The 288,358-nt window shown below is 45.7% G+C and overlaps 1 protein-coding gene and 1 pseudogene across 4 annotated transcripts; both read left to right on the forward strand.

Annotated features, from left to right (window-relative positions):
- Positions 1 to 68,224: 68,224 nt before the first annotated feature.
- On the forward strand, positions 68,225 to 215,232 carry LOC134909702 (uncharacterized). Of its 4 annotated transcripts, XM_063916881.1 has the most exons (11): positions 68,225 to 68,560; positions 186,383 to 186,480; positions 196,941 to 197,015; positions 197,330 to 197,437; positions 197,859 to 197,969; positions 211,188 to 211,298; positions 212,221 to 212,325; positions 213,052 to 213,153; positions 214,339 to 214,423; positions 214,872 to 214,991; positions 215,125 to 215,220. In XM_063916881.1, coding segments are annotated over exons 3-10 (708 nt in total). In that variant the 5' UTR covers positions 68,225 to 68,560; positions 186,383 to 186,480; positions 196,941 to 197,014; the 3' UTR covers positions 214,957 to 214,991; positions 215,125 to 215,220. The 4 variants fall into 4 exon arrangements, with proteins under 4 accessions (XP_063772951.1, XP_063772949.1, XP_063772952.1 ...); XM_063916879.1 differs by lacking the exon at positions 186,383 to 186,480; XM_063916880.1 differs by lacking the exons at positions 68,225 to 68,560; positions 186,383 to 186,480 and adding an exon at positions 186,835 to 186,996.
- On the forward strand, positions 161,672 to 161,790 carry LOC134912132 (5S ribosomal RNA; annotated as a pseudogene).
- Positions 215,233 to 288,358: the final 73,126 nt, after the last annotated feature.

A 288,358-nucleotide genomic window follows, 5' to 3' on the forward strand; every position in this document is an offset into this window, starting at 1 on the left:
GAGGGAGAGTATAACCTGTGGCGAGCGCACCGTGTTCGCACCATGGTGAGTGCCGCAAGTCAGCAAGAGGCTTGCTAGGCTTGCTAGTGCTCACCCTGCTACCGGCCGCCAGTATTGCATACTGAATATATATATATATCTATATATCTATATATCTATTAGTGATGAGCGGGTTCGGTTCCTCGGAAACCGAACCCCCCCGAACTTCACCCATTTTACACGGGTCCGAGGCATACTTGGATTCTCCCATATGGCTCGGTTAACCCATGCGCTCCCGAACGTCATCATCCCGCTGTCGGATTCTCGTGAGATTCGGATCCTATATAAGCAGCCGAGCGTCGCCGCCATTTTCACTCGTGCATTGGAAATGTTAGGGAGAGGACGTGGCTGGCGTCCTCTCCGTTTATTCATTGTTGATGCAAATATTTGTGCTTGCTTATATCTTAATTGTGGGGACTGGGGAGCAGCTGTATTATTAATATAGGAGGAGTACAGTGCAGAGTTTTGCTGATCAGTGACCACCAGTTTTATCCGTTCTCTGCCTGAAAAAAACGCTCCTTATCTGTGCTCAGTGTGCTGCATATATCTGTGCTCACACTGCTTAATTGTGGGGACTGGGGAGCAGCTGTATTATATAGCAGGAGTACAGTGCAGAGTTTTGCTGACCAGTGACCACCAGTATACGTTAACTTGTCTGCCTGAAAAACACTCCATATCTGTGCTGCATTGTAGTATATAGTAGGAGTACAGTGCATAATTTTGCTGACCACCAGTATATAATATATAGGAGTACAGTACAGGAGGCCACTGCTGTACCTACCTCTGTGTCGTCAAGTATACTATCCATCCATACCTGTGGTGCATTTCAGTTTTGCACAGTTTGCTGACCACCAGTATATAATATATAGAATTACGGTACAGTAGGCCACTGCTGTACCTACCTCTGTGTCGTCAAGTATACTATCCATCCATACCTGTGGTGCATTTCAGTTTTGCACAGTTTGCTGACCACCAGTATATAATATATAGCATTACGGTACAGTAGGCCACTGCTGTACCTACCTCTGTGTCGTCAAGAATACTATCCATCCATACCTGTAGTGCATTTCAGTTTTGCACAGTTTGCTGACCACCAGTATATAATATATAGCATTACGGTACAGTAGGCCACTGCTGTACCTACCTCTGTGTCGTCAAGTATACTATCCATCCATACCTGTGGTGCATTTCAGTTTTGCACAGTTTGCTGACCACCAGTATATAATATATAGCATTATGGTACAGTAGGCCACTGCTGTACCTACCTCTGTGTCGTCAAGTATACTATCCATCCATACCTATAGTGCATTTCAGTTTTGCACAGTTTGCTGACCACCAGTATATAATATATAGCATTACGGTACAGTAGGCCACTGCTGTACCTACCTCTGTGTCGTCAAGTGTACTATCCATCCATACCTGTGGTGCATTTCAGTTTTGCACAGTTTGCGGACCACCAGTTTATAATATATAGCATTACGGTACAGTAGGCCACTGCTGTACCTACCTCTGTGTCGTCAAGTATACTATCCATCCATACCTGTGGTGCATTTCAGTTTTGCACGGTTTGCTGACCACCAGTATATAATATATAGCATTACGGTACAGTAGGCCACTGCTGTACCTACCTCTGTGTCGTCAAGTATACTATCCATCCATACCTGTGGTGCATTTCAGTTTTGCACAGTTTGCTGACCACCAGTATATAATATATAGCATTACGGTACAGTAGGCCACTGCTGTACCTACCTCTGTGTCGTCAAGTATACTATCCATCCATACCTGTGGTGCATTTCAGTTTTGCACAGTTTGCTGACTACCAGTTTATAATATATAGCATTACGGTACAGTAGGCCACTGCTGTACCTACCTCTGTGTCGTCAAGTATACTATTCATCCATACCTGTGGTGCATTTCAGTTTTGCACAGTTTGCTGACCACCAGTATATAATATATAGCATTACGGTACAGTAGGCCACTGCTGTACCTACCTCTGTGTCGTCAAGTATACTATCCATCCATACCTGTGGTGCATTTCAGTTTTGCACAGTTTGCTGACCACCAGTATATAATATATAGCATTATGGTACAGTAGGCCACTGCTGTACCTACCTCTGTGTCGTCAAGTATACTATCCATCCATACCTGTGGTGCATTTCAGTTGTGCGTAGTATATATAGTAGTAGGCCATTGCTATTGATACTGGCATATAATTCCACACATTAAAAAATGGAGAACAAAAATGTGGATGTTAAAATAGGGAAAGATCAAGATCCACTTCTACCTCATGCTGAAGCTGCTGCCACTAGTCATGGCCGAGACGATGAAATGCCATCAACGTCGTCTGCCAAGGCCGATGCCCAATGTCATAGTAGAGAACATGTAAAATCCAAAAAACAAAAGTTCAGTAAAATGACCCAAAAATCAAAATTGAAAGCGTCTGATGAGAAGCGTAAACTTGCCAATATGCCATTTACGACACGGAGTGGCAAGGAACGGCTGAGGCCTGGCCTATGTTCATGGCTAGTGGTTCAGATTCACATGAGGATGGAAGCACTCATCCTCTCGCTAGAAAAATGAAAAGACTTAAGCTGGCAAAAGCACAGCAAAGAACTGTGCGTTCTTCTAAATCACAAATCCCCAAGGAGAGTCCAATTGTGTCGGTTGCGATGCCTGACCTTCCCAACACTGGACGGGAAGAGCTTGCGCCTTCCACCATTTGCACGCCCCCTGCAAGTGCTGGAAGGAGCACCCGCAGTCCAGTTCCTGATAGTCAAATTGAAGATGTCACTGTTGAAGTACACCAGGATGAGGATATGGGTGTTGCTGGCGCTGGGGAGGAAATTGACAAGGAGGATTCTGATGGTGAGGTGGTTTGTTTAAGTCAGGCACCCGGGGAGACACCTGTTGTCCGTGGGACGAATATGGCCATTGACATGCCTGGTCAAAATACAAAAAAAAAATCAGCTCTTCGGTGTGGAATTATTTCAACACAAATTTTGTAAAAAAAAACACCCGAATCCGAAAAAAAAATTTCAGGGATGTTTTGCCAAAACGCTTCCGAATCCAAAACACAGCCGCGGAACCGAATCCAAAACCAAAACCCGAAAAATTTCCGGTGCACATCACTAATATCTACACACACACACACACACACACACACACACACACACACACACACACACACACACACACACACACACACACACACACACACACACTGTATAGATCTATATATAGATAGATAGATAGATAGATAGATAGATAGATAGATAGATAGATAGATAGATAGATAGATAGATAGATAGATTTAGATATATATTTACAGATTGAGAGAGAGAGATGGGGCTTTATATACATATATGTATATATATATAGAGCTGGTGTGTACATGGATACAAATAGATATACAGTATATGCCCAGCATTACACAGCACCATGCCCACCACATACAACCCCTATGCCCAGTCACTGCCCAGCATTACACAGCACCATGCTCACCACATACAACCCCTATGCCCAGTCACTGCCCAGCATTACACAGCATCATGCCCATCACATACACCCCCTATGCCCACAATCACTGTCCTGCATTACACAGCTTCATGCCCACCACATACAACCCCCATGCCCAGTCACTGCCCAGCATTACACAGCCTCATGCCCATCACATACACCCTCTCATGCCCACAGTCACTGCCCAGCATTACACAGCCTTTTGCCCATCACATACACCCCCCTCACGCCCACAGCCACTGTACAGCATTACACAGCCTTATGCCCACTACATACAACCCAGATGCCCAGTCATTGTCCAGCATTACACACCCTCATGCCCACAGTCACTGCCCAGCATTACACAGTCTCATGCCCATCACATATACTTCCCCATGGCCACAGTCATTGCCCAGCATTACACATCCTTATGCCCATCACATACATCCCCCATGCCCACAGTCACTGCCCAGCATTACACAGCACCATGCCCATCACATACAACCCCTATGCCCACAGTCTCTGCCCAGCATTACACAGCATCATGCCCATCACATACACCCCACATGCCCACAGTCACTGCCCGGCATTGCACAGCCTCATGCCCATCACATACACCCCCATGCACCCAGTCACTACCCAGCATTACACATCCTTATGCCAAATCACATACACCCCCTCATGCCCACAGTCACTGACCAGCATTACACAGCATCATGCCCACCACATACAACCCCCTCATGCCCAGTCACTGCCCAGTAATACACAGCATTATGCCCATCACATACACCCCCCATGCCCACAGTCACTGCCCAGCATTACACATCCTCATGCCCATTACATACACCCCCATCCCCACAGTCACTGCTTAGCATTACACATCCTCATGCCTACCACATACAACCCCCATGCCCAGTCACTGCACAGCATTACACAGCATCATGCCCATCACATACACCTCCCATGCCCACAGTCAACTGCCCGGCATGACACAGCCTCATGCCCAACACATACTTCCCCACATGCACACAGTCACTGCCCAGCATTACACAGTCTTTTGCCCATCAAATACACCCCACATGCCCAAAGTCACTGCCCAGCATTACACAGCATCATGCCCATTACATAACACCCCATGCCCAAAGTCACTGACCAGCATTACACATCATAAAGCCTCATACCGAGCACATATACCTCCCCATGCCCAGTATTACATAGTATACAAACTAATTTTCATGCACAGTATAAACTCATCCCAAACACCCCCCCCCCACCATGCTTACAGTTACTGCCCTGCATAACACAGTTTATAGACTCATGCTCATGCACAGAATACAGACTCATGACCCCCATCCCCAAGTCCGCAGTCACTGCCCAGCAGTACAGCTTCACAGACACGGAGTCAGCCGCCACATACCGCAACATACTGGGTGGGAAACATTATGCCAGGGAAGCCTGTGAACAAGCAGGAGGCGCAAGCTCTGCCACGCAGACTGACTGCACAGTTAGAGAATAGAGATGCTTATGCTGGGGCAACTGGTACTGCACATTTAAGGGCTCGGCCAAGTATCCGGCCATCGGACTGCAGTGGCAGCGATCGCAGTCTGAATTACAGTCTGGAATGCGCATGCGCATTGGCCACACTGCGTGTGCGCACCCCGGGAGTCCAGTGAGATGCTATCAGCATCTTATTGGTGTGATCGCCTCTGCCTGATAGACAGGCAGAGGCGGTCGCGAGGCGGAAGGGGGCATTCCAACGGCTTTAGAACGCTGTTGGTGGGGCGCGGTCCGGACAATGGAGGCATGTCCGAACCATTGGGGGGGTGGGCCGCCGCGGCTGCGTGACATTACAGGTAGCCACTGCGACCCGGGACACGGCCAGTAGCTCCCTGCCAGTGCGCAGGAGCTGCACTGGCAGGGATCTACTTGTCAGGTACAAAAGCATCGCTGCGCACGGGGTGGACTAGCCCATATCAGATTAAATGATCGCAGATGTAGCACATCTACACTCAACTCTGAATTACCTCCTCAGAGCGGCGGGGGTGCGGGTTGGATTCTCGCCATTCTCTATCTGATCTACAGGAGGTGAGCACTGAGCAGCAGCGGTGTAGTGTAGGTGGCAGCAGCAAAAAAAGAAAAATTAACAGATGTAGTGGCAAGGATCCTGGGTGTGTGAGTGCTGCATAGTAACGGGGTGCAGGGGAGCGGCAGGCCCCACAGGCATCTCCGGCCCCATAGCAGCTGCATCTCCTGCACCTATGGTCCCACACACAAGAAAGAGCGGTAGTAAATGTGTGCACTGGTCAACAAAGTACATTAAACTAGAGATGTGCACCGGAAATTTTTCGGGTTTTGGTTTTGGATTCGGTTCCGCGGCCGTGTTTTGGATTCGGACACGTTTTGGCAAAACCTCCCTGAAATTTTTTTGTCAGATTCGGGTGTGTTTTGGATTCGGGTGTTTTTTTTCAAAAAACCCTCAAAAACAGATTAAATCATAGAATTTGGAGGTAATTTTGATCCTATAGTATTATTGACCTCAATAACCATAATTTCCACTCATTTCCAGTCTATTCTGAACACCTCACAATATTATTTTTAGTCCTAAAATTTGCACCGAGGTCGCTGGATGATTAAGCTAAGCGACCCAAGTGGGCGGCACAAACACCTGGTCCATCTAGGCGTGTCACTGCAGTGTCAGACAGGATGACCCTTAAAAAAATTGGCCCCAAACATCACATGATGCAAAGATAAATAATAAAAAAAGAGGTGCACGATGGAATTGTCCTTGGGCCCTCCTACCCACCCTTATGTTGTATAAACAGGACATGCACACTTTAACAAACCCATAATTTCAGCCATAGGGTCTGCCACACGACTGTGGTTGAAATGACTGGTTGGTTTGGGCCCCCACCAAAAAAAGAAGCAATCAATCCCTCCTTGCTCAAACTGGCTCTACAGAGGCAAGATGTCCACCTCATCATCATCCTCCGATTCCTCACCCCTTTCACTATGTACATTCCCCTCCTCACAGAGTATTAATTCATCCCCACTGGAATCCACCATCTCAGGTCCCTGTGTACTTTCTGGAGGCAATTGATGGTGAATGTCTCCACGGAGGAATTGATTATAATTTATTTTGATGAACATCATCTTCTCCACATTTTGTGGAAGTAACCTCGTACGCCGATCACTGACAAGGTGACCGGCTGCACTAAACACTCTTTCGGAGTACACACTGGAGGGGGGGGCAACTTAGGTAAAATAAAGCCAGTTTGTGCAAGGGCCTCCAAATTGCCTCTTTTTCCTGCCAGTATACGTACGAACTGTCTGATGTGCCTACTTGGATGCGGTCACTCATATAATCCTCCACCATTCTTTCAATGGTGACAGAATCATATGCAGTGACAGTAGATGACATGTCAGTAATCGTTGGCAGGTCCTTCAGTCTGGACCAGATGTCAGCACTCGTGCCAGACTGCCCTGCATCACCGCCAGCGGGTGGGCTCGGAATTCATAGCCTTTTCCTCGCAGCCCCAGTTGCGGGAGAAAGTGAGGGAGGAGCTGTTGACGGGTCACGTTCCGCTTGAGTTGACAAGTGTCTCACCAGCAGGTCTTTGAACATGTGCAGACTTGTGTCTGCCGTAAAGAGAGATACAATGTAGGCTTTAAACCTAGGATCGAGCACGGTGGCCAAAATGTAGTGCTCTGATTTCAACAGATTGACCACCCGTGAATCCAGGTTAAGCGAATTAAGGGCTCCATCCACAAGTCCCACATGCCTAGCGGAATCACTCCGTTTTAGCTCCTTCTTCAATCTCTCCAGCTGCTTCTGCAAAAGCCTGATGAGGGGAATGACGTGACTCAGGCTGGCAGTGTCTGAACTGACTTCATGTGTGGCAAGTTCAAAGGGTTGCAGAACCTTACACAACGTTGAAATCATTCTCCACTGCGCTTGAGTCAGGTGTATTCCCCCTCCTTTGCCTATATCGTAGGCAGATGTATAGGCTTGAATGGCCTTTTGCTGCTCCTCCATCCTCTGAAGCATATATAGTGTTGAATTCCACCTCATTACCACCTCTTGCTTCAGATGATGGCGGGGCAGGTTCAGGAGTGTTTGCTGGTTTTCCAGTCTTCGGCACGCGGTGGCTGAATGCCGAAAGTGGCCCGCAATTCTTCGGGACACCGACAGCATCTCTTGCACGCCCTTGTCATTTTTTTTTAACATCAATAATTTTTATTCAGATTTTTTGTTATGCCCACTGTCATTTTTTTTTAAATTCTGCACCACCAAATTCAATGTATGTACAAAACATGGGACGTGCTGGAATTTGCCCACATGTAATGCACGCACAATATTGGTGGCGTTGTCCGATGTCACAAATCCCCAGGAGAGTCCAATTGGGGTAAGCCATTCTGCGATGTTGTTCCTCAGTTTCTGTAAGAGGTTGTCAGCTGTGTGCCTCTTATGGAAAGCGGTGATACAAAGTTTAGCCTGCCTAGGAATGATTTGGCATTTGCGAGATGCTGCTACTGGTGCCGCCGCTGCTGTTCTTGCTGCGGGAGGCAATACATCTACCCGGTGGGCTGTCACAGTCATATAGTCCTGAGTCTGCCCTGCTCCACTTTTCCACATGTCCGTGGATAAGTGGACATTGGGTACAAAACTGCATTTTTTAGGACACTGGTAAGTCTTTTTCTGACGTCTGTGTACATTCTCGGTATCGCCTGCCTAGAGAAGTGGAACCTAGATGGTATTTGGTACCGGGGACACAATACCTCAAGCAATTCTCTAAGTCCCATGGGAAGTAACGGAGGATACCGGACACACATTTAACACCAACACAGCTGCCAAGGCCTGAGTTATCTGCTTCGCAGCAGGATGACTGCTGTGATATTTAATCTTCCTCGCAAAGGACTGTTGGACAGTCAATTGCTTACTGGAAGTAGTACAAGTGGTCTTCCGACTTCCCCTCTGGGATGACGATCGAATCCCAACAGCAGCTTCAGCAGCAGTAGGCGTTACACTCAAGGATGCATCTGAGGAATCCCAGTCAGGAGAGGACTCGTCATACTTGCAAGTGACATGGCCTGCAGGACTATTGGCGTTCCTGTCTAAGGAGGAAATTGCCAGTGAGGGAGTTGGTGGTGTGGTTTGCAGGAGCTTGGGTACAAGAGGAAGGGATTTAGTTGTCAGTGGACTGCTTCTACTGTCACCCAAAGTTTTTGAACTTGTCAATGACTTCTAAAGAATGCGCTCCAGGTGACGTATAAAGGAGGATGTTCCTAGGTGGTTAACGTCCTTACCCCTACTTATTACAGCTTGACAAAGGCAACACACAGCTTGACACCTGTTGTCCGCATTTCTGTTAAAATAATTCCACACCGAAGAGGTGATTTTTTTTTTGTATTTTGACCAGGCATGTCAATGGCCATATTCATCCCACGGACAACAGGTGTCTCCCTGGGTGCCTGACTTAAACCACCTCACCATCAGAATCCTCCTTGTCAATTTCCTCCTCAGCACCAGCAACACCCATATCCTCATGCTGGTGTACTTCAACAGTGACATCTTTAATTTGACTATCAGGAACTGGACTGTGGGTGCTCCTTCCAGCACTTGCAGGGGGCGTCCAGTGTTGGGAAGATCAGGCATCGCAACTGACACAATTGGACTCTCCTTGGGGATTTGTGATTTAGAAAAACGCACAGTTCTTTGCTGTGCTTTTGCCAGCTTAAGTCTTTTCATTTTTCTAGCGGGAGGATGAGTGCTTCCATCCTCATGTGAAGCTGAACCACTAGCCATGAACATAGGCCAGGGCCTAAGCCGTTCCTTGCCACTCCGTGTCGTAAATGGCATATTGGCAAGTTTACGCTTCTCCTCAGACGCTTTTAATTTAGATTTTTGGGTCATTTTACTGAACTTTAGTTTTTTGGATTTTACATGCTCTCTACTATGACATTGGGCTTCGGCCTTGGCAGATGATGTTGATGGCATTTCATCATCTCGGCCATGACTAGTGGCAGCAGCTTCAGCACGAGGTGGAAGTGGATATTGATCTTTCCCTATTTTACCCTCCACATTTTTGTTCTCCATTTTTTAATGTGTGGAATATATATTCCAGTAATATATCAATAGCAATGGCCTACTGTACTGTACTATATGTATACTGCTTGTCACCAAACTGCTGCACTGTCCTACTATATACTGCTCACAATAATGCAGCACAGATATGGATAGTATACTTGACACAGAGCTGCAAGATACAGCAATGGCCTACTGTACTGTACTATATGTATACTGCTGGTCACCAAAATGCTGCACTGTCCTACTATATACTGCTCACAATAATGCAGCACAGATATGTATAGTATACTTGACACAGAGCTGCAAGATACAGCAATGGTCTACTGTACTGTACTATGTGTATACTGCTGGTCACCAAAATGCTGCACTGTCCTACTATATACTGCTCACAATAATGCAGCACAGATATGGATAGTATACTTGACACAGACCTGCAAGATACAGCAATGGCATACTGTACTGTACTATATGTATACTGCTGGTCATCAAAATGCTACACTGTCCTACTATATATTGCTCACAATAATGCAGCACAGATATGGATAGTATACTTGACACAGAGCTGCAAGATACAGCAATGGCCTACTGTACTGTACTACTATAATTATATACTGGTGGTCCCCACAATGCAGCACACTGAGCACAGATATTTGCAGCACACTGAGCACAGATATGGAGCGTTTTCAGGCAGAGAACGTAGATATTTTCAGCACACTGAGCACAGATATTTGCAGCACACTGAGCACAGATACGGAGCTTTTCAGGGAGAGAACGCAGCCATGTCCTCTCCATTCAAACTCCAATGCACGAGTGAAAATGGTGGCGACGCGCGGCTCTTTATATAGAATACGACTCTCGCGAGAATCCGACAGTGGGATAATGACATTCGGGCGCATTCGGGTTAACCGAGCAAGGCGGGTTGATCCAAGGCTGCCTCAGAACCGTTTAAAATAGGTGAAGTTCGGGGGGGTTCGGATCTCGGAGAACCGAACCCGCTCATCTCTACATTAAACATAACTTTTATTAATAATTCAATGAATAAAATAGAATATTCCCCAACAAAATACAATAAATGGCAAAATATTTAAAATAATAAAAGGTACAAAGGTATATTTTAGTATTACAATAAGTGTCAGGGGCTTGGTAATATTGTAGATAGAAGGCTATATATTACTTCATGGTATGATGAAAATCCCTCAGGCCAGAAACATTTTATTATAAAGATGGATTTGCAGGAGTAAATGGACAAGCATGTGTGTAAATGAATTCAAAGGGGTAAATTTACTAAGATTCGTATTTTCCCGTTTCAGGTCAAAGTTCAATCACGAATGACATCGAAAGTGTAAAACTGCAACTTTTTGAATTTATTACGACTAATTTACTAAGCTGCCGTATTTTGCCTTTTCGGGTTTTCCGATGTCGATGTCATTCGTTTTTTTTTTCCAGTTTTTTACGGCAGTGATTAGCAAAACACTGCCGACTTTTTAAAAATGAATCTCGGCCGGATCTGTGTGATCCGTGCTGGGGTTCATTTTTTTTTAAAAATTAAACAGTGTAAAATCATAAAAAAAATTGCGTGGGGTCCCCCCTCCTAAGCATAACCAGCCTCGGGCTCTTTGAGCCGATCCTGGTTGCAGAAATATGGGGAAAAAATTGACAGGGGTTCCCCCATATTTAAGCAACCAGCATCGGGCTCTGCGCCTGGTCCTGGTTCCAAAAATACGGGGGACAAAAAGAGTAGGGGTCCCCCGTATTTTTAAAACCAGCACCGGGCTCCACTAGCTGGACAGATAATGCCACAGCCGGGGGTCACTTTTATATAGTGCCCTGCGGCCGTGGCATCAAATATCCAACTAGTCACCCCTGGCCGGGGTACCCTGGGGGAGTGGGGACCCCTTCAATCAAGGGGTCCCCCCCCCAGCCACCCAAGGGCCAGGGTTGAAGCCCGAGGCTGTCCCCCCCATCAAATTGGCTGCGGATGGGGGGCTGATAGCCTTTTGTGAAAATGAAAAGATATTGTTTTTAGTAGCAGTACTACAAGTCCCAGCAAGTCTCCCCCGCATGCTGGTACTTGGAGAACCACAAGTACCAGCATGCGGCGGAAAAACGGGCCCGCTGGTACCTGTAGTACTACTACTAAAAAAATACCCAAAAAAAGACAAGACACACACACCGTGAAAGTAAAGATTTATTACATACATGCACACAAACATACATACATACTTACCTTATGTTCACACGCAGGTCGGTCCTCTTCTCCAGTAGAATCCAAGGGGTACCTGTTGAATAAATTCTACTCACCAGATCCCGGGTCCCAGGGTCCTCGGGGCAACCATTTGTAATCCAGGTACTTGAATAAAATAACAAAACGGATACCCGAGCCACGAACTGAAAGGGGCCCCATGTTTTCACTAGTGATGAGCGAGGTTCGGTTTTACTCGGTTTTACTCGGTTTTACTCGGTTCTCAAAACGGCATCTTATTGGCTATCCAAAACACGTGACATCCGTGAGCCAATAAGATGCCGTTTTGAGAACCGAGTAAAACCGAGTAAAACCGAACCCGCTCATCACTAGTTTTCACATGGGACTCCTTTCCCCGAATGCCAGAAACCCACTCTGACTTCTGTCTAAGTGGGTTTCTTCAGCCAATCAGGGAGCGCCACGTTGTAGCACTCTCCTGATCGGCTGTGTGCTCCTGTACTGAGTGACAGGCGGCACACGGCAGTGTTACAATGTAGCGCATATGCGCTCCATTGTAACCAATGGTGGGAACTTTCTGCTCAGCGGTGACGTCACTTTAGGTCAACCGCAGGGCAGAAAGTTCCCACCATTGGTTACAATGGAGCGCATAGGCGCTACATTGTAACACTGCCGTGTGCCGCCTGTCAGACAGTACAGGAGCACACAGCCGATCAGGAGAGTGCTACAACGTGGCGCTCCCTGATTGGCTGAAGAAACCCACTTAGATAGAAGTCAGAGTGGGTTTCTGGCATTCGGGGAAAGGAGTCCCATGTGAAAACATGGGGCCCCTTTCAGTTCGTGGCTCGGGTCTCCGTTTTGTTATTTTATTCAAGTACCTGGATTACAAATGGTTGCCCCGAGGACCCTGGGACCCGGGATCTGGTGAGTAGAATTTATTCAACAGGTACCCCTTGGATTCTACTGGAGAAGAGGACCGACCTGCGTGTGAACATAAGGTAAGTATGTATGTATGTTTGTGTGCATGTATGTAATAAATCTTTACTTTCACGGTGTGTGTGTCTTGTCTTTTTTTGGGTATTTTTTTAGTAGTAGTACTACAGGTACCAGCGGGCCCGTTTTTCCGCCACATGCTGGTACTTGTGGTTCTCCAAGTACCAGCATGCGGGGGAGGCTTGCTGGGACTTGTAGTACTGCTACTAAAAACAATATCTTTTCATTTTCACAAAAGGCTATCAGCCCCCCATCCGCAGCCAATTGGATGGGGGGGACAGCCTCGGGCTTCACCCCTGGCCCTTGGGTGGCTGGGGGGGGGACCCCTTGATTGAAGGGGTCCCCACTCCCCCAGGGTACCCCGGCCAGGGGTGACTAGTTGGATATTTGATGCCACGGCCGCAGGGCACTATATAAAAGTGACCCCCGGCTGTGGCATTATCTGTCCAGCTAGTGGAGCCCGGTGCTGGTTTTAAAAATACGGGGGACCCCTACTCTTTTTGTCCCCCGTATTTTTGGAACCAGGACCAGGCGCAGAGCCCGATGCTGGTTGCTTAAATATGGGGGAACCCCTGTCAATTTTTTTCTCATATTTCTGCAACCAGGATCGGCTCAAAGAGCCCGAGGCTGGTTATGCTTAGGAGGGGGGACCCCACGCAATTTTTTTTGAGAAAATAATCACTTTCCCACCCCTTCCCACTGATATACATGCACGGATCTCATGGATCCGTGCATGCCTATCCAATCACGGATAAAAAAAGCAGGTCTGTTTTTTTTAAGCACTTTTTTACGAGTTGTAATTTTTCACGGCAGTGTTTGGTTTTTTTTTGCTTTGCACTTCTTAGTAAATTACCGAGATTCATAGTTAAACAGCCGCGTTTTGACCGATGGTGTATTCATTCGTATTTTTTTACAACTACTTCCAAAAAATTACGAATGCCCTCATCACTGCCGTGATTATTGCTTAGTAAATTACAGAGATGACACTTTGATGAAAAAACGGCATCTCGGTCAAAATCGGGACCTTAGTAAATTTACCCCAATGAATGTATTTTATATTTCTAATTTATTACAAATGCCATCTGCTAGAAATAAAATTCCTCAAATGATCTTAGTGTGGTCTCGTATTTCCTAGATTCTTAATCCTTATCCCCAACAAGCTGCTTTCATTTTTGCTTTAATGGTAATTTACACATCACTTCCTATAAGGAAGGTTTAATCCCTGGATTAAAGTGAGTGTTCGCAATAATAGTGTTCAGAAAATGAATATCCCCTTGGGGGTAACATCTGAATAGAATACGGATACTGGAGTATTGAGGATTATTTGAACCCCTAGTGCATGAAAATCCCACCTAGCTTCCTCTCATTATAAACCAAAATATCCAGGTAACTGGTAATAGAACCACCAATGATGACTCAAAGGTTTTATTCAGCCCCTCCGAGTATGCTCTAGACCAGTGGTCTCCAACCTTAATTGGGGTGTGAGCTACTTTTGGAAAATAAAACCTCTGAAGGCGCTACCACTGTGGGTGTGGCCTCACAAAAGTGGGCGTGGCCTCACAACTACAAGTAATACCCTCCTCCACGAAGTGCCAGATACACAAATAATGCCCCTCAGCAGTGCCAGATATTCAAATAATGCCTTCCAGCATTGCCAGATACACAAATAATGCCCCTCAGCAGTGCCAGATATTTAAATAATGCCCCCAGGAGTGCCAGATACAAAAATAATGCCCCTAGTAGTGCCAGATACACAAATAATGCCCCCCAGCAGTGCCAGATACAATGCCCCCACCAGTGCCAGATACAATTCCCCCTGCAGTGCCATTTAAAATGCCCCCGATTCCCCCCACAGTGTCCGATACAGTGCCCCACACAGTGCTAACCCTTGCTGGCTTCTTCTACTGCCACCGGTGCTGCTCCTCCTATATGAGGGACAGGGGAGGAGAGCGCAGCACGCGCCTCTCCTGTGAAGTCCAGAGTGCGGCTGTGGTGAGGGTGACAGGGTCTCTGGTGGCGGCGGGCATTTAAAATATGGTGCCGGTAAGTGAACCAATCATAACTCGTGGTACAGCAGCCAATCAGGTGCTGCCACTGCCGATCCACGAGCTCTGATTGACTGACGGCCGGCACAATATTAAAAATGAAGGGAGGAGGAGTGCCAGTGAATGCCCAAGACTGTGCGCTCTGTGAGCTACCGAAAATACTATGGCAAGCTACCGGTAGCTCACGAGCTACGGGTTGGAGATCACTGTTCTAGACTGATGGCCGCATCTGTAGAGATAATGATGAAGCACCTAGCACACTCCTGATGCACATTTTGCCCATAGCTTAATCATGATTAAGCTAAGGTGAAACGCGCATTGGAAGTGTGACACCCTTAGAAAAAACCCAGGCCTGTAAGGAATTAACGACTGGGTGCAGTGATTGGTGGAACCTGCCTATCTGCAGGAAAAGGAGGGGGCTGGTGGGCATGTGTGTGAGAGGGGAGAACAGAGAGGGAAGTCTTGTGGGATATGGACAGGATGGAACGTAAGCTGCTGTGTGTGGAGTTACCTGGTGAGCAGCGTGGAGAGCTGGGCCTGAAATCACTGCCGTCACCGCTGAACCACTGAGCATGAAGTCACTGCCGTCACCGATGAACTGCTGAATGTGAAGTCACTGCCACCACCACTGAACAGTTGAGTGTGAAGGCACTTCTGCCACCGCTGAACCAGCAGCAGCAGAATTTAGAGCAAGACAGCAACACAACCCTCATGTTTATCCTGCCAACCACAAGTTGGTTGCCACACAGTAACGAAACAGTAACAGTGCACAGGACTCAGTTGTAACACCTGTCCCCCCACCACAGCACCAGCAGTTGACTATGATGGTGGTGAGTTGAGATTATTGCGCATTACACCCTGGTCTACAGACATTTCTTGATCATCTTGTGACCCATTACCAGATTGCTAGAATAGGTGATACCTCTATTACTAAATACTGTACCTCAACAGTAAGGGTGACCTCTTATTGCTATTGTGACTGAAAAGTGCTTTTCTTTACGAAAGACAGAGTACTAGTCCTCTCTTATTATATGTGAACCTGGATTATATGTAAACTAACTTGGATAAATCATTCCCTAGAAGTGACAGTATTGCCATTTAGTGACCTACCATGGTACGCTGGGAACTGCTGTCTAAAAACAATGACATAACCTTTGCCGTTTAATTGCCTTTTGCAATATATTTGGAAGGATTTACATACTTTTCTCTCACACATCCCCATCTGTGCCTGGAGATCTCAACATGTTCTTTGAGGAAACAATTGGTCGCACCTGACCCGTACTGTACAATATCTGTTTAGTACCTGCTACCTCATGATAAAAGTGTACCTTAAACTTACCTATGAGCCTCAACTAGCTGTAACCACTGAAACCAACGTCAGGTACCTAATGCTTAATGGACATTGAGGTATATTGCCAATCTTCCAGGGATAAATGTTGTTGAGGAATTGTTTATGCTGAAGTATAAAGAAAGATTTAACACTAATGCTGAAGAAAACACAAGTTAGGGTGTATCGAGATCTTGTGAATGTATACAGTAGAGCAGTCACTTTGAACAAGTATTGATATTATTGTGTAAAATTCTCAATGCCGGACCTGGTGAGATCTGTGAAAGTTTCTATTGTTATGCATAATTTATGTCCTTTTTCCTAAAACTGTATTGTCCCAGTTTCCAAGTGGTGCCTTATATCTCTTGTGAGGTCCCTGCTGACACTACAATAAAGCTGAGTTTTTCTTGAAAAGTAAGCTGATGTCACGTATCTTCAAGCATACCTACCTCTCTCACCTCTCCGAAACTGGAGTGATGAACCTGAGCCGACTTACAAGGTAAGCCACACACATGTCTAAAAGTGGGATTCCCACAGAAGCACAATCTGAGGGGCTGAATTTTATCAACTTGTTTTTGTCCAACCCATTTATCATCATCATCCTTATTAGTGTCGGAAATCACAATTATCCCCTCATCCTTTTGCACATTTACAACAAGTAACAAGTAGCATCCACAATTTCTATGTCTACGCCTCATTATCAATTTATCATTACTTTAAAGTTTTACTTCTGTACTACTCTTCCTCACATTTGCAGAGGGTTTAGAAATGGTGGAAGGAGACTTCTGTAGGATTACAGTGTCAGAATCAAAAATGGCAGCCTCACAGATAGCACTAATGTACACTCTCAGGAATCTTTGAGGTTTGTGAACACACAATGGGCCGAATTCAAATGTTTGAAAGTCGGTTGGGTGTTGTTTTTCCCCCCTGTCTATTAGATAGGAAAAACAGACACCCAGCTGACTTTTCAAACAATTGAATCTCCCCCAATTTGTTCTTCACCATTATGCTGGGTACACCTCTATACAATTGTCAGGTCTGACCGACTCGACAATTGTATATGTGTGTATGCAGAAGTGTTACCTGGTAAATGGCTTAAAACACTCCTGCAATACTATGGATTGCATTTTATGGGCATTTAAGTATTTAAACTGATGACCTCTTGATCCCATAGCAGAACGTACACACTGTATACATTGGTCAAGTGGATACACACTACTCGGCTGATGGGGAGCATTCATTCCGATCAGCCAAGTGATCTGTAATATGTGTGTCCAGCTTTAGTGTCCTTTTTTTACACTGATTTTCCATTTAAGAGGTGATATATCTGGACTCAGAGAAAAAAGGTGGTGCATGCGATGTCACAGAAGATGCCTGGTGTGCTTGGCCCTGGTTTTCGCAATAGGAATTTTTTTGCATGAAAGAACAGTACAGGAACCCCACTCACATATAAAGGTCATGGTCTGAGCATTCCTTTATCACTGTGTAATGCATGTTGATAATTTTATGTTTATCGGCAGTAACATTTTGCACATGATCCCCAAAGTGCATAAGGGCATTGACCCACCTCTGAGATGCCTGATCTTGTCATCTGATGGATCTCTGTTTCAACCAGTGGCTTCTTTTTTAGATTCATTGCTACAACTGTTAGAGCCTCATAGTACCCCCATTTAAGTCACTGTGGGGGCATGCCCAGCACTCCCCAAGATTGTGGAAATATCCCGTCCCAGGATACAAATACTTGGTGCACATTTATCTGCCCATCTGTCTAGGTCCTTGTGGCCAATTATGTAGTCCAAAACCGAACGTGAATATTAAAAATAGGTAAATTAATTACGGTTACTTATATGCACCAGTGGCTGACTTGCTGAATATCCCTCCTCAGATGTGCATGCAAACCTTCTCCTCTGAGCTCCAAACTTCAAGTTCCTAGCAGGATCTGTTCACAAATACCTCTAGACTGTCAGCTCTCTCTGGCCAGACCACCAGTCCAGTGCCCTTCTTCTTAAGGTCACCTTGTCTGGGCTTGTCACACTGCTCAATCCCTCTCAGGCTGCTCCCCATCTACTCTGGGGTTTCCCAGTCTCCAAACACAAAGATCTGTTAGGTTCAGCCTCCTCTTCACAGTAGCCTTCTTGGAGATGTTGTTTCTCTCCCTTGACTGGTAAAAAACAATGCCAATCTCTTTTCTTACTAAGGCAAAGGTTATTGTAGCCCCTGGGTGCTCAAGTCCAGTTGTAGCATCCTCATGAGTTACATAAGTATATAAGAATAATTCTCTGAAGTTCACACTGAAATTTGCACGGTTGGCCACAATTGTGCCTATCACTAGCATTTACTGTATGTCAGATATAGATTAGCTGTAATAATTGTTGCTATGCACCATGGCAGTGTAGATACTGTATACTGTAGCATAGAGATATGGTCTGTCAGTCCTGCTGCAGGGCTGACAGGGGATGTCGCTAGTGACACGCGGGAGCGCACATATCATGGTACACACTAGATGATGTACCCAACATGTCACTCTGATCCATGGTATAGGGGGCCATATCATTTAGTGGGTACCCAGCTTAACTGTATTAGTGGTAAATGTGAAAGCAATAATGGCTTATTTATAGGCAATATATACACACAAAATAATAATGTATTGTTATTAATACATGAACAAAATGTAAGTTGCTCAAATCAATTAGGAAATACAATTAAGGTGCATGAAAGGGAGGGGGTAGTCTGGCTAGAAATACATTGGGGAAAAACCCCAGCACACCGAGCTGTACCTGTACCAAGACATGAAAGACTATATATATATATATATATATATATAAGACAGCAGAGACCTAGGCGCTTTAGTACAGACGTGCAACAGGATAGAGTAATTAAAAGACACTCCTCATCCCTTACGTGAGTGGCAGCTCGTAATACAAGGTTTGTGTTTGGTGTACACATAAACAAAAATAGGCAATAGTGAATACAAGCGCCCACGAGTGTGACAACTTATTTTAACAAAGGAATACTTAGGTAGGTGTATTATTGGCCTAAGGCACTTATCTGGTTAATAGAACTTCCGGCGAGTATCCATCATTTGGAATATCACATGTAAAAGAAAAAAACAACGAACATAGTGTGTACCTTTCACAGACTTATAGCATGTCATTTGAAATAGAGGGCATAATTAGGGAACATGCTTATTCACAATAAAATATATTTAGTAGCCCAAACATTAAAAGGTTAAAATACATAGATTTAATATACAATGACATACAATGGCTGAAAAACACACGTACAAGATTTAAAACATAAAAAGCTTATCTGTCCATCAAAGGAGATCAGCAGCAAACTGTCCCTATATACACACATACTAACACTTTACCTTCTCGCATTGTGCTGCCCTGGGGTAGCTGGCCTTTGCTGGTTTGTGGGGTTCTACACCCAGGCCCAGACCTTGAGTTAGGGACCACCAGCATCAGAGGAGCCTTGTCGGGGCCTGGTGCCTTATCATACATTTGCAAACTGTATGTAACTAAGACCTCTGGATTTCTATTGTGTGTGTGTGTGTATATATATATATATATATATATATATATATATATATATAAAACCTCCAAAATGACCCGGCACTCCAGCGGTCCCCTCCGCAAATGGAAAACTGCTCTCGGTGCCCTCCTCGTAGAGGCAATCCTCCAGGATATAGATAATTATCCTGATGAAGGGGCTGCGTCCCCGAAACGTAGACACAGCAATAAACAGTTTAAAAAGTCTCCTGAGTGCCGCCTCATTGCACTGTCTATATATATATATATATATATATACTTTCATGTCTTGGTACAGGTACAGCTTGGTTTATCCCCAATGTATTTCTTGTTACAAATACATGTAAACATTGCAAATAACATTTATAACAAATAACATTTAATGACATACAAATATATATTAGAATAAGTAGAAACATTTCATTTTTTATAGGGCCTAATTCAAGGTTAGCAAAATCTTCTTCTAATGGGCAAAACCATGTGCACTGCGGGGGGGGGGGGGGGGGGGGGGGGGGCAGATATAACATTTGCAGAGAGAGAAAGATTTGGGTGGGTTACATTGTTTCTGTGCAGGGTAAATACTAGTACTGGCTGCTTAACTTTACACTGCAATTTAGATTTCAGTTTGAACACACCACACCCAAATCTCTCTCTGCACATGTTATATCTGCCCCACCTGCAGTGGTGGTTTTGCCCGTTAGAGGAAGATTTTGCTTTGTGCGATCAACCTTGAATTAGGCCCTATAAGTGCTAACCAGAAGCTGCTAGTTGTTATCATCAACATTTGATAATGTTGTACCAGTCCTCAGTACGCACAAGAAAAACAGCTTGTGACAAATGTATATGTACTGTATTTATATGTCTACCTCATACACAATTAGTTGAACAGGACCTGACTGTACTCAGCCAATGCCCATCTGGCTCTAGTGTGCATGCACAGAATGGAAATGTTTATTTTACCCAAATTTAATAAATCAAATGTATGCCCAATTCTATATGAGCCCCTGTGTGTGGCTAATCATCTGAAATGAACTGTAGTTCTCCATCTTGACTTTTTTATTTATGGTAAAAATATTAAGTCATTATAAACATATCAGCTTAATGAGACATACATTTCTTTAGTAACACTAATAACTTCCCTGCTAACTATTAAATACAGTATAATAATTCAATTCAATTATTGCACTGTATTTTTATTGTAGTCTTACTGTATTGTATGGCGTAGATTAAAATCTGACAATTATGTAATTGGTGTATAGTCACCTCCCTAATGATGTCATCAGCTGTTCCACACCTGCAGATACTAATTAGTGTTTGTCTATAAATATATACCACATCACCCTTAGCATTATTCCTTGAGAAAGCTGTGAAATGTGTCAGGTTAGGATGCTTCACCATCAGGTAATTTCACACAGAAAAATATGTAGCTTAACAAAGTTCAGGAGTGTAACAAGTATAGTCTGGTCCTAACCGAGACCCTCTTAAGAGTAGCTATTTGGAAAAAAAACATATCCGTATATAACTTTATGCATACCACCTGATTTTCCAATTTAAATGATTGGCCTTTTAAAACATCAGGCGGACTCATTGGGAACTCACTGATGCCTACAAGTAGAGCCATTTATACACATTTTGGTGACCTCTGCATAAAGAGCATTGGATACCTTCCCTAAATTATAAATAGGGTTAGCATGCACCGAAAGCCATACAGTAGTGCCACTTAATCACATCACACTGCATAGTAGTGCACCTTATTCACATTATACCACATAGAAAAGTCCCTTATTTATGTTATGCCACACAGTAGTACCCCTTATTCTCATTACATCACACACTAGAGCACCTTATTCACATTACGCTACACAGCAGTAACTCTTTTACACGTTACATCACACACTAGAGCACCTTTTTCACATTACACTACACCATAGTACCCTTTAAACACATTACCCCACAGTAGCAGTGCCCCTAACACATTATGCCCACATAGTAGTACCACCTTATACATATAAATCTATATAGCTACCCTCCTATACATATAACACTATACAGTTGCCCCCACCATATATATAACCCTCCCTCCATCCATATGCACCAGCAGCCATTTGATGCATGCACTGTCACTCACTGCCTTCACAGCTAAGGTCCGCAGGGATGGACAGAGCGACAGAGAGCTGTCAATGCTGGCAGCAGTGTGACTATGGTGGGAGGAGAGTCTATGGCACCCAGCAGCCATACTGTCAGCAGAAATAGCGCTGGGTGCTCCTCCCCCTTGTGTTCTTCTGGTCTCTCTCTTCCAGTTCCCACAAAGAAAAAGAGCTGGTCACACTGCTAGCGGAACATGCATCGCAACTGGTGCACTGCAATAGGGATTGCAGTGGCTGCGGTGAGCATAGTGGGTTCTGACCCCAGGGAATCACACTCTATGCTACCGCACCATCCACACCACCCTAGTTATGGCATTCCCTTCAGGAGCTCTTCTCAGCTCCTCCTCTACCATCGGACTGCCTGCCCTTGCCTCGCATTGGCTAATTTAAGCCAGACCAAGGGGCGGGGTGGTGATGCGGTGAGCTGTGAATAGCTTGTCATGGCCATCTTGAATTTTGAAGATGCTGGTGCTGTAAGTGAGCCAATCATGGCTGGTAGCTTCATTTTATTAATAGGCAACACTGCCATTGTGCCCATAGGGCAGTGGTGGAAGCCTACAGTTGCCCTACGGCTACAGCTGAACTCTGTAGTAATGGCTTATGGGGACTGGTATCTTTCAGGTTCCAGGCCTGCTACCATGCCTATGGCCTCTGCTGAGTCCCGTCACATCAGCAGATGTGCCAGGATCCTTCAGAATGTCACCATGCCCTGGACATCTGCTGGAACCTATCACATCTGCTTTAATGAGAGTTGCGGCCCCTTAAGTAAGGCAGATGTGATCACTACCTACCCTGCTGCCTTTTATATGATGATGCTTGTGATTGGGCCCCATCCCACACTCCAGACAGTGTCTGATTATTACAGAGGAAGAACATGGCTGCTCCTGTGATAATGCCAGGTTTTCCACTAATCTGTGTTATAAATTATAACAGAGATCAGTTAAGAAATGTATTATTTATATTCTGCCTTGCCAGACTGCACGTCCTTGGTTTGCAACAGAGTGGAGGGCTAGATCATACTTGCCTACCTGACCCTCTCCATGAGGGAGAAAATGCTCTGTTCCTGGTCATTCCTGGTAATGTATGATTGCCATCACCTGTGGTGAAACACCTTTCTTATCAATTAACTAGCTCACCACAGGTGATGGCAATCATACATTACCTTAACTAGCTCACCACAGGTGATGGCAATCATACATTACCAGGAAAGTCCAGGAACAGAGCATTTTCTCCCTCATGGAGAGGGTCAGGTAGGCAAGTATGGGCTAGATACACATATTTTACTGCTATGCTTACTCGTCCTTGAAAACCTGTTTTACTTCACTTTATACATATATCTCCATGACCACAGTTGTATATTCTGATGTTTCTGTCTATATAGTACAGCTCCATAGCAAATTTTACAACCCCGTAAATAAACAGGTAAAATAAGTGCTGGCTATGCAGTTCTGAAATTGCTAAGGAAAACAAATAACAAGAGCATAAAGCATAAATACATTTTTTTTCCAGTCTACACCTACATAATCTGATTGCAAATTGATGCCACATATTGTTTTGTGGAAAAGATAAGGGCAGGATATTTACTTTGCGTCACAGACAAGCTGCGTAAATATAATGTGCCTTTGGTTGTGACCTTCTACAATATCCAATTTCAATTCTTAGAAATTTGGTTCCACATCATATACTCTCCAGTATGTAACATTTGCCTCCCGGTTACTAGCTCTATCTAAAATTTGTCACACTGGAGCTGAGCTATGACAGATTTCCACTTACATTTTCATAAGCCTACATTCGATTTTGAAAACACTTATCTAACCTCTTTCCAGTCTGCATCCCTTCCTGGTGTCTTCCTACTACTGGACAGCTGTGTTTGCTTAAACCGTTATATTCCTTTTGTTTTTGATATATTTTAATATTTATCGTCCCACAAAATCAATAAATAAATGATTCACCTATAAAACTTATAAGCATGTAATTCTTTGATGCTAAAATGTTGATACATTAATTTGCATTCTGCATATGGTGGCCATCTGTCCAGTATTCACTCAGGTGGTCATTCCGAGTTGATCACTAGCTGCATTCGTTCCCCGTGCAGTGATGAGGCAAAAAAATGGCACTTGTGCACATGCGTATGTGGCGCAATGCGCACGCGCGACGTACTATTACAACAAACGATGTAGTTTCACACAGGGTCTAGCGAAGCTTTTCAGTCACACTGCTGGCCGCAGAGTGATTAACAGGAAGAGGGCGTTTCTGGGTGTCAACTGACTGTTTTCAGGGAGTGTTTGAAAAAATGCAGGCGTGCCAGGAAAAACGCAGGCGTGGCTGGGTGAATGCAGGGCGTGTTTGTGACGTCAAAACAGGAACTGAACAGTCTGAAGTGATCGCAAGCGAGGAGTAGGTTTTGAGATACTCTAAAACTGCACAAAAAAACTTTGTAGCCGCTCTGCGATTCTTTCGTTCGCACTTCTGCTAAGCTAAAATACACTCCCAGTGGGAGACGGCATAGCGCTTGTACGGCTGCTTAAAACTGCTAGCGAGCGAACAACTCGGAATGACCACCTAAGATGGTTAGGATTGGGATGTCCTGTTTCAGACCAATATCTATTAATGTAAAATGTAGACAGGAAAAAAATTGGGAGAAAATCGCTATTATAGAGACCAGGGAAGCTACAGTAACCTTTTTGCGCATATTACAGTATATATCAGAGGTGTTCAGTCTTCTGACGTGTGTTTGTCCTTCCGTACTGTGTTTTTACATGTCACATTCAACTGATGCAGTTAACTGCACACATTGCTCCGGTGGGATGCAGTTAGGATCCCAGCGTTCGAGAACCCCAGCATTTGGAATACCGTCGCCGGAATCCCAACACTGCTCGGAATACAGATGCTGGGATCTCGCCATGGATTACAATGCCAGTGCCTAGGGGGGTCAGGGATTAGAGTTCGGTACCTCACTGTTTAGGTGTTGGGATTCCTCTACAGGTGTACCACAGTCAGTAATTTGACTGCTGGAATCCCAACTGGCGGTATATCATATGTATTCCATTTGCAGAATGCATTTTGGATGTATTTGCAAAAAATGAGCACCTAACTATGAAAATGCAGAGTCACATACGATGCTAATTTAATTTCTGACTAGAGAGGCAGAATAAGCATGAGAAAGTGTGTTGCTACTTGGGCAAAATCCATTAAGGGTGTGTTGATGCAAATGTGTCTCATACTATAGACCAGAATTGAAGCCCACACATGCCTGATAGAAGGTATATCTTTTGTACCTAGTATAGAACAAGTACACAGTGATAATGATGACTTGTAGTAAATCAGGCAAATACGCTGGTTATTCAGAGGGGTGACATCTCCAGATGCATATAGCTCTATATTCATCAGCACATTTCTTTTGAGCCTTGCTCCACTGTGGTCATATCAATACAATTCTTTGTACTGGTCCCAGAGAAACGGATACAGTAGTGATTGTGTGTACATTTCGTGTTCGAACTATTATCTATACAGATGGACAAGAACACACCTTGTTTTTAACCTTATCTTATTAATCATCAATGACAAGTTTGTCTTTAGCCTGTGGGATACAAACCTAATTTTATGTGACAATAAATAACAGTTATTTTTTAATCTATATGCATATGATTTTTCCATTACACAAGAATGCGCCCACACAAGAGTCTTCTTTCCTTAAATTTGCACCTATATCTTCCCCTGACTCAGAGCGCACCACCAAGCTGACATAATCAGGGAATTTTACCCCCCAATTTACTGCCCAACTTTGGTTCTCTATGGTATATACCGTTTGCTTGAAATGAACTGACTAGTGCGGAATCACAACCCCCAAACAGGATTCCATGTAGACAAGGATATTTGGATATACCCGAGGATTCCACATTATTGATTGTTCCTGTGGAATTTCCTGTCCATTTTTGACTGACAAATAACTGGCATTAATGTTTTCACTATGCAATATATTACAATATTTACTATATGAGTGATTATATTTTAGTTTGGAAATTAGTTGTTTTTTTTACTTACTGTATATTTTTATGTACAAGTCTAATTAATGTGTTTTATATAGCAATCCACACTATACATAGTTTTATTACTCTAATATCCTTATATTATTTAAGTATTTAAAGAGGTAAAACTTTACAGCACTAGTTCCATTTTCTATCTGTAACGTATCACACTGGAACTAAGAGCTTATATGGGGCTCTGGTACACATGCACCAGACCCAGCATATGGAAGTATATCACTGAGCACTACAGCAACCATGTGCCCCAAGATATACCATCAGTCCAAGAAGGAAAATCTGAACATGTAAAACGCTAAATATACAGTACACTTTAAAAAGATAGGGTCTTATAGTCCAACTGACCCAAAAAGCTCTCTGCTGGTAAGGAGCAGATGAGAACTACAACGAAAATGGGAGAGAAAGTTCAAAAAGTCCCTCCACAGTGAGCACTGTCTCTGGCTGCAGATCCCCTTTGCAGCCTATAGAGGCTAGAAAGGGGCAAAGCCAATTGGGAATCACAGAGCTATCAGAGCAGCACAAGTGTTTCTCTTTTATTTCATGTAAATAAAGTGTTTAAAAACAATTATGTTGTTGTACTACTTAGCACACAGTTACTTGCTTAGCACACAGACAGTGCTGAAGGATTTCATGAACTTCCTGTATTTATATGTGGTCTCTGCTTTCAGCAGGGACACGTGGTGAGGTAAATGGCTCAGGAGGAACTGGCTAGTACCAGAGCCAGATTTACACACAATATATGAAACAAAGGGTTTATGTGGGCTTTATGCAAAGGTGCAGCAGTATAAACTCCTGGAAATGTGGTGAGTTTTGATCAGAGACGTGTGGAAAAGATAGGTACTGCCTATCTTAGATTTTTTACTCCAAAATGTTGACTATAAAAATGATTAAAATAACGCAAAGAAGATATTTCTAATATATTCTTTGTATTTTTCATATACTTTGTATAGTCAAAACTCTGGTGTATACGTTACTATGACAGGAAAGGCTCTGCCTCACCCCACCACATGTCACTGGCTTTCAGACACCTTGGGGGTAATTCCAAGTTGATCGCAGCAGGAATTCTGTTAGCAATTGGGCAAAACCATGTGCACTGCAGGGGAGGCAGATATAACATGTGCAGAGAGAGTTAGATTTGGGTGGGGTGTGTTCAATTTGCAATCCAATTTGCAGTGTAATAATAAAGCAGCCAGTATTTAACCTGCACAGAAACGAAATAACCCACCCAAATCTAACTCTCTCTGCACATGTTATATCTGCCCCCCCTGCAGTGCACATGGTTTTGCCCAACTGCTAAAAAATTTCCTGCTGCGATCAACTTGGAATTACCCCACTTGTTCCACTATTAGTTTGATATTTAAAAAACCCCCACCTTTTTACTAGATGTTTAATTCCATGTAGATATCTCACTATATGTGTTAGGTCTTGCAGCAGTGACTAGAAATACATATTTAATGCCCATATAAAAAAGTGCAATGAAAGGAAATTACTTTTGTATTTAGATTTACTGTTTAATTTCAATATTTATATTGAAATCTGCTAAAATGTGTCTAGTACTGTGATGTTCTAATTAGAAGTTAGAAATCAAGGAAGTGGGTTACTCCTTCATTTAGGATTTTACTGTTTTTTTATGTTTAATTATTGTTCTGAGGAAATATGATAACAATGTGAGAGTCTTGCCAGCGCTTTTTCAGTAATTACATACTTTATTCAACAAGTGATATAGGGCATGAATACTTTCAGCAAGATCATTTACTGCTGGAAAATATTAATAGTGAATACATAGAAAGGGCCATTTAATCAGCTGCAAAATTAATCCTCACAGAAAAAATGCTGTAGAGCGTCCGTTGATATAGGTTTACTTGTCGCTAAGTGCATCAAGATTGGGCTATGAACAGAGAGGCGTTTAACTCGGCAACACCTCTACTTGTCCTCTTTAGAAGATTTGATAAATCTCCCCCGACCTTTATTGATGTGGAAATGTCTGTACATAACTTAGCACAAAGAATGCCCCTAGAATAAGCACTTTGGTAACGCCATCACTCCTCCCCTTTGCCAGCGCAAACTTCAGCCCCTGATTAAATGCTGCCATCTAGACATGCGATTTCGTGCAAGTTTAGATACACATGCCCAAACTGAGGCATGTGATGGCTCCAACACTTCTTTATGCACTGTACATCAGGTGTTTTGCTCTTCAGAAATAATCTCTGTTTTCCAGGATAATGAGGAAAGGAATTTCCGTATTAACTAGTATTGTAAATAAACTATGTACTCCTATAGGAATTTTTTATTTAAGGTACAGTAATTAAATAAGATGACTATTATAGCATGCCCTCTAAGAAGTCACGGAAATAAGTGCCTGTTTTGACATTATTAGTTTTCTGTTTTATGATAGCAGTATTTTACCGTATTCAATATAAAATACTTCTACTTACATACAAGGCTATTAAAACTGCAACAATGCATTCTCTTCACTCATCTCAAAATATCTCCCTACCTGACCTCAAATCTATGCACTAGACCTGCGTTTCTCATCCACATGCATTACTTGCTCATACTCAAAATTACAGGACTTTCTCTGGGCTGCAGGCACTCTCTGGAATGCCTTCCCATGCACAATAAGACTCACCTCTAATCTCCAAACCTTCAAACGTTCCCTGAAAACTCACTTCTTCAGACAAGCTTATCAAATTCCAGGCCCACCCACATAACCTCCCTATCTAATTACTGTACAGTAATTACGTCCCATTACAGTCCACACATAACTTTCTTTTTCTCTTTCACATTCTCATGATGCTGGGCCAACATTGCTGAGTGACTATATCATACAGCCCATTAAGAACCTTTGCAATCTGTCCGGATAATTATGCAATAGATACTGTAGCACCAATCATTGTGTATCAATGCCTATTTCCCTATAGATTGTAAGCTTGCGAGCAGGGCCTTCCTACCTCTATGTCTGTCTGTTATGACACAGTTCTGTTCTATTACTGTTGTTCTAATTGTAAAGTGCAACAGAATATGCAACGCTATATAAGAAACTTAATAAATAAAATACATAAATAATATATTAACTACATTATATTTGCTGTGTAGTCTTCAAAGTGGATCAGAGATTTGATATTCCTATCTTTTACGATATTCCAACATCTTTCTAAAGTAAAAATAAAAGCTTAGGGTCAGAAAGCAGGGAAGGATAACAGGAGGCAAAAGAGGAATTTCTAGACTAAACTTTTGAATTTTGGGGGGCATTGTGGAACCAGTATAGCAATCGAGTGAAAATACATGCTTTATAATACAGAGTAAAATAAACCTTTCAGCTTAAACAGGGAGAGAGCAATGATGGGTTTGTGTACTAGACTAGACAAATTTAAGTGAGGTAAGGAGTAAAGTCTGGAACAAATAAAGGACATTCATTTCTACAATTTGGAAGAGTTCCAAGCACATGCTTAAAAAATTATCTGTTTGAGCAATTTAGAACAATTTAGGAAGAACTGGGGGAAGATATACATCTACTTATTTAATAGAATAATATTTCCACATAAATGTAAAATGCACATGGCACATGTTCACCTACTGCATAGGAAATATATTATTCAGACATCAGATTTAATATAATTACTTACATTATCAAACAATTAAAAAATGTTATTATACAAGTCAGGTAAATATGTGAAGATGTTCCATTAAGAAATACATTGTCTTCAGAGATGGACATTATAAAAGAATGATAGACTGAAAGGAAACATTTATACATATAGATAATATGTTCAATGGCGGAACTAGCGCTGGGACAAGCTGTGCATTGCACAGAGGCCCGCCTGTATTGCAAGAATCACACTGACATATTGTAATGCTTCCACTAGTGTTGCGCCCGCTGCCAGTGCCCCAGTTTGTAACACAGTTCATAATCGGGTCCAAGCCGGAGAGGGAGGAGGGGCCGTTCTCCCCTCTCCTCCCAGACGTTGTGCTGCTGCTGATTGTGTGCTAAATGCCCTTCCGATGGGGAAGAAGGGGCCTCTCTCTCTGCTTCTCCCCCCATACTCAATAATACTGGCTTTGTGGGACAGCCCGGCCTGAGGGGATGGAGGGGCCATTCTCTCTGCTCCTCCCTCAAGACTCAATAATACTGGCTGTGTGGGATTGCCTGGCTGCTCTCTCAGTTCCTCACTCCCCTTTCATGCTCATATTCCACCCTCGTCCTCTGACATCCCCGGAACCAAATATAAATGGGAGGGAAGCAGAGGTACTCATTGGCCATCTCCACGTGCAGCAGCAGCCCCAGATTGTACAAGCCTCAAAGGCCAGGTAGGAAAAAAAACAATGCTCGAGTACTACATGTGACAAGTGCTGCTCAGCATCTCTCTCTTTTTTTGTCTCTGTCCTCTCTCTTCCCCTTGGCCCCCCACTCTCTCTCCTTCTGCCCTCTCCCTTGTGCACTCTCTCTTCCTTGGCTCCCTCTATCTCTCATCTCTCTTTCCCCCCTTCTCTTCTACTTCCCCCTCTCTCCCCTCTCCCCCCATCTCCCCCTCTCTCTCTTCATTTCCCCCTCTCTCTCTTCATCCCCATCTCTCTCCATTTCCCCCTTCTCTCTGTCTCTCTCTCCATCTTTCCCCATCTCTTCATCTCCCCATCTCTTACTATCTTCCTCCACTCTCTCAGTTCCCCCCTCTCTCTGCCTCCCTCCCCTCTCTCCCACCTTCTGCAACACCTCTCCCTCTCTCTTTCTCCGCCTTCTCTCTCCATCTCAGTTCCTTTCTCTCTCTCCATCTCCCATCTCTCTCTCTTTGTCTCCCCATATCTCTCTCCATCTCCCATCTCTCTCTCTCTGTTCTCCTGCACCTCTCTTCCTTCCTCTTCACCCATATCTCTCCGTTCCCCACTCTCAGTCTGCCTATCTCTCACAATCTGTCTCTCTCTCTCACTCTCTCTGTCAACCCCTCCTCTCTCTTTTCAGTCTCCCCCTCTAACTCTCTCTCTCCCTCTGTATTCCATCTCCCTCTCTTTCTCTCTGTTCCCCTGCACCTATCTTCCTTCCTCTTCACCCCGATCTCTCTCTCCATCTCTCCCTCCCTCTCTCTCCTCTTCCCAACCTTTTAGTAAATTCTTCCACTGGCATTGTCTTTCCTCAGCCCTCATTTTAATGCTGATTGTTTTTTCTGCCTGTCTCCCCCACTGATACTTTCCCTTTATGTCCCAGTGAACCCTGTCAACCCAATTTACTCCCTTTACTTCCTCCTACAAAGACCTCTCATGCTCTCTGCCTCTCCTCTTCACCTTCTCCCAGTCCCCCTCTGCGTGTCACCCTCTCCATCCTCCAATGCCTTTCCCTGGCACCCACTGCTTCTCCCTCTCACCCTCTCCCCATCACCCTTTTCCTATCACGCATCGTCTATCCCTTTCACCAACTCTCCATCTCCCTATCACACTCTGCCTCACATAAGTCACCATGTACCTCGTCCTGATACCCACTGTCATGTGGCATATTGTGAACTTGGGGCAGGGAGGAGGAGGGGGTCCCAAAGCACAGTTTTGCACCTGGAACAACCACTCTCAAGTTCCACCACTGAATGTATTATAAACTGCAATATGTACTATTTAATTAATCAAACTTGCACATACAGTATTAAACTTTCTGAATAAAAATTCTGTAGTTGAAAAAAATCACATGCAGTACTTACCTGTATATATCGTACAGCACATACTTTAAGATACATATGTGTGGCAGGGTGGAAATCTCCCACATTTGAAGAAAGGGTTAACGTTCTGTTGTACCACACCCTTTCTTCAGTTAAGAGGAGCAAAGGTTTATAAACTTGCTTGTGTGGGTAAGACAGGGGAGAGATAGGAGGATGTGCAACTTTAGCACCTCTCTGGGTGCTGCATACTGCAGGCCCTGGCATACCTACTTACTGTACTCCTGTGAAGGGTGCTGGGTACTACAGACCTTGGCCTACCTGTTTGTTGTACTCCTGTGAAGGGTGCTGGTACTACAGACCCTGGCCTACCTGTTTACTGTACTCCTGTGAAGGGTGCTGAGTACTAAAGACCCTGAGCTACCTGTTTGTTGTACTCCTGTGAAGGATGCTGGGTACTACAAACCCTGGCCTACCTGTTTATTGTACTCCAGTGAAGGGTGCTGGGTACTACAGACCCTGGCCTACCTGTTTATTGTACTCCTGTGAAGGGTACTGGGTACTACAGACCCTGGCCTACCTGTTTATTGTACTCCTGTGAAGGGTGCTGGGTACTACAGACCCTGGCCTACCTGTTTATTGTACTCCTGTGAAGGGTGCTGGGTACTACAGACCCTGGCCTACCTGTTTACTGCACTCCTGTGAAGGGTGATGGGTGCTACAGACCCTGACCTACCTGTTTTCTGTACTCCTGTTAAGGGTGCTGAGTACTACAGACCCTGACCTACCTGTCTGCTGTATTCCTGCGTTGGGTGCTGGGTACTACAGACCCTGGCCTACCTGTTTACTGTACTCCTGTGAAGGGTGCTGAGTACTACAGACCCTGACCTACCTGTCTGCTGTACTCCTGTGAAGGGTGCTGGGTACTACAGACCCTGGCCTACCTGTTTATTGTACTCCTGTGAAGGGTACTGGGTACTACAGACCCTGGCCTACCTGTTTACTGTACTCCTGGGAAGGATGCTGGTACTACAGACCCAGAACTATCTGTTTGCTGTACTCCTATGAAGGGTGCTCGGTACTACAGACCCAGACCTACCTGTTTATTGTACTCCTGTGAAGAGTGCTTGGTACTACAGACCATGGCCTACCTGTTTATTGTATTCCTGTGAAGGGTGCTGGTACTACAGACCCTGACCTACCTGTTTATTGTACTCCTGTGAAGGGTGCTGGGTACTACAGACCCTGAGCTACCTGTTTGCTGTACTCCTGTGAAGGATGCTGGGTACTACAAACACTGGCCTACCTGTTTATTGTAATCATGTGAAGGGTGCTGGGTACTACAGACCCTGAGCTACCTGTTTATTGTACTCCTGTGAAGGGTGATGGGTGCTACAGACCCTGACCTACCTGTTTTCTGTACTCCTGTGAAGGGTGCTGGGTACTACAGACCCTGGCCTACCTGTTTATTGTACTCATGTGAAGGGTGCTGGGTACTACAGACCCTGACCTACCTGTTTATTGTACTCCTGTGAAGGGCGCTGGGTACTACAGACTCTGGCCTACCTGTTTATTGTACTCCTGTAAAGGGTGCTGGGTACTACAAACCCTGACCTACCTATCTGCTGTACTCCTGTGAAGGGTGCTGGGTACTACAGACCCTGGCCTACCTGTTTATTGTACTCCTGTGAACGGTGCTGGGTACTACAGACCCTGACCTACCTGTCTGCTGTACTCCTGTGAAGGGTGCTGGATACTACAGACACTGGCCTACCTGTTTATTGTACTCCTGTGAAGGGTGCTGGGTACTACAGACCCTGGCCTACCTGTTTATTGTACTCCTTTGAAAGGTGCTGGGTACTACAGACCCTGGCCTACCTGTTTACTGTACTCCTGTGAAGGGTGCTGGGTACTACAGACCCTGGCCTACCTGTTTATTGTACTCCTGCGAAGGGTGCTGGGTACTGCAGACCCTGGCCTACCTGTTTATTGTACTTCTGTGAAGGGTGCTGGGTACTACAGACCCTGACCTACCTGTTTATTGTACTCCTGTGAAGGGTGCTGGGTACTACAGACCCTGACCTACCTGTTTTTTGTACTCCTGTGAAGGGTGCTGGGTACTACAGACCCTGGCCTACTTGTTTATTGTACTCCTGTGAAGGGTCCTGGGTACTACAGACCCTGGCCCACCTGTTTACTGTACTCCTGTGAAGGATGCTGGTACTACAGACCCTGGCCTACCTGTTTATTGCACTCCTGTGAAGGGTGATGGGTGCTGCAGACCCTGACCTACCTGTTTTCTGTACTCCTGTTAAGGGTGCTGAGTACTACAGACCCTGACCTACCTGTCTGCTGTATTCTTGCGAAGGGTGCTGGGTACTACAGACCCTGACCTACCTATCTGCTGTACTCCTGTGAAGGGTGCTGGGTACTACAGACCCTGGCCTACCTGTTTATTGTACTCCTGTGAAGGGTGCTGGGTAAACAGACCCTGACCTACCTGTCTGCTGTACTCCTGTGAAGGGTGCTGGGTACTACAGACCCGGGCCTTCCTGTTTATTGTACTCCTGTGAAGGGTGCTGGGTACTACAGACCCTGGCCTACCTGTTTTTTGTACTCCTGTGAAGGGTGATGGGTGCCACACTCCCTGACCTACCTATTTTCTGTACTCCTGTGAAGGGTGCTGGGTACTTCAGACCCTCACCTACCTGTCTGATGTACTCCTGTGAAGGGTGCTGGGTAGTACAGAACCTGACCTACCTGTTTATTGTACTTCTGTGAAGGGTGCTGGGTACTACAGACCCTGACCTACCTGTCTGCTGTACTCCTGTAAAGGGTGCTGGGTACTAGAGACCCTGGCCTACCTGTTTATTGTACTCCTGTGAAAGGTGCTGGGTACTACAGACCCTGACCTACCTGTCTGCTGTACTCCTGTGAAGGGTGCTGGGTACTACAGACCCTGGCCTACCTGTTTATTGTACTCCTGTGAAGGGTGCTGGGTACTACAGACCCTGATCTACCTGTCTGCTGTACTCCTGTGAAGGGTGCTGGGTACTAGAGACCCTGGCCTACCTGTTTATTGTACTCCTGTGAAGGGTGCTGGGTACTACAGACCCTGACCTACCTGTCTGCTGTACTCCTGTGAAGGGTGCTGGGTACTACAGACCCAGGCCTACCTGTTTATTGTACTCCTGTGAAGGGTGCTGGGTACTACAGATCCTGGCCTACCTGTTTATTGTACTCCTGTGAAGGGTGCTGGGTACTACAGACTCTGGACTACTTGTTTACTGTACTCCTGTGAAGGATGCAGGTACTACAGACCCTGACCTACCTGTTTATTGTACTCCTGTGAAGGGTGCTGGGTACTACAGACCCTGGCCTACCTGTTTTTTGTACTACTGTGAATGGTGATGGGTGCTACAGACCCTGACCTACCTATTTTCTGTACTCCTGTGAAGGGTGCTGGGTACTACAGACCCAGGCCTACCTGTTTATTGTACTCCTGTGAAGGGTGCTGGGTACTACAGACCCTGACCTACCTGTTTATTGTACTCCTGTGAAGGGTGCTGGGTACTACAGACCCTGACCTACCTCTTTATTGTACTCCTGGGAAGGGTGCTGGGTACTACAGACCCTGAGCTTCCTGTTTGCTGTACTCCTGTGAAGGATGTTGGGTACTACAAACCCTGGCCTACCTGTTTATTGTACTCCAGTGAAGGGTGCTGGGTACTACAGACCCTGGCCTACCTGTTTACTGTACTCCTGTGAAGGGTGATGGGTACTACAGACCCTGGCCTACCGGTTTATTCTACTCCTGTGAAAGGTGCTGGGTACTACAGACCCTGACCTACCTGTTTACTGTACTCCTGTGAAGGGTGCTGGGTACTACAGACCCTGACCTACCTGTTTATTGTACTCCTGTTAAGGGTGATGGGTGCTACAGACCCTGACCTAACTGTTTTCTGTACTCCTGTGAAGGGTACCGGGTACTACAGACCCTGGCCTACCTGTTTATTGTACTCCTGTGAAGGGTGCTGGGTACAACAGACCCTGACCTACCTGTCTGCTGTACTCCTGTGAAGGGTGCTGGGTACTACAGACCCTGGCCTACATGTTTATTGTACTCCTGTGAAGGGTGCTGGGTAATACAGACCCTGACTTACCTGTCTGCTGTACTCCTGTGAAGGGTGCTGGGTACTACAGACCCTGGCCTACCTGTTTATAGTACTCCTGTGAAGGGTGCTGGGTACTACAAACCCTTGACTACCTGTTTACTGTACTCCTGTGAAGGGTGCTGGGTACTACAGACCCTGGCCTACTGGTTTATTTTACTCCTGTGAAGGGTGCTGGGTACTACAGACCCTGGCCTACCTGTTTATTGTACTCCTGTGAAGGGTGCTGGGTACTACAGACCCTGGCCTACTTGTTTACTGTACTCCTGTGAAGGATGCTGGTACTACAGACCTTGACCTACCTGTTTATTGTACTCCTTTGAAGGGTGCTGGGTACTACATAACCTGGCCTACCTGTTTTTTGTACTCCTGTGAAGGGTGCTGGGTACTACAGACCCTGACCTACCTGTCTGATGTACTCCTGTGAAGGGAGCTAGGTACTACAGACCCTGGCCTACCTGTTTATTGTACTCCTGTGAAGGGTGCTGGGTACTACAGACCCTGGCCTACCTGTTTACTGTACTCCTGTGAAGGGTGCTGGGTACTACAAACCCTGGACTACCTGTTTACTGAACTCCTGTGACGGGTGCTGGGTACTACAGACCCTGGCCTACTGGTTTATTGTACTCCTGTGAAGGGTGCTGGGTACTACAGACCCTGGCCTAACTGTTTATTGTACTCCTGTGAAGGGTGCTGGGTACTACAGACCCTGGCCTACTTGTTTACTGTACTCCTGTGAAGGATGCTGGTACTACAGACCCTGACCTACCTGTTTATTGTACTCCTTTGAAGGGTGCTGGGTACTACATATCCTGGCCTACCTGTTTTTTGTACTCCTGTGAAGGGTGCTGGGTACTACAGACCCTGACCTACCTGTCTGATGTACTCCTGTGAAGGGAGCTGGGTACTACAGACCCTGGCCTACCTGTTTATTGTACTCCTGTGAAGGGTGCTGGGTACTACAGACCCTGGCCTACCTGTTTACTGTAATCCTGTGAAGGGTGCTGGGTAATACAGACCCTGACCTACTTGTTTGTTGTACTCCTGTGAAGGGTGCTGGTACTCTAGACCCTGAACAACCTGTTTACTATACTCCTGTGAAGGGTGCTGAGTACTACAAACCCTGAGCTACCTGTTTGTTGTACTCATGTGAAGGATGCTGGGTACTACAAACCCTGGCCTACCTATTTATTGTACTACAGTGAAGGGTGCTGGGTACTACGGACCCTGGCCTACCTGTTTATTGTACTCCTGTGAAGGGTGATGGGTGCTACAGACCCTGAAGTACCTGTTTATTGTACTCCTGTGAAGGAAGCTGGGTACTACACATCCTGGCCTACCTGTTTATTGTACTCCTGTGAAGGGTGCTGGGTACTACAGACCCTGAGCTACCTGTTTATTGTACTCCTGTGAATGGTGCTGGGTACTACAGACCCTGGCCTACCTGTTTATTGTACTCCTGTGAAGGGTGCTGGGTACTACAGACCCTGACCTACCTGTCTGCTGTACTCCTGTGAAGGGTGCTGGGTACTAGAGACCCTTGCCTACCTGTTTATTGTACTCCTGTGAAGGGTGCTGGGTACTACAGACCCTGGCCTACCTGTCTGCTGTACTCCTGTGAAGGGTGCTGGGTACTACAGACCCGGGCCTTCCTGTTTATTGTACTCCTGTGAAGGGTGCTGGGTAGTACAGACCCTGGCCTACCTGTTTATTGTACTCCTGTGAAGGGTGCTGGGTACTACAGACCCTGACCTACCTGTCTGCTGTACTCCTGTGAAGGGTGCTGGGTACTACAGACCCTGGCCTACCTGTTTATTGTACTCCTGTGAAGGGTGATGGGTGCTACAGACCCTGACCTACCTATTTTCTGTACTCCTGTGAAGGGTGCTGGGTACTACAAACCCTGACCTACCTGTCTGATGTACTCCTGTGAAGGGTGCTGGGTAGTACAGAACCTGACCTACCTGTTTATTGTACTCCTGTGAAGGGTGCTGGGTACTACAGACCCTGGCCTACCTGTTTATTGTACTCCTGTGAAGGGTGCTGGGTACTACAGACCCTGACCTGCCTGTCTGCTGTACTCCTGTGAAGGGTGCTAGGTAGTACAGACCCTGGCCTACCTGTTTATTGTACTCCTGTGAAGGGTGATGGGTGCTACAGACCCTGACCTACCTATTTTCTGTACTCCTGTGAAGGGTGCTGGGTACTTCAAACCCTGACCTACCTGTCTGATGTACTCCTGTGAAGGGTGCGGGGTAGTACAGAACCTGACCTACCTGTTTATTGTACTCCTGTGAAGGGTGCTGGGTACTACAGACCCTGACCTACCTGTCTGCTGTACTCCTGTAAAGGGTGCTGGGTACTAGAGACCCTGGCCTACCTGTTTATTGTACTCCTGTGAAGGGTGCTGGGTACTACAGACCCTGGCCTACCTGTTTATTGTACTCCTGTGAAGGGTGCTGGGTACTACAGACCCTGGCCTACCTGTTTATTGTACTCATGTGAAGGGTGCTGGGTACTACAGACCCTGACCTACCTGTTTATTGTACTCCTGTGAAGGGCGCTGGGTACTACAGACTCTGGCCTACCTGTTTATTGTACTCCTGTAAAGGGTGCTGGGTACTACAAACCCTGACCTACCTATCTGCTGTACTCCTGTGAAGGGTGCTGGGTACTACAGACCCTGGCCTACCTGTTTATTGTACTCCTGTGAAGGGTGCTGGGTACTACAGACCCTGACCTACCTGTCTGCTGTACTCCTGTGAAGGGTGCTGGATACTACAGACACTGGACTACCTGTTTATTGTACTCCTGTGAAGGGTGCTGGGTACTACAGACCCTGGCCTACCTGTTTATTGTACTCCTTTGAAAGGTGCTGGGTACTACAGACCCTGGCCTACCTGTTTACTGTACTCCTGTGAAGGGTGCTGGGTACTACAGACCCTGGCCTATCTGTTTATTGTACTCCTGCGAAGGGTGCTGGGTACTGCAGACCCTGGCCTACCTGTTTATTGTACTTCAGTTCTGTGAAGGGTGCTGGGTACTACAGACCCTGACCTACCTGTTTATTGTACTCCTGTGAAGGGTGCTGGGTACTACAGACCCTGACCTACCTGTTTATTGTACTCCTGTGAAGGGTGCTGGGTACTACAGACCCTTGCCTACTTGTTTATTGTACTCCTGTGAAGGGTCCTGGGTACTACAGACCCTGGCCCACCTGTTTATTGTACTCCTGTGAAGGATGCTGGTACTACAGACCCTGGCCTACTTGTTTACTGTACTCCTGTGAAGGATGCTGGTACTACAGACCTTGGCCTACCTGTTTATTGCACTCCTGTGAAGGGTGATGGGTGCTGCAGACCCTGACCTACCTGTTTTCTGTACTCCTGTTAAGGGTGCTGAGTACTACAGACCCTGACCTACCTGTCTGCTGTATTCTTGCGAAGGGTTCTGGGTACTACAGACCCTGGCCTACCTGTTTACTGTACTCCTGTGAAGGGTGCTGAGTACTACAGACCCTGACCTACCTGTCTGCTGTACTCCTGTGAAGGGTGCTGGGTACTACAGACCCTGGCCTACCTGTTTATTGTACTCCTGTGAAGGGTACTGGGTACTACAGACCCTGGCCTACTTGTTTATTGTACTCCTGTGAAGGGTCCTGGGTACTACAGACCCTGACCTACCTGTTTATTGTACTCCTGTGAAGGGTGCTGGGTACTACAGACCCTGACCTACCTGTTTATTGTACTCCTGTGAAGGGTGCTGGGTATTACAGACCCTGGCCTACTTGTTTACTGTACTCCTGTGAAGGGTCCTGGGTACTACAGACCCTGGCCTACCTGTTTATTGTACTCCTGTGAAGGATGCTGGTACTACAGACCCTGGCCTACTTGTTTACTGTACTCCTGTGAAGGATGCTGGTACTATGGACCCTGACCTACCTGTTTATTGTACTCATGTGAAGGGTGCTGGGTACTACAGACCCTGACCTACCTGTTTATTGTACTCCTGTGAAGGGTGCTTGGTACTAAAGACCCTGGCCTACCTGTTTATTGCACTCCTGTGAAGGGTGATGGGTGCTACAGACCCTGACCTACCTGTTTTCTGTACTCCTGTTAAGGGTGCTGAGTACTACAGACCCTCACCTACCTGTCTGCTGTATTCCTGCGAAGGGTGCTGGGTACTACAGACCCTGGCCTACCTGTTTACTGTACTCCTGTGAAGGGTGCTGAGTACTACAGACCCTGACCTACCTGTCTGCTGTACTCCTGTGAAGGGTGCTGGGTACTACAGACCCTGGCCTACCTGTTTATTGTACTCCTGTGAAGGGTACTGGGTACTACAGACCCTGGCCTACCCGTTTACTGTACTCCTGTGAAGGATGCTGGTACTACAGACCCAGAACTTTCTGTTTGCTGTACTCCTATGAAGGGTGCTGGGTACTACAGACCCAGACCTACCTGTTTATTGTACTCCTGTGAAGGGTGCTTGGTACTACAGACCATGGTCTACCTGTTTATTGTATTCCTGTGAAGGGTGCTGGTACTACAGACCCTGACCTACCTGTTTATTGTACTCCTGTGAAGGGTGCTGGGTACTACAGACCCTGAGCTACCTGTTTGCTGTAGTCCTGTGAAGGATGCTGGGTACTACAAACCCTGGCCTACCTGTTTATTGTACTCATGTGAAGGATGCTGGGTACTACAGACCCTGAGCTACCTTTTTATTCTACTCCTGTGAAGGGTGATGGGTGCTACAGACCCTGACCTACCTGTTTTCTGTACTCCTGTGAAGGGTGCTGGGTACTACAGACCCTGGCCTACCTGTTTATTGTACTCCTGTGAAGGGTGCTGGGTACTACAGACCCTGACCTACCTGTTTATTGTACTCCTGTGAAGGGCGCTGGGTACTACAAACCCTGGCCTACCTGTTTATTGTACTCCTGTAAAGGGTGCTGGGTACTACAAACCCTGACCTACCTATCTGCTGTACTCCTGTGAAGGGTGCTGGGTACTACAGACCCTGGCCTACCTGTTTATTGTACTCCTGTGAAGGGTGCTGGGTACTACAGACCCTGACCTACCTGTCTGCTGTACTCCTGTGAACGGTGCTGGGTACTACAGACACTGGCCTACCTGTTAATTGTACTCCTGTGAAGGGTGCTGGGTACTACAGACCCTGGCCTACCTGTTTATTGTACTCCTTTGAAAGGTGCTGGGTACTACAGACCCTGGCCTACCTGTTTACTGTACTCCTGTGAAGGGTGCTGGGTACTACAGACCCTGGCCTACCTGTTTATTGTACTCCTGTGAAGGGTGCTGGGTACTGCAGACCCTGGCCTACCTGTTTATTGTACTTCTGTGAAGGATGCTGGGTACTACAGACCCTGACCTACCTGTTTATTGTACTCCTGTGAAGGGTGCTGGGTACTACAGACCCTGACCTACCTGTTTATTGTACTCCTGTGAAGGGTGCTGGGTACTACAGACCCTGGCATACTTGTTTATTGTACTCCTGTGAAGGGTCCTGGGTACTACAGACCCTGGCCCACCTGTTTATTGTACTCCTGTGAAGGATGCTGGTACTACAGACCCTGGCCTACTTGTTTACTGTACTCCTGTGAAGGATGCTGGTACTATGGACCCTGACCTACCTGTTTATTGTACTGATGTGAAGGGTGCTGGGTACTACAGACCCTGACCTACTTGTTTATTGTACTCCTGTGAAGGGTGCTGGGTACTACAGACCCTGACCTACCTGTTTATTGTACTCCTGGGAAGGGTGCTGGGTACTACAGACCCTGAGCTTCCTGTTTGCTGTACTCCTGTTAAGGATGCTGGGTACTACAGACCCTGACCTACCTGTTTATTGCATTCATGTGAAGGGTGATGGGTGCTACAGACCCTGACCTACCTGTTTTCTATACTCCTGTTAAGGGTGCTGAGTACTACAGACCCTGACCTACCTGTCTGCTGTATTCCTGCGAAGGGTGCTGGGTACTAGAGACCCTGGCCTACCTGTTTACTGTACTCCTGTGAAGGGTGCTGAGTACTACAGACCCTGACCTACCTGTCTGCTGTACTCCTGTGAAGGGTGCTGGGTACTACAGACCCTGGCCTACCTGTTTATTGTACTCCAGTGAAGGGTACTGGGTACTACAGTCCCTGGCCTACCCGTTTACTGTACTCCTGTGAAGGATGCTGGTACTACAGACCCAGAACTTTCTGTTTGCTGTACTCCTATGAAGGGTGCTGGGTACTACAGACCCAGACCTACCTATTTATTGTACTCCTGTGAAGGGTGCTTGGTATTACAGACCATGGCCTACCTGTTTATTGTATTCCTGTGAAGGGTGCTGGGTACTACAGACCCTGACCTACCTGTTTATTGTACTCCTGTGAAGGGTGCTGGGTACTACAGACCCTGAGCTACCTGTTTGCTGTACTCCTGTGAAGGATGCTGGGTACTACAAACCCTGGCCTACCTGTTTATTGTACTCATGTGAAGGGTGCTGGGTACTACAGACCCTGAGCTACCTTTTTATTGTACTCCTGTGAAGGGTGATGGGTGCTACAGACCCTGACCTACCTGTTTTCTGTACTCCTGTGAAGGGTGCTGGGTACTACAGACCCTGGCCTACCTGTTTATTGTACTCCTGTGAAGGGCGCTGGGTACTACAGACCCTGGCCTACCTGTTTATTGTACTCCTGTAAAGGGTGCTGGGTGCTACAGACCCTGACCTACCTGTTTTTTGTACTCCTGTGAAGGGTGCTGGGTACTACAGACCCTGGCCTACCTGTTTATTGTACTCCTGTGAAGGGTGCTGGGTACTACAGACCCTGACCTACCTGTCTGCTGTACTCCTGTGAAGGGTGCTGGGTACTACAGACCCTGACCTACCTGTCTGCTGTACTCCTGTGAAGGGTGCTGGGTACTACAGACACTGGCCTACCTGTTTATTGTACTCCTGTGAAGGGTGCTGGGTACTACAGACCCTGGCCTTCCTGTTTTTTGTACTCCTTTGAAAGGTGCTGGGTACTACAGACCCTGGCCTACCTGTTTACTGTACTCCTGTGAAGGGTGCTGGGTACTACAGACCCTGGCCTACCTGTTTATTGTACTCCTGCGAAGGGTGCTGGGTACTGCAGACCCTGGCCTACCTGTTTATTGCACTCCTGTGAAGGGTGCTGGGTACTACAGACCCTGACCTACCTGTTTATTGTACTCCTGTGAAGGGTGCTGGGTACTACAGACCCTGACCTACCTGTTTATTGTACTCCTGTGAAGGGTGCTGGGTACTACAGACCCTTGCCTACTTGTTTATTGTACTCCTGTGAAGGGTCCTGGGTACTACAGACCCTGGCCCACCTGTTTATTGTACTCCTGTGAAGGATGCTGGTACTACAGACCCTGGCCTACTTGTTTACTGTACTCCTGTGAAGGATGCTGGTACTACAGACCCTGGCCTACCTGTTTATTGCACTCCTGTGAAGGGTGATGGGTGCTGCAGACCCTGACCTACCTGTTTTCTGTACTCCTGTTAAGGGTGCTGAGTACTACAGACCCTGACCTACCTGTCTGCTGTATTCTTGCGAAGGGTGCTGGGTACTACAGACCCTGACCTACCTATCTGCTGTACTCCTGTGAAGGGTGCTGGGTACTACAGACCCTGGCCTACCTGTTTATTGTACTCCTGTGAAGGGTGCTGGGTACTACAGACCCTGACCTACCTGTCTGCTGTACTCCTGTGAAGGGTGCTGGGTACTACAGACCCGGGCCTTCCTGTTTATTGTACTCCTGTGAAGGGTGCTGGGTACTACAGACCCTGACCTGCCTGTCTGCTGTACTCCTGTGAAGGGTGCTAGGTAGTACAGACCCTGGCCTACTTGTTTATTGTACTCCTGTGAAGGGTGATGGGTGCCACACTCCCTGACCTACCTATTTTCTGTACTCCTGTGAAGGGTGCTGGGTACTTTAGACCCTCACCTACCTGTCTGATGTACTCCTGTGAAGGGTGCTGGGTAGTACAGAACCTGACCTACCTGTTTATTGTACTTCTGTGAAGGGTGCTGGGTACTACAGACCCTGACCTACCTGTCTGCTGTACTCCTGTAAAGGGTGCTGGGTACTAGAGACCCTGGCCTACCTGTTTATTGTACTCCTGTGAAAGGTGCTGGGTACTACAGACCCTGACCTACCTGTCTGCTGTACTCCTGTGAAGGGTGCTGGGTACTACAGACCCTGGCCTACCTGTTTATTGTACTCCTGTGAAGGGTGCTGGGTACTACAGACCCTGATCTACCTGTCTGCTGTACTCCTGTGAAGGGTGCTGGGTACTAGAGACCCTGGCCTACCTGTTTATTGTACTCCTGTGAAGGGTGCTGGGTACTACAGACCCTGACCTACCTGTCTGCTGTACTCCTGTGAAGGGTGCTGGGTACTACAGACCCAGGCCTACCTGTTTATTGTACTCCTGTGAAGGGTGCTGGGTACTATAGATCCTGGCCTACCTGTTTATTGTACTCCTGTGAAGGGTGCTGGGTACTACAGACTCTGGACTACTTGTTTACTGTACTCCTGTGAAGGATGCAGGTACTACAGACCCTGACCTACCTGTTTATTGTACTCCTGTGAAGGGTGCTTGGTACTACAGACCATGGTCTACCTGTTTATTGTATTCCTGTGAAGGGTGCTGGTACTACAGACCCTGACCTACCTGTTTATTGTACTTCTGTGAAGGGTGCTGGGTACTACAGACCCTGGCATACTTGTTTATTGTACTCCTGTGAAGGGTCCTGGGTACTACAGACCCTGGCCCACCTGTTTATTGTACTCCTGTGAAGGATGCTGGTACTACAGACCCTGGCCTACTTGTTTACTGTACTCCTGTGAAGGATGCTGGTACTATGGACCCTGACCTACCTGTTTATTGTACTGATGTGAAGGGTGCTGGGTACTACAGACCCTGACCTACTTGTTTATTGTACTCCTGTGAAGGGTGCTGGGTACTACAGACCCTGACCTACCTGTTTATTGTACTCCTGGGAAGGGTGCTGGGTACTACAGACCCTGAGCTTCCTGTTTGCTGTACTCCTGTGAAGGATACTGGGTACTACAGACCCTGACCTACCTGTTTATTGCATTCATGTGAAGGGTGATGGGTGCTACAGACCCTGACCTACCTGTTTTCTATACTCCTGTTAAGGGTGCTGAGTACTACAGACCCTGACCTACCTGTCTGCTGTATTCCTGCGAAGGGTGCTGGGTACTAGAGACCCTGGCCTACCTGTTTACTGTACTCCTGTGAAGGGTGCTGAGTACTACAGACCCTGACCTACCTGTCTGCTGTACTCCTGTGAAGGGTGCTGGGTACTACAGACCCTGGCCTACCTGTTTATTGTACTCCAGTGAAGGGTACTGGGTACTACAGTCCCTGGCCTACCCGTTTACTGTACTCCTGTGAAGGATGCTGGTACTACAGACCCAGAACTTTCTGTTTGCTGTACTCCTATGAAGGGTGCTGGGTACTACAGACCCAGACCTACCTATTTATTGTACTCCTGTGAAGGGTGCTTGGTATTACAGACCATGGCCTACCTGTTTATTGTATTCCTGTGAAGGGTGCTGGGTACTACAGACCCTGACCTACCTGTTTATTGTACTCCTGTGAAGGGAGCTGGGTACTACAGACCCTGAGCTACCTGTTTGCTGTACTCCTGTGAAGGATGCTGGGTACTACAAACCCTGGCCTACCTGTTTATTGTACTCATGTGAAGGGTGCTGGGTACTACAGACCCTGAGCTACCTTTTTATTGTACACCTGTGAAGGGTGATGGGTGCTACAGACCCTGACCTACCTGTTTTCTGTACTCCTGTGAAGGGTGCTGGGTACTACAGACCCTGGCCTACCTGTTTATTGTACTCCTGTGAAGGGCGCTGGGTACTACAGACCCTGGCCTACCTGTTTATTGTACTCCTGTAAAGGGTGCTGGGTGCTACAGACCCTGACCTACCTGTTTTCTGTACTCCTGTGAAGGGTGCTGGGTACTACAGACCCTGGCCTACCTGTTTATTGTACTCCTATGAAGGGTGCTGGGTACTACAGACCCTGACCTACCTGTCTGCTGTACTCCTGTGAAGGGTGCTGTGTACTACAGACACTGGCCTACCTGTTTATTGTACTCCTGTGAAGGGTGCTGGGTACTACAGACCCTGGCCTTCCTGTTTTTTGTACTCCTTTGAAAGGTGCTGGGTACTACAAACCCTGGCCTACCTGTTTACTTTACTCCTGTGAAGGGTGCTGGGTACTACAGACCCTGGCCTACCTGTTTATTGTACTCCTGTGAAGGGTGCTGGGTACTGCAGACCCTGGCCTACCTGTTTATTGTACTTCTGTGAAGGGTGGTGGGTACTACAGACCCTGACCTACCTGTTTATTGTACTCCTGTGAAGGGTGCTGGGTACTACAGACCCTGACCTACCTGTTTATTGTACTCCTGTGAAGGGTGCTGGGTACTACAGACCCTGGCCTACTTGTTTATTGTACTCCTGTGAAGGGTCCTGGGTACTACAGACCCTGGCCCACCTGTTCATTGTACTCCTGTGAAGAATACTGGTACTACAGACCCTGGCCTACTTGTTTACTGTACTCCTGTGAAGGATGCTGGTACTATGGACCCTGACCTACCTATTTATTGTACTCATGTGAAGGGTGCTGGGTACTACAGACCCTGACCTACCTGTTTATTGTACTCCTGTGAAGGGTGCTGGGTACTACAGACCCTGACCTACCTGTTTATTGTACTCCTGGGAAGGGTGCTGGGTACTACAGACCCTGAGCTTCCTGTTTGCTGTACTCCTGTGAAGGATGTTGGGTACTACAAACCCTGGCCTACCTGTTTATTGTACTCCAGTGAAGGGTGCTGGGTACTACAGACCCTGGCCTACCTGTTTACTGTACTCCTGTGTTCGGTGCTGGGTACTACAGACCCTGGCCTACCTGTTTATTCTACTCCTGTGAAAGGTGCTGGGTACTACAGACCCTGGCCTACCTGTTTACTGTACTCCTGTGAAGAGTGCTGGGTACTACAGACCCTGACCTACCTGTTTATTGTACTCCTGTTAATGGTGATGGGTGCTACAGACCCTGACCTAACTGTTTCTGTACTCCTGTGAAGTGTACCGGGTACTACAGACCCTGGCCTACCTGTTTATTGCACTCCTGTGAAGGGTGCTGGGTACTACAGACCCTGAGCTACCTGTCTGCTGTACTCCTGTGAAGGGTGCTGGGCACTACAGACCCTGGCCTACATGTTTATTGTACTCCTGTGAAGGGTGCTGGGTAATACAGACCCTGACTTACCTATCTGCTGTACTCCTGTGAAGGGTGCTGGGTACTACAGACCCTGGCCTACCTGTTCATTGTACTCCTGTGAAGGGTGCTGGGTACTACAGACCCTGGCCTACCTGTTTATAGTACTCCTGTGAAGGGTGCTGGGTACTACAAACCCTGGACTACCTGTTTACTGTACTCCTGTGAAGGGTGCTGGGTACTACAGACCCTGGCCTACTGGTTTATTGTACTCCTGTGAAGGGTGCTGGGTACTACAGACCCTGGCCTACCTGTTTATTGTACTCCTGTGAAGGGTGCTGTGTACTACAGACCCTGGCCTACTTGTTTACTGTACTCCTGTGAAGGATGCTGGTACTACAGACCCTGACCTACCTGTTTATTGTACTCCTTTGAAGGGTGCTGGGTACTAGATACCCTGGCCTACCTGTTTTTTTGTACTCCTGTGAAGGGTGCTGGGTACTACAAACCCTGGCCTACCTGTCTGATGTACTCCTGTGAAGGGAGCTGGGTACTACAAACCCTGGCCTACCTGTTTATTGTACTCATGTGAAGGGTGCTGGGTACTACAGACCCTGAGCTACCTGTTTATTGTACTCCTGTGAAGGGTGATGGGTGCTACAGACCCTGACCTACCTGTTTTCTGTACTCCTGTGAAGGGTGCTGGGTACTACAGACCCTGGCCTACCTGTTTATTGTACTCCTGTGAAGGGTGCTGGGTACTACAGACCCTGACCTACCTGTTTATTGTACTCCTGTGAAGGGCGCTGGGTACTACAGACCCTGGCCTACCTGTTTATTGTACTCCTGTAAAGGGTGCTGGGTACTACAAAAACCCTGACCTACCTATCTGCTGTACTCCTGTGAAGGGTGCTGGGTACTACAGACCCTGGCCTACCTGTTTATTGTACTCCTGTGAAGGGTGCTGGGTACTACAGACCCTGACCTACCTGTCTGCTGTACTCCTGTGAAGGGTGCTGGGTACTACAGACCCGGGCCTTCCTGTTTATTGTACTCCTGTGAAGGGTGCTGGGTACTACAGACCCTGACCTGCCTGTCTGCTGTACTCCTGTGAAGGGTGCTAGGTAGTACAGACCCTGGCCTACTTGTTTATTGTACTCCTGTGAAGGGTGATGGGTGCTACAGACCCTGGCCTACCTGTTTTTTGTACTCCTGTGAAGGGTGATGGGTGCCACACTCCCTGACCTACCTATTTTCTGTACTCCTGTGAAGGGTGCTGGGTACTTCAGACCCTCACCTACCTGTCTGATGTACTCCTGTGAAGGGTGCTGGGTACTACAGACCCTGACCTACCTGTCTAATTTACTCCTGTGAAGGGAGCTAGGTACTACAGACCCTGGCCTACCTGTTTATTGTACTCCTGTGAAGGGTGCTGGGTACTACAGACCCTGGCCTACCTGTTTACTGTACTCCTGTGAAGGGTGCTGGGTACTACAAACCCTGGACTACCTGTTTACTGAACTCCTGTGACGGGTGCTGGGTACTACAGACCCTGGCCTACTGGTTTATTGTACTCCTGTGAAGGGTGCTGGGTACTACAGACCCTGGCCTAACTGTTTATTGTACTCCTGTGAAGGGTGCTGGGTACTACAGACCCTGACCTACCTGTCTAATTTACTCCTGTGAAGGGAGCTAGGTACTACAGACCCTGGCCTACCTGTTTATTGTACTCCTGTGAAGGGTGCTGGGTACTACAGACCCTGGCCTACCTGTTTACTGTACTCCTGTGAAGGGTGCTGGGTACTACAAACCCTGGACTACCTGTTTACTGAACTCCTGTGACGGGTGCTGGGTACTACAGACCCTGGCCTACTGGTTTATTGTACTCCTGTGAAGGGTGCTGGGTACTACAGACCCTGGCCTAACTGTTTATTGTACTCCTGTGAAGGGTGCTGGGTACTACAGACACTGGCCTACTTGTTTACTGTACTCCTGTGAAGGATGCTGGTACTACAGACCCTGACCTACCTGTTTATTGTACTCCTTTTAAGGGTGCTGGGTACTACATACCCTGGCCTACCTGTTTTTTGTACTCCTGTGAAGGGTGCTGGGTACTACAGACCCTGACCTACCTGTCTGATGTACTCCTGTGAAGGGAGCTGGGTACTACAGACCCTGGCCTACCTGTTTATTGTACTCCTGTGAAGGGTGCTGGGTACTACAGACCCTGGCCTACCTGTTTACTGTAATCCTGTGAAGGGTGCTGGGTAATACAGACCCTGACCTACTTGTTTGTTGTACTCCTGTGAAGGGTGCTGGTACTCTAGACCCTGAACAACCTGTTTACAATACTCCTGTGAAGGGTGCTGAGTACTACAAACCCTGACCTACCTGTCTGCTGTACTCCTGTGAAGGGTGCTTGGTACTAGAGACCCTTGCCTACCTGTTTATTGTACTCCTGTGAAGGGTGCTGGGTACTTCAGACCCTGGCCTACCTGTCTGCTGTACTCCTGTGAAGGGTGCTGGGTACTACAGACCCGGGCCTTCCTGTTTATTGTACTCCTGTGAAGGGTGCTGGGTAGTACAGACCCTGGCCTACCTGTTTATTGTACTCCTGTGAAAGGTGCTGGGTACTACAGACCCTGACCTACCTGTCTGCTGTACTCCTGTGAAGGGTGCTGGGTACTACAGACCCTGGCCTACCTGTTTATTGTACTCCTGTGAAGGGTGATGGGTGCTACAGACCCTGACCTACCTATTTTCTGTACTCCTGTGAAGGGTGCTGGGTACTACAAACCCTGACCTACCTGTCTGATGTACTCCTGTGAAGGGTGCTGGGTAGTACAGAACCTGACCTACCTGTTTATTGTACTCCTGTGAAGGGTGCTGGGTACTACAGACCCTGGCCTACCTGTTTATTGTACTCCTGTGAAGGGTGCTGGGTACTACAGACCCTGACCTGCCTGTCTGCTGTACTCCTGTGAAGGGTGCTAGGTAGTACAGACCCTGGCCTACCTGTTTATTGTACTCCTGTGAAGTGTGATGGGTGCTACAGACCCTGACCTACCTATTTTCTGTACTCCTGTGAAGGGTGCTGGGCACTTCAGACCCTGACCTACCTGTCTGATGTACTCCTGTGAAAGGTGCTAGGTAGTACAGAACCTGACCTACCTGTTTATTGTACTCCTGTGAAGGGTGCTGGGTACTACAGACCCTGACCTACCTGTCTGCTGTACTCCTGTAAAGGGTGCTGGGTACTAGAGACCCTGGCCTACCTGTTTATTGTACTCCTGTGAAAGGTGCTGGGTACTACAGACCCTGACCTACCTGTCTGCTGTACTCCTGTGAAGGGTGCTGGGTACTACAGACCCTGGCCTACCTGTTTATTGTACTCCTGTGAAGGGTGCTGGGTACTACAGACCCTGATCTACCTGTCTGCTGTACTCCTGTGAAGGGTGCTGGGTACTAGAGACCCTGGCCGACCTGTTTATTGTACTCCTGTGAAGGGTGCTGGGTACTACAGACCCTGACCTACCTGTCTGCTGTACTCATGTGAAGGGTGCTGGGTACTACAGACCCAGGCCTACCTGTTTATTGTACTCCTGTGAAGGGTGCTGGGTACTACAGATCCTGGCCTACCTGTTTATTGTACTCCTGTGAAGGGTGCTGGGTACTACAGACCCTGACCTACCTGTTTATTGTACTCCTGGGAAGGGTGCTGGGTACTACAGACCCTGACCTACCTGTTTGCTGTACTCCTGTGAAGGATGCTGGGTACTACAGACCCTGACCTACCTGTTTATTGCACTCCTGTGAAGGGTGATGGGTGCTACAGACCCTGACCTACCTGTTTTCTGTACTCCTGTTAAGGGTGCTGAGTACTACAGACCCTGACCTACCTGTCTGCTGTATTCCTGCGAAGGGTGCTGGGTACTACAGACCCTGGCCTACCTGTTTACTGTACTCCTGTGAAGGGTGCTGAGTACTACAGACCCTGACCTACCTGTCTGCTGTACTCCTGTGAAGGGTGCTGGGTACTACAGACCCTGGCCTACCTGTTTATTGTACTCCTGTGAAGGGTACTGGGTACTACAGACCCTGGCCTACCCGTTTACTGTACTCCTGTGAAGGATGCTGGTACTACAGACCCAGAACTTTCTGTTTGCTGTACTCCTATGAAGGGTGCTGGGTACTACAGACCCTGACCTACCTGTTTATTGTACTCCTGTGAAGGGTGCTTGGTACTACAGACCATGGCCTACCTGTTTATTGTATTCCTGTGAAGGGTGCTGGGTACTACAGACCCTGACTTACCTGTTTATTGTACTCCTGTGAAGGGTGCTGGGTACTACAGACCCTGAGCTACCTGTTTGCTGTACTCCTGTGAAGGATGCTGGGTACTACAAACCCTGGCCTACCTGTTTATTGTACTCATGTGAAGGGTGCTGGGTACTACAGACCCTGAGCTACCTTTTTATTGTACACCTGTGAAGGGTGATGGGTGCTACAGACCCTGACCTACCTGTTTTCTGTACTCCTGTGAAGGGTGCTGGGTACTACAGACCCTGGCCTACCTGTTTATTGTACTCCTGTGAAGGGCGCTGGGTACTACAGACCCTGGCCTACCTGTTTATTGTACTCCTGTAAAGGGTGCTGGGTGCTACAGACCCTGACCTACCTGTTTTCTGTACTCCTGTGAAGGGTACTGGGTACTACAGACCCTGGCCTACCTGTTTATTGTACTCCTGTGAAGGGTGCTGGGTACTACAGACCCTGACCTACCTGTCTGCTGTACTCCTGTGAAGGGTGCTGGGTACTACAGACACTGGCCTACCTGTTTATTGTACTCCTGTGAAGGGTGCTGGGTACTACAGACCCTGGCCTTCCTGTTTTTTGTACTCCTTTGAAAGGTGCTGGGTACTACAAACCCTGGCCTACCTGTTTACTTTACTCCTGCGAAGGGTGCTGGGTACTACAGACCCTGGCCTACCTGTTTATTGTACTCCTGTGAAGGGTGCTGGGTACTGCAGACCCTGGCCTACCTGTTTATTGTACTTCTGTGAAGGGTGCTGGGTACTACAGACCCTGACCTACCTGTTTATTGTACTCCTGTGAAGGGTGCTGGGTACTACAGACCCTGACCTACCTGTTTATTGTACTCCTGTGAAGGGTGCTGGGTACTACAGACCCTGGCCTACTTGTTTATTGTACTCCTGTGAAGGGTCCTGGGTACTACAGACCCTGGCCCACCTGTTCATTGTACTCCTGTGAAGAATACTGGTACTACAGACCCTGGCCTACTTGTTTACTGTACTCCTGTGAAGGATGCTGGTACTATGGACCCTGACCTACCTATTTATTGTACTCATGTGAAGGGTGCTGGGTACTACAGACCCTGACCTACCTGTTTATTGTACTCCTGTGAAGGGTGCTGGGTACTACAGACCCTGACCTACCTGTTTATTGTACTCCTGGGAAGGGTGCTGGGTACTACAGACCCTGAGCTTCCTGTTTGCTGTACTCCTGTGAAGGATGTTGGGTACTACAAACCCTGGCCTACCTGTTTATTGTACTCCAGTGAAGGGTGCTGGGTACTACAGACCCTGGCCTACCTGTTTACTGTACTCCTGTGTTCGGTGCTGGGTACTACAGACCCTGGCCTACCTGTTTATTCTACTCCTGTGAAAGGTGCTGGGTACTACAGACCCTGGCCTACCTGTTTACTGTACTCCTGTGAAGAGTGCTGGGTACTACAGACCCTGACCTACCTGTTTATTGTACTCCTGTTAAGGGTGATGGGTGCTACAGACCCTGACCTAACTGTTTCTGTACTCCTGTGAAGTGTACCGGGTACTACAGACCCTGGCCTACCTGTTTATTGCACTCCTGTGAAGGGTGCTGGGTACTACAGACCCTGAGCTACCTGTCTGCTGTACTCCTGTGAAGGGTGCTGGGCACTACAGACCCTGGCCTACATGTTTATTGTACTCCTGTGAAGGGTGCTGGGTAATACAGACCCTGACTTACCTATCTGCTGTACTCCTGTGAAGGGTGCTGGGTACTACAGACCCTGGCCTACCTGTTCATTGTACTCCTGTGAAGGGTGCTGGGTACTACAGACCCTGGCCTACCTGTTTATAGTACTCCTGTGAAGGGTGCTGGGTACTACAAACCCTGGACTACCTGTTTACTGTACTCCTGTGAAGGGTGCTGGGTACTACAGACCCTGGCCTACTGGTTTATTGTACTCCTGTGAAGGGTGCTGGGTACTACAGACCCTGGCCTACCTGTTTATTGTACTCCTGTGAAGGGTGCTGTGTACTACAGACCCTGGCCTACTTGTTTACTGTACTCCTGTGAAGGATGCTGGTACTACAGACCCTGACCTACCTGTTTATTGTACTCCTTTGAAGGGTGCTGGGTACTAGATACCCTGGCCTACCTGTTTTTTTGTACTCCTGTGAAGGGTGCTGGGTACTACAAACCCTGGCCTACCTGTCTGATGTACTCCTGTGAAGGGAGCTGGGTACTACAAACCCTGGCCTACCTGTTTATTGTACTCATGTGAAGGGTGCTGGGTACTACAGACCCTGAGCTACCTGTTTATTGTACTCCTGTGAAGGGTGATGGGTGCTACAGACCCTGACCTACCTGTTTTCTGTACTCCTGTGAAGGGTGCTGGGTACTACAGACCCTGGCCTACCTGTTTATTGTACTCCTGTGAAGGGTGCTGGGTACTACAGACCCTGACCTACCTGTTTATTTTACTCCTGTGAAGGGTGCTGGGTACTACAGACCCTGGCCTACCTGTTTATTGTACTCCTGTGAAGGGTGCTGGGTACTACAGACCCTGACCTACCTGTCTGCTGTACTCCTGTGAAGGGTGCTGGGTACTACAGACCCGGGCCTTCCTGTTTATTGTACTCCTGTGAAGGGTGCTGGGTACTACAGACCCTGACCTGCCTGTCTGCTGTACTCCTGTGAAGGGTGCTAGGTAGTACAGACCCTGGCCTACTTGTTTATTGTACTCCTGTGAAGGGTGATGGGTGCTACAGACCCTGGCCTACCTGTTTTTTGTACTCCTGTGAAGGGTGATGGGTGCCACACTCCCTGACCTACCTATTTTCTGTACTCCTGTGAAGGGTGCTGGGTACTTCAGACCCTCACCTACCTGTCTGATGTACTCCTGTGAAGGGTGCTGGGTACTACAGACCCTGACCTACCTGTCTAATTTACTCCTGTGAAGGGAGCTAGGTACTACAGACCCTGGCCTACCTGTTTATTGTACTCCTGTGAAGGGTGCTGGGTACTACAGACCCTGGCCTACCTGTTTACTGTACTCCTGTGAAGGGTGCTGGGTACTACAAACCCTGGACTACCTGTTTACTGAACTCCTGTGACGGGTGCTGGGTACTACAGACCCTGGCCTACTGGTTTATTGTACTCCTGTGAAGGGTGCTGGGTACTACAGACCCTGGCCTAACTGTTTATTGTACTCCTGTGAAGGGTGCTGGGTACTACAGACCCTGACCTACCTGTCTAATTTACTCCTGTGAAGGGAGCTAGGTACTACAGACCCTGGCCTACCTGTTTATTGTACTCCTGTGAAGGGTGCTGGGTACTACAGACCCTGGCCTACCTGTTTACTGTACTCCTGTGAAGGGTGCTGGGTACTACAAACCCTGGACTACCTGTTTACTGAACTCCTGTGACGGGTGCTGGGTACTACAGACCCTGGCCTACTGGTTTATTGTACTCCTGTGAAGGGTGCTGGGTACTACAGACCCTGGCCTAACTGTTTATTGTACTCCTGTGAAGGGTGCTGGGTACTACAGACACTGGCCTACTTGTTTACTGTACTCCTGTGAAGGATGCTGGTACTACAGACCCTGACCTACCTGTTTATTGTACTCCTTTTAAGGGTGCTGGGTACTACATACCCTGGCCTACCTGTTTTTTGTACTCCTGTGAAGGGTGCTGGGTACTACAGACCCTGACCTACCTGTCTGATGTACTCCTGTGAAGGGAGCTGGGTACTACAGACCCTGGCCTACCTGTTTATTGTACTCCTGTGAAGGGTGCTGGGTACTACAGACCCTGGCCTACCTGTTTACTGTAATCCTGTGAAGGGTGCTGGGTAATACAGACCCTGACCTACTTGTTTGTTGTACTCCTGTGAAGGGTGCTGGTACTCTAGACCCTGAACAACCTGTTTACTATACTCCTGTGAAGGGTGCTGAGTACTACAAACCCTGACCTACCTGTCTGCTGTACTCCTGTGAAGGGTGCTTGGTACTAGAGACCCTTGCCTACCTGTTTATTTTACTCCTGTGAAGGGTGCTGGGTACTACAGACCCTGGCCTACCTGTCTGCTGTACTCCTGTGAAGGGTGCTGGGTACTACAGACCCGGGCCTTCCTGTTTATTGTACTCCTGTGAAGGGTGCTGGGTAGTACAGACCCTGGCCTACCTGTTTATTGTACTCCTGTGAAAGGTGCTGGGTACTACAGACCCTGACCTACCTGTCTGCTGTACTCCTGTGAAGGGTGCTGGGTACTACAGACCCTGGCCTACCTGTTTATTGTACTCCTGTGAAGGGTGATGGGTGCTACAGACCCTGACCTACCTATTTTCTGTACTCCTGTGAAGGGTGCTGGGTACTACAAACCCTGACCTACCTGTCTGATGTACTCCTGTGAAGGGTGCTGGGTAGTACAGAACCTGACCTACCTGTTTATTGTACTCCTGTGAAGGGTGCTGGGTACTACAGACCCTGGCCTACCTGTTTATTGTACTCCTGTGAAGGGTGCTGGGTACTACAGACCCTGACCTGCCTGTCTGCTGTACTCCTGTGAAGGGTGCTAGGTAGTACAGACCCTGGCCTACCTGTTTATTGTACTCCTGTGAAGTGTGATGGGTGCTACAGACCCTGACCTACCTATTTTCTGTACTCCTGTGAAGGGTGCTGGGTACTTCAGACCCTGACCTACCTGTCTGATGTACTCCTGTGAAGGGTGCTAGGTAGTACAGAACCTGACCTACCTGTTTATTGTACTCCTGTGAAGGGTGCTGGGTACTACAGACCCTGACCTACCTGTCTGCTGTACTCCTGTAAAGGGTGCTGGGTACTAGAGACCCTGGCCTACCTGTTTATTGTACTCCTGTGAAAGGTGCTGGGTACTACAGACCCTGACCTACCTGTCTGCTGTACTCCTGTGAAGGGTGCTGGGTACTACAGACCCTGGCCTACCTGTTTATTGTACTCCTGTGAAGGGTGCTGGGTACTACAGACCCTGATCTACCTGTCTGCTGTACTCCTGTGAAGGGTGCTGGGTACTAGAGACCCTGGCCGACCTGTTTATTGTACTCCTGTGAAGGGTGCTGGGTACTACAGACCCTGACCTACCTGTCTGCTGTACTCATGTGAAGGGTGCTGGGTACTACAGACCCAGGCCTACCTGTTTATTGTACTCCTGTGAAGGGTGCTGGGTACTACAGATCCTGGACTACCTGTTTATTGTACTCCTGTGAAGGGTGCTGGGTACTACAGACCCTGACCTACCTGTTTATTGTACTCCTGGGAAGGGTGCTGGGTACTACAGACCCTGACCTACCTGTTTGCTGTACTCCTGTGAAGGATGCTGGGTACTACAGACCCTGACCTACCTGTTTATTGCACTCCTGTGAAGGGTGATGGGTGCTACAGACCCTGACCTACCTGTTTTCTGTACTCCTGTTAAGGGTGCTGAGTACTACAGACCCTGACCTACCTGTCTGCTGTATTCCTGCGAAGGGTGCTGGGTACTACAGACCCTGGCCTACCTGTTTACTGTACTCCTGTGAAGGGTGCTGAGTACTACAGACCCTGACCTACCTGTCTGCTGTACTCCTGTGAAGGGTGCTGGGTACTACAGACCCTGGCCTACCTGTTTATTGTACTCCTGTGAAGGGTACTGGGTACTACAGACCCTGGCCTACCCGTTTACTGTACTCCTGTGAAGGATGCTGGTACTACAGACCCAGAACTTTCTGTTTGCTGTACTCCTATGAAGGGTGCTGGGTACTACAGACCCTGACCTACCTGTTTATTGTACTCCTGTGAAGGGTGCTTGGTACTACAGACCATGGCCTACCTGTTTATTGTATTCCTGTGAAGGGTGCTGGGTACTACAGACCCTGACTTACCTGTTTATTGTACTCCTGTGAAGGGTGCTGGGTACTACAGACCCTGAGCTACCTGTTTGCTGTACTCCTGTGAAGGATGCTGGGTACTACAAACCCTGGCCTACCTGTTTATTGTACTCATGTGAAGGGTGCTAGGTACTGCAGACCCTGAGCTACCTTTTTATTGTACTCCTGTGAAGGGTGATGGGTGCTACAGACCCTGACCTGCCTGTTTTCTGTACTCCTGTGAAGGGTGCTGGGTACTACAGACCCTGGCCTATCTGTTTATTGTACTCCTGTGAAGGGCGCTGGGTACTACAGACCCTGGCCTACCTGTTTATTGTACTCCTGTAAAGGGTGCTGGGTACTACAAACCCTGACCTACCTATCTGCTGTACTCCTGTGAAGGGTGCTGGGTACTACAGACCCTGGCTTACCTGTTTATTGTACTCCTGTGAAGGGTGCTGGGTACTACAGACCCTGACCTACCTGTCTGCTGTACTCCTGTGAAGGGTGCTGGGTACTACAGACACTGGCCTACTTGTTTATTGTACTCCTGTAAAGGGTGCTGGGTGCTACAGACCCTGACCTACCTGTTTTCTGTACTCCTGTGAAGGGTGCTGGGTACTACAGACCCTGGCCTACCTATTTATTGTACTCCTGTGAAGGGTGCTGGGTACTACAGACCCTGACCTACCTGTGTGCTGTACTCCTGTGAAGGGTGCTGGGTACTACAGACACTGGCCTAACTGTTTATTGTACTCCTGTGAAGGGTGCTGGGTACTACAGACCCTGGCCTACCTGTTTTTTGTACTCCTTTGAAAGGTGCTGGGTACTACAGACCCTGGCCTACCTGTTTACTTTACTCCTGTGAAGGGTGCTGGGTGCTACAGACCCTGGCCTACCTGTTTTTTGTACTCCTGTGAAGGGTGCTGGGTACTGCAGACCCTGGCCTACCTGTTTATTGTACTTCTGTGAAGGGTGCTGGGTACTACAGACCCTGGCCTACCTGTTTATTGTACTCCTGTGAAGGGTGCTGGGTACTACAGACCCTGACCTACCTGTTTATTGTACTCCTGTGAAGGGTGCTAGGTACTACAGACCCTGGCCTACTTGTTTATTGTACTCCTGTGAAGGGTCCTGGGTACTACAGACCCTGGCCCACCTGTTTATTGTACTCCTGTGAAGGATGCTGGTACTACAGACCCTGGCCTACTTGTTTACTGTACTCCTGTGAAGGATGCTGGTACTATGGACCCTGACCTCCCTATTTATTGTACTCATGTGAAGGGTGCTGGGTACTACAGACCCTGACCTACCTGTTTATTGTACTCCTGTGAAGGGTGCTGGGTACTACAGACCCTGACCTACCTGTTTATTGTACTCCTGGGAAGGGTGCTGGGTACTACAGACCCTGAGCTTCCTGTTTGCTGTACTCCTGTGAAGGATGTTGGGTACTACAAACCCTGGCCTACCTGTTTATTGTACTCCAGTGAAGGGTGCTGGGTACTACAGACCCTGGCCTACCTGTTTACTGTACTCCTGTGTTCGGTGCTGGGTACTACAGACCCTGGCCTACCTGTTTATTCTACTCCTGTGAAAGGTGCTGGGTACTACTGACCCTGGCCTACCTGTTTACTGTACTCCTGTGAAGGGTGCTGGGTACTACAGACCCTGACCTACCTGTTTATTGTACTCCTGTTAAGGGTGATGGGTGCTACAGACCCTGACCTAACTGTTTTCTGTTCTCCTGTGAAGGGTACCGGGTACTACAGACCCTGGCCTACCTGTTTATTGCACTCCTGTGAAGGGTGCTGGGCACTACAGACCCTGACCTACCTGTCTGCTGTACTCCTGTGAAGGGTGCTGGGCACTACAGACCCTGGCCTACATGTTTATTGTACTCCTGTGAAGGGTGCTGGGTAATACAGACCCTGACTTACCTGTCTGCTGTACTCCTGTGAAGGGTGCTGGGTACTACAGACCCTGGCCTACCTGTTCATTGTACTCCTGTGAAGGGTGCTGGGTACTACAGACCCTGGCCTACCTGTTTATAGTACTCCTGTGAAGGGTGCTGGGTACTACAAACCCTGGACTACCTATTTACTGTACTCCTGTGAATGGTGCTGGGTACTACAGACCCTGGCGTACTGGTTTATTGTACTCCTGTGAAGGGTTCTGGGTACTACAGACCCTGGCCTACCTGTTTATTGTACTCCTGTGAAGGGTGCTGTGTACTACAGACCCTGGCCTACTTGTTTACTGTACTCCTGTGAAGGATGCTGGTACTACAGACCCTGACCTACCTGTTTTTTGTACTCCTGTGAAGGGTGCTGGGTACTACAGACCCTGACCTACCTGTCTGATGTACTCCTGTGAAGGGAGCTGGGTACTACAAACCCTGGCCTACCTGTTTATTGTACTCCTGTGAAGGGTGCTGGGTACTACAGACCCTGGCCTACCTGTTTATTGTACTCCTGTGAAGGGTGCTGGGTACTACAGACCCTGACCTACCTGTTTATTGTACTCCTGTGAAGGGCACTGGGTACTACAGACCCTGGCCTACCTGTTTATTGTACTCCTGTAAAGGGTGCTGGGTACTACAAAAACCCTGACCTACCTATCTGCTGTACTCCTGTAAAGGGTGCTTGGTAGTACAGACCCTAGCCTACCTGTTTATTGAACTCCTGTGAAGGGTGATGGGTGCTACAGACCCTGGCCTACCTGTTTATTGTACTCCTGTGAAGGGTGCTGGGTACTACAGACCCTGACCTACCTGTCTGCTGTACTCCTGTGAAGGGTGCTAGGTACTACAAACCCTGGACTACCTGTTTACTGAACTCCTGTGACGGGTGCTGGGTACTACAGACCCTGGCCTACTGGTTTATTGTACTCCTGTGAAGGGTGCTGGGTACTACAGACCCTGGCCTAACTGTTTATTGTACTCCTGTGAAGGGTGCTGGGTACTACAGACACTGGCCTACTTGTTTACTGTACTCCTGTGAAGAATGCTGGTACTACAGACCCTGACCTACCTGTTTATTGTACTCCTTTGAAGGGTGCTGGGTACTACATACCCTGGCCTACCTGTTTTTTGTACTCCTGTGAAGGGTGCTGGGTACTACAGACCCTGACCTACCTGTCTGATGTACTCCTGTGAAAGGAGCTGGGTACTACAGACCCTGGCCTACCTGTTTATTGTACTCCTGTGAAGGGTGCTGGTTACTACAGACCCTGGCCTACCTGTTTACTGTAATCCTGTGAAGGGTGCTGGGTAATACAGACCCTGACCTACTTGTTTGTTGTACTCCTGTGAAGGGTGCTGGTACTCTAGACCCTGAACAACCTGTTTACTATACTCCTGTGAAGGGTGCTGAGTACTACAAACCCTGACCTTCCTGTCTGCTGTACTCCTGTGAAGGGTGCTTGGTACTAGAGACCCTTGCCTACCTGTTTATTGTACTCCTGTGAAGGGTGCTGGGTACTACAGACCCTGGCCTACCTGTCTGCTGTACTCCTGTGAAGGGTGCTGGGTACTACAGACCCGGGCCTTCCTGTTTATTGTACTCCTGTGAAGGGTGCTGGGTAGTACAGACCCTGGCCTACCTGTTTATTGTACTCCTGTGAAGGGTGCTGGGTACTACAGACCCTGACCTACCTGTCTGCTGTACTCCTGTGAAGGGTGCTGGGTACTACAGACCCTGGCCTACCTGTTTATTGTACTCCTGTGAAGGGTGATGGGTGCTACAGACCCTGACCTACCTATTTTCTGTACTCCTGTGAAGGGTGCTGGGTACTACAAACCCTGACCTACCTGTCTGATGTACTCCTGTGAAGGGTGCTGGGTAGTACAGAACCTGACCTACCTGTTTATTGTACTCCTGTGAAGGGTGCTGGGTACTACAGACCCTGGCCTACCTGTTTATTGTACTCCTGTGAAGGGTGCTGGGTACTACAGACCCTGACCTGCCTGTCTGCTGTACTCCTGTGAAGGGTGCTAGGTAGTACAGACCCTGGCCTACCTGTTTATTGTACTCCTGTGAAGTGTGATGGGTGCTACAGACCCTGACCTACCTATTTTCTGTACTCCTGTGAAGGGTGCTGGGTACTTCAGACCCTGACCTACCTGTCTGATGTACTCCTGTGAAGGGTGCTAGGTAGTACAGAACCTGACCTACCTGTTTATTGTACTCCTGTGAAGGGTGCTGGGTACTACAGACCCTGACCTACCTGTCTGCTGTACTCCTGTAAAGGGTGCTGGGTACTAGAGACCCTGGCCTACCTGTTTATTGTACTCCTGTGAAAGGTGCTGGGTACTACAGACCCTGACCTACCTGTCTGCTGTACTCCTGTGAAGGGTGCTGGGTACTACAGACCCTGGCCTACCTGTTTATTGTACTCCTGTGAAGGGTGCTGGGTACTACAGACCCTGATCTACCTGTCTGCTGTACTCCTGTGAAGGGTGCTGGGTACTAGAGACCCTGGCCTACCTGTTTATTGTACTCCTGTGAAGGGTGCTGGGTACTACAGACCCTGACCTACCTGTCTGCTGTACTCCTGTGAAGGGTGCTGGGTACTACAGACCCAGGCCTACCTGTTTATTGTACTCCTGTGAAGGGTGCTGGGTACTACAGATCCTGGCCTACCTGTTTATTGTACTCCTGTGAAGGGTGCTGGGTACTACAGACCCTGACCTACCTGTTTATTGTACTCCTGGGAAGGGTGCTGGGTACTACAGACCCTGACCTACCTGTTTGCTGTACTCCTGTGAAGGATGCTGGGTACTACAGACCCTGACCTACCTGTTTATTGCACTCCTGTGAAGGGTGATGGGTGCTACAGACCCTGACCTACCTGTTTTCTGTACTCCTGTTAAGGGTGCTGGGTGCTGAGTACTACAGACCCTGACCTACCTGTCTGCTGTATTCCTGCGAAGGGTGCTGGGTACTACAGACCCTGGCCTACCTGTTTACTGTACTCCTGTGAAGGGTGCTGAGTACTACAGACCCTGACCTACCTGTCTGCTGTACTCCTGTGAAGGGTGCTGGGTACTACAGACCCTGGCCTACCTGTTTATTGTACTCCTGTGAAGGGTACTGGGTACTACAGACCCTGGCCTACCCGTTTACTGTACTCCTGTGAAGGATGCTGGTACTACAGACCCAGAACTTTCTGTTTGCTGTACTCCTATGAAGGGTGCTGGGTACTACAGACCCTGACCTACCTGTTTATTGTACTCCTGTGAAGGGTGCTTGGTACTACAGACCATGGCCTACCTGTTTATTGTATTCCTGTGAAGGGTGCTGGGTACTACAGACCCTGACTTACCTGTTTATTGTACTCCTGTGAAGGGTGCTGGGTACTACAGACCCTGAGCTACCTGTTTGCTGTACTCCTGTGAAGGATGCTGGGTACTACAAACCCTGGCCTACCTGTTTATTGTACTCATGTGAAGGGTGCTAGGTACTGCAGACCCTGAGCTACCTTTTTATTGTACTCCTGTGAAGGGTGATGGGTGCTACAGACCCTGACCTACCTGTCTGCTGTACTCCTGTGAAGGGTGCTGGGTACTACAGACCCTGGCCTACCTGTTTATTGTACTCCTGTGAAGGGTGCTGGGTACTACAGACCCTGGCCTACCTGTTTATTGTACTCCTGTGAAGGGTACTGGGTACTACAGACCCTGGCCTACCCGTTTACTGTACTCCTGTGAAGGATGCTGGTACTACAGACCCAGAACTTTCTGTTTGCTGTACTCCTATGAAGGGTGCTGGGTACTACAGACCCTGACCTACCTGTTTATTGTACTCCTGTGAAGGGTGCTTGGTACTACAGACCATGGCCTACCTGTTTATTGTATTCCTGTGAAGGGTGCTGGGTACTACAGACCCTGACTTACCTGTTTATTGTACTCCTGTGAAGGGTGCTGGGTACTACAGACCCTGAGCTACCTGTTTGCTGTACTCCTGTGAAGGATGCTGGGTACTACAAACCCTGGCCTACCTGTTTATTGTACTCATGTGAAGGGTGCTAGGTACTGCAGACCCTGAGCTACCTTTTTATTGTACTCCTGTGAAGGGTGATGGGTGCTACAGACCCTGACCTGCCTGTTTTCTGTACTCCTGTGAAGGGTGCTGGGTACTACAGACCCTGGCCTATCTGTTTATTGTACTCCTGTGAAGGGCGCTGGGTACTACAGACCCTGGCCTACCTGTTTATTGTACTCCTGTAAAGGGTGCTGGGTACTACAAACCCTGACCTACCTATCTGCTGTACTCCTGTGAAGGGTGCTGGGTACTACAGACCCTGGCTTTCCTGTTTATTGTACTCCTGTGAAGGGTGCTGGGTACTACAGACCCTGACCTACCTGTCTGCTGTACTCCTGTGAAGGGTGCTGGGTACTACAGACACTGGCCTACTTGTTTATTGTACTCCTGTAAAGGGTGCTGGGTGCTACAGACCCTGACCTACCTGTTTTCTGTACTCCTGTGAAGGGTGCTGGGTACTACAGACCCTGGCCTACCTATTTATTGTACTCCTGTGAAGGGTGCTGGGTACTACAGACCCTGACCTACCTGTGTGCTGTACTCCTGTGAAGGGTGCTGGGTACTACAGACACTGGCCTAACTGTTTATTGTACTCCTGTGAAGGGTGCTGGGTACTACAGACCCTGGCCTACCTGTTTTTTGTACTCCTTTGAAAGGTGCTGGGTACTACAGACCCTGGCCTACCTGTTTACTTTACTCGTGTGAAGGGTGCTGGGTGCTACAGACCCTGGCCTACCTGTTTTTTGTACTCCTGTGAAGGGTGCTGGGTACTGCAGACCCTGGCCTACCTGTTTATTGTACTTCTGTGAAGGGTGCTGGGTACTACAGACCCTGGCCTACCTGTTTATTGTACTCCTGTGAAGGGTGCTGGGTACTACAGACCCTGACCTACCTGTTTATTGTACTCCTGTGAAGGGTGCTAGGTACTACAGACCCTGGCCTACTTGTTTATTGTACTCCTGTGAAGGGTCCTGGGTACTACAGACCCTGGCCCACCTGTTTATTGTACTCCTGTGAAGGATGCTGGTACTACAGACCCTGGCCTACTTGTTTACTGTACTCCTGTGAAGGATGCTGGTACTATGGACCCTGACCTACCTATTTATTGTACTCATGTGAAGGGTGCTGGGTACTACAGACCCTGACCTACCTGTTTATTGTACTCCTGTGAAGGGTGCTGGGTACTACAGACCCTGACCTACCTGTTTATTGTACTCCTGGGAAGGGTGCTGGGTACTACAGACCCTGAGCTTCCTGTTTGCTGTACTCCTGTGAAGGATGTTGGGTACTACAAACCCTGGCCTACCTGTTTATTGTACTCCAGTGAAGGGTGCTGGGTACTACAGACCCTGGCCTACCTGTTTACTGTACTCCTGTGTTCGGTGCTCGGTACTACAGACCCTGGCCTACCTGTTTATTCTACTCCTGTGAAAGGTGCTGAGTACTACTGACCCTGGCCTACCTGTTTACTGTACTCCTGTGAAGGGTGCTGGGTACTACAGACCCTGACCTACCTGTTTATTGTACTCCTGTTAAGGGTGATGGGTGCTACAGACCCTGACCTAACTGTTTTCTGTTCTCCTGTGAAGGGTACCGGGTACTACAGACCCTGGCCTACCTGTTTATTGCACTCCTGTGAAGGGTGCTGGGCACTACAGACCCTGACCTACCTGTCTGCTGTACTCCTGTGAAGGGTGCTGGGCACTACAGACCCTTGCCTACATGTTTATTGTACTCCTGTGAAGGGTGCTGGGTAATACAGACCCTGACTTACCTGTCTGCTGTACTCCTGTGAAGGGTGCTGGGTACTACAGACCCTGGCCTACCTGTTCATTGTACTCCTGTGAAGGGTGCTGGGTACTACAGACCCTGGCCTACCTGTTTATAGTACTCCTGTGAAGGGTGCTGGCTACTACAAACCCTGGACTACCTGTTTACTGTACTCCTGTGAATGGTGCTGGGTACTACAGACCCTGGCGTACTGGTTTATTGTACTCCTGTGAAGGGTTCTGGGTACTACAGACCCTGGCCTACCTGTTTATTGTACTCCTGTGAAGGGTGCTGTGTACTACAGACCCTGGCCTACTTGTTTACTGTACTCCTGTGAAGGATGCTGGTACTACAGACCCTGACCTACCTGTTTTTTGTACTCCTGTGAAGGGTGCTGGGTACTACAGACCCTGACCTACCTGTCTGATGTACTCCTGTGAAGGGAGCTGGGTACTACAAACCCTGGCCTACCTGTTTATTGTACTCCTGTGAAGGGTGCTGGGTACTACAGACCCTGGCCTACCTGTTTATTGTACTCCTGTGAAGGGTGCTGGGTACTACAGACCCTGACCTACCTGTTTATTGTACTCCTGTGAAGGGCACTGGGTACTACAGACCCTGGCCTACCTGTTTATTGTACTCCTGTAAAGGGTGCTGGGTACTACAAAAACCCTGACCTACCTATCTGCTGTACTCCTGTAAAGGGTGCTTGGTAGTACAGACCCTAGCCTACCTGTTTATTGAACTCCTGTGAAGGGTGATGGGTGCTACAGACCCTGGCCTACCTGTTTATTGTACTCCTGTGAAGGGTGCTGGGTACTTCAGACCCTCACCTACCTGTCTGATGTACTCCTGTGAAGGGTGCTGGGTAGTACAGAACCTGACCTACCTGTTTATTGTACTCCTGTGAAGGGTGCTGGGTACTACAGACCCTGACCTACCTGTCTGCTGTACTCCTGTAAAGGGTGCTGGGTACTAGAGACCCTGGCCTACCTGTTTATTGTACTCCTGTGAAAGGTGCTGGGTACTACAGACCCTGACCTACCTGTCTGCTGTACTCCTGTGAAGGGTGCTGGGTACTACAGACCCTGGCCTACCTGTTTATTGTACTCCTGTGAAGGGTGCTGGGTACTACAGACCCTGATCTACCTGTCTGCTGTACTCCTGTGAAGGGTGCTGGGTACTAGAGACCCTGGCCTACCTGTTTATTGTACTCCTGTGAAGGGTGCTGGGTACTACATACCCTGACCTACCTGTCTGCTGTACTCCTGTGAAGGGTGCTGGGTACTACAGACCCAGGCCTACCTGTTTCTTGTACTCCTGTGAAGGGTGCTGGGTACTACAGATCCTGGCCTACCTGTTTATTGTACTCCTTTGAAGGGTGCTGGGTACTACAGACTCTGGCCTACTTGTTTACTGTACTCCTGTGAAGGATGCAGGTACTACAGACCCTGACCTACCTGTTTATTGTACTCCTGTGAAGGGTGCTGGGTACTACAGACCCTGGCCTACCTGTTTTTTGTACTACTGTGAAGGGTGATGGGTGCTACAGACCCTGACCTACCTATTTTCTGTACTCCTGTGAAGGGTGCTGTGAAGTACAGACACAGGCCTACCTGTTTATTGTACTCCTGTGAAGGGTGCTGGGTACTACAGACCCTGACCTACCTGTTTATTGTACTCCTGTGAAGGGTGCTGGGTACTACAGACCCTGACCTACCTCTTTATTGTACTCCTGGGAAGGGTGCTGGGTACTACAGACCCTGAGCTTCCTGTTTGCTGTACTCCTGTGAAGGATGTTGGGTACTACAAACCCTGGCCTACCTGTTTATTGTACTCCAGTGAAGGGTGCTGGGTACTACAGACCCTGGCCTACCTGTTTACTGTACTCCTGTGAAGGGTGCTGGGTACTACAGACCCTGGCCTACCTGTTTATTCTACTCCTGTGAAAGGTGCTGGGTACTACAGACCCTGGCCTACCTGTTTACTGTACTCCTGTGAAGGGTGCTGGGTACTACAGACCCTGACCTACCTGTTTATTGTACTCCTGTTAAGGGTGATGGGTGCTACAGACCCTGACCTAACTATTTTCTGTACTCCTGTGAAGGGTACCGGGTACTACAGACCCTGGCCTACCTGTTTATTGTACTCCTGTGAAGGGTGCTGGGTACTACAGACCCTGACCTACCTGTCTGCTGTACTCCTGTGAAGGGTGCTGGGTACTACAGACCCTGGCCTACATGTTTATTGTACTCCTGTGAAGGGTGCTGGGTAATACAGACCCTGACTTACCTGTCTGCTGTACTCCTGTGAAGGGTGCTGGGTACTACAGACCCTGGCCTACCTGTTTATAGTACTCCTGTGAAGGGTGCTGGGTACTACAAACCCTGGCCTACCTGTTTATAGTACTCCTGTGAAGGGTGCTTGGTACTACAGACCCTGGCCTACTGGTTTATTTTACTCCTGTGAAGGGTGCTGGGTACTACAGACCCTTGCCTACCTGTTTATTGTACTCATGTGAAGGGTGCTGGGTACTACAGACCCTGGCCTACCTGTCTCTTGTACTCCTGTGAAGGGAGCTAGGTACTACAGACCCTGGCATACCTGTTTATTGTACTCCTGTGAAGGGTGCTGGGTACTACAGACCTTGGCCTACCTGTTTACTGTACTCCTGTGAAGGGTGCTGGGTACTAAAAACCCTGGACTACCTGTTTACTGAACTCCTGTGAAGGGTGCTGGGTACTACAGACCCTGGCCAACTGGTTTATTGTACTCCTCTGAAGGGTGCTGGGTACTACAGACCCTTGCCTAACTGTTTATTGTACTCCTGTGAAGGGTGCTGGGTACTACAGATCCTGGCCCACTTGTTTACTGTACTCCTGTGAAGGATGCTGGTACTACAGACCCTGACCTACCTGTTTATTGTACTCCTTTGAAGGGTGCTGGGTACTACATACCCTGGCCTACCTGTTTTTTGTACTCCTGTGAAGGGTGCTGGGTACTACAGACCCTGAGCTACCTGTCTGATGTACTCCTGTGAAGATGTAATACCCCACTATGTGAGTAATCCTTTATGACATTGTTCCTCATGCTACAGCACATAAATTATATACAGTATGTCATTGTGGAGACTGATAGCATTTCCCAGCAGCCTCTGCAGCTGCTCAGGGGGTCAGATGTACCTCACATGACCAGTGTCAGGTGATACAGCAAGTGACAGTTGAAAAGTGAGCGGCAGTTGGGCAGAGGGGCCCTGAGGTAAACGCTGTGGGAGACTGACTGTGCTGTGAGGGGACAGCTGGCGGTGCCTGTGAGTGAGAGCAGAGTTTGAGCTGTGACCCTCTCAAGAGTCCTGGTGACGTCGGGCGTAAGGGGTCACTGATCCGCCCCAGAGGGCAAGTAGATGTAGAGCCCATCGACAGAGGTCCAGTACGGAGGAATGGCCTGCTCCAGTTTGATAGCTGCAGGCTGAGAGACTGAGAGAGGCAGATTGTGAGGCGGAGCCGCTTGCCATATAAGGCTGCAGGAGGCCAGTTACTGCCCAGACAACTGGAGAGGTATATTGAAAGCAGCGTTAACGCTATACCGCAGTGTAAAAACATTATTTTCCCAGGAAGTCACCTTCAAACACCAGAGTATAAATAAGTGCACTTATTACATTGACTGTTAAGTAAATCAGCTAGAGTTAACACTGCAGTGTATAAAATGCTATAGCAAACTCATCTCATATAACAGCGCAGGGAAAGGGCAGGGAAAAACAGGCAGACAGACTTCATAGTGAGCCTATGACATACTCTCAGTCTACAGCGTTCTGCATTTCTGTCAGGAACCATTTGCCTGTGATAATTCAGCTATAACAGCAGTGATTTGGTAAATCAGTGTACTGTGCCATAATCTCTTGGATAATTAATTTGGTACCAACAGTAGGCAAGAGAAAGGGAGAAGAGAGTCTGACATTAAGACTACCCATCTCAGTTAAAGTCAACATTAGCGATACAGACTAACTTTGTCCTGTGGAAGCATCTTGGATAGCCCTAGCCACATCCACAGCGTACCATTATCTACATTTGTTAATCCTATCCTAGTCTGTCCGGAATAAGAAATTATCCTATTGTATATTACAATGACTTAAAAGGAAGGAACTAAAGTGTTAATAAGCAATAACTTAAACTGGATTTATTTGGAAAAGCCCCAACAGTTTCTTCATTTATCACACGGGTATTCTAAATGACACTTGCAAAGTAGTACCCAACCGAACTGTATTGTGTGGGCAGTCTTGGGGTAATCGTAGACGCTAGTAGTATAGTATTAATGTAAAGTTAAAGTATATGCATAAAGTAATACTGTTTCATATACCCTCAAGGTGGTTACGTAAGACTGCATTTATGGTCACATATAGCCTACTGTATATGCTTAAATGTCTAAATTCAGGTATTCGCTCATTGAGTGGAGAACGAAGGAGTCGAGACAACTGGAAGCAGTTTAATAAATGAGTTTATCGACCTTAGTGTGAAATACATTGTTACAATTTGAAATTGATGTATGGTACTGTAACTGTTCTTTTACAAGTTAGTGCTTATTCAACTTTCACAAAGTTCACTATTGCAATCTGTCTGCTAAATAAACTGGTATTTAGAGCTATAAACGTAGTTAATTATGTGGAAGCTCCTGTACTCACCTCTCAGTTAAGAATCAAGAACCGGGGAGTCCCAAGGGAAAAGAGATGTCATAAGCACTTACCTGTATACTTACCTACATATTTAAACCTAATACTTACCTAGTTATCACAAAGAGAGCTGGGTACTACAGACCCTGGCCTACCTGTTTATTGTACTCCTGTGAAGGGTGCTGGGTACTACAGACCCTGGCCTACCTGTTTACTGTAATCCTATGAAGGATGCTGGTACTACAGACCCTGAACTATCTATTTGCTGTACTCCTACGAAGGGTGCTGGGTACTACAGACCCTGGCCTACCTGTTTATTGTACTCCTGTGAAGGGTGCTGGGTACTACAGACCCTGACCTACTTGTTTGTTGTACTCCTGTGAAGGGTGCTGGTACTACAGACCCTGAACAACCTGTTTACTATACTCCTGTGAAGGGTGCTGGGTACTACAGTCCCTGGCCTACCTGTTTATTGTACTCCTGTGAAGGGTGCTGGGTACTACAGACCCTGACTTACCTGTCTGCTGTACTCCTGTGAAGGGTGCTGGGTACTAGAGACCCTGGCCTACCTGTTTATTGTAATCCTGTGAATGGTGCTGAGTACTACAGACCCTGACCTACCTGTCTGATGTATTCCTGTGAAGGGTGCTGGGTACTACAGATCCTGGCCTACCTGTTTATTGTACTCCTGTGAAGGGTGCTGGGTAGTACAGACCCTGGCCTACTTGTTTATTGTACTCCTGTGAAGGGTGCTGGGTACTACAGACCCTGACCTACCTGTCTGCTGTACTCCTGTGAAGGGTGCTGGGTACTACAGACCCTGGCCTACCTGTTTATTGTACTCCTGTTAAGGGTGATGGGTGCTACAGACGCTGACCTAACTTTTTTCTGTACTCATTTATAGGGTAACGGGTACTACAGACCCTGGCTTACCTGTTTATTGTACTCCTGTGAAGGGTGCTGGTACTACAGACTCTGAACTACCTCTTTATTGTACTCCTGTGAACGGTGCTGGGTACTACAGACCCTGAGCTACCTGTTTGCTGTACTCCTGTGAAGGATGCTGGGTACTACAAACCCTGGCCTACCTGTTTGCTGTACTCCTGTGAAGGGTGCTGGGTACTACCGACCCTGAGCTACCTGTTTATTGTACTCTTGTGAAGGGTGATGGGTGCTACAGACCCTGACCTACCTGTTTTCTGTACTCCTGTGAAGGGTGCTGGGTACTGCAGACCCTGGCCTACCTGTTTATTGTACTCCTGTGAAGGGTGCTGGGTACTACAGACCCTGACCTACCTGTTTATTGTACTCCTGTGAAGGGCGCTGGGTACTACAGACCCTGGTCTACTTGTTTATTGTACTCCTGTAAAGGGTGCTGGGTACTACAAACCCTGACCTACCTATCTGCTGTACTCCTGTGAAGGGGGCTGGGTACTACAGACCCTGGCCTACCTGTTTATTGTACTCCTGTGAAGGGTGCTGGGTACTACAGACCCTGACCTACCTGTCTGCTGTACTCCTGTGAAGGGTGCTGGGTACTACAGACCCTGGCCTACCTGTTTATTGTACTCCTGTGAAGGGTGCTGGGTACTACAGACCCTGGCCTACCTGTTTATTGTACTCCTTTGAAAGGTGCTGGGTACTACAGACCCTGGCCTACCTGTTTACTGCACTCCTGTGAAGGGTGCTGGGTACTACAGACCCTGGCCTACCTGTTTATTGTACTTCTGTGAAGGGTGCTGGGTACTACAGACCCTGGCCTACCTGTTTATTGTACTTCTGTGAAGGGTGCTGGGTACTACAGAACCTGACCTACCTGTTTATTGTACTCCTGTGAAGGGTGCTGGGTACTACAGACCCTGGCCTACCTGTTTATTGTACTTCTGTGAAGGGTGCTGGGTACTACAGAAACTGACCTACCTGTTTATTGTACTCCTGTGAAGAGTGCTGGGTACTACAGACCCTGACCTACCTGTTTATTGTACTCCCGTGAAGGGTGCTGGGTACTACAGACCCTGGCCTACTTGTTTATTGTACTCCTGTGAAGGGTCCTGGGTACTACAGACCCTGGCCCACCTGTTTATTGTACTCCTGTGAAGGATGCTGGTACTACAGACCCTGTCCTACTTGTTTACTGTACTCCTGTGAAGGATGATGGTACTATGGACCCTGACCTACCTGTTTATTGTACTCATGTGAAGGGTGCTGGATACTACAGACCCTGACTACCTGTTTATTGTACTCCTGTGAAGGGTGCTGGGTAATACAGACCCTGGCCTACCTGTTTATTGTACTCCTGGGAAGGGTGCTGGGTACTACAGACCCTGAGCTTCCTGTTTGCTGTACTCCTGTGAAGGATGTTGGGTACTACAAACCCTGGCCTACCTGTTTATTGTACTCCAGTGAAGGGTGCTGGGTACTACAGACCCTGGCCTACCTGTTTACTGTACTCCTGTGAAGGGTGCTGGGTACTACAGACCCTGGCCTACCTGTTTATTCTACTCCTGTGAAAGGTGCTGGGTACTACAGACCCTGGCCTACCTGTTTACTGTACTCCTGTGAAGGGTGCTGGGTACTACAGACCGTGACCTACCTGTTTATTGTACTCCTGTTAAGGGTGATGGGTTCTACAGACCCTGACCTAACTGTTTTCTGTACTCCTGTGAAGGGTACCGGTACTACAGACCCTGGCCTATCTGTTTATTGTACTCCTGTGAAGGGTGCTGGTACTACAGACCCTGAACTACCTGTTTATTGTACTCCTGTGAACGGTGCTGGGTACTACAGAACCTGACCTACCTGTTTATTGTACTCCTGTGAAGGGTGCTGGGTACTACAGACCCTGACCTACCTGTCTGCTGTACTCCTGTGAAGGGTGCTGGGTACTACAGACCCTGGCCTACCTGTTTATTGTACTCCTGTGAAGGGTGCTGGGTACTACAGACCCTGGCCTACCTGTTTATTGTACTCCTTTGAAAGGTGCTGGGTACTACAGACCCTGGCCTACCTGTTTACTGTACTCCTGTGAAGGGTGCTGGGTACTACAGACCCTGGCCTACCTGTATATTGTACTTCCGTGAAGGGTGCTGGGTACTATAGACCCTGGCCTACCTGTTTATTGTACTTCTGTGAAGGGTGCTGGGTACTACAGAACCTGACCTACCTGTTTATTGTACTCCTGTGAAGGGTGCTGGGTACTACAGACCCTGGCCTACCTGTTTATTGTACTTCTGTGAAGGGTGCTGGGTACTACAGAACCTGATCTACTTTTTTATTGTACTCCTGTGAACGGTGCTGGGTACTACAGACCCTGACCTACCTGTTTATTGTACTCCTGTGAAGGGTGCTGGGTACTACAGACCCTGGCCTACTTGTTTATTGTACTCCTGTGAAGGGTCCTGGGTACTACAGACCCTGGCCCACCTGTTTATTGTACTCCTGTGAAGGATGCTGGTACTACAGACCCTGACCTACTTGTTTACTGTACTCCTGTGAAGGATGATGGTACTATGGACCCTGACCTACCTGTTTATTGTACTCATGTGAAGGGTGCTGGATACTACAGACCCTGACCTACCTGTTTATTGTACTCCTGTGAAGGGTGCTGGGTACTACAGACCCTGGACTACCTGTTTATTGTACTCCTGGGAAGGGTGCTGGGTACTACAGACCCTGAGATTCCTGTTTGCTGTACTCCTGTGAAGGATGTTGGGTACTACAAACCCTGGCCTACCTGTTTATTGTACTCTAGTGAAGGGTGCTGGGTACTACAGACCCTGGCCTACCTGTTTACTGTACTCCTGTGAAGGGTGCTGGGTACTACAGACCCTGGCCTACCTGTTTATTCTACTCCTGTGAAAGGTGCTGGGTACTACAGACCCTGGCCTACCTGTTTACTGTACTCCTGTTAAGGGTGCTGGGTAGTACAGACCCTGACCTACCTGTTTATTGTACTCCTGTTAAGGGTGATGGGTGCTACAGACCCTGACCTAACTGTTTTCTGTACTCCTGTGAAGGGTACCGGTACTACAGACCCTGGCCTACCTGTTTATTGTACTCATGTGAAGGGTGCTGAGTACTACAGACCCTGAACTACCTGTTTATTGTACTCCTGTGAACGGTGCTGAGTACTACAGACCCTGAGCTACCTGTTTATTGTACTCCTGTGAAGGATGCTGGGTACTACAAACCCTGGCCTACCTGTTTATTGTACTCCTGTAAAGGGTGCTGGGTACTACAAACCCTGACCTACCTATCTGCTGTACTCCTGTGAAGGGTCCTGGGTACTACAGACCCTTGCCTACCTGTTTATTGTACTCCTGTGAAGGGTGCTGGGTACTACAGAACCTGACCTACCTGTCTGCTGTACTCCTGTGAAGGGTGCTGGGTACTACAGACCCTGACCAACCTATTTACTGTACTCCTGTGAAGGGTGCTGGGTACTACAGACGCTGGCCTACCTGTTTATTGTACTCCTGTGAAGGGTGCTGGGTACTACAGACCCTGGCCTACCTGTTTATTGTACTCCTGTGGAAGGTGCTGGGTACTACAGACCCTGGCCTACCTGTTTACTGTACTCCTGTGAAGGGTGCTGGGTACTACTGTTATGAGCCACGGCTGTGGCTCATTCCTGTTTTGCATGTCAGTTAGGTATTTTATGTTATTCTTCTGTTCATGTTCCCCGTGGGTGTCATGGGGTGCTCGGAACTCACCCTTAAGGAGGGGATACTGTTATGAACCACAGGTAGTGGTTCATTCCTATTTTATGTTTATAAGTTGTTTCGCAGGCCAGGATTTCCCGTTGCTCTGTTTAAGAGTACTCTTGGTTGCTGCCGCTGGTGAGTCTGTGTAATTGCAGCTTGTTCCCATGTGTTCAGCCTCACCTGGCAGGTTATTGCATCTTGTCAATTTGGAGTCATGCAACAGGGCAGCTGCATGAGATTATTAATTAGGCCTCTCTGTTATATGCTGGCTCAGTGCTATTCATAGACGCTGGTGATATTTCTTGGTTTCTAGTCTGCTTGAGTTCTGAGCTTGTTCCTGCCAGTTCCTGAGCTCCTGTGTAGCAGTGTCTGTTGAACTGCTTCCTGTGTCAATTCCTGTGTCAGTCCCTGTGTCGATTCCTGTGTCTGATCCCGTGTCCTGCCGTGAAGTGTTCCTGTACAGAAGTCCAGTGGCTTTGCCTATGCCTGGTCGAGTTTCTGGCTTCTTGGTGTCCACCGGTCTGTCGTTTGGGATTCTGCCTGTCCTCCAGTTCTGAGAGTCTGTGTCAGCAGCATTGGGAGTTCCTGTCCGTTTGCCAGTATTCGTACCGGTTCCGTGAGTAGCGGCTCTGCCGCGTCCGTCGGCCTAGGCCGCTGTTTTCCGTTATTATTTCTGTCACTGGTGTTTTGCAGAGGGTTCTGCTTATGCTGTCACCGCCGGGACACAAGAGTATTGTGTCGGCGTGTGGTCAGAATTTCCTTTGTTGTTCTTTTCCTTTGGCGGCAAGCCGCACATACATTTAGTTTTAGGCTAGTTTGTAGCCCCTGACTTTGGTTGTTTCAGTTAGAGGGCCCCTTGTTATCACCCTGTCTCGGTACACTCTTTGTCTCTCATTAAGACCTGAGGGGGCATAGAAGTTGGGCAGACGTAATCCGCCCTTCAAACGCGGCTGCCATGGGCTCAAGCAACCATAGTCTCGCAAGAGTGTACTGACAGCATGGGCGAGACAACGGAGATAGGGCGCCAGGGGCTATTCCCTTTCCATTCCCCTTTCCCAGCATTACGTTCCAGTGCTCTGGTCCTTGCAATAAGATCTCCTCAGACCAGAGTGCTGGAATCATAACATTATCACCAGCCATACCACAAAAAAGAAATAAAACTTTTTTTTCTTTTTTGGCCCAGTCCAGTGTCTAGTCTAGAATCCAGTCTTGTCTAGAATTCAGTGTGCAGAATCCAGTCCGGTGTGCAGAATTTAGTCCGGTGTTTAGAATCCAGTCCGGTGTTTAGAATCCAGTCCGGTGTTTTAAAAAAAAATCCAGTCCGGTGTTTAAAAAAAAAAAAAAAATTAGTCTTGTTTTGTCTAGTTTAAAAATTCAGTCTTGCCTTGTCTAGTCTTGCCTTGTCTAGTCTTGCCTTGTCTTGTCTAGTTTTAAATCCTCCTATGTCTACTATGCAAGCCCTGCAGGCATCTCTCTCAGCCCTGAACTCTGCTTTCAGTGCTTTGAGACCAGAGCGACTAGAAGTTTTGCAGCAATCCTTAAAGCAACTGCAAAACCTTCTGACTAAAATCTTGCTCATTTTGCCAGAAGTCGTTGAGAGTACATCTATCTCTAAAGAGACTCTTGTTCACAGTATGTTGACAAGTGAATCCTCTGGTTTAATTGAAGAGAAAAGGTTTAAAAGTTTTCTGCGGCCCAGGCTCTCAGAAGAGGAGCGTCTGCGTCGCAGAAACTTAAACTTATGCCTATATTGTGTGGGTTTAGGCCACTATCTACAGACCTGTGAGTTGCGCAAGCCAAAGTGTGGTGACGAGTCTTGCCCTCTGGCCAAGTTGAGTCAGGATACAAGACCTACTCCTGTCTCTACTGTGGCAGAGGTACTTGTCACACAACCCACACTAAAAAGCTCTCTGTCCTATAATTGGGATCCTTGGGCAAGGGAGCCCCATTATAGATTTAGGAATCAAAAGAGAATGTTTCTCTCCTCTCTTGAGGTTCCTTTTGAAGCAGAGTTGCAAGCCCCTGGAGTGGTGCCCGATGCCCAGGTTCCTGGAGTGGTGCCCGATGCCCAGGTTCCTGGAGTGGTGCCCGATGCCCAGGGTCCTGGAGTGGTGCCCATTGCCCAGGGTCCTGGAGTGGTGCCCGTTGCCCAGGGTCCTGTAGTGGTGCCCGTTGCCCAGGTTCCTGGAGTGGTGCCCGTTGCCCAGGTTCCTGGAGTGGTGCCCGTTGCCCAGAGTGCTGGAGCGGTACCCGATGCCCAGAGTGCTGGAGCGGTACCCGATGCCCAGAGTGCTGGAGCGGTACCCGATGCCCAGAGTGCTGGAGCGGTACCCGATGCCCAGAGTGCTGGAGCGGTACCCGATGCTCTAGCTTATAGAGGGACATCAAATATTTTAGCTCAGGTTTCCATACCAGAAGGGGTCTCAGAAGCTGTAACCCCAGGTAGGGACTTGAAGAGCGCAACCCCAGAAAGGGGATCTGAAACCATAGTTCTAGAAGGGAACTCGAGAAGCAAAACCCCAGAAGGGATCTTTGAAGTAATATCCCCAAGTGGGGTCTCGAGAGACGCAGCCTCTAAGAAGGGTCTAGAGGTCGCTTCCCCAGGAAAGAACTTAAGAGGTGTAGCATTAGTGGAGGTGCTGAAGGTTATAGCTTCAGCAAAAGTTCCGAAAGTCATAGTCCCGGGAGAAGTTTCGATAATTATCGACTCAGAGAGGGAGGCCGATGGCTCGGTCCCAGTGGGGGAGGCCGACGGCTCGGTCCCAGTAAAAGAATCGGAGGCCACTGCCCCAGCGGGGTTCCCGGAGGCCACTGCCCCAGCGGGGTTCCCGGAGGCCACTGCCCCAGCGGGGTTCCCGGAGGCCACTGCCCCAGCGGGGTTCCCGAAAGTCACTGCCCCGGGTGGGGTTCAGAAAGTCACTGCCCCGGGTGGGGTTCAGAAATTCACTGCCCCGGGTGGGGTTCAGAAAGTCACTGCCCCGGGTGGGGTTCAGAAAGTCACTGCCCCGGGTGGGGTTCAGAGAGTCTCAGCCTCGAGTAAGGTCAATAGTGACCAGGTCCTAGCAAAGCACTCCAGTCAGTCAGATGGGAAGGAAACAGATCCTGACTCTGATATCTCAACATCCATAATCTTTGATGGGGACTTAGCCCAATTTCTGGCGCTTTACAAACACTATTACATTATTATGTTGTCTAGACCATTTCTTGGCATCACTTCAGAGAACCTTGTGCTTTATCTGATTTATTCTTTTAGAGGAGAGCCTTTTGAGTGGGCGACCAGCCTAATGAAAGCTGAAGATCCCATTCTTCAGGATCCCCCAGCATTCAGTGATGCAATTATTAAAAGATATGGTTCCAAAGAAATTGGTTCAGGTTCCTCTAAGTCACCCGTCTTGTCTGCTGAGAGTCCACCAAATACTGTAAACTCGGCACAAGAGTCCCAGCCCGTTGTTTTGACTGCAGGATGTGCTTTTCTGACTTCTTCTTCTTCTAATAATAATAGTACTTTGCCAGAAAGTTCAGCTCCCAAGGGTAAGAAACCTGTCTCTGATTTGAACGCAGCCTTGCTGGGTGGTACCATCAGTTCAGACAATGTTTGGGGAATTACCTTGGTCAGACCTAAAGAGCTTTGTAAAAAGAAGAAGAAGAAAAATAAATAATTTTGACTCTTGCCTTGATATAAAAAAAGATTTTTTCCCCTTATCTTGTGTCCAGTGGCCACCGTCAGGGGGAGGGCACTGTTACAAGCTGTGGTTGCAGCTTGTTTCTGTTTTCGTGTCTGTTAGACCAGTGTGTCAGGTTTTTTTTTGTATCCCTTGTTTTGGATAGTCTGTATTTTGGGGTCCTTTGACCCCTCCTCAAGGGGGGGGGGGGTACTGTTATGAGCCACGGCTGTGGCTCATTCCTGTTTTGCATGTCAGTTAGGTATTTTATGTTATTCTTCTGTTCATGTTCCCCGTGGGTGTCATGGGGTGCTCGGAACTCACCCTTAAGGAGGGGATACTGTTATGAACCACAGGTAGTGGTTCATTCCTATTTTATGTTTATAAGTTGTTTCGCAGGCCAGGATTTCCCGTTGCTCTGTTTAAGAGTACTCTTGGTTGCTGCCGCTGGTGAGTCTGTGTAATTGCAGCTTGTTCCCATGTGTTCAGCCTCACCTGGCTGCTTATTGCATCTTGTCAGTTTGGAGTCATGCAACAGGGCAGCTGCATGAGATTATTAATTAGGCCTCTCTGTTATATGCTGGCTCAGTGCTATTCACAGACGCTGGTGATATTTCTTGGTTTCTAGTCTGCTTGAGTTCTGAGCTTGTTCCTGCCAATTCCTGAGCTCCTGTGTAGCAGTGTCTGTCGAACTGCTTCCTGTGTCGATTCCTGTGTCAGTCCCTGTGTCTGATCCCGTGTCCTGCCGTGAAGTGTTCCTGTACAGAAGTCCAGTGGCTTTGCCTATGCCTGGTCGAGTTTCTGGCTTCTTGGTGTCCACCGGTCTGTCGTTTGGGATTCTGCCTGTCCTCCAGTTCTGAGAGTCTGTGTCAGCAGCATTGGGAGTTCCTGTCCGTTTGCCAGTATTCGTACCGGTTCCGTGAGTAGCGGCTCTGCCGCGTCCGTCGGCCTAGGCCGCTGTTTTCCGTTATTATTTCTGTCACTGGTGTTTTGCAGAGGGTTCTGCTTATGCTGTCACCGCCGGGACACAAGAGTATTGTGTCGGTGTGTGGTCAGCATTTCCTTTGTTGTTCTTTTCCTTTGGCGGCAAGCCGCACATACATTTAGTTTTAGGCTAGTTAGTAGCCCCTGGCTTTGGTTGTTTCAGTTAGAGGGCCCCTTGTTATCACCCTGTCTCGGTACACTCTTTGTCTCTCATTAAGACCTGAGGGGGCATCGAAGTTGGGCAGACGTAATCCGCCCTTCAAACGCGGCTGCCATGGGCTCAAGCAACCATAGTCTCGCAAGAGTGTACTGACAGCACGGGCGAGACGACGGAGATAGGGCGCCAGGGGCTATTCCATTTCCATTCCCCATTCCCAGCATTACGTTCCAGTGCTCTGGTCCTTTGCAATAAGATCTCCTCAGACCAGAGTGCTGGAATCATAACAACTACAGACCCTGGCCTACCTGTTTATTGTACTCCTGTGAAAGGTGCTGGGTACTACAGACCCTGGCCTACCTTTTTACTGTACTCCTGTGAAGGGTGCTGGGTACTACAGACCCTGACCTACCTGTTTATTGTACTCCTGTGAAGGGTGCTGGGTACTACGGACCCTGGCCTACCTGTTTATTGTACTTCTGTGAAGGGTGCTGGGTGCTGTACTCCTGTGAAGGGTGCTGGGTACTACAGACCCTGGCCTACCTGTTTATTGTACTCCTGTGAAGGGTACTGGGTACTACAGACCCTGGCCTACCTGTTTACTGTACTCCTGTGAAGGGTGCTGGTACTACAGACCCTGAACTATCAGTTTGCTGTACTCCTATGAAGGGTGCTGGGTACTACAGACCCAGACCTACCTGTTTATTGTACTCCTGTGAAGGGTGCTTGGTACTACAGACCATGGCCTACCTGTTTATTGTATTCCTGTGTAGGGTGCTGGTACTAGAGACCCTGACCTACCTGTTTATTGAACTCCTGTGAAGGGTGCTGGGTACTACAGACCCTGAGCTACCTGTTTGCTGTACTCCTGTGAAGGATGCTGGGTACTACAAACTCTGGCCTACCTGTTTATTGTACTCATGTGAAGGGTGCTGGGTACTACAGACCCTGAGCTACCTGTTTATTGTACTCCTGTGAAGGGTGCTTGGTGCTACAGACCCTGACCTACCTGTTTTCTGTACTCCTGTGAAGGGTGCTGGGTACTACAGACCCTGGCCTACCTGTTTATTGTACTCCTGTGAAGGGTGCTGGGTACTACAGACCCTGACCTACCTATCTGCTGGACTCCTGTGAAGGGTGCTGGGTACTACAGACCCTGGCCTATATGTTTATTGTACTCATGTGAAGGGTGCTGGGTAATACAGACCCTGACCTACCTGTCTGCTGTACTCCTGTGAAGGGTGCTGGGTACTACAGACCCTGGCCTACCTGTTCATTGTACTCCTGTGAAGGGTGCTGGGTACTACAGACCCTGACCTACCTGTTTATTGTACTCCTGTGAAGGGTGCTGGGTACTACAAACCCTGGACTACCTGTTTACTGTACTCCTGTTAAGGGTGCTGGGTACTACAGACCCTGGCCTACTGGTTTATTGTACTCCTGTGAAGGGTGCTGGGTACTACAGACCCTGGTCTACCTGTTTATTGTACTCCTGTGAAGGGTGCTGGGTACTACAGACCCTGGTCTACTTGTTTACTGTACTCCTGTGAAGGATGCTGGTACTACATACCCTGACCTACCTGTTTATTGTACTCCTTTGAAGGGTGCTGGGTACTACATACCCTGGCCTACCTGTTTTTTGTACTCCTGTGAAGAGTGCTGGGTACTACAGACCCTGACCTACCTGTTTTTTGTACTCCTGTGAATGGTGCTGGGTACTACAGACCCTGACCTACTTGTTTGTTGTACTCCTGTGAAGGGTGCTGGTACTACAGACCCTGTACTACCTGTTTACTGTACTCCTGTGAAGGGTGCTGAGTACTACAGACCCTGAGCTACCTGTTTTTTGTACTCCTGTGAAGGATGATGGGTTCTACAAACCCTGGCCTACCTGTTTATTCTACTACAGTGAAGGGTGCTGGGTACTACGGACCCTGGCCTACCTGTTTATTGTACTCCTGTGAAGGGTGATGGGTGCTACAGACCCTGAAGTACCTGTTTATTGTACTCCTCTGAAGGGTGTTGGGTACTACATACCCTGAGCTACCTGTTTGCTGTACTCCTGTGAAGGATGCTGGGTACTACAAATCCTGGTCTACCTGTTTATTGTATTCCTGTGAAGGGTGCTGGGTACTACAGACCCTGAGCTACCTGTTTATTGTACTCCTGTGAAGGGTGCTGGGTACTACAGAACCTGACCTACCTGTTTATTGTACTCCTGTGAAGGGTGCTGGGTACGACAGACCCTGGCCTACCTGTTTATTGTACTCCTGTGAATGGTGCTGGGTACTACAGACCCTGACCTACCTGTCTGCTGTACTCCTGTGAAGGGTGCTGGGTACTAGAGACCCTGGCCTACCTGTTTATTGTACTCCTGTGAAGGGTGCTGGGTACTACAGACCCTGACCTACCTGTCTGCTGTACTACTGTGAAGGGTGCTGGGTACTACAGACCCGGGCCTACCTGTTTATTGTATTCCTGTGAAGGGTTCTGGGTAGTACAGACCCTGGCCTACCTGTTTATTGTACTACTGTGAAGGGTGCTGAGTACTACAGACCCTGACCTACCTGTCGGCTGTACTCCTGTGAAGGGTGCTGGGTACTACAGACCCTGGCCTACCTGTTTATTGTACTCCAGTGAAGGGTGATGGGTGCTACAGACCCTGACCTACCTATTTTCTGTACTCCTGTGAAGGGTGCTGGGTACTACAAACCCTGACCTACCTGTCTGATGTACTCCTGTGAAGGGTGCTGGGTAGTACAGAACCTGACCTACCTGTTTATTGTACTCCTGTGAAGGGTGCTGGGTACTACAAACCCTGACCTACCTGTCTGATGTACTCCTGTGAAGGGTGCTGGGTAGTACAGAACCTGACCTACCTGTCTGATGTACTCCTGTGAAGGGTGCTGGGTAGTACAGAACCTAACCTACCTCTTTTCTGTACTCCTGTGAAGGGTGCTGGGTACTACAGACCCTGACCTGCCTGTCTGCTGTACTCCTGTGAAGGGTGCTGGGTAGTACAGACCCTGGCCTACCTGTTTATTGTACTCCTGTGAAGGGTGATGGGTGCTACAGACCCTGACCTACCTATTTTCTATACTCATGTGAAGGGTGCTGGGAACTTAAGACCCTGACCTACCTGTCTGATGTACTCCTGTGAAGGGTGCTGGGTAGTACAGAACCTGACCTACCTGTTTATTGTACTTCTGTGAAGGGTGCTGGGTACTACAGACCCTGGCCTACCTGTTTATTGTTCTCCTGAAGGGTGCTGGGTACTACAGACCCTGACCTACCTGTCTGCTGTACTCCTGTGAAGGGTGCTGGGTACTAGAGACCCTGGCCTACCTGTTTATTGTACTCCTGTGAAGGGTGCAGGGTACTACAGACCCTGACCTACCTGTTTGTTGTACTCCTGTGAAGGATGCTGGGTACTACAAACCCTGGCCTACCTGTTTATTGTACTCCAGTGAAGGGTGCTGGGTACTACGGAACCTGACCTACCTGTCTGCTGTACTCCTGTGAAGGGTGCTGGGTACTACAGACCCTGGCCTACCTGTTTATTGTACTCCAGTGAAGGGTGCTGGGTACTACAGACCCAGGCCTACCTGTTTATTGTACTCCTGTGAAGGGTGCTGGTACTACAGACCCTAACCTACCTGTTTATTGTACTCCTGTGAAGGGTGCTGGGTACTACAGACACTGACCTACCTGTCTGCTGTACTCCTGTGAAGGGTGCTGGGTACTACAGACCCTGGCCTACCTGTTTATTGTACTCCTGTGAAGGGTGCTGGGTACTACAGACCCAGGCCTGCCTGTTTATTGTACTCCTGTAAAGGGTGCTGGGTACTACAGACCCTGGCCTACCTGTTTATTGTACTCCTGTGAAGGGTGCTGGGTACTACAGACTCTGGCCTACTTGATTACTGTACTCCTGTGAAGGATGCAGGTACTACAGACCCTGACCTACCTGTTTATTGTACTCCTGTGAAGGGTGCTGGGTACTACAGACCCTGGCCTACCTGTTTATTGTACTCCTTTGAAGGGTGCTGGGTACTACATACCCTGGCCTACCTGTTTTTTGTACTCCTGTGAAGGGTGCTGGTACTACAGACCCTAACCTACCTGTTTATTGTACTCCTGTGAAGGGTGCTGGGTACTACAGACCCTGACCTACCTGTCTGCTGTACTCCTGTGAAGGGTGCTGGGTAGTACAGAACCTGACCTACCTGTTTAATGTACTCCTGTGAAGGGTGCTGGGTACTACAGACCCTGGCCTACCTGTTTATTGTACTCCTGAAGGGTGCTGGGTACTACAGACCCTGACCTACCTGTCTGCTGTACTCCTGTGAAGGGTGCTGGGTACTAGAGACCCTGGCCTACCTGTTTATTGTACTCCTGTGAAGGGTGCAGGGTACTACAGACCCTGACCTACCTGTTTGTTGTACTCCTGTGAAGGATGCTGGGTACTACAGACCCTGGCCTACCTGTTTATTGTACTCCTGTGAAGGGTGCTGGGTACTACAGACTCTGGCCTACTTGTTTACTATACTCCTGTGAAGGATGCAGGTACTACAGACCCTGACCTACCTGTTTATTGTACTCCTGTGAAGGGTGCTGGGTACTACAGACCCTGGCCTACCTGTTTATTGTACTCCTTTGAAGGGTGCTGGGTACTACATACCCTGGCCTACCTGTTTTTTGTACTCCTGTGAAGGGTGCTGGGTACTACAGACCCTGACCTACCTGTTTATTGTACTCCTGTGAAGGGTGCTGGGTACTACAGACCCTGACCTACCTGTCTGCTGTACTCCTGTGAAGGGTGCTGGGTACTACAGACCCTGGCCTACCTGTTTATTGTACTCCAGTGAAGGGTGATGGGTGTGTCAAAGTCAGAAAAATATCTCTATGCACACTGCCATATTTGCACCTCACACTGGTCCGCGCTGCGCATGCGTGCGCTTTCCCGTGATAGCGCATACCCGCTGATGCGTGCACCCGCTCGCATCGGTATGCGTATTTACGGTAAAGAGTATGTAGTCGTAGCGTGCGACCCAATCGTTACATATTTCCACAATTAACGTAGTTTATAGATCATGGTCCCTTTGATAGATTCTGAAAGTTTGGTTAATATAGAATGTCCCTGAACGGAGGAATCCCTCTTTGTATTGTAGGAAGGGTCTAACAGGAGTCATACAGCAGTGTTTGGTACCCATCGGAAGAGGATTTAAATAGCAATATTCCGGTGTTGGTTTGGAGCGTATTAATCGCTCGTGCGAATAGTTATGGACATAAGAAGTTTATGTCCATTACTATTATTTACTCTTACTCAGGTATGCGGCGGGAAACCCAGTTTCCCACCCACCTGAGCTGTTTGAAATCGTCACAGCCCACCTGTATGAATCACCCTATGACCTTTTGTTATGATGCAAAGCCGAATTCCTGTGTCCAATGGACGATAAGATTGTAGGGACCATTGTATTGCATTGTGTGTGGAGCATAAAAGACGGGCCTGTGGCATCCAGCTTTCACTTCTCATCAAACGGTTCTCATTGCTGATAATCGGGAAGCTGGATGTCCAGAAGCGCTTGCGATCGTTACCCTTGTGCGTAAGTTTCTCTCCGTAATCATATTGTCTTACTGTGAGCCAATCTCTCTCTCTCTCTCATCTCTCTGTCTCTCTCCCTCTCTACTCTTTCTCTCGTATTTTCCTTAAAGTATCTTGAATTGTATTGTATTTATAGTGTAGTTATTTGGTTAGGAAGTCTCTGTTATATTGTAGTGTATCATTTGTACTGTGATTCCTTTTTACAAGTATATTAGTTATAATACATTTAATAGGCTTTGGACCCTAAACAAGTATCTGTGTATTTCCTCATATTGTTAAGAGCGTCGGTGACGCTCAAGCAGCTTTGTAGTTAATCAGGTTACACCAGGTTGCACTTACACATTGTCTCTACATAAAGGTATACTGTGAATCTCATTGTTAAAGGTATAGATATCAAGGTATAGCGTTGTGAGCGTCTGCGCCGCTGGTGATCTCCTCGTGGTCTCGAGCGTCCGCTACGCCATAGCGAATCATTACGTTTGTCTGTAACCAATAAGCGTGCTTGCCTGTGATCTCTGGGCCGTGAGCGAACGTGACGCTTGAGCGTCTCGCCTACGGTTGAGCGATCGTTACGCAACTAGCGTACCCTTACGGTACTTCATACGTAGATAGCGTACTGTGTTCTTAGGCCTCATAAGGGGTTATAAGTACGATAAATAGATTCAGCTTGTCTCGCAGTGCTGACGGGATAAGCGTCTGCTTCGCTTAGATAAAGAGTGCTGAAGGAATCCGGGAACCGGAGGTAAGAACAAAACGCTTGTGTCTTTTAAAACTGTTTATTTGTCTTCTGTCTTGCGTACACACGCACGCATACATATATCTGCATTTCTTTTTCATTTTCGTATATCACTATCCTGTTTGCCAATTTTATAGTTGATAGAAAAGTGCTAAAAGAGACTTGCTGTTATTTCATAGTTTAAGAATAGAGGTAATAGTTAAAAGTGTAGAGAAACACACAGGTTTGCCTGGGAGATAAGGCAAAGCCAGTGGGGTACGCGGTAGATGATCAGGGATCGTCTACATTGATAAAAGTATATTGTGTTACGGTGGATCTTTGCATTGCGTACACGTGTCTCTAACAAAGACTAGCGTACGCAATCCAAAGGCCGACGCACGCAGCGTACATTACGCAACGGAGCGTCCGGTTACGCCCACGTAGCTCAAATCACGAAAAGTTGAATTTTAGCGCAAAGCGATAATTAACGCAAAGGCGATAGTTAGCGCTAAGCGGTAAATAGCGCAAAAGGCGATAAATAACGCAAGTCTATTTTTGGAAAATCTGAAATTTAGTTTAACAGATCCTGCTCCTAATTGGTAACACAGCTGGGCTAAAGAAAATTTCTGCGCAGAAATAGAAATAGAAGCAAAAGTGTACATGTGTTGAGTGAGTGTGTTTTTATCACATAAGAGGTTGAACCAAAAAGAAATCGGGTACTCGTAAGGGACATACGTGTAAGTGACATATACGGTGGCTAGGGAGGCATCCTTGGTTAAATAAAATATTTGAGCATTAGAGTATAGCGGACCACACAGACCAGGAGGTCATAAGGAGACAAAGAAGTCCGCTATAAAGGTAAGAGGCACAACCCCGGGGGTTGGTGCAGAACCCATATAGGCCATACAAGCTCTGGCTGAAGGAATTCGCAGCCGAAATTTTCGATTCCATTGATCTCTCAGTACATAACAGGTAGTGCTTATGTACTGAACGATTGTACCGCACGTCATTGTGTGCATTAGTAAACCTGACTAGTATCATTTGGCGTACAAAAGTCATAAACGCTAGTTGTACATTCTGACGTGATTTGTGTAATTTTTTATTTTTGAAGGGAAGTTCGCTGGTCACTCAGGAACTATCTAACAGCCCCACCTTTACTGGAAAGAGTAAGTGTCCTGCGGGTAACCCTCACATGTTCCAGTAAACAGAAGGTTTTTGGTAGGGCCCTGTGTCGAGTACGCCAGCACCATATCGGTGTGATCAGGTCGCATTGGTCGGCGTGGGCGAGTGAGTGGGGTACTCGGTAAACCGCCACCGTCGGCCTATTTTGAATAATTTGGTTTGCTGTAAGGGTTCGCTGAAGACCGTGATATAAAGATCAAAGGAGTAGTAAGCAACACCTGCAGATTATGGGGGCCAGTTGTTCAGGTAGGGGGCGATCAACCTCGGTTCGGGTTGATTCAGAGAACCGACCAGTCGGGTCGGCAAGGTACATCATGTGTGAGAAATACGGAAGTCACACAGAGGTTTTATGTGATGAATGGGAGAGAATGACTGTACAAGACAGGGAGAAATTCCCAAGAATAGGTAGCTTCAGTCCAGAAGTGTTACAAAATTTAAGGAGGAGGATATGTCTCATAAAATCAACAAAGAGACGAATCCAACATCATGATTATTTACAGTTATGGCAACAGGAAGGTGAGATACAGAGAGGTTTGGCTCTGGCGGCGGGATCTGGGGCAGTCAGGAAACTGATAGCCACAGCCCCGCCTCCACCATACATTGCAGGAGAGAAGTTGATTGCGGAGAAAAACGCACTGGGGTGTAAAACACAAACTCTTAGCAACCCTGTAAATGTTAATGATGTTAACCAAGTAACCCATGCAATTATTAACCCGTGCAAGTTGTACCCTGTTCTGAACTTTCCTCAGGAGTGTGATCAAGAAGACGATTCGGCAACCATTTCAGCGCTCTCTCTAGCGGCCACCATATCAGAAACCACAGTAGGAACTGCACCACTCACGAGATTAGTGAAGGCCCCTAGCGGAGGGATAGGTGAGGTCGTGTCAACGGGTAAGTACGGCACCATGCATTATACCGAAACAATTTCACCACAAGTTGTAGAATCTACACAGAATGAGGTTGTTAGAGTTAACCCTGTTAGAGTAATAGCAGTTCCCAATGGGAAAACAGATGTATCAGGAGCCACTCCCATAAGGAACATTGCCATGTACACACCATTTTCCCGAATGGAATTAAGAACCATAGTGTCCGAATTTCCTGACCCCAGGAAAGACTTAGTTGCTAGCCAAAAATACATCAGGGATCTAGGGAACACTGTAGAGCCCAACAACAAAGATTGGCAGATACTGCTAAGAGCTTGTTTACCTTCAAATGTCGACTCAGTTCAATTCTTGGCTGATTGTGGACTAGATAAAGATGTACCGCTTTCAGATGTGTACAACAAAGATAACGTAAAAAGGATAAATTTACAGCTAAAGGAGTATTTGCCAGCCGTTGTTAAATGGAACAAAATATTCTCCATTAGACAAAAAGAGTCCGAAACGGCAGCAGAATATTTTCACCGGGCACTATTAGAAATGGCAAAATACACTGGTATAGAAGACATTAGGACCAACCCAAACCATCAAGAAGTAGCAGTATCTGTACTGATGGATGGTTTAAAGGAAACATTAAAGGCTAGGGTACAGACCACGCAACCATGTTGGCGAGGTCTGTCAGTGTCCACTTTGAGAGAGGCTGCTATTGATCACGACAGAAACATCACCAGGCACAGAGAATCGCAAAGTGATAAGTTAATGTCAGTAAGTATACAGGCGCTGACCACAAAGCAGCCTGCGTATGTACCATCGAATCCTGTAAGTAAGTCAACTGAAATAACTTGTTATTCCTGTAACAGACAGGGACACTATGCACGAGACTGTAGAATAAAGAGTGTACAAAGATCTTTTCAACCCCCTAGACAACGACACAACACAAGACATTGGGAGCAGGGTCCACAGAGGCGGAGTTTTGAGCCACATACAGGGGAAACAAAAAGATATCCCCCGAACAGAGATTGGCATGCCTCTGGTAGTTCCCAGCTAACTCCCTCACAAGTAGTTGCTGCCAACGGGATTCAGGGAGGTCAGCATACCCAATAGGGGTGTGGCCATACCTGTAATCTGCAGCCAGTAAAATTGATTGCAAGCCTTGGAAATGAACCCGAGATCGCAATCAATGTAGCTGGTAAAACTTTAAACTTTCTTGTAGACACAGGGGCGGCCAAGTCAGTGATAAATTCGACAGTGGGCATGAGAACCACTGGTAAGACAATTCCAGCCATGGGAGTAACAGGAGTAGTCCAGCATTACCCTGTTAGCAAACCAGCCGAGATTACAATAGGGCCTTTGCATACCAAGCATTCCTTTTTGCTGGCTGCATCGGCACCAACCAATCTCCTGGGAAGAGACTTACTATGTAAAATGGGGTGCGTCATTTATTGTACTTCTGAAGGTGTATTCTTGGACATACCTGAGAATCACGCTCAGGAAGTACGAGACATGTTAGACTCCCCATCAAAATTAATGTCACATTCCATTATGACAAATAGGAATCTGTCCCAAGTAGAAGAGATGACTTCCCAGATACCAGAGTCACTTTGGACAAAAGACGGACAGGACACTGGATTAATGGCAAACGTAGCTCCAGTAGTTGTACAAGTAAAAGGTGGTAGGATAGCTCCAAAAATCCCACAGTATCCTCTGAAGCCAGAGGTGGAGTTAGGAGTTTTCCCAGTAATAGAGCGCTTGCTACAACAGGGCATTCTGGTAAGAACGTCCAGCACAGCCAATAGTCCCATCTTCCCTGTTAAAAAGAGTGGGGGGAGGGGTTACAGACTAGTGCAGGATCTAAGGGGGATTAACAAAATAGTTGAGAGTCAGTTCCCCGTAGTGCCAAATCCAGCTGTCATCCTAATGCAAATTCCTCCCACTGCCAAATTTTTCACTGTTATTGACCTCTGCTCCGCTTTCTTTTCGGTACCTCTGCACCCTGACAGCCAATATTTGTTTGCATTCACATACAAAGGAGTCCAATACACGTGGACTCGACTACCCCAAGGTTTCATAGATAGTCCAAGTATATTTTCTCAGGCTTTGCATGATTGTTTACAGTCTTTCCAACCAGAGAGTGGATCAGTATTGATACAGTATGTGGATGATTTACTACTGTGTTCTGATTCATTGGAAGCATCCCTGAAGGATACGAAACAGCTCCTGTTTCATCTTTCAGACACAGGTCACAAGGTTTCCAAAGACAAGTTGCAATTATGCCAAACTAAGGTAAAATATTTGGGACACTGTCTAACACAAGGACTGAGACACCTGACCGCTGATAGAATCCAAGCAATTAGAGACATGACACTGCCACAAACCCAGCAACAGATCAGAACGTTTTTAGGAATGTGTGGGTATTGCCGTAATTGGATCCCAGGGTTTTCCATATTGGCGTTACCTTTGCAGGAAATGGTCTCCTCAAACAAACCTGATCGGATTTCGCATACCGACGAATCCGAAACAGCATTTGAGAGACTCAAACAGTGCCTAACGCAGGCGCCAGCACTAGGTATGCCAGACTATGGGAAACCCTTTGAACTATACGGAACAGAAAGTGCTGGGTGCGCAGCAGGTGTACTAACCCAAAAACACGGTGACGCCAGCAGGCCAGTTGCATACTACAGCGCTCAGCTAGACACGGTAGCGCGATCCCTCCCCACATGCTTGCGAAGCGTTGCTGCAATAGCATTGCTAGTAACAAAAAGCGAAGATGTCGTGCTAGGCCACAACCTCACAATCCATACACCACATGCAGTGTCAGCCTTATTGAATTCTGCCCAAACCAGACACGTCTCATCAGCGAGGTTTACAAGATGGGAATTGGCACTAATGGCCCCAGTAAACATCACCATAAGGAGATGCAGTGCATTAAATCCTGCAACATATCTCCCAGGTGTGCCTGGTCAGGCACAAAGGGTGGAAGGTGAGAGTGATGGGGAAGGAGGATTTAATACAAAGGAAGATACACATGATTGTATGGAATATTTGACCCAAAATTTTACCGCAAGGCCTGACATCAGTGACAATCCACTGGAAGATGCAGAACTCACGTTCTACACGGACGGTAGTTGTCACAGACAGTCAGACTCGGGAGACTTGTGTACTGGATACGCAGTCGTAGATGACCAAGACACCATAGAAGCGGAACCGCTAGGCCCACCTCACTCAGCCCAGGTTGCTGAACTGGTCGCCCTAACCAGAGCATGTGAATTGGCTAAGGGTAAGTCAGCCAATATCTACACCGATTCTAGATACGCATTCGGGGTAGTCCATGATTTCGGAGCCCTATGGCGCCTCAGAATTTTCATGACGGCAGCTGGTACACCGATAGCGCATGCAGCTCACATAAAAAGGCTTCTAACAGCGATACAGGAACCCGACAGAGTGGCTGTTATCAAATGTAAAGCACATACATATAGTCAAGACCCAGTATCACTTGGTAACAGCCGAGCAGACGAAGCTGCTAAGTTAGCAGCTGCTACCCCCATACCGACAGACACCACACAACTGATGGTATTCAATACCATCAACACACAAAAGTTGTGTGAGATGCAGAATTTGTGTTCCACACAGGAAAGAGCAGTCTGGAAGGCAAAGGGATATGGCCAGGAGTCCTCAGGGCTCTGGACGGATGGACATGGTAAACCAGTGGCCCCCAGAGCATATCTTCCATGTCTGGCTGAAGCAGCTCACGGGCTGACTCATCTAGGCAAGGAGGGAATGTGCAAATTGGTAAGAGCATACTGGTGCGCCCCAGGATTCTCCTCTCATGCGAGTAAAAGAGCAATGTCATGCCTTACCTGTCTGAGAAAGAATATTGGAAAGGCAATACCTACAGAACCATCCCATATCCCACCTGCCGGCGGCCCTTTTCAGGTAATACAAATTGACTTCATTCAATTACCCCCATGTCGGAATTTGAAATATGTACTTGTTTGTATAGATGTTTTCTCGAATTGGGTCGAAGCATTTCCAGCGGCTACAAATACCGCTATGTTTACAGCTAAGAAAATTGTGCAGGAATTTGTATGTAGATATGGTATCCCTAGAATAATCGAAAGTGATAGGGGTACCCATTTTACAGGTGATGTCTTTCAAGGAATGTGCAAGTTGATGGGAATTGATAGCAAGCTGCACACTCCGTACCGTCCACAGGCGAGTGCGAAGGTCGAAAGAGTGAACAGCACTATTAAAAATAAATTGAGTAAAGTAATGGCAGAGACAGGATTGACATGGCCAGAAGCTTTACCCATTGTTTTGTATAGCATCAGAACCACTCCCAGGTCCCCTCTTAATCTGTCCCCTTTTGAAATCTTGTTTGGTCGACAACCGCATGTCATGATTAACCCTCAGGATGATTTGAAATGTAACAATGAAGTAACTGTAAAGTACTTGATTAACATGAGTAAACAGTTAAGGAATCAAAATGATAATCTGAAGTTGGTGATTCCTGATTTACCAGGTAGTAATTGTCATGACATTGAACCTGGGGATTATGTAATGATACGGAATTTTCTACGCTCAGGTTGCCTTATTGATAGATGGGAAGGACCATACCAGGTCTTATTGACTAGCACCACAGCATTGAAGGTTGCTGAGAGAGAGACTTGGGTCCATTCATCCCACTGCAAGAAGGTTGCTGATCCAGAGAAGTCCCGTGATAAGGAACAGACGGTAGAGGTTGTATCACTGGAGTGTCTGTTCCAGGAGGACTGAGGCGGCACCTGAGCCTTGAAGACCGAAAGCAGTTGTCGACTCCCCAATCCCTTTTATTGTTTTTCTCCACTTCCCATCCCCTCTCCCTTGAAATTTCTTTTTCCCCCTTCTCATTCTTCTCCATTTCCTCCTCAAAGATGGACTTGCCCCAAGAGACTGTGATCCGGATTTTCCTGTTAACCATGATGTTGACTAGAGCAGTCTGTTCCGGCGAGAGTACCATGGAGGTCGAGAGAGGTTCTGGAATGGGTTCCGATTATGATGATGGAGGCGTAGTTTTCCAAGATCAACCTAACCAACAAGCAAAGGCGAGTATCAGAAAACGATCCGATAGAAGAAATTGTGATGGATTGTTAGCTGAAGAAAACTGTATCTGCAGGCTCTGTGACAATTTGATTGAAGATGGGTGCATAAAGAAATGCCAATCCAGTTTTAATATCCATATGGACCGGCATCCATTGAGTGATTATCACTCCTTAGTGGGTAATGTATTAAACAAAACAGATTGTTGGGTATGCTCTCAAGTACCTCAGGGTCATAGCAAATCAGGGCTAGTACCATTTCCTTTAACGATAGGGGAGGTACTTGAGTTAAATGGTGGGAGACCGGTGGACCGGAGGTTTAATATCTCCAGCCCTCCTAGTTTGAAACTCCACCAATACCACGTGGATAGGTCCCTATTATGTTTTAATATCTCCAATCCCAGAAAGCCGGGAAATTGGGAAGTATCATGGAGTAACCACACCATGACCTTTTCACATAGAGCAGATAGAATGCCTACAGATACAGAGCTTGTACGCCACATAGCCAGTAGAGGAAAATCTTTCCGGTATAGATACACCTTAGGAAATAGGATTACTAGAGTTGGAGAAGTATCACCAGGATACTGTGCACATATCGTACAACCTGATACGTGCATTAAGCAGATGGAAGAATTAGGGCTAGGAGATTTCACCTGGAAGGTGTGTAATATGGTAATGTCTTTCTCCGTCCCATATGTTCTCCCCGATGATGCATATTTCATATGCGGGAGAAAGGCGTACAAGTGGCTTGCCCCAAACTCTGAAGGATTGTGTTATATTGGAAGAGTATTGCCTGAAGTAATGACTGTAACTCATGATAAAATGAAAGACATACACCGTGGTGCCCAAACTCTTTATACTCACACTCATTACGAGCACCTCGTTAAAAGACAACTGTCAGAAAGGTTAGAGCATCCGGCCTCTGATCTGATCCATGAATCCACCGGGATTCAGGTTCTGGTGGCGTTAGATTTCACTCGCACCGCTCGAGGAGTGATGAATTATAGATACATTTCCGCACTCGCCAATTTGTTAGATAATATCACTGAAATGTATGATGACACGTTTAGATACACTGGAAGAGAACTCCAAGCTTATAAAACAGAACTGGTACAGCATAGAATGGTTCTTAATTACCTCACAGCAGTGACAGGCGGATATTGTGTTACATTGGCAACACAGTACGGCGTGAAGTGTTGCACGTATATCACAAATAGCACCGAGGATCCGGTAGAGGTCATAGACCAAAAGATGGACGATATTCTCCAATTAAAGTGGGAATTTCGCCGAAAACACAATCTCACTCTTGCTGCTGTAGGTAATGAGCTGACTGGTTGGGTGTCATGGTTGAACCCGCGAAATTGGTTCTCCGGTTTGGGAGACTGGGCTCAAGGAGTCATAATGGATGTTGGAAAGTTTCTCCTATGTATTTTAGGTGTTGTTATATCTATTGGATTGATATTTAGATGCGGGCAGGCTTTAATGAGGTGCAAACAAAGTACAAGAGTGATGAGTTTGAGGAGTGAGGAAACTGTAATTAACCTGGATTTGATTTATGACCCAATGATAGAAACCAGGATGTGATGAAAATGCGATTATACGGTCCGTTTCTTTCACCTGTTTTTCTGCTTTTCTCCAAGATAACAAGACCCCCTTGGACGAGGAAGTTGACGAGACGCTATACAGACAACGGATGGACCAAAGAAAGAGTTTTGACCACTTGAGAAATGGACACTTGATGAACTTTGCCATGGATCCCCAGTTTCCCTAGTATTTTTAAACTCACGCTAGCCCAACATTTTTTGTAAATCTGATGGCACTGACAAAGCTTGTTGCTCATGCCTAAGGAGCAAAACAGCGCAAAGAAGACGACTTTCAACTGATACCGAACAAAACTTCAACGACAGATGTACATTTACCTGACATAGAATATCATTGCATTTTCCATAAGTGTTCTTTATCTTCATCTCTACAACCCTCAGGTAATGACACACATAGTCGATAGGGAATACAGGCACAGATATCAGCAACCACATACTTCCCCCATTCATGTATCATCAACTAAAATGTGCATCCCCATTCTGTTACAACTGAAAGCCAAAATGAGCTCGGTAGAGTTTGACAGCCCATCCACAGACCCTTGATACGGGATAAGAAGGAATTCAAATGTATACTTCGCAATACCTCGAAGCTTGATTTACAACACGTACGGCACGATGATACATGACCCCCCAAACATGGACTCATACACACATGCTTCTGCTATCTCACTAGGTCATACCCTCTTCACACCTACTCCTCTCTCCTCCCCTACCCAACCATGGAAATGAATTAACCCCTGACATATATTTTTCTCCTTTTGAAATGTTTTAGAAGGTGGCAGTTATTATTGACTGCCAAAGGGTGGACTGTCAAAGTCAGAAAAATATCTCTATGCACACTGCCATATTTGCACCTCACACTGGTCCGCGCTGCGCATGCGTGCGCTTTCCCGTGATAGCGCATACCCGCTGATGCGTGCACCCGCTCGCATCGGTATGCGTATTTACGGTAAAGAGTATGTAGTCGTAGCGTGCGACCCAATCGTTACATATTTCCACAATTAACGTAGTTTATAGATCATGGTCCCTTTGATAGATTCTGAAAGTTTGGTTAATATAGAATGTCCCTGAACGGAGGAATCCCTCTTTGTATTGTAGGAAGGGTCTAACAGGAGTCATACAGCAGTGTTTGGTACCCATCGGAAGAGGATTTAAATAGCAATATTCCGGTGTTGGTTTGGAGCGTATTAATCGCTCGTGCGAATAGTTATGGACATAAGAAGTTTATGTCCATTACTATTATTTACTCTTACTCAGGTATGCGGCGGGAAACCCAGTTTCCCACCCACCTGAGCTGTTTGAAATCGTCACAGCCCACCTGTATGAATCACCCTATGACCTTTTGTTATGATGCAAAGCCGAATTCCTGTGTCCAATGGACGATAAGATTGTAGGGACCATTGGATTGCATTGTGTGTGGAGCATAAAAGACGGGCCTGTGGCATCCAGCTTTCACTTCTCATCAAACGGTTCTCATTGCTGATAATCGGGAAGCTGGATGTCCAGAAGCGCTTGCGATCGTTACCCTTGTGCGTAAGTTTCTCTCCGTAATCATATTGTCTTACTGTGAGCCAATCTCTCTCTCTCTCATCTCTCTGTCTCTCTCCCTCTCTACTCTTTCTCTCGTATTTTCCTTAAAGTATCTTGAATTGTATTGTATTTATAGTGTAGTTATTTGGTTAGGAAGTCTCTGTTATATTGTAGTGTATCATTTGTACTGTGATTCCTTTTTACAAGTATATTAGTTATAATACATTTAATAGGTTTTGGACCCTAAACAAGTATCTGTGTATTTCCTCATATTGTTAAGAGCGTCGGTGACGCTCAAGCAGCTTTGTAGTTAATCAGGTTACACCAGGTTGCACTTACACATTGTCTCTACATAAAGGTATACTGTGAATCTCATTGTTAAAGGTATAGATATCAAGGTATAGCGTTGTGAGCGTCTGCGCCGCTGGTGATCTCCTCGTGGTCTCGAGCGTCCGCTACGCCATAGCGAATCATTACGTTTGTCTGTAACCAATAAGCGTGCTTGCCTGTGATCTCTGGGCCGTGAGCGAACGTGGCGCTTGAGCGTCTCGCCTACGGCTGAGCGATCGTTACGCAACTAGCGTACCCTTACGGTACTTCATACGTAGATAGCGTACTGTGTTCTTAGGCCTCATAAGGGGTTATAAGTACGATAAATAGATTCAGCTTTATCAGGTGCTACAGACCCTGACCTACCTATTTTCTGTACTCCTGTGAAGGGTGCTGGGTACTACAAACCCTGTCCTACCTGTCTGATGTACTCCTGTGAAGGGTGCTGGGTAGTACAGAACCTGACCTACCTGTTTATTGTACTCCTGTGAAGGGTGCTGGGTACTACAAACCCTGACCTACCTGTCTGATGTACTACTGTGAAGGGTGCTGGGTAGTACAGAACCTGACCTACCTGTCTGATGTACTCCTGTAAAGGGTGCTGGGTAGTACAGAACCTGACCTACCTCTTTTCTGTACTCCTGTTAAGGGTGCTGGGTACTACAGACCCTGACCTGCCTGTCTGCTGTACTCCTGTGAAGGGTGCTGGGTAGTACAGACCCTGGCCTACCTGTTTATTGTACTCCTGTGAAGGGTGATGGGTGCTACAGACCCTGACCTACCTATTTTCTGTACTCATGTGAAGGGTGCTGGGTACTAAAGACAATGACCTACCTGTCTGATGTACTCCTGAGAAGGGTGCTGGGTAGTACAGAACCTGACCTACCTGTTTATTGTACTCCTGTGAAGGGTGCTGGGTACTACAGACCCTGGCCTACCTGTTTATTGTACTCCTGAAGGGTGCTGGGTACTACAGACCCTGACCTACCTGTCTGCTGTACTCCTGTGAAGGGTGCTGGGTACTAGAGACCCTGGCCTACCTGTTTATTGTACTCATGTGAAGGGTGCAGGGTACTACAGACCCTGAGCTACCTGTTTGTTGTACTCCTGTGAAGGATGCTGGGTACTACAAACCCTGGCCTACCTGTTTATTGTACTCCAGTGAAGGGTGCTGGGTACTACGGACCCTGACCTACCTGTCTGCTGTACTCCTGTGAAGGGTGCTGGGTACTACAGACCCTGGCCTATCTGTTTATTGTACTCCTGTGAAGGGTGCTGGGTACTACAGACCCAGGCCTACCTGTTTATTGTACTCCTGTGAAGGGTGCTGGTACTACAGACCCTAACCTACCTGTTTATTGTACTCCTGTGAAGGGTGCTGGGTACTACAGACCCTGACCTACCTGTCGGCTGTACTCCTGTGAAGGGTGCTGGAGTACTACAGACCCTGGCCTACCTGTTTATTGTACTCCTGTGAAGGGTGCTGGGTACTACAGACCCAGGCCTACCTGTTTATTGTACTCCTGTGAAGAGTGCTGGGTACTACAGACCCTGGCCTACCTGTTTATTGTACTCCTGTGAAGGGTGCTGGGTACTACAGACTCTGGCCTACTTGTTTACTGTACTCCTGTGAAGGATGCAGGTACTACAGACCCTGACCTACCTGTTTATTGTACTCCAGTGAAGGGTGCTGGGTACTACAGACCCTGGCCTACCTGTTTTTTGTACTACTGTGAAGGGTGATGGGTGCTACAGACCCTGACCTACCTATTTTCTGTACTCCTATGAAGGGTGCTGGGTACTACAGAACCTGACCTACCTGTCTGATGTACTCCTGTGAAGGGTACTGGGTACTACAGACCCTGGCCTACCTATTTACTGTACTCCTATGAAGGGTGCTGGGTACTACAGACCCTGACCTATCTATTTATTGTACTCCTGTGAAGGGTGCTGGGTACTACAGACCCTGACCTACCTGTTTGTTGTACTCCTGTGAAGGGTGCTGGTACTACAGACTCTGAACTACCTGTTTACTGTACTCCTGTGAAGGGTGCTGAGTACTACAGACCCTAAGCTACCTGTTTGATGTACTCCTGTGAAGGATGCTGGGTACTACAAACCCTGGCCTACCTGTTTATTGTACTCCAGTGAAGGGTGCTTGGTACTACGGACCCTGGCCTACCTGTTTATTGAACTCCTGTGAAGGGTGATGGGTGCTACAGACCCTGACCTAACTGTTTTCTGTACTCCTGTGAAGGGTGCTGGGTACTACAGACCCTGGCCTACGTGTTTATTGTACTCCTGTGAAGGGTGCTGGTACTACAGACCCTGACCTACCTGTTTATTGTACTCCTGTGAAGGGTGCTGGGTACTACAGACCCTGAGCTACCTGTTTGCTGTACTCCTGTGAAGGGTGATGGGTGCTACAGACCCTGACCTACCTGTTTTCTGTACTCATGTGAAGGGTGCTGGTACTACAGAACCTGACCTACCTGTTTATTGTACTCCTGTGAAGGGTGCTGGGTACTACAGTCCCTGGCCTACCTGTTTATTGTACTCCTGTGAAGGGTGCTGGGTACTACAGACCCTGACCTACCTGTCTGCTGTACTCCTGTGAAGGGTGCTGGGTACTAGAGACCCTGGCCTACCTGTTTATTGTACTCCTGTGAAGGGTGCTGAGTACTACAGACCCTGACCTACCTTTCTGATGTATTCCTGTGAAGGGTGCTGGGTTCTACAGATCCTGGCCTACCTGTTTGTTGTACTCCTGTGAAGGGTGCTGGTACTACAGACCCTGAACTACCTGTTTATTGTACTCCTGTTAACGGTCCTGGGTACTACAGACCCTGAGCTACCTGTTTGCTGTACTCCTGTGAAGGATGCTGGGTACTACAAACTAGAGATGAGCGGGTTCGGTTTCTTTGAATCCGAACCCGCACGAACTTCACTTTTTTTTTCACGGGTCCGAGCGACTCGGATCTTCCCGCCTTGCTCGGTTAACCCGAGCGCGCCCGAACGTCATCATGACGCTGTCGGATTCTCGCGAGACTCGGATTCTATATAAGGAGCCGCGCGTCGCCGCCATTTTCACACGTGCATTGAGATTGATAGGGAGAGGACGTGGCTGGCGTCCTCTCCATTAGAATAGATTAGAAGAGAGAGAGAGAGAGAGAGAGATTGTGCAGACAGAGTTTACCACAGTGACCAGTGCAGTTGTTGTTAAGTTAACTTTTATTTAATATATCCGTTCTCTGCTATATCCGTTCTCTGCCTGAAAAAAACGATACACAGCAGTCACACAGTGTGACTCAGTCTGTGTGCACTCAGCTCAGCCCAGTGTGCTGCACATCAATGTATAAAAGCTTATAATAATTGTGGGGGAGACTGGGGAGCACTGCAGGTTGTTATAGCAGGAGCCAGGAGTACATAATATTATATTAATTTAAAATTAAACAGTGCACACTTTTGCTGCAGGAGTGCCACTGCCAGTGTGACTAGTGGTGACCAGTGCCTGACCACCAGTATAGTAGTATATTGTTGTATACTATCTCTTTATCAACCAGTCTATATTAGCAGCAGACACAGTACAGTGCGGTAGTTCACGGCTGTGGCTACCTCTGTGTCGGCAGTCGGCACTCGGCAGGCAGTCCGTCCATCCATAATTGTATAATTATATACCACCTAACCGTGGTATTTTTTTTTCTTTCTTTATACCGTCGTCATAGTCATACTAGTTGTTACGAGTATACTACTATCTCTTTATCAACCAGTGTACAGTGCGGTAGTTCACGGCTGTGGCTACCTCTGTGTCGGCAGTCGGCAGGCAGTCCGTCCATCCATAATTGTATTATTATAATATATACCACCTAACCGTGGTTTTTTTTCCATTCTTTATACCGTCATAGTGTCATACTAGTTGTTACGAGTATACTACTATCTCTTTATCAACCAGTGTACAGTGCGGTAGTTCACGGCTGTGGCTACCTCTGTGTCGGCAGTCGGCAGGCAGTCCGTCCATCCATAATTGTATTATAATATATACCACCTAACCGTGGTTTTTTTTTCATTCTTTATACCGTCATAGTGTCATACTAGTTGTTACGAGTATACTACTATCTCTTTATCAACCAGTGTACAGTGCGGTAGTTCACGGCTGTGGCTACCTCTGTGTCGGCAGTCGGCAGGCAGTCCGTCCATCCATAATTGTATTATAATATATACCACCTAACCGTGGTTTTTTTTTCATTCTTTATACCGTCATAGTCAGTCATACTAGTTGTTACGAGTATACTACTATCTCTTTATCAACCAGTGTACAGTGCGGTAGTTCACGGCTGTGGCTACCTCTGTGTCGGCACTCGGCAGGCAGTCCGTCCATCCATAATTGTATTATAATATATACCACCTAACCGTGGTTTTTTTTTCATTCTTTATACCGTCATAGTGTCATACTAGTTGTTACGAGTATACTACTATCTCTTTATCAACCAGTGTACAGTGCGGTAGTTCACGGCTGTGGCTACCTCTGTGTCGGCAGTCGGCAGGCAGTCCGTCCATCCATAATTGTATTATAATATATACCACCTAACCGTGGTTTTTTTTTCATTCTTTATACCGTCATAGTCAGTCATACTAGTTGTTACGAGTATACTACTATCCCTTTATCAACCAGTGTACAGTGCGGTAGTTCACGGCTGTGGCTACCTCTGTGTCGGAACTCGGCAGGCAGTCCGTCCATCCATAATTGTATTATTATAATATATACCACCTAACCGTGGTTTTTTTTCCATTCTTTATACCGTCATAGTGTCATACTAGTTGTTACGAGTATACTACTATCTCTTTATCAACCAGTGTACAGTGCGGTAGTTCACGGCTGTGGCTACCTCTGTGTCGGCAGTCGGCAGGCAGTCCGTCCATCCATAATTGTATTATAATATATACCACCTAACCGTGGTTTTTTTTTCATTCTTTATACCGTCATAGTCAGTCATACTAGTTGTTACGAGTATACTACTATCTCTTTATCAACCAGTGTACAGTGCGGTAGTTCACGGCTGTGGCTACCTCTGTGTCGGAACTCGGCAGGCAGTCCGTCCATCCATAATTGTATTACAATATATACCACCTAACCGTGGTTTTTTTTTCATTCTTTATACCGTCATAGTCAGTCATACTAGTTGTTACGAGTATACTACTATCTCTTTATCAACCAGTGTACAGTGCGGTAGTTCACGGCTGTGGCTACCTCTGTGTCGGCACTCGGCAGGCAGTCCGTCCATCCATAATTGTATTACAATATATACCACCTAACCGTGGTTTTTTTATACCACCTAACCGTGGCAGTCCGTCCATAATTGTATACTAGTATCCAATCCATCCATCTCCATTGTTTACCTGAGGTGCCTTTTAGTTCTGCCTATAAAATATGGAGAACAAAAAAGTTGAGGTTCCAAAATTAGGGAAAGATCAAGATCCACTTCCACCTCGTGCTGAAGCTGCTGCCACTAATCATGGCCGAGACGATGAAATGCCAGCAATGTCGTCTGCCAAGGCCGATGCCCAATGTCATAGTACAGAGCATGTCAAATCCAAAACACCAAATATCAGAAAAAAAAGGACTCCAAAACCTAAAATAAAATTGTCGGAGGAGAAGCGTAAACTTGCCAATATGCCATTTACCACACGGAGTGGCAAGGAACGGCTGAGGCCCTGGCCTATGTTCATGGCTAGTGGTTCAGCTTCACATGAGGATGGAAGCACTCAGCCTCTCGCTAGAAAACTGAAAAGACTCAAGCTGGCAAAAGCACCGCAAAGAACTGTGCGTTCTTTGAAATCCCAAATCCACAAGGAGAGTCCAATTGTGTCGTTTGCGATGCCTGACCTTCCCAACACTGGACGTGAAGAGCATGCGCCTTCCACTATTTGCATGCCCCCTGCAAGTGCTGGAAGGAGCACCCGCAGTCCAGTTCCTGATAGTCAGATTGAAGATGTCAGTGTTGAAGTACACCAGGATGAGGAGGATATGGGTGTTGCTGGCGCTGGGGAGGAAATTGACCAGAAGGATTCTGATGGTGAGGTGGTTTGTTTAAGTCAGGCACCCGGGGAGACACCTGTTGTCCGTGGGAGGAATATGGCCGTTGACATGCCAGGTGAAAATACCAAAAAAATCAGCTCTTCGGTGTGGAGGTATTTCACCAGAAATGCGGACAACAGGTGTCAAGCCGTGTGTTCCCTTTGTCAAGCTGTAATAAGTAGGGGTAAGGACGTTAACCACCTCGGAACATCCTCCCTTATACGTCACCTGCAGCGCATTCATAATAAGTCAGTGACAAGTTCAAAAACTTTGGGTGACAGCGGAAGCAGTCCACTGACCAGTAAATCCCTTCCTCTTGTAACCAAGCTCACGCAAACCACCCCACCAACTCCCTCAGTGTCAATTTCCTCCTTCCCCAGGAATGCCAATAGTCCTGCAGGCCATGTCACTGGCAAGTCTGACGAGTCCTCTCCTGCCTGGGATTCCTCCGATGCATCCTTGCGTGTAACGCCTACTGCTGCTGGCGCTGCTGTTGTTGCCGCTGGGAGTCGATGGTCATCCCAGAGGGGAAGTCGTAAGCCCACTTGTACTACTTCCAGTAAGCAATTGACTGTTCAACAGTCCTTTGCGAGGAAGATGAAATATCACAGCAGTCATCCTACTGCAAAGCGGATAACTGAGTCCTTGACAACTATGTTGGTGTTAGACGTGCGTCCGGTATCCGCCGTTAGTTCACAGGGAACTAGACAATTTATTGAGGCAGTGTGCCCCCGTTACCAAATACCATCTAGGTTCCACTTCTCTAGGCAGGCGATACCGAGAATGTACACGGACGTCAGAAAAAGACTCACCAGTGTCCTAAAAAATGCAGTTGTACCCAATGTCCACTTAACCACGGACATGTGGACAAGTGGAGCAGGGCTGGGTCAGGACTATATGACTGTGACAGCCCACTGGGTAGATGTATGGACTCCCGCCGCAAGAACAGCAGCGGCGGCACCAGTAGCAGCATCTCGCAAACGCCAACTCTTTCCTAGGCAGGCTACGCTTTGTATCACCGCTTTCCAGAATACGCACACAGCTGAAAACCTCTTACGGCAACTGAGGAAGATCATCGCGGAATGGCTTACCCCAATTGGACTCTCCTGTGGATTTGTGGCATCGGACAACGCCAGCAATATTGTGTGTGCATTAAATATGGGCAAATTCCAGCACGTCCCATGTTTTGCACATACCTTGAATTTGGTGGTGCAGAATTTTTTAAAAAACGACAGGGGCGTGCAAGAGATGCTGTCGGTGGCCAGAAAAATTGCGGGACACTTTCGGCGTACAGGCACCACGTACAGAAGACTGGAGCACCACCAAAAACTACTGAACCTGCCCTGCCATCATCTGAAGCAAGAAGTGGTAACGAGGTGGAATTCAACCCTCTATATGCTTCAGAGGTTGGAGGAGCAGCAAAAGGCCATTCAAGCCTATACAATTGAGCACGATATAGGAGATGGAATGCACCTGTCTCAAGTGCAGTGGAGAATGATTTCAACGTTGTGCAAGGTTCTGATGCCCTTTGAACTTGCCACACGTGAAGTCAGTTCAGACACTGCCAGCCTGAGTCAGGTCATTCCCCTCATCAGGCTTTTGCAGAAGAAGCTGGAGGCATTGAAGAAGGAGCTAACACGGAGCGATTCCGCTAGGCATGTGGGACTTGTGGATGCAGCCCTTAATTCGCTTAACAAGGATTCACGGGTGGTCAATCTGTTGAAATCAGAGCACTACATTTTGGCCACCGTGCTCGATCCTAGATTTAAAGCCTACCTTGGATCTCTCTTTCCGGCAGACACAGGTCTGCTGGGGTTGAAAGACCTGCTGGTGACAAAATTGTCAAGTCAAGCGGAACGCGACCTGTCAACATCTCCTCCTTCACATTCTCCCGCAACTGGGGGTGCGAGGAAAAGGCTCAGAATTCCGAGCCCACCCGCTGGCGGTGATGCAGGGCAGTCTGGAGCGACTGCTGATGCTGACATCTGGTCCGGACTGAAGGACCTGACAACGATTACGGACATGTCGTCTACTGTCACTGCATATGATTCTCTCAACATTGATAGAATGGTGGAGGATTATATGAGTGACCGCATCCAAGTAGGCACGTCACACAGTCCGTACTTATACTGGCAGGAAAAAGAGGCAATTTGGAGGCCCTTGCACAAACTGGCTTTATTCTACCTAAGTTGCCCTCCCACAAGTGTGTACTCCGAAAGAGTGTTTAGTGCCGCCGCTCACCTTGTCAGCAATCGGCGTACGAGGTTACATCCAGAAAATGTGGAGAAGATGATGTTCATTAAAATGAATTATAATCAATTCCTCCGCGGAGACATTGACCAGCAGCAATTGCCTCCACAAAGTACACAGGGAGCTGAGATGGTGGATTCCAGTGGGGACGAATTGATAATCTGTGAGGAGGGGGATGTACACGGTGATATATCGGAGGGTGAAGATGAGGTAGACATCTTGCCTCTGTAGAGCCAGTTTGTGCAAGGAGAGATTAATTGCTTCTTTTTTGGGGGGGGTCCAAACCAACCCGTCATATCAGTCACAGTCGTGTGGCAGACCCTGTCACTGAAATGATGGGTTGGTTAAAGTGTGCATGTCCTGTTTTGTTTATACAACATAAGGGTGGGTGGGAGGGCCCAAGGATAATTCCATCTTGCACCTCTTTTTTCTTTTCTTTTTCTTTGCATCATGTGCTGATTGGGGAGGGTTTTTTGGAAGGGACATCCTGCGTGACACTGCAGTGCCACTCCTAGATGGGCCCGGTGTTTGTGTCGGCCACTAGGGTCGCTAATCTTACTCACACAGCTACCTCATTGCGCCTCTTTTTTTCTTTGCGTCATGTGCTGTTTGGGGAGGGTTTTTTGGAAGGGACATCCTGCGTGACACTGCAGTGCCACTCCTAGATGTGCCCGGTGTTTGTGTCGGCCACTAGGGTCGCTAATCTTACTCACACAGTCAGCTACCTCATTGCGCCTCTTTTTTTCTTTGCGTCATGTGCTGTTTGGGGAGGGTTTTTTGGAAGGGCCATCCTGCGTGACACTGCAGTGCCACTCCTAGATGGGCCCGGTGTTTGTGTCGGCCACTAGGGTCGCTAATCTTACTCACACAGCTACCTCATTGCGCCTCTTTTTTTCTTTGCGTCATGTGCTGTTTGGGGAGGGTTTTTTGGAAGGGACATCCTGCGTGACACTGCAGTGCCACTCCTAGATGGGCCCGGTGTTTGTGTCGGCCACTAGGGTCGCTTATCTTACTCACACAGCGACCTCGGTGCAAATTTTAGGACTAAAAATAATATTGTGAGGTGTGAGGTATTCAGAATAGACTGAAAATGAGTGTAAATTATGGTTTTTGAGGTTAATAATACTTTGGGATCAAAATGACCCCCAAATTCTATGATTTAAGCTGTTTTTTAGTGTTTTTGGAAAAAAAACACCCGAATCCAAAACACACCCGAATCCGACAAAAATAATTCGGTGAGGTTTTGCCAAAACGCGTTCGAACCCAAAACATGGCCGCGGAACCGAACCCAAAACCAAAACACAAAACCCGAAAAATTTCAGGCGCTCATCTCTACTACAAACTCTGGCCTACCTGTTTATTGTACTCCTGTGAAGGGTGCTGGGTACTACAGACCCTGAGCTACCTGTTTATTGTACTCCTGTGAAGGGTGATGGGTGCTACAGACCCTGACCTACCTCTTTTCTGTACTCCTGTGAAGGGTGCTGGGTACTACAGACCCTGGCCTACCTGTTAATTGTACTCCTGTGTAGGGTGCTGGGTACTACAGACCCTGACCTACCTGTTTATTGTACTCCTGTGAAGGGCGCTGGGTACTTCAGACCCTGGCCTACCTGTTTATTGTACTCCTGTAAAGGGTGCTGGGTACTACAAACCCTGACCTACCTATCTGCTGTACTCCTGTGAAGGGTGCTGGGTACTACAGACCCTGGCCTACCTGTTTATTGTACTCCTGTGAAGGGTGCTGGGTACTACAGACCCTGACCTACCTGTCTGCTGTACTCCTGTGAAGGGTGCTGGGTACTACAGACCCTGGCCTACCTGTTTATTGTACTCCTTTGAAAGGTGCTGGGTACTACAGACCCTGGCCTACCTGTTTACTGTACTCCTGTGAAGGGTGCTGGGTACTACAGACCCTGGCCTACCTGTTTATTGTACTCCTGTGAAGGGTGCTGTGTTCTAAAGACCCTGGCCTACCTGTTTATTGTACTTCTGTGAAGGGTGCTGGGTACTACAGACCCTGACCTACCTGTTTATTGTACTCCTGTGAAGGGTGCTGGGTACTACAGACCCTGACCTACCTGTTTATTGTACTCCTGTGAAGGGTGCTGGGTACTACAGACCCTGGCCTACTTGTTTATTGTACTCCTGTGAAGGGTCCTGGGTACTACAGACCCTGGCCTACCTGTTTATTGTACTTCTGTGAAGGATGCTGGTACTACAGACCCTGGCCTACTTGTTTACTGTACTCCTGTGAAGGATGCTGGTACTATGGACCCTGACCTACCTGTTTATTGTACTCCTGTGAAGGGTGCTGGGTACTACAGACCCTGACCTACCTGTTTATTGTACTCCTGTGAAGGGTGCTGGGTAATACAGACCCTGACCTACCTGTTTATTGTACTCCTGGGAAGGGTGCTGGGTACTACAGACCCTGAGCTTCCTGTTTGCTGTACTCCTGTGAAGGATGTTGGGTACTACAAACCCTGGCCTACCTGTTTAATGTACTCCATTGAAGGGTGCTGGGTACTACAGTCCCTGGCCTACCTGTTTACTGTACTCCTGTGAAGGGTGCTGGGTACTACAGACCCTTGCCTACCTGTTTATTGTACTCCTGTGAAAGGTGCTGGGTACTACAGACCCTGGCCTACCTGTTTACTGTACTCCTGTGAAGGGTGCTGGGTACTACAGACCCTGACCTACCTGTTTATTGTACTCCTGTGAAGGGTGATGGGTGCTACAGACCCTGACCTTACTGTTTTCTGTACTCCTGTGAAGGGTACCGGGTACTACAGACCGTGGCCTACCTGTTTATTGTACTACTGTGAAGGGTGCTGGTACTACAGACCCTGAACTACCTGTTTATTGTACTCCTGTGAACGGTGCTGAGTACTACAGACCCTGAGCTACCTGTTTATTGTACTCCTGTGAAGGATGCTGGGTACTACAAACCCTGGCCTACCTGTTTATTGTACTCCTGTGAAGGGTGCTGGGTACTACAGACCCTGACCTACCTGTTTTCTGTACTCCTGTGAAGGGTGCTGGGTACTACAGACCCTGACCTACCTGTTTATTGTACTCCTGTGAAGGGCGCTGGGTACTACAGACCCTGGCATACCTGTTTATTGTACTCCTGTAAAGGGTGCTGGGTACTACAAACCCTGACCTACCTATCTGCTGTACTCCTGTGAAGGGTGCTGGGTACTACAGACCCTGGCCTACCTGTTTATTGTACTCCTGTGAAGGGTGCTGGGTACTACAGACCCTGACCTACCTGTCTGCTGTACTCCTGTGAAGGGTGCTGGGTACTACAGACCCTGGCCTACCTGTTTATTGTACTCCTGTGAAGGGTGCTTGGTACTACAGACCCTGGCCTACCTGTTTATTGTACTCCTGTGAAGGGTGCTGGGTACTACAGACCCTGGCCTACCTGTTTATTGTACTCCTGTGAAAGGTGCTGGGTACTACAGACCATGGCCTACCTGTTTACTGTACTCCTGTGAAGGGTGCTGGGTACTACAGACCCTGGCCTACCTATTTATTGTACTCCTGTGAAAGGTGCTGGGTACTACAGACCCTGGCCTACCTGTTTACTGTACTCCTGTGAAGGGTGCTGGGTACTACAGACCCTGACCTACCTGTTTATTGTACTCCTGTGAAGGGTGCTGGGTACTACGGACCCTGGCCTACCTGTTTATTGTACTTCTGTGAAGGGTACTTGGTACTACAGACCCTGACTTACCTGTTTATTGTACTTCTGTGAAGGGTGCTTGGTACTACAGACCCTGACCTACCTGTTTATTGTACTCCTGTGAAGGGTGCTGGGTACTACAGACCCTGGCCTACTTATTTATTGTACTCCTGTGAAGGGTGCTGGGTACTACAGACCCTGGCCTACCTGTTTATTGTACTCCTGTGAAAGGTGCTGGGTACTACAGACCCTGGCCTACCTGTTTACTGTACTCCTGTGAAGGATGCTGGTACTACAGACCCTGGCCTACTGGTTTACTGTACTCCTGTGAAGGATGCTGGTACTACAGACCCTGACCTACCTGTTTATTGTACTCCTGTGAAGGGTGCTGGGTACTACAGACCCTGACCTACCTGTTTATTGTACTCCTGTGAAGGGTGCTGGGTACTACAGACCCTGACCTACCTGTTTATTGTACTCCTGGGAAGGGTGCTGGGTACTACAGACCCTGAGCTACCTGTTTGCTGTACTCCTGTGAAGGATGCTGGGTACTACAAATCCTGGCCTACCTGTTTATTGTACTCCTGTGAAGGGTGCTGGGTACTACAGACCCTGAGCTACCTGTTTGCTGTACTCCTTTGAAGGGTCCTACAGACCATGACCTACCTGTTTGCTGTACTCCTGTGAATGCTGTTTCTTGTAAGCTGCTCTTTTATGTAGAAATGAGTTAGGAACTCTGTGTTTTAATTTTGGTCTAGGTTCTAATTGATAATCGTGTTTTGGTTTTGGCTAGACTAACCTCAAGTGTTTTCATTCAGATTTTGTTTTTGGTTCAGTTTTGGATTCCTTTAAAATCCATAAACATTGTTAAACATTAATAAAAAAAATTATTATAACAAAACGATAAAAACAGCTAAAATCATGTAATTTTGACCTTTTTACTTTAGAGATGTGCGGCGGACACTTTTTGGGTTTTGTGTTTTGGTTTTGGATCTGGATCTCCGTTTGTGTTTTGGATCTGGATGTTGTTTAAACAGGACATGCACAGTTTAATAAACCCATCATTTCAGCGACAGGTGGTTCCCCTTAAAAAAAGCTCGCCAAGTTCTCCGAATCATAGCTAGCTACAAACATACCACCTCCTTCTTTGATGACTTTTCACATTGTGAGAAGAGGCAAGAGGAAGAGGACAGTGTCAAGAAGGTAATTAAAAATTAGAGAGGCACATGCAATCAGGAACAACACACAGGCTTTCACCTTCACCCCTATATTCATGTGGAATGGAAAGAACTTCAACCAAGTAAATATATAATTACCACATAACTAGACAAACTGAAAAACTAGGGGCCAAAGCCTCCAAATTTGCAACCCCTTTTCCATTTTCAGGGATTAAGATAATCTCAGATTTAATGCTGGGATGCAAATAAACTGGTGTATACCACAGGCTCAAGATTGGATATTTTCCCCTCCACGGAGTCTGGAGACTAATTTTTTGAAAATATCGTGGGCTTCTTTTTTCCATTTTTTTTTTTGCATTTTTATTTACATATTTTGTGGCAGATGCCTTATTTTTGTTTTTCACAGCTCCCAGTTACACCCATGTGAGCATACCTGTGTGTCCTATTTACACGCATGTAAGCAAACCTGTGTGTCTTGTTTAGTTTTTTCATATTTAATTTTTAAATAAAGCAGCCCCTTAGATGTTTTAGCAGCCCCTCCTGAGATCCCACAGTAGCCCAGGATGGGGCAAGTTGAGTTTGGGTGGGTTCGGTACAGTACTAAGCTGGACTGTGCAGAGAATTGTTTTGTTATTGAGCCCATGCCCTAGTGGAGCTTAGCACTTTAAAAGTCAAATTGCATATTTTGCTATTTAGAATACACTATGGCATTTACTAATAGGTGCGTCTATGATGCATGCGTCAAATACGCATGCTTTTGGTAATACGGTAGGGCGCAAATGACTGGAATGGCGAGTTACTGTGCACATTACGGTAGAAGATGCATTTGTTAATAAATATCATACTGCAACACAATAGCAAATATTTCTTACTCTGTCCAAACAGGCATTGTGTCATATAGACCTTTGACTGATTGGATGTGTAAATACCAGTGTTTGCCTCAATTGTTAGCCTGAACAATTGGGACTTGGTGGTGATCCTATTGATTCTGTGCTGTAATAGTCTCTGAACTACAGTCTAACAAACAAGAAGCAAGATACCATACAATTGCTAAGGATATGCAGATTCCTGAATGTGTACTTAACACACCCATGCACATATCAGAATCCTGTGTGCTTCTTAAGTGATCTAAGCCAGGCGACCATGAAGTTGTATTCAATACAATACAGACCAGACATTGATATTTGAATTATTAGTGGCATGTCAAATGTATTATGCATTATGGCTTTATGGCTTACATAATACTGACCTGTCCCCCACACAATGAGTTACACATAGTCTTAACACAGCTGGTCAACTGTATATATATATATATATATATATATATATATATATATATATATAGGTATTGTTTCATTAGATATCCAGCCATATGTGTAGTACAGGGATGGGACTTCATATTGACACTGTGTGGGATCAAATTGTTCAGGGTCACATAAGTAGTAATCTGGTGATTGTGAGAATATTGTCACATATTGCGGCAACAAGTTATTAGCGATTCCGGACTCATGTATACTGTGGTCGGCTTTGAACTGGTCTTAAGGTGTGAGCCCAGAGGTAAACAACTGTAATCACATCCCAAGATTAGGCACCGCCCAGTGTTCGAACTGACCAACGACCCACGGTGTATTGAATATGTCCCGCCCCTGGACCAATGGAAGAAGATCTTATATTCCCCATTGTACTGTTTTTGGAAAAGTGTATAAAAAGACAGTCACCTGGCCCAGGTTTCAGTCACCTTTCTCAGAGGTCATCTTTCTAGACGACTGAGGCCTGGATCCAGGAGCGCATGTGTCTCTATGTATTGGCTGTAGCTTTCATTGTATTGTTTTACCTTTGCTTAAATTAGTAAACAAACTGTTGATGCATTGGACCACAACATTAATAACTACAATTGGTGTTGCATTCACTTTCTATTGGGTTTAGCGTACTGAACCTCACATGGCATCCTTTGTGTGTCCATTGTGCCGGCTAAGACGTAGCGTGCGGCCAAAGTACCCATTGTTTAACTTTGTGTCCATAGCAAACATCTTGTTTTAGTGCAACTAGGAATTTGAACTTAACACCACTCTACAATAGAAAATAATTTCATACTATAAGTAGGACTGTGAGAGGAAGCAATGCTAACCTCTGTGCCCACAGCATGCCTCAGGTTGGCAAGTCAGACATCCTCTTGGCTGTAAGCCACCATGAGACTCTATACTGGGCCTTATTCAGTAACTGTTTGTGCCTCACAGGAGCTCCTGTCCCATCTAGTGCTGCAGTGCAATGGAAAGCTGATGCAATGCAAGATCACTGAACTCTGTTCTTCTAACATCGCAATGTCTTGCGATAACCCTAGGCAGCCCTTAGGAAAAGAACCCCGTACAACAAATGTTCATCTTGTAAATAAATAATCCCAAAATGTAGAACATTAATAATAAATCAAAATTAAGGTAGACTAATTGGAGCCAATCATTTGAGTGAGTCCCTAACATGAAATAATTGAGAAGAACCTCTCTCTAATGCTTCGGCAGAAAATCTAATTTTACCCCTCTGGCAGTTGTGCTGTATTATGATTCTGTCTCTTCTGAGTCACATTGACTTTGGCCACAAATGTGGTCTCATTGGAAAACATTTCGTCAAAATTGCAATTTCCATTTCCACCTTTGCGGCTATGTTATCATAAATCTGTTTGTGATGTTGAACCTTGTTTCATATTCTGCTCTAGGCTTTCATTTAAACTTAGGATCAAGTACAGCAGCACCCTTGAAATTATATGGCAGCACCGCATGACTTATACAGCAGAGGCAGCACCCGTGGAGAATTACACAGCACAGCAGACAGGCAACAGAACACCTGGATTTAAATGGTAGTAGGGCAGCACACCTGGTTTGATAGGGCAGAGGGGCAGCACCCTTGAAATGATGCGTCAAAGAAAAGACGTGCAAGATGGAATTGCCCTTGGGCCCTCCCATCCACCCTTATGTTGGATAAACAGGCCATACACACTTTAACAAACCAATCATTTCAGTGACAGGGTCTGCCATGAGACTGTAATGATTGGTTTGTTTGGGCCCACACCAAAAAAGAAGCAATTAATCTCTCCTTGCACAAACTGGCCCTACAGAGGCAAGATGTTGTCCTCATTCTCAGATTCCCCCCTCCTTCAGTGTTTACATCCTCATCCTCACAGAGAAATAATATTCAAACAAATCACATAATTTAGGTTTCAGTGGACTGCTTACGCTATTACCCAAAGTTTCTGAACTTTACAATAACTTATGATGAATGCACTGCAGGTGACGTATAAGGGAGGATGTTCCTAGGTGGTTAACGTCCTTACCTCTACTTTTTATGGATTGGCAAAAGCTACAGATGGCTTGACACCTGTTGTCTGGATTTGTGGAGAAATAGTTCCAAACCAAAGAGGTGGCTTTTTTGGCATTTTGCCCAGGCATGACAATGGTTTTTTTCATCCCATGGCCAACAACTGCCTCCACTGGTGCCTTATTCAAACAAACCACATTACGATTGTCAACTTCTTCCTCAGCGCCAGCTACACCAATATACTCCTCATCCTGGTGTACTTCTACAGTGACATCCTCAATCTCAATATCAGCAACTGGACTGGCGGTGTACCTCCCAGCACTTGCAGACGGCATGCAAATGGTGGTAGGAGCCTTTTCTCCCATACAGTCTATGGAAGGTCAGGCCTAGACCTCGCAACAGTGGACAGTGCCAGCACCTCTGTATTTTTACAACACTCTTGTAATTTTACAGTATGCAAGACAGGGTCAGTGTACATTTATATTCCCTGCACCCCAGAATTTTTACAGCCTACAAGTTAGGGCCAGTGTACATTGATTTTCACTGCACCCCTGAATTTTTACAGCCAGCCCCCATATATTTTCACTGCATACAGGAGGACAGTGCCCCTGCCTCCTTAACAACACAGTAACAGCCAGAACAGCAACACCCATGTACTGCTGCAGCTTCCCTAACAGCACATGAAACACCAGTGACAATCAGAACAGCACCCCTAACAGCAGGAACAGCACCCCTACAGAGCACACACTGACTCCACCCAACGCCACCACCCAGAGAGAGACAGAGGTTTGTCTCCCTCACTCTCCAAGTCCGGAGTGAAAATGGCGGTGACGCGCTGCTGTTTATATGGAATCCAAAACAGATGAGAATCCAACTGCGGGATGATGACGTTTTGCCTCATTCTGGGATCCGAGACTGGCGGCAAGTCCAGAGCTGTACTCGGATTCTGGTATGGAACGTTATGTTTAGGGGGGTTCGGTTCTCTGAGAACCAAACCCGCTAATCTCTAGTTTAATTACAATCCAAAACCGAGTTCAATTTTTAAATCTGATTTCCGAACTGACAACTGACCCAAACTGGGATTTGGTTCCATTCATACCTCAAAGCAATTCCGAACTGGGACTCGATTCAACTCAGAACCCTTCATTTTGGGTGTGTTTGAATTTCAGGAAAACCAAAAAAAAAAAACCTCTCTACTTTAATATTCCTAAATTGCTGTTGGTACTCCTGTGTAAGAAGCCATTGCATGAGTACAATTGTGTATATTTATGATAGCATAGAGATACAGTTCGTTAGTTTTAGTAGTAAATGCACCAGTTGCATTCTCCATATAAAATATAATGAAATAAAAAGACTCCCACTTCTGTTGTTTACCAATTTAAAAATGCAGTGTGAATCTTATTTCCTGTGCTAACCAAAATATAGCTGTGACACTAATTATTTAATTACAGTACTATTAGTTTTAGGGGCCAATACACAATCAGCCAATCAAAGCGGCAAAAAAGTTAATCATGATTGAATATCTTTGCACTAGCATTGCAGTACCCGCAAGATATATGCCCCTAATTATGACACAGATAAAAGCACCTGTACTGTAGGCAGCTTGTATTGCAGGACACTACCCACCTACTTCCTGCTTCTCCAAGTATAGGTGGATGCAATCTAGATGCAGAAACAGATACATACACACAGACACATTTTCTTTCCCAGTTTGCACAGCATGAAAATGAGTTTCTTACACATAAAAACATATGCAAGGGAGTTAAAAGTGGAGGGGTCCACTCTGCATTGTCGGTGTAGGCCCCACCTCTCTCACTAGCAGATTCTGGCACTGTGCTACGCCATTTCCCAGTGATTACATTTTTATCGGTGGAGAGGTAAATATATAGACTATGGGCTTAATTCAAGGTTGATTGTAAAATAAAATTTTCCCCTAATGGGAAAAACCATGTGCACTGCAGGTGGGGCAGATATAACATGTGCAGAGATCCTTAGATGTGGGTGGTTTATATTGTTTATGTGCAGGGTAAATACTGGCTGCTTTATTTTTACACTGCAATTTAGATTTCAGTTTGAACACACCCCACCCAAATGTAACTCTCTCTGCACATGTCATATCTGCCCCCCCTGCAGTGCACATGGTTTTGCCCATTAGAGAAGAATGTTATTTTGCAATCATCCTTGAATTACCACTGTACATCTATATTCCCAGATGCTATAGTGACAAATAGCAAATTCCTCAAATAAAGGACAAAACCTGCAAACACACACAATAGTTATATATTTACATAACTATTATGATAAAACCATCTTTTTTATAGTTAATATTCAGTGGATCCACAGGAAGTGCAAAATCAAATTAATGAATAATTAATTTTGCCCTAAAAATGGGTAACATTTCTTATAGTCTCCATACTGACGATAGGACTGTTTGCTCGGTCAATGCACTAAAATTATATGTGATAGATAATACCAACCAACCAACCAACCAACCAACCAACCAACCAACCAACCAACCAACCAACCAACCAACCAGTGTTTTCCTGTATGCTACAAAGACATCAAATCAATCTATCTATACTGTAGTGTCTGCTGTTACCAATTGCAGAAGCGTATTATTTGGTTTCTCTGATTGTATTCTGAAGAAATGTTTCCCAGCTGGAGACAAACCATCTTTCATTTCAATTGCAAGAAGTGACCTGTCCTTTGCAGAACCCTGCTACTGAGATGGTACCCATGTGGTTTTGTTTGGTTATTACCGTAGTTACAGAAGATGATCATATCACTATTATGTAAACAAACCACACTCTGATTCCCCTTATTACCACTTGATGACGACGGATCTCCCAGTGATCAGAGGAAAATAGTTTTTCTCTGGGACAGATACTGTAAGACTTTCGTTTGGTAGTAAATTGAAATTAATATCTTCCTATGTTAGAAGCATTAACTAATGGAAAAAAGGGAATATGCTGGTGGGAAAAAATACTGTTAAATACTGTTACATTATTGCTAACCTAATGTTGTTAGTTACACAGTGTAAGCCACACATTTCTCAGGAGGTTCTCAGGAATACAGGAATACCCAATATGTGTCAAAGTTTGTCATAGTTATACCGTATGGCCTGATTTAGAGATGGGGGCTAAAAAAAGGTGTCAGAAAAGTGATACGCATTCCTGGGTAGTGACTGTGAGGTGACTAGAAATAAACACAATAAAAGTCAGTATACCGGGCATGTTATTGAAAGCTGCTGTGTTCACAGACAAGCCTACAAGGCCATGGTCAGAAGCAGAGACTTCACCTGCCATAAGGCTACTGAAAGTTTGGGTGGTGTGACCGATGGTGGCGTATATTGACGCACCATTTGTTATCACATGATGCACGAATGCTAAAACTGGACGTCTGAGTCCTTGCACATTAATTCACACAGATGTACTGTAGATGAGGGAAGGATTCTGCCGTGTGCGCTTTTGCGTGCTACTCAGAATCACGCCCTAGGACTGGGAATGGAATTCTTTATTTAAAGTATAACTATTGTACTGGACATTTTAAAGTTTTTGCTACAATGACAGCATGTTGAAGTGTAAAGTTAGCTAGAAGCTGCATATACAGTAAAGTGTGCTGGAAGCTGCATATAAAGTGAGTGGGAAACTGCATATAAAGTATACTGGAAGCTGCATATAAAGTGTACTGGAAGCTGCATATAAAGTATACTGGAAGCTGCATATAAAGTGAGTGGGAAACTGCATATAAAGTATACTGGAAGCTGCATATAAAGTGTACTGGAAGCTGCATATAAAGTATACTGGAAGCTGCATATAAAGTGAGTGGGAAACTGCATATAACACCCTATAAAGGGAAGAGAGTAAAAGCCAGAAACATAGTAAATGCATTGAAAAAGCCAGAAACCATGTAAAGTGTATTGAAAAAGCCAGAAATCATGTAAAGTGTATTGAAAAAGCCAGAAATCATAGTAAAGTGCATTAACCCCCCCCCCCCCAGAAATCATAGTAAATACATTGTAAAAGCCATAAACCATCTACTGCGATCTGTAGTTGAAGGACTATTAGCAGTACATAGAATCTCCCGTAATTCATCTGGGGGTCGAGCTTTTAGTCATGTGGCTCCACCTCTATGGAACTCTCTTCCCCAAACAGTTCGAGAGTGTGCTGGAAGCTGCATATAAATTGTCCTGGAAGCTGCATATAAAGTGAGGTAGAGGCTGCATAAAAAGTGAGCTGGTAGCTGCATATAAATTGTACTGGAAGCTGCATATAAAGTGAGGTAGAAGCTGCATATAAAGTGAGCTGGAAGCTGCATATAAAGTGTGCTGGAAGCTGCATATAAAGTGTGCTGGAAGCTGCATATAAAGTGTGCTGGAAGCTGCATATAAAGTGAGGTAGAAGCTGCATATAAAGTGTGCTGGAAGCTGCATATAAAGTGTGCTGGAAGCTGCATATAAAGTGTGCTGGGAGCTGCATATAAAGTGAGGTAGAAGCTGCATATAAAGTGTGCTGGAAGCTGCATATAAAGTGTGCTGGAAGCTGCATATAAAGTGAGGTAGAAGCTGCATAAAAAGTGAGCTGGTAGCTGCATATAAATTGTACTGGAAGCTGCATATAAAGTGAGGTAGAAGCTGCATATAAAGTGAGCTGGAAGCTGCATATAAAGTGTGCTGGAAGCTGCATATAAAGTATGCTGGAAGCTGCATATAAAGTGTGCTGGAAGCTGCATATAAAGTGAGGTAGAAGCTGCATATAAAGTGTGCTGGAAGCTGCATATAAAGTGTGCTGGAAGCTGCATATAAAGTGTGCTGGAAGCTGCATATAAAGTGAGGTAGAAGCTGCATACAAAGTGAGCTGGAAGCTGCATATGAAGTGAGGTAGAAGCTGCATATAAAATGTGCTGGAAGCTGCATATAAAGTGAGCTGGAAGCTGCATATAAAGTGAGAGGGAAACTGCATATAAAGTGAGCTGGAAGCTGCATGTAAATTGTACTGGAAGCTGCATATAAAGCGAGGTAGAAGCTGCATAAAAAGTGAGGTAGAAGCTGCATATAAAGTGAGCTCGAAGATACATATAAATTGTACTGGAAGCTGCATATAAAGTGAGGTAGAAGCTGCATATAAAGTGAGGTAGAAGCTGCATATAAGGTGAGCTGGAAGCTGCATATAAAGTGTGCTGGAAGCTGCATATGAAGTGAGGTAGAAGCTGCATATAAAGTGAGCTGGAAGCTGCAAATGAAGTGAGGTAGAAGCTGCATATAAAGTGAGGTAGAAGCTGCATATAAAGTGAGCTGGAAGCTGCATATGAAGTGAGGTAGAAGTTGCATATAAAGTGAGGTAGAAGCTGCATATAAGGTGAGCTAGAAGCTGCATATAAAATGTGCTGGAAGCTGCATATAAAGTGAGGTAGAAGCTGTATATAAAGTGAGGTAGAAGCTGCATGTAAAGTGTGCTGGAAGCTGCATATGAAGTGAGGTAGAAGCTGCATATAAAGTGTCCTGGAAGCTGCATATAAAGTGAGCTGGAAACTGCATATAAAGTGAGCTGGAAGCTGCATATAAAGTGAGCTGGAAGCTGCATATAAAGTGAGGTAGAAGCTGTATATAAAGTGAGGTAGAAGCTACATATAAAGTGTCCTGGAAGCTGCATATAAAGTGAGCTGGAAACTGCATATAAAGTGAGCTGGAAGCTGCATATAAAGTGAGCTGGAAGCTGCATATAAAGTGAGCTGGAAACTGCATATAAAGTGAGCTGGAAGCTGCATATAAAGTGAGGTAGAAGCTGCATATAAAGTGAGCTGGAAACTGCATATAAAGTTTCCTGGAAGCTGCATATAAAGTGAGCTGGAAGCTGCATATAAAGTGAGGTAGAAGCTGCATATAAAGTGAGCTGGAAGCTGCATATAAAGTGGGGTAGAAGCTGCATATAAAGTGAGCTGGAAACTGCATATAAAGTGTCCTGGAAGCTGCATATTAAGTGAGCTGGAAGCTGCATATAAATTGAGGTAGAAGCTGCATATAAAGTGAGCTGGAAGCTGCATATAAAGTGAGCTGGAAGCTGCATATAAAGTGAGCTGGAAACTGCATATAAAGTGAGCTGGAAGCTGCATATAAAGTGAGGTAGAAGCTGCATATAAAGTGAGCTGGAAACTGCATATAAAGTTTCCTGGAAGCTGCATATAAAGTGAGCTGGAAGCTGCATATAAAGTGAGGTAGAAGCTGCATATAAAGTGTGCTGGAAGCTGCATATAAAGTGGGGTAGAAGCTGCATATAAAGTGAGCTGGAAACTGCATATAAAGTGTCCTGGAAGCTGCATATTAAGTGAGCTGGAAGCTGCATATAAATTGAGGTAGAAGCTGCATATAAAGTGAGCTGGAAGCTGCATATAAAGTGTGCTGGAAGCTGCATATAAAGTGAGAGGGAAACTGCATATAAAGTGTCCTTGAAGCTGCATATAAAGTGAGCTGGAAGCTGCATATAAAGTGAGCTGGAAACTGCATATAAAGTGAGCTGGAAGCTGCATATAAAGTGAGGTAGAAGCTGCATATAAAGTGAGCTGGAAACTGCATATAAAGTTTCCTGGAAGCTGCATATAAAGTGAGCTGGAAGCTGCATATAAAGTGAGGTAGAAGCTGCATATAAAGTGAGCTGGAAGCTGCATATAAAGTGTGCTGAAAGCTGCATATAAAGTGAGGTAGAAGCTGCATATAAAGTGAGCTGGAAGCTGCATATAAAGTGTGCTGGAAGCTGCATATAAAGTGAGCTGGAAACTGCATATAAAGTGAGCTGGAAAAAGCATATAAAGTTACTACAGAGACTACAGATTACCATACAATAAAATATTTTTGATTATACTTGAAATTCTGTAGCGAAACACAGGTATTCAGCTAATATATACACAAATACACACATGCCATACTTAATGATATTCACGTTCAACCATTGGGGAGATGCAGCAGGTCACTGATGGGAGCGATGCCAGGAACAGGTACTTTGCATCTTGTCCCCTTAGTGTTTAGAATAACAGGCCTGTTAAAAGGAGGCGGGGTCAAAACCATACATTTCTCATAGAATAAATTCATACTGGTCTGGGGCTCAGATTACGGGATGAGGCCTCGGTCTGGGTACTCAGAACCCCCCCCTGAATGTGCCACTATGCAGTATAGTACAGTAGATGTATATGTTATTCTTTGTCAGTTAATTTTTAGGAATATCAGCATGTTCACTTTTTCGAGTACTACTGACTGCTTTGTTTACAATACTGTATGTCATGGGCAAAAAACTTCCAGCATTTCTGTCCATATATTGCTGAATTAGGCAGATCTTCTTTTTCAAAATTCATCTGCATTGTTTCCATCAAATTTGATTTTTTTTTTTTGTAGTGGTAGCAATATATTTTCTAATTGCCTGGTAGGGAATTTAGATGATAGCTTCTATTAGTCCATTAATTACCTCTTGCAGGATTTTGTTGTGAGCAGATCATTGTATTATTTCTCTAAAAGAAATAATTTTACTCCACTTCATCCAAGCCTATGAGACCATACACATAATCATAATCATCCTCATCAATTTGCCTGTTCACTACAAGCAGACATGTAGTTTGAATATGATGTATACATGTGTGATCTTTAGGTTGAGATGGGAGCAGCTTGATTGTATGACCACCCTTATTATCCTACCACATGATTATTATATTTATTTCTGCACTTAATGATTGCTATAAACAAGTTATCATTAAGTAAAACTTTTTTAGGCAGAACCACAAATAGTGATTTTAGTTAGGGTTACCAATTTTCATTTTCATATTCCTGGACAGTGGGCATGACCAGGGAGCATAAATAGGGTGTGGACAAAATCACACTTTATTTGATAGATCCCCTTTTATATGCCACAGAGTACCCTCATGCCCTTTTATATTCCTCTGAGACCCATAATGCCTATATATGCCAGCCCAGAGTCCCTTCATGCCCTTATATGTCATCCCAGAGCCCCTTCATGCCCTTTTATGTTAGCCCAGGACTTCCCTTTGCCCCTTTATATGTCAGCCCAAAGCCCCTCATGCCGCTATTCAGAGCCCCCTCATTCATGCTCATTTATATGCAAGCCTTAATGCTCCCTCAGTCGTGCCCCTTTATATGCCAGCTTCTGAGCCCCCTCAGTCATGTTCCTTTGAAATCCATCCTCAAAACCCACTGTCTTGCCTCTTTATATGCCAGCCTCTGAGTCTCCTTTCATGTACTTTTATATGCCAGCCTACCTCTTAAGGCCTGACACACATTTCATGTCAGTACCCAGACTGGTATTAATAGGGTCTGGGGCAGGTATACACATTGGGTCAGCAGCAGCAGACATTGGGGAAGAGCAGGTGGTCCTTGGAGTGTACACTGCAGTACTGGAGGCAAGCACAGGGTAACATATTGGCACATCCACAGTCATAGGCGGGTCCAGAGGAGGGGGCACTCAGGCCCGTGTCCCCCCTGTCGTTTGTGACTTTTTTTCAAAAGGAGAACAGCAGCAGCACTACTGCTATTTCCGTCAGTCAGATTTGATATAAGAGCCAGCAGGCACTAGGACTCGCCACGGCTCTAACAGCAAGTCCGTGTGGTAACCTATGGGGAGCTCACACCGCTACCCTACCTCCCCCACTGCCAGCCGGCCAGAGTCCAGCCCAGGCGCGGGGTTCAAATGCCAGCATCGAGTTAGACTGTTACTTATGACGGCGCAGAATGCTTCATCAGCCCTCACTGCACCGCACAGTTTCCCAGCGCTTCCTCCTCCACTTCCTTAACCACCATGCTAGGAGCAGTCACACTCAGCTCAGCTTTGAGAAGGCGGCCAGTGTGATTGTGACAGGGCTGTCCTGCAGATGTCTTATGCTGCTTGTTGTAGATCCAGCTGGCTGCTTCTGCTAATCTAAGATGGGCAGTTCGTGTCCTGCAGTCTGAGTCTCAGTGCAGTGCCCAAAACAAGGTATGCTGCACCTGCCACCACCAACTAAAAACTATAATAATTATATTGTGCTGGGGTACCTTCTAGGCTCCCATAACTAATGGAACAGGTAACCAACATTTCAAGGTCCAATCAGCATTTTCATCATGGTGAAACATTGGCAATAAACCAGGATGCGCTCCTACAGCCAATCATTACCTGAAGGCGTATTCTGTGAGGCCACGCCCCCTGAGATACCACACCCCTTATCTGGGAGCACGCGTGCCTTAGGTGCATGTAAATATACTATTACCGTTCCCCTATCATGGTGCCCCACCTTTCATTTTCTTCTGGATCTCCCCCTGTCCACAGTCACAGGTAAGGGGGATGGGGTGATGATGGCTGTCACTGACCTGATTCCAAGATACTCCAATCTCTAACTGCTGTTTATAATTTTTGTCAAGATCGGCACTCAATTGAGCCTGCATGACATGGGTCTGACACAGAGTTAATAATAAAACTACCACCTGGTCTGTCTATAGAAATTAGCTCTGGCAATTTCGACCCGGGTGGATCCTTTCACACAGAGGAAGGACCTGGATTGACTCGGTTTGCCGCAGCAAATTCCCGGGAACTTTTATCTGAAAGGAGTATTCATCAGTTCTCTGTGTCTGACTCCAATCACCAGGAGTTTGCTGCTCTGTCAGTTCTCTGCATCCTCTCATCTGCAGGTAGCCTCCGGCTTCTCTGCCAGGAAGGCTTTCAGTGTCACTATTCTCCCCTCTACAGATTGGGATAGCTGCTCTGTCATAATAGTGCATGTGGTTTAATGTCAGTCTGCGATCAGGAGAAGCATGCTAAAAACACTCACGGGCAGGAGCGTGGGTATACACTTCAAAAGCTAGACAAACTGAGAAGGTGTCACTACAGGAGGTGGGCAGAGGGCCGTGACAGGGTAGGAGGTAGGTGGAGTTAGGCAGCCAGGAGGTATGCCATGGGCTGGCAGTAACATAACACAGTCAGATTGGGGCGGAGCTGTAGCTCCACCCCAATCTGTAACTTTTTGCACGTACCATGCTGCCGGTATACTGGCGGGCCGGGATGCCATTGTCGCTATACTGACGGCAGGAATTTCGGCCGCCGGTATATCATACTGAACCCCATAGTACACCATGATATTTTTCTGGAAAGCAATTACTGTTATGAGTTTGTCTGATTGACTCGTACCCTCTCTTTGGTTTAAGGTCAGATTGTCAGGATTTTTTGGCTACTGTTGTTTTCTTCATGAAAATGAATACTCTATAACATGGGTCTTCAACATGCGGCCCACCAGCTGCTGTGGAACTACACATCCCAGCATGCCGTGCCACAGTTTTGCAACCACTTAACTGGCATGGTCAGATCTCATGCGACTGCGCTGTCCCACCCTGTCCCCCCATTTTTGATGAGAAGATCCATTCTGCAGATGTGCAAAATAGAATGTTTAAATATTTAAAAAAATACTTTTTAAACTTTATTAAAAAATTTTTTTTTTTAAAAACAATGTTATTAACAGTTTTGAAGGGAAAAATCGTCAGTTAAGTGGTTTAAGGCATGCTAAAACTGAGGCAGGTCATGCTGGGATGTGTAGAGGCCACATGTTGAAGACCCATGCTCTATAATGAGTATCTGACAGTCAGTGCAATTAAGTTATTGTCTAAGTAGGATATTGTGGCTTCATAATAAAAAAAAATGGCTGTAAGGGGGATGAACAAACTGACCGATGATAAGTACAGTAAAAGTAATGATCTGTACCAGTGCATGCTTAGTACAAATATACCAGTTGATTTCATGATATATACTTTTATGTCTATAAGTATATACGTAGGAAATGATGCTAAAAACAATTCATACTTGTCAAATTTAAAAAAAAATCCCACCTGAGCATGATGAATAGGTCAGTATGCAATATTCTGTAGTAAAAGTGTTAAATGTGTATGAGTAAATTTATACATGTGATAGGAATTACAGATTTTAAACTCAGCTGGGTCAGGGACTGATCTGCGTGACTATAATATTCAAGAAGCACTGTGCAATATGTGTGCACCATATAATTACCTGTAAATAAACATATATGCATTTTTCTACTTTCCATTTCCATGCACTGTGATTGGCTGCCACTTTTTTTGACAGTTTGGAAACAATCTCAAAATAGGACAAATCAATTCACCCATTTTATGATCCCACAGACAGTGGCAATCATCATCACAGTCCAAAGTCCAAAAACAGTAGTACAGTAGGTTAGTTTTCTGCTGACAACACATGGTTCCTTCTAGTGTAGGAGAACTCAGTACCGGTCTCCCTGCATGGTGCTACAGACACTTGGGAATACATTTACTAAATGTCAGCTTTTCAAAGCTGCCAATCATAGACAACTGTAACCAACAGTTTAAAAAGGCAATAGAAATCACTGCTAATGCAGTCTGGTATAGCATATGTCAATGATTGGAGGCTTTGAGAAGCTGACATTTAGTAAATCTAATCATAAAAATGATGATGATAATAATAATACTTTTTCTTTATAAGGCAAGCTACAGAATATCAAATGGTAATTTATATGTGTTCCTGTGTAAAATGGTTCCATTTAGATTTTTTTTATCGTTATTCTTGGTCCCCTTTGATAATAGATTTGCAGTAGGTATTAGATAATTTTGTGTAGCCCAGACAGTGCAATAGTTAGCATTAATGCCTCAAAGTATGGAGGTCATGGGTTCAATTGCCACCATGGCCCTAACTGTGTGGAGTTTGTATATTCTCTCCATGCTTGCACACAATCCAAAAATATACTGGTAGATTAATTGGCTCACCAACAATATTAACCCTAGCGTGAATGTGTGTACATGTGGTAGGGAATGTAGATTGTAAGATCTACTGGGTCAGGGACTGATGTTACTGACCAAATATTCTCTGCAGAATATGTGTGTGCTATATAACTAAATACTACTACTACTACTACTACTACTACTACTACTACTACTACTACTACTACTAATAATAATAATAATAATAATAATACATAAATAAATAAATAAATAATGTTTTGCCTGTATTTAACATCAAACATGAGAGAGTCAGACAACAGACTTTGTGCATTGAGTGGCTCCTCCTTTCAAAGTAAAAGTGATCTTTGCCTTGGTTACTTTTTGCCCATAGTGCGTTTGACCCTCTACTGTATATAACAAACAGCAATTATTGTAATCTTCAGTTTTTATAAGTCACACATGTTCCTGTTAGGAACATAGAAGTTTTTATAATAACTCTATAATATACTACCAGTGGTGATCTACATCCTTATAATAAACCATGAATTTACAATACCTCTGAAACTACTAAAACCTGGAATAGCACAGTTGCTCTTGACAGCAAAACAGTATCATGGCTAGCAACACATTTATTAGGTTTCCACTGTTCCAGTCTATCACTTTCACAAGCAGTGTCATTTAGCCTTACGCTATAATGATCTCTCCATACACATTGCTGACGTGCAAGCATGAATGAATCACCATTAATAGAATCACCACAAGCCGTGTCCTTTGTAGAGTTCTTTCCATCCTCAAACCATTCTGGTGCATGAATTCCTTGCTGCTTTATTGTTTTATTTTCAGTTCTCTTATCAAACATTTGCCATGAAAAATGACTTCCTGCTGTGCATCCATTAGCCACCAGTGCTGAAGCTAATGACCAAACAGCCAGGATGTGAGATAGCAAATTGCAGTGAGTCACAAAATGTATTTAGCATGACTTTCCTGCTTGCACTGGTGCGTCAGTGGAAGACTACTAGTTCCTTAACAACCAGGAGTAATAAGGGCAGAAATGCAATTGATAAAACGCTGCTCTTCATAGACAATCCATTAAAACGATTAGCTCACTTCTACTTAAACGGATTATCATTGCATAGTTACAGAATATTGTGTATATTTTATATTACAGCCATCACAGTTTACGTGTGTGCGTGTGAGTGTATTTTCACATCTTAAATATTTATATTTGAAATTCTTCCAAATATTTGTTTTCCAAAATGCGCACAATTCCATACTGTAAAAACCATGTACAATTTATTATAGCTGTAAATGAAAAGTGTCATACAGCACGCAGTCAATGAGTGTAACTATTTTGAAGGCTGAATTAGTATTCATGTGAAAGCAGTGACGTGCAATCTTTTATCATCTTAAATTCATCTCTGCTACAGAACTGAATGCTGCTCATTAAAATAATAGAAATAAATAGGAATGAAAGTGCTCCTATTTCCCAGCACACAGTGCAGTCATGCTAGACTTGTGTGATATGCTGCATCATCAGCTGACCAGAAGAGGTAGAGGGAGGCCAGTACAGAGGCAAAGGATGTACAGATGTCTTTTATCCACCTCTGCTTATACACTCACAAACTGATGTCTGCCATTTCAATGTTTTTTTTTTACTCAAGTGTATTGTAATACAGGTAAACACAAGAAGTACTGACAAAATGGAAACCTCATCATGTTTCTTTCAGACAAACTACAATGTGTGCTCCACGCGTAGCAACAACAAGCTGATGATCAAATTCCTCCTCCCCTTTGTTAAATGTGGGGGCAATTTCTGTGATGGCTGATCTGACGCACCTGTGCGGGTCAACCAGTGTCATTGGAAGTGGTGGTACAAACTAGTGATGAGCGGGTTCGGTTCCTCGGAATCCGAACCCCCCCGAACTTCAGCCTTTTTACACGGGTCCGAGGCAGACTCGGATCTTCCTGCCTTGCTCGGTTAACCCGAGCGCGCCCGAACGTCATCATCCCGCTGTCGGATTCTCGCGAGGCTCGGATTCTATCGCGAGACTCGGATTCTATATAAGGAGCCGCGCGTCGCCGCCATTTTCACACGTGCATTGAGATTGATAGGGAGAGGACGTGGCTGGCGTCCTCTCCGTTTATAGAGAAGAGAGTAGAGAGTTAGAGACACTATTTACTAATTTTGGGGAGCATATTAGGACTGGAGTACTACTACTTGCTGATAGTGTGACCAGTGACCATTGACCACCAGTTTAATTAATCCGTTCTCTGCCTGAAAAAAACGATACACAGTGTGACACAGTCACATACCATATCTGTGCTCAGCCTCAGTGTGCTGCATCATCATATGTAATACTGTATATCTGACTGTGCTGAGTGCTCACTGCTCACACAGCTTAATTGTGGGGGAGACTGGGGAGCAGTTAGAGCAGGAGTACATAAATAATATATTTTAAGTACAGTGCACACTTTTGCTGCCAGAGTGCCACACTGCCAGTGTGACTGACCAGTGACCACACTGACCACCAGTATATTGTGATTGTCTGCTTAGGACGGAGTACTACTTGCTGATAGTGTGACCAGTGACCAGTGACCACCACCAGTTTAATTAATCCGTTCTCTGCCTGAAAAAAACGATACACAGTGTGACACAGTCACATACCATATCTGTGCTCAGCCCAGTGTGCTGCATCATATGTAATACTGTATATCATTATCTGACTGTGCTGAGTGCTCACTGCTCACACAGCTTAATTGTGGGGGAGACTGGGGAGCAGTTATAGCAGGAGTACATATTTTAAGTACAGTGCACACTTTTGCTGCCAGAGTGCCACTGCCAGTGTGACTGACCAGTGACCACTGACCACCAGTATATTGTGATTGTCTGCTGACCACCAGTATATTGTGATTGTCTGCCTGAAAAAGTTAAACACTCGTCGTGTGGTGTTTTTATAAACGCATTCTGCAGACAGTGTCCAGCAGGTCCGTCATTACATAATATATACCTGTCCGGCTGTAGTACTAGTGTGATATATATATATATTTTAATTTTATCTCATTATCATCCAGTCTATATTAGCAGCAGACACAGTACGGTAGTCCACGGCTGTAGCTACCTCTGTGTCGGCAGTCGCTCGTCCATCCATAATTGTATACCACCTACCCGTGGTTTTTTTTTTTTCTATCTTCTTGATACTAGTAGCTTACTTTAGGAGTCTGCAGTGCTGACAGACAGTGTCCAGCAGGTCCGTCATTACATAATATATACCTGTCCGGCTGCAGTACTAGTGTGATATATATATATATTTTAATTTTATCTCATTATCATCCAGTCTATATTAGCAGCAGACACAGTACGGTAGTCCACGGCTGTAGCTACCTCTGTGTCGGCAGTCGCTCGTCCATCCATAATTGTATACCACCTACCCGTGGTTTTTTTTTTCTTTCTATCTTCTTGATACTAGTAGCTTACTTTAGGAGTCTGCAGTGCTGACAGACAGTGTCCAGCAGGTCCGTCATTACATAATATATACCCGTCCGGCTGCAGTACTAGTGTGATATATATATATATATTTTAATTTTATCTCATTATCATCCAGTCTATATTAGCAGCAGACAAAGTACGGTAGTCCACGGCTGTAGCTACCTCTGTGTCGGCAGTCGCTCGTCCATCCATAATTGTATACCACCTACCCGTGTTTTTTTTTTCTATCTTCTTGATACTAGTAGCTTACTTTAGGAGTCTGCAGTGCTGACAGACAGTGTCCAGCAGGTCCGTCATTACATAATATATACCTGTCCGGCTGCAGTACTAGTGTGATATATAATATATATATATTTTAATTTTATCTCATTATCATCCAGTCTATATTAGCAGCAGACACAGTACGGTAGTCCACGGCTGTAGCTACCTCTGTGTCGGCAGTCACTCGTCCATCCATAATTGTATACCACCTACCCGTGGTTTTTTTTTTTCTATCTTCTTGATACTAGTAGCTTACTTTAGGAGTCTGCAGTGCTGACAGACAGTGTCCAGCAGGTCCGTCATTACATAATATATACCTGTCCGGCTGCAGTACTAGTGTGATATATATATATATTTCTCTAACGTCCTAGTGGATGCTGGGACTCCGTCAGGACCATGGGGAATAGCGGGCTCCGCAGGAGACAGGGCACATCTAAATAAAGCTTTTAGGATCACATGGTGCGTACTGGCTCCTCCCCCTATGACCCTCCTCCAAGCCTCAGTTAGGTTTTTGTGCCCGTCCGAGAAGGGTGCAATCTAGGTGGCTCTCCTAAAGAGCTGCTTAGACAAAGTTTTTTTAGGTTTAAATCTCAGTGAGTCCTGCTGGCAACAGGCTCACTGCATCGAGGGACTTAGGGGAGAGATTTCCAACTCACCTGCGTGCAGGATGGATTGGAGTCTTAGGCTACTGGACACTTAGCTCCAGAGGGAGTCGGAACACAGGTCATCCTGGGGTTCGTCCCGGAGCCGCGCCGCCGACCCCCCTTACAGATGCTGAAGATCGGAGGTCCGGAAGCAGGCGGCAGAAGACTCCTCAGTCTTCATGAAGGTAGCGCACAGCACTGCAGCTGTGCGCCATTGTTGCTACACTTCTCACTGTTCAGTCACGGAGGGTGCAGGGCGCTGCTGGGGGCGCCCTGGGCAGCAATATTAAATACCTTTAGTGGCGAAAAATACATCACATATAGCCATTAAGGCTATATGTATGTATTTAACCCAGGCCAGTTTTCTTAAAACCCGGGAGAAAAGCCCGCCGAAAAGGGGGCGGAGCTTATTCTCCTCAGCACTCAGCGCCATTTTCCTGCTCAGCTCCGCTGGTGAGGAAGGCTCCCAGGACTCTCCCCTGCACTGCACTACAGAAACAGGGTAACAAAGAGAAGGGGGGCATAAATTGGCGATATTTATATATATTAAAAGCGCTTATAACAAAAACAACACCTTTTAGGGTTGTTTATATACATTTATAGCGCTTTTGGTGTGTGCTGGCAAACTCTCCCTCTGTCTCCCCAAAGGGCTAAGAGGGTCCTGTCTTCGATTAGAGCATTCCCTGTGTGGCTGCTGTGTGTCGGTACGTGTGTGTCGACATGTATGAGGACGATGTTGGTGTGGAGGCAGAGCAATTGCCGGTATTGGTGATGTCACCCCCTAGGGAGTCGACACCGGAATGGATGGCTTTAGTTATGGAATTACGTGATAATGTTAGCACATTACAAAAGTCAGTTGACGAAATGAGACGGCCGGAAAACCAGTTAGTACCGGCTCAGGCGTCTCAGACACCGTCAGGGGCTGTAAAACGTCCCTTACCTCAGTCAGTCGACACGGGTACCGACACAGATGAATCTAGTGTCGACGGTGAAGACACAAACGTATTTTCCAATAGGGCCACACGTTATATGATCACGGCAATGAAGGAGGCTTTGCAGATCTCTGATACTGCTGGTACCTCAAAAAGGGGTATTATGTGGGGGGTGAAAAAACTACCTGTAGCTTTTCCAGAATCAGAGGAATTGAATGACGTGTGTGATGAAGCGTGGGTTAACCCAGATAGAAAACTGCTAATTTCCAAGAAGTTATTGGCATTATACCCTTTCCCACCAGAGGTAAGGGCGCGCTGGGAAACACCCCCTAGGGTGGATAAGGCGCTCACACGTTTATCAAAGCAAGTGGCGTTGCCGTCTCCTGATACGGCCGCCCTCAAGGATCCAGCGGATAGGAGGCTGGAAACTAACCTGAAAAGTATATACACTCATACTGGTGTTATACTGCGACCGGCAATAGCCTCAGCCTGGATGTGCAGTGCTGGGGTAGTGTGGTTGGATTCCCTGACTGAAAATATTGATACCCTGGATAGGGACAGTATTTTATTGACTCTAGAGCAATTAAAGGATGCGTTTCTTTATATGCGAGATGCTCAAAGGGATATTTGTACTCTAGCATCAAGAGTAAGTGCGATGTCCATATCTGCCAGAAGAAGTTTATGGACGCGACAGTGGTCAGGTGATGCGGATTCCAAAAGGCATATGGAAGTATTGCCATATAAAGGAGAGGAATTATTTGGGGTCGGTCTTTCGGACCTGGTGGCCACGGCAACTGCCGGCAAATCCACTTTTTTTACCTCAGACCCCCTCCCAACAGAAAAAGACACCGTCTTTTCAGCCGCAGTCCTTTCGCTCCTATAAAAACAAGCGAGCAAAAGGACAGTCTTATCTGCCGCGAGGCAGAGGAAAGGGTAAGAGAGGGCAGCAAGCAGCCCCTGCCCAGGACCAGAAGCCCGCCCCGGGTTCTACAAAGCCATCAGCATGACGCTGGGGCTTTACAAGCGGACTCAGGAGCGGTGGGGGGTCGACTCAAGATTTTCAGCAATCAGTGGGCTCGCTCACAGGTGGACCCGTGGATCCTGCAGATAGTATCTCAGGGTTACATATTGGAGTTCGAAAGGTCTCCCCCTCGCCGGTTCCTAAAGTCTGCTTTACCAACGTCTCCCTCAGAAAGGACGACGGTATTGGAAGCCATTCACAAGCTGTATTCTCAGCAGGTGATAGTCAAGGTACCCCTCCTACAACAGGGAAAGGGGTATTATTCCACACTATTTGTGGTACCGAAGCCGGACGGTTCGGTAAGACCTATTCTAAACCTGAAATCCTTGAACCTGTACATACAGAAATTCAAGTTCAAGATGGAGTCACTCAGAGCAGTGATAGCGAATCTGGAAGAAGGGGACTTCATGGTGTCCCTGGACATAAAAGATGCTTATCTGCATGTCCCAATTTACCCCTCACACCAAGGGTATCTCAGGTTCGTGATACAAGACTGTCATTATCAGTTTCAAATGCTGCCGTTTGGTTTGTCCACGGCCCCTCGGGTCTTTACCAAGGTAATGACCGAAATGATGGTTCTTCTACGAAGAAAAGGCGTATTAATTATCCCTTACTTGGACGATCTCCTGATAAGGGCAAAGTCCAGAGAACAGCTGGAAGTCAGTGTAGCACTAACCCAGGTAGTGCTTCAGCAACACGGGTGGATTCTGAATCTTCCAAAATCTCAATTGACCCCGACAACACGTCTGCTGTTCCTGGGAATGATTCTGGACACGGTTCAGAAAAAGGTGTTTCTCCCGGAGGAGAAAGCAAGGGAGTTATCCGAACTTGTCAGGAACCTCCTAAAACCAGGAACTGTGTCAGTACATCAATGCACAAGAGTCCTGGGAAAGATGGTGGCTTCTTACGAAGCAATTCCATTCGGCAGATTCCATGCACGAACATTTCAGTGGGATCTGCTGAACAAATGGTCCGGATCGCATCTGCACATGCATCAGCGGATAACACTGTCACCAAGAACAAGGTTGTCTCTCCTGTGGTGGTTGCAGAGTGCCCATCTGTTAGAGGGCCGCAGATTCGGCATACAGGACTGGGTCCTGGTGACTACGGATGCCAGCCTACGTGGCTGGGGAGCAGTCACACAGGGAAGAAACTTCCAGGGCGTGTGGTCAAACCTGGAGACGTCCCTTCACATAAATATACTGGAGCTAAGAGCGATCTACAATGCTCTAAGCCTGGCAAAACCGCTGCTTCAGGGTCAGCCGGTGTTGATCCAGTCGGACAACATCACGGCAGTCGCCCACGTAAACCGACAAGGCGGCACGAGAAGCAGAAGAGCAATGACAGAAGCTGCAAGGATTCTGCGCTGGGCGGAAAATCATGTCATAGCACTGTCAGCAGTGTTCATCCCGGGAGTGGACAACTGGGAAGCAGACTTCCTCAGCAGACACGACCTTCACCCGGGAGAGTGGGGACTTCATCCAGAAGTCTTCCACATGATTGTGAACCGTTGGGAAAAACCAAAGGTGGACATGATGGCGTCTCGCCTCAACAAAAAATTGGACAGATATTGCGCCAGGTCAAGAGACCCTCAGGCAATAGCTGTGGACGCTCTGGTAACACCGTGGGTGTACCAGTCAGTGTATGTGTTCCCTCCTCTGCCTCTCATACCAAAGGTACTGAGAATTATACGGAAAAGGGGAGTAAGAACAATACTAGTGGCTCCGGACTGGCCAAGAAGAACTTGGTATCCGGAACTTCAAGAGATGCTCACGGAGGATCCGTGGCCTCTACCTCTAAGAAGGGATCTGCTTCAGCAGGGACCTTGTATGTTCCAAGACTTACCGCGTCTGCGTTTGACGGCTTGGCGGTTGAACGCCGGATTCTAAAAGAAAAGGGCATACCAGAGGAAGTTATTCCTACCTTGATTAAGGCTAGAAAGGAAGTGACTGTACAACATTATCACCGCATTTGGCGAAAATATGTTGCGTGGTGTGAGGCCAAGAAGGCCCCAACGGAAGAATTTCAATTGGGTCGATTCTTACATTTCCTGCAAGCAGGATTGTCTATGGGCCTAAAATTGGGGTCCATTAAAGTTCAAATTTCGGCCTTATCAATCTTCTTCCAGAAGGAATTGGCGTCAGTGCCTGAAGTACAAACTTTTGTCAAAGGTGTACTACATATACAACCCCCAATTGTGCCTCCAGTGGCACCGTGGGATTTGAACGTAGTTTTGAATTTTCTCAAATCTCATTGGTTTGAGCCTCTAAAATCGGTAGATTTAAAATACCTTACATGGAAGGTAACCATGCTATTGGCCCTGGCTTCAGCCAGGAGAGTTTCAGAGTTGGCGGCTTTATCGTACAAAAGCCCATATCTGATTTTCCATACGGACAGGGCAGAACTGCGGACACGTCCTCATTTTCTCCCTAAGGTGGTTTCGGCTTTTCACTTGAACCAGCCTATTGTGGTGCCTGCGGCTACTAGCGACTTGGAGGACTCCAAGTTACTGGACGTTGTCAGAGCATTAAAAATATATATTTCAAGGACAGCTGAAGTCAGAAAATCTGACTCATTGTTTATATTGTATGCACCCAACAAGATGGGTGCTCCTGCGTCTAAACAGACGATTGCACGTTGGATCTGTAGCACAATCCAACTTGCACATTCTGTGGCAGGCCTGCCACAGCCTAAATCTGTAAAGGCCCACTCCACAAGGAAAGTGGGCTCATCTTGGGCGGCTGCCCGAGGGGTCTCGGCATTACAACTCTGCCGAGCAGCTACGTGGTCAGGGGAGAACACGTTTGTAAAATTTTACAAATTTGATACTCTGGCTAAGGAGGACCTGGAGTTCTCTCATTCGGTGCTGCAGAGTCATCCGCACTCTCCCGCCCGTTTGGGAGCTTTGGTATAATCCCCATGGTCCTGACGGAGTCCCAGCATCCACTAGGACGTTAGAGAAAATAAGAATTTACTTACCGATAATTCTATTTCTCATAGTCCGTAGTGGATGCTGGGCGCCCATCCCAAGTGCGGATTGTCTGCAATGTTTGTACATAGTTATTGTTACAAAAATCGGGTTATTACTATTGTTGTGAGCCATCTTTTCAGAGGCTACTTCGTGTTTGTTATCATACTGTTAACTGGGTTCAGATCACAAGTTGTACGGTGTGATTGGTGTGGCTGGTATGAGTCTTACCCGGGATTCAAGATCCTTCCTTATTGTGTACGCTCGTCCGGGCACAGTACCTAACTGAGGCTTGGAGGAGGGTCATAGGGGGAGGAGCCAGTACGCACCATGTGATCCTAAAAGCTTTATTTAGATGTGCCCTGTCTCCTGCGGAGCCCGCTATTCCCCATGGTCCTGACGGAGTCCCAGCATCCACTACGGACTATGAGAAATAGAATTATCGGTAAGTAAATTCTTATTTTTAATTTTATCTCATTATCATCCAGTCTATATTAGCAGCAGACACAGTACGGTAGTCCACGGCTGTAGCTACCCCTGTGTCGGCAGTCGCTCGTCCATCCATAATTGTATACCACCTACCCGTGGTTTTTTTTTTTCTATCTTCTTGATACTAGTAGCTTACTTTAGGAGTCTGCAGTGCTGACAGACAGTGTCCAGCAGGTCCGTCATTACATAATATATACCTGTCCGGCTGCAGTACTAGTGTGATATGTATATATATATTTTAATTTTATCTCATTATCATCCAGTCTATATTAGCAGCAGACACAGTACGGTAGTCCACGGCTGTAGCTACCTCTGTGTCGGCAGTTGCTCGTCCATCCATAGTTGTATACCACCTACCCGTGTTTTTTTTTTTTTCTATCTTCTTGATACTAGTAGCTTACTTTAGGAGTCTGCAGTGCTGACAGACAGTGTCCAGCAGGTCCGTCATTACATAATATATACATGTCCGGCTGCAGTACTAGTGTGATATATATATATATTTTAATTTTATCTCATTATCATCCAGTCTATATTAGCAGCAGACACAGTACGGTAGTCCACGGCTGTAGCTACCTCTGTGTCGGCAGTCGCTCGTCCATCCATAATTGTATACCACCTACCCGTGGTTTTTTTTTTCTATCTTCTTGATACTAGTAGCTTACTTTAGGAGTCTGCAGTGCTGACAGACAGTGTCCAGCAGGTCCGTCATTACATAATATATACCTGTCCGGCTGCAGTACTAGTGTGATATATATATATATTTTAATTTTATCTCATTATCATCCAGTCTATATTAGCAGCAGACACAGTACGGTAGTCCACGGCTGTAGCTACCTCTGTGTCGGCAGTCGCTCGTCCATCCATAATTGTATACCACCTACCCGTGGTTTTTTTTTTCTATCTTCTTGATACTAGTAGCTTACTTTAGGAGTCTGCAGTGCTGACAGACAGTGTCCAGCAGGTCCGTCATTACATAATATATACCTGTCCGGCTGCAGTACTAGTGTGATATATATATATATATATATTTTAATTTTATCTCATTATCATCCAGTCTATATTAGCAGCAGACACAGTACGGTAGTCCATGGCTGTAGCTACCTCTGTGTCGGCAGTCGCTCGTCATCCATAAGTATACTAGTATCCATCCATCTCCATTGTTTACCTGAGGTGCCTTTTAGTTGTGCCTATTAAAATATGGAGAACAAAAATGTTGAGGTTCCAAAAATAGGGAAAGATCAAGATCCACTTCCACCTCGTGCTGAAGCTGCTGCCACTAGTCATGGCCGAAACAATGAAATTCCATCAACGTCGTCTGCCAAGGCCGATGCCCAATGTCATAGTACAGAGCATGTAAAATCCAAAACACCAAATATCAGTAAAAAAAGGACTCAAAAATCTAAAATAAAATTGTCGGAGGAGAAGCGTAAACTTGCCAATATGCCATTTACCACACGGAGTGGCAAGGAACGGCTGAGGCCCTGGCCTATGTTCATGGCTAGTGGTTCAGCTTCACATGAGGATGGAAGCACTCAGCCTCTCGCTAAAAAAATGAAAAGACTCAAGCTGGCAAAAGCACAGCAAAGAACTGTGCGTTCTTCGAAATCCCAAATCCACAAGGAGAGTCCAATTGTGTCGGTTGCGATGCCTGACCTTCCCAACACTGGACGTGAAGAGCATGCGCCTTCCACCATTTGCACGCCCCCTGCAAGTGCTGGAAGGAGCACCCGCAGTCCAATTCCTGATAGTCAGATTGAAGATGTCAGTGTTGAAGTACACCAGGATGAGGAGGATATGGGTGTTGCTGGCGCTGGGGAGGAAATTGACAAGGAGGATTCTGATGGTGAGGTGGTTTGTTTAAGTCAGGCACCCCGGGAGACACCTGTTGTCCGTGGGAGGAATATGGCCATTGACATGCCTGGTGAAAATACCAAAAAAATCAGCTCTTCGGTGTGGAAGTATTTCAACAGAAATGCGGACAACATTTGTCAAGCCGTGTGTTGCCTTTGTCAAGCTGTAATAAGTAGGGGTAAGGACGTTAACCACCTTGGAGCATCCTCCCTTATACGTCACCTGCAGCGCATTCATAATAAGTCAGTGACAAGTTCAAAAACTTTGGGCGACAGCGGAAGCAGTCCACTGACCAGTAAATCCCTTCCTCTTGTAACCAAGCTCACGCAAACCACCCCACCAACTCCCTCAGTGTCAATTTCCTCCTTCCCCAGGAATGCCAATAGTCCTGCAGGCCATGTCACTGGCAATTATGACGAGTCCTCTCCTGCCTGGGATTCCTCCGATGCATCCTTGCGTGTAACGCCTACTGCTGCTGGCGCTGCTGTTGTTTCTGCTGGGAGTCGATGGTCATCCCAGAGGGGAAGTCGTACTCGTAAGACCACTTTTACTACTTCCACCAAGCAATTGACTGTCCAACAGTCCTTTGCGAGGAAGATGAAATATCACAGTAGTCATCCTGCTGCAAAGCGGATAACTGAGGCCTTGGCATCCTGGGCGGTGAGAAATGTGGTTCCGGTATCCATCATTACTGCAGAGGCAACTAGAGACTTGTTGGAGGTACTGTGTCCCCGGTACCAAATACCATCTAGGTTCCATTTCTCTAGGCAGGCGATACCGAAAATGTACACAGACCTCAGAAAAAGACTCACCAGTGTCCTAAAAAATGCAGTTGTACCCAATGTCCACTTAACCACGGACATGTGGACAAGTGGAGCAGGGCAGGGTCAGGACTATATGACTGTGACAGCCCACTGGGTAGATGTATGGACTCCCGCCGCAAGAACAGCAGCGGCGGCACCAGTAGCAGCATCTCGCAAACGCCAACTCTTTCCTAGGCAGGCTACGCTTTGTATCACCGGTTTCCAGAATACGCACACAGCTGAAAACCTCTTACGGCAACTGAGGAAGATCATCGCGGAATGGCTTACCCCAATTGGACTCTCCTGTGGATTTGTGGCATCGGACAACGCCAGCAATATTGTGTGTGCATTAAATCTGGGCAAATTCCAGCACGTCCCATGTTTTGCACATACCTTGAATTTGGTGGTGCAGAATTATTTAAAAAACGAGAGGGGCGTGCAAGAGATGCTGTCGGTGGCCAGAAGAATTGCGGGACACTTTCGGCGTACAGGCACCACGTACAGAAGACTGGAGCAACACCAAAAACGCCTGAACCTGCCCTGCCATCATCTAAAGCAAGAAGTGGTAACGAGGTGGAATTCAACCCTCTATATGCTTCAGAGGTTGGAGGAGCAGCAAAAGGCCATTTAAGCCTATACAACTGAGCACGATATAGGAGGTGGAATGCACCTGTCTCAAGCGCAGTGGAGAATGATTTCAACGTTGTGCAAGGTTCTGCAACCTTTTGAACTTGCCACACGTGAAGTCAGTTCAGACACTGCCAGCCTGAGTCAGGTCATTCCCCTCATCAGGCTTTTGCAGAAGAAGCTGGAGACATTGAAGGAGGAGCTAACACGGAGCGATTCCGCTAGGCATGTGGGACTTGTGGATGGAGCCCTTAATTCGCTTAACAAGGATTCACGGGTGGTCAATCTGTTGAAATCAGAGCACTACATTTTGGCCACCGTGCTCGATCCTAGATTTAAAACCTACCTTGGATCTCTCTTTCCGGCAGACACAAGTCTGCTGGGGTTCAAAGACCTGCTGGTGAGAAAATTGTCAAGTCAAGCGGAACGCGACCTGTCAACATCTCCTCCTTCACATTCTCCCGCAACTGGGGGTGCGAGGAAAAGGCTCAGAATTCCGAGCCCACCCGCTGGCGGTGATGCAGGGCAGTCTGGAGCGACTGCTGATGCTGACATCTGGTCCGGACTGAAGGACCCGCCAACGATTACGGACATGTCGTCTACTGGCACTGCATATGATTCTCTCCCCATTGAAAGAATGGTGGAGGATTATATGAGTGACCGCATCCAAGTAGGCACGTCAGACAGTCCGTACTTATACTGGCAGGAAAAAGAGGCAATTTGGAGGCCCTTGCACAAACTGGCTTTATTCTACCTAAGTTGCCCTCCCACAAGTGTGTACTCCGAAAGAGTGTTTAGTGCCGCCGCTCACCTTGTCAGCAATCGGCGTACGAGGTTACTTCCAGAAAATGTGGAGAAGATGATGTTCATTAAAATGAATTATAATCAATTCCTCCGTGGAGACATTGACCAGCAGCAATTGCCTCCACAAAGTACACAGGGAGCTGAGATGGTGGATTCCAGTGGGGACGAATTGATAATCTGTGAGGAGGGGGATGTACACGGTGATATATCGGAGGATGATGATGAGGTGGACATCTTGCCTCTGTAGAGCCAGTTTGTGCAAGGAGAGATTAATTGCTTCTTTTTTGGTGGGGGTCCAAACCAACCCGTCATTTCAGTCACAGTCATGTGGCAGACCCTGTCACTGAAATGATGGGTTGGTTAAAGTGTGCATGTCCTGTTTATACAACATAAGGGTGGGTGGGAGGGCCCAAGGACAATTCCATCTTGCACCTCTTTTTTCTTTAATTTTTCTTTGCGTCATGTGCTGTTTGGGGAGTATTTTTTTGAAGGGCCATCCTGCATGACACTGCAGTGCCACTCCTAGATGGGCCAGGTGTTTGTGTCGGCCACTAGGGTCGCTTAGCTTACTCACACAGCTACCTCATTGCGCCTCTTTTTTTTCTTCTTTGCGTCATGTGCTGTTTGGGGAGTGTTTTTTGAAGGGCCATCCTGCGTGACACTGCAGTGCCACTCCTAGATGGGCCAGGTGTTTGTGTCGGCCACTAGGGTCGCTTAGCTTACTCACACAGCTACCTCATTGCGCCTCTTTTTTTCTTTGCGTCATGTGCTGTTTGGGGAGTAGTTTTTTGAAGGTCCAGCCTGCGTGACACTGCAGTGCCACTCCTAGATGGGCCAGGTGTTTGTGTCGGCTACTAGGGTCGCTTAGCTTACTCACACAGCTACCTCATTGCGCCTCTTTTTTTCTTTGCGTCATGTGCTGTTTGGGGGGTGTTTTTTGGAAGGGCCATCCTGCGTGACACTGCAGTGCCACTCCTAGATGGGCCAGGTGTTTGTGTCGGCCACTTGGGTCGTTGAGCTTAGTCACACAGCTACCTCATTGCGCCTCTTTTTTTCTTTGCATCATGTGCTGTTTGGGGAGTGTTTTTTGGAAGGGCCATCCTGCGTGACACTGCAGTGCCACTCCTAGATGGGCCAGGTGTTTGTGTCGGCCACTTGGGTCGCTGAGCTTAGTCACACAGCTACCTCATTGCGCCTCTTTTTTTCTTTGCGTCATGTGCTGTTTGGGGAGTGTTTTTTGGAAGGGCCATCCTGCGTGACACTGCAGTGCGGCTGTAGTGGGGAGGCACTTCTGTGACATCACGGGCAGAGGAGGCTCTGGGGCTCAGAGTATGCGGCGCAGGGAGGGCTATGAAAGACTTTCGCTGCGCCACTTTCACACACATTTATTCCGGTGGCTGCAGCTGCGCCGCGGCTAGGGAGTGGGGATTGTTGATGCCGGAGGGGGCAGGCGGACTGGCAGCAGGACATAGGACGCTGCAGTAAAAGGATTTTTCCCCTTTATCTACAGCGCAGAGACTTGTTGCAGATGCAGTGGCATATCCTCCAACTGTACCTTTTTGGCAGGTACAGTACCTTTTTTATGGTCTGTACCGATTTTTGGCTCTCCAAACGTCCATTGAAAGTATAGTAAGAGGGGCGTGGTCACGCCACTGTACCCATGGCCATGCCACTGTACCCATTTCGAATTTGTACCAATTTTTATGTGTATATTGTTGAAGGGTATGTTGCTGCAAATGCAATGGGCCTGTTTTGGGGTGTGGACTTGGAGCTGCAGCTCCCTCAGCCCCATTTTTAATCCTGCTCTGGGAACACACAGCAGCCAAAGGGCAGAACCTCCCATTGGATGTAACCTGTGTGGGAGGGCATTTTTCACCCAATCAGCTGTGGCCTGAGTGTGATAGACCTGCCGCTAACCCAATGAGAGCTCCTAGCCACGCCCAGCATTATACACACAGGCACAGAGTCACAGATCTGGGCTATTATATAGGAGATAACATTTTACATATATATAGTACCGTGCAAAAGTTTTTGACCAGTGTGGAATAAATGCTGCAGAGTAAAAATGCTTTCAACTATAGAAGTGCTAATAGTTTATTTTTACTAATTAACAAAATGCAAAGTGAATTATCTGAATCAAATCAATATTTGGTATGAGCACCATTTGCCTTCAAAACAACATAATTTCTTCTAGGTACACTTGCACACAGTTTTTGAAGGAACTCTGCAGGGTGGTTGTTCCAAACATCTTGGAGAACTAACCACAGATCTTCTGTGGATGTAAGCTTACTCAAATCCTTCTGTCTCTTCATGTAATCCCAGGAAGACTTGATGATGTTGAGTTCATGGCTCTCTGGGGGCCATATCATCTCTTCCAGGACTCCTTGTTCTTCTTTACGCTGATTATAGTTCTTAATGACATTGGCTGTATGTTTGGGGTTGTTGTCCTGCTGCAAAATAAAGTTGGAGCCAATCAGATGCCTCCCTGATGGTATTGTATGATGGATAAGTACCTGCCTGTATTTCTCAGCACTGAGGACACAATTAATCCTGACCAAATTCCCAACTCCATTTGCTGAAATGCAGTCTCAAACGTGCAACGAACCTCCACCACTTCACTGTTACCTGCAGACACTCATTATTGTACTGCTCTCCAGTGGGACAGATTAACAATGGGGTGGATGGAGCTCCAGCTCCAGGCCTCCACAAAAAATAGGCCCATCATCATGGCAGCTTGATGATCACTAGCCAGTCGCTGGCAACATGGTCGGACATTAATCATAACTATAAATATTGCATTTCTATTTTTCTAATAAAATGATGCAATTTTTTATATTTTGACGTAGTAGGGAGACATTGGAGCTGAGAGTGTAGGGGATGTACATGCCCACATGACTCTCACCACACTTACACCGCACAGATCACACCTTCCCAGTTTCTTACAATAGGCCCTTGAATAATTTCAGATCCTGGCCAATGTGGCTCTTAATCCAGCCCTGCTCTCCAGCCCTCTGGCTTCTGCTTTCTGTTACAGACAAATATTTATAATTTTGGTTAATCAGTCCAAAGCAGCTGTGGACATTTTTCTGCACCCCAGTTCGTATGTTTTCGAGTATAGTTGAATTGCTTGGCCTTGTTTCCTCATTGAAGGTATGTCTTTTTGGCCACAATTCATCCATGAAGTCCACTTCTGGCCAGACTTCTCTGAACAGTAGATGGGTATACCTGGGTTCCACTGATTTCTGCCAGTTCTGGGCTGATAAAGGTAATTTAGTGACAGAAACGTGTCGACAGAGATGGAGTGTGGGCAGGCTTTAAAAAAGTACTATTTTTTTACATATTGTCTGGTCTCCTTTGGAGAAACTTTTTATCTGGACGTTTCTTGTCTTTTTGTCTTTTCATGTTTTTTTTATCATGTTTTTTTTACCATGTCCCTATTGTTTGGGAACTTTTTTTGGAATACATTTTCACTAGCTTTTATAATCATGTGGACACTATATATTTTTTTGGCCTATATATGTGGATTTGGTTGGAAACCTTCCTTGAAACCACTACATGGACGACTAAAGCAAAAGATACCTTTATGTACTTCGGATCCTTCTACATTACTGTGAGTGGGGTACGCTTGCTGATTCATATAATTACCTCATATGTGAAAGATACCTGAACAGTGATGGGGTACGCCCCTTTATCACCTTTGTGAGTTTATTATTTTAAGAAACAGTGATGTCTGGTTTATGGGTAGCTCTATAAAAGAAACCTTGGTATGCACAACTTTACTGAGTGTGAGTCAGGGTATGTCCTCATTATAACACAATCATACAGTAATACTTTGTGTGTTTTAAACTGATATACTGTTCTATACATTGGCATATATTTCTTGTTTACATTCCCATGATGCCCACATTCTAGAGTTGAGTACAAGGTGGTCCACGAATAGAGTCTGACTTCCTGCTGGGACAATCATAATTAAAGATACCTTTATGTGCTTTGCACCATCCATAGTACCAGCCAATCAGCTTCTAACTGTCATTTATCAAACACAATCGGTAACATGGCAGTTTGGAACTAATTGGTTTTTACTTTTTCTCTCTCCACTTTATCACTTTCCAAGTGATTGTGCATCTAGCCCAGAGCCTGCAACATGATATTTAGGAGCTGATTGGTTGGTACTTTATCTCCATCCTCTTTATCTCTTTCCAGGGCTTAGTACATAGACCCCCTTGTATGCATTCAACAGAACTTTGCAGCTAACTGAATCTGCTACCGTATGTGTTCCTCCACAGCTTTATTCGTGCGCACTGTATTACCTAACCACGTTCTATGTTCTTCCACATACTGTATGTGTATATATTTCCGCATTTTAGAAACTGTGGTGATCCTATCTTTAAACTATAATTAGATCATCATATCCTTTGAATAAATGGGCAACACTCTCAGTACTCTAAGAATGAACATTAACGAATCATATAATTATTGCTGTTCCTGTTTGAATGTTGATTATTTACTTATAGTATCTTGTCCCTTACATGACATATTTATATTCATTATTTTATTATGTCTATTTAATTATTTATCAAGAAATTGGAATCCAAGGAACTCTAACTTGGACTAACGACCACTGTACAAATTACCTATTTGTGCACCAAAACTTCAATTAATCTTGCTCATCCTTAAAAACAACATTCAGAGTTTAGGTTTCTTCTATAGACTTGTATTAGAAATGGCATCTGTACAAAAACCGTTAACATTCGTATAAAGCTTAGTTTTCTTGAATATTGGATCTCACTGTGTACACTGTGGTTCTGCAGCCAGTGCAAACATTTATATATATTTATGTATACAGCAAATTGGGACAAAGATGAACGCTCCAGTGTAATGAGTCAGTAGACTATAGTAACCTCTTTATTTCTGTTTTTTTGGGTGCTGGAATAAATGAGGCAAACAGACTTAGTCAAAATAAAATAAAAATATTTCTTCCTCGAGTAACTAAATCAAGATATTTTTATATAAAAAATGAAAATTTACATTACCCCACACACAGCTGGGGGACTGCAGTGATATGCGTGTCTCCTGCCACTGGGAATCTTAAGGCATTTAGTGCAATCAGTACGTCAGTACACCTAAAGTGTAATGACTGCTTTCCTAACATGATTCAAAATTAGTGCAAATTTGGAAACAATAAAGTAACCCACTATTTTGAAAAAAATGTAAAAATATTTGTCATGTTAAATGTTACATAACATTTCTCTATCGTCCTAAGTGGATGCTGGGGTTCCTGAAAGGACCATGGGGAATAGCGGCTCCGCAGGAGACAGGGCACAAAAGTAAAGCTTTTACAGGTCAGGTGGTGTGTACTGGCTCCTCCCCCCATGACCCTCCTCCAGACCCCAGTTAGATTTTTGTGCCCGGCCGAGAAGGGTGCAATTCTAGGTGGCTCTCATAAAGAGCTGCTTAGAGAGTTTAGCTTAGGTTTTTTATTTTACAGTGATTCCTGCTGGCAACAGGATCACTGCAACGAGGGACAGAGGGGAGAAGAAGTGAACTCACCTGCGTGCAGGATGGATTGGCTTCTTGGCTACTGGACATGAAGCTCCAGAGGGACGATCACAGGTACAGCCTGGATGGTCACCGGAGCCACGCCGCCGGCCCCCTCACAGATGCTGAAGCAAGAAGAGGTCCAGAATCGGCGGCTGAAGACTCCTGCAGTCTTCTTAAGGTAGCGCACAGCACTGCAGCTGTGCGCCATTTTCCTCTCAGCACACTTCACACGGCAGTCACTGAGGGTGCAGGGCGCTGGGAGGGGGGCGCCCTGGGAGGCAAATGAAAACCTTTAAAAAGGCTAAAAATACCTCACATATAGCCCCAGAGGCTATATGGAGATATTTACCCCTGCCTAAATGTACTAAATAGCGGGAGACGAGCCCGCCGGAAAAGGGGCGGGGCCTATCTCCTCAGCACACGGCGCCATTTTCTGTCACAGCTCCGCTGGTCAGGAAGGCTCCCAGGTCTCTCCCCTGCACTGCACTACAGAAACAGGGTATAACAGAGAGGGGGGGCAAAATAAATGGCAATATATCAATATAAAAGCAGCTATAAGGGAGCACTTAATCATAAGGCTATCCCTGTCATATATAGCGCTTTTTGGTGTGTGCTGGCAGACTCTCCCTCTGTCTCCCCAAAGGGCTAGTGGGTCCTGTCTTCGTATAGAGCATTCCCTGTGTGTCTGCTGTGTGTCGGTACGTGTGTGTCGACATGTATGAGGACGTTATTGGTGTGGAGGCGGAGCAATTGCCAAATATGAGGATGTCACCTCCTAGGGGGTCGACACCAGAATGGATGCCTTTATTTGTGGAATTACGGGATAGCGTCAACTCGCTTAAGCAGTCGTTTGCCGACATGAGGCGGCCGGACACTCAATTAGTGCCTGTCCAGGCGCCTCAAACACCGTCAGGGGCTGTAAAACGCCCCTTGCCTCAGTCGGTCGACACAGACCCAGACACAGGCACTGATTCCGGTGGTGAAGGTGACGAATCAACCGTATTTTCCAGTAGGGCCACACGTTATATGATTTTGGCAATAAAGGAGATGTTACATTTAGCTGATACTACAGGTACCACTAAACAGGGTATTATGTGGGGTGTGAAAAAACTACCAGTAGTTTTTACCGAATCAGAAGAATTAAATGACGTGTGTGATGAAGCGTGGGGTGCCCCGATAAAAAACTGCTAATTTCAAAGAAGTTATTGGCTTTATACCCTTTCCCGCCAGAGGTTAGGGAGCGCTGGGAAACACCTCCTAGGGTGGACAAAGCGCTAACACGCTTATCAAAACAAGTGGCGTTACCCTCTCCTGAGACGGCCGCACTTAAAGATCCATCAGATAGGAGGATGGAAAATATCCAAAAAGGTATATACACACATGCAGGTGTTATACTACGACCAGCTATTGCGACTGCCTGGATGTGCAGTGCTGGGGTAGTTTGGTCAGAGTCCCTGATCAAAAATATTGATACCCTGGACGGGGACAATATTTTACTGTCGTTAGAACAAATAAAGGATGCATTTCTTTATATGCGTGATGCACAGAGAGATATCTGCACACTGGCATCACGGGTAAGTGCTATGTCCATTTCGGCCAGAAGAGCTTTATGGACACGACAGTGGACAGGCGATGCGTAGAGGAGTTATTTGGGGTCGGTCTATCGGATTTGGTGGCCACGGCTACGGCCGGGAAATCCACCTTTCTACCTCAAGTCACTCCCCAACAGAAAAAGGCACCGACTTTTCAACCGCAGCCTTTTCGTTCCTTTAAAAATAAGAGAGCAAAGGGCTATTCATATCTGCCACGAGGCAGAGGACGAGGGAAGAGACAGCAACAGGCAGCTCCTTCCCAGGAACAGAAGCCCTCCCCGGCTTCTACAAAAGCCTCAGCATGACGCTGGGGCTTCGCAAGCGGACTTGGGGGCGGTAGGCGGTCGTCTCAAAAATTACAGCGCGCAGTGGGCTCACTCGCAGGTAAATCCCTGGATCCTGCAGATAATATCTCAGGGGTACAGGTTGAAATTAGAGACAGAGCCACCTCGCCGTTTCCTGAAGTCGGCTTTACCAACGTCCCCCTCAGAAAGGGAGACGGTTTTGGAAGCCATTCACAAGCTGTATTCTCAGCAGGTGATAGTCAAGGTACCTCTTCTACAACAAGGGAAGGGGTATTATTCCACTCTTTTTGTGGTACCGAAGCCGGATGGCTCGGTAAGGCCTATTCTAAATCTGAAGTCCTTGAACCTGTACATAAAGAAGTTCAAGTTCAAGATGGAGTCACTCAGAGCAGTGATAGCGAACCTGGAAGAAGGGGACTTTATGGTATCCTTGGACATCAAGGATGCGTATCTCCACGTTCCAATTACCCCTCACACCAGGGGTACCTCAGGTTCGTTGTACAAAACTGTCACTATCAGTTTCAGACGCTGCCGTTTGGTTTGTCCACGGCACCTCGGGTCTTTACAAAGGTAATGGCCGAGATAATATTTCTTCTTCGAAGAAAAGGCGTATTAATTATCCCATATTTGGACGATCTCCTAATAAGGACAAGGTCCAGAGAACAGCTAGAGATGGGTTTAGCACTATCTCAAGAGGTGCTAAAGCAGCACGGATGGATTCTGAATATTCCAAAATCCCAATTAATGCCGACAACTCGTCTGCTGTTCCTGGGGATGATTCTGGACACAGTTCAGAAAAAGGTTTTTCTTCCCGAAGAAAAAGCCAAGGAGTTATCTGACCTGGTCAGGAACCTCCTAAAACCAGGAAAGGTGTCTGTACATCAATGCACAAGAGTCCTGGGAAAAAATGGTAGCTTCTTACGAAGCAATCCCTTTCGGCAGATTCCATGCAAAGGGATCTGTTGGACAAATGGTCAGGGTCGCATCTTCAGATGCACCTGCGGATAACCCTGTCGCCGAGGACAAGGGTATCCCTTCTGTGGTGGTTGCAGGAGGCTCATCTATTGGAGGGCCGCAGATTCGGCATGCAGGATTGGATCCTGGTGACCACGGATGCCAGCCTGAGAGGCTGGGGAGCAGTCACACAGGGAAGAAATTTCCAGGGAGTGTGGTCGAGCCTGAAAAAGTCTCTTCACATAAGCATTCTGGAACTAAGAGCAATCTACAATGCTCTAAGCCAGGCGGAACCTCTGCTTCAAGGAAGACCGGTGTTGATCCAGTCGGACAACATCACGGCAGTCGCCCATGTAAACAGACAGGGCGGCACAAGAAACAGAATGGCAGAAGCTGCCAGGATCCTTCGCTGGGCGGAGAATCACGTGATAGCACTGTCAGCAGTATTCATCCCGGGCGTGGACAACTGGGAAGCAGACTTCCTCAGCAGACACGACCTTCACCCGGGAGAGTGGGTACTTCATCCAGAAGTTTTCCACATGCTATTAAACCGTTGGGTAAAACCAATGGTGGACATGATGGCGTCTCGCCTCAACAAGACACTGGACAGTTATTGCGCCAGGTCAAGAGATCCGCAGGCAATAGCTGTGGACGCGTTGGTAACACCTTGGGTGTACCAGTCCGTATATGTGTTTCCTCCTCTGCCTCTCATACCAAAGGTATTGAGGATTATACGGCAAAGAGGAGTAAGACTAGTGGCTCCGGATTGGCCAAGAAGGACTTGGTACCCGGAACTTCAAGAGATGGTCACGGACGATCCGTGGCCTCTACTTCTGAGAAGGGACCTGCTTCAGCAGGGTCCTTGTCTTTTTCAAGACTTACCGCGGCTGCGTTTGACGGCATGGCGTTTGAATGCCAGATCCTAAAAGGAAAAGGCATTCCAGAAGAAGTCATTCCTACCTTGATAAAGGCAAGGAAGGAAGTCACCGCGAAGCATTATCGCCGTATTTGGCGAAAATATGTTGCGTGGTGCGAGCAGCGGAGTGCTCCGATGGAGGAATTTCAACTGGGTCGTTTTCCTACATTTCCTGCAATCAGGATTGTCTATGGGTCTCAAATTGGGATCTATTAAGGTTCAAATTTCGGCCCTATCAATATTCTTCCAAAAAGAATTGGCCTCAGTCCCTGAGGTCCAGATTTTTATCAAAGGAGTACTGCATATACAGCCTCCTGTGGTGCCTAAGGTGGCACCGTGGGATCTAAATGTAGTTTTAGATTTCCTCAAATCCAATTGGTTTGAACCACTAAAGAATGTGGATTTGAAATATCTCACATGGAAAGTGACTATGTTACTGGCCCTGGCTTCGGCCGGGAGAGTATCTGAACTGGCGGCTTTGTTTTATAAAAGCCCTTATTTAATTTTCCATTCGACATAGGGCAGAGCTGCGGACGCGTCCGCATTTTCTCCCTAAGGTGGTATCAGCGTTTCACCTGAACCAGCCTATTGTAGTGCCTGCGGCTACAGACGACTTGAAGGACTCCAAGTTGTTGGACGTTGTCAGAGCCTTAAAAATATACATTTAAAGGACGGCTGGAGTCAGAAAATCTGACTCGCTGTTTATACTGTATGCACCCAACAAGTTGGGTGCACCTGCTTCTAAGCAGTCGATTGCTCGTTGGATTTGTAACAAAATTCAACTTGTACATTCTGTGGCAGGCCTGCCACAGCCTAAATCTGTTAAGGCCCATTCCGCAAGGAAGGTGGGCTCATCTTGGGCGGCTGCCCGAGGGGTCTCGGCATTACAACTCTGCCGAGCAGCTACGTGGTCAGGGGAGAACACGTTTGTAAATTTTTACAAATTTGATACCCTGGCAAAGGAGGACCTGGAGTTCTCTCATTCGGTGCTGCAGAGTCATCCGCACTCTCCCGCCCGTTTGGGAGCTTTGGTATAATCCCCATGGTCCTTTCAGGAACCCCAGCATCCACTTAGGACGATAGAGAAAATAAGAATTTACTTACCGATAATTCTATTTCTCGGAGTCCGTAGTGGATGCTGGGCGCCCATCCCAAGTGCGGATTATCTGCAATACTTGTACATAGTTATTGTTAACTAATTCGGGTTATTGTTTAGGAAGCCATCTTTCAGAGGCTCCTCTGTTATCATACTGTTAACTGGGTTTAGATCACAAGTTGTACGGTGTGATTGGTGTGGCTGGTATGAGTCTTACCCGGGATTCAAAATCCTCCCTTATTGTGTACGCTCGTCCGGGCACAGTACCTAACTGGGGTCTGGAGGAGGGTCATGGGGGGAGGAGCCAGTACACACCACCTGACCTGTAAAAGCTTTACTTTTGTGCCCTGTCTCCTGCGGAGCCGCTATTCCCCATGGTCCTTTCAGGAACCCCAGCATCCACTACGGACTCCGAGAAATAGAATTATCGGTAAGTAAATTCTTATTTATTATAGTTTAATATGTATAAATGATCAAGCATAGCTTATTTACAATATAACCTACAGTAAACCATTAGCAAACATACATTGCATGTCTTTAGAATTCAAAACCTTTTTCATCCACAATGGAGCGTGAAAACCTATACCTCAGGTTCTAAGTTAATAACATATTATTTAACAAGCTGTCAAAGTAGTCATAGGAAGACGATATTTAATACTGTTATATTGTAATGAATTCATAAGACTATGTACGTAGTAATGTAACATTTGACGTTTATTTGGGATTGTATTCCCATATAGATTTCAGTAGTCCCTCTTGATATCTTCAATAATATAATATGTTCCCTAATGCACAATACTAGGTATGGGTCCTAGTATTAGGGACCCCCAGTGACGGAGAAGCCTTGTCGATTGGCCTGGGGGCTTAACCCTATATCTGCAGATATACGCAACTAAGATCTCCGTATTATCTGACTATTATGTAGTAATATTTTTCACTCGGTGTGCATTAGGGAACATATTGTTTTTCCTACACAGAATTACCCCTCCCTTTTAGCACCTGAGTGACATTACAATCTGATTGAGCAGCTTTCCATTTTGTGCATTGTATCTTCAATAATATATCTACCCGTATACATCCTCTTTGGTAAGAAAATCTAGAATTCAAACAATATTTAGACAGTCATATTTGCAATAAATGTAAGAATGATATGATTAAAAATGGCAATTAAATGAAAGTACTGTACCAGAACATACAGTATTAAATACCATGTTTCACAGAGAATTTAACAGATGACATACAATATTGTTACAATATAGTGTAGCAGCAATGTGCTATTTTTAGTAGAGGATAATTTCATTGCGTTACATAGAATATTAGTTGTGCGAATATAGTGAATTTTTTATAATGTTATGCTTATTGAAATTAGGTGCTGTCTCTGATTTGATTTATAACCTCATGAGTAGCCTTGATGTTATGCTTGGTTCTCAGATAGAGATACGTTGCCGATAGTGGTCTCTTCAGAAACTTAAACATGAACTCTACAAGGACAGCCACAAGTTCAACATTTTTGAAAATCTCATACTACTAGAACCCTGGACAGTACTGTTTATCAAAGACTCTAAATACTACTAGTTTGTTGACACTAGGAAATATTATCTTTAGTAGTTTAATTTTAATCACCAATTTTGACTTTAGTCAGTATTCTACTCGTAAATTTTTAAATAGACTGCAATATGATTGTTATATTCGAAGAGCATAGTGTGTCATTTTTGTCCATAACCTGTTATTGAAAGATTGTTGATAAATAGTTTTTCAATGCTTATATATACACCCAGATTTAAACAATTTATAAACAGATGAAAGAGAAAACAAAACTTTCTTGGTGGCTTTCCTTTAATCTCTAGGCATAATGGAATCTACTGATTTAGAAACCAAAATAAAGGTATTTCTCCATTTAGTATGTACTAAATGAAAGACACAAAACTTCTCTCAGCCACATAATGCCATACTTCATCGCGCCCCTTGACCCCTTCAGCAGAGAGGTGCATGAGAATAGTGCACATTGCGTATCTGTAAAGGAGAAAGCCGGCAGTGGGCACTATTATTTCCTCGCCTGGATAGACCTTTACTGCTAGGTTTGTTCCGATATTCAAATAATATAAATAAGGAAAAAAAAGGAAAGCGAAAAGCAGCAAAGCTTTTCGCTTTCCTATTTAAAAGAGAAAGTACAGTAATACTAAACCAGAAAACTGAATATATACATTTACATGTCTACTAATAAATATATATATTCACACAGACAACGCCGGAGCCGGGGCGCTGCCAGCGGGAACGGGCTCCGGTGTTGTTTGTGTGCCAGGGGAGTACTCTGCTGTTTACAAATTTTAACAATGGCACGCAGGTACTATTAATCTATCTATCTATCTATCTATTTATCTATCTATCTATCTATCTATCTATCTATCTATCTATCTATCTATCTATCTATCTATCTATTTATTAACATATATTTATATAGCACACACATACTGTATTCCACAGCGCTTTCCAGAGCATACTTAGACATTCACATAAGTCACTGTCCCAGTGGGACTTACAGTCTATGGGGGTAATTCAGACCTGATCGCTAGGGTGCGTTTTTTGCATCCCTGCGATCAGTTAGTCGCCACCTACAGGGGGAGTGGGAAATCGCTGTGTATGTGTGCGTTCGGATAATTTTGGCCAGTCTTTGCACAGCCCAGAACTTACTCTTCCAGTGCGATAATCAGGGCCGGAGCTGACGCCAGAAACCTGGTCCCTCCTGCATTTTTACGGACACTCCTCAAAAACGTTCAGACCTGATTGCCCGATGTGCGAAAATGCACAGCAGTGATCAGGTCTGAATCGGCCCCTATGTTCCCTACCACATGTACACACACACACATTCACACTAGGGTTAATTTTGTTAGGAATCAATTAATCTAGCAGTATATATTTGGATTATGGGAGGAAACCATAGTACCCGGAGAAACCCCACGCAACCACGGGGAGAATGGGAGAATATACACACTCTACACAGTTAAAACTAGAGATGAGCGGGTTTGGTTCTCCGAGATCCGAACCCCCCCGAACTTCACCTATTTTACACGGTTCCAAGGCAGCCTCGGATCTTCCCACCTTGCTTGGTTAACCCGAACGTGCCCGAACGTCATCATCCCGCTGTCGGATTCTCGCGAGCTTCGTATTCTATATAAAGAGCTGCGAGTCGCCACCATTTTCACTCGTGCATTGGAGATTGAACGGAGAGGACGTGGCTGCGTTCTCTCCCTGAAAAGCTCGGTAATTTGTGCTCAGTGTGCGGCAAATATCTGTGCTCAGTGTGCTGCAAATATCTACGTTCTCTGCCTGAAAACGCTCCATATCTGTGCTCAGTGTGCTGCAAATATATGTGCTCAGTGTGCTGCATTGTGGGGACTGGGGACCACCAGTATATAATTATAGTAGTACAGTACAGTAGTACATTGCTGTATCTTGCAGCTCTGTGTCAAGTATACTATCTCTGTGCTGCATTATTGTGAGCAGTATATAGTAGGACAGTGCAGCATTTTGGTGACCGGCAGTATACATATAGTACAGTACAGTAGGCCATTGCTGTATCTTGCAGCTCTGTGTCAAGTATACTATCTCTGTGCTGCATTATTGTGAGCAGTATATAGTAGGACAGTGCAGCATTTTGGTGACCAGCAGTATACATATAGTACAGTACAGTAGGCCATTGCTGTATCTTGCAGCTCTGTGTCAAGTATACTATCTCTGTGCTGCATTATTGTGAGCAGTATATAGTAGGACAGTGCAGCATTTTGGTGACCAGCAGTATACATATAGTACAGTACAGTAGACCATTGCTGTATCTTGCAGCTCTGTGTCTAGTATACTATCTCTGTGCTGCATTATTGTGAGCAGTATATAGTAGTACAGTGCAGCATTTTGGTGACCAGCAGTATACATATAGTACAGTACAGTACAGTACAGTACAGTAGGCCATGTCTGTATCTTGCAGCTCTGTGTCAAGTATACTATCTCTGTGCTGCATTATTGTGAGCAGTATATAGTAGGACAGTGCAGCATTTTGCTGACCATCAATATACATATAGTACAGTACAGTAGGCCATTGCTGTATCTTGCAGCTCTGTGTCAAGTATACTATCTCTGTGCTGCATTATTGTGAGCAGTATATAGTAGTACAGTGCAGCATTTTGGTGACCAGCAGTATACATATAGTATAGTACAGTACAGCACAGTAGGCCATTGCTGTATCTTGCAGCTCTGTGTCAAGTATACTATCTCTGTGCTGCATTATTGTGAGCAGTTTAAAGTAGGACAGTGCAGCATTTTGGTGACCAGCAGTATACATATACTACAGTACAGTAGGCTATTGCTGTATCTTGCAGCTCTGTGTCAAGTATACTATATCTGTGCTTCATTATTGTGAGCAGTATATAGTAGGACAGTGCAGCATTTTGGTGACCAGCATATACATATAGTACAGTACAGTAGGCCATTGCTGTATCTTGCAGCTCTGTGTCAAGTATACTATCTCTGTGCTGCATTATTGTGAGCAGTATATAGTAGGACAGTGCAGCATTTTGGTGACCAGCAGTATACATATAGTACAGTACAGTGGGCCATTGCTATTGATATATTACTGGCATATAATTCCACACATTAAAAAATGGAGAACAAAAATGTGGAGGGAAAATAGGGAAAGATCAAGATCCACTTCCACCTCGTGCTGAAGCTGCTGCCACTAGTCATGGCTGAGACGATGAAATGCCATCAACGTCGTCTACCAAGGCCGATGCCCAATGTCATAGTAGAGAGCATGTAAAATCCAAAAAACTAAAGTTCAGTAAAATGACCCAAAAATCTAAATTAAAAGCGTCTGAGGAGAAGCGTAAACTTGCCAATATGCCATTTACAACACGGAGTGGCAAGGAACGTCTGAGGCCCTGGCCTATGTTCATGGCTAGTGGTTCAGCTTCACATGAGGATGGAAGCACTCAACCTACCGCTAGAAAATTGAAAAGAGTTAAGATGGCAAAAGCACAGCAAAGAACTGTGCATTCTTCTAAATCACAAATCCCCAAGGAGAGTCCAATTTTGTCGGTTGCGATGCCTGACCTTCCCAACACTGGACGGGAAGAGGTGGCGCCTTCCACCATTTGCACGCACCCTGCAAGTGCTGGAAGGAGCACCCACAGTCCAGTTCCTGATAGTCAAATTGAAGATGTCACTGTTGAAGTACACCAGGATGAGGATATGGGTGTTGCTGGCGCTGAGGAGGAAATTGACAAGGAGGATTCTGATGGTGAGATGGTTTGTTTAAGTCAGGCACCCGGGGACACACCAGTTGTCCGTGGGATGAATATGGCCATTGACATTTTTTGTAATTTGACCAGCATTGACATGCCTGGTCAAATTACAAAAAAAAAATCACCTCTTCGGTGTGGAATTATTTTAACAGAAATGCGGACAACAGGTGTCAAGCCGTGTGTTGCCTTTGTCAAGCTGTAATAAGTAGGGGTAAGGATGTTAACCACCTAGGAACATCCTCCCTTATACGTCACCTGGAGCGCATTCTTTAGAAGTCATTGACAAGTTCAAAAAGTTTGTGTGACAGCGGAAGCAGTCCACTGACAACTAAATCCCTTCCTCTTGTACCCAAGCTCCTGCAAACCACACCACCAACTCCCTCAGTGTCAATTTCCTCCTTAGACAGGAACGCCAATAGTCCTGCAGGCCATTTCACTTGCAAGTCTGACGAGTCCTCTCCTAACTGGGATTCCTCCGATGCATCCTTGAGTGTAACGCCTACTGCTGCTGGCGCTGCTGTTGTTGCTGCTGGGAGTCGATTGTCATCCCAGAGGGGAAGTCGGAAGACCACTTATACTACTTCCAGTAAGCAATTGACTGTCCAACAGTCCTTTGCGAGGAAGATGAAATATCACAGCAGTCATCCTGCTGCAAAGCGGATAACTCAGGCCTTGGCAGCTGTGATGGTGGTAAACGTGTGTCTGGTATCCACCGTTAATTCACAGGAAATTAGAGAATTGCTTGAGGTAGTGTGTCCCCGGTACCAAATACCATCTAGGTTCCACTTCTCTAGGCAGGCGATACCGAGAATGTACACAGACGTCAGAAAAAGAGTCACCAGTATCCTAAAAAATGCGGTTGTACCCAATGTCCACTTAACCACGGACATGTGGACAAGTGGAGCAGGGCAGACTCAGGACTATATGACTGTGACAGCCCACTGGGTAGATGTATTGCCTCCCGCAGCAAGAACAGCAGCGGCGGCACCAGTAGCAGCATCTCGTAAACGCCAACTCGTTCCTAGGCAGGCTACGCTTTGTATCACCGCTTTCCATAAGAGGCACACAGCTCACAATCTCTTACAGAAACTGAGGAACATCATCGCAGAATGGCTTACCCCAATTGGACTCTCCTGGGGATTTGTGACATCGGACAACACCACCAATATTGTGCGTGCATTACATGTGGGCAAATTCCAGCACGTCCCATGTTTTGCACATACAATACAATACAATTTGGTGGTGCAGAATTATTTAAAAAATAACAGGGGCGTGCAAGAGATGCTGTCGGTGGCCCGAAGAATTGCTGGCCACTTTCGGCATTCAGCCACCGCGTGCCGAAGACTGGAGCACCAGCAAACACTCCTGAACCTGCCCCGCAATCATCTGAAGCAAGAGGTGGTAACGAGGTGGAATTCAACACTATATATGCTTCAGAGGATGGAGGAGTAGCAAAAGGCCATTCAAGCCTATACATCTGCCTACGATATAGGCAAAGGAGGGGGAATGCACCTGACTCAAGCGCAGTGGAGAATGATTTCAACGTTGTGTAAGGTTCTGCAACCCTTTGAACTTGCCACATGTGAAGTCAGTTCAGACACTGCCAGCCTGAGTCAGGTCATTCCCCTCATCAGGCTTTTGCAGAAGCAGCTGGAGAGATTGAAGGAGGAGCTAAAACGGAGCGATTCCGCTAGGCATGTGGGACTTGTGGATGGAGCCCTTAATTCGCTTAACCAAGATTCACGGGTGGTAAATCTGTTGAAATCAGAGCACTAGATTTTGGCCACCGTGCTCGATCCTAGGTTTAAAGCCTACATTGTATCTCTCTTTCCGGCAGACACAAGTCTGCACATGTTCAAAGACCTACTGGTTAGACACTTGTCAACTCAAGCGGAACGTGACCCATCAACAGCTCCTCCTTCACATTCTCCCGCAACTGGGGCTGCGAGGAAAAGGCTAAGAATTCCGAGCCCACCCGCTGGCGGTGATGCAGGGCAGTCTGGAGCGAGTTCTGACATCTGGTCCGGACTGAAGGACCTGCCAACGATTACTGACATGTCGTCTGCTGTCACTGCATATGATTCTGTCACCATTGAAAGAATGGTGGAGGATTGTATGAGTGACAGCATCCAAGTAGGCATGTCAGACAGTCCGTACGTATACTGGCAGGAAAAAGAGGCAATTTGGAGGCCCTTGCACAAACTGGCTTTATTTTACCTAAGTTGCCCCCCCTCCAGTGTGTACTCCGAAAGAGTGTTTAGTGCAGCCGGTCACCTTGTCAGCAATCGGCATAGGAGGTTACTTCCAGAAAATGTGGAGAAGATGATGTTCATCAAAATGAATTATAATCAATTCCTCCATGGAGACATTCATCAGCAATTGCCTCCAGAAAGTACACAGGGACCTGAGATGGTGGATTCCAGTGGGGACGAATTAATACTCTGTGAGGAGGGGGATCTACACAGTGAAAAGGGTGATGAATCAAACGATGAGGAGGAGGTGGACATCTTGCCTCTGTAGAGCCAGTTTGTGCAAGGAGAGATTGATTGCTTCTTTTTTTGGTGGGGGCCCAAACCAACCAGTCATTTCAGCCACAGTCGTGTGGCAGACCCTGTGGCTGAAATTATGGGTTTGTTAAAGTGTGCATGTCCTGTTTATACAATATAAGGGTGGGTGGTAGGGCCCAAGGACAATTCCATCTTGCACCTCTTTTTTTTATTTATCTCTGCATCATGTGATGTTTGGGGCTAATTTTTTTAAGTGCCATCCTGTCTGACACTGCAGTGCCACTCCTAGATGGGCCAGGTGTTTGTGCCGCCCACTTTGGTCGCTTAGCTTAGTCATCCAGCGACCTCGGTGCAAATTTTAGGACTAAAAATAATATTGTGAGGTGTGAGGTGTTCAGAATAGACTGGAAATGAGTGGAAATTATGGTTATTGAGGTTAATAATACTATGGGATCAAAATTACCCCCAAATTCTATGATTTAAGCTGTTTTTGAGTTTTTAAAAAAGAAAACACCCGAATCCAAAACACACCCGAATCCGACAAAAAAATTTCAGGGAGGTTTTGCCAAAACGCGTCCGAATCCAAAACACGGCCGCGGAACCGAATCCAAAACCAAAACACAGAACCCGAAAAATTTCCGGTGCACATCTCTACTTAAAACCATAGTGGGAACTAAACCCATGACCTCAGTGCTGGGAGACAGTAATGATAACCACTGTCTGGAAGGCACCCAGGTAAACAAATTTTTTGAAGTGACAAGCACGTCAATATGTATATATATTTAAAGATATACGTATATATATCTAAAGATATACGTATATATATATATATGTATGTATGTATGTATGTATGTATGTATGTATGTATGTATGTGCGTGTATATATATATATATATATATATATATATTTATATATAAAACAGTCCCGAGTCTGGCACTCCACTGTAGTCAGTAACTTGAGCTGGTGCCCTCGCTTTTATAAATGTCCGCAATTTCTTTGGATGAATGAAAGTGTTGAGTGCCGCGCCTCCGAGCTGTTTTATATATATATATATATATATAATCTTTGATATCCAATATACCATTCTTGAGTGTGTGGCAACGCCCTGAGTATGTTCCACCACAAAAGGAATGCTATATCAGAGAGTGATCGCACACTCAGAAGTGCTATATTTTTCTTATAAATGGTCCCTGCTGTGACAGAATAGGGTGAAACATACAGTATAGGAGGAAAAAATAGTAGAGAATAAGCTGTTTTATTTGAATTATTTTTAATGAATAAACATTTAACTGGATAACAGTATAAGTATATAAAATACTTAAAATGTTTCCATCAGAAATGTGTATGTCTGTCAGTGGGGCAGGGATGTGCTGCTGACAGTGAGGCAGAGATGCCCATCAGCCCAGGTGGGTATGGGTCGTTGGGTCGACACAATTTAGGTTGACAGTCATTAGGTCGACCACTGAAGGTGGACATGGGCATTAGGTCGACATGTACTAGGTCAACAGGTGAAAAGGTCGACATGAGTGTCCCCTCGCATGAGTGTCTCCTCGCATGGCTCGCTTCGCTCGCCATGCTTCGGGCATGGTGCCTCGCTGCGCTCTGCACAGGTTACCGTTCCCAATTGTAGTCCACATGGATCGTAAAGTATGAAAAAGTCCAAAACATGAAAAAAATATGAAACACTCATGTCAATCTTTTGACCTGTCGACCTAGTACATGTCGACCTAATGCCCATGTCTACCTTCAGTGGTCAACCTAATGACTGTCGACCTAAGTTGTGTCGACCTAACGACTGTATCCCAGCCCAGATTGTGTGTACACTGGAGTGACTTTAATGAAGGACAGAAGGATCATGTCTTTTAGGCAGTGATGTGCTGCCTTTCTGTAAGTAGTCTCTGTATTGTTTACAGATGATCATGTGACAGTTGGAAGTGTGCGGTTATGCTGGGAGGTGTGTGCTCATTGCCAGCCCTAACCAATTTGATGATCTAGGCACGATTTTAGCTGGTGCCCAGTAGCATCACCACTAGTTCCACTTCTGACCCATCATCCAGCAGTACAGATCACAGCCGTAGCCAGCAACACCCATCACCCGTCATCTATAGCAATCATCATTTTGGTGCTCTATGCCAGCAAGAGCATTGGTGTCCCCAACCCCCATATTTAAAAGCAGGGACAGTCCATGTTGAACTTGTGCAGGCCAAAAAGTGGCATGTTCTTTCTTGGAAGGGGCATGGCCACACAATAGTACCCCCATTTAAAATTATGCCCTAGTGCAATGTTATTCACCCTATTTTAAGTGATAGTGTCCCTTATTCATGTTACTCCGCACAGTAGTGCTCCTTATTCACGTTACTCTTCACAGTAGTGGCCCTTATTCATGTTACTCCACACAGTAGTGCTCCTTATTCACGTTACTCTTCACAGCAGTGGCCCTTATTCATGTTACTCCGCACAGTAGTGCTCCTTAGTCACGTTACACCACACTGTATCACTCCTTGTTTACATTACATCACAATGTATCACTCCTTCTTGACATAACACTACACTGTGTCACTCCTTGTTGACATTACACCACACTGTATCACTCCTTGTTGACATTACATAACACTGTATCACTCCTTGTTGACATTACACAACACTGTATCACTCCTTGTTGACATTACACAACACTTTATCACTCCTTGTTGACATTACACCACACTGTATCACTCCTTGTTGACATTACACCACACTGTATCACTCCTTGTTGACTTTACACCACACTATATCACTCCTTGTTGACATTACACCACACTGTATCACTCCTTGTTGACATTACACCACACTGTATCACTCCTTATTGACATTACGCAACATTGTATCACTCCTTATTCACATTACACTACTCAGTAGTGCCCTTCAAACATGTTACACCACACAGTAATAGCAACTCTTATGCACATAATGCCACACAGTAATGCACATTATACATATGCACCACATTAGTAATGCCCTCATACACATAATGCAACATAGTAATGCACCTTATACATATGCCCCACATTAGTAATGCCATCAAACACATAATGCAACATAGTAATGCATCTTATGATTTACATATGCCCCACATTAGCAATGCTAGCAGCTTTTTATTTTTTTTCCTTAATAAAACTTACTGTTGCTTGCTGGCGGTCAGTATATCCACCCCTGCAGCTTCTTTAATCTGTGACTGCACTTTTACCAATTTATGGGATGGGGGTGGGAGACTTGGTGGCACCGTAGCTGCAGGAACACAGTGTCTCTGCAAAGGCCCATGGGAGAAGGAGCTACTGCTGGTCATTCGCAGTAGCCTTCCTCCCGCTACCATCATTGATGCGCCCTACTGCCCTGTCACGGGGACAAATGCAGGATTTGTGAAGAGGGGTTTCCAAAGAGGGTCTCGTGCCAAGCATCACAGGTATGGGGGACAGGGACTGAGATGACCATATATGTGTGTATATATCAGGGACGTGTGGTAAGGTAAATGGCCCTGGAGGCACAGGCTAGTACCAGAGCCAGAATTACACACAATATATGAGCTCAAGAGTGCATGTGGGCATTATACATGGGTGCAGCAGTATATACTACTGGAAAATTGGTGAGTTTTGATCAGAGATGTGCGGAAAAGATAGACAGTGCCTCACCTGTCATAGACTTTTTACTGCAGAGTTTTAACTATTTAAATTATTAGAATAATATAAAGAAGATATTTCTAATATTTTCTATTTATTTTTCATATACTTTATATAATCAAAACTCTGACTTATACGTGAGTGTTACAGGAAAGGCTTTGCCTCACCTACCTCACCTCACCGCACGTCACTGGTATATACTGTATATAGTAATTCATACACACACATACACATGTAACCTACATGTACACACTCTGTAACCTGCCGTGGTGCCAACAGTTATGTAATATGCAGTATAGAAAGGGTGGCATTCACAGACTTTTGATCACCCTAAAATGAAGACTCACAGACATCTGCAGGCTACTCAACTGATTCGGTGTATTACAACCTTTGTCAGGTATACCCTGGCAAATGTTATTGTAAATGTAACGTTGGATTAGCCTGTGCAGGGACAGATTAAGGTTTAGGCTTAAGGGGGCCCCTGGGACAACTACATTGTGGGGGCCCCTCTGATAAAAATGACCCCTTGCCCTGTCCATACACCCCCTACCTCCACCACTTAATATGTCCACAGTGCACCCCAGCCCAAGCACGCCCCTTCCCCCCCATTGCATGCAAGTACTCACCCCCGTGCTTTCTGACCATGCAATTGGGACTGAGGTTGCAGCTGCTCAGATTGCATATAGTGCCGGGCTAAGCAGCTCCCCAGTCCCTCACCTCCCGCGCTCACTTACCCTGCAATTTGGATAGCAGCTGCTCAGGCCGCATGTAGCACAGCACAGAGCTGCTCCTGAGTCTCTTCACTGTGCTGATAAGGCAACCTGGGAGCCGCTGTGCGGCAAGGACGTGCGGTGAGCAAAATAGCTCAGGAGGTACTGACTAGCACTAGAGCCAGATTTACATGCAATATATGATCCAAAGGGTGCATCTGGTCATTATACACAGGTGCAGCAGTATAAACTCCTGGAAATTTAGTGAGTTTTGATCAGAGATGTGCGGAAAAGTTAGCCAGGTGAGGCACTGCCTGACCTGCCATAGACTTTTTACTCCAGAGTTTTGGCTATAAAAGTTATTAGAATAAATGCAAAGAAGATATTTCAAACATATGCTTTGTATTTTTCATATACTTTATGCAGTCAAAACTCTGGCACAAACATTAGTATGACAGGAAAGGCTCTGCCTCACCTGCCTCACCCCACCGCACGTCACTGCTGTGCGGTGCACGCTGAAAGCAGCCTGAGCAGCTGCAGCTGCTGTGCAAATTGCCAGGCCAGATAACCCTGTGTGTAAGGGCCTCGGGAAAACTACCCCCTCTCGCCCATTCCTTAATCCGGCTCTTAGCCTGCGGATATTTGTGAGTCTTCATTTTGGGGTGATAAAAAGGTCAGTGTATGCCACACTGTCTATACTCTCATCTGCGATCCACGGAGCACAATACCACAGATGTGGGATCTGATGAGCCGTGCCTAACGTAGAAAGCAGATCCACATATTTTCTACTTTACTATTCATCTCTTTCTTTGGCTTTCCAAACTCTCTCCACTTTTTCTCTTATTTCGTATATAGGTGCACTCTCATTGGTGTACTATCATAAACTCTCTACTATCATACCACGCTGCCAATGCCCGATCTCGTCTGATCTTGGAAGCTAAACAGCGTTGGGCCGGGTTAGTACCGGGAGAGGAGACTTCCTGCGAATACCTGGTGTTGTAGAGCAGGGATTATTTCCCTTTCTATGTGAGTTGTGACGCCAACAGCAGTATCACCACTAATTCTTACTTCTATGATATTCTTTCATATTTGAGGCTTACGACCAATCATTGTGGCATATGTCAGAAAGTCAGGTCCTTTTGAATGCTGGTGACCATCAATTCTTGAATTTAAGTAGCCCTATTGGGACGTACTTATCAAATAATCCTTTATGACCACTCCCCGGTCCCATCAATACAGATATTCTGTACTGGTCAGGGGAAATGGGGGTAAGACGATCAAATGTCTACAACCTTTCCAATCATACACTGTGATAAAACAGACCAGAACATTTTAAAAATCTTTAATTGTAATATCTTTATTTCACATGGATCATTTATATGGGTGATCTCGTTTTAAACGTTAACATTAAAAATCATGTTTTAAACATTTCTTTTCATATGTCATAGGAGTTTTCCTTCCTTTCTAAAGAGTGCGCCCACACAAGAGCCTTCTCTCTCTCCCCTTTGACAGTATAAGTAGGACAGCTTAAAGGGGCTGTATGTCATACCCATTTACACTTCATTCAAGATGACATACTGTATGGCACAATTCAATGGATACTGTATGTAGTTACTGGATACATTGTAGTTATTAGTTACTAATTACATTGTAGTTACTAGTCAACTTTTTAGGCTGACAGTACCTCCTCATGGGAAATTTGCCATGGCACACACATCTTTGACGTAATATGCACACACACCTCTTTCACTTAAAAATACACACACTCCTTTCCCCTCTCCCCTCTAGCATGTCTGTGGCCGTGTTGATGCACTGCATATACGCTTGCGTCCCAGAGGATGAGAATGTGATAATGAGTTGCACGCAGGTGTGAATAATCGAACCTGCAATATCTGTATATATTATATATATAATGGAAACCAGTATTGTTTTCTGCACCACAAGTGCTGGTATAATCTAGGTGAGCATATGGCCGGTGCAAGATTTCTAGGTGCCCTAGACGAAGCTACACTTCACCACCCTAAATTAATACGTTCCTTCAATAACACAAAACCACACTTAACCAAAGTGGGTGAGTCATTTTTCATAAGCATATCCTGTCTGTAAATGTATTACACTTTCTTGCAGAACCAGAGCCCCCAAAAATACCCATTCACCTTTTCTCCCATCAACAGCATTTACCAATTCACCCACCACTAAGCATCCATTAACTTCCCCCATCCAGGTGCCATTAACCCTTTTGTCTCCAATAATCTATTATAAATTCACCTTCCCAGCACCCATTAGTATTTAACCATACTACCAGCACCCATTAATAGCTCTCACCAGGAACCTATGTACCCATTCACCATTAGCACTGGTTAACCCATTCCCTTAAAGAAACATTAATCAATTCACTCACACAGCACCAATTAACCTACCCCCACCCAGCACTTATTAATCCATTCACTCTCAGCACCCATTAACCCCACAACCTAGTACCTATTAATTCATTCACCCCAGCACCCAATACCTCCCCTCTCACAGCACTTATTAATTTACCCCCAGCCCTTATTAACCCCCATCTCAGTGCCTGTTAACCAGCCTCCACTCAGCACCTATTAATACATTTACTCTCAGCAACCATTAAATCCCCTCTCGCAGCACCTATTAACATAAATTACATACTAAATAGCCATTAAAAAGTTCCACTACCTGCCTGGCTCCTGATACTCATTCAACTCCTATATAGTATATCCTGGGAGGTGGAGCTTGCATATTTGCTGTACCAGAGGGAAGGGGAGTTGAGGGAAGGGGGTGGGGTGCTCATGTTGCTGCTACCTGCTGCACCGTGTTGATAGACCTGACAGCAGGCTGCAGCAGGTATAAATAAATAATAGGTGGTGCACCTGCAGACGTGGCCATCACCGACAGTAAGCATAATAAGGATGCCAGAGATATTATTTACATTTCCTAAAGGCTGACCCCTCAGGTCCCGACATCATTAGGAAGTTGCCTAAAGCTACCTAATGGAAAAGCCAGGTCTGGGTGAGTGTAGCGCTAATATTTTCTGAATATCCAGAAATTATCATTAGATCATTTGGAGGATGGGGGCCACAACCCCTTTTGGTTAGCAATGTTGTCAGAACCCACCTGCAGCATCTTCCTATATCTCAAACCAGACCTCCTTACATGGTGCACAAGCCCACCCCTATGCTGGATTTGATGGCTCTGCTAAAATGGCTGCTGCAAAGGGCCCCAATGTATCATTACCAACAGGACCAGCACGTGCACGGGGACTACTAGAAGCAGTGATGTGCACTGGGGTGAGGCAGATGAGGCAGAGCCTTTTCTGTCATACTAACGTTTGTGTCAGAGTTTTGACTGTATAAAGTATATGAAAAATACAAAGAATATGTTTGAAATATCTTCTCTGCATTATTCTAATAATTTTTATAGCTAAAACTCTGGAGTAACAAGTCTATGACAGGTGAGACAGTGCCTCCTTCCTATCTTTTCCACACATCTCTGATCAAAACTCACCAAATTTCCAGGAGTTTATACTGCTGCACCTGTGTATAATGCCCAGATGTACGCTTTGGCTCATATATTGCATGTAAATCTGGCTCTAGTGCTAGCCAGTGCCTTCTGAGCTATTTAGCTCTCTGACTAGAAGGTGCTTGAGATCTGTTCCTGCATCTACAGACCAACTCTCTGTCAGCAGATTGATTGCACCCACGAACAGTCTCTGAGGTCTGATGGGATAAGATGTGCCTGTGCAGACATGGTAATGGGGGTGCCAATGAGGGGGCTAACAGCACGGCTGATTGACTTTTTGTGTTCAGCACTTTGTTATGCACTTAGATGACAAGCAGAAAACACCTCAGACTTTGACAGGAAAAACAAACCTAAATATCTAAAGAGAGAACATATCCTAGGTGACAACACAAACATGTCTAAAAAAAGGAAAAAACAACAGCACTGCATGTATTTGTCAAGTGGGCAGGTGGACAGGTAGTGTAAACCACATGTCCTTAGTTCTCAGAAAGGCTAAGTCCAATTTCCCTAACATTTAGTATCAATCTATCTATCTATCTATCTATCTATCTATCTATCTATCTATCTATCTATCTATCTATCTATTACCAGTTATTTATATAGCGCACACATATTCCGCAGCGCTTTACAGAGAATATTTGGCCATTCACATCAGTCCCTGCCCCAGTGGATCTTACAATCTATATTCCCTACCACACATGTACACGCACACACATTCACATTAGGGTTAATTTTTGTTGGGAGCCAATTAACCTACCTGTATATTTTTGGATTGTGGGAGGAAACCAGAGCACCCGGAGGAAACCCACGCAAGTACGGGCAGAATAAACAAACTCCACACAGTTGGGGCCATGGTGGGAATTGAACCCATGACCTCAGTGCTGTAAGGCAGTAATGATAACCAATACACCATCCGTACTGCTATACACTGTATATATATATATGTAAAAAGCAGGAAAAGATACAGCGGCACCTGGAGACTTCCAAATCAAAATCGTGTATTAGAGAATCACTCCATGATATTATGATATTCCAATGTTTTGGGGCTATCATGCCCCTTTGTCAAGAAGGTGAGTTACTCACCTTGACAAAAGGGCATTATAGCCCAGAAACGTTGGAATATCATGGAGTGATTCTCTAATACACAATTTGGTTTTGGAAGTCTCCGAGGGTTGCTGTATCTTTTCCTTCTTTTACCTAGCCTATTTCAGCCAGAGGGCACCAGAGAACATTATTCTATGAGTGGGAGTGCCGGTCCATGTGATTATTTTATATATATATATATATATATATATATATATATATATATCTATCATGAGACTAGCCGCACGCAATAAACAGTCTGATCACAAGGAGTGCAGGGCTTATAGAGAAAAAGCCAGCATCATCCAAACATGCAGTATAAGTTTTATGGATTACAAACAAGTGCATCAGTTCACTAGATCCATTTAATGTACATAGCAGCATTAAGCCGGAAACCAGTCATATACATATAGGGAGCAAGGGCATAGTGACAATGGAGTACTCACTGGCGAAGTGCCAGTGTTTGATATACAGGCATGTTGTTACAGTAACTTCAAACATCTGATAGAAGACGATGAACTATGTCTGCTGGTTAATACTTTCCTGATGTGCATCAGCCAATACTTTTTGTTTTATTTAGCAGGGTAACAAAAATATTGTAACAAGTAAATGTGTTAAATCTTCATAAAAGATGTATACTTCAAAATGTATAATACAGCTATGACAATGCCATATTGATATCAGAAGAAGCTATACTGTACATATGTATATCCAATATATGGTTCAGGAAAAATTATTTTCTATCGATGGAAATATGAGGAAGCAATCATGTTATATAATTATATCACATATACATAATATATTACATTTCTTATAAAAATTGAATAAACAATTATAATAGTACAATAAACGTCACTGTCTTAGCATTTTGCCCATGTCCTATAATTGGCCAAAGCAGCGCCTGCTCACTCTGAAGGATAGAACCTGTGGTAATAAAGGGGAAATTATCATCATTGCAGTGGGGATGTAATTAGCTTATTGACATTCAGAATATTGACAATGACAAGGGGTGCAGCAGTAAAGTATGTAGCCTTATCAGCATTGCAGTATGGAGCGGAGCTGTGCTGCCTTTGTACATTCCGCATTGGGTTGGGTCTGACTGCTAGATAGTGCTATTTAACTGACCAGCTGCCACACACTCAGCCATGTTTTGCCGAGTGGTATGGTGCAGCAGAGGCAGAACCATTGTTAGATACTAAGTAGTAGTGAGGACCTCCACTTTGTTATTTTTTTTCCTAAAGTGCATATTGCGAATGGAAATTATAATTTAGTTGAAATATATAGTAAAACAGATTTCAGACAGGCAAGTTAATATTCCAGAATATTGGGGAGGAGAGGGAAACTGCACAACTTCTTTTTTTTATTATTTACTGTTTTAAACTATTTTCAAACTTCTCCTGACAGAAGCATGCACGGGTCTCACTCTAACTTTAAGTTTCCAACTTGCTGAGAATTGCAGTGGTGGATACTTAAGGATCTGAGCAATTCAATATTGCTCCAGTGTGAGGACAGCTTCTTCAAAAAGTAGCTGTCCCCATGATAGCATAACTGCTAAAGAAGTAGTAGGTACTGTATACTTGCTGGTGCCTGTCTTGCTGACTGCACATGCACACAGCCAGAGGTTGCGCTGTGTGGTGGCAGAGGGATCCATTTGAAGGAGTAGGGTTCCAAGAACTTTTGCCCTCTGAAGATGGTGTTAGTTTTGCAAGCAAACTCCACAAACTTTCAGTTTTCAGAGTTTGGCAAATACTAGGTAGCCCTATCGGACCCCTAGTAATGAATGGGCAGTTACTTGATACATGTGGAAGCTAGCGTTTCTGCATATGTAACAGACCCTTAAGTGATAATTAATAACTTTTAGAAATACTTGAATCTATGACCAAATGTGGTGCCATTATTATGTAGTGTAGGACCACCAGAGCAGAGATGCCTTGACATCGCTGGTAGATAACCATATGTTTGCAAATGTATGTAACGGTCCCCTGTATTTTATTACTATATAGGATGCAAGTCTCTTTTGATGGACCATTGCAGTTTTTTTGTTTTTCTTGTCTTAATCCCTGCTTTAGACACACCTATGGATGGACCATTAAATTGATTGAGCAACTTCCATTCTGTGTTTGAGTCTATGTAATGTGCCTACTCCATTTTAAAGTGTTTAAAGAGTTTTTCCCTCCTTCCTTCCAATATGTATCCTAGGGATTATCTTTGGTTCTCATGGCCTGGCCCTCCTACACTGAAATGGTGACCATGTGCCTCACATTTAATTGCCCTACCTGGAGAGTTCCATTTTTTCTTTTCTGTGTCTCATTATTTCAAGCCCATATGTTCTGTTTTGCATGACATGAGACATGAGACACTTATGATTCCCTTCCTTGCACATTTTCAGTTGCTTAAATTACTAGCAAACAGTGATCTTGTGGAAAGCAGCAGGAAAACTTCCCCTGGGAGGACCTCCGTTTTCTCCTTTTCCAAGACTACTCAATGTGGAGCTAGAAAAAAAATGTCCCCTATTTGTTCAAAGCTGGGCCAAGTTAGCAGGAATTTGCACTGCTCTATCCAGCTCATCTTGGTTTCTTCAGCAATGATGTTTAATTTTCCATTTTACATGTTTACAAAATTTGTTCATACTGTCTGAATATGTATCAGTGAAATGTATTAGTTGCAATTCCCTGCAGGGTTTGTTTAAAATGTAACACATTGTTTTCCCTTTCAGAAAGCCAAGCTCAATGTAGCCAGAGATTTTAATATTGTAGCACCCCAGTGAATGGATAGACAGACTAAACATCTGTGAATGTCAGATATCTGTCATTTATATTGGCTATACAGGACTGCAGAAACTGTGTGGTACATAAATAATAATAATAATAATAATAATAATAATAATAATAATAATAATAATAATCATTTTTACCTATTGACAATAAATGTATGTGCACATCACAGATATATGACAACTCTGTTGCTGATTTCTTGAACTAAATCTAGTGGTATTGAACCTAATAGCCTCAATGCCCACAGCCCAGTCTGGTTGATCCCAGAAATTCCGACTGATACTGGTAATTATAGACAGTGACACTTTCCTTATGCTTGTATCCACTTGGCATTCATACGTGCATTCTATTTCTGAGTACCTACACTATCAAATACAGTTTTGGCAAAATACTAAGGTGGTACTCCACAGGATATTATATTATTTTCTCAAGATGTTGTAAAGGCTTAGGGATAAATGTACTAAGAATCATGTACTAAGAATCATATTTGGTCCCAGTTTAAACATGCTGGGCTAGCCATGATCCTAAAAATACAGGGAACATATTGCATAGGGTTCCCCTGTATTTAAAGAACCAGCACCAGGCTCCACTAGCAGGGAGGTAATGCCACAGCCAGGGGACACACTTCACAGGCCCCCCTGGCCAAAGCATTATCCCCTCCAACTAGTCAGCCCAGACTGGGGGCTCGCCACAATAAAGGGGTCCCCCCTCTTGAGTATACACTGGCCAGGGCTCAAACCCAGGACTATCATCTTCCACTACCTTGGAAACAGACCACTGATTGGGTGTGAGTAGCCTGTCTCTTAGCCAATCAACAGCAAGCTGCTGATTCACTAAGAGACACATATTATCTTGCCATATGTAATATATAAAGATCAGATCGGCTTTGTATGGGGCAGAAATTCAGTTTACAAAATGATTTATGTAAACAAATCAGAAGTACCTCTTGACCAATCAGACTACAGCATACCATTCCCTTTTTTTTATCCCTTACAATTTCTAATTAAACAGAATGTCCTGAAATACTTAGGGTTCATCATTCTGTCCCAGTTAGCTAAATTATGTAGATATAATTTTTCTCCATTGTTAATAAAACTAGAAAAATATCACAGCAGAATTGCAGTGATTAAAAGAGTTATTTGACTTGATTCTCATATTATATCCAAATGTTACGTATTACAATAAGCAAAGTTGATGCTCTTAGCTGTACATATACTCTTACATGTTTTGTTTGTAAACAGAGAAATAATGAATATCCTGATGCAGTCTGATGCACTGTAAAATGCTGGAGGAATCGGTGTTCCTGATATACTTCCATTCTCATATTCAGTTATGTTTAGATACCTCCCATACTGGCTTGTACTGCATGTTCAATTGTGTTCGCCCATTAGATACAGTCTAAGTTGGTGCTGAACTCCCTGTGACTCATCGTCTCATACCTTTCTGTATATAGTGAGTCTACCTTCCATGTTGTACCTAGTTTGTCAGTAATTTGATTTGTGTTGTTCCATTGTTACTTCTACCTGTATATTGCCTGTACAGCGCTGAGGAAACTGTGGTATCTTAAAAATAAATGATAATAATAATAATAATAATAATAATAATAATCATCATTTCACTAATTGACTGTTAGAAGAGGCCTTCTTCTCATCCAACTGTTGGCTCTTTTACATTTACCTATACTGTACCTTTGATCCTTGCACTAGAGTAATGGAATGGAATGTTACCTATAAGGTCTGGAATTCTATCAGTAGACAGTTTAAAGATAATTAATATAGCATCTGATATTCACTCCTTTGGGGATACACACAGTTCAACCAATCTCTCACCAATTCAACCTTTCTTGTCAGTGGCGTAAGTTCGTCACAGTCGCCCGGAGGCAAGATAAATAGTGGTGCCCCCCCTATTTCCTATATTAAGATAAATGTATGTATGTATGTATGTATGTATGTACGTACGTACGTACGTACGTACGTACGTGTGTGTGTGTGTGTGTGTATATGGAGTGTTCTAAAAAAAATTATATACTGTATTTATACATTTAATTGCCTTTTATTTTAATTCACACATTTCTTAGCAGTTATACCCAGGATTAGAACCCATGACCTGTTACACTGACAGCATACACTTTACTGATGGAGCTATTTACTCCTGTAGAGGAAGCATGAGAATTCTAACTACATGAAGTTACGTGTAATTGTCAGAGAAGTATCTTCATATAGTTAAAATTATCATATTTCCTATACAGCAGCAAACAGCTTCATCAGTAAGGTGTCTGCTTCCAGTGTAATAGGTTGTGGTTTCTAATCCTGGGTGTGACACTTGTAAAATGTGTATATTCAGTATAATAAAGAGGGTGTGATTTGTAAAGTGCAGGGACCAGTGAGGAAGTTGGCCACTGAAAAGACAGCGACAGCTATCAATTAACTTAATTCAATGGTGTCACAGAATGGGAGGAGAGGTGCCCCCCTTCAGAGCAGGAGCCCGGCGGCTGATGACTCCGTTGCCTCTCAGAGTTCTGCCTCTGTATCTTGTCTGGAGTGCTAAAGGTATAGCTGCCATGATAGATGTCTTTGACCCTGGCACATGATACAGCTTTTAGTAATTCAAAGAAAAATATGGTGTTTCTAATTCACCCTTTTTTATTTTTTTGCAGTCACAACACTATACATTCCTGCGCTATCCTATTTTTGACCAGTGGGTATATTTACCAAGATTCGTTTTGGAAACGATTTTAGTCGAAATTGAATTCGACTGACATCGGCCGTGCAAAATTGCAACTTTTTAATTCTGTATTCGGTAATTTACTAAGCTTTCGAGTTCCTCCTATTCATATTTTTCGATGTCGATGTCATTCGTATTTCTGGCTGTGTTTTTTCGACCGAATGTGTTTGTTTTCATCCGAAGATGGATATTGTTACACATGATTTGTATTTTTCAGGTGCGGCAGTGTTTTGTGGAGTTTGCGGCTGCATTTTCCAATTTTCTTTCGATTTTGAAGGTGAAGCGTGATTGGTTATGTGGAATATGTGGGAGTATCAAAGTGCAGCCATATAAATACGCCCCAAACCGACCAAACCTCATGGGTTAGTTAGTGGAGAGGAGAGAGGTAGTGCTGTGAGGAGTTGGTGAGTGTATTCGATTTTTGGGTAGCGATTTCTGAGTGCTGAGCTGTGAAAGTTGTCTTGTCTTTATTGTTGTATTGTTAGTTATTAGTGTGTCATATTTTCTGTCATTATTTTTTTTTTTAAGTCTAATGTCAGTGCTTGTGTGTGTGTGTGTGTGTGGTGTGTGCTGTGTAGAGGTAGAGGAGGAGTGTGTTTTGTTTGTGTTTATTTTTTAGTGTTTAGTATTGTTTGTCCTAAGCATGTCTGAGTCAGAGGTTAGAGAGGATGGTGAGATGGAGGAGGTTGGTGAGGTGGAGGAGGTTGGTGAGGTGGAGGAGGTTAGTGAGATGGAGGAGGGTAGTGAGGGGGGTGAGGTGGAGGAGGTGGCAGAGGAAGTGCCTGAGTCCTCTAGTGATAGTGATGTGGCTCCGCTGCCACATACCAGGACCAAGTCAGGGTGCAATGTGAAGTTCACGTTTGCCGAGAATGTTGTCCTGGTGAGGATGATAATGAAATTTCATCGCCAGCTCTTTGGTCTGGATGCAGCTAAGGTGTCAGCAAGGAAAAAAGCTTTAATGTGGAAGAAGGTGGCTGACGCTGTGAATAGTGAGGGCGTGGTGAGGTGAACAGAGGAGACCTGCAGAAAGCGGTTTTACGATATCAAGCATTGTATGAAAGTCAAAATGGAGAAGGAGGCCAAGTCAGCACATCAAACAGGAGGGGGGCGGCCATTTATCGCCACTTATTTGGAGTATGAGGAGCCGCTGCAGAACCTGATCCCTCCGGAGGTAGTTAGGGGGACGTATGTACGGGACTCCGATCGCCCCAAGGTGGCTGATACGTTAGGTGTTATAATATAGAAATGTTTTTTTTTTTTTAAATTGGTTTACAGATTTATAGCAACAAAAAGCAGTTTGAGTCTGGTTTTGACATAAATATTACTGTCTTATTTTTTCATCTCATCTTCCATTGTGTATGCTGTCCGCACAGAAATGTACGTTGTGTTTATGTTTCTAAACACATCATATTTTTACAATTAGTTTTGGATGTGGTAGTCAGAATTAATTTACATGACTTTTGTTTTAGTTTCTTGCACACCAGTCATTAATATGATATGTGTCTATTTGGCATAAATAGATTTCCTTCCATATAGTCTTTTTTTAAATAATGTATTGTGGACCAAATTAAAATATATGATGTGCGTAATGCATAGGTACATTGTTATTTTAAGTGATTTTGCAAGCCTTTATATGGTGCCACATGTGTTACATAGAAACATAGAAACATAGAATTTGTCGGCAGATAAGAACCACTTGGCCCATCTAGTCTGCCCCTTATTTTTTTTTTTTTTTAATATTATTTTTTATCACTAACCTTATTTGATCCTTATTTCTTTGTAAGGATATCCTTATGTCTATCCCATGCATGTTTAAATTGCTCTACTGTCTTAGCCTCTACCACCTCTGATGGGAGGCTATTCCACTTGGCCACTACCCTTTCTGTGAAATAATTTTTCCGCAAATTTCCCCTCAACCTCCCCCCCTCCAGTCTCAGTGCATGTCCTCGTGTCCTATTGCTTCTCTTCATTTGGAGAATGTTTCTCTCCTGGACTTTGTTAAAACCCTTCATATATTTGAAAGTTTCTATCATGTCCCCCCTTTCCCTTCTCTGCTCCAAACTATACATATTGAGATTTCTTAGTCTTTCTGGGTATGTTTTGTGATGTAGGCCATGCACCATTTTAGTTGCCCTCCTTTGTACAGTTTCTAATGTATTAATATCCTTTTGAAGATATGGCCTCCAGAACTGAATACAGTATTCTAGATGAGGCCGTACTAATGACCTATACAGTGGCATTATTACTTCTTTCTTTCTGCTGCTGATTCCTCTCCCAATGCAGCCAAGCATCTGACTAGCCTTCCTCATTGCCTTGTTACATTTCTTACCTGCTTTTAAGTCACCTGAAATAGTGACTCCTAGATCCCTTTCCTCCTCAGTAGTTTCCAGTATAGTGCCATTAATACTGTATTTAGCTTTAGGATTTTTGAGACCCAAGTGCATGATTTTGCATTTTTTGGCATTAAACTGTAATTGCCAGACTCTTGACCATTCCTCTAGTCTACCTAGATCCTCAATCATTTGTTTTACCCCACCTGGTGTGTCTACCCTGTTGCATACCTTTGTGTCATCTGCAAAAAGGCATACTTTCCCTTTAATACCATTTGCAATGTCACCAATAAAGATATTAAAAAGCACTGGTCCAAGTACAGATCCCTGGGGTACTCCACTGGTAACATTTCCCTCCAGTGAATACACTCCATTTACCACAACTCTCTGTTTTCTATCCTTCAACCAAGATCTTATCCATTCAATAATCCTAATATCCAATCCCAAACTTTCAAGTTTATTTAGCAGTCTGCGATGTGGAACTGTGTCAAAAGCCTTACTAAAGTCTAGATAAGCTATATCCATGGCTCCACCTTTATCCATCACTTTAGTCACACAATCAAAAAAGTCAATAAGATTTGTTTGACATGATCTCCCCCCAGTGAATCCATGCTGTTTGGGATCCAGTAAATTGCCGGATTTGAGATAATCTACAACTCTTTCTTTTAAGAGTGTTTCCATCAATTTCCCTACTACTGATGTAAGACTCACTGGTCTGTAGTTGTTTGCCTCTTCCTTGCTTCCACTTTTGTGCAGTGGGACTACGTTTGCTCTTTTCCAGTCCCCTGGAATTTCTCCTGTAGCTAATGACTGGTTGAATAATTCTGTCAATGGTGCTACCAGCACCTCTTTAAGTTCTTTTAATATCCTTGGATGTATCCCATCTGGCCCCATAGATTTGTCCACTTTCAGCTTTGAGAGTTCTGTTAGGACCTTCTCCTCTGTAAATGTACTTGTTTCATTTTCCTGAATATCCCTGCAACTTAACTGTGGCCCCTTCCCCTCTCTTTCAGTAGTAAATACTGAGCAAAAATAATCATTAAGATGATCTGCTATTAAATTGTCTCCTTCAACAAGACTCCCAGTGTCCGTCTTTAGTTTTATAATTCCGCCTTTTGTTTTTCTCTTTTCGCCTATATACCTAAAAAAAGTTTTGCCTCCTTTACCCACTGACTGGGCCATTTTCTCCTCAGCTTGTGCCTTTGCACATCTGATTACCTTCTTTGTCTCCTTCTGTCTAACAAGATATATCTTTTTGTCTTCATTATTTTGTGTCTGCTTATATTTCCTAAAAGCCATCTTTTTTGCTCTCACAATATTTGCTACTTCTTTTGCAAACCACACTGGCTTCCTTTTCCTTGTGTTTTTCCTAACAGTTTTGATACAAAGGTCTGTTGCCTTCAATATTGCACATTTGAATGTTTACCACCTCTCCTGCACTGTTTCCAAGTTCCTCCACTCTGCCAAAGAATCGCTTACACATTTTCCCATCCCTACAAAATCAGCCTTCCTAAAATCCAACACCTTTGTTTTTGTATGGGACGAGTCAGTCTCTGTCTTAATGCTGAACCATACTGCTTGATGATCACTGGATCCCAGGTTTTCACCCACCTTTACGTCCGATAATCTGTCTCCATTTGTAAGTATTAAGTCTAATATTGCGTCTTTCCGAGTGGGCTCCCTCACCAATTGGTGGAGGGATGCTCCCTGAAGGGAATTTAAAATGTTCCTACTTCTAGTGGAACTAGCAACAGACACCTCCCAGTTTACATCCGGAAGATTAAAGTCTCCCATGATTATTACCTCTCATTTTAATGCCATTTTAGTTATGTCCTGCAATAGGTTCTTGTCAAGTTCCTCTTCCTGACCTGGTGGCCTGTATATCACGCCAATACGAATAATCAACTTTTCCCCTGTTTCTATGGTCACCCAAAGGGCCTCAGTTTTTTCTTCAATACTTTGTATTAATGTAGTATTTATGGCATTTTTTACATACATTGCTACCCCTCCTCCGATTTTTCCAATTCTGTCCTTCCTAAATAAAGTATATCCCGGTATAGCTATGTCCCAGTCATGATTTTCATTGTACCATGACTCTGTAATTGCCACAATATCTAGATCATCCCTTGTCATTATTGCAGTTAGTTCTGGGATTTTATTTCCTAAGCTCCTAGCATTTGCACACATAGCTTTTAGAGTTTTGTTTGTGCTTTTTCTGTTTCTAGCTATGTTCTTCTCTCTGCCTATTTTTATTTGGTTTTGATCTGAATTATCTTCTGTTGTTGTGGATATGCTTCCTATTCCCTTTGCCTGCAGAACCAATACCTCTGTGTTGGGGGAGCAGATTTCTTTATTCCTATTTGGTTCACTGCCCCCCTTTGTTAGTTTAAATAGTTCTTGATGAAGCATCCAAACTGTTCAGTTAGTATTCTCGTTCCCCTTGAAGATGGGTGCAGGCCGTCACTTTTGTATAAGCTCCTATCTTGCCAGATGGTGTGACTATGGCCTATAAATCCAAATCTCTCCTCATTGCACCATGTCCTTAGCCAAACATTGAAGTTTCTGATGCAATGAGTTCTGTCTTCCCCTCTGTGTACTGGCAATACTTCTGAAAAAGATACAGTGGTTGCCACCTGCTTCAGAGCAGTCCCTAACTTCCTGAATTCATCTTTTACAGCCATGAGTTCAGCATTTGCCAGGTCATTTGTCCCTAGGTGGACAATGACATCCACCTCCCCATCTTTTCTTGCTGCCTTCACAATTCTTAGCATGCGCTCTTTATCCCTTGGAGCTGTGGCTCCAGGTAAGCACCTTACTTGTTTCTCTACTTCATTTGCATTTCCCAGATGTATTCCTCTAATAATGGAATCTCCCAAGAGAAGTGCAGTCCTTTTTGGAGATTCAATTTTCCTGTTCCATTTCCTGTTCCTATAGTTGGTAGATGTCCCCATATCCTCCTGTTCTGTAGTGCCTCTATTAGTTGTATCTTCCAGCCCTGCAAGAGTAGCATACGAGTTTTGCAGTGTCACCGCTTGCGGGAGGTGTCTGTGTCCCTCTGGAAATCTCTGCCCTTGAGAGCCCACAGTAGTCCAGGCAGAATGTCTTCTGGTGGCTCTCTGAGGCAGTGGAGGCTTCAAAGACACAGACATCCTACAAATCTCAGCATGCAGTTTTGCTATCTCCTCCTTCAGCAGAGAAAATTGCTCACAGATTGGACAGCAGCTGAGTCTCCACGCTGCCTCTTTCCAAACAAATGCTTTACATCCATTGCACTGCACAAGGCCAAACATTGTATCAGATGTTAATGGTATTGCAAATTTGTGTGTTACTTGGTGTATTTTAAAACTCACCTGTTGCTGTATTCTTACTCACCTGCTGCTGTTTCAAACTCACTTAATAAGCCAAGCCTCACTTTATAATGCACAGCATAGGGGGTAATTCCATGTTGATCGCAGCAGGACATTTTTTAGCAGTTGGGCAAAACCATGTGCACTGCAGGGGGTGCAGATATAACATTTGCAGAGAGAGTTAGATTTGGGTGGGTTATTTTGTTTCTGTGCAGGGTAAATACTGGCTGCTTTATTTTTACACTGCAATTTAGATTGCAGATTGAACTCACCACACCCAAATCTAACTCTCTATGCAAATGTTATATCTGCCTCCCCTGCAGTGCACATGGTTTTGCCCAACTGCTAAAAAATGTCCTGCTGCGATCAACTTGGAATTACCCCCATAGTGTACAATTTGGCAACACATGAAGTCAGTGTCTTACAGTTCAATACAATAGAGAACAAGTACAAGGATATAAACATAGTAGCATCATAAAACAGCACATTATAAAGTTTCTGGTTGAATGACAGGCTAAGGATTTTGGTGGTCATTCCAAGTTGATCGCAGCAGCAATTTTGTTAGCAGTTGGGCAAAACCATGTGCACTGCAGGAGGGGCAGATATAACATGTGCAGATAGAGTTAGATTTGGGTGGGGTGTGTTCAAACTGGAATCTAGATTGCAGTGTAAGAATAAAGCAGCCAGTATTTACCCTGCACAGAAACAATATAACCCACCCAAATCTAACTCTCTCTGCAAATGTTATATCCGCCCCCCCTGCAGTGCACATGGTTTTGCCCAATTGCTAACAAACTTGCTGCTGCGATCAACTCAGAATTACCCCCTTTGTGTCACCAAAGGGAGTCTTCTTATGAAGATACGTACAGAGAGAGGATTAGAGGCACATGAGGGAAGGGAGAGCTTACATAGTTTGTAGTTGTGTTTAAATGTTTACTTTGTGTTTCTGAAAATATGTTTTGCTTAGTGATTTTTATTTTTTTCAAAATATATTTATTAGATTTTATCAAGTTGTACAAAGATTGCAGGTAGCAGACACAATAGAAGGTACATCTGAGTATTCGCTCAAGAAATAGAGTAACATACAATGATCAGAGGAAACAGATTCAAGTATTATAAGTTCAAAAAAACCGGTGATCGGATTGTGGTGAAAAGCAATCCGTATGCAAACAACAAATTATTCCATTGCGTCTGTCAAACAATACAAAATACCACAGAAATTGTTATTAGAGATAGATAAATAGAAAAAGAAAGAGAGAAAAGGGAAGACAAGGAAAAAAGGGGCAGGGAAGAGTAAATGTGGAGGGGGAGAGGGAGGGGGAACTTGCAGTTGTAACCATTTACATGTTGTGTGGTCTGTGTCAATACATAGCATCTGCACTTCTGTTAAAGACAGCAAAGTATGTATCAATATCATACAACGTCTCTATAAACAGTGACATCATAGTAGTATATTTCCGTAGCAACAAGGAAACATACAAATACATCACTCCAGTATATGAATATTCTCATGAAGTTTCCTATAGTGAAACCAATCAGTGTGCTCAAATAATTGAAAGATTTTAGTTTTAGTGTCCTCCGGTAAAGACTCAAGATATGGCCCCCATTTACGATAAAATCTCACCACTCCTGTCTCCACGTCAGACATAGTAGCATACCTGTCAAAATATAACGTTTTAAAGAGCATATTATGTAAAGCTTCTATTCTAGGTGTAGCTTGGGAGATCCATAGCGTTATAATCAGTTTTTTCGCCATTGTCACCAATAAGATCAGGAACGGGCGTAGATCAAAGGTAGTTGAGCCCAGATCCCAGTTTCGGAAATCTGCAAAAAGCAACGTACAAGGATCCAATGTGACCCTGCAGGAAAATGTCAGGGCTATATATTGAATTATCTTGTTCCAGAATTTCTTAATAACCCCACATGACCGCAGGTTATGCAAAAGTGTCGCTGAGGTAGCTCCACATTTCAGGCAGTGACCCATTTCACTAGACACGTAGTGCCGTCTTTGTGCTTGGGAGACGTAAGCTCTGTGTATAATTTTTAAATGAGTTTCTTGTAATGAGTGGAGAGATTTCATCACAAAAGCATGACTCTTAAACATTTGCTCACCAATAATATCTATGTTCAAATCTAAGCACCAGGGAGCGTACACTTTGTTCCAAATAAACGAGGTGGTCATCTGCACAAGGTCATTGTATAGATATTTTGTTCTGTAAGGGAGACTTTTAACTAAATTCAATAGTGTCAATAGCGAATCAGAAGACGTGGGGGTTAGTTGTACACCATATGAAGACATGACAAAATGTTTAACCAGGAGATAGGGGTATAGGTATTGATCAGATAGACCATACACGTCTTTAAAGTTGGAGTAGGACAACAGCTTGCCTCTAGGGTCATAAACATCGGATGTAATTCTAAGGCCTTTAGTTTTCAACTGAACAAATGCCGGAGAATCCATGCCGGGAGGAAATTGGGGATTACCCCAGAGAGGGCTCATTGGTGAAACACGGGGATCCCTATCAAGAATCTTGTTGATTGCCCACCAGGAATAGTAGGTATCCCTAAAAAATATATTATTAAGAATGTGTGCGGTACAGACCACCTCGACATGTGCAATAATGCTCCTGGAGAGTAAGGGAAGCAGAACGTACAGTCTAGTGCATATACCAAGAACTGCTCTCTTTCCAAAAGCCAATCCGTAATATACCTAACAAATATAGAGTGAGAAAATTTTGTCAAGTCTGGCAACCACAAGCCACCGTCCATCCTGGAAAGATGGAGTTTAGTTTGTGCAATCCTAGGACGTTTGGAGTTCCAGATAAAGGCAGAGAAACCCTTGTATAATTTTTTCACATCTGAATCAGATAATCGGATTGGCAGCATCTGCATAGCATACATAATCTTCAGAAAAATAACCGATTTAAGCACTGCAATCCGGCCGATTAATGATAACGTTAAGGATTGCCAGGAATCCAATAACTTAAGCACTGAGGTCACCAGAGGTGTAAAATTTAAAGAATAGAGTTTAGATACCCATCTCGGTATATGCACCCCTAGATATTTAAAATGTTACGTTACTACTTTGATGTCTCCAATCACTGTCGGGGACAGATCAGGAGAGCCCAAGAACATAAGTTCAGACTTGTTTGTATTTATTCTGTAGCCAGAGATAGTCCCTAAGTGTGCAGTAATATCTAATATTATTGGTAAAGAGTAAGAAGGATTGGACATAAATAACATCATATCATCGGCAAATAGAGCCAGGCGGAGATCAACAGATCCAATCATAATACCCTGATACAGGTGTGACTGTCGCAGTATGATAGCTAGCGGTTCCAGTGCCACCGCGAATAACAGTGGGGAAAGCTGGCATCCCTGCCTCATTCCCTGTTGAATTTTGAAAGGAATAGACAGATATCCATTGCACAACACTCAAGTCCCCGGCTCAGTATATAATAATTGTAAAACCTGTATAAAACTATTTGGAAAACCAAAGCGAGTCAGAGATGAGAATAAATGTTCCCAGTGAACCTTATCAAAAGCTTTCTCAGCGTCTAACGCCAAGATCGCTTCCTTAGATGAATGGCCAGTTGTTTGGGAATTCACTATTACTGCTAATACCCACCTTATATTGAGAGTAGAGCTCCTACCAATAATAAAACCAGTTTGGTCTTTGTGTACTATGTGTGGCAAGACATGTTTTAGTCGATTAGGTTCTTGTAATCAGTGTTCAGCAACGATATGGGGCGGTACAAGCCTGGGTCCGAGAGGTCCCTGCCTTGTTTGGGTATAACAGTAATTGTGGCTGAGTTAAAGTAGGATGGGAGTGCCTCCAACTGCATAATCCTATTAAAACAGACAGTCAATAACGGCGTCAATTTGGGGTAGAGAATTTTAAAAAATTCCTGTGGGTATCCTTGGAGACCTCCTCCTCAGAGATTGGTTTAGTCAAGGATTCTAGTAGGTCAGCTGGGACCTGGGGAATCGTCAAATCAACCCAAAACTCATTTACTGCAGAGTTTGGAGGGGATTGAGGTTTGGAATATAGGGAGGTGTTGTAAGCAGACATTACCGAGGCAATTTGTTCATTAGAGTTTGTCAAAGTGGCATCCTCTTGACGCAGGGGCCTAACAACCATCAGGGTTTTCTGACCTTTTCAAATATTCAACAACAATTTACTGCTCTTGTTACCGAATTTGTAAAATCTGTGATCTTTTTTAAAGGAAAAGGATGATTCCATTTTAGACAAAAGTCCATCAAGATGTGTTTTCGCTTCTATGTAGGTCAATCTATTGCTATGCATAGGAGTGGTCTGTAAGAATGGTAGGAATTAGTCATGGCAGTTTGTGCTAGTACAGATGTGTCCTGATATATCAATGCTGCGTACCGCATAGCGGGCGACATGCAACTCGCGCCAGCTCCTTGCGCTATAACTCTTGTTATAAGTTGCATTGTAAATGTGACATCACGTTATAATTGTAATGTTCATTCTACTTTCTGTCCACCAGATGTCGCTTTTCCTAAACTCTACAGCGCATGCCTCAAATAGCCAATGGACCCTTCATAGCGCCACCTGCTGATTGGCTTTATATGGGAATTATTTTGGACTAGCTTTGTGTTTCAGTCACTACCAGATGGTCTCCAGCCACACTGCCGCTCGATCATGCTAGCTATGGATATTGTCGTTACAGTGTGTACAAATTGCAGGATCACATTAGCGTAAGCAGCTACCTTTTTTTTTTTAAAGCACCAAGATACAACACATGACATATACACCCGGAGGGCCCACCTCTACCATGGTTGGCTGTGGCCTTGCTAGAACAGCGGCTGCCTGCAATGCTTGAAGACCCGGGTTCGATACGGAGTTCGGTACCCATTTATTATTTTATTTAAATTTATTTATTCTTTTTTAATACAATAAAGTTATTTAGTGTTTTAAGTTTCTACTTCTCATTATATAAAAAAAAGTCAGCTTATACTAAATACAAGGCCACGCTGCTGCCCTGTTCACTCAATTCATCTAGTCGCTACGTTGTGTAGAAACTGATGGATAATATTAGCATTAGCAGCAATCTTATTTCGGACTAGCTTTGTGTCTCTGTTGTTTCAAATGGGCAGAAATATTGAATGGAAAGTGCAACTGGGTACCTACAGTATCTCATGAATGCACAGTATGACTACCAGATGGTCTCCATGCACACTGCCGCCCGATCACGCTAGCTATGGATATTGTCGTTACAGTGTGTACAAACTGCTGGTTAGCATTAGCATAAACAGCATTTCTATTTAAGACATCCTTTCTGTTGTATTTGTTTCAAATGGGCAGAAATATTGAATGCAAAGTGCAACTGGGTACCTACAGTATCTCATTAATGCACAGTATAACTACCAGGTGGTCTCCAGGCACACTGCTGCCCAATCACGCTAGCTGTGGATATTGTCGTTACAGTGTGTACAAACTGCCAGTTAGCATTAGCGTAAGCAGCTACCTTTTTTTTTAAAGCACCAAGATACAACACATGACATATACACCCGGAGGGCCCACCTCTACCATGGTCGGCTGTGGCCTAACTGTAACAGCGGCTGCCTGCAATGCTTGAAGACCCAGGTCTCGGCACCCATTTATTATTTTATTTATTTATTCTTTTTTAATACAATAAAGTTATTTGGTGTTTTAAGTTTCTACTTCTCGTTATATAAAAAAAGTCCGCTTCTACTAAATACAAGGCCACGCTGCAGCCCTGTTCACGCTATTCATCTAGTCGTTACATTGTGTACAAAATGATGGATAATATTAGCATAAGTAGCAATCCTATTTCAGACTAGCTTTGTGTCTCTGTTGTTTCAAATGGGCAGAAATATTGAATGCAAAGTGCAACTGGGTACCTACAGTAACTCATGAATGCACAGTATGACTACCAGATGGTCTCCAGGCACACTGCCGGCCGATCATGCTAGCTATGGATATTGTCGTTACAGTGTGTACAAATTGCAGGATCACATTAGCATAAACAGCATTTCTATTTTTAGACATCCTTTCTGGTCTGTTTGCTTCAAATGGGCAGAAATATTGAATGCAAAGTGCAACTGGGTACCTGCAGTATCTCATGAATGCACAGTATAACTACCAGGTGGTCTCCAGGCACACTGCTGCCCGATCACGCTAGCTATGGATATTGTCGTTATGTTCTGTACAAATTGCCGGGTAGCATTAGCATAAACACTACATGTTAACTTGCTATCAAATACTGTATGACAAAGGATGACATTATTTTCCAAATTCTGATACAGGTGCATTTGCATTGTGTTCGACCAATAGCAGGGCAGACCCACCGGCAATGCACACAATGGCAATTAGCAGCATTGTCTAAGACAGTGATTTTCTAACTTTTTCAACTCGCGGCACAACAAACAATATTTTTCAATTGCTGAGGCACACCAGTCCTCCACGGGGGAAAACACACATAGTGGCCCCCACGGTAATAAAAGAAACACATGGGCACTCACAGTAATAAAATAAATACATTTGCCACCAGAGAAAACTCCCACACACATTTGTCTCCTCACAAATGAAAACAAACATTTGCCCCCTCAGAATAAAAAAACAAACATTTGTCCCCTCACAAATAAAAGCAAACATTTGCCTCCTCAAGAACAAAAAACACACACACTAGCCCCCATAGTATTAAAACACACATTTGCTCCCAAAATAAAAATAAATAAAATACATTGATCGCTACCTGCTGGTAGAAGAGAAAGGAGCTCAGGTCCCTCATCGGCTGGAGTGAAACTCACAGTGCAGATCTGTGAGCGATAGACAAGCATGCAGGCAGACTAGCTACCTGGCTGGTTAGCTGGCGAGTGGGGCCGGTATGCGGGCTGGATGGCAGACGGTCGTACGGGATGGCTGGTGGGCGGGCATGCTGCCAACCATGCTATGCAGCGCGTGTGACCTGGGATGCCATGCCGCCGCGTCACTATAGGTCACGGCTCAGGCACTCCCAGAAGAGCCCAGCGCTGCCGCGTGTCCGCTGTCCAGGTCCACAGTTAGTGAAGGGGACTCTGACTCTGTGGCACACTTGTCAACCAGCCGCGGCACATGGGTTGAAAAACGCTGGTCTAAGGTGTCAGCCGCTAAGAGCTCACACAAATGAGTCTTCCTTTTTGATAATTGGTATTACAGACTTGGTGGCACCGCACACAGAGTGGCCACACACTTTATAGACACCTCATACTGTATAAAGCCACTTTGTAGACACAAGAAGCTATCCATTCTGTGATTCTGCATCTTACAGTGTAGACTTGCTACTGGATTCGTCTCTTCGGCTGTATCACCCATGCAAGCCCTTGAGATACATTCTGCCGCTTCTGCTGACTTCAAAGTCAAGTTGTTGCTGTATTCTACTTTTTCTACCACAAACTTTTTCTACTGAAGGATCATCTCGCTGGTATAGTAAGCACAGTAAGTACAGGTCATTTGTACATTATACAGTATGCCACTGATTTCTGCATTTACAGTATACACTAATGCTACGTCCAGTTACATGGCAGTTACTGTAGGATCTGATTGGCTGGTACTTTGGGGAACATCTACTAAGCAGTGATAAAAGTGGAGAAGAAAGCCAGTGGAGAAGGTGCCTATGGCAACCATTCAGCTGCTCTGTATACTTTTATAGTATTCAACTTATTAAAGTTACGTTAATGCTGATTGGTTGCCATGGGCAACTTCTCCACTGGCTCACTTCTCCACTTTTATCACTGCTTAGTACATGTTACCCTTTATCTCCTACCACTTTATCTCCTTCCAAGGCTTAGTAAATTACTAAATAGACCCCTAAGCCCCCTGCTGCTACTGCACTGTATCATACTGTACCTCCCAACATGACCCTCTCCACTGGAGGGACAACATGCTTTATTTCTGGAATAATTAAATTACCTGTCGGGAACTACAGTGTACTGTAGTTATTTGAATATGAAGGTGTTTCAGCAAAGGTGATGGCTAGCATTAATTAAGAGGGAAGTCCAGGAACACAGCATTCTGTACAGTATACTGTAGGGGATACAGTAGCTGCCACCTCTAAATTTGAATCTACTGTACCTAAAAATGCTGCCTTTAATAGTAAAATAAACATGCGGTAATAATGTACAGTATGTTTGTCTGGCACTTTGGGGGCATACTGTACAGTATGTGTATCTGGCACTGTGGGGGCATACAGTACATGTATCTGGCACTGTGGGGGCATACAGTACGTTTATCTGGCACTGTGGGAGCATACTGTACGTGCAGGGCTGGTTCCACACCTTGTGGCGCCCAGTGCGAAAGTTTCCACTGGCACCCCCCCCTCTCTCCCCCCCCCCCAGGCAAAACAGTTAGGCAAAAAACATGGGGATTGGCTTCATAGGGGAGGGGCATGGCCACAGTTATGTCCCCATGTTGCCCACACTCTGCCTCTTGAAGAAGCCGCCTGAGGTGCGGAGAAACGCGTTGAGGGTACAGAAGAAAGGGCCACATTTGACCATTAAGTGTCCCATGGAGCGCAACATTCATTGCTATCAGCCGTCTGTTACAAGCTGCTGGTGAATGATTCAGCCTGCGATCTAATCATCCCACTCAAATTTCCCCTGCATTTGGAACACTGCTACACCTTGCCCGGCCGGGCGTTGCTCAGTAAGCTGGGGGATCTGCACGGTGGTTTGATACACTCACTTGGTGCCGCACTGAAGGGAACGGTTCTCACCTGAATACACCGCTGACGGATGTCTCACCCATGCACAGGGTGATAACAAGCGGCTTCTCAACTACCTATCCCGTGCAGTAAGAGATCACTACGTCTCAGTGAGTAACAGCAATCGGTTGGTTTATTATTCACATTTTGCTCCAAGGAAACAGTATTTAAATCTGGACACCTCTATGGTCATAGACGCTTATTACATCATTTTGCAGGATTTCATTTCCATTTGAACTGTTTGATATGGAATTAATGTGAGAGATTAACCCTATCCTACAGAGACGGGCTCTCCCGTATTTCAGCGTCCCTTTCACATATTAATACATCTTATGTGTGTATTAGAGGCTTATAATACCTCAGTTATATGCTCTGTGTATTGTTGTGGTCTTTTAATGAGTCTGTTATTGTTTTTATGTCAATAAATTGTTTTTTATCAACATCATTGGTACTGTGCGCCTACTTGGTGGTTTGCTCTAGGTATTGTGTGTCACTGTATTCTTATAGACTGTAGGTACAGTATTGTACATATGTCACTGTATGTTTCTGCATTGTACAGTATTTCCTGTGCGCATAGCGTTCTGCGATATTCCACCTCATAGTGGTTAGGGGGCTGTAGATTGATCAGGCCGCAAGCATCGCTTAGGCGCTAGGCAGCAGGTACCCAGTCGAGGTCCACCTCCACGCATTACTTCCCAGTCAGGCTCTCCTCGCAGGTAGGCTGTTAGCTGTGCAAAGTTCCAGTCAGTGACAGAGCTGCTCGCTTGTGTGTGCCTCCGCCCGCGTATTCCTGTCCTAGGTACCAGAAGTGTGATCGCTCGTAATGCAAGTGGGCAAGATAGAGTCAGGTGAGCAAACCTGTATGCCGTGTGTGTTACGTAAGTTTGTCACCCCACCCCTCCCACTTTTCGTGGGCGTTTCCGTCCGTGGTTGCACCGGGTGCTTCTGCACCTCAAGGGCATCCAGTCTGAGGCCACAAGTGCCAATGATGACCTATTATTGAGCTCGCCCGTGGGTGTCCCTCCTCCCCTCCTCTCAGTCCGTGCGTATGTAGGTTGTTGTCTCCTTTACAGGAACCATCCAGGACTCCCAGCCATTCCAGTCTAGCGAGCCAGAGCCACCCCCGAGGGGAACCCGGGGCATCCAAAGGGGAGCAGAAGGTCTACCCTCGGTAAGTGTAATAGATACCCGGCCCACACCCGGCCCCTCCTACATATACATCATCTCTCTTGCTCCTGACTATTTTTTAACATGAAACCCTTTCTCTCTCCCCCTTCTCTTTCTTGTTCCTCTCTCTCTTGCATGGGATTTGATATTGACACCAGCAGGGTGGGCTTTCAAGGTTTTGCTATGGGGCTAATCAAAGTTTTACTTTTGCCCCTGCCTGGCAGTACTCAATTTCAGACATCTACAGTATACTGTACTGTACTGTAGGCTGTATCTGAAATGTCAGATTTAGAGAGACACTTTGTTAAGCATTGTTGTGACATGTTGTGAACATCCGAATACTACTACTGTACTAACGATACTGTATTTCTATTATCTTCTTCCCACCATGCACGGAACTACTGTACACTGAGCCAAATGCAGTTTGTTGGGTGTAAGAAATGCAAAATTCATGAAAGAGAGGAATAAATTGGCACCACACACCGCCAAATACAGTACATTGGCAATGTACACCGCCAGAGTGAGTGTCATTCTAATCTACTGTATTCACTAATTATTGTACAATACAGTACGGTATGTACAGTATTTACAGTATATACTGTAGTTGACTTTGTATTGATTGAATTACTGTACTGTACAGTATGCTAATATACTGTATATTAGTGTACTGTAGGTCACTGGACAGGAATCCTATTGAATTAGTCTGGGCACAGTTGAAGAGGTTCATCAGGTGTGATGTGAAACCAAAAAATAAACAACCACTTTGGCTGGGATAAAGATGCACTGTAATACACTAAATGAACAACAACAAATACTGTACAGTAATAATAAATATTTTTTACAAAGAACGATAAAAGTAGTCAAACAGGGTGTTTGCCAATGACATTAGTCTTCGGAGTTCTGTGAAAATAAAAAACAATGTACTGTATTAGAACAGTAATACAGCTTGAGTACTGTACAGATACAGATAAGATACAGATAAGATCTAGATACAGATAAGGTTGAGAAACAGTGGTGAAATGAACCTTAACAAAAAATGTCTTACCGGGAGGAGGTGGATTGCCGGATTCTGGCTGTGGTGGGACTGCAAAAAACAAACAAAACATTTTTTGTCATTTCGGGATGTACAGTACATTTCTACAGTATTGTTAGTGTCACTCAGAGGGAATTTTGGGGTAGTAGTAAATCATAATACAGTATACAGTCCAGTAGAATACAGTACTGTACAATACTAGGCAACTCAATGGTGACAATCCTGAAAGTAGTTACAGTAGGTACAGCAAGTACAGTATACAGAACTTACCATACCCCCTACCTTCTAACCCACCTTTTCTGCAGCCTAACCCTAAAAACCCCTCCACAGTTTAGCCCTAACCCTCCATGCCATAGACTAACCTTAACCTCCACCAGCGATGCCTATACTTATCCATCCCTGGCGGTGACTAACCCAAACCCCTCTTCCCTGCAGCCTATCCCTAAACTCCCTCTTCTCCTTACACTGTAATACTAACCCTCACCAGTTATTGTAGCATCTACTGTCAATGTTAAACCCCCCCACCCCTGCAGCCTAACCCTAACCTGATCGCACCTGCCTCTTTTAAGTTAGTCTCCCCTAAAATGACTACTGTTTCCTCTGGCTTTCTCCACAAGTTTATCAACGGCTCACCCACACCTAGCAATGGTCCTGCTGGATTCTTTCAGGACAGTAAAGTTCTTACTGGACAGAGGTGTCCATACACAGTAATGTAGACTTTTCCTATACTTTACAGTATTTTTCTGTGTACAGTACATGTACAGCAATGTACAGTGCAGGAATGCTTACTTATTGACGGTACAGATGTGCCGGCATCATGAAGTGGGTGGTTAGGTGGTGGTAGTAGCGGGAGTGCTGGGGGGTCCTGGAGACCATGTTTGGCCCTCACCCTCCTGGAGGCCTGTCAATGGTGAAAAATAATAAAACACATTGGCCCCTGTACAGTAGTTACTGTATCGATCACATTGGCCACAGCATTCACATTGTCCCCAGGAGTGATTAAACATAAGCATTCACCCCCACATGGTTTAAATTTCACAAGGTGCACATCGCACCTGTGGCCTATTTCAGATCAGATCGTAGATGTACTGTAGATGTGCTGCATTTAGCACATCTACGAACAGTTCTACAATCAGTTTCACAGACGTACAGGAGGACGCCCAGCATGTCTGGCCCTACACCCCAGCATACAGTAGGTACAAAAGCATTGCATGGCTGCAAATATTGGGGTAGAAAAGCATAATACAGTATACAGCACATTAATACTTTGTACTGTAATTACAGATAGGAGAGGGCTACTGAGGCAGCTTGTCCCACCCTCCTCTTACTGTGCCTCCCTAAACCCTGCCATGAATAAACATACAGTACATATGAAATGTAACAAGAAAATCCCCACAATGCCCTACCACTCCCCACTGGAAAAAATACACAGTACTGTACATTACTAGGGCTACAGTATTTTGGAAGTCAAAATCCTAGGCAATGTTAGGGGTACTGTAGTTATACATGAATGGCAACCTTACAGTATTTACTGGATTTTTACCTGGTGAATGGCGAATACATTAAAATACTGTACTTTATCGCAGTAGATTTTAACATACAGTACTGTACTGTACTGGATTCAGCAAGCATTGCAGAAGTCTGAAGATTATTCCCACTTGATACTGTAAACAGCCATGAGGGATCTTAATACTGAAAGTTATTAATAATTACAGCACTGTACCTTGGAGGTCTACCTCTTCTACAGGCGTTGCTGTAAAAAAATAGTGCACTGTCAGTTTACTGTGCAGTACTGTACCTCGAACCCATGTGAACAAACACAATACAGTGAATGGATAGAGAAGGTAAAGGCGGGGCATGAGATACACTTTACAATAATCTACACTGCACATGTGGTGTTTTATTTAAATTACAGTAGAGAAGGTACTGTAGGTTTAGTTCTCTACCGTAGACCTCATGGGGCCCTAATCAAAATGCAGATTTAGGGCACCCCTCCCTCAAACAATCCAGCATCCCCAATACTGTACTTAAAATAACACTGTCCACCCAACCCCCTCCACTACACACCCACCTTTGTGGAATTTAAAATTATATGCAAAATTAATGTACTGTATGTTATACTGTACAAAATACTCCAGAAATGTCCTATAGTGTATAGTATAGTATAGTGGTTGGCCTCTTATGGCAAGCAGAGACCCGTGAGACCTACAGGACCTGAGCAGGTTAACTTGTGGTAAATCCTCCACTGTGTACTGTAGTGTAGAGACAGTGGAGGTCATTCCGAGTTGATCGCTCGCTAGCTGTTTTTAGCAGCCATGCAAACACTTTGCCGCCGCCCACTGGGGAGTGTATTTTAGCTTTGCAGGAGTGCGAACGCTTGTGCAGCCGCGCTCTGCAAAAACAGTTTGTGCAGTTTCAGAGTACAGTAGCTCTGAACTTACTCAGCCCTTGTGATCACTACAGCCTATTCGTGTCAGGATTGGATGTCATATACCCGCCCAGCGACCGGCCAGCCACGCCTGCATTTTCTCCGACATGCCTGCATTTTTCCAAACACTCCCTGAAAACGGTCAGTTGACACCCAGAAACGCCCCCTTCATGTCAGTCTTCTTGCGTTCTGCCGTGTGAATGGAATCGTCCATAGATTCCATTCAAACGGCATGGAACCGTCATACGACGTGCCTGCGCATTGCAGTGCATACGCATGCGCATAAAAGCAGATTTTTAGCCTGATCGCTACACAGTGAACAAATGCAGCTAGCGATAAACTCGGAATGACCACCAGTATTATTAAAAGTTAGAGACAGTACAGTCAGTAATGTACTGTACAGTACAGTACAGTAGTTCTTACATGGTAGTGGAGGAGTCTCAGGCCACTCCCCATCCTCAGATTCCTCCTCTGGTAGTATGGGGGAATGCACTGTGGATAAAGAAATGATTGTTCACTTTCTGAAATGATAGTAATACAGTACAGCATACAGAAATACTATACAATATCATACGGCAGCACATGTGAACACCAATAAAGTACAGTAAGAAGATTATTGATGCTGGAGCCCAAAATTCTGTGTACTGTAATGTAATGTGCTGTACCATGGAGTGCCCGAAGAACAAATCAATCACTAATACAAAAGACAAATCTGTGTTCTTCTACAGTACCTAATGTACTATACTGTAGCTACTGTATACTACTCTACTTTGAACAGCATGCGCAGAAAGGTGCAGTACTGTACAGTATCCATACAGAAAAACAGGGGAAGACCAGCAGTAAGATGGCTTGACAACTACAGTATTACTGTATGTTGTACAGTATCTACAGTACTACGTACAGTATACTATCACACTATCAACACTGAGCCGCTTCAGGGAAGATACAAATTTGCTTAGGGCAGCAATCCAGAGGGTCATCATACTGTAAATCATTATTAACAACAGAACATGATGTACAGTACAGTTCAGTACTTACAGCCTGGGAGAGGCCTGGTCCATACAGGAGGCAGTGCTGCTGCCACCTCCTCATCGGAGGAGCAGGATGCACAGTAAAGGGTTGGCTCCGGGGGCTCAGGGCTGCTCCAGCACTCGTAGCTGTCCGTGCTGGGGCCTGAAGGGCTGCTTGGCCCTGCTTCCTCCTGCTGAACTGTGGATCAAAAAATGGTAGCACAATTTTCAGTAAGACAGACCGGGGAGGGTGGGAGGAGATGAGGTTGCTGATACTGTATACTGTATAATAGGGAATAATTAGGTCTTTTGTGTAGAGGAGGGAGACACACACACACATTTTCAACACTTTAGAAATACAGTATACTGTATGCATACAGTTAGCCCTTATTAAAAAAACTCATACAGTAACAAAAACAAGTACTGTACTTACTATGGGGAGGGCTGTGCTTGCCTCTCCAGTGGAGGATGGGTGGACGGGTGATGGCGGGTCCTGGAGGGCACGGTGGGCCCTGGTCCGCCTTGAGGCCTGTCACTGTGGAAAAATAATAAAACATATTGGTCCCTGTACAGTAGTTACTGTATCAAACACATTGCCCACAGCATTAACACTGTCCCCCAGCAGTGATCAAACAGAAGCATTCATCCCCACAGGAATAAAGCACATTGGCCCCCCCACAGTAAGCAAACACATTGTTCCCTGTACTAAGCAAAAACAGCAGGCCCAGCAGTAACTTTTGGGGTAGTAAAGCATAACACAGTATACAGTACTTACCATACCCTCTACCTTTAACCCACATTTTCTGCAGCCTAACCCCAAAAACTCCTCCACAGCTTAGCCCTAACCCTCCCTGCCATAGACTATCCTTAACCTCCACCAGCGATGCCTAAACTTAACCAACCCTGGCGGTGACTTAGCCAAAGCCCTCTTCCCTGCAGCCTATTGACTTAGCTTACTTATTGAGGGTCCGGGAATGCCGGATGGTCGGGTTGTGGTGATGATGGTGGTGGTGGTGGTGGTGCAGGAGGTGGGAGCCAGAGGGTTTGGTGGGCCCTGGTCCGCCTGGAGGCCTGTCACTGTGGAAAAATAATAAAAATCATTGGCCCCTGTACAGTAGTCACTGTATCAAACCCCCCCCCCCACCCCCCACAGTAAGCAAACACATTGTTCCCATACTAAGCAAAAACAGCAGGCCCGGCAGTAACGTAGCATCTACTGTCAAGGTGAAACCCTCTGCCCCTGTACTTACCTGGCAAGGGAGGGAGGGTGCCACTGGGGCCCTCCAGAGGATCAGCTCCCTGGCTAGATGGGTGGAGGCGGGGCCTACGTTCTGTGAAAAAGAAACATTATTTAAAATCCCTACCAAATTGTCACCCCCCTCCCAAAAAAATTATACTATAAATACAGTATGCACCCTAATTATACAGTAATTAATCATTAACATTTTTTTTAAAAAAATCAAAGGATACGGTCCATATGCCATCTGAGGGATTTCCAGCAAATGGTAAACAGATGCCAGAATCACAACTGTAGGACGACATGTTCTACTGTAGGTCGACAGGTCAGAAGGTCAACATTAGTTTTTCAAATTTTTTTATTTTTTGAAAACCTTTTCATGCAGTACTTTACGATCCACGTGGACTACAATTGGGAATGGAAACCTGTGGCAAGTGCAGCGGTAGCGGAGGGAGGAACCTTGCACGAAACATGGCGAGCAAAGTGAACCATCCAAGGGGGCTCGGTGCACTACTTGGGGTTCTCGGTCACTACTGTATATGGAGGAAACCACACCAAATAAACATCAAAAACTCATGTCTACCATCTCACCTATCGACACAGATCGTGTCGACCTGCAGACCCTGTCATCCTAGAAACCCTGTCGCCCTACAGTACTTAGTGTCGACCAATAGTGGTCGACTTAGACACTGTCGTCCTACAGTGGTTACTGTCGATCTTCCATACAGTACCAGACCCCTTGAGCAAGCCCTGTACTTACTGTACTTGTAATAATAATAATAATAATAATAATAATAATATACTGACTCGGCTGCAGTACTGTACAGTAATACTTTTTAGTATACTGTACTGTAGTACATAAAAATGTAATGACAGTAATAAAAAAATCACTGTACTGTACCTCTAGCGACTTTGGCCCTCAATAGTTGCAGCCTCTGTGGTTCCCGTCTAACCAGGTCACTCCATCTCCTCTGGAGAGCCGGGATACCTCTCTCCCTGTGCAGTCTAGACAGGATCTCCTGTCTGGCACATTCATATGCTGCCAATTTCTCAGCATTATTGGCCAGGGGCCTGCAAATATGCCGCACAAGAATCCTTACTATTGAACCTTCTTGCCCTGTGTGCCATTTTGTCACAGAGGTAATAATAATGGCGCCACCTGCCCGATCACGCTAGCTGTGGATATTGTCCTTACAGTGTGTACAAATTGCCGGTTAGCATTAGCGTAAGCAGCTAGCTTTTTTTTTTTAAAGCACCAAGATACAACACATGACATATATACCCAGAGGGCCTGCCTCTACCATGGTCAGCTGTGGCCTAACTAGAACAGCGGCCACCTGCAAGGCTTGAAGAACCGGGTTCGATGCGGAGTTCGGAACCCATTTATTAATTTATTTATTTATTCTTTTTTAATACAATAAAGTTATTTGGTGTTTTAAGTATCTACTTCTCGTTATATAAAAAAAAGTCTGCTTCTACTAAATACAAGGCCACGTTGTAGCCCTGTTTACGCTATTCATCTAGTCGTTACATTGTGTACAAAATGATGGATAATATTAGCATAAGCAGCAATCCTATTTCGGACTAGCTTTGTGTCTCTTGTTTCAAATGGGCAGAAATATTGAATGCAAAGTGCAACTGGGTACCTACAGTATCTCATGAATGCACAGTATGACTACCAGATGGTCTCCAGGCACACTGCCGCCCGATCACGCTAGCTATGGATATTGTCGTTACAGTGTGTACAAATTGCAGGATCACATTAGCATAAACAGCATTTCTATTTCAGACATCCTTTCTGGTCTATTTGTTTCAAATGGGCAGAAATATTGAATGCAAAGTGCAACTGGGAACCTACAGTATCTCATTAATGCACAGTATGACTACCAGGTGGCCTCCAGGCACACTGCCGCCCGATCACGCTAGCTATGGATATTGTCATTACAGTGTGTACAAATTGCAGCATCACATTAGCATAAACAGCATTTCTATTTCAGACATCCTTTCTGGTCTATTTGTTTCAAATGGGCAGAAATATTGAATGCAAAGTGCAACTGGGAACCTACAGTATCTCATTAATGCACAGTATGACTACCAGATGGTCTCCATGCACACTGCCGTCCGATCACACTAGGTATGGATATTGGCCCTCATTCCGAGTTGTTCGCTCGCTAGCCGCTTTTCGCAGCAGTGCACACGCTAAGCCGCCGCCCTCTGGGAGTGAATCTTAGCTTAGCAGAATTGCGAATGAAAGTTTCGTAAAATTGCGAATAGAAATTTCTTAGCAGTTTCTGAGTAGCTCAACACTTACTCTGCCACTGCGATCAGTTCAATCAGTTTCGTTCCTGGTTTGAGGTCACAAACACACCCAGCGTTCGCTCAGACACTCCCCCGTTTCTCCAGCCACTCCCGCGTTTTTCCCAGAAACGGCAGCATTTTTTCACACACTCCCATAAAACGGCCAGTTTCCGCCCAGAAACACCCACTTCCTGTCAATCACACTCCGATCACCAGAACGAAGAAAAAACCTCGTAATGCCATGAGTAAAATACCAAACTTCTTAGCAAATTGACTTGGCGCAGCCGCAGTGCGAACATTGCGCATTCGCAGTTAGCGGAAAATCGCACCGATGCGAAGGAAAATAATGAGCGAACAACTCGGAATGAGGGCCATTGTCATTACAGTGTGTACAAATTGCCGGTTAGCATTAGCATAAGCAGCAATCCTATATCGGACTAGCTTTTTTTTTTTTTTTTTTGAAAGCAGTCAGATATAACACATCACATACAGTATACACCCGGAGGGCCACTGGGTCCATGTTTCCCTATTCAGTATATTATATTTTAAAAAGGTGCTTGCTGATACCAGAGATATCGGTGGCCTAGTGGTTAGAGTAAGGCACGTGCATTGCGTGCTCCCTGGGTTCGATCCCTGGTTGGAGCACACACCTTATTTATTTATCCTACTATCTGTCTGGTGCATCCAGCGTCATGCGTCATGCTAGGGCAGGCATGTCCAAACTGCGGCCCTCCAGCTGTTGAGAAACTACACATCCCAGCATGCCCTGACACAGCTTTAGCATTCTCTGACAGCAAAACTGTGTCAGGGCATGCTGGGATATGTAGTTTCACAACAGCTGGAGGGCCACAGTTTGGACATGCCTGTGCTAGGGACTTCAGTAGGAAAAATGGCGACCCACGGAAGCCCATATCTAAGCAGGGAGCGCCTCATCCTATTGAGGTGGAGGGACCGGCCATTCACCAACAATCATGAGAAGCGGCGGGCTTATAACCGAGCCCACCGTGAAATTATGTTTAAATACCAAAAGTCACGTTCTATACGGTCACTCCAGCGGAGGTGGAGTGACTTGGTCTCCAGACAGCTGAGGAAGCAGGAGTTGCTGCGACTGTCTCTGATAATGAGTAAGTACAGTCCAGTACTGCGCTTTATTATTGTTTAGTACAGTACACAGGGCCAGATTAACAATGGGATGGATGGAGCTACAGCCCCAGGCCTACACATCAAAATAGGCCCATCATCATGGCAGCATGATGATCACTAGCCACCACCTGTACACATGGTCTGCCAAAAAGCATAACTAATAGGCCCAATTCACACTACAGTACTGTATATGGGTTTTGTCTTTACAGTGTGTACTGATGCAGTACGTGTCATTTCTTAGCATAAACACCGTGGGGGCATACTGTATCTGGCACTGTGGGGGCATACCATGTGTAGCTGCCACTGCTGGGGGGCATATCATGTCTATCTGGCACTGCACTACTGTAGGCATTGTTTGTAAGGCCCAATTCACACTACAGTACTGTGTATGGATTTTGTCTTTACAGTGTGTACTGATGCAGTACGTGTCATTTCTTAGCATAAACACTGTGGGGGCATACTGTATCTGGCACTGTGGGGGCATACCATGTGTAGCTGGCACTGCTGGGGGGCATATCATGTCTATCTGGCACTGCACTACTGTAGGCATTGTTTGTAAGGCCCAATTCACACTACAGTACTGTATATGGATTTTGTCTTTACAGTGTGTACTGATGCAGTACGTGTCATTTCTTAGCATAAACACCGTGGGGGAATACTGTATCTGGCACTGTGGGGGCATACCACGTGTAGCTGGCACTGCAGGGGGGCATTTCATGTCTATCTGGCATTGCACTACTGTAGGCATTGTTTGTAAGGCCCAATTCACACTACAGTACTGTATATGAATTTTGTCTTTACAGTGTGTACTGATGCAGTACGTGTCATTTCTTAGCATAAACACTGTGGGGGCATACTGTATCTGGCACTGTGGGGGCATACCATGTGTAGCTGGCATTGCTGGGGGGCATATCATGTCTATCTGGCATTGCACTACTGTAGGCATTGTTTGTAAGGCCCAATTCACACTACAGTACTGTATATGGATTTTGTCTTTACAGTGTGTACTGATGCAGTACGTGTCATTTCTTAGCATAAATACCATGGGGGCATACTGTATCTGGCACTGTGGGGGCATACCATGTGTAGCTGGCACTGCTGGGGGGCATATCATGTCTATCTGGCACTGCACTACTGTAGGCATTGTTTGTAAGGAACACTACTGTGGCTGTTATGTGTAAGGCTTCAAATTGTGTGCGTAGAGGCGGTGTGAAAATATATTTACAGTTTGATAATATGAAATTACTGTTACAGTATTCAGTACTGTATGTGCAGGGCTGTGTCTAAGGGCACTGTAATTATTTTTTGTACCCAGAACTTCGGAGGATAATACAGGACCGAGCCCGGCGACATGGCTTTACAGCCATACCAGGCACAAGCACAGCAACCAGTAAGTCCTGTACTCTCTTTATTGTGTCCTTTTTTTTGTTTTCATTTAAAGTAAAACGTTAAAGGTAGGGGGTATGGTAAGTACTGTATACTGTGCTATGCTTTACTACCCCAAAAGATACTGCTGGGCCTTCTGATTTTGCTTAGTACGGGGAACAATGTGTTTGCTTACTGTGGGGGGGCCAATGTGCTTTATTCCTGTGGAGGTGAATGCTTCTGTTTGATCACTACTGGGGACAGTGTTAATGCTGTGGGCAATGTGTTTGATACAGTAACTATTGTACAGGGCCAATGATTTTTATTATTTTTCCACAGTGACAGACCTCCAGGCGGACCAGGGCCCACCAAGCCCTCCGGCTCCCACCTCCACCACCACCACCACCACCACCACTCCACCTTCCAGCATTCCCGGACCCTCAATGAGTAAGCTTAGTCAATAGGCTGCAGGGAAGAGGGCTTTGGCTAAGTCACCTCCAGGGATGGTTAAGTTTAGGCATCGCTGGTGGAGGTTAAGGATAGTCTATGGCAGGGAGGGTTAGGGATAAGCTGTGGAGGAGTTTTTGGGGTTAGGCCGCAGAAAAGGTAGGTTAAAGGTAGGGGGTATGGTAAGTACTGTATACTGTGTTATGCTTTACTACCCCAAAAGTTACTGCCGGGCCTGCTGTTTTTGCTTAGTAAAGGGAACAATGTGTTTGCTTACTGTGGGGGGGCCAATGTGCTTTATTCCTGTGGTGGTGAATGCTTTTGTTTGATCACTGCTGGGGACAATGTTAATGCTGTGGGCAATGTGTTTGATACAGTAACTACTGTACAGGGACCAATGGTTTTTATTAATTTTCCACAGTGACAGGCCTCCAGGCGTACCTGGGAACACTGCGCCCTCCGGCTCCCACCTCCTCCACCTCCACCACCACCACCACCACTCCACCTTCCAGCATTCCCGGACCCTCAATGAGTAAGCTAAGTCAATAGGCTGCAGGAAAGAGGGCTTTGGCTAAGTCACCTCCAGGGATGGTTAGGTTTAGGCATCGCTGGTGGAGGTTAAGGATAGTCTATGGCAGGGATGGTTAGGGCTAAGCTGTGGAGGAGTTTTTGGGGTTAGGCTGCAGAAAAGGTGGGTTAAAGGTTAGGGGTATGGTAAGTGATAAAGCTAAATATTTATCTTATATAAAACCCTTTATGAGGTCTAAGAACACTGTACGCTATTTACGTATGGAGTACCGTAAGGGTACGCTCGTTGCGTAACAATCGCTTAGCCGTGGTCGAGACGCTCAAGTGTCACGTTCGCTCACGGCAAAGAGATCACAGGCAGGCACGCTATTGGCTGCCGACTAACGTAATGGTTCACTATAGCGTAACGGACGCTGTATCGGGAGCGGGCTGCTCGAGCGATACAGACGCTCACGAGAATACGCTGTTGGTATCGGGCACACTTATAGGTGAGCGACTACCGTAATGCTACGCTATCAGCGTAGCGGACGCTCGAGACCACGAGGAGATCACGAGCGGCGCAGACGCTCACAATGTTAAACCTTTATATCTAAACCATAAACAATGTACTATGCTGTAAAACCTTTGTGTAGAGATAGGGTGTAGATGCAACACAGTGTAACCTTATTAACTTAAAAGCTGTTTGAGCGTCACCGACGCTCTGAGAATACTTAACACTATAAGAAATACACAGATACCGTGCTTAGGGTCCAACGCCTAATATATATATATTATTAATGTTATACTTGCAAAAGAAATAATACAATACAAGTCATACACTACAATATAACATAGACTACCTAACCAGATAACTACACATGAAATACAATACAATACTATTACGTTTAAGAGAATACGAGAGAAAGAGAAGAGAGAGAGAGAGAGAGAGAGAGAGATATGGCCCACAACAACAAGAAAGACAATATGATTGCGGAGAAAACTTACGCACAAAGGAAATGATCGCATGCGCCTCTGGACATCCAGCTCCCGATTTTCAGCAATGATAACCGTTGAAGAGTGAAGAGTTGGATGTGATCGGCTCGTCTATTTATGCCCCACACACAATACAATTCAATGGTCCCTACAATCTCATTGTTCATTGGACACAGGAATTCCTCCTCGCATTATAACAAAAGGTCATAGGTTGATTCATACAGGTGGGCTGTGACTATTTCCAACAGCTCAGGTGGGAGGGAAACTGGGTTTCCCGCCGCATGGATAATTAAGTGCAAATAATAGTAAATGGACATAAACTTCTTATGTCCATAATTACTCGCACGAGCGATTAATCCGCTTCAAACCAACACCGGAATATTGCTAATTAGATACTCTTCCGATGGATACTAAACACCACTGTATTACTCCTGTCTGACCCTTCGTATCAAACAAAGGGGGATTTCTCTGTTCATGAACATTCTACATTAACCAAACTTTCAGAATCTATCAAAGGGACCATGATCTACAAAATACATTATATAGTGAAAATATGTAACGATTGAGTCGCACGCTACGAATACATGAACTCTACCGTAAATGCACATACCGCGCGCCCGCGGGTGCCCGCAACAGCGAGTATGCGCACTCACGGGAGAGCGCACGCATGCGCAGCGCAGACCTGTATGAGGTGCAAATATGGCAGTGTGCATCGTGATATTTTTCTGACTTTGACAGTCCACCCTTTGGCAGTCAACAATAACTGCCACCTTCTAAAACATTTCAAAAAGAGAAAAATATATGTCAGGGGTTAATACATTTACATGGTTGGGTAGGGGAGGAGAGGTGAAGGTAGGAAAAGGGTATGACCTAGTGAGATAGCAGAAGCATGTGTGTATGAATCCGTGCTTGGGGGTCATGTATCATCGTGCCGTACGTGTTTTAAATCAAGCTTCGAGGTATTGCGAAGTATACATTTGAATTCCTTCTTATCCCGCGGTACGGGTCTGTGGATGGGCTGTCAAACTTTACCGAGCTCTTTTCGGAACAAAATGGGGAGCACATTTTAGTTGATGATACATGAATGGGGGAATATGTGATTGCTGATATCTGTGCCTGTATTCCCTATACTATGTGTGTAATTACCTGAAGGTTGTAGAGATGAAGAAAAGACATAATTACGGTAAATGCAGTGGTATTCTATGTCAGGTAAATGAACATTTGTCGGTTGAAGTCTTGTTCGGTGTCTGTTGAATGCAGTCTTCTTTGTGCTTTTGCCCATAAGGTGCGAGCAAAAGCTTTGTCAATGTCCATAGATTTACAAAAGTGTTGGGCTAGCGTAATTTTAAAATTTCTAGGGAAACTGGGGATCTATGGCAAAGTTCATCAAAAATCTGTGTATCAGGTTGTCAAAACTTCTTCTTTAATCCATCTGTTGTCTGTATATCGGCTCATCAAATTCCTCGTCCAAGTGGGTCTTTTTACCTTGGAGAAAACGGAAAAACAGGTGAAAGAAACGGACCGTAGAAATCGCATTTTCATCACATCATTGTTTCTACATTTGGGTCATAAATCAAATCCATTGGAATTACAATTTCCTCACTCCTTAAACTCATCACCCTTGTACTTCGTTTGCACTTCGTTAAAGCCTGACCGCATCTAAATATCAAGCCAATCGTTATGATAACACCTAAGATACATAGGAGAAACTTCCCTACATCCATTATGACTCCTTGAGCCCATTCTCCTAAACCGGAGAACCAATTTCGCGGGTTCAACCATGACACCCAACCAGTCAGCTCATTGCTCACAGCAGCAAGGGTGAGATTGTGTCTCCTGCGAAATTCCCACTTCAGTTGGAGAATATCGTCCATCTTTTGGTCTATGACCTCGACCGGGTCCTCGGTACTATTTGTAATATATGTGCAACATTTCACGCCGTACTGCGTTGCCAGTGTGACACAATATCCACCTGTTACTGCTGTGAGATAATTGAGAATCATTCTATGCTGAACTAGTTCTGTTTTATAAGCTTGAAGTTCTCTTCCAGTATACCTAAACGTGTCATCATACATTTCTGTGATATTGTCTAACAAATTTGCGAGCGCAGATATGTATTTATAATTCAACACTCCTCTGGCGGTGCGAGTGAAATCTAACGCGATTAGAACCTGAATCCCGGTGGATTCATGGATCATGTCAGAGGCCGGATGCTCTGTTCTTTCTATCAGGTGCCGTTTAACTACGTGCTCGTAATGGGTGTGAGTATAAGGAGCTTGGGCAACACGGTGTATATCTTTCATTTTGGCATGTGATACAGTCATTACTTCAGGCAATACTTTTCCAATATAACACAATCCTTCAGAGTTTGGGGCAAGCCACTTATACGCCTTCCTCCCGCATATGAAATATGCATCATCGGGGAGAACATATGGGACGGAGTAGGACATAACCATATTACACATCTTCCATGTGAAATCTCCTAACCCTAATTCTCCCATCTGTCTAGTACACGTATCAGCTTGTACGATATGTGCACAGTATCCTGGTGATACCTCTCCAACTCTCGTAATCCTATTTCCTAGGGTATACCTATATCGTAAAGATTTTCCTCTACTGGCTATGTGGCGTATAAGCTCTGTATCTGTCGGCATTCTATCTGCTCTATATGAAAAGGTCATGGTTTGGTTACTCCATGACACCTCCCAATTTCCCGGCTTTCGGGGATTGGAAATGTTAAAACATATGAGGGATCTATCCACATGATATTGGTGGAGCTTCAAACTAGGAGGACTGGAGATATTAAACCTCCTGTCCACCGGCCTCCCACCACTTAGCTCAAGTACCTCCCCTATCGTTAAAGGAAATGGTACTAGTCCTGATTTGCTATGACCTTGAGGTACTTGAGAGCATACCCAACAATCTGTTTGATTTAACACACTACCCACTAAAGAGTGATAGTCACTCAAGGGATGCCGGTCCATGTGGATATTAAAACTGGATTGGCATTTCTTGATGCACCCATCCTCAACTACGTTGTCACAGAGCCTACAGATACAATTTTCTTCAGCTAACAATCCTTCACAATTCCTTCTATGGTCAATGCTATCGGATCGTTTTCTGATACTCGCCTTTGCTTGTTGATTATGTTGTTCTCGGAAAACTACGCCTCCACCTCTGTCATCAGAACCCATTCCAGAACCTCTCTCGAACTCCATGGTACTCTCGCCAGAACAGACTGCTCTGGTCAACATCATGGTCAATAGGAAAATCCGGATCACAGTCTCTTGGGGCAAGTCCATCTTATAGGAGGAAACGAAGAAGAATGAGGAGGGGGAAAAATAATTTGAGGGAGAGGGGATGGGAAGTGGAGAAAAACAATAAATGGGAACAGGGAATCGACAACTGCTTTTGATCTTGTGATTTTCAATGCTCAGGTGCCGCCTCAGTCCTCCTGGAACAGACACTCCAGTGATACAACTTCCTCTACCGTCTGTTCCTTATCACGGGACCTCTCTGGATCAGCAACCTTCTTACAATGGGACGAATGAACCCAAGTCTCTCTCTCGGCAACTTTCAATGCTGTAGTGCTAGTCAATAAGACTTGGTATGGTCCTTCCCATCTGTCAATAAGGCAACCTGAGCGTAGAAAATTCCGTATCATTACATAATCCCCAGGTTCAATGCCATGACAATTACTATCTGGTAAATCAGGAATCACTAACTTCAAATTATCATTTTGATTCCTTAGCTGTTTACTCATGTTAATCAAGTACTTTACAGTCACGTCATTGTTACACTTCAAATCATCCAGAGGGTTAATCATAACATGCGGTTGTCGACCAAACAAGATTTCAAAAGGAGACAGATTAAGAGGGGACCTGGGAGTGGTTCTGATGCTGTATAGTACAATGGGTAAAGCTTCTGGCCATGTCAATCCTGTTTCTGCCATAACTTTGCTCAGTTTATTTTTAATGGTGCTGTTCACTCTTTCCACCTTCGCACTCGCCTGTGGACGGTATGGAGTGTGCAGCTTGCTATCAATTCCCATCAACTTACACATTCCTTGAAAGACATCACCTGTAAAGTGGGTACCCCTATCACTTTCAATAATTCTAGGGATACCATATCTACATACAAATTCCTGCACAATTTTCTTAGCAGTAAACACATAGCGGTATTTGTGGCCGCAGGAAATGCTTCGACCCAATTTGAGAAAACATCTATACAAACAAGTACATATTTCAAATTTCGACAAGGGGGTAATTGAATGAAGTCAATCTGTATTACCTGGAAAGGGCCGCCTGCAGGTGGGATATGAGATGGTTCTGTTGGTATTGCCTTTCCGATGTTCTTTCTCAAACAGGTAAGGCATGACATTGCTCTCTTACTTGCATGAGATGAAAATCCTGGGGCGCACCAATATGCTCTTACCAACTTGCACATTCCCTCCTTGCCCAGATGAGTCAGCCCGTGTGCTGCCTCAGCTAAACATGGAAGATATGCTCTGGGGGCCACCGGTTTACCTTGTCCATCCGTCCAGAGTCCTGAGGACTCCTGGCCATATCCCTTTGGCTTCCAGACTGCCTTTTCCTGTGTGGAACACAAATTTTGCATCTCACACAACTTCTGTGTGTTGATGGTATTAAATACCATCAGTTGTGTGGTGTCTGTCTGTCTGGGTGTACCAGCTGCTAACTTAGCTGCTTCGTCTGCTCGGCTGTTACCAAGTGATACTGGGTCTTGGCTATATGTGTGTGCTTTACACTTGATAACAGCCACTCTGTCGGGTTCCTGTATCGCTGTTAGAAGCCTTTTGATGTGAGCTGCATGCGCTATCGGTGTACCAGCTGCCGTCATGAAATTTCTGAGGCGCCATAGGGCTCCGAAATCATGGACTACCCCGAATGCGTATCTAGAGTCGGTGTAGATATTGGCTGATTTGCCCTTAGCCAATTCACATGCTCTGGTTAGGGCGACCAGTTCAGCAACCTGGGCTGAGTGAGGTGGGCCTAGCGGTTCCGCTTCTATGGTGCCTTGGTCATCTACGACTGCATATCCAGTACACAAGTCTCCCGAGTCTGACTGTCTGTGACAACTACCGTCCATGTAGAAAGTTAGATCTACATCTTCCAGTGGGTTGTCACTGATGTCAGGCCTTGCGGTAAAATTTTGGGTCAAATATTCCATACAATCATGTGTGTCTTTCTTTGTGTTAAATTCTCCTTCCCCACCACTCTCATCCTCCACCCTGTGTGCCTGTCCAGGCACACCTGGGAGATATGTTGCAGGATTTAATGCACTGCATCTCCTTATGGTGATGTTTACGGGGGCCATTAGTGCCAATTCCCATCTTGTAAACCGCGCTGATGAGACGTGCCTGGTTTGGGCAGAATTTAGCAAGGCTGACACTGCATGTGGTGTATGAATTGTGAGGTTGTGACCTAGCACTACATCTTCGCTTTTCGTTACTAGCAATGCTATCGCAGCAACGCTTCGCAAGCATGTGGGGAGGGATCGCGCTACCGTGTCTAGCTGAGCGCTGTAGTATGCTACCGGCCTGCTGGCATCACCGTGCTTTTGGGTTAAGACGCCTGCCGCGCAACCAGCACTTTCTGTTCCGTACCGCTCAAAGGGTTTCCCATAGTCTGGCATACCTAATGCTGGTGCCTGCGTTAGGCACTGTTTAAGTCTCTCAAATGTCATCTCGGACTCGTCTGTATGCGAAATCTGATCAGGTTTGTTTGAGGAGACCATCTCCTGCAAAGGTAACGCTAGAATGGAAAATCCTGGGATCCAGTTACGGCAATACCCACACATTCCTAAAAATGTTCTGATCTGTTGCTGGGTTTTTGGCAGAGTCATGTCTCTAATTGCTTGGATTCTATCAGCGGTCAGGTGTCTCAGTCCTTGTGTTAGACAGTGTCCCAAATATTTTACCTTAGTTTGGCATAATTGCAACTTGTCTTTGGAAACCTTGTGTCCTGTGTCTGAAAGATGAAACAGGAGCTGTTTCGTATCCTTCAGGGATGCTTCCAATGAATCAGAACACAGTAGTAGATCATCCACGTACTGTATTAATACTGATCCACTCTCTGGTTGGAAAGACTGTAAACAATCATGCAAAGCCTGGGAAAAGATACTTGGACTGTCTATGAAACCTTGTGGTAATCGAGTCCATGTGTATTGGACTCCTCTGTATGTGAATGCAAACAAATATTGGCTGTCAGGGTGCAGAGGTACCGAAAAGAAAGCGGAGCAGAGGTCAATAACAGTGAAAAATTTCGCAGTGGGAGGGATTTGCATAAGGATGACAGCTGGATTTGGCACTACGGGGAACTGACTCTCAACTATTTTGTTAATCCCCCTTAGATCCTGCACTAGCCGGTAACCCCTCCCCCCACTCTTTTTCACAGGGAAGATGGGACTATTGGCAGTGCTGGACGTTCTTACCAGAATGCCCTGTTGTAGCAAGCGCTCTATTACGGGATACACTCCTAACTCCACCTCTGGCTTCAGAGGGTACTGTGGGATTTTTGGAGCTATCCTACCATCTTTTACTTGTACAACTACCGGAGCTACGTTTGCCATTAATCCAGTGTCCTGTCCATCTTTAGTCCAAAGTGACTCTGGTATCTGGGATGTCATTTCCTCTACTTGGGATGGAGTCCTATTTGTCATAATGGTATGTGACATTAATTTTGACGGGGAGTCTAACATGTCTCGCACTTCCTGAGCGTGATTCTCAGGTATGTCCAAGAATACACCTTCAGGAGTACAATAAATGACGCACCCCATTTTGCACAATAAGTCTCTTCCCAGGAGATTAGTCGGTGCCGATGCAGCCAGCAAAAAGGAATGCTTGGTATGTAACGGCCCTACTGTAATCTCGGCTGGTTTGCTAACAGGGTAGTGCTGGACTACTCCTGTTACTCCTATGGCTGGAATTGTCTTACCAGTGGTTCTCATGCCCACTGTCGAATTTATCACTGATTTGGCCGCCCCTGTGTCTACAAGAAAGTTTAATGATTTACCAGCTACATTGATTGCAATTTCTGGTTCACTCCCAAGACTTGCAATCAATTTTACTGGCTGCAGATTACAGGTATGGCCACACCCCTATTGGGTATGGTGACCTCCCTGAATCCCGCTGGCAGCAACTACTTGTGAAGGGGTTAAATGGGAACTACCAGTGGCTTGCCAGTCTCTGTTCGGGGGGTATCTTTTTGTTTCCCCTGTATGTGGCTCATAACTCCGTCTCTGCGGACCTTGCTCCCAATGTCGTGTGTCGTGTCGTTGTCTAGGGGGTTGGTATGATCTTTGCGAATTTTTCGCTCTACAGTCTCGTGCTATGTGTCCCTGTTTATGACAAAAATAACATGTTACCACCTTTGACTTACCCACAGGGTTTGGTGATATAAACACAGGCTGTTTTGTGGTCAGGGCCTGTATACTTACTGACATTAACTTATCACCTTGCGACTCCCTGTGTCTGGTGATATTCCGGTCGTGATCAATAGCAGCCTCTCTCAAAGTAGCCACCGACAGACCTCGCCAACATGGTTGTGTGGTCTGTACCCTAGTCTTTAATGCCTCTTTTAAACCATCCATTAGCACAGATACTGCTACTTCTTGATGATTTGCATTGGTCCTAATGTCCTCTATGCCAGTGTACTTTGCCATTTCTAATAATGCCCGGTGAAAATATTCTGCAGCTGTTTCTGACTCTTTTTGTTTAATGGAAAAAATTCTATTCCATTTGGCTACAGCTGGGAAATACTCCTTTAACTGTAAATTTATTCTTTTTACGTTATCTTTGTTGTACACATCTGTAAGAGGTACATCCTGATCCAGTCCACAGTCAGCTAAAAATTGAGCTGCGTCGACATTGGAGGGTAAACATGCCCTCAGCAATACCTGCCAATCTGTTATTGGGCTCTAAAGTGTTTCCTAGGTCTCTGATGTATTTTTGGCTAGCAACTAAGTCTTTTCTGGGGTCAGGGAATTCAGACACTATGGTCCTTAATTCCATTCGGGAAAACGGGCTGTACATGGCAATGTTCCTAACAGGAGTGACTCCTGAAGTGTCCGTTTTCCCATTTGGCACTACTATTACCTTAACAGGATTAAGTCTACTAACATCATTCTGTGTAGATTCTACAGCCTGTGGTGAAATAGTCTCAGCATAGTGTATGGTGCCGTACTTACCTGTAGATACGACCTCACCTATCCCTCCGCTAGGGGCTTTTGTTACTAATCTCGTGGGTGGAGCCGTGCCTACTGTTGTTTCTGATATGGTGGCTGCTAGAGAGAGCGCCGATATTGTTGCTGATTCGTCTTCCTGATCACACTCCTGGGGAAAGTTCAAAACAGGGTACAACTTGCACGGGTTAATACTTGCATGGGTTAACTTATTAACATTATCCTTAACATTTATACAGTTGCTAAGTGCCTGTTTGTTACCCCCTGATGCGTCATTCTCCGCAACCAATTTCTCTCCTGATATGTATGGTGGCGGCGGGGCCGTGGCTACCAGTTTTCTGATAGGGCCAGATCCCGCCGCCTGAGCCAATCCTCTCTGTATTTCACCCTCCTGTTGCCATAGCTGCAAATAATCATAATGTTGGATTCGTCTCTTTGCTGATTTAATGAGACATATCCTTCTCCTTAAATTCATTAACACTTCTGGGCTGAAGCTACCTACTCTTGGGAATTTCTCCCCGTCATGTACAGTCATTTTCTCCCATTCATCACATAAAATTTCTGTGTGCCTTCCGTATTTTTCACACATTACGTACCTTGCCGACCCGACTGGTCGGTTTACAGAATCAACCCGAACCGAGGTTGATCGCCCCCTTCTTGAACAACTGGCCCCCATAATTTGCAGGTGTTGCTAACCCTTAAAAAACCAAAATATTCAAAGATAGGTTGACGGTGAAGTTTACCGAGCACCTCACTCACTCGCCCACGCCGACCAATATGCCCACACACTGATATAGTGCTGGCGTACTCGACCCAGGGCCCCTATTAACCTGAGTTTACTGGAACATGTGGATGTGATCCGAAGAGCATTAACCCTTTCCAGTAAAGGTGGGGTTGTCGGATAATTCCTGAGTGACCAGAGAATCTCCCTTTTTGGTTAAAATAAAAAATTACACAAATCACGTTAGAATGTACAAATAGCGTTTATGACCGGGTTTGTACACAAATGGTACTGGTCAGGTTACTAACTAATGCACACAATTACGTGCGGTACAATCGTTCAGTACATAAGCAACTAATTTTATGTACGGAGCGACCAGTGGAATCGACATTCAGCAGCTGCGAATTCCTTCAGCCTGAGCTTTATTTTCCTATATGGGTGTCGCACCAACCCTTCTTTGGTGTTGTGCCTTGTCTCTATAGCGGACTTCCTTGTCTGCTGTACCTGGACCTCCTGGTCTGTTATGCGACCTCCTGGTCTGACCTCCTGGTCTGTTACAGTATGACCTCCTGGTCTGCTACACTCTAATGCTCAAATTTTATATATGTTTAACCAGAGATGCCTCCCTAGCCACCATGTATGTCACTTACACGTATGTACCTTCACGAGAACTCGATGATTTCTGTGGTTCAATCCCCAAAATTGTAAAACTTAAAAACACTCACTCATCACATACACACTTTTGTTTCTATTTCTATTTCTGCGCAGAAATTTTTCTTTAGACCAGATGTGTTGTTAATTTGGAGAAGGATCTGTTAATTTAAATTTCGGATTTAAAATAGATTTGCGCTATTTATCGCCTGATGCGCTATTTATCGCTTGTTGCGTTACTTATCGCCTGTTGCGCTACTTATCGCCTGTTGCGTTACTTATCGCGCCTGTTGCGCTATTTAAAAATCAACACTATCGTGTGACTTGAGTTACGTGGGCGTACCCAGACGCTCCGTTGCGTAATTTACGCTGCGTGCGTCGGCCTTTGCGTACGCGAGTCTCAGTCCTTTGTTAGAGACACGTGTACACAAAACCAATGTCCACCGTAACACAACTAACACGTTTTATCAATGTAGATGATCCTCGATCGTCTACCGCGCAACACACCAATCTCTCCTTTTACCTTTAGGTAGAGCTGTGTGTGCTTTACACTGTATCCCTTAACGCATTACTTTTACACTTTAACTATGAAATAGCGACAAATCTCTCTTAGCACGTTTTATCAATTATAAAATGGCAAACAGGAGAGTGATATATGAAAATACACGAATGAAAAAGAAATGCAGATATGTGCGTGTGTACGCAAGACAGAAATAAACAGTTTTAAAAGACACTAGTGTTTTGTTCTTACCTCCGGTTCCGGATTCCTTCAGCACCCTTTACTAAGCGAAGCAGACGCTTATCCCATCAGCACTGCGAAGAATATGATCTCCCGCCCTTTGCTGATGGATAATGTCTGCTGAAATTACCTAGCAGAGATATGTGAAGGACAGGACGAGCCGCCAATTGATAAAGCTAAATATTTATCTTATATAAAACCCTTTATGAGGTCTAAGAACACTGTACGCTATTTACATATGGAGTACCGTAAGGGTACGCTCGTAGCGTAACAATCGCTTAGCCGTGGTCGAGACGCTCAAGCGTCACGTTCGCTCACGGCAAAGAGATCACAGGCAGGCACGCTATTGGCTGCCGACTAACGTAATGGTTCACTATAGCGTAACGGATGCTGTATCGGGAGCGGGCTGCTCGAGCGATACAGACGCTCACGAGAATACGCTGTTGGTATCGGGCACACTTATAGGTGAGCGACTACCGTAATGCTACGCTATCAGCGTAGCGGACGCTCGAGACCACGAGGAGATCACGAGCGGCGCAGACGCTCACAATGTTAAACCTTTATATCTAAACCATAAACAATGTACTATGCTGTAAAACCTTTGTGTAGAGATAGGGTGTAGATGCAACACAGTGTAACCTTATTAACTTAAAAGCTGTTTGAGCGTCACCGACGCTCTGAGAATACTTAACACTATAAGAAATACACAGATACCGTGCTTAGGGTCCAACGCCTAATATATATATATATTATGAATGTTATACTTGCAAAAGAAATAATACAATACAAGTCATACACTACAATATAACATAGACTACCTAACCAGATAACTACACATGAAATACAATACAATACTATTACGTTTAAGAGAATACGAGAGAAAGAGAAGAGAGAGAGAGAGAGAGAGAGAGAGAGAGAGATAGAGATATGGCCCACAACAACAAGAAAGACAATATGATTGCGGAGAAAACTTACGCACAAAGGAAACGATCGCATGCGCCTCTGGACATCCAGCTCCCGATTTTCAGCAATGATAACCGTTGAAGAGTGAGAGCTGGATGTGATCGGCTTGTCTATTTATGCCCCACACACAATACAATTCAATGGTCCCTACAATCTCATTGTTCATTGGACACAGGAATTCCTCCTCGCATTATAACAAAAGGTCATAGGTTGATTCATACAGGTGGGCTGTGACTATTTCCAACAGCTCAGGTGGGAGGGAAACTGGGTTTCCCGCCGCATGGATAATTAAGTGCAAATAATAGTAAATGGACATAAACTTCTTATGTCCATAATTATTCGCACGAGCGATTAATCCGCTTCAAACCAACACCGGAATATTGCTAATTAAATACTCTTCCGATGGATACTAAACACCACTGTATTACTCCTGTCTGACCCTTCGTATCAAACAAAGGGGGATTTCTCTGTTCATGAACATTCTACATTAACCAAACTTTCAGAATCTATCAAAGGGACCATGATCTACAAAATACATTATATAGTGAAAATATGTAACGATTGAGTCGCACGCTACGAACACATGAACTCTACCGCAAATGCACATACCGCGCGCCCGCGGGTGCCCGCAACAGCGAGTATGCGCACTCACGGGAGAGCGCACGCATGCGCAGCGCAGACCTGTATGAGGTGCAAATATGGCAGTGTGCATCGTGATATTTTTCTGACTTTGACATAAGTACCGTATACTGTGTTATGCTTTACTATCCCAAAAGTTACTGCCGGGCCTGCTGTTTTTGCTAAGTAAAGGGAACAATGTGTTTGCTTACTGTGGGGGGGCCAATGTGCTTTATTCCTGTGGTGGTGAATGCTTTTGTTTGATCACTGCTGGGGACAATGTTAATGCTGTGGGCAATGTGTTTGATACAGTAACTACTGTACAGGGACCAATAGTTTTTATTAATTTTCCACAGTGACAGGCCTCCAGGCGTACCTGGGAACACTGCGCCATCCGGCTCCCACCTCCTCCACCTCCACCACCACTACCACCACTCCACCTTCCAGCATTCCCGGACCCTCAATGAGTAAGCGAAGTCAATAGGCTGCAGGGAAGAGGGCTTTGGCTAAGTCACCACTAGGGATGGTTAAGTTTAGGCATCGCTGGTGGAGGTTAAGGATAGTCTATGGCGTGGAGGATTAGGGCTAAGCTGTGGAGGAGTTTTTGGGGTTAGGCTGCAGAAAAGGTGGGTTAAAGGTAGGGGGTATGGTAAGTACTGTATACTGTGTTATGCTTTACTACCCCAAAAGTTACTGCCGGGCCTGCTGTTTTTGCTAAGTACAGGGAACAATGTGTTTGATTACTGTAAGGGGGCCAATGTGCTTTATTCCTGTGGGGGTGAATGTTTCTGTTTGATCACTGCTGGGGACAGTGTTAATGCTGTGGGCAATGTGGGTCATTCCGAGTTGATCGATAGCTAAAAATGTTCGCTGCACAGCGATTAAGTGAAAAAACGGCACTTCTGGGCATGCGTATGCGGCGCAATACGCACGCGCGAAGTACTTTCACAACAGGTGATGTAGTTTCACACAGGTTCTAGCGAAGCTTTTCAGTCGCAATGGCGGCCGCAGAGTGATTGACAGGAAAGGGGTGTTTCTGGTTGTCAAATCACCGTTTTCAGGGAGTATTCAGAAAAATGCAGGCGTGGCTGGGAGAACGCAGGGCGTGTTTGTGATGTCAAATCCGGAACTGAATAGTCTGAAGTGATCGCAAGCGCTGAGTAGGTCTGGAGCTACTGTACTCTGAAACTGCACAATTTTTTTTGCTGCCGCACTGCGATGCATTCGTTTGTACTTCTGCTAAGCTAAGATACACTCCCAATGGGCGGCGGCTTAACGTTTGCATGGCTGATAAAAACTGCTAGCGAGCGAACAATGACCCCCAATGTGTTTGATACAGTAACTACTGTACAGGGGCCAATGTGTTCAATTATTTTTCCACATTGACAGGACTCCAGGCGGACCAGGGCCAACCGCGCCCTCCGGCTCCCACCTTCACCACCACCACCAGCACCAGCACCACCAGACCAGCGTACATCGCCGGACCCTCAATGAGTAAGCTAAGTCAATAGGCTGCAGGGAAGAGGGCTTTGGCTAAGTCACCTCCAGGGATGGCTAAGTTTAGGCATCGCTGGTGGAGGTTAAGGATAGTATATGGCAAGAAGGGTTAGGGCTAAGCTGTGGAGGAGTTTTTTGGGTTAGGCTGCAGAAACGGTGGGTTAAAGGTTGGGGGTATGCTACTAAGGGGGTAATTCTGAGTTGATCGCAGCAGGAAATTTGTTAGCAATTGGGCAAAACCATGTGCACTGCAGGGGAGGCAGATATAACATGTGCAGAGAGAGTTAGATTTGGGTGGGTTATTTTGTTTCTGTGCATGGTAAATACTGTCTGCTTTATTTTTATGATGCAATTTAGATTGCAGATTGAACACACCACACCCAAATCTAACTCTCTCTGCACATGTTATATCTGCCTCCCCTGCAGTGCACATGGTTTTGCCCAATTGCTAACAAAATTCCTGCTGCGATCAACTCAGAATTACCCCCTATATACTGTATACTGTGTTATGCTTTACTACCTCAAAAGTTACTGCCGGGCCTGCTGTTTTTGCTAAGTACAAGGAACAATGTGTTTGCTTACTGTGGGGGGGCCAATGTGCTTTATTCCTGTGGGGGTGAATGCTTCTGTTTGATCACTGCTGGGGACAATGTTAATGTTGTGTTTGATACAGTAAATACTGTACAGGGGCCAATGTGTTTTATTATTTTTCCACATTGACAGGCCTCCAGTCGTACCTGGGCCGACTGCACCCTCTGGCTGCCTCCACCACCACCACCACCACCACCCGGCCAGTGGACGTACCTGTAGCCGAACCCTCAATGAGTAAGCTAAGTCAATAGGCTGCAGGGAAGGGGAGCTTTGGCTAAGTCACCGCCAGGGATGGTTAAGTGTAGGCATTGCAGGTGGAGGTAAAGGTTAGTCTATGGCGGGGAGTATTAGGGCTAAGCTGTGGAGGAGTTTTTGGGGTTATGCTGTAGCAAAGGTAGGGGGTATGGTAAGTACTGTATACTGTGTTATGCTTTACTACCCCAAAAGTTACTGCTGGGCCTGCTGTTTTTGCTTAGTGCGGGGAAAAATGTTTTGAGTATTCCGTGTTCCAAATCACTCAGGCACGGTGGTAGATGAAAAACCAACAGTGGTTTATTGACATTATAGGTTATAACACAGTTCAGCACACTTCCGTAATCCAATTCCACATGACATTTCCCACCACAATCTCCTGACAGAACATTACTTCTTAGTCTGGGAGCAGAGAGTCTCTTCTAGCAACACAGAGACCCAGATAAATCCAATATAATGGGTCCCCAAGCCGATCCCTGGCAGAACATTACTTCTTAGCCTGGTATCCAAGAATCTCTCTTCACCTCTCTGGGTAGCTCTACTTACTGTATACTGAACCTCCCAAAGCTTCATATTGCTGGGGTGTGTGTGACCTCTGTGTCTTAGGATGTTACAGCATTGGAATACAATACATATTCTAATCAAGGTAATTACATCAGCCAGAGAGCCACCCTGTCTGGTCAGCTCACTTTTGGACAATAGGGAGTAAACAAACATACAGTAGACAATGGTACCTTATATGACTTACCCTCTGAGGGTCCACTGCGGTGTATGAAAACAATAGGAAACTACAGTACAGTAGGTATAACATAAAGTAAATATACAGTAGGGTACATTATCTAAAGGGTAACAGATAACATAACACAATTGCATATACTGTATTAACAATATTTACAGTAGGTTGATTTAAACACAGTATTGGGTGAGCACCAATGGACATGTTATGGAGAATGAACAGACAAATTGGATACAGTATACTGGATATGGATATACAGTAAAAAGTACAGTACATGCTGTATTTGACAGGGGAAATGAGGCATACTGTAGCGGGGGGCAATGTGCTTTATTCCTGTGGGGGTGAATACTTGTGTTTGATTGCTGTGGGCAATGTCTTTGATACAGTAACTACTGCACAGGGGCCAATGATGTTTATTTTTTTTCCCATAGTGAGAGTCCTCCAGGCTTACCTGGACCTACTAGGTCCTCTGATGACCACCACCCCACCATCCAGGCATTCCTGGACCCTCAATAAGTAAGCTAAGTCAATAGGCTGCAGGGAAGAGGGCTTTGGCTAAGTCACCACCAGGGATGGTTAAGTGTAGGCATTGCTGGTGGAGGTAAAGGTTACTCTATGGCGTGGAGGGTTAGGGCTAAGCTGTGGAGGAGTATTTAGGGTTAGGTTGCAGAAAAGGTGGGTTAAAGGTTAGGGGTATGGTAAGTACCGTATACTGTGTTATGCTTTACTACCCCAAAAGTTACTGCTGGGCCTGCTGATTTTGCTTAGTATGGGGAACAATGTGTTTGCTTACTGTGGGGGGGGGGGGGGGGGGGGGGGGGGCGGCAATGTGCTTTATTCCTGTGGGGGTGAATGCTTCTGTTTGATCACTGCTGGGGACAATGTTAATGCTGTGACCAATGTGTTTGATACAGTAACTACTGTACAGGGTCCACTGTGTTTTATTATTTTTCCATATTGACAGGCCTCCAGGCGGACCAGGGCCCACTGCGCCCTCCGGCTCCCACCTCCACCACCACCATCACCACCACCGCCCAACCAGGACATGAACAGAGGGGCTATGGGCCGGACAATCTTTCGAGGGGTACAGTAATAATAATAATAATGTTATTTTACATGCATACTGTTCATAAACTTTGAAGTGCTGTACAGAATACTGTACAGTACTCAACCTGTGTTACTGTTCTAATACTGTACATTGTTTTTTATTTTCACAGACAAGTCCGGCAATTGCTTCTGATCCTGTGGGCGGTGGTGAACCGAATCTTTGAAATTATTTTGCAGAACATTTAATTTTTGTTTATTTCTTTCATGTTTTTTTTTTATTAAACTTTTTCTAGTTTACAGTTCTGTTTTGTGTTATTTTCCCCCTTAGTAGAGAGAGTCTACAGTGCACTGTATAATGTATCAGTAACGAGCCTTGAAACTCCCCCCACCCCCTTGCTGTTATCACTACAAAATCCATCCAGTTTTCCTGTCAGTCCATCAATTTGCGCTTGAAGGTGGGTCACCTTGCCCAGAAGGTCTCTCACCAGCCCTGGGGTTGTGCTCCAGAATAGAATGCTTTGGTTTTCACCATCTTCACACTTCATCTTCATCTATGCAGTGCGCTCTACAATACACAATAAGACTCAAGTACATGCACAGTACAGTAGTAACAGTACAGTAGCAAATTATGGTTCAATTACAGTACTACAGAGCTTTGTATGAGGGGGTGCAAGCTAGTTCATGAAGTACTGTAAATGTCTGGCGAGTGTTAAATTACAGTACATACTGTACAGTAGACATGAGTCGCAGACATGGCCACATTACAATGCCAGGGGCTGGGATTTCATGTAGAACATACTGTAGCAGCATGTTAGGCAGTGAAAACAGTGGAGAAGTGAAGCAATCAGCATTGTGGTAATATTTATAAATTGCATACTATAGTATAAAATTATACAGAGAATCTGATTGGTTGCCATGGGTAACTTCTCCACTTCTTCATGTTTGTCACTACTTCATGACTAAGGGGCTAATTCCGGCCAGATCGTAGCCCTGCAAAAATTTCAGAGCGAGAGAGAGAGAGAGAGAGAGGGGTGGGGTGGGAGAGAGATACAGTTTCAGGGGGAGAGACAATGGGGGTCATTCCGAGTTGTTCGCTCGTTGCCGATTTTCGCTATACTGCGATTAGTCGCTTACTGCGCATGCGCAAGGTACGCAGAGCATATGCGCTTAGTTATTTTACTAAAAACTTAGCTGTTTTGCTGTAGCATCTGCGGCGCTTTTCAGTCGCACTGGTGTTCGGTAAAGGATTGACTGGAAAGGGGCGTTTCTGGGCGGCAACTCAGAGTTTTCCCGGCGTTGGCTAAAAAACGCAGGCGTGTCAGGGAAAAACGCGGGAGTGTCTGGCCGAACGCAGGGCATGTTTGTGACGTCAAACCAGGAACGAAACGGCCTGAGCTGATCGCAGTGTAGGAGTAAGTCTCGAACTACTCAGAAACTGCTAAGAATTTTCTATTCGCAATTCTGCTAGTCTTTCGTTCGCAATTCTGCTATGCTAAGATACACTCCCAGAGGGCGGCGGCCTAGCGAGTGCAATGCTGCTAAAATTAGCTAGCGAGCGAACAACTCGGAATGAGGGCCAATATCAGGGACAGAGTTTCCAAAGACTGTTAACCTGTACACAGTAAGTATCACAAGCTTACCTACTTCGACGCAGTTCTTCCTCCTTTTTCTCAGTAGTTCAGTGCATGGTGGGAAGAAGATAATAGAAATATCGTTAGTACAGTAGTAGGATTCGTATGTTCGCAAAATGTCACAGCAATGCCTAACAACCCTAACAAAGTGTTTCTCTAAATCTGACGTTTCAGATACAGCCTACAGTACAGTACAGTATACTGTAGATGTCTGGAATTGAGTACTGTCAGGCAGGGCATTATTCACGTTATGCTACACAGTAGTACCATGGGCATCTGTAGAGAGGAGGGGACCCGTGTGCAGACTCCATGTTTGGACCCCCTCCTCTCTCGTAGCTGTCACCACTGCTGCTAGCACTCTGAGTGACTGAGTCTACAGCGTATGCGCAGGTTTCTGAAAAATGGCCGCTGCGCCATTTTTTCAAAGTCCTACGCACGCGCTGTAGACTCTGGCACTGTGCCACAGTCTCTAGTGCACAGTTTGATAGCAGCGACAGTCACAGCTACAGGAGAGGAGGGTGCCCACACACAGTCAGCGATGTACTCATTGATAAATGAGCACAATGTACTGTATTTGCTATTCCCTTCTATTTTTGGGTATACAGTATCTTAATGAACCTAATAAGAAGTACAGTATACTGTTAGATGCAGTATGATCCTGCCTGTTCCAGGTGACACATTCACCCAATGTGACTGCATTCTGCCATGCAATCCTGGGTGATAATACAATATTTAATACACTAATGCATTTCATTGTGTTCTAGGACTAATGACATCCAAACAATGATATGAATTCAAACAAGATACAGTATTTAAAGAAGGGAACATTTGTGGGTAGTAACTGGCCATTTTCTAATGAAAAATACAGGCCTTCCCAAACATTTTCTGGCCCAGTGTGTGACATCAGAGCCGGCCTGATCAGCCTGTTTGTATAACATTGTAGGAATGGATTGCAGTAAATCTTTTGAAAGGAATTCATTTTCTTCATATGGATGTGTATTCTGGGCAAATTGGATTAACTCTTTTGGAGTGAAAAGAGACATCATCTATTGTTTAGAAATACAGTATGTTTGACTGGGGGGAGGATTGCCATGCAATCTATTATAAATGGCATATAGAGTACAGGTTGAGTCTCCCTTATCCAAAATGTTTGGGACCAGAGGTATATTGGATATAGGATTTTTCCGTATTTTGGAATAATTGCATTCCATTAAGAGATATCATGGTGATGGGACCTAAATCTAAGCACAGAATGCATTTACTGTATGTTACATACAGTATACACCTTGGCCCTCATTCCGAGTTGTTCGCTCGGTAAAAATCTTCGCATCGCAGCGATTTTCCGCTTAATGCGCATGCGCAATGTTCGCACTGCGACTGCGCCAAGTAAATTTGCTATGTACTTAGTAATTTTACTCACGGCTTTTTCATCGTTCTGGCGATCGTAATGTGATTGACAGGAAATGGGTGTTACTGGGCGGAAACTGGCCGTTTTATGGGCGTGTGGCAAAAAACGCTACCGTTTCCGGAAAAAACGCAGGAGTGGCCGGAGAAACGGAGGAGTGTCTGGGCGAACGCTGGGTGTGTTTGTGACGTCAAACCAGGAACGACAAGCACTGAACTGATCGCAGATGCCGAGTAAGTCTGAAGCTACTCAGAAACTGCTACGAGGTGTGTAATCGCAATATTGCGAATACATCGTTCGCATTTTTAAGATGCTAAGATTCACTCCCAGTAGGCGGCGGCTTAGCGTGAGCAACTCTGCTAAAATCGCTTTGCGAGCGAACAACTCGGAATGAGGGCCCTTATACACACAGCCTGAAGATAATTTTAGCCAATATTTTTTTATAACTTTGTGCATTAAACAAAGTGTGTGTACAGTACAGTCACACAATTCATTTATGTTTCATACAGTATACACCTTATACTGTCAGGCAGGGTCGAAAGTAGAACTTTAAGGGCCCCATAACAAAACCTTCAAAGTCCACCCTGCTGGTGTCAATATCAAATCCCATGCAGGAGAGAGAGGAACAAGAAAGAGAAGGGGGAGAAAGAGAGAGGATTTCAGTGTAAAGTGCAAGAGGGTAAAAACACAAGGAAAGAAACAGAGGTAAGAGAGTAGAGAGGAAGAGAAGAAAGAACAACAAGGGCAACACGCCGAGGGTTGAGGGATCACCAACAGGAGATAAAAAAACCCATGTGTAAACTTCCAGGGTAGTAAACACGTAGAAACAACATATTAACAGTGAAACAAAAGCTAAGGATACGAGCTCCTAGTTGGCAATAACCAACACTTGGTTAAAGTAATATCACAAAGTGATAAAAAAAACAATCCGATGTGAGGGGGGGGGGGGGGGGGCGGAAGCGAGGGGGGGAGAGGAAGAGGGGGGGGGGGGTCATGGGAAGGAGGAGGAAACCTTGGGGGGGATGAGGGCAGGAATGGAGTAGATATTATTAAAGCAGGTCTGTTTCCCCTTGTGAGGAGAAGTGGGGTATGAGAAGCGATTCTCCATATGAGCCTCATATTTCCATGTCACACACACCACAATAATAGAAGGCAATTTAACCGTAAGCATGTAACAAGACATTGGCCCTCATTCCGAGTAGTGATGAGCACCGGAAATTTTTCGGGTTTTGTGTTTTGGTTTTGGGTTCGGTTCCGCGGCCGTGTTTTGGGTTCGAACGCGTTTTGGCAAAACCTCACCGGATTTTTTTTGTCGGATTCGGGTGTGTTTTGGATTTGGGTGTTTTTTTCAAAAAAACCTAAAAAACAGCTTAAATCATAGAATTTGGGGGTCATTTTGATCCCAAAGTATTATTAACCTCAATAACCATAATTTTCACTCATTTTCAGTCTATTCTGAACACCTCACAATATTATTTTTAGTCCTAAAATTTGCACCGAGGTCGCTGGATGACTAAGCTCAGCGACCCAAGTGGCCGACACAAACACCTGGCCCATCTAGGAGTGTCACTGCAGTGTCACGCAGGATGGCCCTTCCAAAAACTACTCCCCAAACAGCACATGAAGCAAAGAAGAAAAAAAAGAGGCGCAATGAGGTAGCTGTGTGAGTAAGCTAAGCGACCCTAGTGGCCGACACAAACACCTGGCCCATCTAGGAGTGGCACTGCAGTGTCACGCAGGATGGCCCTTCCAAAAAACACCCCCCAAACAGCACATGACGCAAAGAAAAAAAGAGGCGCAATGAGGTAGCGGTGTGACTAAGATAAGCGACCCAAGTGGCCGACACAAACACCTGGCCCATCTAGGAGTGGCACTGCAGTGTCACGCAGGATGGCCCTAACAAAAAAACCCCCCCAAACAGCACATGACGCAAAGAAAAAAAGAGGCGCAATGAGGTAGCTGTGTGACTAAGATAAGCGACCCAAGTGGCCGACACAAACAACTGGCCCATCTAGGAGTGGCACTGCAGTGTCACGCAGGATGGCCCTTCCAAAAACTACTCCCCAAACAGCACATGACGCAAAGAAGAAAAAAAAGAGTCGCAATGAGGTAGCTGTGTGAGTAAGCTAAGCGACCCTAGTGGCCGACACAAACACCTGGCCCATCTAGGAGTGGCACTGCAGTGTCACGCAGGATGGCCCTTCCAAAAAACACCCCCCAAACAGCACATGACGCAAAGAAAAAAAGAGGCGCAATGAGGTAGCTGTGTGACTAAGCTAAGCGACCCTAGTGGCCGACACAAACACCTGGCCCATCTAGGAGTGGCACTGCAGTGTCACGCAGGATGGCCCTTCAAAAAACTACTCCCCAAACAGCACATGACGCAAAGAAGAAAAAAAAGATGCGCAATGAGGTAGCTGTGTGACTAAGATAAGCGACCCTAGTGGCCGACACAAACACCTGGCCCATCTAGGAGCGGCACTGCAGTGTCACGCAGGATGGCCCTTCCAAAAAACACCCCCCAAACAGCACATGACGCAAAGAAAAAAAGAGGCGCAATGAGGTAGCTGACTAGCTGTGTGACTAAGCTAAGCGACCCTAGTGGCCGACACAAACACCTGGCCCATCTAGGAGTGGCACTGCAGTGTCACGCAGGATGGCCCTTCAAAAAACTACTCCCAAAACAGCACATGACGCAAAGAAGAAAAAAAAAGATGCGCAATGAGGTAGCTGTGTGACTAAGATAAGCGACCCAAATGGCCGACACAAACACCTGGCCCATCTAGGAGTGGCACTGCAGTGTCACGCAGGATGGCCCTTCCAAAAACTACTCCCCAAACAGCACATGACGCAAAGAAAAATGAAAGAAAAAAGAGGTGCAAGATGGAATTGTCCTTGGGCCCTCCCGCCCACCCTTATGTTGTATAAACAGGACATGCACACTTTAACCAACCCATCATTTCAGTGACAGGGTCTGCCACACGACTGTGACTGAAATGACGGGTTGGTTTGGACCCCCACCAAAAAAGAAGCAATTAATCTCTCCTTGCACAAACTGGCTCTACAGAGGCAAGATGTCCACCTCATCATCATCCTCCGATATATCACCGTGTACATCCCCCTCCTCACAGATTATCAATTCGTCCCCACTGGAATCCACCATCTCAGCTCCCTGTGTACTTTGTGGAGGCAATTGCTGCTGGTGAATGTCTCCACGGAGGAATTGATTATAATTCATTTTAATGAACATCATCTTCTCCACATTTTCTGGATGTAACCTCGTACGCCGATTGCTGACAAGGTGAGCGGCGGCACTAAACACTCTTTCGGAGTACACACTTGTGGGAGGGCAACTTAGGTAGAATAAAGCCAGTTTGTGCAAGGGCCTCCAAATTGCCTCTTTTTCCTGCCAGTATAAGTACGGACTGTCTGACGTGCCTACTTGGATGCGGTCACTCATATAATCCTCCACCATTCTTTCAATGGGGAGAGAATCATATGCAGTGACAGTAGACGACATGTCCGTAATCGTTGTCAGGTCCTTCAGTCCGGACCAGATGTCAGCATCAGCAGTCGCTCCAGACTGCCCTGCATCACCGCCAGCGGGTGGGCTTGGAATTCTGAGCCTTTTCCTCGCACCCCCAGTTGCGGGAGAATGTGAAGGAGGAGATGTTGACAGGTCGCGTTCCGCTTGACTTGACAATTTTGTCACCAGCAGTTCTTTGAACCCCAGCAGACTTGTGTCTGCCGGAAAGAGAGATCCAAGGTAGGTTTTAAATCTAGGATCGAGCACGGTGGCCAAAATGTAGTGCTCTGATTTCAACAGAATGACCACCCGTGTGTCAGGAATCGACTTACCAGGCTGGCATCCGTCCGCCGCTGCGGACTCCGTCCTGGCTCCCTGCGGTCACCTGTCACCTATGCCCCTGCCATGGGACATCATCAAGGGCCTGGGAACACTCCTGAGACAGCGGGCATGTAGCGCGCCGCGTCCCTGCTAGGCCGCAGCGTGGGCGCCGCCATGACAGTCTGTAAACAGCCAGTATACTGCGGCCAATCCGGTGCTTGGCCGCACCCACTTTCCTTCACTCATCCAATCCCTGTGCACCATGGGGTACATAAGAGACTGCAGGATCAGTCTGCAGGCATCCTGGACTTTGTGTCTCTCCAGCGACCCATGTGAAAGGATCTGTTCCTGTTTCTCCTGTGTTCCTGGTTCTCTGCTTAAGAACTTGTACTCCTGGTTACTCTGCACAGCTCCGTGGAACTTTAAGGCCCAGCAATACCTGCAACCTGCAAATAAGGCTTCACACTCATCACCACCTTGTGTGCTTCAGCCTGCAGTTGAAGACTGACTCCAGGTGTGTTTCATTCCTCCACCTGTGATACAGCTTGCTGCTGCCAGTGCCTCATCACCTGCACTGTGAAGTCAGACTCCTGCCTCTGCTCAGGTTTGCCATTTCTACACCTTGCTGCCTAAGTTTCCTGTTTTAAAACCTGCACTGGTTTCCAAACCAGAACCATTTCACAAGCACTTGTTCTTCTGTTTATATATATTACCGGATATTATTTTCTCAAGTCATCTGTCATCCATTGCCATAGACTTTCAGTTATCATGCTGAGTGATTGACTTTATTCATCTGTTATTATTGTTTCTGCTACCATTCTGTATAATATCATCTGCCAAATAAATACCATTGCGCTCATGCGCAGGAACGTTATCCAGCCTCCTCGTTTTCTCCCATCTACCTCCACTGACCCACTAGCGCCCCCTCCGGGGACACAGCCCAAACACAATCTGACAGTAAGTCCAGGATCGATGGACTCGGATGGTGGACGGAGTGTGGGGTCAGAGGCCTTGCAAAATCTGGTCTCCCGTCTGGATGGTCAAGAGGTTGCGCAGCAGCAGATGCTTCAATTCCTGCAAGGGATGTCCTCCCGATTAGATACACTACAGCAATCCCTGCCTAGTGTACTCTCTCCTACTGTTCCTGTTACTCCAGCACCTGCCAGTGCTGTGAGTTCTTCTATGCCGGCTGCATCAGCTCCAGTGTCACGTCTGCATCTGCCCGTGCCGAGCAAGTATGATGGCAGTCCTAAGTTATGTCGCGGGTTTCTCAATCAATGTGAAATACAGTTTGAGTTATTGCCACATAATTTCCCCACGCCAAGATCCAAGGTTGCCTACATCATCTCCTTACTCTCTGGATCTGCTCTGAGTTGGGTGTCTCCTCTGTGGGAACGTGCTGACCCTCTGATTAACAACTACACAGACTTCGTGTCAACCTTCAGACGGATCTTTGACGAGCCTGGTCGTGCGACATCAGCTTCGGCAGACCTGATCCAACTTCGTCAAGGTACCCGAAGCATGGGACAATATGTCATCCAGTTCCAGACGTTGGCTGCAGAGGTTCAGTGGAACAACCAAGCTCTGGTAGCAGCTTTCTGGCACGGACTCTCGGATCGGATCAAGGATGAACTGGCGACCCGTGACATTCCTGTTCAACTGTCTGATTTGATCTCCCTGTGCATTAAGTTGGACTCTCGCATCCGCGAACGCAATAATGAACGCGCTCGGAGTGAGCCACGCAGATTAAGGTTCATACCTCCTGTACAGTTCCAGTCTCCCTCTTCTGACGAGCCTATGCAGATAAATAGGTCCCGCCTAACTCCTGAAGAGCGGGCAAGAAGAATACGTGAGAGACTCTGCCTATACTGTGCTGCTGCGGGCCATCAGATTAACTCCTGCACGGTGCGTTCGGGAAACGCCAGATCCTGACTTGTAAGGGAGGAGTCAAGTTAGGATCTTTCAGTCAAGCTCCTTCTCAACAAGACCTCATCCTTCCAGTGATGCTAGAGACTCCAGTTGGGCTCCAGTCTGCGTCAGCATTAGTGGACTGCGGTGCTGCAGGAAACTTTATCACCCAAGCTGCGGTAAATAAATTTTGCCTATCTACCTGTGAACTTTCTTGTCCAGTTTACATTACTGCTGTGGATGGTAGTCGAATCTCCAAGGGGAACATTTCTCATCAAACTGTTCCAGTGGTTTTGGGAGTTGGATTTCTCCATTCTGAACTAATCAAGTTCCTGGTCATCCCTCAAGCCACCCAGGAGATTGTCTTGGGCATGCCCTGGCTCCAGCTACATAATCCACAGTTTGACTGGTCAACGTTGCAGCTTACCTCATGGGGTTCACATTGTCATCAATCCTGCTTAGCCCAAGTGTGTCCCATTAAGTCTACCGAAGTAAAGACACAGTCAAGTCTCCCAGCAGCTTATCAAGACTTCTCAGACGTCTTCTGTGAAAAGGCTGCTGATATCCTGCCGCCCCATAGGGAATGGGATTGTCCCATCGATCTCCTTCCTGGCAAGAAGCCACCTAGGGGGCGCACCTACCCGTTGTCTGTTCCTGAAACTGAGGCGATGAGTAATTACATCAGAGAGAATCTTCAGAAGGGATTCATCCGTCCGTCATCATCTCCCGCTGGTGCAGGTTTCTTCTTTGTTAAAAAGAAGGATGGAGGACTGCGTCCATGCATTGACTATCGGGGTCTCAATGACATTACTATCAAGAATAGTTATCCATTACCACTCATTACCGAATTATTTGACAGAGTTAAAGGAGCCCGCATCTTCACCAAGTTAGATCTCCGCGGTGCCTATAATCTCATCAGAATCCGGAGTGGTGACGAGTGGAAGACAGCTTTCAACACTCGAGATGGCCATTATGAATACCTGGTAATGCCATTTGGGTTGAGTAATGCTCCAGCAGTGTTCCAACACTTTGTGAACGAAATCTTTCGTGATGTCCTGTATAAGTACCTCGTTGTTTACTTAGATGATATCCTTATCTTCTCCCAAGACCTTCCATCTCATCGTCTACAAGTTTGTGAAGTTCTCCGACGTCTTCGTGAGAACCGGCTCTACGGGAAACTATCTAAATGCACCTTTGAAGTTCCCTCTATACCCTTCCTGGGTTATATAATTTCCGGATCGGATCTTCAGATGGACCCGACAAAATTGGAAGCTATTGCCAATTGGTCCATTCCAAACTCTCTCAAGTCTATCCAGCGATTCCTGGGTTTCGCCAACTACTATAGAAAATTTATTCGAGGATTCTCCACTCTCATCGCTCCTATTACCAACCTGACTCGGAAAGGGGCAGACCATTCCAACTGGTCAGAAGAAGCCTTGGCAGCCTTCCAGAAGATCAAGCTAGCCTTTATGTCTGCTCCAGTGCTGTCTCAGCCAGATGTCAACAGACCATTCGAGTTGGAGGTAGATGCCTCTACAGTTGGGGTTGGAGCTGTTCTCTCCCAGAAGGGATCCGATGGGAAAGTCCACCCTTGTGGGTTTTATTCTCGAAAGTTTCTTCCTGCAGAAGCTAACTACTCCGTGGGGGATCAAGAACTACTGGCGATCAAGCTGGCTCTCGAGGAATGGAGATATCTCCTAGAAGGGGCCAAACATCCGTTTAATATCTACACGGATCATAAAAACCTGCTATATTTAAAGGCAGCTCAGTGCCTTAACCCTCGCCAGTCCAGGTGGGCTATGTTTTTCTCACGTTTTAATTTCAAGCTTCATTTCCGCCCAGGTTCGCAGAATGTGAAAGCCGACGCGTTATCCCGATCCATGGAATCTGAAGAAGGAACATCTGACTCAGTGCCACATTCCATCCTGAGTCCCGTGGTTTTCGCTGCATCTCAAGTCTCCCCAGCTCCTCCTCCTGGTAAGACTTTTGTTTCCCCAGATCTCCGTCCCAAGTTGCTATCTTGGGCCCATCAATCCAAGTTCACTGGTCATCCTGGGGTCCTGAAGACCTTCAAGTTCCTTTCTGCTACATATTGGTGGCCAAAGATGAAAATGGACATCCAGGATTTCGTGGCATCCTGTCCTAAATGTGTGCAGCACAAGACTCCTCGTCAGTCTCCAGCAGGTCAGTTACAACCACTGTCTATCCCTAGTCGTCCCTGGTCACACCTGTCCATGGATTTTATCACCGACCTTCCTCCTTCTCAAGGACATAATACCATTTGGGTTGTAGTGGACAGATTCACCAAGATGGCTCATTTTGTTCCTCTCCAGGGTCTCCCTTCTGCCCCAAAACTTGCCCAAATCTTCCTACGGGAGATTTTCCGCTTACATGGTTTACCCTCTGAAATAATATCTGACCGGGGGGTACAGTTTGTAGCGAGGTTTTGGAGGGCCCTCTGTTCTGCCATGCAGGTCAAACTGAAGTTTTCATCTTCATACCATCCTCAGACGAATGGGCAGACAGAGAGGGTCAATCAAGAACTTGAGACTTTTTTAAGATTATATGTTTCATCTTCCCAGGATGACTGGTTCGATCTGCTCCCATGGGCCGAGTTTGCCCACAACTTTCGATACCATACTGCCACTGAAACGACACCATTCTTTGCAGTATATGGGCAACATCCCCGTGTACCTGATTTCCAAGAACTCCCTCATATGGATGTTCCTGCTGCCACTACTGCTCTGACTCAGTTTTCATCTATTTGGAGAAAAATTCACGTTTCCCTCAAAAAGGCCTCCAGTCGGTACAAGGTCTTTGCCGACCGCAAGAGACGTGCGGTTCCCCATTTGAAACCTGGGGACAAGGTTTGGCTATCAACCCGTAACCTCCGTCTCAGGGTCCCATCCATGAAGTTTGCACCACGCTTCATTGGTCCTTACCCTGTCGAAAGAGTCATCAACCCAGTGGCCTATAAATTAAAGTTACCATCTTCCCTTCGTATACCTAACGCTTTTCATATTTCTCTCCTCAGACCTCTAGTCCTAAACCGCTTTCAGAATACTCTTCCAGTAGGTCCCAAGGTTCGAACTCAGCGGGGCGTGGAATTCGAGATCAACAAAATTCTGGACTCCCGTTGTCGGTATGGACGTCTCCAGTACCTGGTCGATTGGTCCGGTTATGGCCCAGAGGAGAGAAGTTGGGTGAATTCGTCCGATGTCCATGCTCCTAGGTTGGTCCGTGTCTTCCACAGCACTCATCCCTCCAAACCACGTGGGTGTTCGGTGTCCACCCCTAAAGGAGGGGGTACTGTCAGGAATCGACTTACCAGGCTGGCATCCGTCCGCCGCTGCGGACTCCGTCCTGGCTCCCTGCGGTCACCTGTCACCTATGCCCCTGCCATGGGACATCATCAAGGGCCTGGGAACACTCCTGAGACAGCGGGCATGTAGCGCGCCGCGTCCCTGCTAGGCCGCAGCGTGGGCGCCGCCATGACAGTCTGTAAACAGCCAGTATACTGCGGCCAATCCGGTGCTTGGCCGCATCCACTTTCCTTCACTCATCCAATCCCTGTGCACCATGGGGTACATAAGAGACTGCAGGATCAGTCTGCAGGCATCCTGGACTTTGTGTCTCTCCAGCGACCCATGTGAAAGGATCTGTTCCTGTTTCTCCTGTGTTCCTGGTTCTCTGCTTAAGAACTTGTACTCCTGGTTACTCTGCACAGCTCCGTGGAACTTTAAGGCCCAGCAATACCTGCAACCTGCAAATAAGGCTTCACACTCATCACCACCTTGTGTGCTTCAGCCTGCAGTTGAAGACTGACTCCAGGTGTGTTTCATTCCTCCACCTGTGATACAGCTTGCTGCTGCCAGTGCCTCATCACCTGCACTGTGAAGTCAGACTCCTGCCTCTGCTCAGGTTTGCCATTTCTACACCTTGCTGCCTAAGTTTCCTGTTTTAAAACCTGCACTGGTTTCCAAACCAGAACCATTTCACAAGCACTTGTTCTTCTGTTTATATATATTACCGGATATTATTTTCTCAAGTCATCTGTCATCCATTGCCATAGACTTTCAGTTATCATGCTGAGTGATTGACTTTATTCATCTGTTATTATTGTTTCTGCTACCATTCTGTATAATATCATCTGCCAAATAAATACCATTGCGCTCATGCGCAGGAACGTTATCCAGCCTCCTCGTTTTCTCCCATCTACCTCCACTGACCCACTAGCGCCCCCTCCGGGGACACAGCCCAAACACAATCTGACACCGTGAATCCTTGTTAAGCGAATTAAGGGCTCCATCCACAAGTCCCACATGCCTAGCGGAATCGCTCCCTTTTAGCTCCTCCTTCAATGTCTCCAGCTTCTTCTGCAAAAGCCTGATGAGGGGAATGACCTGACTCAGGCTGGCAGTGTCTGAACTGACTTCACGTGTGGCAAGTTCAAAAGGTTGCAGAACCTTGCACAACGTTGAAATCATTCTCCACTGCGCTTGAGACAGGTGCATTCCACCTCCTATATCGTGCTCAGTTGTATAGGCTTGAATGGCCTTTTGCTGCTCCTCCAACCTCTGAAGCATATAGAGGGTTGAATTCCACCTCGTTACCACTTCTTGCTTCAGATGATGGCAGGGCAGGTTCAGGCGTTTTTGGTGGTGCTCCAGTCTTCTGTACGTGGTGCCTGTACGCCGAAAGTGTCCCGCAATTCTTCTGGCCACCGACAGCATCTCTTGCACGCCCCTCTCGTTTTTTAAATAATTCTGCACCACCAAATTCAAGGTATGTGCAAAACATGGGACGTGCTGGAATTTGCCCAGATTTAATGCACACACAATATTGCTGGCGTTGTCCGATGCCACAAATCCACAGGAGAGTCCAATTGGGGTAAGCCATTCCGCGATGATCTTCCTCAGTTGCCGTAAGAGGTTTTCAGCTGTGTGCGTATTCTGGAAAGCGGTGATACAAAGCGTAGCCTGCCTAGGAAAGAGTTGGCGTTTGCGAGATGCTGCTACTGGTGCTGCCGCTGCTGTTCTTGCGGCGGGAGTCCATACATCTACCCAGTGGGCTGTCACAGTCATATAGTCCTGAGCCTGCCCTGCTCCACTTGTCCACATGTCCGTGGTTAAGTGGACATTGGGTACAACTGCATTTTTTAGGACACTGGTGAGTCTTTTTCTGAGGTCTGTGTACATTTTCGGTATCGCCTGCCTAGAGAAATGGAACCTAGATGGTGTTTGGTACCGGGGACACAGTACCTCCAACAAGTCTCTAGTTGGCTCTGCAGTAATGATGGATACCGGAACCACGTTTCTCACCGCCCAGGATGCCAAGGCCTCAGTTATCCGCTTTGCAGCAGGATGACTGCTGTGATATTTCATCTTCCTCGCAAAGGACTGTTGGACAGTCAATTGCTTGGTGGAAGTAGTAAAAGTGGTCTTACGACTTCCCCTCTGGGATGACCATCGACTCCCAGCAGCAACAACAGCAGCGCCAGCAGCAGTAGGCGTTACATGCAAGGATGCATCGGAGGAATCCCAGGCAGGAGAGGACTCGTCAGAATTGCCAGTGACATGGCCTGCAGGACTATTGGCATTCCTGGGGAAGGAGGAAATTGACACTGAGGGAGTTGGTGGGGTGGTTTGCGTGAGCTTGGTTACAAGAGGAAGGGATTTACTGGTCAGTGGACTGCTTCCGCTGTCGCCCAAAGTTTTTGAACCTGTCACTGACTTATGATGAATGCGCTGCAGGTAACGTATAAGGGAGGATGTTCCGAGGTGATTAACGTCCTTACCCCTACTTATTACAGCTTGACAAAGGCAACACATGGCTTGACAAATGTTGTCCGTATTTCTGTTGAAATACTTCCACACCGAAGAGCTGATTTTTTTGGTATTTTCACCAGGCATGTCAATGGCCCTATTCCTCCCATGGACAACAGGTGTCTCCCCGGGTGCCTGACTTAAACAAACCACCTCACCATCAGAATCCTCCTGGTCAATTTCCTCCCCAGCGCCAGCAACACCCATATCCTCCTCATCCTGGTGTACTTCAACACTGACATCTTCAATCTGACTATCAGGAACTGGACTGCGGGTGCTCCTTCCAGCACTTGCAGGGGGCGTGCAAATGGTGGAAGGCGCATGCTCTTCACGTCCAGTGTTGGGAAGGTCAGGCATCGCAAACGACACAATTGGACTCTCCTTGTGGATTTGTGATATCGAAGAACGCACAGTTCTTTGCTGTGATTTTGCCAGCTTGAGTCTTTTCATTTTTCTAGCGAGAGGCTGAGTGCTTCCATCCTCATGTGAAGCTGAACCACTAGCCATGAACATAGGCCAGGGCCTCAGCCATTCCTTGCCACTCCGTGTGGTAAATGGCATATTGGCAAGTTTACGCTTCTCCTCCGACAATTTTATTTTAGATTTTTGAGTCCTTTTTTTACTGATATTTGGTGTTTTGGATTTTACATGCTCTGTACTATGACATTGGGCATCGGCCTTGGCAGACGATGTTGATGGCATTTCATCGTCTCGGCCATGACTAGTGGCAGCAGCTTCAGCACGAGGTGGAAGTCGATCTTGATCTTTCCCTATTTTTGGAACCTCAACATTTTTGTTCTCCATATTTTAATAGACACAACTAAAAGGCACCTCAGGTAAACAATGGAGATGGATGGATACTAGTATACTTATGGATGGACGAGCGACTGCCGACACAGAGGTAGCTACAGCCGTGGACTACCGTACTGCGTCTGCTGCTAATATATACTGGATGATAATGATATAAAAAATATATATATATCACTACTGCAGCCGGACAGGTATATATTATATAATGACGGACCTGCTGGACACTGTCAGCACTGCAGACTCCTAAAGTAAGCTACTAGTATCAAGAAGATAGAAAAAAAAAAACCACCACAGGTAGGTGGTATACAATTATGGATGGACGAGCGACTGCCGACACAGAGGTAGCTACAGCCGTGGACTACCGTACTGTGTCTGCTGCTAATATAGACTGGATGATAATGATATAAAAAATATATATATATCACTACTGCAGCCGGACAGGTATATATTATATAATGACGGACCTGCTGGACACTGTCAGCACTGCAGACTCCTAAAGTAAGCTACTAGTATCAAGAAGATAGAAAAAAAAAAAACCACCACAGGTAGGTGGTATACAATTATGGATGGACGAGCGACTGCCGACACAGAGGTAGCTACAGCCGTGGACTACCGTACTGTGTCTGCTGCTAATATAGACTGGATGATAATGATATAAAAAAAATATATATATCACTACTGCAGCCGGACAGGTATATATTATATAATGACGGACCTGCTGGACACTGTCAGCACTGCAGACTCCTAAAGTAAGCTACTAGTATCAAGAAGATAGAAAGAAAAAAAAACACCACAGGTAGGTGGTATACAATTATGGATGGACGAGCGACTGCCGACACAGAGGTAGCTACAGCCGTGGACTACCGTACTGCGTCTGCTGCTAATATAGACTGGATGATAATGATATAAAAAAATATATATATATCACTACTGCAGCCGGACAGGTATATATTATATAATGACGGACCTGCTGGACACTGTCAGCACTGCAGACTCCTAAAGTAAGCTACTAGTATCAAGAAGATAGAAAGAAAAAAAAACACCACAGGTAGGTGGTATACAATTATGGATGGACGAGCGACTGCCGACACAGAGGTAGCTACAGCCGTGGACTACCGTACTGCGTCTGCTGCTAATATAGACTGGATGATAATGATATAAAAAATATATATATATCACTACTGCAGCCGCACAGGTATATATTATATAATGACGGACCTGCTGGACACTGTCAGCACTGCAGACTCCTAAAGTAAGCTACTAGTATCAAGAAGATAGAAAAAAAAAACACCACAGGTAGGTGGTATACAATTATGGATGGACGAGCGACTGCCGACACAGAGGTAGCTACAGCCGTGGACTACCGTACTGCGTCTGCTGCTAATATAGACTGGATGATAATGATATAAAAAATATATATATATATCACTACTGCAGGACAGGTATATATTATATAATGACGGACCTGCTGGACACTGTCAGCAGAATGCGTTTATAGAATAAAAACACCACACGACGAGTGTTTAACTTTTTCAGGCAGACAATCACAATATACTGGTGGTTAGTGGTCACTGGTCAGTCACACTGGCAGTGGCACTCTGGCAGCAAAAGTGTGCACTGTTAATGTACTCCTGCTATAACTGCTCCCCAGTCTCCCCCACAATTAAGCTGTGTGAGCAGTGAGCACTCAGCACAGTCAGATATACATAGATGATGCAGCACACTGAGGCTGAGCACAGATATGGTATACTGTGTCACTGTGTATCGTTTTTTTTCAGGCAGAGAACGGATTATATTAAATAATAATAAAACTGCACTGGTGGTCACTGGTCAGTCACTAGTAAACTCTGCACTCTCTGAGTACTCCTAAGCTCCAGTAAATCAAGTGTCTCACTCTCACTCTCTATCTATTTCTATTCTAAACGGAGAGGACGCCAGCCACGTCCTCTCCCTATCAATCTCAATGCACGTGTGAAAATGGCGGCGACGCGCGGCTCCTTATATAGAATCCGAGTCTCGCGATAGAATCCGAGCCTCGCGAGAATCCGACAGCGGGATGATGACGTTCGGGCGCGCTCGGGTTAACCGAGCAAGGCGGGAAGATCCGAGTCTGCCTCGGACCCCTGTAAAAAGGCTGAAGTTCGGGGGGGTTCGGATTCCGAGGAACCGAACCCGCTCATCACTAATTCCGAGTTGTTCGCTCGCAAGCTGCTTTTCGCAGCTTTACACACGCTAAGCCGCCGCCTACTGGGAGTGAATCTTAGCTTCTTAAAATTGCGAACAAAAGATTCTCAAAATTGCGACCACACACCTCTTAGCAGTTTCTGAGTAGCTCCAGACTTACTCGGCATCTGCGATCAGTTCAGTGCTTGTCGTTCCTGGTTTGACGTCACAAACACACCCAACGTTCGCCCAGACACTCCTCCGTTTCTTCAGCCACTCCCGCGTTTTTCCCAGAAACGGTAGCGTTTTTCCGCACACACCCATAAAACGGCCTGTTTCCGCCCAGAAACACCCACTTCCTGTCAATCACATTACGATCACCAGACCGAAGAAAAAAACGTGTGTAAAATACCTAACTGCATAGCAAATTTACTTGGCGCAGTCGCAGTGCGGACATTGCGCATGCGCACTAAGCGGAAAATCGCTGCGATGCGAAAAAATTTACCGAGCGACCAACTCGGAATGACCCCCTTTGTAAACAATAAAAACAGTCATATTTGTCAGTTTAAACATATAGAATTATGAAGTACGGGTCTTGAAACCTAAACTATAGGATAATGAAATAATAAAATAATAAAATAAAATAAAATAATAAAAAGGTCTATGTGAAAGAAATGACACGTGCAGAGGAAGAGTAATTTTCTCTAGTGTCAGTATGGAGAATGCAAGTACTTGAGGTGTGCAATACAATACAAGCAGGTCTGGGTGCATGAGGTGAGAATCGTGAAGCAGAAGGTCACAGACTGGTCACATAGTAGAAATAGAAACATTGGGGGTAATTCTGAGTTGATCGCAGCAGCAAGTTTGTTAGAAATTGGGCAAAACCATGTGCACTGCCGGGGAGGCAGATATAACATGTGCAGAGAGAGTTAGATTTGGGTGTGGTGTGTTCAATCTGCAATCTAAATTGCAGTGTAAAAATAAAGCAGCCAGTTTACCTTGCACAGAAACAAAATAACCCACCCAAATCTAACTCTCTCTGCACATGTTATATCTGCCCCCCCTGCAGTGCACATGGTTTTACCCAACTGCAAAAAAAATTCCTGCTGCGATCAATTTGGAATTACCCCCATTGTTTTATCTCCAGTGGCATCTGGTGAGTGGGATTAAAAGCAGATAAAGCTTCACCCTGGGGCAGTGTGATCATCCCGGGGGGAGCTATCAGCTCCATTTTCCTCATCACAGTGGGCCTGAGCATCATCCGTGTTCAAGAAATCAACATTGGAGGAGCCTTCAAATATGTGTAGCCGCACGGGATACATTAATGCAAACTTTTTGCCTTGGGAGATCAAATGCGTGCAGATAGGCGAAAATACTTTTCTAGCTTTAGTTAACTCTGCAGAGTAGTCTTGGAATAAATGTATAGTGTTTCCCATTTTAAGTTGCGGTGTTTGCGGGATGCTTTCCACAAAGTTTCCTTTTGCAGAAAGTTGAGGATGCAAAACAATACCACACGTGGTTGGGCACCAGGATGCGTGCGTAATGGCTCCACACAATGGGCCCTTTCGATGACCATGTCCGCACAGTCCTCCTCAACATTCAGTAAAACTGGTAGCATGGACTTTAAAAAATGGAGCAGGTCAGGACCTTTAACAGTCTAGGGGAGTCCCACCACCCTCAGATTCAGTCTCCTCGACCGATTCTTGAGGTCATCTAATTTATTTAAAATTTGACGCTGTGTGCAGTCATGTTTCACTTGTGCCACCTGGGGTGTGGCTACATCTGCAAATAATGCCCCCACTCTGTGTTCAGTCTCCGTCATTTTTTTTGTGAGACTAGACAGTTGGCCAGTAATGTGAGCAGTCTGTTCCTGGAGGAGTGGACCCATCGCCTCTGATAGCGCCTATCATCTAACCGTATGTAACCGGGGCATCAGGAGGGAGTACAGTGTGATTAGGGGATCCCCTGGCAACAGTACCTTGATCCTGGCGTGGAGTAGGAAAAGAGGGTGTGCAGCTCGCCTCATCTCCGGAGTCAACCGCGTCTGGCGCCACTTTGTGACCCCTGATCTGCCTGTGCTTGCACTGGCATTGTTTCTTTTCCGGCATCAGGGGAAAGAAATACCTCTCCATCCGCCGGAGGAAAGTAGTTAGAGAGACCGGGTGGGGACTCGGACTGGATACGAGGCTGATAAGCAGCCGTGATATGCTGTGTTGGGTGCCGGAGAACGGAGTCGCTCCGAAGCATGTCCTCACATGTCAGAGGCAGAACCGGAAGTCTTGCTAAGTGATTATTAAAATGTGTGATATGGCAAGCATCAGCTTAGGAGTAATGTGTTGGCACATTTGTCTGTAGTGGTTTTTGTAGGTTAAAATTTTAAAGTGCATCCTATCCTTTTGCAGTGTCTAAAAAGTCACAAAGATCTTCTGGCCCTGCTTCCACTCTGACTGAAGCAGAGGATGCTGCTGATGCTGGTAAGTACATTAACCTTGGGTGTGTTTTAGCCTCAATGTTGAACCAAATATAATTCATTTTTTCCCAAAGGACAATCCACACACGAATTGCCCCTGTGGAAGCAGAGTCTGGGTGTGTCTTCCAGACCACCACTACAACCATTACCACAACATATCCAAGGTCTCAGCCGTGCCCCCACAGGAACAGCTGGACAGTCTGCCACCCATGTCACCACATTCCCCACAGCTGCCTGGTGAGTTGATTTGCACATTCACAGAATACACATATTTACACACACACTTTATACTACTCCAAAAAGTGCTAAATATGCTGTACTATTGTTGGCCTACTTAAGATGCCATGTTGCCCTTAACAACCAATCACATGAAACTTGACAATTATGTTGCACCTTCTAGAATGGAACACATAAAATGTGAATGAATGAGATGTTCTATAGCCCACATTTTGGCAAAATGCAAGCTTACTTCAAATACTCCAATGTTTTAACTATTTTATGAAGCACATTAGTGACCAACTTAAGTGGTAAATATTTCACCGCAAACTAAATGGACACTATTGCCTCAAAACACTTAGGACAACAAATGTGAGGTGCATATGTTGAAAAAAGAAGAGACAATGTATGAGACAAATATAGGTTTAGCAACGCACAAAAGAAAACTACAATAAACAATAGTAGCACTAATAAAACATAAAACATTGGCAAAACAGAATCATTTGTAAATATTATACTTACACACAACTGCTTTCTATTTTCTGTGGACACAAATCTTCAAGCAAGTCAGCCAGGGCAACTGCAGGAAACAGACAATGAGGAAACATTTACCTTCAACCTCACTGCTCTACCACCGCCAGACCAAACATCCACACAGTTTGCAACTTCGCCCACTCACCAGACACCTGAGCAGAACAGAAGCCCTACCACACCTATAGCACAGTCTCAAGACCAGGCATTTTGGGACAGCTGGTCCACCCAGCAAGCAAATAATTTAGTTTGTTTGCATAGGCAAACACAATATATTTCCAGTCTTGCCCATCACGTTCCACACCTCTGCAGAAGCAACAGCAGACAAACAAATGAACTCACCCAAATGGCATACACCTTAGTATTAATGAGAGCAGACAATGATCGCATGATAGAAACATACCAACGGGTCATGGATGACAAGCACAGGCTCCATCAAACCTACTTGCAGATATTGACTGCAACACAAACCACACAAGACACCATGGTCAGAATCATGGAGAGCCACACGTCTGCAACTAGAGACTTAAATTTGACTCTGACTACACTTATCCAGCATCTCACTCATCAAGGTGAGCACACAAGTTCCAGTTCCTCTATCACAACCCCCATGTCACACCTGTAATGTCCCCTACCAGACGTTCAGGCTGAACTTGTCCAGACCCACGCGGTAAAGGCCCATCCAACTCAAGAGGCCGACCTGCAAAATACATTTACATAATCATGTGTGGATATTTATTAATGAAAATGTTATGCTAGTTGCATTTTTGATTTTGCAGTCACAAGTGTGAGAAGTGGTTTTTGTTCGATAACTACATTTTTTGAAAAACTAATGTACAAGTAAAAACAAGGTACAACATAATATAGTTGTTTTGATATTGTTTACATAAAAATTTACCTAGAGTTGGTTAAAGAAATCATATACATGCTCACAATCAAGCTACATATCTTACACATGCAGCAGAGGTTAAGTATTTATATTTTTACAAAAGTATTTTACATTACATCATTCTATTAGGTGACGTTACCTTAGGATTATGTTTATGCATGAGGTAACATTCTGAAACATAAAACAGCACTACATAAATGCTGTTCAAATATAATGTTTAGAATAACAGGACTGGATTTTTTGTAAATTTGTAAAAAATAAAAACACCAAAACAAAGTGTACTGTTGATCAAAACATAACAGGTATCCTACAAAACATACATAATACAGACACAACCATAAAGGAACCTTTTTACACTTATCTTAGTAATTGAAGAGTAGTGATAGATGTCAAAAACGCCAGCCAAAAGCAGTTCTATTTGAAATGTGAACTTTTGTACGATTCAAGGATATTTGCGGCCGAGTTTAAGGTGTTTACGACCAAAAACACAAATACGAATCCTTAGTAAATTTCCGTTATATTAAATAACAACCGTATTTGACCGATGGTCTATTCATTCGTATTTGTGTTCGTGGCTGTGTAAAAAAAATACAAATGTAACAAACACGGCCGACTTTCTTGGATAGTAAATTCCCAAGATGCCACTTAGAGTAAAAAACGGAACTCGAATGGATTCGAATTAATTCGGTACCTTATTAAGTATACCCCCTTGAGTCTATCTAGTATCTTATCCTATGATCTTCTTCCTTCTGAATGGCAGAGATATTTTCCTGATTTATCAAACCCCAATACCATTCTCTAATCCCTAACGATGACCATGAAATCTCTCAGTTCCACCCAGATCCAAGAGACTCTTATTGAATCCATACAGCGAATATATCACAATCTCAAAGGAAACTTACTGTATGATACAAGAGGAGATGTGCTTGTTCCCAAAATGCACCTCTGCCCACATCTTCTGATTTTGCCCAAAAGGTGTGTACTTTTGTTTTAAAAGTCTAGACAATTTGCATGCTATATTTGGAGTATGGTTCTGTATACACTATGAAGTTCTGATTTTCATGCACTATGGGGGTAATTCAGAGTTGATCGCAGCAGCAAATTTGTTAGCAGTTGGGTAAAACCATGTGCACTGCAGGTGTGGCAGATATAACATGTGCAGAGAGAGTTAGATTTGGGTGGGCTATTTTGTTTCTGTTCAGGGTAAATACTGGCTGCTTTACTTTTACACTGGAATTTAGATTTCAGTTTAAACACACCCCACCCAAATCTAACTCTCCCTGCACATATTATATCTGCCCCCCCTGCAGTACACATCAGGGACGTGCAGTGAGCTAAATTGCTCAGGAGGCACTGGCTTGCACCAGAGCCAGATTTACACACAATATATGAGCCAAAGGGAACATGGGGGCATTATACACATGTGCAGCAGTATAAACTCCTGAAAATTCTGTGAGTTTTGATTAGAGATGTGCTGAAAAGATAGACTTTTTACTCCACAGTTTTGGCTATAAAAATGATTAGAATAATCAGGGCCGGCAACAGAAATCTTGGAGCCCCATACAATGATATCTCTGGGGGCCCCCTACACCCTCAACTCCCCCCCATCGATATGTACTACATATATAAATATATGTTTGTGTTGGAAATTAATTAACTTTTAATTAATTTGTGGGTGGCCCGAAGTGCATTCAGCCAGACCCGGACCTAACCAATTTGATGCCCTAGGCAAGATTTTGTCTGGTGCCCGCTAGCACCGCCACTAGTTTCACCTCTGACACAGCACCCCTCTCCAAGCACAGCACCCATCACTCAGCACACTTTATCCTACACACAGCTCCCCCCCAGCAGACTTTATCCTACACACAGCTCCCCCCCAGCACACTTTATCCTACACACAGCTCTCCCCTCAGCACAATTTATCCTACACACAGCTCTCCCCCCAGCACACTTTATCCTACACACATCTCTCACCCCCAGCACACTTTATCCTACACACATCTCTCACCCCCCCAGCACACTTTATCCTACACACATCTCTCCCCCTAGCACACTTTATCCTACACACAGCTCTCCCCCCAGCACACTTTATCCTACACACAGCTCTCCCCCAGCACAATTTATCCTACACACAGCTCTTCCCCCCAGCACACTTTATCCTACAAACATCTCTCACCCCCCCAGCACACTTTATCCTACACACACCTCTCCCCCTAGCACACTTTATCCTACACACAGCTCTCCCCCCAGCACACTTTATCCTACACACATCTCTCCCCCTAGCACACTTTATCCTACACACAGCTCTCCCCCCCAGCACACCTTATCCTGCACACAGCTTCCCCCCCAGCACACTTTATCCTACACACAGCTCTCCCCCCAGCACACTTTATCCTACACACAGCTCTCCCCCCAGCACACCTTATCCTACACACAGCTCCCCCCAGCACACTTTATCCTACACACAGCTCTCCCCCCAGCACACTTTATCCTACACACATCTCTCACCCCCCAGCACACTTTATCCTACACACAGCTCTCCCCCCCAGCACACCTTATCCTACACACAGCTCCCCCCCAGCACACTTTATCCTACACACAGCTCTCCCCCCCAGCACACTTTATCCTACACACAGCTCTCCCCCCCAGCACACTTTATCCTACACACAGCTCCCCCCAGCACACTTTATCCTACACACAGCTCTCCCCCCCAGCACACTTTATCCTACACACAGCTCTCCCCCCCAGCACACTTTATCCTACACACAGCTCTCCCCCCAGCACACTTTATCCTACACACAGCTCTCCCCCCAGGACATTTTATCGCTGGCACTGTGCACAACTTCCCTCGCCCCGCCCCCCACCACCACCACATGCAGCTCTTAACTACCTTTTTCTTTTGTTCCCCCATTGATAGTCACTGTCGTCGTGGGTGTCCTCAGGGCTCTCTTTAAGTGGCAGGAGAGACGGACGTGAGGCGATGGCATCACGTCGTCTCATTCCCGCCGCCGCGGTCAGCACCAGCAGCAGGGGGACTTGCGGAGGCGGGCCAAATGAGTTTGTGCAGCGCTGCTCGCCCGCCCCTTTTTTAATGTGGGAGACAGCAGGAGGGGACAACAGCGCTGTGCAGAGTATAGTGGACGGGCAAAGTGGGCTGGAGGGGGAGAAAGCATAAGGAGAGGTGCTGAATCAGCTGGAACATCTCCTGTCCTGTTACGTCCCGCAGCCAGCCACAGCATACTGTAATGAGTCAATTTGACTTATTATCAGTACTGCTGACATTGCCGCTTCATCGCACCGCACCTCCGCTACGTATCTCCACTGGATCCAGCAGGGTCCGGCAGCTGTGTTGCTGCCCTGCCCGCTGCATGGATCACACAGCATTCTTACGCGCTGCCTAAACATTTTGTGTGCCCCTGATGCTCGGGGCCCCCCTGATCCTCGGGGCCCCATACGGGTGTCCCCTTTGACCCCCCCTGTCGCCGGGCCTGAGAATAATGCAAAGAAGATATTTCAAACATATTATTTGTATTTTTCATATACTTTATACAGTCAAAACTCTGGCAAAAACGTTAGTATGACAGGAAAGGCTCTGCCTCACCTGCCTCACCCCACCGCACGTCACTGGTACACATGGTTTTGCCCAACTGCTAACAAATTTGCTGCTGCGATCAACTCTGAATTACTCCCTTTGTTTCTTTGTGAGATATATTTTAGCTGGTCATCCTGGCAAACCAATTAGAACTCTAGATGTTTTACTTCTGTTGTAATACTTTTAAAAATAGTAGTAATAATAATAATAATAATAATAATAATAATAATAATAATGTTATTTATATAACGCTCATTCTCCAACAGGACTCAAGGCGCTTTAAATAGGTCATTTTTAGTAATTGGTCCTCTCCAATTGCTCCCTTAGCTAGAGCAGTTAAAACAGATTTACTGCACCTTTGGATATGAAAAACAGTTGCTTTGTATTTACGTAGAAAGTGGTCACCATATTTTCTTTTTTCTGTGCAATGAGAAGAAATCCTCCAAGTCATATATACTATGGAATAATATCTTCTTTTCCAAATGTGATTTTCCCAGGTGTGACTGTACTTGAATTGCTGATTGTCTATTGTTATCTTTTGAGTAATACAGTGTAATCCTTTTCAGTTTATGTTAGATAGGCTGCTATAATAACCTTGCATAACTTGCTATCTCTCTGAGATCATATTATGTCACCTCAACACTTGCAGCTGTCCTCCTTTCTTCCTCATTGTTTTTCTGGACTAGCACCGAGCTTCTACCACTTTCCATCCTTTCTACTTTTCAAACGTCTTCACTCTCTTCTCTTTCCAACTTGTTGGGCAGTCCCTTATAGTCATAAGAAAAGACCAAAGCAAAAAATGGAAATATAATTTTTGAGCAGTATATGCAGTTATAGTAATGTGTTTATTTAAGCTTTAAGCTACTAGGAAACATTGTTTTTACTTCTTGTATGTTGAGTTCCCTAAATGTAATCTTACCGCTTTGAATACTGCTCACAAACTGGCAGGCCACCAAATGGTTATAATATAGATCTGTCTCATAAAAATAATCTTACTGCATTTAAAACACTCCATTAATATAGTGTGATAACACTTTTAAGAAGGTCTGTCAGGCCTTATTACTTAAGATGGCAGTGTTGACATCTACAGGTGTTAACATTATTTATCACGCATTGTAAAATGAATACCACTCTGTTCTTTAGTCTGGAAACAGGCTGCTGTAGGTCTGATAGTTTCGTATTTCTTCCTAGTAGTGTAAGTGGAGAATGGTATTCATTTCCTCTACAGCTTTGAATGGAGTGCTTTATGTTGTTAGATTTCATTAAGTAAATGAAATGAGGTATAGAAATGCATCATCTACATGAAGTATACAATGTATACAAAATTGGCAAGCATTAGCATTTTATACAGAGCTTTGTATACTGTTGTACAATTTGTGATATTCTGGCAAAATAGTATCTTGCCATGTCAGGGTGGATCAATTAATAAAGTAACAAAACCTCTCAATGCGTAAAATGTATTCAATGCTTTCATATACGTATTATCAATAGTATGGCCTTGGTGCAGATTATTTTTACATAATCCTCATACTTTTATGCTCATGCATTTATTCTAATGGTACATCAAGGCATCTATCACGGCATAGAAGAAATCAGTGTCAAGCGCCTGAAGCCAGGACATGACAGCTTCACCGTCGGTTGCAAATTGCCTTCCACCCAGGTGCATCTTCAATGGTGTAAGGAGATGGAATCAGTTAGTGCCAGGTCAGGGCTGTAGGTAGAATGGTCCAGCACCTCCCAATGGTAGCACCATAACATCTTACACATATGGTTGGCCTGGCATTATCAAACGCATTGTACCAAACCCAAACCTGTTTCCGTGACATGACGTTATCACCATACCTCTCGACAAGTTGGGGTTAATGTGCCCTTAGCTGCAGAAATCAGATCACACCTCAATGTGGGAACATGGGGTATATTTACTAAAGCTTCTATAATTGGAAAGTGGTGATGTTACCCATAGCAACCAATCAGATTTTGTCTATAATTTTCTAGGATGCAATAGAGAAATGATAGACAGAATCTGATTGGTTGCTATGGGCAACATCACCAATTGTCATTTTTAGAAGCTTTAGTAAATTTACCCCCATGTTTCCACCATTCTCCACAATAAAGTATTACAACTGATATAGGGTCAGTATAACAGATATGAGGTGCAGTCTAATAGCCGTGAGGGGAAACAGTGGTCTACCCGCTGTGGCCTGGTGGGAAATTAGAATAAAAATAGAGAATATTATGTACATAAGAAGTCTTGTTATCTTACGTATTGAACCACCCTCATACATGCTGTATAAATATGGGCTCGGTATGAAATACCTCCAATCAAAATCCCGACGTTCAAAATCCCGACACCAATTGACCGATGGTCAAAATCCCGACAAGGTCAAAATACCGACATTTAAAATACCGACAAGGTCAAAATACCGACATGTAAAATGCTGACAGGTCAAAATACCGACATGCGGTTTTTGTTGTTTTTTTGTGTGTATGTCGACATAAGTCAACATGGACACCATATAAAGTGTACCGCATCCCCTCGCATGGCTCGCTGCGCTCGCCATACTTCGGGCACGGTGCCTCGCTGCGCTCGGCACACTATTATATTCCCCCTCCAGGTCCACTGGGATGGTAAAGTATGAACAAGTCAGTTTCAATGAAAAAAATCATGAAAAACTCATGTCGGTATTTTGACCTGTCGGTATTTTACATGTCGGTATTTTGACCTTGTCGGTATTTTAAATGTCAGTATTTTGTCCATGTCGGGATTTTGCCCTTGTCGGGATTTTGACCATCGGTCAATTGGTGTCGGGATTTTGAACGTCAGGATTTTGATTGGAGGTAAACTGACTGCATCCCATAAATATGGCACTGTAACACAGTGGTTAGCATTCCTGCTTCACTGGTCTGTGTATATGGGCTTTATTCTGTCTCAGGCATTATATGGTTTCCTCTTTAAGTACAAAAATAAACTAATAGGCTAAGTTGATAAAATAGACCCCCTTTTGTGTTTTTGCTTGCTAGTGTGTGAGAGAATGTAGACTGTAAACTCCACTGTAGCAAGGACTGGCGTGAATTATTAAAATGATCTTTGAAATTACTGTATAATATGGTGGTGGTACTGTATATAACTAAACAATCAAAATAATATATGACCAATAGTACTGTACAGTACATGGCCAAAAGTGTAACCATCACTGAGGAAGAAGGGGCAAAACTGCTGTTTTGCACAGACTATTTCTTGCCTGTGCTTCAACAGTCAATGCTGTGCTTTTCTTCGTTTACAGCATATAATATACCACATTGTTGCAATAAAGCATATTCACACAGCTCAGTTGCATAAAAAAATTAAACTAATTTGGAAGCTGTGATCATAGACATATAAAACTATCTGCCACTCCTATTTTAAGGTTCTGGACACTGCCAAATAAACACATATCCAATCTCACATCTATGCTCAAGCTTCTAACACTAAGTGACCTTTTAATACATTTAAATCACTTTTTACCCCCCACCAACCAACTACTATCAATGCACAATATATTGCATACTATTTCAAGAACACGAATGATAACATCCTAAATGAAATGCTATGCTCTTCCTCAGCCAGTGACCTGATCAGTTCCTTCCCTGAATCTCTGGCACCTTCTATTTGTTTGATCCCACAAATGAAGATGAAGTATCTATCCACACTCCATATCTTCCTAATCTACTACCTCTGCTCATGATCCTAAACCCTCACAAATCAGTAGAGCTCTGTCTCCTGTGCTTATCCCAACCTTTACTAAAATCTGTATTAGGGATGAGCGGGTTCGGTTCCTCGGAATCCGAACCCGCCCGAACTTCATGTTTTTTTACACGGGGCCGAGCGACTCGGATCTTCCCGCCTTGCTCGGTTAACCCGAGCGCGCCCGAACGTCATCATCCCGCTGTCGGATTCTCGCGAGGCTCGGATTCTATCGCGAGACTCGGATTCTATATAAGGAGCCGCGCGTCGCCGCCATTTTCACACGTGCATTGAGATTCATAGGGAGAGGACGTGGCTGGCGTCCTCTCCGTTTATAGAGAAGAGAGTGAGACAGTAGAGAGAGACACAGTAGTAATTTTGGGGAGCATTAGGAGGAGTACTAGTTACTTGCTGAAGTGATAGATAGTGTGACTGTATATTATCTGACTTGTGGGGGAGACACTGACAGTGGGGAGCAGTTAGAGTCTGAGAGCAGGAATCAGGAGTACATATAACGTACAGTGCACACTTTTGCTGCCAGAGTGCCACACTGCCATTGTGACCACACTGACCACCAGTATAATATATATTGTGATTGTCTGCTTAGGAGTACTACTTGCAAGTTGCTGATAGTGTGACCAGTGACCTGACCACCAGTCACCACCAGTTTAATATATATATATATATATATAGACTTGGAGATACGGGCGGCACTCGAGCAGACTTCACAGCTGAGTTAAATCACGTCAATTTATTGCCAACATGTTTCGGGGACAGCACCCCGTCCTCAGGGCCAGACAAGCCAAATAGGACAAACATACAACATTTTATAGACATAGACAAAGACATTAGTGCAGAACATATTCACCTGCTCCACGGCGCGACCGCCCGCCAGTCTGAGTGGCCCCACTTCCGTGTTGCTTCCTGCTGACGTCACGGTGCGCCGCGTCGCAGAGAGGTAACCATGGTGACTATAAACAAACAACAATACGTCAACCATGGGAGAAAAAATACACATACAAGGTTTGCTTGGTAATAAAAAACATATAAGTGAGTGCATAAACTTTAAAAGCTCAGGATGCACCGCGCTTGGTGTGAACAGCAGGAACTCAAAACAATTACTTTTCACATTTAAGCTGTGCATGATAAGCTATACTTCATGAAAATAACAAAAAGATATCTGCAAATATAGAGGAGCAATGTAAAGGAGGAGCAATGTGAGGGAAGGGAAATATAATCATAATTATATGAGGGTAAGATAGAGGCGATTAACTGTTAGTATACCTGAACTGTTGTTTTACAGAAAACACTGTAAACCCAGGTTCTCGTTGAGCCCCCCGGGAGACAGTGTTCCCAATTTAAAAATCCATCTAGATTCAAGCTGAAGCAGGGCCCTATCCCTGTTACCCCCCCTAAGATTACGGGGGACATGGTCGATTAGAATGGCCCTAATGCTGGCTACCCCATGACCATTCCGCATGCAGTGACGTGCAAACGGTTGTTCACTCTCCCTCTTTTCCAATGCTTTCTTGATGGCACTCCTATGGAGGGCCATACGTTCACGAAATTGTCTTATGGTCTTGCCAACATATGCAAGACCACATGGACACGTGAGTAAGTAAACCACATGTGTGGTGGTACACGTCATTCTATGTTTGATAGGAATTTTGCGACCTGTGGACGGATGGTTGAAGGTTGTGCCTACTGTCAGTGTATTGCATGTGGCACATCCTAAACAACGGAAACATCCATTTTTAGGTCTCAAAAAGTGGGATTCCCTGTTCCTAGCCAATTCAGTGATATCAAGTTTCACTATGTGGTCGTTGATATTTCTCCCCCTTGTGTGACTTGGTAATAAGGCTGTGTTGGCCAAAGATGACAATGCTCCATCTGTTTGTATGATGGGCCACATTTGTTTGGCCTTCTTTACTATTTTCTGACTCCTATTGGTATATTTATTGATCCAAGGGAAAATATCCCGAGTCGACCGTTTTTTAGGGCCAGCCTCCAGCACCTGTTGTCTGGTCATTCTTAGTACCCGCTGTTTAGAGGACTCCAGTTCCCTTAAGGGGTAACCTCGCTCCCCAAATTTCTGCTTCATCTCCTCCAGTGCCCTAAGGGTTTCCTCCGGGTCTGTGGTGATTCGCCGCACTCGCAAAAATTGCGAGTATGGGAGCCCTTTGCGTAGGGGAGCTGGATGAAAACTCTGATATTTCAATAGAGTATTTCTATCTGTAGTTTTCACGTACAGGGAGGTGACCAAATGAGCATCATTCTTAGTTAAGGTTACGTCCAGATAATTGATGGTTTTCTCATGTATCGTGAACGTAAGCTGTACAACATGTCCAGTTGAATTATGGCTGGTAAGTAAAGACACCAATTCCTCCTTTGGACCCTGCCACAAAATCAGGAGGTCGTCTATGTAACGCCTGTAATAAAAGACCTGCGTGGACACCAGTGGGTCCAGGGAGAACATTTTACATTCTAACTGATACATAAATGCATTCGCATACGACGGGGCTACTGCCGACCCCATCGCTACTCCTGCCAGTTGTAACCAAAACTTACCATTGTAAACAAAGTAGTTCCGACTAAGTACCTTGTTCAACAATGACAAGAAAAAAGAAATCTCAGGCCCTTTGTACTCCATATTGTCAACAATCAACAACCTTACTGCCTCCATACCTGCATCATGCGGGATGCAGGTATAGAGGCTCGTAACGTCCGCACTACACAGGACTAGTCCCTCCGGCACTGGACCCAGGTCCTGTAACTGAATCAGTAGTGACGTGGTGTCTTTTAAGTAAGACGGTATGGATTGTATACACGGGTTTAGATACGTGTCTAAATAGACAGATATGGGTTGAAACAGTGATCCCCTGGCCGATACTATAGGTCGACCCGGAGGGTCAGTAATGGTTTTGTGGACCTTGGGGACCGTATAAAACAGCGGAGCTTTAGGGAAATCTACTGTAAGTGCCTTGTGGATTTGTAAGTTAATGATATCTTGTTCTAAGGCATTTTTCAATAAGAGATCTAATTCTAACTTAAATTCCCTAGTGGGATCACTGGTCAACCTCTTATATACAGCAGGGTCATTGAGTTGGCGGTCACTTTCCTTCATGTAATCCCCAAGGTCCTGTACTACTATAGCCCCCCCTTTATCAGCTTTCCTGATCACTATGTCAGTCCTGTTAGATAAGTCCTTCAGTGTCGACATCTCACTTCTGGTCATGTTGTTATGTCCCTGGTGTGGACTTTGGCAATTGCCCTCTGACTCCAACATGCGTGAGAAAGTCCGAATAGATGGGTTAAGACTCTGTGGGTCAAACTGTGATCGGGGGGCAATCGCCTGTAATTTAGGCGGGATAACTGTGGTCGGAGATCCTGGGGTCCGATCATTGAAGAATTCTCTCCTTCTCAAGGATCTGTTCAAACGGAGCATTTCAACTTTCCACTCCAGTGGGTTAGGTACTGTTGTAGGGACGAATGATAGTCCCTTGGATAACACTTGATACTCCATGTCAGTAAGGGGGGTAGAAGATAGATTAAAGATGGATTCTCTCAACGTCGAGGAGGCCTTTGCCCGGATGTTCCTTTGGCTCTGCCCCGCCCGCCTCGTCCTCTCCCTCGCCCGCGTCCTGGCGTTGGTACGCGATTGGACCGGGTCTGGATGAACTGAGGGTCTTGCCCTAAAGGGATCTGTGGGTCGGCAGTTGAGGTCATCTCTAGGGCGAATTCAGAGTCACTCGCAGATGTACTCACACCCTGTTGTTGTTCTCTGCGTTGGCGGGTTTGGTAACGGCGGTTAGGGTATTGCCGGTCCTGGCCCGGTCGCGTGCCGCCTAACCAGGGATAGACCTGTCTTTGTTGGTAGTCCCTCTGTACGGCAATTAATTTGTCCTTCTTGAACCGTATCAATTCCTGGCGATATTGTTCAAGTTGACCGCTCAATTTTGTAACCCAGTCCGTTTGGGTATCTGTTGATAGGCCTGCTTTATGCTCTGCTTCAAAGGCCTGTATTTGTTCACGTACACTGTTGAGTTCTCTTGTGGATTCCTCCACCACCAACAAAATGAGGTCCATGGAACATTTGTTCAGGATCGCAACCCACCGCCGGCAAAAAGCTGTGTTGTATCGACCTATTGTCGGTGAGTTGCGAATCCTGAAGCCTCTTGGTATTAAGTTACTCCGATAGTAATCGGATAGTGATATGCCATGGTATAAGAAATCTACTTCTCTTTGTTTCATTTTGATCCACTTTTTAAACAGCTCCTCATTGGTGCTTTTAGTGGGCTCATCCTCCAAGCGTCTATCCACCAGTATGGCTTTTGCTTCAGCGTCTGAGAAGCTTAAGCGCTCACGTGCATCACGATGGATTAAGTCCAATGCTGCCTCCAGCTCTGAGTTGATGTCAGCCATAATAATATTCAGTAAACTGAAATAAATGATGAGTCCCGCTGTGTCAGAACACACTGTGCTGTGTGCTCCCGAGTTCTGCTAAAAGAAGCAGCCCAAATGAACTGCAATGAATAGTCCCGGTCCTGTATTTAAATCCAAATTTCTGAGGGGTGCCTTGGTACAAGAATAGACTGTGAGGTATAGGCAGCCTCCAAATGTCAGTCCTGGTATGTACAAGGATAGATATGCCCGGCACTCCACTCACTGTTAATGACAACTTGCTGCGGTGCCCTCCCAATAAGAGATGCTAGATCCCAGATAAGCAGACTTGGAGATACGGGCGGCACTCGAGCAGACTTCACAGCTGAGTTAAATCACGTCAATTTATTGCCAACATGTTTCGGGGACAGCACCCCGTCCTCAGGGCCAGACAAGCCAAATAGGACAAACATACAACATTTGGCTTGTCTGGCCCTGAGGACGGGGTGCTGTCCCCGAAACATGTTGGCATGATTTAACTCAGCTGTGAAGTCTGCTCGAGTGCCGCCCGTATCTCCAAGTCTGCTTATCTGGGATCTAGCATCTCTTATTGGGAGGGCACCGCAGCAAGTTGTCATTAACAGTGAGTGGAGTGCCGGGCATATCTATCCTTGTACATACCAGGACTGACATTTGGAGGCTGCCTATACCTCACAGTCTATTCTTGTACCAAGGCACCCCTCAGAAATTTGGATTTAAATACAGGACCGGGACTATTCATTGCAGTTTATTTGGGCTGCTTCTTTTAGCAGAACTCGGGAGCACACAGCACAGTGTGTTCTGACACAGCGGGACTCATCATTTATTTCAGTTTACTGAATATTATTATGGCTGACATCAACTCAGAGCTGGAGGCAGCATTGGACTTAATCCATCGTGATGCACGTGAGCGCTTAAGCTTCTCAGACGCTGAAGCAAAAGCCATACTGGTGGATAGACGCTTGGAGGATGAGCCCACTAAAAGCACCAATGAGGAGCTGTTTAAAAAGTGGATCAAAATGAAACAAAGAGAAGTAGATTTCTTATACCATGGCATATCACTATCCGATTACTATCGGAGTAACTTAATACCAAGAGGCTTCAGGATTCGCAACTCACCGACAATAGGTCGATACAACACAGCTTTTTGCCGGCGGTGGGTTGCGATCCTGAACAAATGTTCCATGGACCTCATTTTGTTGGTGGTGGAGGAATCCACAAGAGAACTCAACAGTGTACGTGAACAAATACAGGCCTTTGAAGCAGAGCATAAAGCAGGCCTATCAACAGATACCCAAATGGACTGGGTTACAAAATTGAGCGGTCAACTTGAACAATATCGCCAGGAATTGATACGGTTCAAGAAGGACAAATTAATTGCCGTACAGAGGGACTACCAACAAAGACAGGTCTATCCCTGGTTAGGCGGCACGCGACCGGGCCAGGACCGGCAATACCCTAACCGCCGTTACCAAACCCGCCGACGCAGAGAACAACAACAGGGTGTGAGTACATCTGCGAGTGACTCTGAATTCGCCCTAGAGATGACCTCAACTGCCGACCCACAGATCCCTTTAGGGCAAGACCCTCAGTTCATCCAGACCCGGTCCAATCGCGTACCAACGCCAGGACGCGGGCGAGGGAGAGGACGAGGCGGGCGGGGCAGAGCCAAAGGAACATCCGGGCAAAGGCCTCCTCGACGTTGAGAGAATCCATCTTTAATCTATCTTCTACCCCCCTTACTGACATGGAGTATCAAGTGTTATCCAAGGGACTATCATTCGTCCCTACAACAGTACCTAACCCACTGGAGTGGAAAGTTGAAATGCTCCGTTTGAACAGATCCTTGAGAAGGAGAGAATTCTTCAATGATCGGACCCCAGGATCTCCGACCACAGTTATCCCGCCTAAATTACAGGCGATTGCCCCCCGATCACAGTTTGACCCACAGAGTCTTAACCCATCTATTCGGACTTTCTCACGCATGTTGGAGTCAGAGGGCAATTGCCAAAGTCCACACCAGGGACATAACAACATGACCAGAAGTGAGATGTCGACACTGAAGGACTTATCTAACAGGACTGACATAGTGATCAGGAAAGCTGATAAAGGGGGGGCTATAGTAGTACAGGACCTTGGGGATTACATGAAGGAAAGTGACCGCCAACTCAATGACCCTGCTGTATATAAGAGGTTGACCAGTGATCCCACTAGGGAATTTAAGTTAGAATTAGATCTCTTATTGAAAAATGCCTTAGAACAAGATATCATTAACTTACAAATCCACAAGGCACTTACAGTAGATTTCCCTAAAGCTCCGCTGTTTTATACGGTCCCCAAGGTCCACAAAACCATTACTGACCCTCCGGGTCGACCTATAGTATCGGCCAGGGGATCACTGTTTCAACCCATATCTGTCTATTTAGACACGTATCTAAACCCGTGTATACAATCCATACCGTCTTACTTAAAAGACACCACGTCACTACTGATTCAGTTACAGGACCTGGGTCCAGTGCCGGAGGGACTAGTCCTGTGTAGTGCGGACGTTACGAGCCTCTATACCTGCATCCCGCATGATGCAGGTATGGAGGCAGTAAGGTTGTTGATTGTTGACAATATGGAGTACAAAGGGCCTGAGATTTCTTTTTTCTTGTCATTGTTGAACAAGGTACTTAGTCGGAACTACTTTGTTTACAATGGTAAGTTTTGGTTACAACTGGCAGGAGTAGCGATGGGGTCGGCAGTAGCCCCGTCGTATGCGAATGCATTTATGTATCAGTTAGAATGTAAAATGTTCTCCCTGGACCCACTGGTGTCCACGCAGGTCTTTTATTACAGGCGTTACATAGACGACCTCCTGATTTTGTGGCAGGGTCCAAAGGAGGAATTGGTGTCTTTACTTACCAGCCATAATTCAACTGGACATGTTGTACAGCTTACGTTCACGATACATGAGAAAACCATCAATTATCTGGACGTAACCTTAACTAAGAATGATGCTCATTTGGTCACCTCCCTGTACGTGAAAACTACAGATAGAAATACTCTATTGAAATATCAGAGTTTTCATCCAGCTCCCCTACGCAAAGGGCTCCCATACTCGCAATTTTTGCGAGTGCGGCGAATCACCACAGACCCGGAGGAAACCCTTAGGGCACTGGAGGAGATGAAGCAGAAATTTGGGGAGCGAGGTTACCCCTTAAGGGAACTGGAGTCCTCTAAACAGCGGGTACTAAGAATGACCAGACAACAGGTGCTGGAGGCTGGCCCTAAAAAACGGTCGACTCGGGATATTTTCCCTTGGATCAATAAATATACCAATAGGAGTCAGAAAATAGTAAAGAAGGCCAAACAAATGTGGCCCATCATACAAACAGATGGAGCATTGTCATCTTTGGCCAACACAGCCTTATTACCAAGTCACACAAGGGGGAGAAATATCAACGACCACATAGTGAAACTTGATATCACTGAAATGGCTAGGAACAGGGAATCCCACTTTTTGAGACCTAAAAATGGATGTTTCCGTTGTTTAGGATGTGCCACATGCAATACACTGACAGTAGGCACAACCTTCAACCATCCGTCCACAGGTCGCAAAATTCCTATCAAACATAGAATGACGTGTACCACCACACATGTGGTTTACTTACTCACGTGTCCATGTGGTCTTGCATATGTTGGCAAGACCATAAGACAATTTCGTGAACGTATGGCCCTCCATAGGAGTGCCATCAAGAAAGCATTGGAAAAGAGGGAGAGTGAACAACCGTTTGCACGTCACTGCATGCGGAATGGTCATGGGGTAGCCAGCATTAGGGCCATTCTAATCGACCATGTCCCCCGTAATCTTAGGGGGGGTAACAGGGATAGGGCCCTGCTTCAGCTTGAATCTAGATGGATTTTTAAATTGGGAACACTGTCTCCCGGGGGGCTCAACGAGAACCTGGGTTTACAGTGTTTTCTGTAAAACAACAGTTCAGGTATACTAACAGTTAATCGCCTCTATCTTACCCTCATATAATTATGATTATATTTCCCTTCCCTCACATTGCTCCTCCTTTACATTGCTCCTCTATATTTGCAGATATCTTTTTGTTATTTTCATGAAGTATAGCTTATCATGCACAGCTTAAATGTGAAAAGTAATTGTTTTGAGTTCCTGCTGTTCACACCAAGCGCGGTGCATCCTGAGCTTTTAAAGTTTATTCACTCACTTATATGTTTTTTATTACCAAGCAAACCTTGTATGTGTATTTTTTCTCCCATGGTTGACGTATTGTTGTTTGTTTATAGTCACCATGGTTACCTCTCTGCGACGCGGCGCACCGTGACGTCAGCAGGAAGCAACACGGAAGTGGGGCCACTCAGACTGGCGGGCGGTCGCGCCGTGGAGCAGGTGAGTATGTTCTGCACTAATGTCTTTGTCTATGTCTATAAAATGTTGTATGTTTGTCCTATTTGGCTTGTCTGGCCCTGAGGACGGGGTGCTGTCCCCGAAACATGTTGGCAATAAATTGACGTGATTTAACTCAGCTGTGAAGTCTGCTCGAGTGCCGCCCGTATCTCCAAGTCTGCTTATCTGGGATCTAGCATCTCTTATTGGGAGGGCACCGCAGCAAGTTGTCATTAACAGTGAGTGGAGTGCCGGGCATATCTATCCTTGTATATATATATATATATATATAATTGTATATAATATATATATAATATTGTATACCACCTACCCGTGGTTTTTTTTTTTCTTTCTTCTTTATACATACTACTATAGTAGCTTACTGTAGCAGTCTGCGGTGCTGCTGAGCTGACTGTGTCCAGCAGGTCCGTCATCAGTCATTACATAATAAATATATATACCTGTCCGGCTGCAGTACTAGTGATATTATATATATATATATTGATTTCATCTCATTATCATCCAGTCTATATTAGCAGCAGACACAGTACGGTAGTCCACGGCTGTAGCTACCTCTGTGTCGGCAGTCGCTGGTCCATCCATAATTGTATACCACCTACCCGTGGTTTTTTTTTTCTTTCTTCTTTATACATACTACTATAGTAGCTTACTGTAGCAGTCTGCGGTGCTGCTGAGCTGACAGTGTCCAGCAGGTCCGTCATCAGTCATTACATAATAAATATATCTACCTGTCCGGTTGCAGTACTAGTGATATTATATATATATATATATATATATATATATATATATTGATTTCATCTCATTATCATCCAGTCTATATTAGCAGCAGACACAGTATGGTAGTCCACGGCTGTAGCTACCTCTGTGTCGGCAGTCGCTGGTCCATCCATAATTGTATACCACCTACCCGTGGTTTTTTCTTTTTTCTTTCTTCTTTATACATACTACTATAGTAGCTTACTGTAGCAGTCTGCGGTGCTGCTGAGCTGACAGTGTCCAGCAGGTCCGTCATCAGTCATTACATAATAAATATATCTACCTGTCCGGCTGCAGTACTAGTGATATTATATATATATATATTGATTTCATCTCATTATCATCCAGTCTATATTAGCAGCAGACACAGTACGGTAGTCCACGGCTGTAGCTACCTCTGTGTCGGCAGTCGCTGGTCCATCCATAGTTGTATACCACCTACCCGTGGTTTTTTTTTCTTTCTTCTTTATACATACTACTATAGTAGCTTACTGTAGCAGCCTGCGGTGCTGCTGAGCTGACAGTGTCCAGCAGGTCCGTCATCAGTCATTACATAATAAATATATCTACCTGTCCGGCTGCAGTACTAGTGATATTATATATATATATATTGATTTCATCTCATTATCATCCAGTCTATATTAGCAGCAGACACAGTACGGTAGTCCACGGCTGTAGCTACCTCTGTGTCGGCAGTCGCTGGTCCATCCATAATTGTATACCACCTACCCGTGGTTTTTTTTTTTCTTTCTTCTTTATACATACTACTATAGTAGCTTACTGTAGCAGTCTGCGGTGCTGCTGAGCTGACAGTGTCCAGCAGGTCCGTCATCAGTCATTACATAATAAATATATCTACCTGTCCGGCTGCAGTACTAGTGATATTATATATATATATATATTGATTTCATCTCATTATCATCCAGTCTATATTAGCAGCAGACACAGTACGGTAGTCCACGGCTGTAGCTACCTCTGTGTCGGCAGTCGCTGGTCCATCCATAATTGTATACCACCTACCCATGGTTTTTTTTTCTTTCTTCTTTATACTAGAGATGAGCGCCTGAAATTTTTCGGGTTTTGTGTTTTGGTTTTGGGTTCGGTTCCGCGGCCGTGTTTTGGGTTCGAACGCGTTTTGGCAAAACCTCACCGAATTTTTTTTGTCGGATTCGGGTGTGTTTTGGATTCGGGTGTTTTTTTCAAAAAACACTAAAAAACAGCTTAAATCATAGAATTTGGGGGTCATTTTGATCCCAAAGTATTATTAACCTCAAAAACCATAATTTACACTCATTTTCAGTCTATTCTGAATACCTCACACCTCACAATATTATTTTTAGACCTAAAATTTGCACCGAGGTCGCTGTGTGAGTAAGATAAGCGACCCTAGTGGCCGACACAAACACCGGGCCCATCTAGGAGTGGCACTGCAGTGTCACGCAGGATGTCCCTTCCAAAAAACCCTCCCCAAACAGCACATGACGCAAAGAAAAAAAGAGGCGCAATGAGGTAGCTGTGTGAGTAAGATTAGCGACCCTAGTGGCCGACACAAACACCGGGCCCATCTAGGAGTGGCACTGCAGTGTCACGCAGGATGGCCCTTCCAAAAAACCCTCCCCAAACAGCACATGACGCAAAGAAAAAAAGAGGCGCAATGAGGTAGCTGTGTGAGTAAGATTAGCGACCCTAGTGGCCGACACAAACACCGGGCCCATCTAGGAGTGGCACTGCAGTGTCACGCAGGATGTCCCTTCCAAAAAACCCTCCCCAAACAACACATGACGCAAAGAAAAAAAGAGGCGCAATGAGGTAGCTGTGTGAGTAAGATTAGCGACCCTAGTGGCCGACACAAACACCGGGCCCATCTAGGAGTGGCACTGCAGTGTCACGCAGGATGTCCCTTCCAAAAAACCCTCCCCAAACAGCACATGACGCAAAGAAAAAAAGAGGCGCAATGAGGTAGCTGACTGTGTGAGTAAGATTAGCGACCCTAGTGGCCGACACAAACACCGGGCCCATCTAGGAGTGGCACTGCAGTGTCACGCAGGATGTCCCTTCCAAAAAACCCTCCCCAATCAGCACATGATGCAAAGAAAAAGAAAAGAAAAAAGAGGTGCAAGATGGAATTGTCCTTGGGCCCTCCCACCCACCCTTATGTTGTATAAACAAAACAGGACATGCACACTTTAACCAACCCATCATTTCAGTGACAGGGTCTGCCACACGACTGTGACTGATATGACGGGTTGGTTTGGACCCCCCCCAAAAAAGAAGCAATTAATCTCTCCTTGCACAAACTGGCTCTACAGAGGCAAGATGTCCACCTCATCTTCAACCTCCGATATATCACCGTGTACATCCCCCTCCTCACAGATTATCAATTCGTCCCCACTGGAATCCACCATCTCAGCTCCCTGTGTACTTTGTGGAGGCAATTGCTGCTGGTCAATGTCTCTGCGGAGGAATTGATTATAATTCATTTTAATGAACATCATCTTCTCCACATTTTCTGGATGTAACCTCGTACGCCGATTGCTGACAAGGTGAGCGGCGGCACTAAACACTCTTTCGGAGTACACACTTGTGGGAGGGCAACTTAGGTAGAATAAAGCCAGTTTGTGCAAGGGCCTCCAAATTGCCTCTTTTTCCTGCCAGTATAAGTACGGACTGTGTGACGTGCCTACTTGGATGCGGTCACTCATATAATCCTCCACCATTCTATCAATGTTGAGAGAATCATATGCAGTGACAGTAGACGACATGTCCGTAATCGTTGTCAGGTCCTTCAGTCCGGACCAGATGTCAGCATCAGCAGTCGCTCCAGACTGCCCTGCATCACCGCCAGCGGGTGGGCTCGGAATTCTGAGCCTTTTCCTCGCACCCCCAGTTGCGGGAGAATGTGAAGGAGGAGATGTTGACAGGTCGCGTTCCGCTTGACTTGACAATTTTGTCACCAGCAGGTCTTTCAACCCCAGCAGACTTGTGTCTGCCGGAAAGAGAGATCCAAGGTAGGCTTTAAATCTAGGATCGAGCACGGTGGCCAAAATGTAGTGCTCTGATTTCAACAGATTGACCACCCGTGAATCCTTGTTAAGCGAATTAAGGGCTGCATCCACAAGTCCCACATGCCTAGCGGAATCGCTCCCTTTTAGCTCCTTCTTCAATGCCTCCAGCTTCTTCTGCAAAAGCCTGATGAGGGGAATGACCTGACTCAGGCTGGCAGTGTCTGAACTGACTTCACGTGTGGCAAGTTCAAAGGGCATCAGAACCTTGCACAACGTTGAAATCATTCTCCACTGCACTTGAGACAGGTGCATTCCACCTCCTATATCGTGCTCAATTGTATAGGCTTGAATGGCCTTTTGCTGCTCCTCCAACCTCTGAAGCATATAGAGGGTTGAATTCCACCTCGTTACCACTTCTTGCTTCAGATGATGGCAGGGCAGGTTCAGTAGTTTTTGGTGGTGCTCCAGTCTTCTGTACGTGGTGCCTGTACGCCGAAAGTGTCCCGCAATTTTTCTGGCCACCGACAGCATCTCTTGCACGCCCCTGTCGTTTTTTTAAAAATTCTGCACCACCAAATTCAAGGTATGTGCAAAACATGGGACGTGCTGGAATTTGCCCATATTTAATGCACACACAATATTGCTGGCGTTGTCCGATGCCACAAATCCACAGGAGAGTCCAATTGGGGTAAGCCATTCCGCGATGATCTTCCTCAGTTGCCGTAAGAGGTTTTCAGCTGTGTGCGTATTCTGGAAAGCGGTGATACAAAGCGTAGCCTGCCTAGGAAAGAGTTGGCGTTTGCGAGATGCTGCTACTGGTGCCGCCGCTGCTGTTCTTGCGGCGGGAGTCCATACATCTACCCAGTGGGCTGTCACAGTCATATAGTCCTGACCCTGCCCTGCTCCACTTGTCCACATGTCCGTGGTTAAGTGGACATTGGGTACAACTGCATTTTTTAGGACACTGGTGAGTCTTTTTCTGACGTCCGTGTACATTCTCGGTATCGCCTGCCTAGAGAAGTGGAACCTAGATGGTATTTGGTAACGGGGGCACACTGCCTCAATAAATTGTCTAGTTCCCTGTGAACTAACGGCGGATACCGGACGCACGTCTAACACCAACATAGTTGTCAAGGCCTCAGTTATCCGCTTTGCAGTAGGATGACTGCTGTGATATTTCATCTTCCTCGCAAAGGACTGTTGAACAGTCAATTGCTTACTGGAAGTAGTACAAGTGGGCTTACGACTTCCCCTCTGGGATGACCATCGACTCCCAGCGGCAACAACAGCAGCGCCAGCAGCAGTAGGCGTTACACGCAAGGATGCATCGGAGGAATCCCAGGCAGGAGAGGACTCGTCAGAATTGCCAGTGACATGGCCTGCAGGACTATTGGCATTCCTGGGGAAGGAGGAAATTGACACTGAGGGAGTTGGTGGGGTGGTTTGCGTGAGCTTGGTTACAAGAGGAAGGGATTTACTGGTCAGTGGACTGCTTCCGCTGTCACCCAAAGTTTTTGAACTTGTCACTGACTTATTATGAATGCGCTGCAGGTGACGTATAAGGGAGGATGTTCCGAGGTGGTTAACGTCCTTACCCCTACTTATTACAGCTTGACAAAGGGAACACACGGCTTGACACCTGTTGTCCGCATTTCTGGTGAAATACCTCCACACCGAAGAGCTGATTTTTTTGGTATTTTCACCTGGCATGTCAACGGCCATATTCCTCCCACGGACAACAGGTGTCTCCCCGGGTGCCTGACTTAAACAAACCACCTCACCATCAGAATCCTCCTGGTCAATTTCCTCCCCAGCGCCAGCAACACCCATATCCTCCTCATCCTGGTGTACTTCAACACTGACATCTTCAATCTGACTATCAGGAACTGGACTGCGGGTGCTCCTTCCAGCACTTGCAGGGGGCGTGCAAATGGTGGAAGGCGCATGCTCTTCACGTCCAGTGTTGGGAAGGTCAGGCATCGCAACCGACACAATTGGACTCTCCTTGTGGATTTGGGATTTCGAAGAATGCACAGTTCTTTGCTGTGCTGCTTTTGCCAGCTTGAGTCTTTTCAGTTTTCTAGCGAGAGGCTGAGTGCTTCCATCCTCATGTGAAGCTGAACCACTAGCCATGAACATAGGCCAGGGCCTCAGCCGTTCCTTGCCACTCCGTGTGGTAAATGGCATATTGGCAAGTTTACGCTTCTCCTCCGACAATTTTATTTTAGGTTTTGGAGTCCTTTTTTTACTGATATTTGGTGTTTTGGATTTGACATGCTCTGTACTATGACATTGGGCATCGGCCTTGGCAGACGACGTTGCTGGCATTTCATCGTCTCGGCCATGACTAGTGGCAGCAGCTTCAGCACGAGGTGGAAGTGGATCTTGATCTTTCCCTAATTTTGGAACCTCAACATTTTTGTTCTCCATATTTTAATAGGCACAACTAAAAGGCACCTCAGGTAAACAATGGAGATGGATGGATTGGATACTAGTATACAATTATGGACGGGCTGCCGAGTGCCGACACAGAGGTAGCCACAGCCGTGAACTACCGCACTGTACTGTGTCTGCTGCTAATATATAGACTGGTTGATAAAGAGATAGTATACTCGTAACTAGTATGTATGTATAAAGAAAAAAAAAAAAAACACGGTTAGGTGGTATATACAATTATGGACGGGCTGCCGAGTGCCGACACAGAGGTAGCCACAGCCGTGAACTACCGCACTGTACTGTGTCTGCTGCTAATATATAGACTGGTTGATAAAGAGATAGTATACTCGTAACTAGTATGTATGTATAAAGAAAGAAAAAAAAACCACGGTTAGGTGGTATATACAATTATGGACGGGCTGCCGAGTGCCGACACAGAGGTAGCCACAGCCGTGAACTACCGCACTGTACTGTGTCTGCTGCTAATATATAGACTGGTTGATAAAGAGATAGTATACTCGTAACTAGTATGTATGCATAAAGAAAGAAAAAAAAAAAACCACGGTTAGGTGGTATATACAATTATGGACGGGCTGCCGAGTGCCGACACAGAGGTAGCCACAGCCGTGAACTACCGCACTGTACTGTGTCTGCTGCTAATATATAGACTGGTTGATAAAGAGATAGTATACTCGTAACTAGTATGTATGTATAAAGAAAGAAAAAAAAAACCACGGTTAGGTGGTATATACAATTATGGACGGGCTGCCGAGTGCCGACACAGAGGTAGCCACAGCCGTGAACTACCGCACTGTACTGTGTCTGCTGCTAATATATAGACTGGTTGATAAAGAGATAGTATACTCGTAACTAGTATGTATGTATAAAGAAAGAAAAAAAAACCACGGTTAGGTGGTATATACAATTATGGACGGGCTGCCGAGTGCCGACACAGAGGTAGCCACAGCCGTGAACTACCGCACTGTACTGTGTCTGCTGCTAATATAGACTGGTTGATAAAGAGATAGTATACTCGTAACTAGTATGTATGTATAAAGAAAGAAAAAAAAAACACGGTTAGGTGGTATATACAATTATGGACGGGCTGCCGAGTGCCGACACAGAGGTAGCCACAGCCGTGAACTACCGCACTGTACTGTGTCTGCTGCTAATATAGACTGGTTGATAAAGAGATAGTATACTCGTAACTAGTATGACTATAAAGAAAGAAAAAAAAACCACGGTTAGGTGGTATATACAATTATGGACGGGCTGCCGAGTGCCGACACAGAGGTAGCCACAGCCGTGAACTACCGCACTGTACTGTGTCTGCTGCTAATATAGACTGGTTGATAAAGAGATAGTATACTACTAATATTATATATACTGGTGGTCAGGTCACTGGTCACTAGTCACACTGGCAGTGGCACTCCTGCAGCAAAAGTGTGCACTGTTTAATTTTAATATAATATTATGTACTCCTGGCTCCTGCTATAACCTATAACTGGCACTGCAGTAGTGCTCCCCAGTCTCCCCCACAATTATAAGCTGTGTGAGCTGAGCAGTCAGACAGATATATAATATATATAGATGATGCAGCACACTGGCCTGAGCCTGAGCAGTGCACACAGATATGGTATGTGACTGACTGAGTCACTGTGTGTATCGCTTTTTTCAGGCAGAGAACGGATATATTAAATAAACTGCACTGTGTGTCTGGTGGTCACTCACTATATAATATATTATGTACTCCTGGCTCCTGCTATAACCTATAACTGGCACTGCAGTAGTGCTCCCCAGTCTCCCCCACAATTATAAGCTGTGTGAGCTGAGCAGTCAGACAGATATATATAATATTATATATAGATAATAGATGATGCAGCACACTGGCCTGAGCCTGAGCAGTGCACACAGATATGGTATGTGACTGAGTCACTGTGTGCTGTGTATCGCTTTTTTCAGGCAGAGAACGGATTATAAAGTAAACTGCACTGTCCTCACTAGTAAACTCTCTCCACTCAGTCTCTACACTTCTACAGTAACAGTACTCCTCCTAGTCAGCTCCAGTAAATCTCTCTCAGTCTCTTATAATCTAAATGGAGAGGACGCCAGCCACGTCCTCTCCCTATCAATCTCAATGCACGTGTGAAAATGGCGGCGACGCGCGGCTCCTTATATAGAATCCGAGTCTCGCGATAGAATCCGAGCCTCGCGAGAATCCGACAGCGTCATGATGACGTTCGGGCGCGCTCGGGTTAACCGAGCAAGGCGGGAAGATCCGAGTCGCTCGGACCCGTGAAAAAAAACATGAAGTTCTGGCGGGTTCGGATTCAGAGAAACCGAACCCGCTCATCTCTACTTTATACATACTACTATAGTAGCTTACTGTAGCAGTCTGCGGTGCTGCTGAGCTGACAGTGTCCAGCAGGTCCGTCATCAGTCATTACATAATAAATATATATACCTGTCCGGCTGCAGTACTAGTGTTATTATATATATATATATATATATTGATTTCATCTCATTATCATCCAGTCTATATTAGCAGCAGACACAGTACGGTAGTCCACGGCTGTAGCTACCTCTGTGTCGGCAGTCGCTGGTCCATCCATAATTGTATACCACCTACCCGTGGTTTTTTTTTTTCTTTCTTCTTTATACATACTACTATAGTAGCTTACTGTAGCAGTCTGCGGTGCTGCTGAGCTGACAGTGTCCAGCAGGTCCGTCATCAGTCATTACATAATAAATATATCTACCTGTCCGGCTGCAGTACTAGTGATATTATATATATATATATATATATATTGATTTCATCTCATTATCATCCAGTCTATATTAGCAGCAGACACAGTACGGTAGTCCACGGCTGTAGCTACCTCTGTGTCGGCAGTCGCTGGTCCATCCATAATTGTATACCACCTACCCGTGGTTTTTTATTTTCTTTCTTCTTTATACATACTACTATAGTAGCTTACTGTAGCAGTCTGCGGTGCTGCTGAGCTGACAGTGTCCAGCAGGTCCGTCATCAGTCATTACATAATAAATATATCTACCTGTCCGGCTGCAGTACTAGTGATATTATATATATATATATATTGATTTCATCTCATTATCATCCAGTCTATATTAGCAGCAGACACAGTACGGTAGTCCACGGCTGTAGCTACCTCTGTGTCGGCAGTCGCTGGTCCATCCATAATTGTATACCTCCTACCCGTGGTTTTTTTTTTTTCTTTCTTCTTTATACATACTACTATAGTAGCTTACTGTAGCAGTCTGCGGTGCTGCTGAGCTGACAGTGTCCAGCAGGTCCGTCATCAGTCATTACATAATAAATATATCTACCTGTCCGGCTGCAGTACTAGTGATATTATATATATATATATATATTGATTTCATCTCATTATCATCCAGTCTATATTAGCAGCAGACACAGTACGGTAGTCCATGGCTGTAGCTACCTCTGTGTCGGCAGTCGCTGGTCCATCCATAATTGTATACCACCTACCCGTGTTTTTTTTTTTTCTTTCTTCTTTATACATACTACTATAGTAGCTTACTGTAGCAGTCTGCGGTGCTGCTGAGCTGACAGTGTCCAGCAGGTCCGTCATCAGTCATTACATAATAAATATATCTACCTGTCCGGCTGCAGTACTAGTGATATTATATATATATATATTGATTTAATCTCATTATCATCCAGTCTATATTAGCAGCAGACACAGTACGGTAGTCCACGGCTGTAGCTACCTCTGTGTCGGCAGTCGCTGGTCCATCCATAATTGTATACCACCTACCCGTGGTTTTTTTTTTCTTTCTTCTTTATACATACTACTATAGTAGCTTACTGTAGCAGTCTGCGGTGCTGCTGAGCTGACAGTGTCCAGCAGGTCCGTCATCAGTCATTACATAATAAATATATCTACCTGTCCGGCTGCAGTACTAGTGATATTATATATATATATATATATTGATTTCATCTCATTATCATCCAGTCTATATTAGCAGCAGACACAGTACGGTAGTCCACGGCTGTAGCTACCTCTGTGTCGGCAGTCGCTCGTCCATCCATAAGTATACTAGTATCCATCCATCTCCATTGTTTACCTGAGGTGCCTTTTAGTTGTGCCTATTAAAATATGGAGAACAAAAATGTTGAGGTTCCAAAATTAGGGAAAGATCAAGATCCACTTCCACCTCGTGCTGAAGCTGCTGCCACTAGTCATGGCCGAGACGATGAAATGCCAGCAACGTCGTCTGCCAAGGCCGATGCCCAATGTCATAGTACAGAGCATGTAAAATCCAAAACACCAAATATCAGTAAAAAAAGGACTCCAAAATCTAAAATAAAATTGTCGGAGGAGAAGCGTAAACTTGCCAATATGCCATTTACCACACGGAGTGGCAAGGAACGGCTGAGGCCCTGGCCTATGTTCATGGCTAGTGGTTCAGCTTCACATGAGGATGGAAGCACTCAGCCTCTCGCTAGAAAACTGAAAAGACTCAAGCTGGCAAAAGCACCGCAAAGAACTGTGCGTTCTTCGAAATCCCAAATCCACAAGGAGAGTCCAATTGTGTCGGTTGCGATGCCTGACCTTCCCAACACTGGACGTGAAGAGCATGCGCCTTCCACCATTTGCACGCCCCCTGCAAGTGCTGGAAGGAGCACCCGCAGTCCAGTTCCTGATAGTCAGATTGAAGATGTCAGTGTTGAAGTACACCAGGATGAGGAGGATATGGGTGTTGCTGGCTCTGGGGAGGAAATTGACAAGGAGGATTCTGATGGTGAGGTGGTTTGTTTAAGTCAGGCACCCGGGGAGACACCTGTTGTCCGTGGGAGGAATAGGGCCGTTGACATGCCTGGTGAAAATACCAAAAAAATCAGCTCTTCGGTGTGGAAGTATTTCACCAGAAATGCGGACAACATTTGTCAAGCCGTGTGTTGCCTTTGTCAAGCTGTAATAAGTAGGGGTAAGGACGTTAACCACCTCGGAACATCCTCCCTTATACGTCACCTGCAGCGCATTCATAATAAGTCAGTGACAAGTTCAAAAACTTTGGGCGACAGCGGAAGCAGTCCACTGACCAGTAAATCCCTTCCTCTTGTAACCAAGCTCACGCAAACCACCCCACCAACTCCCTCAGTGTCAATTTCCTCCTTCCCCAGGAATGCCAATAGTCCTGCAGGCCATGTCACTGGCAATTCTGACGAGTCCTCTCCTGCCTGGGATTCCTCCGATGCATCCTTGCGTGTAACGCCTACTGCTGCTGGCGCTGCTGTTGTTGCTGCTGGGAGTCGATGGTCATCCCAGAGGGGAAGTCGTAAGCCCACTTTTACTACTTCCACCAAGCAATTGACTGTCCAACAGTCCTTTGCGAGGAAGATGAAATATCACAGCAGTCATCCTGTTGTAAAGCGGATAACTGAGGCCTTGACAACTATGTTGGTGTTAGACGTGCGTCCGGTATCCGCCGTTAGTTCACAGGGAACTAGACAATTTCTTGAGGCAGTGTGCCCCCGTTACCAAATACCATCTAGGTTCCACTTCTCTAGGCAGGCGATACCGAGAATGTACACGGACGTCAGAAAAAGACTCACCAGTGTCCTAAAAAATGCAGTTGTACCCAATGTCCACTTAACCACGGACATGTGGACAAGTGGAGCAGGGCAGGGTCAGGACTATATGACTGTGACAGCCCACTGGGTAGATGTATGGACTCCCGCCGCAAGAACAGCAGCGGCGGCACCAGTAGCAGCATCTCGCAAACGCCAACTCTTTCCTAGGCAGGCTACGCTTTGTATCACCGGTTTCCAGAATACGCACACAGCTGAAAACCTCTTACGGCAACTGAGGAAGATCATCGCGGAATGGCTTACCCCAATTGGACTCTCCTGTGGATTTGTGGCATCGGACAACGCCAGCAATATTGTGTGTGCATTAAATATGGGCAAATTCCAGCACGTACCATGTTTTGCACATACCTTGAATTTGGTGGTGCAGAATTTTTTAAAAAACGACAGGGGCGTGCAAGAGATGCTGTCGGTGGCCAGAAGAATTGCGGGACACTTTCGGCATACAGGCACCACGTACAGAAGACTGGAGCACCACCAAAAACGCCTGAACCTGCCCTGCCATCATCTGAAGCAAGAAGTGGTAACGAGGTGGAATTCAACCCTCTATATGCTTCAGAGGTTGGAGGAGCAGCAAAAGGCCATTCAAGCCTATACAATTGAGCACGATATAGGAGGTGGAATGTACCTGTCTCAAGCGCAGTGGAGAATGATTTCAACGTTGTGCAAGGTTCTGCAACCTTTTGAACTTGCCACACGTGAAGTCAGTTCAGACACTGCCAGCCTGAGTCAGGTCATTCCCCTCATCAGGCTTTTGCAGAAGAAGCTGGAGGCATTGAAGGAGGAGCTAAAAGGGAGCGATTCCGCTAGGCATGTGGGACTTGTGGATGGAGCCCTTAATTCGCTTAACAAGGATTCACGGGTGGTCAATCTGTTGAAATCAGAGCACTACATTTTGGCCACCGTGCTCGATCCTAGATTTAAAACCTACCTTGGATCTCTCTTTCCGGCAGACACAAGTCTGCTGGGGTTCAAAGACCTGCTGGTGAGAAAATTGTCAAGTCAAGCGGAACGCGACCTGTCAACATCTCCTCCTTCACATTCTCCCGCAACTGGGGGTGCGAGGAAAAGGCTCAGAATTCCGAGCCCACCCGCTGTCGGTGATGCAGGGCAGTCTGGAGCGAATGCTGATGCTGACATCTGGTCCGGACTGAAGGACCTGACAACGATTACGGACATGTCGTCTACTGTCACTGCATATGATTCTCTCACCATTGAAAGAATGGTGGAGGATTATATGAGTGACCGCATCCAAGTAGGCACGTCAGACAGTCCGTACTTATACTGGCAGGAAAAAGAGGCAATTTGGAGGCCCTTGCACAAACTGGCTTTATTCTACCTAAGTTGCCCTCCCACAAGTGTGTACTCCGAAAGAGTGTTTAGTGCCGCCGCTCACCTTGTCAGCAATCTGCGTACGAGGTTACTTCCAGAAAATGTGGAGAAGATGATGTTCATTAAAATGAATTATAATCAATTCCTCCGTGGAGACATTGACCAGCAGCAATTGCCTCCACAAAGTACACAGGGAGCTGAGATGGTGGATTCCAGTGGGGACGAATTGATAATCTGTGAGGAGCGGGATGTACACGGTGATATATCGGAGGATGATGATGAGGTGGACATCTTGCCTCTGTAGAGCCAGTTTGTGCAAGGAGAGATTAATTGCTTCTTTTTCGGTGGGGGTCCAAACCAACCCGTCATTTCAGTCACAGTCGTGTGGCAGACCCTGTCACTGAAATGATGGGTTGGTTAAAGTGTGCATGTCCTGTTTATACAACATAAGGTTGGGTGGGAGGGCCCAAGGACAATTCCATCTTGCACCTCTTTTTTCTTTCATTTTTATTTGCGTCATGTGCTGTTTGGGGAGTGTTTTTTGGAAGGGCCATCCTGCGTGACACTGCAGTGCCACTCCTAGATGGGCCAGGTGTTTGTGTCGGCCACTAGGGTCGCTTAGCTTACTCACACAGCTACCTCATTGCGCCTCTTTTTTTCTTCTTTGCGTCATGTGCTGTTTGGGGAGTGTTTTTTGGAAGGGCCATCCTGCGTGACACTGCAGTGCCACTCCTAGATGGGCCAGGTGTTTGTGTCGGCCACTAGGGTCGCTTATCTTACTCACACAGCTACCTCATTGCGCCTCTTTTTTTCTTCTTTGCGTCATGTGCTGTTTGGGGAGTGTTTTTTGGAAGGGCCATCCTGCGTGACACTGCAGTGCCACTCCTAGATGGGCCAGGTGTTTGTGTCGGCCACTAGGGTCGCTTAGCTTACTCACACAGCTACCTCATTGCGCCTCTTTTTTTCTTCTTTGCGTCATGTGCTGTTTGGGGAGTGTTTTTTGGAAGGGCCATCCTGCGTGACACTGCAGTGCCACTCCTAGATGGGCCAGGTGTTTGTGTCGGCCACTAGGGTCGCTTATCTTACTCACACAGCTACCTCATTGCGCCTCTTTTTTTCTTCTTTGCGTCATGTGCTGTTTGGGGAGTGTTTTTTGGAAGGGCCATCCTGCGTGACACTGCAGTGCCACTCCTAGATGGGCCATGTGTTTGTGTCGGCCACTAGGGTCGCTTAGCTTACTCACACAGCTACCTCATTGCGCCTCTTTTTTTCTTCTTTGCGTCATGTGCTGTTTGGGGAGTGTTTTTTGGAAGGGCCATCCTGCGTGACACTGCAGTGCCACTCCTAGATGGGCCGGTGTTTGTGTCGGCCACTAGGGTCGCTTAGCTTACTCACACAGCTACCTCATTGCGCCTCTTTTTTTCTTCTTTGCGTCATGTGCTGTTTGGGGAGTGTTTTTTGGAAGGGCCATCCTGCGTGACACTGCAGTGCCACTCCTAGATGGGCCAGGTGTTTGTGTCGGCCACTAGGGTCGCTTATCTTACTCACACAGCTACCTCATTGCGCCTCTTTTTTTCTTCTTTGCGTCATGTGCTGTTTGGGGAGTGTTTTTTGGAAGGGCCATCCTGCGTGACACTGCAGTGCCACTCCTAGATGGGCCAGGTGTTTGTGTCGGCCACTAGGGTCGCTTATCTTACTCACACAGCTACCTCATTGCGCCTCTTTTTTTCTTCTTTGCGTCATGTGCTGTTTGGGGAGTGTTTTTGGAAGGGCCATCCTGCGTGACACTGCAGTGCCACTCCTAGATGGGCCAGGTGTTTGTGTCGGCCACTAGGGTCGCTTATCTTACTCACACAGCTACCTCATTGCGCCTCTTTTTTTCTTCTTTGCGTCATGTGCTGTTTGGGGAGTGTTTTTTGGAAGGGCCATCCTGCGTGACACTGCAGTGCCACTCCTAGATGGGCCAGGTGTTTGTGTCGGCCCCTAGGGTCGCTTAGCTTACTCACACAGCTACCTCATTGCGCCTCTTTTTTTCTTCTTTGCGTCATGTGCTGTTTGGGGAGTGTTTTTTGGAAGGGCCATCCTGCGTGACACTGCAGTGCCACTCCTAGATGGGCCAGGTGTTTGTGTCGGCCACTAGAGTCGCTTATCTTACTCACACAGCTACCTCATTGCGCCTCTTTTTTTCTTCTTTGCGTCATGTGCTGTTTGGGGAGTGTTTTTTGGAAGGGCCATCCTGCGTGACACTGCAGTGCCACTCCTAGATGGGCCAGGTGTTTGTGTCGGCCACTAGGGTCGCTTAGCTTACTCACACAGCTACCTCATTGCGCCTCTTTTTTTCTTCTTTGCGTCATGTGCTGTTTGGGGAGTGTTTTTTGGAAGGGCCATCCTGCGTGACACTGCAGTGCCACTCCTAGATGGGCCAGGTGTTTGTGTCGGCCACTAGGGTCGCTTAGCTTACTCACACAGCTTCCTCATTGCGCCTCTTTTTTTCTTCTTTGCGTCATGTGCTGTTTGGGGAGTGTTTTTTGGAAGGGCCATCCTGCGTGACACTGCAGTGCCACTCCTAGATGGGCCAGGTGTTTGTGTCGGCCACTAGGGTCGCTTAGCTTAGTCATCCAGCGACCTCGGTGCAAATTTTAGGACTAAAAATAATATTGTGAGGTGTGAGGTATTCAGAATAGACTGAAAATGAGTGGAAATTATGGTTTTTGAGGTTAATAATACTTTGGGATCAAAATGACCCCCAAATTCTATGATTTAAGCTGTTTTTTAGGTTTTTTTGAAAAAAACACCCGAATCCAAAACACACCCGAATCCGACAAAAAAAATTCGGTGAGGTTTTGCCAAAACGCGGTCGAACCCAAAACACGGCCGCGGAACCGAACCCAAAACCAAAACACAAAACCCGAAAAATTTCAAGTGCACATCCCTAATCTGTATCTCTTTCTCTCTCTCTCTCTACTGGATTCTTTACCTTATTATTCAAGCATGCCGTGATTACTTCTATTCTGAAGAAACAGAATAGCGGCCCTGACCCCCTTACTTTCTCTCTCAAATTACCATCCCATCTCTCAGCTCCCATACCCCTCCTAGCTTGACTTGCTTACACTCACCTCACACACTTTTTTCACTGCACACAACTTATTGGACCCACTTCAGTCAGGCTTTTGTTCTGAATACTTCACAAAGACAGCACTGACTAAGTTAGTGAATGACCTGATCACTCTCTAAATGCCATTACACACTGCTTCCCCCTCCTCTCTCTTCCCGAGTACCCCGCTCGGGGGGCGGAGTTTCATGGAATGACGCAGTTGCGTCGTGACATCACGACGCAATCACGTCATTCCATGAAACTCCGCCCCCCAGCGGAGTACTGAGGAGGAGGGGGAGCCAAGTTATGAAGAGGAAGAGGGAGAGGCGGCCAGAGCGAGGAGCGACTAGAGAGGAGTCGAAGAGCGGGAATCGCCTCTGTAAGTATAGTAACTCTCTGTCTCTCTCAATCTCTCTCGATGGGGACTCTGACTGTCATTATGTGTAAAATGGGGACACTTGCCTGCCATAATGTGTAAAATGGGGACACCTGCCATAATGTGTAAAAAGGGGACACTTGCCTGCCATAATGTGTAAAATGGGGACACCTGCCATAATGTGTAAAAAGGGGACACTTGCCTGCCATAATGTGTAAAATGGGGACACTTGCCTGCCGTAATGTGTAAAATGGGGACACTTGCCTGCCATAATGTGTAAAAAGGGGACACTTGCCTGCCATAATGTGTAAAATGGGGACCCTTGCCTGCCGTAATGTGTAAAATGGGGACACTTGCCTGCCGTAATGTGTAAAATGGGGACACCTGCCGTAATGTGTAAAAAGGGGACACTTGCCTGCCATAATGTGTAAAATGGGGACTCTTGCCTGCCGTAATGTGTAAAATGGGGACTCTTGCCTGCCGTAATGTGTAAAATGGAGACTCTTGCCTGCCGAAATGTGTAAAATGGGGACTCTTGCCTGCCATAATGTGTAAAATGGGGACACTTGCCTGCCGTAATATGGAAAATGGGGACTCTTGCCAGCCGTAATGTGTAAAATGGGGACACTTGCCTGCCGTAATGTGGAAAATGGGGACACTTGCCTGCCGTAATGTGGAAAATGGGGACTCTGCCTGCCGTAATGTGGGGATTTAATGTATCAAGGGCATTGCGGTGTGGCATAACATGGGCAGGGGCATTACTGTGTGGGACTTAATATGGTAGAATTTTTTTTTTCCTGTGGTGGCCGTGATCTGTTGGTGCAGGGTCAAAAACTGGGGTGTAAGGTAGTCTTTCCAGATGAGGACACGCCAATTTAAATGAGGTCACACTCATTTAAATGAGGCCACGCCCCCTTGCCGGGAGCGCAAGTATTTTTTTTTAATCTAGGAGGGTGGGGGTGGGGGTGCATTTTTTTTTATGTAATTGGGGGGAGGGTGCATTTTTAAATCTCGCACTGGGAGCCAAATTGGCTGGAAACAGCCCTGCTGGTGCGTTATCACCTTCCACTTTATCACTTCACCAGGCTTAATAAATCTACCACACAGTACTGACAGTATTGTCCCAGCAAGCCCAGGCACAAACTTATCCTGGAGCGTCTGAGTTGCTGAGAGTCCCATGCGCGTCTTAGCTTAAAATGGAGCATACAAATTCCCAGAAATTTCACACATGTTGTTGGAGGTAGCATATTGGATGATTACAATGCTGGTAGTGAGATTGATGTCCAATGGGCACAGTTCTAGTAGGTGGAGAAAGCATTGAGAGACTAAAGTCACTCTAAATAGCAGAGTTCCCAAGTTGCAATGCCAAATAAGATCACTGGTATCACCGGAACCAATGTTACTTCTGTTGGATTTAGAATGCATGTCTGGCAACACAGGCTGTAGACAGAAAAGCAAATTTTTTATCTTTATTGCATTTCACCACACACTGGCGGTTTTCTCAGTGTTTGCAATGTGAGTATTGAACTGCGGGGTCCCTTTAATATATGTGCAATCCTCATGCGACCTGTTTGCTATGACTTGAGCTAGGATGAACAATGCTGGGTATCACTAGTGCTGTAGGTAAGAGCATACAGGGCCCCACCTAGCAATGAACACCATCAAGAGTGCTTATTCTGCTAGTGAGAGTGAGCCCCCTCTGTTACAGCATGATCCAATTGGAGCTGCAACAGGGAGCCATCATATCATACTTTTGGGTATATTCATGAAGCAGTGAAAAAAGTGAGCCAGTGGAGAAGTTGCCCATGGAAACCAATCAGTGTAGAGGTAACATTTCTAAAGTGCATTCTTTAAAATTATTTGTACTGTAGCAGCTGACTGGCTCACTTTTCCATACTTTCCTTTGCTTCATGAATAGACCCCTTTATGATTGGTGAACATATCTCCAATTTTCACAGTTGTTGCTACAATATTTAGGCAGCTGTTCTAACCGTCCAATGTTTATTGAACTTTTCTGCTGAGTTTTTATTGACTTTCTCACACCTGGTCACATTAATTATTAGCTACCATCTAATAATTATGAGATAACACTTGAACTTATATTCATGTATTTGTGCTATATGTCATTATATTGCCAAGTATTCTACTAATATGTATTGCTGAAATTCATTACTTTTAGATCGGTGGTGTTATACAGTAGTTTACCATTCCCGGGAGCTGTAATTATTATTAATTTGTGTATAAGTATTCTTTATTAAAGCTTTTATATTATATATTATAATTGGTACAGTATGCAATTATTTAGGCGCCCATCGTTTTATCACGCTTATTGCGCCCTGAAGTGCTGAGTTTAGCTGTGTAAAATGCTAAACTCAACTAACTGGGTGCAATGCAAAAAGTGCTATTTGAGTATGGGGGACAGAAACAATGTTTGCGAGACTGTCAACAGAAGCAATTGAAATGCTGACAAAAGACATGCATGAGTGCCAGGGGGTGATAACAATTGCCCCCTGTGCAGGGGTGGATTTAGGGGTGAGGGTGCCCATTGGCACAACAGTAATGGCCACCCCCCACCTGCCTAATTTTTATTTTTGATTGGTAAGAAGCTCTCATTTGGTAATTGCAAATTTAATAGAATAATAAAAAAGCCACTATGATGTCCTTTTATTTTTATTACAGTGTGTATACATATTTACATGTGCATGTCCGCAAGATGGTATATGGTACAGTACAGTGGATATACTGCATTTTGTAGTTACTGGTACTTTTTGTGCTGACAGTACCAATACAAACATCCAGGTGCTGCTACCAAAACTAGTGCATCCCCTAGGCCTGTGCCTCATGTTAAGGTATGTTAAGGTATAGTTAAGGTATGTAAACTTCTCAAAGGAATTTTAGATAAATGTTCTTCAGCAAAATCCATGTCAGTATCATTAAACTATTTGCAAAAGTTATGACTAAAACATTGACTAAAATTAAAACTGAGATCCACTGACTAAATCTTCACTAAATCGAAGCAAAAAACATTGACTAAAATTCAAACTGAGATTTACTGACTAAATCTTGACTAAATCGAAGCAAAAAAAAAAAAAAGACTACAATGTGACATTGAACCAACTACTGTACAATTTTAAGGAAGTGACTAAGACTAAAATTATTTGGAAAATTCTTGTTAAAATGAACACTGCATCCAGTTTGAAGCTGTTGAATTTTGTCATGTGGACACAGAAACCGGTAGCTCTAGGCAAAAGATGAGAATGAAGTTGAAGGCACATGGGACTGGGCTGTAACTGATGATGCTTCAGGACCGGGCTGGAACCAGCAATGTCTCTTTAAAGCAGACTGGAAATGGCAGTCTCTAACGGACCGGAACCAGTGATGTCTCTGAACTGGACTGTAATTGGCGGCAGAGGCGGAACTACCGGCAGTGCAGGCAGTGCACTGCACTGGGGCCCGCCTCTGTCCAGGGGCCCAAGCATGTAATGAGTCAAACTGACTCATTACATGCCGCTGTGCGCTGCGGGCAACCGCTGCCCGCAGCGCACAGCCGCCCGGCGAAGAGAGGAGAGGAGAGGAGCAGCGGTACTACAGACGGGGGAAGGAGGAGGAGGGAGGCTGAGAAGGGAGCCGCAGCAGCGCTGTGTTACTGGTGGAGGCGCTGCTGCTGCTGCCCCTCTGCTTCCCTATAGGCTGTCTTCCGAGAACTGCCTATAGGGAAGCAGAGGGGCAGCAGCAGCAGCGCCTCCACCAGTAACACAGCGCTGCTGCGGCTCCCTTCTCAGCCTCCCTCCTCCTCCTTCTCTCCAGCCCGGGAATCGTCTCTGACGCTGCACCGAGGAGCCTGAGCCAGCGGAGAGGGTAAGTATAATTCTTTCTTTCTTTCTCTTTCTTTCTTTCTTTCTTTCTTTCTTTCTTTCTTTCTTTCTTTCTTTCTTTCTTTCCTTCTTTCCTTCTTTCTTGTGCCTGCCTGCCGCAATGTGTAAAAATGGGGGACTACCTGCCGCACTGTGTAAAAATGGGGGACTACCTGCCGAACTGTGTAAAAAGGGGGGACTGCCTGCCGCAATGTGTAAAAAGGGGGGCCTACCTGCTGCAATGTGTAAAAAGGGGGGACTGCCTGCAGCAATGTGTAAAAAGGGGGGACTGCCTGCCGCAATGTGTAAAAAGGGGGGACTGCCTGCCGCAATGTGTAAAAAGGGGGGACTGCCTGCCGCAATGTGTAAAAAGGGGGGACTGCCTGCCGCAATGTGTAAAAAGGGGGGACTGCCTGCCGCAATGTGTAAAAAGGGGGGACTGCCTGCCGCAATGTGTAAAAAGGGGGGACTGCCTGCCGCAATGTGTAAAAAGGGGGGACTGCCTGCCGCAATGTGTAAAAAGGGGGGACTGCCTGCCGCAATGTGTAAAAAGGGGGGACTGCCTGCCGCTATGTGTAAAACAGGGGGACTGCCTGACGCTATGTGTAAAAATGGGGAATCTGCCTGCTGCTATGTGTAAAAATGGGGAATCTGCCTGCCGTAATGTGTAAAAATGGGGACGCTGTCTGCCGTAATGTGTAACAAGGGGACGCTGTCTGCCGTAATGTGTAACAAGGGCACGCTGTCTGCCGTAATGTGTAACAAGGGCACGCTGTCTGCCGTAATGTGTAACAAGGGCACGCGGTCTGCCGTAATGTGTAACAAGGGCACGCTGTCTGCCGTAATGTGTAAAAATGGGGACGCTGTCTGCCGTAATGTGTAACAAGGGCACGCTGTCTGCCGTAATGTGTAACAAGGGCACGCTGTCTGCCGTAATGTGTAACAAGGGCACGCGGTCTGCCGTAATGTGTAACAAGGGCACGCTGTCTGCCGTAATGTGTAAAAAGGGCACGCTGTCTGCCGCTATGTGTAACAAGGGCACGCTGTCTGCTGTAATGTGTAAAAAGGGCACGCTGTCTGCCGTAATGTGTAACAAGGGCACGCGGTCTGCCGTTATGTGTAAAAAGGGCACGCTGTCTGCTGTAATGTGTAAAAAGAGGAATCTGTTCGCTGTAAGGTGTAAAAGGGTCTCTACCTGGTGTAGTGGTGCTACTGTGCGGCGTAATTTGAATAATGGAGACTACTGTGTTGGTATTATTTTGTGGCCACACCCCTTCCCCACGAAGCCACGCCACTATGTATTTTTGCGCGCGCCTACGGCGCGCACTGCCCCTGGGGTGGACTTGGATGGGGGGGCCCAAAGCATTTTGTCGCACCTGGGCCCACCGCTTGCTTGTTCCGCCACTGATTGGCGGTCTCTGGAATTAATTGGAATGGGTGATGTCTCTGGACCAGACTGAATCTGGTGATGTCTCTGGACCAGACTGGAATGAGCAATGTCTCTGAACTGGACTGGAACTGGCTAAGGCTCAGGGTGAAAGGCTGGTACCAGCTAAGGCTCAGGTAAACAGGAATGGGTAACTGGATTCATTTAGCACAGGATTGTCAGCTGGCTGGGATCTGTAGTATAGCGCATAGGATCTCAAACTCGGTCCTCAGGACCCCACACAGTGCATGTTTTGCAGGTAACTCAGCAGCTGCACAGGTGTATTAATTACTCACTGACACACTTTAAAAGGTCAACAGGTGGAGCAAATTTTTTTTCCACTTGCGATTCTGTGAGGAGACCTGCAAAACATGCACTGTGTGGGGTCCTGAGGACCGAGTTTGAGAACCTGTTGTTTAGCGGATAGGACTGAATGAGTAGAAGGAACCGCACAATAGTGCTGGCATTTAGCTGGAACCAGTAGCTCTCCAGGAAATGAGTATAGAACTAGAAGCAAGAAACACAAAATACAGCTGGCTGCTGGATTGAAGGTTTCTCTGGGAACTTGCTGACACCTGCAGTTCTTCAGATATAGCTGAGCTTGGAAAGCAATGAAGTTATCTCTGGACACTGATAGATAGAGCTTGTGCTACAGGGTGCTGGTACTGTGGCAAGGAGCTTTTTAAATGTACACACAGACAGAATCATGTGCTACTTGCAGGTAATTCAGGGCTTAATAGCACACCAGGATTCAGAGTCTCTGTAGCTGATGAGCAGTGAACTGGTTAATACTGTAGGTCTGTGTTTAGCAAAGTGCAACTTCAAAACAGCAGGCTGGAGGCTCAGGTGAAACTCAGAAAGCTGATTAGCCTAGGAGGAATCACAGCAAGGTAGGAAACAGGGTATTGCACAAAGCTGAAAATACTGCAGACTGAAAGCCTATATGCACTTGAGAATTCTGAAATCAATGAACTGTAGCAGAGATCTGTGCAAGCTGTGACACTGGAAACATATGCTGAACCTGGAAACTGAAGCAAGCTGAATGAACTCTGGAATATGTGGAAGGAAGGTTTCACAGCAGGGAACCCAGCAATGCAGAAACTGAGGACATCTAAGAAATATGGGCATTATTCAGGTTTTTTTTAGGAAACTAAAAAAGTAAGCAATTGGGTAAAACCATGTTGCACTGCAGGTGGGGCAAATGTAACATGCAGAGAGATTTAGATTTGGATGGGGTGTGTTCAAACTGAAATCTAAACTGCAGTGTAGAAATTAAGCAGCCAGTAGCAGTGCAACATAGATTTGCCCAATTGCTAATCTTTTTTGTTTGCTAGCAAACCTAAATAACCCCCTATAGTTTATAATACTCTGGAGCCTGGATAAGCAATAAGGCTTGCTGCACACACTAGTCAGGATGGGACTAATTTATCTGGCCTTAAACTATTGACCAAAGGATACTTACAAAGTAGTTGCAGGTCTCTGATTGGTTGCCATTGTCTGAGACAAAGAACACTCGGACTGGAGGAAGACAATCCACTGACATACTCCAACATGGACATCTGTTCACAAAGACTAGCAAAAACTCTGACCTTCAGGACAGGTTGCAAGGTACAGTATGTGCTGAATTACTTTGTACTTGAAATGAGTATTGCAAGTCAAATTCATGACACTCAAGAGCAGAGAGAAAGCACAGAGAGACAACAATCTTTGTTTATATTGTGGAGATACTGGACATTTTCTCCAAAGATGCCTTATTTGTAAACACAGAAATGGGTCCCAATCTCCTCATACCCTGGGACAATTCCAAGTTCCCAGTGTTGGGGTGCCAGCCCAAATTTCAGTTGTTGAGGTACAATCTCAAGTTATTGTACATGTGCCATTAGTCAGACAGTTCCTGTGTCCACCCCAGCGGGAGGTGCTGAATTTACAGTCTCATGAGTAAACTTCAGAGCTGCCCAGCTGGAGAGCCTTACAGAGCTGCCCAGCCGGGGATAGCTCACAGAGCTGCCCAGCCAAAGATGCCTCACAGAGCTTTTCAGCCAGACATGCCTCAAAGATATGCCCTGTTAGAGATGTCTTACAGGTGTATCATATCTCCAGGAGAGGTCAGGAGAGTTTACTACTGCCACAGACCCAGGAGAGGTTGCAACTGCCACAGACCCACAAGAGGTCACTACTGCTGCAGACCCAGGAGAGGTAACGACTTCTGCAGACCCAGGAGAGGTCACTACTGCTGCAGACCCAGGAGAGGTCACTACTGCTGCAGACCCAGGAGAGGTCACTACTGCTGCAGACCCTGGAGAGGTCACTACTGCTGCAGACCCTGGAGAGGTCACTACTGCTGCAGACCCTGGAGAGGTCACTACTGCTGCAGACCCTGGAGAGGTCACTACTGCTGCAGACCCTGGAGAGGTCACTACTGCTGCAGACCCAGGAGAGGTCACTACTGCTGCAGACCCAGGAGAGGTCACTACTGCTGCAGACCCAGGAGAGGTCACTACTGCTGCAGACCCAGGAGAGGTTACTACTGCCGCAGACCCAGAAGAGGTTGCAACTGCCACAGACCTAGAAGAGGTTGCAACTGCCACAGACACAGGAGAGGTCATTACTGCTGCAGACCTAGGAGAGGTCACCACTGCACCAGACCCTGGAGGGGTTTCCAGTGCCTCAGCTCAGGAGAGGTCTCCAAGTATCCTGCCTTTGTACAGGGCTTTGAGTATTTTGCCGAGCATCCTGTCCAAGCAGGGGGCTTTGAGTAGCTTACCAAGTATCCTGCACCAGGAGGGGGCTCTGAGTATCTTGTCCCAGGATGGGGCTTCTAGTACTTTACCAGTTGCTGGTACGGTGTCATGCTGTCAGATTACCGCCCTACCTGAGTTATCTTGCACTACTGCCCTGGCCTTTAGGCCTGAGGACCTTACTGCTGTGCCTGAGGTGACGCTGAAGTCTGCATTGCCTGAGGTGCCATCAATGTCTGCCTTACCTGAGATGTTACCAATGTCTGTTCTGCCTAATGTGCCTCTGGCTACAGATGACCCTCCCTGCCATGTGCAGCCAAGTTTGAGTGCAGTCCAGCTGGGGCCATCCAAGTCTGCTGCCCAGTTGGAGTCTTCCAAGTCATCCAACCAGTCTCCTGAGTATAAAGTATTGGTCCTGCCACCTAAGTATCCAGCTGATGCTCAGCTGCAAAATTTTACTCCTGTGTCTGTACCCTCAGACTGTCCACCTATTTTTATGGTGAACTCCAACAATTTCAAGCTTAGTTGGAAGAATGTTTAATCGATTTCAGCTCTGAATCTGGTTTTCCTACAACCCAAACTAATGTGAAGGGATACTTGCTGATGTCTTTTAGGGGGAAGGCATTAGATTGTGCAAGTCCTCTCATGGCATCTGGAAATCCCATTCTTTTGGATCTCAATACTTTCTGTGGGGCAGTCATGCAAAACATTGGTCCACCATCTCTGAAGGTGTTTGAAGTGTCTAAACTGCACTCACAACTTCCCCTGAGAATTGGGTATGCCTCCCTAAGTTCTCCCACTGAAGACTTTAAGTGTTCTAGTACTGCTTATAGTTTACCTGGCAGTGGAGCAATTTCAATGGACAAGTGCCCAATTGTTATGTTGGACATGGACTTCTGATGGGGAATTAGTGATGATTCAAATTATTCGATTGAGGGTCCCATGTTTGCTCCCCATTTCTTTTCACAGTGGAAAGTTTTAGTACCTCCAGTAAGATCCAGAGCATCCAAGAAAAATAAAAACAAGGGGAAAAGATCTGGATGGAGGTGATTCTTGAGATATATGTAGTGCTACTGCCCATAAGTCTGTACCCCTTGTGAACATCTGGAACCTGCTCATAAAGAGAGGGGTACTGTTATGATCTGTAGCAATACTACTCTTCCACCAGTGGTGGTGCTTTCACAGTTTTGACTCCTACAGTATCACTTCTACTTGTTCTCCTAGCACTCTATGGTTTGCCTCTCTGCAGCTGAAGGCAATTGGCTAATGAGCTATAACTGTGACTTCTGTTTTTCCCCTGTACCTTACATATATTTTTGCCCTCTCTGGTTGCTGGGTGTCGCCATGACACTTGTGGCCAGCTGATTCCCAAACTTCCAACCACAAGTGCTGCAGCAGTCAGCTGATTCAGACCTCTTATCACCGTTGTGTAAGGAGGATAAAAGGACAGTCCAGACAAGCAGCAGGTGGCTGCATCCTTCGATGCCAGACTCCTGTGTTCTACTCTCTGTCCACAGAAGTTCTGATTTCCTGCATAGTAGAACTACTGATATCAGCCTGCTCTAATACTGCTGTGTTCCCAGTACTCTTGCCATGTCTGCAATTGTCACCAGTCATCTCAGCACTCAGCATTGCTGCTTGTTCCTAAATACAGTACCTGCTCCAGCGGGTTCCAGTCCAGCCCAGAAGCATTAGTCATTTACAGCCTGACTTCACTCAACTCCTGCTGGTTCTGGTCCGGCCCAGAAGCATTAGTTAGTACCAGCCTGACTTCACTTCATTCCAGCCAGATCTAGTCCATCCCAAAAGCATTAATCAGTCCTAGCCTACCTTCACTCCGCTCCAGACAGTTACAGTCCAGTCAGAAGCATTAGTCAGTTCTAGTCCTATTTAAAGTTACTGTATCAGTTTCTTCCTGTATTTCATTCACTCTCCTGCTTGTGCAGCTACATTCACAATCTCCAGCACTTTCTCATGTGCAAGAACTAAATTAGGCCATCTAGATTCCTGCACTCAACCCTGACCACTGACCCACTAGTTTTGCTCCTGGGAACACAAGAATCTCCTGATGTGACATATTGCATTGCAAGCCAAGTATATTCTGTGTAAACCCTGGTCTCTGTCTCACCCACAACTTACTTCTTTTGAAATACACACTTGAAAGGGTAAATCGAAATGACTCATGACATAGTTATTCCTAACAGGACCAATCATTAATTTTTAATCCTAGCCCAAGCTGTATGTGCTCGTAAATTCTGAAAACTTTTTTCATAATTATTGGTTTGTACAAATGAAAAACGGGTAGATATAAACCACTCACTGAGGTCTAACTAAATGGTTCAGGGTGTACTGCTATTAATCACGGTTGCCCACCTCGTGGAAATATATAAATAAACAGGCATTTATAGCACCTACACCTCGTTGTGAGCTGGTATGGGTCCAATATTTTGGTATATGTCACTATGTGTGGTACAGAGGACGGATTAAACAGATATTGTCAGTAGGTACCGTATGCACTTTTTATTGTTTCTAGCATGGCTATGAACAAATGGCGAAGTCAATCAATCACATGTCATGACAATGCAAATCAGATGAAATGGGTTGGGTATGTGTGACCGGCGGGCAGGAGACAGCTGGTCACCATACCGATCACACAACTACATCCCAATGAAATTAATCAAAAACAGAAAAAAAATAGAAAATGGATGACGGTATAGTGTGAATAACTGCACTAGTGCGGCACAGCAGTTCGTACCTCTAAGTCTGCAATATGCTGCTAATGAGCTGGGTGAGTCTGAATGAGCAATGTTCCATACTGTACAATAATCACTCTTCTGGGGAGATTAGGCAGTGGCATCCTCCTTGTCTAAAAGAATATTTGTGCGCCTTTAGTTGTGGTCAGTCGAGTATAGTACTTGCCTGGTGATCCTCTTCTGGCAGAGGTGCCCATACCCAGCTCACATAGGGGTTCAAGCTACAATGACAACTCAACTCTTTGAAATAGTAGATTCTATGCATCACATTGAGATAGAGGACATGTACTGTACTTGTGGGCATAAAATGGAAAGCAATAAACGTTAAAACTTTGGACTGTGGTGCTGCAACTACATAAAATTGCTTTACTTGTTTCCTCTCTAACAAAATCACCAAGCACATATTAATGTATTGATCATGCTCTGGTCAAAAGGCTGATAATCCTGTGAACCAAGGGTAAGTTTTGCTGCAGTAAACCTAATACGCAAACATTTCTGCAAATTGTAAAGATGGTATAAATATATATATTTCCTACAACCTAAACTTCTTCTACAGAATGATATACAAACCATAACTCACTGTAATCCATACAACATATATGTTGACTCAGCAGTGCAGTACTGGAACATCTGGACATTACCATCGGGATATCTCTTATTAAATGCTTTTTTTGTTAATTAGGTCCTCCAAAATACAGTAGCACACATAAGAAAACTTTTTAAGATCTTCATGCTTTGACAAATTAGACCCACAAGTGGATTTTACGTTAATTGTTTTTTTTTTTAAATATTAAAATGTCTAGCATAGACTGTTCTTCATTCATGCGCATACACCAACATCCATAAAAGAAATAACTGACACTGACACCAGAATAATGTTTGCCAATAGAATTGTCAGCTTTTATTAAACAAATGGTATGGTGGCAAGGAGGGACGGCCTATTTAAATAAACTCCCTATTTATTCTAACCTTTTAAACCTTTTAACTGTGGCTGACCAAAACACAAGAGGAGGCAAGGGCCCAACTTCAGCCCGGCCTCCATTGCATAACAAGGGGGCTTTAAGGGCCCAATTTCAGCCCAGCCCCCATCACATCACAAGGGGAGGCTTTAAAGGGCCCAATTTCAGCCCAGCCCTCCACACATCACAAAGGGCCATAATGGGCCATTTGCCACCCCTTGTGTTACTTGCTCTTTATCGGGAATACCGTGGCCAACTCTCCCCTCAAGGTATTCCCCAACTCCCAACCAAAAGGTGCTCAGGTGTGTACCAACTCCACCGGAGACCGAAGCCCACCTGGTCCGATGGAACTCCGGCCCCGTAATGTATCAAACTCCACCACCTTCACATCTCCTGAGCACCTATAAAACTCTTTAAATTACAGCCACAATTTCAGGCCGTCCCAACCCGCCAAGCCAACACCAATAATAAACTCATCCAGGGAGGGTCGGTGGGTCAATTTTCTCTGAGGAAAAGAGGGAGAACCTATTCAGTCCTCTCCTTATAAGGGATAAGCCCCTCCCATCACCAGATTCCTCAGTCAACTCATAGGCCCACTGTTACCATGGATACCTCCACTTATCACAGCTGCTTCATTCAGCCTGCTATTCAGAATTTAATGTCACTACAGCCATATAAAATGTCCTCCGTTCTCTTAAAATGTCTATCATAGACTGTTCTTCATTCATGCGCATACACCAACATCCATAAAAGAAATAACTGACACTGACACCAGAATAATGTTTGCCAATAGAATTGTCAGCTTTTATTAAACAAATGGTATGGTGGCAAGGAGGGACGGCCTATTTAAATAAAGTCCCTATTTATTCTAACCTTTTAAACCTTTTAACTGTGGCTGACCAAAACACAAGAAGAGGCAAGGGCCCAACTTCAGCCCGGCCTCCATCGCATAACAAGGGGGCTTTAAGGGCCCAATTTCAGCCCAGCCCCCATCACATCACAAGGGGAGGCTTTAAAGGGCCCAATTTCAGCCCAGCCCCATCACATAACAAGGGGAGGCTTTAAAGGGCCCAATTTCAGCCTAGCCCCCCACACATCACAAGGGGCTATAATGGGCCATTTGCCACCCCTTGTGTTACTTACTCTTTATCAGGAATACCGTGGCCAACTCTCCACTCAAGGTATTCCCCAACTCCCAACCAAAAGGTGCTCAGGTGTGTACCAACTCCACCGGTGACCGAAGCCCACCTGGTCCGATGGAACTCCGGCCCCGTAATGTATCAAACTCCACCACCTTCACATCTCCTGAGCACCTATAAAACTCTTTAAATTACAGCCACAATTTCAGGCCGTCCCAACCCGCCACAGTTTCAACTAAACCCCCGCTACCATACCTCTACCTTAAAACTCTTCTTACTATTCCTAAACTCCTCCTACCTATCAATAAAATTCCTGACTAAAAACAGCGAACAACAAATCCTCCATAAATTTTTTTTCCATACCCCTCAAATTCAGATGGACACCATCGGCCATGTAAAGATGAGGGGCAGAAACTAAAATTGAGGGATGTGGGACCACAGACCCCCAATTTTCACTAACAGCCCTGCCCACCACAGAATTGATCCGGTGCCAGACCAACTCTATGGCAGCCGGTCTGTCCGCATCTCTCCAAACCAAACGAGGGATAATGTCCGACCATCCCACACTCAGAAAACACAACCTATTCTGCAAACTAACTAAGTCCCTAACTATAGTTTTGCAAAGATCCAGACCAGTCCTTCTGGTCAAATCATTTCCAGCAGCATGGAACACCACCCTCAGCGGGTATCCTGACCTCTCCGACTGTTGCCAAAATAGGGGCATGACTTGCTCCCAGCGAAGTCCCCTCACACCGATCCATCTGACAAGATTAGCTTCAGGGGACTGAAGGCACTCCACACCAGATCTTTCACCATAGTAAACGTATGAGTGCCCAATAATCCATATCGGACACTCGTCCAAGCGCAAATCTGAAAATACAAAAACCATTCACAGAACCTTATCATACAAAAAACCCCTAACACAAAATTCTTGAAACAACATTACCCCAAAACATCCCATTATAAACTTACTATATGTTTTTTTTTTTTTTAAATAGTTTAATTTGGCCTCTAAGGTGAGAATTTTTGAAGCGGGGATGAAAAGGGGGTGGGTATGAGGGATCAGACTTGACAAGAGGCGAAAAACACACATGCCAAGCGGGTATGAACCCCAAGGCTTAAGGCACTTGACAGGATAAAAAATTCCTCAAGACCCCCAAATATGGCGAGTGGCTGAAACCTCAAGTCTGATTTTTAATCCAACAGGTCAAAACCTGATATATTTCCGAAATACATCAGACTTCCACCTCCCCAGAGCTCTAATTTGCCCGCTCGAACAGCCTTCAGCAGCTGCTGTTGTCGCCGCACTTATCCGAAATGAATGGGTACCGTATCTCGATACCGGCAAACCCATCGTGCAAATACAACATTCCAGCACCCATCTAAATTGAAATTGAGTCACCGGCATACCATCCAAATGCTGCAACCATGGACCTGGCATATCAGTCCTTGTTCTCAAATAAACCCTCGCCAAGGACACAGGACATATCTCGTTGTCGTCCACACATCTCAAAACAACCCAACAACCTTTTCCTAGTTGGTCCATTTTGGAACGTTGTACTTTGCACCATAAGCCTCCATCTTCCAGTGACACATGCTCACGAAGCATAGGTGACATTGCTGTTTTCGAAGCTGACACCAGTTCACTGACTCTAAAGGCCCCAAAAAAGGCCATGACGAAACACAATTTTAATAAGAGTGCTTCGTAATCAGATGCACAGACATCATGCAACACGACCGCCATGCGCTGCAATATTGAAATGATTATTGGCCTTCGTGCATCTTGTACAGGGGGCATCACTCGAGCCCACCCTTTAAGAATCCTTGCTAGAAAGAAAGATTTAGTAAAGGCATGCCGGCCTTCAAGTCTCAAGAAATAAGAAAGAGCAGACAGTAAACGTGTTACAAACCCTCTTGACCTGCCTGCTCTAAAACATTCCCAAACGTAATCCAATAACATTGCATAATCAGTCTTACCTTGGTCCTTATGCAAACGGACATATCTCTCCCACTCTCCCATAGCATTTCTGTACCCTCGGAGGGTGGAAGGAGACAAGGATCGTAGAGCTAAGCCCTCCAATCCGGGCGTATCACCTGCCAGGCATAAGACGGCAAGGGTCACCAGATACATTTGCAACCGGAGCTAGCACCCTAAACCTGCGCCACTCGAAACGCGATAGCGCATCTGCCACACCGTTTTCAATGCCTGGAACATGCCTAGCACAAAAACGTATATTTGATTGAATGCAGCGCAAAACAATCTGACCCAACAATCGCAGCACAGGAAGGCCGGAAGCTCTCTGACTATTAATCGCGTGAACCACACCCAAATTGTCACACCAAAAAACTACTAACAAATTGGTCAAGACCTCATGCCATAACTCCAGAGCAACCATGATAGGGAATAATTCTAATAATAACATATTACTAGTGAGTCCCTCTTCAAACCAGGTTTTAGGCCATGGGGAAGCACACCACCTACCCTCCAAGTATGCTCCAAAACCCGTAGAACCTGCCGCATCGGTGAATAATTGCAACTCTACATTGGATATGGGTATGGACTGCCAAATGAGAACACCATTAAAGGTAGCCAAAAACTCCTCCCAAATGTGTAGATCCCTACGAATTTCTTTGGATAATCTTATAAAATGACTAGGTTTTTTAACACCCGCTTTAGCTCTCTCCAACTTCCTGCTGAAGACCTTACCAATGGGTATAACTCGGCAAGCAAAATTGAGAGACCCCAGTAATGATTGAGCTTGTCTCAACATCAACTTGCCATTTGCCAATGCCACAATTATCTCTTCTTTTAATTTATCTATTTTTTCCCTGGATAAACGACAGCAACCTTCCATAGTATCAATTTCGATTCCCAAAAAGGTCAACACCGATGTAGGACCTACAGTCTTCTCCTCAGCTACTGGGACCCCAAATTCCTTCAACAATGACAAGGCATTTGATAAAATATTGCCACACATGTCAGACCCGGCTGGACCCATGAACAAAAAATCGTCTAAATAATGAACGATTCCGGACTGACCTGAATTTTCAGAAATGTACCAATGCAAAAAACTGCTAAATTTTTCAAAATATGAACAAGATATAGAGCAACCCATTGGGAGACATCTATCAACATAAAAACCTAAATAACGGAAAAATTTCGGATCAATGGGCAAGAGCCGAAAAACCGACTCTATATCGATGTTACTCATCAACGCCCCTCTACCAAATGATCTCACCTTGGCCAACGCATCCTCAAAAGAGTGATAAATTACCATGGACAAATGTTCAGGAATTGCATTATTAACTGAAGACCCTTTTGGAAATAAGTGCTGAATTAATCTAAATTTACCCGGAGTCTTTTTTGGAACAACCCCCACTGAGAACAAAATTAAATTAGACACTGGGGGACAACTGAAAGGCTCTAGCATCCTACCTAAAGCAACCTCCTTATCGACTTTTTCTTTCAAGATTACTGGAAACTCCTGAGCCGAGCGTAAATTGCAAACCGGACCACAATTAACTTGGCCTTTAATAGGCAACGGAAAACCCTTTGAAAAACCTAACCTTATCAACTCGGAGTGCTCTCTCTATTTGGATAATAATCCAACCAATACAATAGTTTGTCCAATTTCACTGGAGTAGGGGCCCTACTTAGCCCCAGCAGCTGCCGGGACTCGTTGCTGCTGCTTATGCAAACCCCCTCTACCACTGGCAGTCTGCTGGCAGTTTTTAATGGGGTGGGATCCCTCACAGCGGATACAAACGTGCCGAAAACGACACCTGAACCCTAGGGTACATTGACTATTATTGAAGGCAAAACATTTGCCTGATCGATTCTTACCCACCATCCATCTGTTACTGGTATTGCCTCGCTTCTCAGCCAGCCTCTCTGAACATCTACAAAAATCTAAACATCTTTTTTACTAAAATCTATGATTTCCTTGCCATTCTGTTTTTCTACGAAACTCCTCATCATAGGACCTCCATGTTGTTCCGCGCCCAGATATGGCCAATTCGTGAAGCAAATACATATATTTTATTATATTCATGTGCTCCTGAGGTCTAGATTCCAAATAACAAGCCACAAAGATAAGCATGCCCTTCTGCCAATTAGAGTAAGACTTATAAGCCTCCTCACCTATACCCAATTTCTTTCTGGACGCCTCTAATGCTTTTTTCGCTTTACTAGTTAAAGCAAACATATTCACAAATTTGCCCTGTCGAATACGCTCCCTAATTCTGGGCCGTACCCCTCTCAAAACAGCAGTATTAGCACATTGCAAAGAATCCTCTGGACCCTCCTCTGAGGACATGCTAGAGCTACTATGTCTGCGCCTTCTTTTATGTCTTTCTTTGCAACCACTGCACCTGCTGTCAACTGAAGATGAGGACTCAGAGGAAGAAGTGGATGAACCCCTATGACTTCTGCGCCTATGCTTACGATTTTGTTAAGCTTTTTTCTTGCATGATTTTTCCTTAGCTGTACCCATATTGCCTAAGCTAACCATAGCATCATTTTGACGCGCTGCAGGGTGCACATCCGACTCACCGTAAATACCTCCCTCATCCTGGGCAGAATCTACCACAGTCGCCGATTCCCCAGAATCCTCCTGTAATTCAGGGGCTGCAAAGGACTCTGATGGAGAAATGCAAGGAGAAACATCCACCAGACACTCCTTAGGATTCATAATGCCCCTATTCCTTCCACCCCTTCTGGCCCGTGAAACAGCGGCCGCTAAATCACTTACGCCATCCCCATGCAAACCGGAGGAATTCTGCTCACCCAAAAAATTCCCTTCAGTATGATTAGCAGTCAGCACCGGGACCAGTGCTGATATAACTGAAGTGCGTATGGACGCTACCTCAGACGAGTTCCATCCAGCGCCATTACGTCCAAAACGCACAGCATCAGCGTATGACCTTCCCGACACTGTGCCCCTCATACTATGTACTACAGGTACCCCTTTTTTACCCCTCATATTCACAGTGGCATTTCTCATGCCCGAGGTGCCTGCGCACTGGCCCGCTACAACCGTGTCAGCCCCGGTATCTATTGATCTACGCGGACCCCTGTTAATTCCTCTGTTAGGTGCTCCCTCACCTTGCACCAACAATTGTTCCCTTGTTCTACTTTCATTTTGCTCACCTCTAGAAAGAACAGTGCTGCGACGACCACCTCTGGTAGCCACGGTCCCCCGCGGGCACACGGGGCGACCGCGGCGTACCTCCGGCACATGCACTCCTGAGGTAACTCCCCGAGATGTAACCGCTCTCCTCAACACCCTGCTCCGCGACTCCACCATAGCACCAACGCTTCGTGACAATGTACTATCGGTAATTAGTTCCGTAGAATCAATTCCCACAGCATGAGATGAACCAACAGCTCATGACACAGACACGCTGCTGACCCGGCCTCTGCGTGACGCAGCTTCACCCACCAAAAGCCTCTCAGGCGGTCGAGCCCGACCCCTGGCGGCGGCATTACCCACATTATTTCTGGTTTGACCCCGTCCTTGTACTGACAAGTGCTGTCCCCTCCCTGACACTAACACAGCAGCGTCCCTGTCACCGCTTTCAATCAAACATAAAGAAAAAGTCAAAGAATAAAAGGGGGGTGAAAAGATTAAAGATTAGTAAAGATTGAAAAGAAATAAGAAGAAAAATACCACAAATTCACAAATAATACACAGTTCAGTACAAAACAAACACAGAGCACTTCACTGTTCAATTTTCTCTGAGGAAACGAGGGAGAACCTATTCAGTCCTCTCCTTATAAGGGCTAAGCCCCTGCCATCACTAGATTCCTCAGTCAACTCATAGGCCCACTGTTACCATGGATACCTCCACTTATCACAGCTGCTTCATTCAGCCTGCTATTCAGAATTTTATGTCACTACAGCCATATAAAATGTCCTCCGTTCTCTGTATGTGATATTGTATAAGCCAACGTTGGTTGTCCACAACATTATTGTAGGTGAACAGGTGGCTAGTAGGTAGGTATTACTGTAGGTGGCTAACAGAGATGAGAGAACTTTTTTTCATGTCTTG

Source organism: Pseudophryne corroboree, chromosome 4, assembly GCF_028390025.1.
Source record: "Pseudophryne corroboree isolate aPseCor3 chromosome 4, aPseCor3.hap2, whole genome shotgun sequence".
NCBI lineage: Eukaryota > Metazoa > Chordata > Amphibia > Anura > Myobatrachidae > Pseudophryne > Pseudophryne corroboree.

Coding starts and splice junctions, on each gene's coding strand:
- LOC134909702 (XM_063916881.1), top strand. Junction 197,970..211,187: donor CATTCCCGGACCCTCAATGA/GTAAGCTAAGTC, acceptor AATTTTCCACAG/TGACAGGCCTCCAGGCGTAC. Junction 213,154..214,338: donor TGTAGCCGAACCCTCAATGA/GTAAGCTAAGTC, acceptor TTTTTCCCATAG/TGAGAGTCCTCCAGGCTTAC.